The 288358-nt window shown below is 44.8% G+C and overlaps 1 protein-coding gene across 1 annotated transcript; it reads left to right on the top strand.

The window, feature by feature from the left end:
• The first annotated feature begins 46195 nt into the window (after positions 1–46195).
• Positions 46196–271020, top strand: PRKCI (protein kinase C iota). Its single transcript, XM_069213180.1, has 18 exons — positions 46196–46712; positions 79852–79973; positions 83860–83949; positions 113390–113440; positions 114004–114089; positions 116086–116223; positions 118744–118798; positions 127997–128055; positions 132113–132289; positions 135143–135240; positions 135469–135555; positions 135874–136009; positions 138008–138095; positions 187872–187997; positions 188081–188160; positions 215157–215246; positions 249511–249626; positions 269041–271020. The coding sequence occupies exons 1-18, from the start codon at positions 46633–46635 to the stop codon at positions 269126–269128; spliced, it is 1767 nt and encodes a 588-aa protein (XP_069069281.1). The 5' UTR covers positions 46196–46632; the 3' UTR covers positions 269129–271020.
• The last annotated feature ends 17338 nt before the right edge of the window (positions 271021–288358 follow it).

Raw genomic sequence — 288358 nt, 5'->3', positions numbered from 1 at the left:
AGGCTGCAGTCTTTATTCCACCTAATTTCTCTTTAGTTCACCACCAGCCACTCTAGGCCCCTTCATCTCACTCTTGTAGGTTATTTTTCATTCCTGCTTTCTCCCTTTGTCATTGCTTTTCAGTTTTTCTCTTCCTCCTTTTTTCCCATTTTTGTGTGTTTCTCTCTTTTTTTGTGGGTCAAAGTCTGATGAGGAAAAATAAGGGCCGGTCCCCCCAAAAGAGTGCCAGCGGGCCCACCTGCAACCACCGGCTCAAATTAAGCACTGGAGGGCTGACGGGGAGTAGACAGGGAGCAAAGGCTCAGTGGCCCATGACCACGGGAATCAACCATTGTACCTCAGAGGCATTTTGGAATGAATGAGGAGCACGAACTTCAGGCAACTAAACATGTCTGCCTAAGCAATCTCCGTGGCTGGTTAGGATTAAACATTGAACTTATATAGTTGTTAACTGAGGGAGTGTCCTTCAAGAGAGACTTGCCTAGTTTCCAAACTCAATTAAGCCACGTGTGACTTATTAATATGCTCCGTGTATCAGAGCCTACCTGAAATAATATGCCTGAACAAAGACTGTCTGAAGGTGTTAGAAACTGTGTTCCATTATCCAGAGAGCCATTATCCAGAGGGCCTCCAAAGCCGAAATGATTAACAATTAAGCATATCAACAGCTGCCTACGGCCATACCACCCGAAATATCACCTGAAATGCACCTGATTCTGAATGTTAAGGAGGGTTGTATCTTATTTGTACTTGGATGATACCATAATTACCCAAGCTATCCTTTATTTGGTGAAGCTTTTCTTAATTTAAGATGTAGATGAATATGCTGTAAAGATATCTCCCACATTTCTTGTTTCTCCACATTAAAGTCCATTCTTTATACTGATGGTGAAACATGAAATAGACATATGAATTACATCTCTATTCTTCTTAATGTATTTCATTGATTGGATGTCCCCTGCCACTGTCTTTTATAGGTTGCTCTTTCCGACTCATTTTGGAAGTTGTACATTTACCAGGTCCATGCAAATAACCAATTGGTAAATAAGAGTGTATGTGGCAGAAAGCCAAAAATAGTGTCTTAAACATTCATTGTTTTTTTTACTTACTAATCTGTACTATATTTATAAAGGGCCAGATGTAGGTATATTCCAATTTGCGACTTGCAAATTGCGAGTCAGAGCGACTCGCAATTTGCAAGTCGCAAATTGGAATGTAGGATGGTGTCCCTGAGACCATCTGCGACTCGCAAGGGGGTCGCAAAGGCCCACCTTACTAATATTAATGAGGTGGGTCGCAATATGCGAGACCCTTGAGACTCGCGGCACTCACAGGGATGGTGGCCTGCTGGAGACAGCAGACCACCATGTCTGTGACTGCTTTTAAATAAAGCAGTGTTTTTTGTTTTTTTTTGTAATGCAGCCCGTTTTCCTCAAAGGAAAACGAGATGCATTACAAAACTAAAAAATTAAACGTTTTCGTTTCATTTTTTCAGAGCAGGCAGTGGTCCATAGGACCACTGCCTGCTCTGAAAAAATGTTTGCAGTTCCATTCACAAAGGGGAAGGGGTCCCATTGGGACCCCTTCCCTTTTGCGAATGGGTTAGCACCCATTTGAAATGTGTGCTAACTGCGATTGCTTTGCAACCGCGTTCGCGGTCCAAAGCAATCTGGCATTACACTGCGAGTCGCAATTAGGAAGGGGACTCCCCTTCCTAATTGCAACTTGCAAACCTGTTTTACAATTCGGTAACCAGGTTACCGAATCACAAATCGGGGTTTGTGCATTGCATAGAGCAGTTTGCACGTCGCAAACTGCGAAAATCACTGTTAGGAAGTTGGCTCAGTATGTACTATTTCAAAGTAAGAAATAGCATGCACAGAGTCCAAGGGTTCCCCTTAGAGGTAAGATCGTGGCAAAAAGAGATAATTCTAATGCTCTATTTTGTGGTAGTGTGGTCGAGCAGTAGGCTTATAAGAGGGTAGTGTTAAGCATTTGTTGTACACACACAGGCAATAACTGGGGAACACACACTCAAAGACAATTCCAGGCCACTAGGTTTTTATATAGAAAAATATATTTTCTTAGTTTATTTTAAGAACCACAGGTTAAAGATTCACAAACAATACTTTAAATGAAAGGTACTTCACTTAGGAACTTTAGGGACTTTGAATTAGCAAAATAGCATATACAGTTTTCACACAAATGGCAATAAGCTATTTTAAAACTATACACACTGCAATTTTCAACAGTTCCTGGGGGAGGTAAGTGTTTGTTAGTTTTGCAGGTAAGTAAACCACCTACAGGGTTCAAAGTTGGGTCCAAGGTAGCCCACCGTTGGGGGTTCAGAGCAACCCCAAAGTTACCACACCAGCAGCTCAGGGCCGGTCAGGTGCAGAGGTCAAAGTGGTGCCCAAAACGCATACGCTTCAATGGAGAAGGGGGTGCCCCGGTTCCAGTCTCCCAGCAGGTAAGTACCCGCGTCTTCGGAGGGCAGACCAGGGGGGTTTTGTAGGGCACCGGGGGGGACACAAGTCAACACAAAAAGTACACCCTCAGCGGTACGGGGGCGGCCGGGTGCAGTGTGCAAACAGGCGTCTGGTTCGCAATAGGTTTCAATGGGAGACCAAGGGGTCTCTTCAGCGATGCAGGCAGGCAAGGGGGGGGCTCCTCAGGGTAGCCACCACCTGGGCAAGAGAGAGGGTCACCTGGGGGTCGCTCCTGCACTGGAGGTCGGATCCTTCAGGTCCTGGGGGCTCGGGTGCAGTGTCTTTACCAGGCGTCGGGTCTTTGAAGCAGGCAGTCGCGGTCAGGGGGAGCCTCGTGATTCCCTCTGCAGGCGTCGCTTTGGGTGCTCAGGGGGGTCAACTCTGGCTACTCACGGTCTCGCAGTCACCGGGGAGTCCTCCTTGTTGTGTTTGTTCTCCACAAGTCGCGCCGGGGTCGTCGGGTGCAGAGTGCAAAGTCTCACGCTTCCGGCGGGAAACGTGTGTTGTTTCAAAGTTGCTTCTTTGTTGCAAAGTTGCAGTCTTTGTGGAGCAGAGCCGCTGTCCTCGGGAGTTCTTGGTCCTTTTAGATGCAGGGTAGTCCTCTGAGGCTTCAGAGGTCGCTGGACCCTGCGGAACGTGTCGCTGGAGCAGTTCTTTAGAAGTGGGGAGACAGGCCGGTAGGGCTGGGGCCAAAGCAGTTGGTGTCTCCGTCTTCGCTGCAGGATTTTCAGCTCAGCAGTCCTTCTTCGTCTTAGGTTGCAGGAATCTATCTTGCTGTGTTCTGGGAGCCCCTAAATACTCGATTTAGGGGTGTGTTTAGGTCTGGAGGGTTAGTAGCCAATGGCTACTAGCCCTGAGGGTGGCTACACCCTCTTTGTGCCTCCTCCCTGAGGGGAGGGGGGCACACCCCTAATCCTATTGGGGGAATCCTCCATCTGCAAGATGGAGGATTTCTATAGGGGCTGTCCTGACTGGCCAGTGACTCCTCTTTGTTTTTCTCATTATCTCCTCCGGCCTTGCCGCCAAAAGTGGGGCCGTGGCCGGAGGGGGAGGGCAACTCCTCTAGCTGGAGTGCCCTGTGGTGCTGTAACAAAGGGGGTGATCCTTTGAGGCTCACCGCCAGGTGTTACAGTTCCTGCAGGGGGAGGTGAGAAGCACCTCCACCCAGTACAGGCTTTGTTACTAGCCACAGAGTGACAAAGGCACTCTCCCCATGTGGCCAGCAACATGTCTGGTGTGTGGCAGGCTGCTAAAACTAGTCAGCCCACACTGGTAGTCGGTATGGTTTCAGGGGGCATCTCTAAGATGCCCTCTGGGGTGTATTTCACAATAAAATGTACACTGGCATCAGTGTGCATTTATTGTGCTGAGAAGTTTGATACCAAACTTCACAGTTTTCAGTGTAGCCATTATGGTGCTGTGGAGTTCGTGCATGACAGACTCCCAGACCAAATACTCTTATGGCTACCCTGCACTTACAATGTCTAAGGTTTTGTTTAGACACTGTAGGGGCATAGTGCTCATGCACTTATGCCCTCACCTATGGTATAGTGCACCCTGCCTTAGGGCTGTAAGGCCTGCTAGAGGGGTGACTTATCTATACCTATAGGCAGTGTGAGGTTGGCATGGCACCCTGAGGGGAGTGCCATGTCGACTTAGTCATTTTATCCCCACCAGCACACACAATCTGGCAAGCATAAGACATGCTGCATCCCTTAGAGACCTTCCCTGGCATCAGGGCCCTTGGTACCAGGGGTACCGGTAACAAGGGACTTACCTGGATGCCAGGGTGTGCCAATTGTGGAAACAAAAGTACAGGTTAGGGAAAGAACACTGGTGCTGGGGCCTGATTAGCAGGCCTCAGCACACTTTCAAATCATAACTTGGCATCAGCAAAGGCAAAAAGTCAGGGGGTAACCATGCCAAGGAGGCATTTCCTTACAGCGATGTGCAAACTGTTACCTACATCTGGCCCAAAAAGCCTCCCTCATTAGCAGGTGAGATGCATTTCTCGCTTTCAAAATAATTCTAGTGGTTTTGGGGTGGGTTTGTTAAACCACACTTTGCCCCTCCCTTGCAGGGTTGTGTTTCATCCACATTGTTCGCTCTCCACAATGTGCCAGACCTGCTTATAGTTAAGAGTGCAGGCGTCTTTGGTACAGAATTGCCTAGGCTGTCAAACCAGTTTTGGACAGTCCTTTGTTCCGATGTGCATCTCTCATCCAGGAGGATAGAAATGTAGATTGTCCCAAACCTTCTAAAAGAGCAAAATGGGTTTTAAGGAGGAAAGCTAATAAAAGGTTGATGAGTACAAAACTACACCTTGAAGGGAAACCACCATCTTATGCCACAATCACTCTTCTTTTAGGAACAGCAACCACACAACATGGGACCCACCAAGTATATATTATGTACATCACATACTTCAAACCAGGCAAATAGTCATCTCCCCATAGCTAATAATTCAGACGCCGCCAGTGTTCACTCTCCCCATTGCCGGCTGAGGGGCACTTTGACAGTAGTTCTCATCAGCCGAGCTTTCTTAGGAGCTGGGGCGAGTCAACCAAACACATACAGTATTCTTGATAGTGTTTGAAATTTCATTGTCACTAAGGGTACTTTCAGATAGTAGGAAAATCAAAACCTGTCAGGACGCAAAACTTCCCTAGCTATACAGAGATCTTTCATCGCTCCAGTTACCCTGTAGGACCTCTGTGCATTCTGTGATAACAGGTAAAGAAGCTCTCTTTAGGAAACAGTAATCCACTAAGCACACCTGATTTTTTTAATACACCATTCCATTTATATGCTTTGCCTTCGTTGTGTTAATGATGATGACTCTGCTCCTGCTTGTGATGAAGATCTCACGAGGATTGGGAACATCAGATGATTTAAAATGTCTGTGCGCTTCTCATACTAACACTGCTCCAGCAGCAGGTGATTGCCTGTCATATTACAGGCAACAGATTTGTGTAAACCAAAGAGTAGCTTTTCCAACTGTGGCTCCCAGTATATAGTCCCCTAAGGGTTAGATCTGCTGTTTTATGAGACTTGTAAGGTGTGTTTAACATAGGCCGTAGCGCTGGTTTATCAAGCTTGTAAGGTCTGTTGAGTGATATCTCTGCTGTTTGAGAAGTACCACGTTTAGTGTACCTTTATGCAGTGGTGGCCAGCTGGTATTTACAATGGGGGGGTGGGGGCGGGAATAGAATAAAAATAAAATAAAGAAAAAGCACCTACCTTTAGACAATCTTCTCTCTTTGCGTTGCGTCGTCTATCCCAGCTCTGATGCTCATGGGATCCAGGAAACTGCACAAGCCATTCCTGATGCTGGTTACATACTGGTAACCAGCATGAAACCAGTGTCAGGATTGGTGGGAACGGTCTCTCTCAGGGCTCCCCAGAGCGTTGGAGGCCTGTGCCTTCTCTAACCCAGCTATCTTAAGACAACTGGGTTAGAGATGTTTAAAGTGCGCATGTGTGGCTGACTGTCACAAGACGGCCGGCCAAAAGAACATGCACACTTTAAACAAGTGCACAGCTCCCTGCTGCCACTTGGCAGTAATTGCCACGCCCCGTCCTGACAGTCAGTTCAGGACGGGACGCTGAAAAATAGAATGATATTAAACAAAGTTTATTACCATTTTATTTGACTATTATGGGGGATATTTTCTTGTTGGGGTGACGCTTCTCCGCCCATGTGGAGGGCCCCTCCTGCCTTTACGGACCATGTGGCTGAGGTGTACGGGAGCTGCAAGGATCAGTGTATCATCAGGGATAGTTTTGCTTTTCAGCCTGTAACACTGTGCCACCTATGGGATATCTCCTATGAAATCTAGGCTAAAACAATCTGTATAACCATTACTATTTGACACCTAGGGCTGTAAGGTCAAGTAACCTGATGCATAGCTCTGCTGTTGAAGGTCGTCTTCAGGCTGTTTGATCTGGATATACTGAGACACAAATCCGTGGACTCAGCCTGTAAGAATGATTTAACCTGTTAGAAAGCTCTCTTAAATGATGGCCTATAGCACATACGTAAACTCTCGTAAATTCTCCTGTTTCAAAGCTGGGCCAATACACTCTATGTCACTTGAAGGACAGTGCTGCTGTCACTAGAATTAACTGTTATTTATAACTTCAGTGTGCACAATCTTTGTAAACTGAGATATAATTCTGCCATCTGATGTGTCACCCTGTTATGTTTGTGTTTCCTGAAGTAGGGCTCAGCTGTTTGAGCTCGTAAAATAACCTGAGGTCATTCTATTGCCCAAGGTTTCAGCTCTTAGAAAAAACTTAATTTAATGGGTAGCATTATTGCCTAACCCTATAAGATAAGTGTAACCTGGTCAATATTTCTGCTGTCTGAAGACAGTTTATACAATGTCAGTACCACAGGGATTTTATGACTGTCAAAACTGTCTAAAAACACCCAATTTCCTCTCACTTTCCAAAAGACATAATTAAGTATTCATGCCTTGGGGGTGAACGGCACCCATGGAACCCTACAATTCACAGCCTTTTCTGAAAACTAGAGCCCCCGATAATCCAGAGTGGTGTGGCTTTTAAGGGACTCCGCATGCTGCTTTGCAGGTGTATATTAAAACTACTCCTAAAAATATCAAAGTTCCCCTCTTTGGTAAATCATGACTATAAATGCTTAGGGGCTTGCCACTTCTCTACACTAAAGCCCTTGCAACTAACATGGGAGGAAAATATTGCTGGATGCTATTCAAGTGTTCTTTATCACTAGTTATAAGGGAAAAGTACCAATATTTCTTTCTTAGTAAAAGAAAGACCCAGTTTCCTCTGACTTTCCACGGGGATGGCTTCAGCATTCAGGCCCTGCAGAGCGTGGCACCCAGGGAGCCATGCCAACCATTGGCATTTCTGAAGACCTAAGACCTAGAGAAATTCAGGGTGGTGTGTCTAATACTTGTATTGACAAGGATCATATATGGTACATGTATTAGGAAGGTGTCTCACATGGCAACAATGCAACATAAATGTCCAGCATGTTCCCGATCTGGGACCGTGTCTCCTCCAAGAGCACTGTTATGTTGGTACCAATGGTCTCTGTGTACATTACATGTGTTTTTAATGTGTTACATCTTTTCTCAAGAAAGAGTCCAAGCTCACCTGGATGGACCATGCAATTATCCCCTTCGCCTTCACAGTAGCCCCCAGCAATGCCAACAGATCAACAAGCACCCCACACCGGAGCTGAAACAAAGTATCTGAAAGACAATGGACCGACACCCTCAACACCTCCCTAACCAACACCACTACCAACCTTAAACAGGCTGTCAAGAACTTCTCCACCTGGATCTCCAACTGCACCGAAATAGTCGCCCCATCAAACCCACCAAACTCAAGAGATCCATCAAATATACAAGCTGGTACACCCCGAAACTGAGAACCGCAAAACGCAGATGCAAGCAACTGGAACGGAAATGGCACACCAGCAAGGAGCCCACCGACCGGACCACCTTGAAGACAGCGCTCGATCAGTACTACCGCCTCTTGGAAGAGACAAGAAGGAACACCTTAGCCGACTGCATCGAAACTAGTGCCATCCACAGCAAAGAACACTTCAGCATTGTCCAGGAGTTCTCTAATCCCTCAGCGGCTGAGAACACCATCACTCCCTCCCAGGAACTCTGTGACACCCTGGAGAACTTCTTTCACAACAAGATCTCCACCACCTACAAAAACTTCGAACCCCAGCCCACTCTCACCAAAATCCTCAGCCTCCTCACTCCCTCAGCCACACCCTCAGACCAGCGGATCACTGCCTGGGACCAGCTCACCACACAGAGCACCACTGACATCATGCTCTCCGTACACTCAGGACCACCCACCGACCCACATCCTGATCACATTCTCAATCTCGGCAACAAGACCATCAGCAACAAGCTCAGAGCCATCTTCAACACATCCAGCACATCTGCCATCTTCCCAAATGAGTGGAAGCATGCAGAAATGAAACCCTTCCTCAAGAAACTGTCCGCCAACCCTGGTAAGATCAAACACTACAAGCCCATCTCCCTGCTCCCCTTTCCCGCCAAAGCACTTGAAAAGGCCATCAACCAGCAACTCACAGAATACCTCGAAAACAACAATCTTCAGAACTTACCCCAATCTGGATTCCGCACAAACCACAGCACTAAAAGTGCCCTCATCGCAGCCACGGACAACATCAGAACCCTCTTGAACCAGAGAGAAGCAGCAGCCCTGATCCTCCTCGACCTCTCAGCAGCCTTTGACACTGGACCCCACTACAACATGATCAAAAGGCTTCACCAACTCAGGCTGGCTGATACGATAGACCCCACCAATCGAGTGGGGCCGATAAGCAAGTTCCACGGGGGTGCATTCATTAATCTCTCGCCCCTCGTAGAGTGCGCAAACCCAGAAGTAGAGGGTTGCGTGGGGACGCCGGGAGACAGAAATACGGCCGGAGCAACAGGAAGAGGGACATCATCAGAGGATGAGGAAGGAGACGCCGAACCAAGGACAGAGGGTACAACAAGCAGAGGACGGAGGAGACCACTACGACTGCAACTGAGAGAACTCAGGAACCAGAGTCCACCGCCAGAGCCGCTGCCAAGGACAAAAACACCAACACCACCCTCCACGTCCCAGGAGGGACGTGGCTTTTACAGGTACGGGCATATTTGCCAAACCTGTATTCCTATATTACAGGTATGAAGGGACGGTAGGGGAGAAAGCCTAGCAGAGAAGACAAGGGAAAAGGGAGTAAAAACAAGTGCATGCACAAGGGATTTTTTTTTTCTTTTCACAAGCACTTGAGCACTCAAACCCAAAACTCAATATCGGCACTCTTAAGCACAACCTCACACCCCTCAAAGATAAGAAAAGGTGCAAGGTAAATCCTAAATACTTACCTGTTTCCTACCTTCTTTTATTCCTTTATCATAACTCTGAGGATTACACTTACAATGGAGGAACCTGTAAGAAAGAAGAGATAAAGAAACAAAAATGAATAAAAGAAGAGGACAACCGTAAGAGACAGAGAGCGAGAAAGAGAGAAAGAAAGAAAAAAAAACTTAAGGGGGAATATAAAGACTGGTAGGAATAAAGAGGCAAAGAGAAGAAGAATGAGAGCCCATAAAGAAGGAAGAACAACAAAACTAGTGAAATAAGCAAAACTTCAAGATCAATAAAAAAACTAAGAAAATATTTGGTAAAAATGTGCTTGATTTCTGTTTTCCCATTCTAAGACTCTAATCCAGACATACAGCCACTACACCCCCTGGCATCCTTCCTCACCAGAAGAACACAGAGGATCCACCTTCCACCATTCACCTCAGAGCCCAAAAACATCATCTGCAGCGTCCCTTCAAGGTTCATCCCTAAGCCCTACTCTGTTCAACACCTACATGGCCCCCCAGGCTAACATCTCCAGAGACTATGGACTGAACATCATCTCCTATGTAGATGACACCCATCTCATCCTGCCTCTATCCAAAGACCCTTCAACCATGAGGTCTAACTTCCACCGCTGCATGACCAGCATTGCTGACTGGATGCAAAACAACTGCCTAAAGCTTAAGACTGAAGTACTGACCTTCGGGAACACCCCTACCCATGGAACAACTCTTGGTAGCCCACTGAACTGTGAACCTTTCCCACCCCTACAGACTATGCCTGGAACTTCGGTATCATCCTGGACATCAAACTCACCATGAACAGCTAGATCAACACAGTCTCCTCCACCTGCTTCCTCATGCTGCACATGCTCCGAAAGATCTTCAAATGGCTCCCAGTCTCCACCAGACGCACCATCACTCAAGCCCTCATCACCACCCTCCTGTACTATGGCAACACTTATACGCAGGAATTGCCACACAACTCCTGAAGAAACTGCAGACCATTCAGAACTCATTTGCCAGACTCATTCTCGACCCCCTATACGGACCCACATCACTCCTCACCTGAGGAAGCTCCACTTGCTCCTCGTCCACAAGAGATCTGAATTCAAGATTCTTACTCACACATACCAAGTCCTGAACAACAGAAGACAAGCATACATCAACCACCGCTTAATCTTCCACCAACTTCCCAGACTCCTGCGATCGGCCTCCATGTCCCACTCTCAACCCCACACCACATCCGCCGAAGCAACAGCGGAGGACATTCCTCCTACCTTGCAGCGAAGGCCTGGAATAGCATCCCTCTCCATCTCCAGACTTCACCCTCTCTTCAGGAATTCAGAAGGGGACTCAAGACCTGGCTATTCAACTGATGCTACCCGAACAGCTTGGACCTCAGTGCCTGGATACCCGCAAGGGTGATTAGCTGTGCTTTATAAATCCTGTTTGATTGATTGATAGATAGACTGGCTTAAATTAGCACTTAACAGCAAACACAGAATTCATAAAAATGTATTAGTAAAGAAATCCCATTCTCTAACTGCGCTGCCATAGCTTCCACCCTAGCTCCAACTACCCCGTCCCCTACCAACACTATTCTACCCCATCCCATCCCCAAACAACACATCAACACCACCTTCATTCTGTCCTTAAACTAGCCCTAGGTGCCCGGTACTAGCTTCCTGCCTAACACTAACTTTCACAGTCAACACTATCCTATTGCACCCCATCCTTAACTATGCCATCCATAAAACATATATATTAAAACTTCACAGTAGCCCCAATCACATACCATGTCACTCTAAAGAGCCTTCTTCGTTGCATGAATGTGCACAGACTTGATCATGAAGGCAGCATAGGCAGACCTGCTGCAAGGTCTGACAGGAAACACCTCCTGATAGAAATGGGATGGGGAGGGTGTGAATGGGAGGAGAGACTGGTGATGCTTTCATCCCTGGCTGTCCTTGGAACTGACTGGCAGGCATGCTCTGCCATTCGCAACATGCTAGAGCCTGAATCTGCCACCGGAGTAGGGATAGTTGTTCTTCAGTTACTTGAGAAGCTAAGTTATGGATTGCAAAGGTCCTCTTTTAAATGACTCTGCTTCCAGCTATATAATATAAAGTTGATGGGCTTTTCTAACATCCTGACATCATGACGTCAGTGAGATCAGGTTTGACACAGAGGAGTGTGTCTCCTGTGGACACTGAGCAGTGGAAGGTGAGGCAGGGGCAATATAGGCAATGTTGTCCATTGCAGGATTGATGGAGGCTGCAGGATCTGGTGAAGGAGTGGTGGTGGTTGCTCCCGCTGGTGCAGGAGTGGTGGTTGTCCCAGCTGGTACAGGGGTGGTGGAGATTCCAGTTAATGTATATGAAAGAGACTGTTGGAGTACTAATGGCTCTTCCCCTAGATCCGCACGTGAGGGGTAGTATGGCTTGCTGGTGGCAGTTATTCTTCTTTTCTCACCTGCAAGGGACTAGTGGATCAGTCAATTGCAATGGTACAATCATCGGCCACAACAAGAAGTGCATTGTACAAAGATGAGATGATCTCACTTGGACTAGTATGGTCACATATTGTTTCTACACCTGAGGTGCTCACCCTTGGCACAGATGATGACAAACACATAAAGGCTGTTTCCCATACCATATTGTTCTACTTTACTGTTGGAGAAGCGTAATATGGGCTCCACCCAATATACAGCATGTGAATACATTTATGCACTCATGCATAATGTACATTCAACGTGTGGTTTAACTTCAATAACATGCTTGGTACATTTAAATGAATTAATAGCGTGTAAACGTTACAACCACCAAGAGTTTACACATAACTGTATTAGATTGACTAGTAGACTGATGTAATCATTTTACTACTTATCAACATTTAATGCTGATTGTTTGCTTTTCATTGATTCATAGTACTGTAAAGTGCATCCATTGTGATTGTCGAGATAATTTAGCTTGGCATTAGACCTTACCTGAAACAGTGTGCTCAAACACTGTTAGTACATTGTTTTCTCTCCTCTGCAGGTGCAATGTCATGGTTCTGGTTAGTTAGAGAAAGGCTTATTGTTATGTATTAGACTACTGATAGTGAGGCCTGACAGAAGAAAGTTGGCAACAAATGCGAAGCGATAATGGTAAAGAAAAAGCCTCCTGCTCAAGGCGTGCCAAAAAGACAGGTAACGCTAACAGATGTACACTAATTTTGTGGAGATGGGAGTTTAGGGAGTATGTTGACTCCCCTCAAATGTGGTTACTTAATTGGCTCTCAGAGGTCAATCAATCAATCAGTCTATTTGTAAAGCGCGCTACTCACCCGGAGGGTCTCAAGGCGCTAGGGGAAGGGGTGACCGCTACTGCTCGAATAGCCAGGTCTTGAGATGCTTCCTGAAGGAGAGGTGATATTGGGTAAGACGGAGGTGGATGGGGAGGGAGTTCCATGTCTTGGCTGCCAGGTAGGAGAAGGATCTTCCTCCCATGGTGGCTCTTCAAATGCGTGGAACAGCGGCGAGGGCGTGGCTGGAAGAACGTAGCTGGCGGGTGGGAGTGTAGAAGGTCAGGCGGTTGTTGAGGTACCTGGGGCCAAGGTCGTGGAGGGCTTTGTGTGCGTGGGTGAGGAGTCCAAACGTGATTCTTTTGCTGACGGGGAGCCAGTGCAGGACTTTCAGGTGTCCGGAGATGTGGCTGTGACGGGGGATGTCCAGGATAAGTCATGCGGAGGCGTTCTGGATGCGTTGGAGTCTTTTCTGTAGTTTGACTGTGGTTCCGGTGTAGAGGGTGTTACCGTAGTCCAAACGGCTGGCGACCAGTGCCTGGGTGACCGTTTTCCTGGTTTCGGTGGGGATCCATCGGAAGATCTTTCGGAGCATGCGTAGGATGTTGAAGCATCATGATGAGACGGCGTTGACTTGTCTGGTCATCGAAAGGGAGGAGTCCAGGATGAAGCCCAGGTTGTGTGCGTGGTCTGTTGGTTTGGGCGCGCTGCCCAGGGCGGGGGGCCACCAGGAGTCGTCCCAAGCAGAGGGAGATGGTCCAAGGATGAGGACTTCCGTCTTGTCTGAGTTCAGTTTCAGGCGGCTGTTCATCATCCACTCGGCCACGTCTTTCATCCCTTCGTGGAGGTTGGTTCTGGCAGTGGCTGGGTCGTTGGTGAGGGAGAGGATCAGCTGGGTGTCATCGGCGTAGGAGATGATGTTGAGGTTGTGTTGGCGTGCGATGGCTGAGAGGGGGCTCATGTAGACGTTGAAGAGGGTGGGTCTGAGGGATGATCCTTGTGGTACGCCGCAGATGACTCCGGTAGCCTCGGATCTGAACGGGGGAGGCGGACTCTCTGGGTTCATCCGGCGAGGAATGAAATGATCCAATCTAGGGCCTTCTCTTGGATTCCGATGTTGCTGAGGCGCTGTACTAGGGTGTGGTGGCAGACCGTGTCGAACGCTGCGGAGAGGTCTAGGAGGATGAGGGCCGCTGTTTCCCCGTTGTCGAGCAGGGCTCGGATGTCGTCAGTGGCTGCGATGAGGGCGGTCTCGGTGCTGTGGTTTGCTCGGAAGCCGGATTGCGAGTGGTCGAGGGATCCGTTCGTCTCGAGGAAGGCAGCGAGCTGTCTGTTGACGGTCTTCTCGATGACTTTGGCAGGAAACAGGAGATGCGAGATGGGGCGGTAGTTCTTGAGGTCGGTGGGGTCTGCTGATGGTTTCTTCAGGAGGGCGCTGAGTTCGGCATGCTTCCAGCTCTCCGGGAAGGTGGCGGTGTTGAAGGAGCAGTTAATGATGTCCCGGAGTTGGGGTGCGATGACGGAGTCGGCCTTGTTGAAGACGTGGTGAGGGCATGGATCGGATGGTGATCTGGAGTGGATGGTGTTCATCGTGTGGGTGGTGTCTTCGGTGCTGACTGGGGTCCAGGCGCGGAGGGTGGTGGTGGGGGGCATCTGTTCGGTGGTTGGGTGCGTGGTCTGTGCGCCGAAGCTGTTGTGTATGTCGGCTATCTTGCGGTGATAGAACGAGGCGAGTGAGTCGCAGAGTTCTTGTGAGGGAGTGATGTTGTTGTTTCCGGCGCTGGGGTTGGAGAGCTCTTTGACGATGCTGAAGAGTTCCTTGCTGTTGTGTGCGTTGTTGTCTAGTCGTTCCTTGAATGCTATCCTCTTGGTGGTGTGGATCAGCTGGTGGTGTTTGCGGGAGGCGTGTTTGAGGGCGTTCATGTTGTCTGTTGTCGGGTTTTTTCGCCAGGCTTTCTCGAGGGTGCAGCAGTTCTTTTTGGAGTTCTTGAGGTCGTCGTTGAACCAGGGGGCTGTATTGCTTTTGGGCCTGTTGGGATGGTTTTTCAGGGGTGCGAGGTCGTTGGCGCAGTTGGTGATCCACTGTGTGAGGTTGTTGGCTGCTTGGTTGGGGTCCGTTGAGTTGGCGGGAGGATTCTGGCGCAGTGCTGTGGAAAGCTGGTCGATGGTTACCTTGTTCCAGCTCCTGCGGGGAACCTGTTGCTGGTGGTGGTGAGTTGTGGTTTTTCTGAAGCTGAAGTGGACGCAGCTGTGGTCTGTCCAGTGGAGTCCGGTGGAGTGGCTGAAGGAGATGTGCTTGCTGGAGGAGAAGACTGGGTCAAGCGTGTGTCCGGCGTAGTGGGTGGGGGTGTTCACCAGTTGCTTGAGTCCGAGGTTGGCGAGGTTGTCTAGCAGGGTGGTGGTGTTGATATCGCTGTTGCTCTCCAGGTGGAAGTTGAGGTCCCCTAGGAGGATGTAGTCAGCGGAGGGGAGGGCGTGTGGGCTGATGAAGTCTGCGATGTCTTCGCTGAATTGTGTGCGGGGTCCCGGGGGTCTGTAGATGAGGGTGCCTCTGAGTGTGGTCTTGGGGTCGAAGGTTGAGGTGTGAAGTGAAAGAAATATAGATGTCCTGGCAAATGTTAGTTGCACTTTTAATTGGTGTTTCATAGCTAGTTAAACAGACTTCTTCCTGACTTCGAGAGGGAACAGATCTCTATTGCGCTTTCCTGACTGTAAAGTTTTATGCTGAACAGTCTTCCCATCCCTTTGAACTTCTACTGAAGCTCAACCTTATGCTGGCACCTTCTAGGCTCACCTGTAGAAATCCCCTTTAGAAGTTTCTACCTTTGCACATGTCAGGTTAGAAAGGGAAAGTTTCTTTATGGAACACCTGATTGTTTCAATCTGTTTCCTTTACATTATGGCTGTTAGTATTTTGAATCATTTTATTACAACTATACTTACTAGCACAATTTGGTCTCCAGACTGTATTGTTATACCTTTTAAATTTGCTCCTGATTTGCATACATACTAGTTGGATTAAAGTTCTAAAATAAACGTGTATCGCTGAATAAATTGATTCTTGGTCTTCATTGTGGAGTCAAATTTGCTTCATAGAATAAGAAATGTATTTCTGATAGCTCATTTTCAACACTTCAAGTCGACTACCAGTGGTTCATACTAGCAATGATGAAATATATTTGATGATTATACTATGAGACAAGATGAGATACCTGTGCTTTATCACTGACAAGGGCCATCTTACTCTGTGAACTGGAGCCTGCAATGACCTGCCTATGCTGGCATTAGTATTGTGTTTATTACACAGACTCTGTCCATGAGACCTACCGAGGCCTCCTAGCTGCTTTATATATATTGCATACTATCCATTCATGGTACCATTTCATGCCTGTCCTGGAGATATTGTGCACTTAGAGTTTGAAGGAGCCCTTTAGCATGTAACACACAAAATGTGATGGGAGACATGCTTGTAAGAAGTCTAACCAGTGGCACTTGCTTGAGGTAGCATTTCAACCCATCCATCTTTTGCCCACCATGCCATGTCAGGTTGGGTCCAGTCATGTGCAAATCAGTCTTGACCCTGCTCCAATTTGAACAGATTAGCCTGAACTGCCAGGACAGGGCCTCCCTGAATCAGAACTCAAGTAACCTAAGATCGATTTCACCCTGCTTGAGGCCCATCTGACAGGTGCAGCTTAGTCCCAGTGGCATAGTGAGCAAGGAACCCACATCTGGACATACCTTTCCCACTTAGGACAGTACATTAAACACACAAAAGGTGATGGGAGGAATGCTTGTGATAGGTCCAACCACTGGCAATCGCTTGAGGAGGCCTTCCAACCCATTGTTCTTTTGGCCAGCATGCCTTGTCAGTTTCGACCTACCCTTAAGCAAATCAGTCTTGACCCAGCTCCAATAGGAGCAGTCCAACCAAAACAAACAGGCCAGGTCCTCCGTTAGTCAGAACACAAGCATTCCAAGACCAGTTTCACACTGTTTGGGCTATTCAGGTTGGCGCGTATGCATGTACTCAGAGTGCATATCCTAGCCAGCCTGCTATATATGGTGAAATGTGTAAACTGTTGACCCATCTTTGTTAGTCCATCACAGTTATGTGCCTTACATTTAGACAGCTCTTCCAAACAATAGAAGTGCTACCCATCCTGTCATCTACTAGATTTGTCATTGTTATTGTTTGGACTATTGTTACAAGATATGTCACACTGTGGATGGTGCAAAAACTTAACAGGTTCCTCTATCTGTCCCGCTTCCGCACCTTTGGTGATGCCCTCAGGCTTGAAAGACTTATACAGGTATACAAAGACTCCTTCTACAGCTCTAGGGGTTCAGGTGGAGAGTACCCCACAGTGGCGAGATTCTCTGAGGCTGAGGCTGTGAAGAAACGACATTCACCTTCACTATCATTCCCTGTCATGTCCTGGTTCATCCCTTTAGTCCAGGTAGGTCCCTTTAGTCCGATCAGGTGGCCCACTGATCTGGCCTCTTTTCGGACGACCTCCTATGCCAGCAGTAGTAGTTTTTGGAAATGTTTTTTTTTTTCTAAATTTGTCAAGACAAGGGCTATGGTGTCTGGTGCAGTTGGTTCAAGGTGCTGGGTGGCTGTTCGGCGCAAAGGATGGTGATGTATGTTGCAGGACATATTCGGCATGCATCAGGGTGGAGAGAATAGCTGCCTGGGGGCACCTTGGATACAGCTGGAATGGCTGTGGCACAGACACTCCTAGGAAGGCGGAGTCATGTTCTCTTTCCAGTTTTGGCAGTAAGGAAGGGTGTGTTTCCTGTTTTCCATGTGCCAGGGGTGTGCCATGCATGTGAGTTAATACCAGCTGTGGGGTTATTTCAGGCTACAAATCTGCATGCAGTAATAGTGGGTGTGAATCTGCACCAGGTAATTCCAATTCTTATGGGCCCAGTAAAACATGTATAATAAACTAGCAGGCACAAACGAGAGCAGACCATATCCAAATGCAATCCGAGAGGATATGAGTGAATGGGATGTTAAATTCGTTGCACTATGAAGAAAATACATTTTACAAAAATGTTTTGAATATTATTAATGAGCACGTGTTTGAATTTAAATTTCAATTGAATCTGAAGTGTTGCATGTATCATTTCATTTGCATCCTCCCTCATGTCCCCTGAATAAAGGCCTCGCAGCCTGAAATGCACTGGAAATAACTCCAAAAAGCATATTCATATACCACCACAGGTAAACGAACACCATGAATATTGCATTAAGGTCTTAAAGCCCAGTGTCTGGTCTGGGACAGATAGGAAGAGAAACATGAGGGGGCCAAATGGGCAAACATGTACACTCAGTGATATAGTTAAGAACCTATAACCCCTGCATCAAATGTCGGCCATCCCTGGTCCAGCCCTCTTTCCAACAGAACAGAAGGAAACACCATGCAGAATCAATGAAACGGAAACATTCCTTTACACCACAATGAGCCAGTGAGGGGCATTAACTCTGTGGGTCAACTCTGTCAATACACAGCAAGTCAAAGAAATCATGAACAGCTGAAATGAAATATTCTTCGTCTCATGTTCTATCTTCAGACTTGCAGGAAAAAAACAACAATGCCTTATACCCTCTCTACATCAAATCAGTCTTTTTTTGCAGCTCCCACTCTGGAACAGGGAGGAGCGGCTAGAAAAATGTGTATTTTGCCACCAAAATAAGAAGGCCAGAATTCCTTGCTGCATTTATGTCCCAGTCTCCGCCTCTCTGACATCCCATCCCACACTCCACGGAGAACTGCAATGCCATCACCCTTGTGTTCAGTTAAAGAATACAGGAGATCCGGAAGCACATGGACAACATCGAGCCAGCTGCTTCTCTAACACCCACATCTTCGTCACGCTTCCCACATTGGTCATTCTTCAAACTCATGCCTCTCACAGACTTCACTCACAGCCTTAACTCCCTCAAAACCATTGTTTAGAAAGATGGCGTCATACCCTCTTTCTTCATCATAGATCTCACCCGTACTCACCATCGTCATCACCCACCTCACGCAAGGCATCTCCCCGAAACCCACTCTTGAAGAAACCTACACTAAACCTCAACGGCGTTCCTAGCTACCAGCCCATCATGGTAGTGGCGGCTGGTGACCTTTGAAAGTGGTGGAGCATAATACCTGCCAGGAGTTCACCCCATTTGTTTCAGAATTTGCATTATTCATACTCACTCGCTCTCACATTACTCTCTTCCCCGTAACTCACATTGTCTCACTTACTTATTCTCACTCATAATCACTGTTACTTGCACTCAAACGTACTCCTACTCACTGGTTCTCATTCTCACTTACCAACACCCTTACACACACACCCACTAACCCTTTCACACTCACTGACGCTGGGCCCTGGTGCAAATGCACCTGCTGCACCACTGATTACTACACTCCTGACTCACTTCCTCTCCCTCTCATACCCTTCAGTGACTCATTCCTTCCAAGACATACTCCACTTACTCCTTCGTACTTACTTTCACTTATTCATACACAATAAAACTCAGATTCTCACTCACTTTCTCTCAGCTAAATTAAATAGTGAGCAATCAATCAATCAATCAATCAGAAATGTGTTAAGCGCGCTACTCACCCGGAAGAGTCTCAAGGCGCTGGGGGGGAGGGTGCTACTGCTGGAAGTGCCAGGTCTTGAGGCACTTCCTGAAGGTCTGGAGGTCCTGGGTCAGACATGGGTTTGCAGTGCTGGGAATGTGGGGATTTACAGGAGGGCTGCACCCTGGGGCCTCTCACAAGCAGCCACCACTGTATCACACACATACTCTTAATCAGCAAGATCATTGAAAAAGAAAACGCCAATCATTTCTTGCGTAACTTGCAATCCCGCTATGGATCATGCTGCAGCACTGAGACAGCTACCTCACGTATCATGGACAGTTTCCTCAACATCACAGATAAATGTTACCTGATACTGCTGAATAGCTCAGCTATTTTTCACCATTCCACTCTCATCCACACCATGAAGTCTAAAATGGGGTTCACTAGAAATGTCCTTCATTGGTTCTCTTACTACCTACACAACTGGTACCAGTTCTTTCACTTAGGACCTCCAGGTCTCAGAAAATGCCTATCAACTGAGAAGCCCCTCAGGGTTCCATCTTGACCCTGACATCTTGAACCTCTACATGGAGCCCCTTGGGACTCTACTCATTAACAAAAGCATCAGCAATATGCTAATGATACACAACTATATTTGAAAGTTAACTCTATTCCAGACATCCAATGCCTAAAGCACTGACTGACCCTCCAACATCTGGGCGTCCAGCACCTACGTGAAGCTTCACCCCACCAAAACAGAATTCCTGCTATTCTACAAGAACAACAAGCCTAAAATGCCAAAGGCTCAATGACATGAAACAAGTCAGATTCAAACTATTTGACCCAATGCCAAGTCACTCTGAAGTCCCCTGGAATTCCTCATCCTCAAGGAACTCATCTCCAGGAAACACAAAACAGCCAAAAGTGAAATATTTCCTTCCAGAAGATGACTTCAGATCTGCTATTAAAGCCTTGATAGTCTTGCACCTTAATAGTGGCAGTGGCCTGCCCCTGTTCCTACCTGAATCTACACTGGCCCCACTTCAAGGCATCCTTCACGCCTCAGTATGTCTTACTAAGGGATAAGGGTAGCACTATTGCCCACGTAATATAACCACAGCACTTCCACCCTGATGGAACTCCATTGGCTCCCATTGGAAGCCCACAACATCTTCAAAAATATCTGCATCATCTACAATGCCATTATGACCAACCCTACTACCTATTGGGCTGACAACCTCAGATGGTTCTCGACATATCCGCAGCCAGTATGCAATCAGACTAGAAAAGAAGAAGTACCAAAAAAATTACAAAAAAATCATTTTTGCAGTCAGGATATGGACCAATATCTTTGTATCCATCTGGACTGCCCCAAAGCTGCTCCAATTTAGGAAAGAGCAGAAGACACACCACTTTAATGAAAACTGCATCACAATGTGGCAACAGTGTTCCCTCAGTCTTAGAAATTAACTACACCCTCCAATAACAAGTTGACTGTACCTTTCCCTTTCGGCTAGGTATGTGCTACACACTCATGCCTGCCTAATTACTTCTACTATTACTCTTTAAACCTCTAGAAGAAATAAGACCATAAACAATATACAACAATATTAAATTAAATAATGCCTGCATAGACATCCACTAATAATCTACGACTTGCTATAACTTTCAATCCTAAACATTACTTATTCTATAAATGTGTATGTAAAACATTTAGTACTGCACTATTCAAGCCTAAATATGACATACGCTATAAACCTATAGGTAAACATTTATAGCCGGATTATGCATGCTTTGTCTGTTGTGATAGCTATTTCATGCGATAAAATTTGACACTAGGTTTGATCTGCAGATATTACCCAGGAGTATGAACTGTGTGTTACATCTGGTTATTACCGCACCACTGTACCCAGACCCTTAGTTTTGTTTCACACAATCCTTGTGGATACCAAACAATATCTTGAGTGCAGTTTGAATAAAACAAAAAAGTATTTTGACTACAATCAAATGCACCTGAATTTGTAGTTTGGCTGTGTTTTTTAAATGACATAAAAACACTACACTCTATTCCAGTTGTTCCCAATCTGTGGTCCAGAGACCTCTGGAGGTCCGCGAAGTCTCCTAAGGGGGTCCACAACTGCTTAGAAAATTAAATAAAATTAACAGATTACGTGTACAGCATTCAGTAATGACTCCGTAGGGGGTCCCCAGATTCCAATAACGATTCAGTGGGGTCCCTGGGTTCCAGGAATGACAAAGTGGGGGTCCACAGAAGTCAAAAAGTTGAGAACCACTGCTTTATTCCAAACTTTCTTTGTTTCTCAGTAGATGCAGTAACTGGAATGCGTTTCATTGGCACGTTATATTTCCAACTTTTACTCTGCTTGGAATTTGATCCGGATGTAATATATTTCTGAATTATTATGAGCAACTAAGCAATGCGTGACATTTGAAAGGATTTCCCCAATAACTGCATTTTTTTCTTATAAATTTACAGTCTCTATGTGTTCGTTAAAAGTGTAATATTGATAAATTGAAACAAATGGATTCGTTAAAAATAGTGCATACATTTATTGTTGGAGTGCAAGTGAGCTTGTCACCTGAGAGTGTTCAGGCGACTCTCAGCAGATCGTCGAATGTCTCTGCCGGGGGCACGTACAGTCACTGAAGTCATGCATCTAGGACTACAACTGTGATGCTGAGAGGTCCCCGGCCTGACTGCCATTACCCACTGCAGCACAAGATTGTGTCAGTGGAGGGGAACTTGTCCATTAGCTGCACCAGCTTCGGCACTGCCGGTTGCCGTGGGTCGGGCACTGGTGGTAGAGGATGGAAGAGGGAGCTAATTGCGCATCAACCACGTCTTACCTATAGTAATTCAGGACTCTCCAGGCCCTAGGATACAGGCAGAAGAGGAAGAAGGTGACGTCACATGGTTCTCATTGACATGTTAAGAAGGGGAGGGGCGGAGAAATGCGGAGTGGGCAAGAGGAAAAAGACCAATCACACTGGCAGAACAGAGGGACAGTGGGATTACCAAAACATGATATCAATACTTAGGGGGGGTCCCGGACGGTGGAGACCATGAGCAATCTAACTATGTAAACCGGGAGAGGACAGGAAGGGTTATTGCTCTGCTCTCATTTTCGTCACCAAAGAAGTGGGATTGGATGGGGCAGGATTGTTCCAAAGTACAGAGTGTGGTCCTGAAGTTAGGGAAGACAATGAAGAAGCCAAGGGGTCAATGATGGTGCCTCCTATACTTCTGCATGACCCTTCTGGACAAATACCACGTACAGAAGGATCTGAACCCCCATATACCTAAAGAAATTAATGTTTCTGAGAAAAACGTCATTACATCTAGATTCAGAGTAGGATAGACTGAACTGGAATAAAACCAAGAACTGTATACAACAAAGCACCTGAATAGCACAAACACACACTCTCTCTCTCCTTCTAGCTCTCTCTCCCATTCACTCCCTCTCTCTCTCTCTCTCTCTCTCTCTCTCGCTCTTTAGTGGGGTAAAGTCTTGTGGTAGATCAAAGCACCGTGTAATGACTTAGTGTGAGTGTTGTGTCCTCTGTGAGGGGCCAAAGTAGTGAGTTGATGTGAAAGTCTTGCTGATGAATGATGAAGGGAAACATGACAAGAGTTATGAATATTTAGCTGAGACTGGGGGCCTAACATGGAATAAGTGGCCCAGACTCATCTGTGCGATGTCCCTGCCTTTGAACTAACATTCTGCTCCACGATTCTTAAGAACCTGATTTCTACTCCTGGAGAAAATGAAGGAACTGCTCCAGGGAGTAGAGATGGCCTACACGATTCAGGAGAAAAGTCCTGAACTGTAGAAGGAATAGTTTGAGGCCAACCATTCTCTGATGCCCTGGCACTTGTTATACATGTACTGCTGCATAGAAAAACCGAGTGAGGAAGTTGGGTGAAGGGCTATTTTGAGCTAGACATTTTGTAGATTGCAAATTTTTGACTAGAGGGCACACAGTGAATAACAGAGAGCACTATTTTCAGTCACAGTTCCTGGCAACATTAACTTAAAAGGCAAAATCTGAAGGGAAGCACAAGGTGGGAATCATCCCTTATATACACAAAGGTGACTGTGATATTCTAATCTAGCTCATTGTAAAGTTCATCAACCCATTGTTGTGAGAAGCTGGCCTGGTTTGTTGTGGGTACCAGAGGTAGTTACACCTTATACCAGGTCCAGTGATCCACCTTAGTGAAATGTAGGCAGTGTCTAGCAGCTTAGGATGTCTAAAGGTAGCTGTAGCAGAGCAGCCAGGCTGAACTAGGGGACATGCAAAGCTCTTGCAATACCACTATAGTCACACAGTACTGATACACAAGAAAGACAATACTCAGTGTTACCAAAAATAAAGGTACTTTATTTTAGTGACACAAGGCCAAAAATATCTTAGAGGCAATACTCCTTCTGGAGGTAAGTATTATACACAATATATACACTAGTAACCAAAATCAGGTAAGTACACAGTCAGAAAATATTGCAAACAGTGAAAAACATGATAGGTTGCAATGGGCCTAGGGGCAACACAAACCATATACTAAAATAGTGGAATGCGAATGTCGGTTCCCCCCTAGGCAAGTGTAGTGTGTAGGGGGTGCTGGGAGTGTAAGAAACCACCTAATGCACGTAAAATACCCCACCCCAGAGCCCAGGAAAACAGGAGTAAAGTACAGCAAGATTCCTCAGAACACACTAGGAGTCGTGGCAATGGATTATGCAAAAACCAAACAAGACTGCAAGACACCAACAATGGATTCCGGGACCTGAAGACCTGTTGAGAGAGGAGACCATGTCCAGAAGTCGATGAAGAGTCCAGGAAGAACAGGAGCCCCTGCTAACTCGGATGAAGATGCAAAAGTGGATTTTTGGGCTAGAAAAAAAGGGCAGAAATGCACCAAAGAAGACAGCTGCGGGTTCCTGCTTGGTGCAAGAGATGTCCCAAGTCGAGTCGTTGGATGCAGGCTGGTTTTTGTTGTTGGATGCCGCCAACAAGCCTTGACTCACGCAAATGTTGCGTTTGGTGGGAAAAGGGGCAACCTGGGCCCAGGAGGGACATGGATGCTTCAACCCAGACTGAGGAGACAGAGGGGGGCTCCCAGCACTTTAGAGAGCCCTCAGAAGACAAGGCAGCACCCACAGGAGTCCCAGAACACTGGGACAGATGAGTTGCAGAATGAGGTAATCGCAGCACTACACAAAGGGATCCCACGCCGCTGGGGAACAACTCACGGAGCTGAGCGTCGCAGGAGGGAGTGCTGGGGACCTGGGGTGCACTGTGCATGAAGGATTTTTGGAAGAAGTGCACAGAAGCCCAAGGAACTGCAGAACACGCAGTGCACAGGGGTACTGTCTGGCACGGGGAGGCAAGGCACGGGGAGGCAAGCCCTTACCTCCACCAAATTTGGGCAGCTGGACCTTTGGATAATCAGGACCACTTCGGTCCACCACCTGTGTTCCAGGGATCACGCTCGTTGACAGGAGAGGTGTCCCAGAGTACCAGTTGTCGTTGCAGGGAGGTGCCTGTTGAAGCAGGGACGTGACTCTGTCACTCCACGGGACACTGCTTCGGTCCTTCTGGTGCAGAATGAAGACAGGCAGTCCTCAGAGCGTGCACAACCTGGAAACTGTTGCAGTTGCTAGCTGGAGCTGAAGTTGCAGGGTCACAGTAGCCTTCCTGGATACTTTGTTGAAGTTACAGCGGTCCTGGAGCAGTCTGCGGTTGATCTGACGGTCAGAAGCTGAAGCAGAAGCTGAAGTAGAGGATGCAGAGGAGTCCTGGTGGAGTCTTGGAAACCGAATCTGAGGAAACACCCAGAGGAGAGACCTTAAATAGCCCTGAGAGGGGGCTTGGCTACCTGACCAGGTATGCACCTATCAGGATTGGTCTCTGACGCCACCTGCTGGCACTGACCACTCAGATGCTTCCAGAGGGTCCCTAAACCTTGGAATCCCAGATGGCTAATGCCAGGGACACTCTGGAGGAGCTCTGGGCACCACCCCTGGCATGGGGATGGACAGGGGAGTGGTCACTACCCTTTCTTTTGTCCAGTTTCGCGCCAGGGCAGGGACTGGGGGTCCCTGAACCGGTGTAGACTGGATTATGCAAGGAGGGCACTGTATGTGCCCTTCAAAGCATTTCCAGAGGCTCTGGGAGGATACCCCTCCCATGCCTGTAACACCTATTTCCAATGGGAGAGGGCGTAACAGTCCTCTCCTAAAGGAATTGTTCTGCATTCCCCGGATTGAGATGCTCAATCCCCAGGAGGGCAGAAACCTCTCTGTGAGGTGGCAGCAGCTGGGGCTGCAGTGGAAACCTCAGCGAGCTGGTTTGGCAGTACTGGGGGTCCATGCTGGAGGCCCCAGGGTGCATGGAATTGCCACCCAATTCTAAAATTGTATTTGGGGTACAATTTCTCAATCTTAGACACCTCACAGGCCATATTCGGAGTTACCATTGTGAAGCTACATATAGGTATTGACATATATGTAATGCATGCTCATAATGGTGTCCCCGCACTCACGAAGTCCAGGAAATTGGTCCTGGACAACGTGGGGGCACTTTTGCTAGTGAAAGGGTGCCCTCACACACAGTACCTTTGCACCTAGCCTTCAGTAACTGAGGGTTAGACATATAGGTGACTTATAAGTTACCTGGTGCAGTGAAAATGGCTGTGTGCACTATTTCACTCAGGCTGCAGTGGCAGTCTTGGAGGAGTGTTTGTATGAGCTCCTTATGGGTGGCAAAAGAAATGCTGCAGCCTATAAGGATCTCCTGGAACCCCAATGCCCTGGGTACCTAGGTACCATTTACTAGTGACTTATAAGGGGGGTCCAGTGTGCCAATCTGGATTGGAATATGGAGTCACTAGACTATAGTGACAAATTTGGAAAACAGAGAGAGCATAAGCATTGGACTTCTGGTTAGCAGAACTCCAGTGACACAGTCAAGCATACTGACAACACAGTAAAACACACTGACATATAGGCCACAAACTATGAGCAGTGGGGTCCTGACTAGCAGGATCCCAGTGAGACAGTAAAAGCACAGTGACAAACAGGTCAAAAACGGGGGTAACCATGCTAGAAGAAAGCCACCTTCCTACAATTGTAAATTCCAACCCGAAGGAGGTTTGAATGCAGAGCTACGATCAAGCAACAATGACATCTAGTTGCTACACAGATTCCATGTGCCAGTGTGCTTGATTCACTTTCAGCTTTAAATGTCTTCCATTAGTATCTCTTGTGACTTTTGTGCACAAAGGGCCTGATTTCGAACTCAGCGGACAGGTTACTCACTCACAACGGTGACGGCTATCTCAAACACTGAAATATAAATCGCATTATCTTCTATAGGATTTAGATTTCAGCTGATGGGATATCCATCACCGTTGTGATGGAGTAACCCATCCGTCACGTTTCAAATCAGGCCCTAAGTTTGTGTTTGCCCTCATGGTCAATTTTCACACCAAGATGTGAGCCAAATGCATTTTGTGAGTAAGTAAGTTTATTGTATGATTACTGGAAAAAATCTTTACAATGCCATCAAAATGCCCACACACAATATTTATGTTAAGACGTTGCAGAAAATTCACTGTACACTTCACACGATTACTTAAAGTCCTTAAATTAACAACACACAATTTTTGTATAAAAAAACAGGGTTAAAAGTTGCAATAAGTTCTTTATAGACTTGAGACATAGGTGGTCATTACAACCCTGGCGGTCGGTGTTAAAGCGGCGGTAAAAAAAATGGAATCACGACCGTGGTGGATACCGCCAACATAGACAGCCACTTTAACACTCCGACCGCCACAGCAGTACAAACAAACACCGTGGCGGTAACCGCCAACAGACAGGTGGAACACAATGTACTGCCCACAGTATTACAACAGTCCAATCCGCCACCTTTTCCGGGGTGGATTCACTGCAAACAAAAACACAGCGGAAACAGGACTTGGAAGGGAAAACACTCACCTCTACACAACCCACGAGGAACCAGGACGCCATGGAACCGGAACTCCAAATACTCCCTGCCTTTGTCTTCCTGCTCCTCTACCAGGAGCATGAACGCTGTCGGCGAAGACCACGGTGAGTACTGCACCTACAACACAGGGTAGTGGGGAGAGAAAAGAGAGTGACACACGAACACAACACGCAACACCCCCACCCCACCCTCACCCACGACAACACACACAGTAATACATCATGATACATTACAGTTACACCCCCCAACCCAACCGGAAGAATGCAAAGACAAAAGAAAATTAGGTGAACGATTGTAATCTATTAAAATTCAGTACTCCAAAAATATATACACACTATTAACAAATATATACACCAAGAATACAAGTCCAAGGTATTCCACCATTAAAGTCCATGGACCACTGGGACCAAAATGCATGGACGAGGCCCACACGAGATACCCAATCAAAACGGAGAGAACACTGCTGGGGCATCAGTTCGAAATACAACAGGCACCTCAGGGGGAAGGGAAGGGGGGGCACCTCCGCTGGATGAGTGCACGACGCCAGATCCACGAGGGGGATCCATGCCCATTGATGTATCCTGGGGAGTGCAAAGCCACAGTCTCACAAGTCTCTCAAGTGGGTGGTTTGCCCACCGCTTTATCCTGGGGAGTGCAAAGCCACAGTGTCACAAGTCTCTCAAGTGGGTGGTTTGCCCACTGCTTTATCCTGGGGAGTGCAAAGCCACAGTCTCTCAAGTCTCTCAAGTGGGTGGTTTGCCCACTGCTTTATCCTGGGGAGTGCAAAGCCACAGTCTCTCAAGTCTCTCAAGTGTGTGGTTTGCCCACTGCTTTATCCTGGGGAGTGCAAAGCCACAGTCTCACAAGTCTCTCCAGTGGGTGGTTTGCCCACTGCTTTATCCTGGGGAGTGCAAAGCCACAGTCTCTCAAGTCTCTTGAGTGGGTGGTTTGCCCACTGCTTTATCCTGGGTAGTGCAAAGCCACAGTCTCTCAAGTGGATAACAGCCTCCACTGGTTCTGGAGGGGGCTTTGTACCCAGAGTGCTTCATCCTGCCAAGGACTGAGGTAGTGGATGCCTTTCTCCACTGATTCTGGAGGGGGCTTGGTGCCCAGAGTGCTTCATCCTGCCAAGAACTGAGGTAGTGGATGTCTTTCTCCACTGGTTCTGGAGGGGGATTTGTGCCCAGAGTGCTTCATCCTGCCAAGGACTGAGGTAGTGGATGGGATACTCCACTGGTCCTGGAGGGGGCTTTGTGCCCAGAGTGCTTCATCCTGCCAAGGACTGAGGAAGTGGATGCCTTTTTCCACTGGTTCTGGAGGGGGCTTGGTGCCCAGAGTGCTTCATCCTGCCAAGGACTGAAGTAGTGGATGTCTTCTCCACTGGTTCTGGAGGGGGCTTTGTGCCCAGAGTGCTTCATCCTGCCAAGGACTGAGGTAGTGGATGCCTTTCCCCATTGGTTCTGGAGGGGGCTTGGTGCCCAGAGTGCTTCATCCTGCCAAGGACTGAGGTAGTGGATGTCTTTCTTCACTGGTTCTGGAGGGGGCTTTGTGCCCAGAGTGCTTCATCCTGCCAAGGACTGAGGTAGTGGAAGCCTTTCTCCACTGGTTCTGGGGGGGGGCTTGGTGCCCATAGTGCTTCATCCTGCTCATGGCGACCCCAGTAGTGTCGGAGCTTTTGGCGCTCATTGGCCTGCGGTTCTGGTGGCGGCGGTGTCCTGGGAAGTGGTGCTGGTGGCGGCGGTGTCCTTGGCAGCGGTGCTTGTGCAGCGGTGTCCCGTGAAATGGTGCTGGTGGCGGCGGTGTCCTTGGCAGCGGTGCTTGTGGCGGCGGTGTCCTTGGCAGCGGTGCTGGTGGCGGTCTTGTCCGCCGTGCAGGTTTTCGGCGACTTGCCTGTTTTTCTGTGCCCCTTCCCCACCTTGTATGGTGGCGCAGCTGTCTTCCCACTCCCAACTGTACTCACTGGGAGAGGTTTTGGTGGTAGATGTTTTGCCTTTCTCCCACCGGGCACTGGCCAACTTTTTATGCGTTTGAGGTGGGGGACTGTCCGTGGTCTGGCTCCTTGGCACACTGGCTGCCCTGCTGCTTGGCGCACTCCAGAAGCCGGTTACTGCTGGCACCACTGTGCCCGGTGATGTGGTGGCTGAGGTGCTGGGTTGCGACCTGGAAAGGCGGGTCCTAGGGGACTCAAGGGGTGGGGGAGGTGAGGGGAAGAGGTCAAGGTTGGACAGGAAAGGTTTTTTGGACACACTGGGACGGGTAGATGGAGGGGGTTTGGGAGTGGAGGAGGAGGTAGTGGTTGTAGGAGGTGTACGTTTGCTGACTCTGGGTGAAGGTGCATGGGCTGGAGGGTGTCGTGAGGTGGATAGCTGTTGGGTGGGTGTGTGGCTGCGTTTGTGTACCTTTGGAGGTGGGCTCATAGACCCACTGGGAGAGGACACAGGGGATGTGTGAATGGTAGTGGGGGTGGTGAGTGCAAGTGAGCGGGGTGTGGTGATGGGTGTGCTGGTGATGGACGTAGTGGATGAAGATGTAGTGCATGCAGGTGTGAGTGGAGACGAGACAGGGAGGGAAGGGGACACATGGAGGAGGGGGACACAGTGGAGGCAGTGGATGTTGGTATGTGTGCATGGGTATCATGCTTGTGTGAGTGCCAGGGGGATGTGTGGTGCTTATGTTTGCCAGAGCTTCCCTTGTGTGTTGAGGTGTGTGCATGCTGGTCTGAAGGTGTGCTTGGGATAGGCTGAGGTACAGGGGTTTGGGTCTGGGTAGAGGAAGTTGGAGGGTGGAGGCTGGACACAGGGACAATGGCTGCCATCAGTGCTGAGGCCAGAGTCTGAAAAGATCACTGTTGGGCTGCCTGACCAGAATGAATGCCCTCCAGGTATGCATTGGTCTGTTGCAACTGCCTCTCTACATCCTGGATGGCATTCAAAATGGTAGACTGCCCAACAGTGAGGGACCTGAGGAGGTCAATGGCCTCCTCAATGAGGGCAGCAGGGCTGACTGGGGCAGGGGCTGAGGTGCCTGGGGCGAAGGAGATGCCCACCCTGCTGGGTGAGCGGCCACGGGGCACAGGCTGAGGGGCTGCTGGGAGGGCGGTGCTAGTAGGGGGGGTGGCGGCTGTACCTGTAGATGCGGTGGGCACAGAGGGGCCTGCCACTGCAAGGGAGCTCCCATCAGAGGAGGAGTCCGTGTCACTGGTCTCAGCTCCTGTCCCTGTCATGGAGCTCCCCTCGCCCTCCGTCCCACTGGTGGCTTCCAACTCCATTGTTTCGCTCTCCAGGGCCATGTGGGATGCAGCTCCTCCTGCTCTGGTGCCACTGCTCCTCCGCCTGATGATGCTATTGCACACAAGAACAGGGAGACCACAAAAAGGGGGGGGGGGAGACAGAAGAAAGACATGTTGAGTGCATGCAATACCGCTACCGTTGGTGAACACTACAGACACAGAAGCCCCTTGCACTACGCCGTGCACTTTGAGTTCCCTAATTAAACACAGGGACATGGGTTACAAGGCCTATGCCCGATTGCTGCACACATGGAAGTCACAGGAGCATGACTAGGTGTAGTTGGCTCTGAACACAGGTGGGGTGGGGTGCCACATGGCCTGCCTTACGACGGGACCTTGCCTACTAAACTCGCCCTGGCCTAGGAGAACTCACAGCCCACCTCCCCCACCCAGACACCTCCACTGCGCGCAGAATCAGCTGAATGAGAGTGTACTCACCCCCTTGTGGCTGCTGTGATGCCCTCAAGCGCCCATCCAACTCCGGATACGCCACCGCCAGGATCCGGAACATCAGGGGGGTCATGGTGCGACGGGCACCCCTCCCACGTTGGGAGGCCATCCCCAGCTGGGCCTCCGCCGTCTTCTTGCTCCAGCGGCGAATGTCCTCTCATCTTTTACGGCAGTCGGTGCTCTGTCTGTGGTGGACCCCCAGGGCCCAGACTTCCTTGGCAATGGCACGCCAAATATCCTTCTTCTGGTGGACGCTGACCTACAGGAATAGTACAGGGGAAAAGGAGAAGATATAACCGTCCGCACCGTCACAGTCATTGGCCCGCATCCCTACCCTTGCCATGACGCACATGCACTCACCGCCGTTTCATGCACGCCTCATTCTCCCTCCCCATATCTTCCATCCACACCACTCCACACAGGCATTGCCCGTTCGGCATGCTCACAGTGTACTTACCTGTTTGTCTGGAGGACCGTAGAGTAGCGTGTACTGAGGGAGGACCCCATCCACTAGTTTCTCCAACTCCTCCATGCTGAGGGCAGGGGCCCTTTCCCCAGACACATGAGCCATTGTCTTTCCAGACTGAGGTCACAGCAGCACTTGCAGTGTAGGTCCTCTCCTATCGAAGATCAGGTATCAAGTGATTGAACAGAGAGAAAATGGCGGTCACGTCCGCGGCGGTGCGTACTGTCACCGCCGGCATACATCGTCATTGGCTCCTCGAACCCATAGGGTCCAATGCTAACCAATGCAGGATTGCGCAGCGGTCTTCGACCGCCTACCGCGACGGTGTACAACACCAGCGCAGTTACCTCATATCCCCTTGTCCCACATTACAGGTCAGGCAGGCGCCATTTCAGGGGGCCACATGGCATTAATTTTAAATACGTCACACATATCTAGGTCTTGCATACACACTAATACAGGCACATAGCGGTTTTAAAAAATTGAGGAATAAAGTTGTGTTAACGTACCTCAGTGTTGGTTGACTCTCTGCTCGCTGTTCTCCTCCATAGAGCACGTCCGCTGGGACAGATGAGGAGGTGGCGGCATCCTCGGGAGTACAGACCGCTGGTGGACCTGTTGATAATGGAGGAGCGACATGTAATTGTCACCTACAGACTTGATTGTGCCACAATCCTAGAACTGTGTGCCCAGTTGGAGCCAGACCTGATGTCAGCAATCTGCCATCCCACAGGCATCCCCCCTCTAGTGCAGGTGCTGTCAGTACTCCATTTCCTGGCAAGTGGGTCTTTTCAAACAACAGTGGCCATAGCATCAGGGATGTCCCAGCCTATGTTTTCCAACATGTTGCCCAGAGTGTTGTCTGCCCTGCTGAAACACATGCGCAACTACATCGTTTTCCCTCAGGTGGAGGATTTGCCTACAGTGAAAGGTGACTTCTATGCCCTGGGACATATCCCCAACATCATAGGTGCCATTGATGGGACACATGTGGCCTTGGTCCCCCCCGCAGGAGTGAACAGGTGTACAGAAACCGGAAGAGTTACCATTCAATGAATGTGCAGATGGTGTGTTCGGCCGACCAGTACATCTCCCATGTGAATGCCAAGTTTCCTGGCTTAGTGCATGACGCTTACATTTTGAGGAATAGCAGCATCCCTTATGTGATGGGGCAACTCCAGAGGCACCGTGTGTGGCTATTAGGTGAGGAGATGGAGCCTATACAGTGTGACTAGGTGTCTGGGTCTGGGGATGTCCCTAAGAGTTAGTGTGTGTCTAACAGATTTCCCTCGACATTTGCAGGTGACTCTGGCTACCCCAACCTGTCATGGCTACTGACCCCAGTGAGGAATCCCAGGACAAGGGCAGAGGAACGCTACGGGGGGCGTGGCCAAGGACCCGGAGATGGCGCACGCCTGAACTCTTAGCTCCGGAGGGGCCGAGCGTGTGTGGGCCCCTGCGGCGACCCCGGGGGTGCCGAATCTGCCCGTCGGGGACTTCGGAGTCTGCGGGTCTGAGCACGTGACAGAGGCCGCGGCCTTGCGTGGTGCCGAGAGCCGAAGTGGTGAGTGCACGGACGGCACAGAACAGCGGGAGGCGCCGAGCAGGCTCTCCGGCAGCGGCGGAGGTGCTGGCGGGGGGCAGGGGGCCCAGGTGAGATCGCGCACAGCTGAAGCGCACAGAGACTGTGCCACTGGAAGCGCGCGGCCCCGGAATAACAGAGGGGGCAGGAACGGGATCGAGGTCGCGGCCTTGGGCGGGGCCGTAGGTTGAGGCGGCCCGGAGGCCTTGCGTGGACCAGAGGAGAGGGCCGAGCGTGTGTGGGCCCCTGCGGCGACCCTGGGGGCCGAAGTGGTGAGGGCCCAGCTAAGATCGCGCACTGTGGAGGCGCACGGAGACTGAGACACTGGATACGGGTGACCCCAGAAGAACACAGGGGGCAGGCCCGAGATCGGGGCCGCGGCCACGGGCAGGGCTGCAGGTTGAGGCGACCCGGAGGCTGAAGAAAGCAGAGGTTGCCGGCGGAGACTACGAGCTGGGGTGGAGATGCCATTTGGGTTCTGGTGGCCCAGCGGAAGTCGCACTCTGACGGGTGGTGAAGTGGTGCTACTCTGGGCCACGGACGAGGCCCCTAGGAAGGATTGGGGACGAAGCGAGGCCAAGAGCGAGAGAGAGGCAGTGTGGAACGATTTCGAGGTAGCGACGTGACCCGGGGTCAAACTGCGGGGCCGCTTGACTTGAGGTGGGCCTTTGGGCCCTGGTACACACCGAAGAAGCGGAGAGAACGAGGGATAACGGGACCTGGTGGACCCCTGCAGACACCGGTGAGCTAGATGCATGGTGGCTGGTTTGACCGAGCCGGGGGCCGGATCGGGGTGGCCCCGGACGGAGGTGGCCCGTGACCCATGGGGGTTGAATGAGTACCCGGGGCTGAGGAACCCAGAAGATAGGATCAAGCAAGCGAGGAAAAAGGGCCGACTGATGAAGCTGGCGGATGGCGGATCGCGCCCCCGGGGGCGAGGGGCGGATTGCCTAAAAGGTTGAACCGTGGACTCCCCCGGGCGCATTGGAGTACTGGAGATCCATAAAGGAGTAGGACTGAGCACAGAAGTGTCCCTGGTGCAACAAGGGAGACAAGCGGGAGGAAATTTAGTGCCACGATGAAGAGTGACAGTTGAGAGTCCATGACGGGCTAAAGGACCTGGAGCTGAGATGGATAGCGCTTAAACGTAGAGCGCCTGGGGAGAGGCATTCCGAAGCGGAACAACTGAAACAGCTGGGGCAGCTGTCGGGGCGAGGTCCGCTGTTGATCAGATGCCCCCCAGGAGCCGCCACAAGAACAGAACCATGGCCGCTGCAGCTCAGGCCGGGAGCGATGACTCGGACCCACAGGGCCACATGCAGATCAAAGTCCAGGACACTTTAGATAAAATACTCGGGGCGATCGAAGACACCAAAACAACGTTGCAACGGGAGATCAGTCAAGTAGCTGTGGAGGTGAGCCTACTGAGAGCGGACCACCATAAACTGGCAGACAGAGTCAAAGAGACAGAAACTGTACTGGCCGAGATAGCACCAAAGCAGAAAGACCTGAGGGCTGAAGTGACCTCCCTGGCCGACAGAGTGGCGCGACTCGAAAAAAGAGCTGAAGATGCGGAGGGGAGGAACAGAAGGAACAATGTGCGCGTGGTGGGCCTCCCGGAGGGGGCTGAGGGGGAGAACATTGTTGAATTTCTGGAGAAATGGTTCAGTACCTCAGTGGCGCCGGGGCGCTTGACCCCATTCTACACGCTGGAACGAGCACACCGGGTGCCGGCGAGGCCCCTTGCCCCGGGGAGACCCCCCCGGGCCGTGATAGCTAAACTCTTACACTACAGAGACAGGGACTCCCTCCTGCAAAGGGCCAGGGAGACGGGCCCATTTAAAGTCGCAAATGGGGAGGTGACACTGTTCCCGGACTTTACCCTGGAGGTGCAAAACAAGCGGTCTTCGTTTCTGGCAGTTAAGAGAGCCCTAAGAGAGGAGGGAATCCAGTATTCGCTACTCTACCCAGCCAGATTGAGAGTGATGCTGGAAGGGAAGACAACATTCCTCCAATCCCCTGAGGAGGCATGGGAATGGCTTGAGTCACGTGGCCCTCAGGCGGGGGGTCCCGTTGGAGAGGGCCCGACCGGTGGCAATGCTCGCCGAGCCCTGAAGGGAAGGAAGACCAGAGACCGCAGACGACTGGCGCCCACACAAACACAGAAAGAGAAAGGCAGGAAGGAAGCACTGGAAGCGGCAGCACGCATGGGTGGGGAGGCATCCCCTCAGGAAGGTTCTGGGAATGAAACGGACGACACATTGGTGTCCTCTGCGGAAGACCTGGAGCATTCAGCCCGAGCCCCGAAGGTGACCCCACAAACAGCTGACGAACTTGGCTAGCCAGGGCCTGCGGAAGGCGCCGGGGACTGGGCATGTCAAGCGTAATGGCGGCCCCTCCGGACTTGGCCACCCCCCGGAACAGAACCTCGCCCATTCAAAATGGCGAGTACCGCTGATCAAAAGTTGAACAAGTTGCACGGTTGCATAGTTTACTGGGCAGCCTACAGGTTAGGAGGTGCCCTGGGGATGGGGAGTTGGGATACACAGTTACAAGTTAATATGGCAATGTGGGTGGCGGAATTTGACTGCGGCAAAGACATGATGATGTGGGAAAATATCCTTGCGACTGGGGAGAAGCGGGGGTATTGTCACCAGAATGAAATCATGAAATGGCGGACTATAATTTATTGACCTGGAACGTTAGGGGGATGGGCACTCCAGCTAAAAGGCACAAAATACTCTCTTACTTAAAGAGAAGGGGAGTACAGTTGGCATTACTACAGGAAACACACCTGGCGTCTGGAGAGGGAGAGAAGCTAAGGCGCAGGTGGAGGGGGCAGGTGTTTGCAACAGAATACTCAGCTTATGCAAGGGGCGCTTTAGTATGGATCAGAGCGGGGGTCCCCTTCATATTGACCTCTTCCAATATAGACCGGGAGGGAAGATTCGTGATATTGGAAGGGAAGCTACAAGGTATCCCAATAGTCTTAAGCTGCATATACGCCCCCAACCAAGACCAGGTCCCCTTTATGACGAGCCTATCGAGACACCTCACACGCCAAAGCGCTGGGGAGCTATTAGTAGGGGGGGACTTCAATGCAGTACTAGACACAAATCTGGACAGGTCCACCCCGCCTCTGCATGGGGCAGCGACAATCAAAACAGCCAGAAGGCTGAGTGAGTGGCTGGACATGTGGGGGTTGTCGGACGTCTGGCGAATGCACCACCCAACGTCTAGTGAATATTCATACTACTCGGGTCTCCACCGAGTGCATACCAGAATTGACAGAGTAGTCTGCACAGCAGGCCTGATAAGTAATATGACACGCTCAGAATACTTAGCCCGCACTTTGTCTGATCATAATCCCTTGTTAATAACGATGAGGATGTCGGAGGATAGACCCCTTATACCATCATGGAGGCTTTCTCCCTCGGCACTTGAGGACCAGGCGTACAGAGAGGCCCTACGCGGCCACTTGGCAGAATATATTGAGACGAATAAGGGGTCTACTCCTTCTAGGGCCTTAGAATGGGAGGCGCTTAAGGTAGTGACAAGGGGCTTCTGCCTGGGGCAGTCGGTGGGGGTGAGGCGTACACTTGAAAAAGAATTGAATGACCTGGAGAAGGATATGCACGAGAGGGAGTTGGGACAAGGGAAGACAGCGCAGGAGAATGAAGAATATAACCGAGCTTGTAGGGAACACTCCTGCATTGAAGAGCAACTCCGGTGCCACGACAGGCAAAAATATCTAGCATCCCTACATGCGGAAGAGGGTAGATCGGGGAGACTACTGGCGTGGCTGGTCCGCCCGGGAGAGCAGGGTGAGCCCATCACATGTGTAATAGACGGGGAGGGGTCTCGCAGACTCAGACCGGGCTCCATAAACGATGCGTTCAGAGAGTATTACTCGCAGTTGTACGGGAAACCCAGCGAATTGCAGATGGAATCTTTCAATAGATACCTACAGCAAATCCCACTACCAACACTGAGCGCAGATGAGAGAGACAGCCTGGGGGGACCAGTAACGCTAGAGGAAGTAAATGAAGCTATAGAACAGTTAGCACCCGGAAAGACCCCAGGGACAGACGGTCTCCCCATGGATTTCTATAAAAAATACAAATTGCTGCTGGCCCCCCAATTGACAGGGTTGTACGCGGAGGCGCTGCAATATGGAGAACTACCACAGACAATGCGGGAGGCTTTGGTGGTACCGCTCCCCAAGACAAAAGACAGGGAAGCTCCGGTGACGGACTTTAGGCCTTTATCTATGTTAAACAGCGACTTCAAAATACTTAGTAAGATAATGGCTGCCCGGTTGCTCCCTCTCATGACAAAGTTAGTGCACGCTGACCAGAATGGTTTTGTCCCCGGCCGTAGTACCTCCCTGAACCTGAGAAGGGTGTTTACGATCTTGCACATGCCCAGGGATCAGAGACCACCAGAGGGAGCCTTACTCGCGGTGGATTTCGAGAAGGCCTTCGATTCCATCAGATGGGACTATTTAAGGACTGTGATGCTTAAAATGGGTCTGGGGGAGAACTGGGTAAAATGGGTGGACTTGCTGTACTCATCCCCGTTAGCAAGAGTTAAAACCGGAAGGATGATCTCTAGTGCATACCCAGTATACAGGGGAACTAGGCAGGGCTGCCCCTTGTCCCCGCTACTGTTTGCCCTGGCAATCGAACCCCTGGCATCGCAGCTGCGATGTGAAGGCGTGGGCAAGGGTATTATCTGGGGTCCGTCCGAACATATAGTCTCCCTGTATGCAGATGATATACTTATTTACATGAGGGACGCGTCAAGAGGACTCACGTGGGCATTGGGAATACTGGAAGACTTCGGGGGCCTATCGGGACTCCGACTTAATCGGAGGAAAACATATGTATTCCCCGTGATGTCAGACAGTGCACGCCCAGATGCGTGCCCAGCTGACGTAAATTGGGCCCCGCGGACATTTAAATACTTGGGCATACAGATATTTCACGAATTAAACGATCTTAGGGACGGTAACCTCGGCAGGACGCTTAGATCATTGCGCTCCTCGGTGGGGTTTTGGAGATCATTAAAACTAACAATCATGGCCAGGGTGGCGCTCTCAAAAATGGTCATGCTACCACGCCTCCTCTACTATTTTGCTAACTTACCACTACAGATCCCCGCGGCATGGTTCCGAGAGTTGAACGCCTTGCTCAGAGAACTAATATGGGATGAGGGCCGCAGAAGAACTGCGCTCTCGACCATCTGTAGGCCGACGAGGTTGGGAGGCCTGGGCGCCCCAGATTTCGTAGGCTATTACCTGGCATCTCAGTTACAATGGGTGGCCGGCTGGCTAGCGGGTAGGGGGCGGCTGGACCTGGCCACCGCGAACGGTGAAATTGACATAGCTCAGATTGCAGCAAATATGGCGGGCAGGAAGATGGCCCCCATTAGAGGCAACATAATGTACAATGTGGCGATGAGATGCTGGAAACAATGTGAGAGGAGGACTGGAGTGGGGCCACCGTACTCTCCCGCTCTGCCGCTGGCGGCCGTCGCTCTGGACGTGAGGGCGGAGGGGCCAGGGGGACTGGGTTTGGGGCCTTGGACGAGAGCAGGGATAGAGACAGTGGGGGAGCTATTCAGGGAGGGGGTGCTGAGGAGCTTTGCTGATGTAGTAGAGGGGGGGGTCCCAATAGGACAGTTTTTACTCTTTGGAAGGCTGGTGCATACCCTGAAGGAGCATTGGACCACGGTCAATGCAGAACCCGCTCCCCACGGAGTGTTGCACCTCCTGCTGACAGAGGGAGAGGAAACTCACCTAATAGCAAAAATATACAGGGCCCAGATAGAGGTAGCAGTGGATCTCCTGCGACCCCTAAGAGAAAAATGGGTGAAGACAATTGGGCGGGACCTGACCGAGTCAGAGTGGACTAGAGCACTTGCTTACCCTGGGGTGATCTCACGCAACACTAGGCTGAGATACATACAATACAACTATCTACACAGAACATACCTTACTCCTCAACGACTGCACCGCATATACGGGGGGGAGCCCAGGACTTGCCCCAGATGTGGAGACGGGGAACCCGACTTTGATCATATGATGTGGGGATGCACGATGCTCCAGAGGGGATGGACGGCGATGACGACTAATCTCATGGAGCTGTTCGGTACGGAACTCCGGCCAACCCCCGACATTTGTCTATTGGGCCTCAGAGCTAGTGCCAAATGGAGCAGGGTAGAGAGTCGCTTCCTTGACCTGTCCCTGGCCCTTTACAAAAGGCTGATTACGAAGGGTTGGAAATCAAATGCACCCCCTTCATTGACAGAATGGAGAGGCGATGTCACAAGATGGTCCAGAGCTGAACTACAGGTCCTTAAGGCCGAGGAGGCCAGGGGAGCCCGCCAGACACCCATCGCTCCGGAGTGGGAAAACCTAGTGATAAGGTGGGACGGCCTAACGAAGGGACCAATGGTACCTGAGGGGATGGGAGGAACCACTTGAGAGGGTCACCTGATGTGCTTGTAAGCGAAAGTTCCAGAAAACAGGATGGGAGGAACATCAGGAGCCCCGCTGGCCCGGGCGCAGAGGGAGCGAGTACAGAGGACAGGACGCAATAACTAAAAGAACGAAGGAGGGAGGGGAATAGTAGATAGACCGCTCCTACATAGTATGAAACTCTATGTCAACCCCCCCTCTCTGAAGTTAAGCAGCCACACCCACATGAGCCATTAAGCCTATATACAGTTTGAAGTGGAGTTAAGTCTGTTATCAGGTCACCAATATTAAAAGTAACGAGGGGCACTGTAAGTACTGTCTCCATAAAGTCGGATTGATTAAGTGATGGGAGCAATATTACACAAGTATTATTAAACTACTGAATTGAGCAAGTAATTGTGAAACACAATGCAAACAAAGCAAAACAGTGGTGCGGACAACTTAAGAGATGTGTATAATAATGACAAAACGTTACTGTAAAATGACCTACAAATGTAAAACAGCAAACAGTTAAATAAAAATATATTTGAAAAAAAAAGGGCAGAGGAATGCTACAATGTACCTTATGGGCAAACTAGGAGGGTTATAGAGAGGACCTTCGCCCTCCTGAAGGCCAGGTTCAGGTGCCTCCATCTGACAGGTGGTTCCCTATTCTACTCACCAAAGAAGGTGTGCCAGATCATCGTGGCCTTCTGTATGCTTCACAACTTGGCTTTGCGACGACAGGTGCCTTTTCTGCAGGAGGATGGTCCAGATGGAAGTGTTGTGGCAGCTGTGGAGCCTGTGTACAGTGAAGGAGAGGAAGCAGAAGAAGAGGACATCGACAACAGAAACACAGTGATTCATCAATATTTCCAGTGAGACACAGGTAAGAAGACATCACTGCCTGCTACATCTGATATAATTGTTCTACCTCTCATCTATCTATCACTTTCACCCAGTGTATGGACCCTGAGTTGTCACTTTCCCTTTCAATTTCACAGATGTGGGTCTTACTGTGTGACATTTGCTTTGTTCCTCATGGACTAGAGCTGTGTGACATAGGTATGTTGACAATACAATGGATATAGCATTTTTACACAGTTATTGCAAATACACATTTTCGAAAGCACAGACTGACTCCAGATTGTTTTGTGCTTTAAGGGTGTTTATTTAAGTGCTCAATATTGGAGGGGGTTGTAAAATGGTCAGGGGTGATGGTGGCGGAATGTCCATGGCAGAGTCCAGTCTATTAGTCTCACAGGTGCATTGTCGAAAGGGGCATAGGAAGTGGAGCTAGGGCAGTTAAAGGTTGGACAGGGTGACAAAGTGGGACAGAAGGATGACAATCAGGGTGGTCTCATTTCTTGGCGGGGGTCTTGGCATTGTTCTCTGTCTTTGTCCTATATCTCAGGGACCGCTTGCGGGGTGGTCCTCCATCTGCAGGGGGTGAGGTGCTGGTGTTGTGGTGCTGTGGTGGTGCCTCCTGTCCACTACCGCCGGCGGAGGTGGTGGGCAGTTCATCATCGAGGCTAGTGTCAGGGGCCCCTTGTTGTGCCACAGTGCCCCTCCTGGTGTTGACGAGTTCCTGCAGCACCCCTATAATGGTGCCAAGGGTGGTGTTGATGGATTTGAGTTCCTCCCTGAACCCCAAATACTGTTCATCCTGCAGCCGCTGGGTCTCCTGCAACTTGGCCAGTACCGTTGCCATCGTCTCCTGGGAATGATGGTAGGCTCCCATAATGTTGGAGAGGGCCTCGTGGAGAGTGGGTTCCCTGGGCCTGTCCTCCCCCTGTCGCACAGCAGCCCTCCCAGTTCCCCTGTGTTCCTGGGCCTCTGTCCCCTGAACTGTGTGCCCAATACCACTGCCCCCAGGTCCCTGGTGTTGTTGGGGTGGTGGGTTAGCCTGGGTTCCCTGTAGTGGTGGACACACTTCTGCTTGACTTGTCCTGGGGACAGAGGTATGGGCCCGCTGGTGGGTGCTGTGCTGGTGTTTCCAGAGGGTAGAGGCTCTGTTGTGGCTTGTGCCAGTGTGAGGGGAACCTACTGTCCCAAGGTCCCAGATGGGCCGGGCTGGTCATCTAGATTCAGTTGGACAGAGCTGCTGTCATCACTGTGGGCCTCTTCTGTGGGTAGAGTGGACCTCCTGTCTGGTGACGTTGGGTAGGGGTCCTGCATGGGTGTAAAGGCATGATTATTGCATCTGTGTGTGGCATGGTGTGCAATGGGTGGGTGACCCTGTACCCCAGTGCTTGCATTATTGTGTGGGACCTTGTGTGATAATTGTTTAGGGGTGTGTGTGGGTATGTGCAGTGGCCATGCATTGGTGATGGGTGTCCATGCTTCAGTGTTGCATGCAGGGCTTGGTGTTGGGATGTGTGGTTTGTGATAGTGGGACATATGTGAGGAGTTGGAGTGATGGGTGTGAGGGCGAGGGTGGGGGTATGTGATAGCATGCAGGTAGGGTGGGGGATGTAATAGTTAAGATTTGACTTACCAGAGTCCATTTCTCCAGCTACTCCTGTGAGGCCCTCAGGATGCAGTATAGCCAAGACCTGCTCCTCCCATGTTGTTAGTTGTGGGGGAGGAGGTGGGGGTCTGCCGCCAGTCCTCTGAACCCCAATGTGGTGTCTTGAGACCACGGAATGCACCTTCCCCCGTAGGTTGTTCAACCTCTTCCTGATGTCATCCCGTGTTCTTGGGTGCTGTCCCACTGGTTGACCCTGTCCACGATTCGGTGCCATAGCTCCATCTTCCTAGCTATGGTGGTGTGCTGCACCTGTGATCCGAATAGCTGTGGCTCTACCCGGATGATTTCCTCCACCATGACCCTGAGGTCCTCCTCAGAGAACCTGGGGTGACTTTGCGGTGCCATGGGGTGGTGTGGGTGATGTGTGGGGTGGTGTGTGGTGTGATGTGTGGGGTGATGTTTAGGGATGTGCGGTGTTTTGTGCGTGGATGTTGTGTGAGTGATGGTGTTGAGTGCCTGTGGATGCTAGTTTGTAGATTGTGGTGTCTCTCTCTGGCCTTTAGTCGCAATTGTGGTCGTAAGGGTTTGTGGGTGATGTGGGTGTGTGTTTTATATTGTATTGGATGTGTGGGAGTGGTGTGTGTATGTGTATCAGGTGTGTGTATTTGGAATTGTCCAATGTGGTAGTGTTTTGTAAATGTGTGTGTAGTTTGAGTGCGGCGGTGTGTACCGCCAATGGAATACCGCGGTTGAAAGACCGCCGGGTGGATTCGTGGGTCGTGATAGTGTGGGCGTATTCCTGTTGGCGTGACAGTTGAGGTTTTGTTATTGGCAGTTTATCACTGACCTTTGGTGTGACTTGTGTGGGTGTCTAAATTTTGGCAGATTCCGAGCTATGGGTCATAATAGCTGTTGCGGAATTCTGCAGGTGCGGCGGTGTGGTGGTGGTCTTCTGCACGACGATAAGCGGCATTTACCGCCAATGTTGTAATGACCCCAATAATGTTGACAAGAGCGGGTAACGTGTCCAATTTCCAAGTCTCATGCACCATAGGTCAAACGAAAAGCAGAAACGCTGCTTACATCACATAAAGACGATATATGCAGTGATAGCCCCGCTAGTAATATGGGATCGCCAGGCACAAAAATGAACACCATGTAAAAACAATGCATCAATGGAAGTTTAAAACACATCAGATGTAACCCTTCAGACAAAGTTAGAAGACCGGCATAATTTTTAAGGTGCATGTGCTAAGACCCATCAGGAACTAGCAGAAGAAAGAACAGTGACTAAGGGAATACATCTCTGGGAGTTAAAGACACATCAGAAGTATCCGTTCAGATGAAGCTGGAAAACAGGCATGATTTTCAAAGTGCAAGTACAAAAACCCGCTAATATGCAATTGCAAGCATATAGTATGAGCTCTCCAGGCAAAAAAAGTAGCATAAGAGACAATGTATCATGGGGGTTTGAAACTCATCTGGAGTTAACCATTCAAGTGAAACAGATATGATCTTCTAAGTACAAAGTGTCAAGTTGTCAAGCCACGTCCAGTGACTAAAACTATGGGGTCTCGAAGAGAAAACCAACAGCATCGAACACCAGTAATCCGTCACAGTTTGTAAATAGGCATGCTTCTGAATGTGCAGAAAGCCGAATTGACCAGCGTTGCCAATCCTATGGGCTAGTGACTCTGCTTAAATTCAAGTGTCTTCCCCCTGGCTGTTATCAGGAGGATGACTCCGGAGGTGAACAGGCATCTTGCAATAGCCTTCCAGCTATAGCAAAAAACTTGCCAATCCGTGCTAGATCCTTCGGGATATCATATGTAAAAGTATGTGCCACTGCCTCTTTTTATGTTCTTATGAAGGAGCATAACTGGGCAGCCACATACTATGTTTTCAACAGATTCTGTGGAATATGAGGACAGTCTGCATTGCCTGTATTCCGATGGGTACTTTTTCCAGTGGGCCCTGTATTCCCATACAGGCAGTGTAAGATGCCTAGTCAGCAGAATGTTCCTGAGAGCTTGTCTTCCCATGGCTACTCTCAAATTTGGCTGGCAACTAGTGGCTTCATGTGATTTGTCGAGACCATTACCCCTGAGACTTTTTTAATGTTGTCAATATCCTGTGCCTGTGCTATGTGCTTACCCTGTTCTTCTAAGGTCCTCTTTAGCTGCTGTGCTGTTACGACTGGGTCAGTTAAGCACTATTTGGTCAAGTTCAGTGTGTATTGCACTGCCAAGATACCTTGGCCAGTTGCTCTTATGATCCTGGAATATCACATGCAAAGCACCTTTTATTGAATCAGTGTCTGCTCTGGCCACTTGATGGTAATATTTAATTAGATCATTTTTACACTCAATATCCATTTTGACTAGTCCAAATTCTAATCGGATCAGTATATGTCTGGTAGTTTTGAGGAAAAGGAATATTTTTCTGTACGCAGCTTTGTGGTAGCACTCTAGTGTCTCTGTGAGCATGCCACGAAACGCAAGGTGTCCATTGCTTATGGTGGGTAGGAATTTGGCCTGTGTTACTATTTGGATTCCCTTGAACGTAGGACTCTGTAGAATATAATTGAGTTTTGGTTAAAGCAAACACCATTTCGGCTGCTTTATCTTTCAAGGCCTTTGCATGCAAAAAGGATTTGTCAGAGTCCAACACCCAGACACCGAGATAGTTGTATTTGCACATTGTGATTATACTTAGGGGGCCCAACTGCCATTTCAGCTGATGTTTCTTAGTCCTTTGATCAAAAACTAAAACTTTAGTTTTTGCAGCATTTGTGAGCAGGAAGTTATTTGTTATTGTATAAATGAAGTATACCAGGGCCCTCTCCATACCAATTTGCGTCTTGGATGACTTGGTGCTTTTCGACCAATGATGAATGATAGGTAATTTGATGTGGCCTAACTTCGGTGGGAAAATATTTACTTTCAGCAAATCCGCATCTAAATCAGCTGTATACAGATTGAAAAATGTGCGTGGAATGACATATCCCTGCTTCAGACCTTTAAATGTGTTTTGTGTAATAAGAGTAATTTTGATGAAAGTATAACATATATTTTGCAAGGGCAAGTTTTGGCAAGCTTTTTTTTTGCAGTTTCACCAACATTTAACCCACAATATTATGGCTGTCACAATGTTTTCTTGAGAATTATGTTTCACATGATTGTTATTCAAAGATTCATGAGATTGGTAAACATACCAGGGGCACATTTTACGAATAAAAAGTGCCAAACAAATGCTGTATGTCTCTTCTGTGTATAAACTACTCGTAAATATCACCCTGCCTACTTTCAAGCTGTTTTTTAAATGATTTTCTGCTCTCATACCCCCTCTAAGGATCACACCTGTCACAAATGAACCACCAAGAAACTAATGCATGTAATTGTTTATTTTAGCATGCAAGACTATCTCCAATACCCAATGGGCTGACTACTAACTTTAGGCTCCCTCTAGTGTGCTACTCACAGGAAAGCGGTTCAACACCTCATCGGGGGTGTTAAGCGCTATATAAATGCAATTTCAATTCAATACCTTCTTACCTACCTGTCAGTAAAATTACTGTTCTGACTGCCTAGATTATACATTATACTTCATGATTTCTGTGTTCTCTTTGTAGCCTCCTACTTAGGGTGACCAGATGTCCCAGATTTCCCCGGAGAGTCCCGGTTTTCAGAGGACTTTCCCGGTATCCCGGCGTTATTGTTCATTTTACATAAATGTACTGGTTTTTGGGGCAAAGGACAGGTCAACCTGTGCACGCTATTGTTAATTTGAAATAAATGTTGCGTTTTTTGGGACAAAGGTCAGGTCAACCTACACATCAGAAGTGAAAGGTAGGCTCTCCTTTCACATGTACCTCTAGAGTCTTAAATACTTCTGGGAGGGTGGGAGTGGGGGTGTGGGGGTGGGGGTGTGTGTATATAAATATATATATATATATATACACACACACACTCACACATATATATATATACACACTCTTTTACAAGACAGGCCATATATGAAAGTGATACTAAAGGCTTTAGTCCTACTTTTATGCCTAACCTGTCCTGGTTTTTCTTTTCAAAATATGGTCACCCTACTCCTACCTGAACCAGGAAAACATTTCTTATGGAGAGACTGCAACATTTGCAGCAGTAGATGCGCATGCGCTCCCCCCGCCTCCCCCACTGCATTGTGCCAGCGAGGAATGTTGTGGGACGTAGGTAGTGAGTTTCAGAGGATGGGCAGATACCACATTACCTCGGTGTGCTGGGTGTGATAAAGCGATATATTACCGCTTTATTTCCTCAGCGCCGTCACTGAAACACACCTGGTAACACGAACTATCTGTGCTGCTACCTCTGTGGGTTTCAGAGGCGCACAATAGGATTAGCTTGTATTTTAGCGTTCACTTCCTGATTCCCCTTCCTAAGCAGCAGTTGGTTGGCCCCGGTTCTTCCTGGGCACTTTGCGCCAGCGGAGAGGTTGGTTTGATCCAGGTTCTCCCCTCTCGGCTCGCGGCTGCTTGGTACGGCCCGCCGGCTCCGCGGAGTTGGCGGCGGAGGTGACTGCGGCCGGTGGACCTGGGAGTGTTCGCTCCCTGGGCGGCCGAGGAAGGTGAGCCCCAGCCCCGGAGATGCCCACGCAGCGAGACGGCACCATGGCGCACCCCCGGGAGAACGCGCACCAGATACGAGTGAAAGCTTACTACAAGGGGTGAGTGGCTTCAGCGGGCACCGAGAGGGCCGTTTAACGGGGGGAACGGAAAGGGAGAGGGGGGGGGGGGCTACAGGAAGGAGCATCGCAGCGCCTGTGGCACTGCAGTGTCTGGGAGACGGGGTGCGGGGTTGAAACTTCTCCATATGTCTGCTTTATTCTAAGGTCGGGGTGGATACAGCATGCCCTGAGAGAGGCGCCGCAGTGCCTTGAAAGGCTGCTTGTGTGCCGAGGCGCTGTGTTTGTGGTATGTGTGGTTTTAGGGGTGGTTTGCTGGTAGAAATGCTCGCTCGTGAGAGGTATCGTGCAGTTTCTGCTCGTAGGATTGTCTCCTGCTCGTAGTTTGTGATTAGTGTTGTTGTGGCTTCTGCTCGTGGGATCGCATGTGGCTGCTGTTTCCTACCTGGGGAAGGGCGGTCTGGGGCCAGTCAGTTCTTTATAGGATCTTCTTCTGTTTCTAAGACCCCTAGTCAGAGTTATCCTCGCCTCCTCCTCTGGACTGAGTCACAAGGTGTAAGTTTCCAGGCCTGAACTACGTACACAGCACAGTGCTTTGAAATGAAAGTAGAGGCCCTCTCGCTCCCATTGTGCTCAGGGTTCATTACTAACACACACGGACCTGCTTTTCCTGGTTGGAAGACGGATTATGGTATTTGGTTCAGATGGGATCGCATCCAGAATAATTCTCTTCGTAATTGCTTCCTTGTCCCTCTAAGACTTCCTTTCAGTAACCTGTCAAATAGATTTCGTTTTGCGTGGCGGGTGCTGGAGGGTTTAGGGAACGGAACAAAATATGAACCTTATCAGTTCTCTGCCCCAGGTTTCACTGACGTGTTTAGTGCAATGTTACTACAAATGAATGCTAGCAATCATGTTTTTTCCTTGCGAAACCTAACGTGCAATTGAACATGGAAATTCTAACACATCCATCGGATGTTTTGGGTTATAAACCTAAAGGCCATGCAGCGTTTTTCATTTTGTTGGTTTAGACTATTAAAAATGGTTCACATGTAATGTAAAGCAGGTCCGCACATAGTTCTTGCAAAACACGTTTTGATTCAGAAAGAAGTATTGATAGCGAACGATTAAGAAAATGCAATTCATTGTGTCAAGTTAAGTGCATAGAACTGTGCCTCTAGTGTTGCGCTTCCCATTTTTTTTTTAAGCCCAGGACCCAATTTTTAAGAATCCACACTTTAATGCTCATCCCCCCCCCCCACCCCCACCCACACCTTCGTTGAGCATGAGGCGGGGCGATTTTTTTAAAGTAACTAAAGCATCACGTGGTAGCACTCTTTCATTTACAGCCAGCACATTTTGCAATGAAATGGGCACTACATTTGTCTCGACATGCAGAGTTATTGACAAAACTATATAGCACACAAATGATAATGTGTGGATTTCGGGTTTCTGTGAATTTTTGCATCACCAAGTAAAGTGTCTTGATTTGATCCATTTAAATCTGTTTCCAACACCCTCCATAATTACAAAAAATGTGCTTAATTTGTGGTTTCCTAAACGCTGAATGCATGCATTTCATTTACAGGTATTTACATGTTGTGTGTTGCAAAAAAACAACGTCCTACGCCTTTATATTCACTAATCTCTGTACTGTAGCAACATTGTCATATAATTCACTTTAAAAACTCCTCGCTTAGCAGTCAGTGAAAGAAAACTAAACACCACTCCACATGTTAGTACTTAAAATGTGAAAAGATAGACACATAATTTAAAGGCATTTATTTATTGCCTTATTTGTTGCTATGACCTTACAGACCAACTAAAAATCGACTTGGGTCGTAACCCACAGTTTGGTAAACTGAGTTCTAGTGGTATCATTCATTGCTATCAATTATAGTTGGAATAATACCACAAACTGTTATTAACTTGACCCCCTTTATATATATATATATATATATATATATATATATATATATATATATATATATATATATATATATATATATATATATTTTTTTTTTTTTACCACTCGAACCACCTTGCATTGTACATTTATTATGCATTACTTACATATATACAGGGCCACTGGATCTATGCGGCAGAAGAGGGTCAAATTACACGGCACGGTTGAGTGAATTACCCAGCAAGTAAAGGCAAAGTATGAAGCCTAATGCAGCACATCTTGTAATAGTGTTACTTCATCATTTTGTCGTTTTTAAACTTGATAACACTGTCTGGGTATTGTTTGCGCTCATTAGGACCAGTTTAACCCCCAAATATAGCAAGCATTAAGCAACAGAAAGATTACCAGTCAACCTTCACAAAGGGCCTTCCACTTCACAGCAACACGTGTTGCTCCATTTTTAATAACTTTTGAACCGTTTGCGGTAACACAATTTTTTTTTAATTAGCAGATTATGCAGCAGATGATAGATTATGAAGCAAATCTGTAATTATGTGAAAATAGCCCCGGACGCAACAATCACATAATTCCAGTGGCCCTGCATATACATTTCTTGGCAAAGTATCCCCATTCAGTGATTACATAGAAATGCAGTCCAAGTGACGGAGTACCCACACATCCCCCACCCCTTTTACATGGCCTCAGGTATTATTTATTATTCCTCAAACTTAGAGAATATTACTTCACAAGAAGGAAGCCAAACACACGTAATCTCCAGAATACTTAAAAATTATTTTAGGCAGCACTGTAGATTATGTATTTTCATTTCAATAATCTCTGTGCTAAAGTATTATTATTTTGTAGGTATGTATGTTATATTTTCACTACAATCTGGAAAGCGTATCAGAGTCAGAATAACTTTGGCACGACAGTTAATTAACGGTACTAGACGAAGGATATGTAAAGTATATGAATTTCAAAATGTACCAACCCCACCTTTTGCTCAGTGAGTAATACTTTTATCACTGTTTAAATCTCGGAAATGCCAATCCTGTCTTCCATTTTTCCATAAACAGGACTGCTTTAGATTTCCCTTACGGCATTGTGTCCTTTTGCCATTTGTTTCGTCAGTGAGGTTTTCACAGTCCCTGACATGTCCAAAAATATTTCCTATCCACAACACTCAATCTTTACATTGTCTCAATGATTTGGTGAAGGTGCTAAGTTCTTCACTTAAGTCCTCTACCACCCCTCCCACTTGTTTTGTCAGTTGTTCCCTCTCTAATTCTGTCAAAACTTAATTAGAGGCTTATCAGATCTTTACTACAGAAATAATGTAGGTTGTTCCTTTTTATTGAGCTTCTACCTTAGTAGATCAAGGTTTTTGTTGTGTGGTTCATTTTGTGGACTTTATTCAGTGAACAAATGGATTTTTGTTTCTCAGTTTTCAATCAAGCCTTCCCTCTTACTATTTCTTGAACGTGTCTTATCCCTACTCTCCACAGTTTCCAAGTGTACATCCTTGTCGGACTCATTTGCTCATCATCTTAATTTTCCTTTCTAAGTTTGAGCCATGGAGTGACCTTTACTAAATCACCTTTCTGATGTGGAAGAAGGCATCTGGTTAGCCGTTTTCTTATAAACATGGCCAAGTTTACATCCTCTATCTAAATGTCCAACGAGCTGCCCTCCGATCCTAGTCTCTCTTGGAAGTTTCTAAGCTTTGCATTTTGTTTTCCCCTATGCTGATCTTCTTCACCAAAGCTTAGTATATATTCGCCTGAAACTTGATCCCTTGCAGGAGTTCCAGTGATGCAGTATGTATGTCTCTTTTCAAATGTCCGACCAAGGAATGCAGCTGGTGCAGAATGTCGTTGATTTTATCTAGCTTTGCTTCAAAATTTGAAGCATTTTTTTGCTTTTCTCTGAAGTGTCTGTATTGACTGGACAATATCTGTTTTTATTGTTTTTATCTACTATGATTGCTTTTCTTATAAAGTAGAAATATAAGTTTTGGAAATATTAAAATAATCATATCCAATGTTACCCTACCGTGGTTTGAATTAACTTGCGCATGAAAATCCATTTAGAGATGGAGATGAAAGTTGGAAACTTGTTGGGACACAAACATGTTGGGAAAACAAATGGGGCAGAAACAATAACCTAGAAATCCTTAAAGTTCTAGGCAGTTAGGTGTCATTTGGATATTTGAAGCAGTATTGGGACTCAAAAACGGATGCAGATTTTTGCTTCAGTAGATATCTAGGTAACAGTCCGTTTTAACCACTGATTTATGGTTAAACGATTTAGGGCCAGATGTATCAAAGGGTTTTACCCATTCTGTGCCTATGGGAAAATGTGTTCATACATATGGCCCTTAGTTGTTTGAGTTAAGCACTAAGTGGGACCACAGGCTTTCGCATGCCGTGTCTTGTGTTGGTTTTTATGCTGAGTTTTTACATCCTGTTTTGTGGTAAAACAAGGCATTCCTGCTGCAAATGTTTTTGTTCCCAGTTACGGTGATTTTTTTTTTTAATTTCTTTTTTTTTTCGTTCAGTACTGTCATCTTGTAGCTGGCGATGAAAAGCAGCCGTGTGAGCGTCATTAGTAGTCTTCGTAATTGCTGGTTGCTGTTAACATGAACACACATTGTTTGTACCTGTGTTAACACTACTGGCATCCTTTAAATGAGGTTGACGGGCTTAATGCCATAGAGGTAAGGAAAATGATGGAAACAGATTCATGTTATGCCACACGTAGGCAGCAACGGTGACGTGGTTTGGCATTGAGGGAGGTCGCTGGAAATGCTTTAGTAGTATCCATTAGGGTTGAGGATCCAGTCAGGTGAAAGGTCCCTAACAAAGCAAACACATTATGTCTTTGAAAAATAAGCCAAAAGTGCATGCAAAGAGGAGGAAAGCAGTTGAGTCCCTGTGTCGAAGGCAGGGCTTAACTAGTAGCAGGAAAATCTTTGTAGCTGGTCTATATTGGCCCCATCGACTTCGTTATTAGTTTGGAAGTCTCAGTCACCTATAACCTTCTTTGTTGTCCCAAATATGGCCTAATAAGAACTAGCATGATAGGAAGTGCCATAGCACCATAAGTGCCTAAATGTCTAGTGGATTTAGCATATTTTTTGGAAAATATTTCAACTTTATTAAGCCATTTATTTAGATGCAGACTATTACCGATTATTGGTCAACCTAATTGAATAAATTGTGGATTACAACAAATGGGTCTTCCTGAAAGCAACTCTGTCCTTCTGTTTAGGTCTCGCCTACCAACAGCACATGAACTGTCACTGCAAGGGACTATTGCTTACTGTAAGCAGTTTGGAGTCCGCCAGTTGCTTACCATTTGTTTTCACTCTTATTTGTTGCCTTCTGATTGGCCAGCGCTTCCGGATGCCACTTCCCGTTAAACAGTTTGTAACAGCGACCAAGTTCTGATTGATTGACTTTTTTTTTTATCAGTTTCCTTCTGCTGTCCACCCCCTGGGCTTCAGGTACCATTTTATTTACTCTTCCCCTACCATCCTCCCTACTTCACCTTTCATCTCCCACCCGTTATGTATCTGGACATTGAGCGCTATTCAAACAATTTCGGCCACAGTTTTCTGCATCATTTGAAGTCTATGAATTTGTTCTTTTGTTTGGAATATGAACAATTTACCTATTTTCGCCTGTGCTGTCACATTAGACATACAGGTCAGGTGTGATCCTGAGAACATTACCTGTAGGCATTAGGGAGTGAAATACAGGAACGCTAGTATATGAGATTATGAACTAATCTTTATGTTCATTATGCTTTCTAAATAGCAGCCCCATGGTTTGACATACAGTAGTTTCAGCTGAGCACTCACCATTGATATGTAGTTAAAGTGTAACTAAATGGTCTTCGTATTAAGTATTTCAGCGAAACAAGACTTTCTTTTTTTGTGGTGTTCGGACTTGCCATATGTTTTGTGTCTAGACATAGTATCAAAGTGTATATTGCTAAATTTTCATGTGCGTTTGGGACACAGCTCACCCCTATAAGATCTTTATAAATAAAGGTGTGTATTGCAATATATCCTACCCATGAAGAACTTTATGCACATTGTAACTTCAGTGTTCTACAGTAGTCTGAATCAGTAGTTTACTTTATGAAAGGTATGTAGAGTGTATTTTTTTAAATTTTTTTATTACTTCATGTGTTATTGTTTGAAATGTAAGGTCCTATTAAATGTATTATGGAGTGACTGATGCAGCCAGCCCCAGAGGGATTATGTGGATTTTACAATGTTGGAGCAGGCCATAATTATGATATTGAAGGTGTTACAGCCAACGTTGTATTGCTCTTTAGTGGGACAGTAGCTATTCTGGAAAGTGGCCTGAGTGTCAATCCCTCAGGACATTATATTGGATTTGTCTGCCTTTGTTTTTTGTATCGCCTTATGAACACGTTCAGCATCAAATGGGGTATTTGAAACTGAACTCTAACAGTCTGGCGAGAGTGCTCCCAGTTCAAATTCTTATCATTAGGTGCACTTACAACAACTTTTTTTTTATTTTTTATTTTTTAGGTTGGTCGTAAGCATCCGGCCTCTTTTATACTTCTTCTGTGGGCATCCAGCTATTTCATTTGTTAGTTTGTGTCATTTAAAAATCCTTGTTTGCAAGTGGTCAGTCATGCCTTTGTCCCTCCTTCCGTGTCGAGCAAGGACCAACTATTGTATAATTACGCTTTGTCCTGTTTATCTGGTCTCTAGGGGACTTTTTTTTTATTTTTATTTTTACTTAATTTCCTGCTCCTGTCCAAGGAAGCTTCCCTTTTCATTTCCAGTGCATTCTTGCTCTGAGTTTAGTTTAGCTGTAAATAAGGCTGTGAATCAGGCTATTATCTTGGTCACATTTGGTCTTTGTGGGCGCTCTGCAACATCTTTCAGTTGTCTGGCTCCTGCCCTTCCTTGGCTTTGATTTTTTTTCACCGAGTGTGCATACCTGGAGTCCTCGGTGCTGAGAGGAAGGGCGAAGGATCCCTTGTGTGCAGCTTCATCTGTGCACCTCAGTTCACACACTCCAGGCCCTCAGATGTGCCAGTACCAGTACCAAAACCCACACATGCTCTGCCAGAAATCTTCAGTTTTTAAAGTCAGTACACACACTGCTGTTCCAGTACTGGGACCTCACCGCAACTCCACCAGTGCGCCTCATTACACACACTCCAAGCCCTTAGCTTTGCCAGTGCAAGAACTCCACTCCTCAGTTCTTAGTCAGTACACACTACTGTTAAAGTACTGGGACCTCACGCGCAGCTCCATTAGGCACCTCAGTTCTACCCTGGCGAGGTCACTTCCTTTCCTGTATTGTGACCCCGCTCACATACAGTCCGGTACAGCAGCTCAATTCTAATATTCAGTCCCACTGCCAAGCCAATCTGGACCCAAAAGAACAAAACGCAGCTCAGCCAGTGCACCTCAAGTCTAACATCCAACAACACGTTGATGGGAACCATCACAAATCCACCAGAATCCATCAATTCTAACATTTAGTGCACATTTCTTCTCCAGTACTGAGGCTCACACACATGCCCTTCAGGACTTCTCGCGTCTGTTGTTCAGAGGCAATGTCACTCCCATGCTGGGCCCCACTCGCAGCTTCGCCAGATACCTCCATGCTAACACTAGGCAACACTGGCACATGAATACTAGGTTCCACACATAGCTCCATTAAGATACCTCACTTCTAACCTTGTGTGCCTGTTAATATTCCAGTACTGCAGCCCACATACAACTGTCAGTGCACCTCAGCCCTAACCTGCAGCGCTCCATTAGTCTAATACCAGGAATTAAACAGCACTCAATTTTTCATTCCTGGCCTGCTGCCGTTCTGTTATTCCAGCACTGGGCCGGGCTCGGTTTATACACCCAATCCTATTTTGAGCAACCCAATATTGCCATATTGGGGTTCACATACAACTCTGCTGATGCACCGCCTGCTGTTCTGCAGTTCCCCCTGCTGTTCCACACTCTGACTTTTGTTTGAGGATGTGGCTGAGCCAATTAAATCTATTCTTAGCTGCCATCTTTATTTGGGAGTGTCTGTTTCAACTGTCTCACTCCGTTCTTTCTTTTACTCTCATTGTTTTCTTTCTCACCCACTTTTCTTTTTTCAGCTCTTAAAATCCACACGTTGAGTCTCAATCTTTCTTTCAACTGTTCATTTCTACTCCTCTGGCTTTTTTTTATTTCCCTCTTCCTCTTGCTACCTCCTCTTTCAAACTCGCAAAAACGTGGTTATTTATTTCCTTGTTTCGTTCCTCTTTTTTCTTCAGGCGTTCATTCTTTCTCTTTTTTTTGCTCTCCCCTTCATTCTTTTTGGCTTTTTTATTTGCTCTTTCTTTTGACTAAGCATGCATCATTTCAATTTTTTTTCCTTCCTTCCTTTCTCTGGTGTTTTTCTTATCTTTGTCTGTCAATTCACATTTTACTAGAAGTCCCTCTTTTTCCCGTCTGTGCGTGGAAGACCCAAGTTACTTGTCGGGGTCTGAAGTGTCAAAGTGGTTTTCCCATTCTGTGTCTGTGGGAAATGTCACTACATACTTGCCCAGTGTTTTTTCGCTGCTTGTTTCTTTCACCATCTTTTTTCTCTAATGTCCATTTTCCTCTTTCTTGTCACACTTCTTTTATTATTTTTTCCTTTTTGACTTTCATTTGCTAGCTTCTTTCCCTTTTCTCTTTTGACTCGCACGTTTGCCCCATTGCTTCTCTTAGTTTTTTCATTTTCGTGTTAATTTTTTCCCTTCCTTCTTTTATTTCTTTGCAACCCCTTCTCTTTCTTCCTTTTGTCTGTTGTATTCCTTTTGCTTCTCTTTTTCTGCCCCATCCGCTTTCTCTCCTGAGGCATAGTTAACAATAGAATTGTAGGTGCAATGGCACCGGGGCCCGGAGACCTACGAACCTCACTTAACACTAATTAATGCTGTATTTTACTCCTGAAATTGCAGTCCGCCATTTCCCTTTGTTACTCCAGGGTCCCTGACACTGTTACTATGCCACTTGCCATCTTTACTCCTGACTCTTTCCTTTCACCATCCAATCCGTCCTAAATTATATGTGTGTTATGGTGTTTTGAGCAAAACAGTCTAATGCCAAAAGTTCATTTCTGATAAAGGTATATATGATGATTGTATATTTTTTAAGATCGAAGAAGGAGGTAAATGGTAGTGCTTTAGCTATATGCAGGGCCACTGCAATTATATGGCAGGAAAAGACGAAATTATGAGGCAGAGTTGACCAAATTATGTGGCACAAAAAGTCCAGTTGTGAACTTACAATTCCAATAGCTCTAACTCACGAAAATGTGCGACCTATCACATTGCAAATGCATGTTGTAATTGGCAGCTGTCTGTTTAAAAAATAAAAAATAAATATTGATTTAACTAGAAAAAGGTAGACCCATGACCCTTAGCTATCTCAGAAAGCAGGGCTTCTCCTTGCAAAAGTGAGATTTATTGCTTTAGTAATAGCAGCACTTACTTCTTGAGTTAAAATTAAAAGTAAATTCTAGTTTGTGTTGTAGCTGAGTTTAATAAGACCTGTGTTGCTAAAAGGTCTATTAGTTGAAACTGTTACACAAATTCTAGATGTTTTAAGGTCCTCAAATTAATCTTAGTTGATGTTTTGCCTAAAGAGCTAATTGAACAATTTGAAGCTCTTTGAAGTCTTTGTTGATATAAAATTCGGAGCCTGTTTTCTGTCAGATTTTTTCTGGTTTTAAAATAGACTCCAGCTGTCACGGAAAATATGTCAGTTTACATTGTAAACTATATTAGGCAAGTATAAATGCTCAAACAGTAGTAAATCATTCTAGGTTATTTTTTGTTAACACATGTATTACCTTTTTGTCCTGCATACATAAGTGTAATTTTACAATAAAGCAGTATAGCATTCTGTTCATGAGAGGGGAAAAACACCTCTTTAACCAATATTTCACCATAAAGACTGTATTGTGAAAGTGTGATGGAGTGACCAACAGTATTTAGTCTTAGTTAATTTGGGCGGGAGCATTCTTTTAGGTTTAAAATGTGTTATTACATCATGAACAAAAATGACTGCTGTCTCGGGGATGGGGTGGTTTTTCACAGACGTTTAAAACGGGTCTCATGTTAGTTCGCTCTTTCTAAGGTTACTCCAGATTGTTGTCTTTAACGTTTCCGTGCTATAGAAGTTCTATATCTTGGTCTGCCAAAAATTTAAAAAGTTGCATAGTATCACTTCAAAAGCTGAGCAGCAGACAGTGTTTCAGCTTGGAGCTTTTTTGTGAACAGTTTTCTTATAGTAGTTAATGCTGTCACCTACCTGCAAGGAATTAGGAACATTGAAGTCCTGTGGTTTCGTCTTTTTTTATGTTTGCCTCCATTTAACTACACACCTGAAATCAGTTATTTACAAGTGTAAATGTAATTACAGGATGCATAGCCTGTATCACCTAGAGTTTCGTGGTTACTCTAATGGCGTTGTGAGTGAGAAGAACCTTCCTCCCCAGTTCAGCCTGATAAAATAACCAAAGCTTCATCAGGTGACAAGCTTAATACTGTTATATCTTTAATGGTGTTTAACCCCTTCGCTGCCAGGCCTTTTTTTGGCTATTTCGGACAGTTCGCGCTTAGGCCCTCAGAACTTTTTCTCCACATATGCTACCCATGCCAAATTTGCGTCCTTTTTTTCCAACATCCTAGGGACTCTAGAGGTACCCAGAGTTTGTGGGTTCCCCTGAAGGAGACCAAGAAATTAGCCAAAATATGGCAATTTAAAAAAAAATTGGGGAAAAAAGGGCTGCAGAAGAAAGCTTGTAGTTTTTCCCCCTGAAAATGGCATCAACAAAGGGTTTGCAGTGCTAAAATCACCATCTTCCCAGCTTTCAGGAACAGGCAGACATGAATCAGAAAACCACATTTTTCAACACAATTTTGGCATTTTTCTGGGACATACCCAATTTTTACTATTTTATTTGTGTGCTTTTAGCCTCCGTACAGTTAATGACAGAAATGGGTGTGAAAGCATTGCTGGATCCCGGACAGCTAAACATTTCTAAAAATTAGACAAAAGTCTGAATTCAGCAAGGGGTCATTTGTGTAGATACTACAAGGCTTTCCTACAGACAATTACAGCTGAAATTTTTACAAAAATTGAAATTGAGGTGAAAAAAACAGCCATTTCTCTCCATGTTTTACTCTTTTTCCTTCTGTGTCAGATTTTCAAAAACAATATACCGTTACGTCTGCTGGACTCTTCTAGTTGCGGGTATATATAGGGCTTGTGGGTTCATCAAGACCCCTAGGTGCCCATAGCCAATAAAGGAGCTGTACCTTGCAATGGGGTTTCATTGTATACTGGGTATACAGCAATTCATTTGGTGAAATATAAAGAGTGAAAAATAGGTATCAAGGAAACCTTTTATTTCCAAGATGGGCACAAGATAAGGTGTAGAGAAGCAGTCATTATTTGCACATCTCTGAATTCCAGAGTCCCCATTCTAGCATGCGAATTACAGGGCATTTCTCAAACAGACGTTCTTTTTTTACAGAATGTCTTACATTTGGAAAGAAAAAATGTAGAGAAACACAAGGTGCAATAACACTTGTTCTTCTATTCTGTGTTCCCCCAAGTCTCCCGATAAAAATGGTTCTCCACTTGTCTGGGTAGGCCTAATGCCCGCGACAGGAAACGCAACATGGACACATCACATTTTTACATTGAAATCTGATTTGTTTTTTGGAAAGTGCCTCGGTGTGGATTTTGGCCTTTAGCTCAGCAGGCAGCTAGGCAAACCTTATACCACTGGACGGTGTACCTAGTGCCCAGAGCCCAGTGGGCTCCGGGCATTAGGTACACCGTCCGGTAATCCCTTTAGAGTGAGTGTGACTACAAGGGATACCCTCCCTCCGGCATCTCCCAGACCAGAGGCAAACCGCCTTTTTCCTTGGGACCTACCTAATTACAAACAATCAGTTCAGGTAGGCTTACTACTCTACCTTTTATCACCCACTGAGCATGCTACAAAGCATCTACCCCTAGGGGATCCATGACCCTGATGAATGCCCCTGACCTTCCAGCACATAGAGAGGGCAGAAATGTGTTGGTCCCTGATTTTTAGAGACTGAGTCATTAAAACTCAACTGAGTCCCAATCATAATTTTAACCTTACCTACAGGCACCTCTATTAAAATACCCAACTAATCGTAATAGGTGACGTGTATGGTAATTTTATTCCCAGCTCATCTGGATCCCTGCGAAATATCCAGTCAGATTTATTTCAGCACTCCCTCTGTCGTTCCTTTAACAACGAGGTTGAGTCTGCCCAGGTAGCACTATCCTACCTGGGTGGGGCTAGGTGGTCAAATGATGAAGCCTGACTCTATTATGTGTGTGAGACCACCTAGTCCGTAAAAGGAACTCCCTCTTGTAGACACAGCCACTACCATAGACACTCTACACACAGCCCCTTCTATGTATTACGCGCTGAGTCAGCACCACTAATCGAGGGTCCACTAATCCAGTTTTACCCTCATTTGATCACCCCACAAGTCCAGTGGTATATGGATGTGCTTATTCCCTTCGGGAGTATGTGTGGGGTTGTATTACTCCCGCCACTCTCTATTGTGTTTTACCTAGGGAAACCTACCAAACCTGTGAATTTTTTAAAACTGGACACCTAGGGTAATCCAAGATGGGGGTGACTTGTGGGGTTCGCCCCAGGTTCTTTTACCCAGAATCCTTTACAAACCTCAATACTTGGCAAAAAAACACTTTGGTGGAACGTTCTGGAATCTGAGGAGCCACAAATATCCCTCCACCCAGCGTTCCCCCCCCCCCCCCCAAGTCTCCCGATAAAAATGGTACCACACTTGTGTGGGTAGGCCTAGTGCCTGCGACAGGAAAAGCCCCAAAACACAACATGGACACATCAAAATAAACTATTACAAAAACTACCTGTTTCTGTAGGGGGGGCACCTGCGGTTTTGGTCCCAGGTGCGGCGGTCATCTAGGGAAACCTACCAAACCAAGGCATTTTTGAAAATTAGTCACCTGGAGGAGTCCAGGGAGGTGTGACTTGTGTGGATCCCCCAACATTTTCTTACCCAGAATCCTGCGAACCTCAAATATAGCAACAAAAAAAACACATTTGCCACACTTTTCTTTGTGGGATCTCTGTGCCGGTATAAATTTCCTACCACCCAATGTTCCCCTCAGTCTGCCGAAAAAAATTATACCTCACTTGTGTGGGTGGCACAGGTGCCTGCAACAGGAACAGGCCAAAAAAATGTGTAGAGATTGAGGGGATAGCACAGCAAGTTGATAAGCAAAAAATTTTCTTTTCTACATCTTTAGGCTGACTTGGCTTTGGGGACCCACACAAGTGAGGTATCTTTTTACTTGGTAGACTGAGGGGAACACTGGGTGGTTGGAAATTTGTGCCAGTGTGGTGATCCTACAAAGAAAAGCGCGGAAAATATGCTTTTTTAAGCACATTTTGAGGTTTGCAGAGGTGTCTGGGTAAGAAAATGTTGGGGAATCCACGCAAGCCACACCTCTCTGTGATGTTCCAAACACTAAAATTGTGAAAAGAAACACTCTTAGGTTATGTTAAAAAAAAAAAAAAAAAAGACCCCTCACCCACCAACCAAGTTGGTGGCATGCTTCATCATCGGGGTCTCACCCGAGACACCTAGCATGTCACGGGTGTGCTGCGATGCCTGATTACAGCAGAGCAGGTTTTGTCATTTTTACCACACATACAGGTTGGATTTGGCACAAGGGTGAGTGATGGTTCAGTAGATCAAATTTTATTAACCAGAGCTTTCACAAAAATGAAATGCACTGTTCATAACTGGAAGGCCAAAACAATGAACCAATGACTGGCAGCTCGTGAGCTGTAAGGCCGTGACCAGGCACCAACCGCTTTACAGTCCATTCACACACCTTTCATACATGACCATTCACGCCGCCAGCCGTGGCCCAGCACATTACAATACTCGCATCAACAGACAGTGCCATTCAAGGGCCCATCACTTTCATATGTCCACATGCCTGATACAGCAATAGCACCAGCTGATGGGAGGGTGTGGACTGGCGTTTGGCTGGCAGTGTGTTGCAGTGGCCAACAGCAAGTCACTATTTACACCACCAGCCAAGTGCTAATCCACACACACCGCCAGCCAAGCACCACTCCATGCACAACGCCATATTTTTTTATTTTTTATTTTAACAACAAAGAAACCACTAACTAATTGAAAAAAGTACACAACTACAAACACAAAAGCTCTAACTAAACACATGACAGAAATGCCAACCGTGAAACTGAACATATGAAGATAGAAAACAGGCAGTTTACACTCACAGTAGTTCCCAGTAATTCTTCTGGGTGTGGTATCTCCTGAAACAGGCAGCCACACACAGCCCAGGCTTTGAAGGACAGTCCGGGCACTACATTCGGCTCTCCCTCCGGATACCTCTTTGGGCACAGACTCTACATTTCTTAGTGGGCAGATCTTTTTTGAGAGTGGGAGGAATGTGATCGGGAAAGTGGTGATCTTTCAATCTAGCCACATCCTCCACCACTGCTACTCTAGGAACTCTTGACTGTTCCACCACAATAAGGCTCTCTGTCACTGACTCCTGAAATTTAACAAATTTCATCCTTGACTCTGGAACGATCCTTGAACACAATAAAAGCATTAAAAGTTGCTAAACAAATGGATGGCCAACATTTTATACCACACGAAAGACTTACGAAGAGCAGTGTAAGGTTCCAACCTCTGATCTACTCTATCAACACCACCCATGTGCTTCCTGTAGTCCAAAATGCATGCAGGTTTGTGCACTTCCGCAACCTGACCCCAAATAGCCACAGGGGAAGTACTCTCATTATGGATGATAGTTAGCACTTACACATCCCTCCTGTCTGAAAATTTCAGAGCTAGCGGCTCATTATTACGCAAGGCAGTGCACTGTCCCCTCTCAAGTTTTTTATAGACCAGCTCCCTTTGATAGCTTTTCCGGTTAGAACAGATTGTGCCACAAGCAACAGTGTCCACTCTGAACAATTTCTTAAACAACTGCACTCCAGTGTAGCAGTTATCTATGTACAAATGGTGACCTTTGTTAAACAGTCATCTGCCAAGTTCCCACACAATTTTCTCACTAACTCCAAAAGTGGGCGGACAACCAGGGGGGTCAATACTGGAATCCCTACCTGTGTAGGCCCGGAACTTATACACATATCCTGTACTAGTTTGAGACAGCATATAGTCATCTTAATTCCATACTGTGCCCTCTTACTAGGAATGCACTGCTTAAAAACCAAACGTCCCTTGAACAGGACCAAAGGCTTGTCCGCACTTATTTCTTTGCCTGGAACATACACCTATGAAAACTGATCTGCAAAATGATCAGGGACAGACGTAATCTTAAAAAGACGGTCACAATCAGGGTGATCTTGTGGCAAGGCTAAATCGTTGTCAACAAAATGCAGCATACGAAGAAGAAGCAAATACCGATTATGAGTCATGGTTGCAGGAAATATAGCTGTTGACATCAAAGGACTAGCAGACCAATAAGAAGCCAGTGACTGCTTCCTTATCAACCCAATCAAAAAAGTCAAACCCAGGAACTTTATCAACTCTTCCAGATTTGTGGGAATCCACTGGGTAGCTCTAGACTGAGGCCTAAGTTAGGCAGCGTTCTCCCTCAAATACTGCTCCGCGTACAAATTAGTCTGCTCAACAATCTCTTCCAAAAATACAGCTTCCATAAACAACTGAAAGAAATTGACAAGCAAAAAGTTTTCCGTATTCACTCCACACCCTGGTGGACCAGTAAAGGCAGGCAACTGTGGCTGCTCCATGTTTGGGGCAACCCAGGTGTCAGGTCTTCCAATGGGAAACCTTTTGGCCCCAGGCTGCTGCACTATTGGCACATCAGTGTCCTCCTCTAAAACAGGCCCTTCATCTGCACTGAGAGTGGTTTCCCCATCAGAAGATTTCTCTCGGTCAGAAAAACCACTGCCAGAATCTCACTTCCTCCTCTGCCTCAGATGCAGGGTCAGTCTCATAATCATGGTCAGAAAATGACTCCGAAAGCATGCTAACAACCTGCTGACCGGTCATTCTGTGGCTAGCCATGATCCTTTCTAAGAATTGTAACTTGACAAATGAGCCAACAACAACAACTAGCCCTGTCTAAAATAAGTATTAAACAAAGTGTGGCTTTAACACAGAGTCATGTATCCAAAAACTATATCACAAACTTGCCTGAAAAAGCTAGACTCACCAGCAACTACTCTGCACAGACACCTTGTTATCTAGCCAAATACTGTTTTGTTCGAGGCTTATTGCATGCATACAAGGTAGCCAAATATAAGGACTTGTTCCAAAAACCGCTTCTTAAAATTGAACAAGCATAAACATTTAAAAATCTTTAAAAAAAAAAAAAAAAGCATATAAACAGCAAGTCTAAAATCAAATATTAAAAGAATAAACTAATTTCTATTTGGACGAACGTAGGAAAATCTGTTTTGCACTGAACATTTTTTCTAAAATTCCAAAATCCAAAAATGTATTCTTTTTCCCTAATGGTTTAGTATGTGTTACCTCCTTCATATCCGTTTCCTGATAGCTGTATTAGTTTAGAACAGGTTAATAACTAACAAGCTTGTTTTGGAAAATAATTGCTTTTTCTTTGTATTATTGTTAAATGAACTACTGCATTGATTAACTTTTCTCAGGTCTCCAATATCTCATTGACATGCTTGTGATTTTAAAAAATAGTAAAATTGAGAAGTATTGTAGTAATGTGTTGTTTTATTTTATTTATCTCTTGGAAACTTGCTTTGATTTGAGCTTGATTACTGCGCTTCCAAGGAGGGAAATAAAGAGGCAAAAAGATAGTCAACCTACTCAAGAGCTTATTTTGATATATTTGTATTGTTTCTATTTGAAAACATACAATTCAAGAACTGTTTTTCTAAAGGGAGAGATGAAACTAACTAGCTGAGCATGAATAATTCCAAAAGTGCAAGATGGCTCCTTGCTCACATCATTGCTGGGTCGAACAAGCGTTGGTAAATGTCATAGGTTTCACCGATATGATTAATAATATTTTCTTTTGCTGTTATACGTTTTAGCTTGGTGAGCAGGTGTAAAACTAATATGGTAAACTAATATTTCAACGGGGATACATGAATGCCAGAAGCTACAGGTGTTACTTGCAAAAGGTGTGCATGCTCACCGATGGATGTAATGAAAATAATACCTTACCCTCTGTGGGACACTGTAGGGGAATAAGGGACGACATTACGAAGGCCTGAGCCATGGAGAACAAAATGGTGCAAAAATAAAATGTACGAGCAAGTGACTTACTAAGAGTAAAGTATGTGTTAACTCCCCGAGCTGGTGAGGCAGAAAGGAGTAAATCGTGGAGCCGGAGGAAGGCACACTTGTGCAGCACTTATTGTGCTGAAAAAGCATGGGCAAGTGACTTACTAAAAGTAAAATATGTATTGTTGCCCCCGCAGGTGGGTTTAGGTGCTTTTGAAGGCTCTTGGTGTCGAGATGAGAGGCAGAAAGGAGTAATATGTGGAACTGTGAGGAAGGCATGCTGGTGTGGCACTAATTGTGCTGAAATAGGGCCTCAGGTGGGCATGCAGCTGCGGACAGGGCATTACAGACTAGTGTGTTGGTCTGTGGCATTTTGCTGACTGTTTAAGCCACCAGTAGACCAGCCCTTGTCCTAACCAGGGATTGGTGCTAGGAGACTAGATACAGGGTGCAGGGCACTCTGGGGGCCTACCAAGGTCTTATCATGACCTTAGGTGACCAAGAAGGTGTAGGGCAAGTCGGCATTCTGAGGTTGCATGAGAGGAATGGGGCCCCTTAAGAGTGACAGGAAGGCGGGGCATCAGCAGATGCAGAAGTGGTAAGGGGTGCACATAAAAGCTGCAGGACGATGGAAGCTGCAGAGGGGTGATTGACCACACAAAGAGAGTGGAGGTGAACCGTGGCAGACGGTTAGGCAGGGCAAACACACACACATGGGCAGTAGGGAGCAGTGGTGACACAGTCTGCATGCAGGTCAGGCACAAGGTTTGCAGGACTGCAGAGGGGCACACAGAACCAAGTTCTAAGCAGAGGATGCATGGGCAGGGACACGCAGCAGCAAGTGTTGCAGAGGCACAAAAAGTATATGTAGAGAAGGCAGGGAAATCTGAGGAACAAATGAGGACACAAAAAAGGGCTAGCACAGGATGGCACAAGAGTGCTGCAAGGGAGATGGGAACATCTAGGGGTGCCAAGGGACAGTGGCGCAACAAGGGGTTGCAGGAGAAACGGCAGCACAAGAAGATTAAGGGGAGGCAGAAGAAAAGTTGCAGGAGGGGTTGAGGGCACAAAGGAGGCAGGGTAGGGTGCCAGTAAGGGCCTGCAAGCAGGCAGGGACAAATAACAGCTGCTGGGGGCTGGAAGCACAAAAAGCAGGAGCAGGATGCACAGGGTCAGGCCTGCAGTGACTGCAGGTTCATGGCAGTGTGGTCCACTGGACCAGTGCAGAATGGGTGGGGCTGCTGCCAATTCTTCACTCTCCTGACTTTTCCCAAAAGCACACATTACAGAAATTGGTCCGACATATTGACCTCACTTGTTTCACAGTTCTTTTTTTAATGGAGGTCAAACTTCAAGCAACTGATGTCTGAATAACCCGGGCACAGCTGCTACACAGATCTCTGGATGACCACATGCATCTCTTGTAAGGTGCCCTGCATGTGCTGTGGGTCTGCAAAATAGAACATAAATCACCCATTACGTATCTGCACGTTACATTCGATGTTGAAAGCACAACGCTGGCACGCTGCTGTTAAATGGGCAGTGATTGGAAACATGAAAGGAGATGCGCTAGTTTGCCTTGATTTGGGACACTATAATTCTGAAGTTATTGGATTTTGGGGGCATTGCACGCTGAGACAGAATGGACAATGTGGGATCCTGGAACAGATATTGGTCTACTGCTAGCGCCCTTATCCACAGATACATCGATGCCTCTACAAGTGCACCGAATAAAATAATCGACATTCAGTCAAATAAAGAGCAGTCGAGTAGGCAACCTGCCGGGCCAATAATTTATTTTTTCAATAATCAGACATTTTGAGAGTAGGAATGGGAGCTAACCATCACTCACGTTAAACATGCCCGTCTCAGGCACAACCTTTGCCGAACATAACAGCCCTCACTCAACAGCAGTGGTGGAAGGTGTGCCCGCAGTGAATCGCCGCCGCATCCCTCACTTTATCAAAGTCATCAGAGCAGATAATGCACAAGGAACAGATCGGCATCTTTGAACACTAGCGCGGTCATCGCACTGAACGCGGTTCAAGCAGTCCTTTACCGCTCTTTCACAGCGCTTTAGAATCTCCGGCATTCAGGTACCACGGTTTGTATTTATTTCTTCAACATCCTGTCCACGCTCACGCGTGCCTCGAGTTTCACTGTTTAGTTCAGGTATTTCAAAGCTCACGGGAAAGGACCCGGAAAGAGAAACTAGATCGGATCTGTTTGATAGTACACTAGTTCAAGGGACACGAAATTCAAAGTGCAATTGGTGGTTCAGCCGTTTGACACCTGTAACTTTAAAAGCGTTTTATCGAACTGCGCCTCAACTATTTCAGTGGCAATTTTAAGAGCTATGTATATTCATATGTTTGAGCTGCAAGGCTCTGGGACAGGACAGAGGCTGTAACGCAACGGCCAGACTGCTGACCTTGGAGGTGGGTTCTAGTCAGGCGTGGGCTCAACATCCTGTACAAGCACAGTTGAAATGCGTGCTGACAAAAAGATCAGTTTGTGACAAAATCGGAATATATGTGCAAGGGAAGCAATAATACTAAGCATGTTAACTGCAGGTAAATATGGCATGTTTTTGGAAAGATTGCTTGAAGCGTGTGTACTTTCTCCTCTGACACAACTGAATACTAAAATAACAACCCTGCTGGAGAAACGATTAACTGAATGAAGTTAAAGGCCGGGCTTTTTGTAGCAGCGTGGTATTCCAGCACTCAGTCATGTTTGGACGTATCAGAAGCTGCGTACATATCAATTAGATAAGACAGGCGTTTAAGTTACCTGCCAAGAGTGAGAAACCTGAATCCTGGCTTTTTCCTGATAGGAAGGCGGTCCGTAGTGTCTGTAATCACTGAGGCAGGAAATGCACAAATAAACAAGTGCAAGCCTCTGATGCAGCGCTCCTGCTGACTGCCGGTGCTTCACGAGTGGATCTGTTTGTAAGCAACATGTAGCACTAGAGTGGGTCCTTCCTTCTGCCCCTGGGGGACTGGTGAGTGTGAGGTGCAATCCGAGCATTGGCTTCCCACAAAGTATGCATAGGTGCTGACACGCTTAAAGGAAGTTCCATCAAAGTGGATGAAAACAGCAGACGCGGCTGGCAATTGTAAGAAGTGGCATGGCGACCCCAATTTTTTTTATATATATATATATATATATATCACCTTCTCCGCACCTCCACTCTCTGCCACGCTCCTTCAGGCAGAGGCTCCCAGCCTGCCCTGTGACCGATCCTGACGCCGCTCAGAGCCCTGGATGGGTGCTCCAACACAGACTGGGAACCTCAGCTTCATCTCTCCAACCTGGCAACACAGAGCCAGGTTAGAGAGAGCCATGTGTGTTTGGCCGGCCAAACATACATGCACACTGAGGGGAGTGCTCTGTGCACTCCCCTCAGTGCTCGTCACCCCCATGGCCCGCCCTTTAAAAAAAAAAAAAAAAACAATAATAAACATTGTTTATTATCATTTTATTTTTAAAGGTCTGCTGCTGACACAAAGGAGGAGCTGCCCCTGGAAAGCAGTGCTTGGGCCACAGGACACTTATAAGATAAACACACAAGGAACAACGGGAAATAGTATGCTACAAGAAATATGTGATACACTGTTCCAACCAAGAAAGAAAGAAAACAAATGGCGGGGGTCCTAAATTTTAGGAGCAAGAAACCTCACACATCCATAGGATATGCAGGGACCTCGGACCTGGGTAGGTTCACCGCCCACCAGCACCTTATCTACCAAACGTTAATTACGCTGGATTATAGGTCTTTGTGTTCCTAGGATGCTCGTTCTCTAATGTAGGACGGGCGACAGATAGGAATAAGTGGTTCCATGTTTATGTAAGTGACGGTTATTTTTCCAGATAATCTCTGGCCTCCGTTGACGGTACACTCGTATTAGGAAACATATGTGGCCCATATAAATTGGAGATTCATGTAATCATCTAGGTCCTGATGAAGCATCACTGGATCCGTATGGACCACCAGGATGCGAAACATGTTGACCCATGATAGGGTAGGTTTTGGAAAATCCCCAATTCCCCCTTTCACTATCTCATACAGAGTGATTGAGCATTACCTCTGGTTCACTCTTTTTGACTATATATATCTTTTAATCTTGGCCCTGACCGTCCATCTGGTCCAATAAAACTATCGACCCAGTGGCAGATTTGTGAGCCAATTTAAACCACGATTTTTTTCGATCTCCTTTTTCACACATTTACTTCTGGGGTCACGGCACCATCATTGCAAAAGATCTCCGGCAAAGAGCCCCCCCATTAGGGGTGGTGCCCGTCAGACATTGCAGCGCCGGTCTGACGAGGAGCAGTACCGATGATGAAGCATGACATCCTATGGATGTGTGAGGTTTCTTGCTCCTAAAATTTAGGACCCCTGCCATTTGTTTTCTTTCTTTCTTGGTTGGAACAGTGTATCACATATTTCTTGACATTTCCACTGGGAGGATATACACTGGTCCATAATCCCTCCTAAATCCCCTCTAATTTTGAAAATAGTATGCTACAGCCAATAGAAACGGAGGAAAAAGAAGTGGCAAACACAGGAACCAATAAAAAGCAAGGGTGGGATGTAAGCCCCTTTTAAGATTTATATTAATTACAATACATTTTGCAAGCGATGTACAGGTAAAACCTAAAAAAATCTATCTGGTCATGATTAATGGTGGTTGGGCCAGTTTAGTGAAGGAGATAAAGGAGTTTTTACCTGAGGGCTGAAAAAATCAGTATGTTGTGAAAGGTGAATCTGTGTGTTACTCATTTATGACCAATTCATCAATGTTGAACTCTGAAAGGTCACTTTCACCCATATAGCACCCAATTGTGAGGTTGGAGAGACCGAACAACAGAAGGCTCTTCATTGGTATTAGTTTCAAAACACATTTCTACTTAAATTTCTTTGATTAATTCAAATATACTATGTAATGTCAAAGTGCTGTGACCGAAAGGGAATCTAAATCAAGATAAACGTTAGTGTCTGCATATCTTTGCACAATTTACATTTCCAATATCTGAGATCAAATTGTACCATCAAGATTAATAAGTTACTAATGTTAGTCAATTCCAGTTTTTAGGTCGAGCGCGTAATCTATCTGTGGCCTTTTAGCCATGCTCACCGCACGCCCATCACTATTACTCATTCCTTTGCTTGCCTTTCAATAATCCTTCATCATTGGTAAAAGCTTTACGTTTGTCCCTCCTTGGGGTGGGTTGGTTACCGCCTTCACCATCGACCCTGTTACATGGATAATTGCATGATTGCCAATACGTTTGACTGTGAGTGAACTTCTTTTTCCTTTTGTGTGTCTCCTTCGTGCTCATGCTGGCCGTGGTGCTTTGAATCGGCTAGCTTATGTCAACTGTTTTACTTTTCTTTTTCAATTTATGTGGTGGAAAAAGTCCAGTTAGGAATTTACAACGCTAATAGCTCTAACTCAAGCAAACGTGCAACCCATTGCATTGCACATGCTTGTTGTTATTCTGTTGATAATGTTGGTTTTTGTATAATCTGTAGTTTTCTTCATAGGGTTTTACCAGTTGTTTAAAGATGCAACATGTAACTCTCTGTATAACTTTATTCTTGTGTTTCAGCATAATATGAACGTTTTGCTCATTAATCTTACTTTCTGCTGTGACCAAATTGTATCTCCAGGGCAAACCCAAAGCCAGTCCTTTTTACAGATAAAGAATTGCCATCATCTTCCTTTTTCTCCCTTTTTTCATTGCTAGCGGACACACAAAATAGTTGTCAATCCAGGGGTGTGGAATTTAATAAAATATCTACGTGTCCCTTTGGCACCATGTAGAGTGGCGACACATTCTGACTGCAGTCTCATTATATAGGAGCTCAGAAAGTAACCTCTGATAATGCCAGGGCTAATACTATAGTAGGGCTTGTATACTAGCAATTTCTTTATTTTGCCACCTTTCTGTAGATCTACATACTGGGGCAGGAGGCAGCAGTAAACAGAAGTTCCAGAGTTGGAATGTTCTTTTGAGTCTGTGCTAACCTATTAACTTGCATGTTTTGTAGGGTTTTACCAGCTCTTCTCTAATCTTTTCTCATACTGGGAAATGCTGGACATTTTCTCCTGACAAGGGCAGAAGTGAAACTTCTTCCAGGGTTGGGGGTAAAAAGTGGTTGGAGGGAAAGGGAACTTGTAAACACTCAACGTATTTTCTACACATGCCTATTTGCTAATGCTAAAATACAGGTCACAAATATTTTCTAAAAATACGATTTCCTGGTCTACTTCGGCAAATTCTTTTGAATTCATGAAATATGAAACTCTGCACTAATGCAAAAACATATGTCATGGGTGCACTTTTTGACTTTCCTTAACAATTGGGCTCCTAATTAGGTCTAGCGTTAACCAAGGCCTTTTGTTTTTATTAAAATTCTCTCTCTATCAGATGGCTTCACTGCAAGTGATAGCAATCTGCTCTTTCACAAGGAGCCTATTGGCATACAAAGTAGTTTTGTTCAGTGCCAGAAACTCCTGAGGCAATTGGTGCTGTTTTTAAAACTAAAAAATTGTTTTGCTTTTTTGCCAATGTTTGTTTCAGTGGTAAGTGCCTGGCAGCTCCCACAACAAAGTTTTACAAAAGCCATGCCAAAATAAGACATTTATTGACAAAACCAAGACTGACCACCAATGTCACACCTATTGGCTGTGCCAATGCTTGTTTATTTTCATCTTTCCCATAATCTTGTTGAAACTGGTTTCACTGATTTGCCATCATGAATATCTTTGGAAACACTAGCATGCATTAAACCATTTTACTGAATGATGCTTCAAAGGAATGTTACTTAAAATGTCACAGTATTTTAGCAAAACGGTTTTTTTTTCTAGTTATATTTTTGTGTGAACTTTTTATTTTGAAAGCAAAGAATCATCAGTCTTGCTTACGTGCATGTGCAAATATTTGCATCTAATCAGAGAGCGTTCTGAGAACATTACACGTACCCTGTTAAACTTTGCAATCGTGTGTACACACATTGTTTTTACTGGAACCACTGTCAGTACTGCAGTCTGAGCTTAAAACATGTATTTAGAGCACTTACCTTAATAATGAAGGCTTTGCGTTAATGATCCATTAATACAGGCTTGTACAGCATTAGCATGTGGACACAGATATTACCTCATCTGCAGACAATCCCTTCCCAGCTCCATAATGTGTTACTGTGAACTGGCAGCCAAATGGTTTGTGCTGCGGGGGTTTGGGCCTCCATGTCCCAAGGTCAAAATAAACATGAAAACTTGTGTCCTGGACCCCAAACAATGTGTCCCGGGCGTCTGGCTAAAGGAATTTTCACACCCCTGGTTAGGAGTTTCCACATCTAGTGAAATACTCAATCCTTCCACTAATTATTTTGCTGCTACATCCCAAGTTGGCACCCTCACATAAATTGATCAGTATTCCAGAATTTGTGGCAAACTTTACCTACTTGCCTTGACACCCTGTCCAGAGGAGAGCAAAATTCCTGTGAAGAATACCAGCGTTGATTACAGTGTGTTTTTTTTTTTTCTTCATTTTTTTAATGCAGCAAAGGTTTACTGGGTGCAAATTATTTTGTATGCTCAAATAGCCAGGTGTTTTTTTTAATTTAATTTTTGCAACCGGTCAGTTAAAGTACATACACCTGATCATTCCTAAAACTTTGTAACAGACAACTTTTATAGGTAAATTTACCACCATTTGTGTGACATTCTAGCATTACACATTGGACATTTCAAATCCACTGTGATGGTTTAGCAACCCCTCAGCGGTTCCTATTTGTTCTTTTCAGCCACACGGAATCCCTTTTCAGTGAACCGTAGCATAGTTTGTTCCCTGATGACTCCTTTCTTGCCCCTTCTGAAAGCATAGGTCTTCCCATTGTTAGTGTATGATAGCTGAATTATACGTTTGATAACAATAACTGCACACTACTTAAGTTCATCTTATACACTAATTGCATGCAGGCTACTGTCCTAAAAATAGCATGCAAGCTTCAGAAGACCCTGGCCCTTATTGAGTGGTGGAAGATACCTGATTTCGTCGAGGCAATTTTAAGAGAGCTTTAATTAACTTGAAACTTGGTCACACATTCCGACTTCTTAGAAGTATATTTCGGATTTAAAGATTAAATCATTGTCCCACAGTCCAAATTCAATAGCGCCCGCTTCAGTGGGGGCACACAGTAGCCTTCTAACCCCACCTCAGTTGCATGACTTCAGCTGAAAAGCATAATCTGAATGTTTTGACTGGTTAATTGGACAATGCATTTGGGAATCTGAATAGAACTATTCTTTTGAATGTTACCGTTCTGCCCAGCAGTGAGATTTCCCTAGTAAGTCACTTCTTCCTTCAGGGTTGCCAGTTTCCTTTTTTCCTGGTGAGTTTGGGTCTTACAGACGTATGTGTTCACATTTTGCACTTCCAGGTTCACCTGTCCACATTTGTTCCCATACTATAGCGTGTAATTTCCTCTGTTCTAAGAAGTCTTAACTTGATGCAGTTTATTTCCTGGTCTGCATATTATGCAAAAATCTTGATGTCTAACATTGTGTCTCCCCTATTCTCTGGGTCTCCCCATCGATATCGAAATTTCATCCATTTATGCTGTGTGGTCTTTCTCATTACTGTTGGTCCAAACTTCGTTATGGAATATCTTCAATTCAAGTCTTGTCACAAATCCGATGGCAAGATAAAGAGCACTGAAGATTAGGGACAAACAATCCAGTTTAATGTTACTTGGAAACCCACCAAGACCCATCATCTTAACCTCATATGGGCCAACTGGTCTGCATAGAGATCTATTCGTTCCAAAAACTGGAGTCCTGATCAGAAGCAGATAGAGAGAAATTAAAAGTACACTTGAAGATCAGTGAAGTAGCTACACACAGAAGGGGATGTCAGAGTGGGTAGTAACTGCGCATTGGATGGAAAGAGAGGGGGAAATGTGGTTACGATAAACTATGTAACTTTAAAGACTGTCTGAAAGGCTATTTCTGTTTTGGAAAAAGTGAACTATTGGTGTGAATATTAGCACATCAGTTGAATATTTTGCTGCTGCAAGCAGGCTGGATTCTCTCCAATATGTGGCATTAATGCACTTTCAGGCTGTCATTTAAGAAGGCACTTGAGATATGCATTGGATAGAAAGGGCACACATTTGGTTAACATGTTTTTAAATAGCAGCTTTTTTCATTAGTTTAAACTTTTAACATAAAATTTCAGACACTGTGGAAGGCTGAATTTGGAAAAGAGTAGAACAGAGCGTGAAATCTCCACAGCAGGAGAAAGTTGATTGTTGAGGAAGATGAGGAGGGGAATGGCCATGGATGGATAGAAGACAAAGATGTAAATCTACTCCCTGCAGTTTGCATAGTTGTTTAAATACTGAGTAAGCGAGCAGAGAAGGATTCATACGAGCAAAATCCCTCTTTTCTAAAACATGAGACAGAAGCAACAAAAAAACAAAGCTTGAGAGGGTGAGAGGCGCCATTCCAAGCAACAGGCCATTTCCTCTTTAGGTCTTGCTACTAGACAGCGCGTATCTTCTCTACTGCAAGACTTATTGCCAGCTGATAGTGTGCGTAGACACCACATATTGCATACCATTGGTTGGATTCAATATCACTCTCGTTTGCATCCGTCTTATTTGTTAACTTTTGTGGGTTTACTTCCTTGTCATGCATTCTCCCGCCCCTGGAGCGTGGTTGAATTACTTGTGTCCTTCCACTGCTCACTTTTCAGGTGCTACTTATTCCTTTTGTTTAAGCACTCCACAAGAGTGCATATGTTTTTACTGCTGTCACCGTTATGTATTACACTCCCTCCCCCCATGCCACACCTGTTGCTGTTTCTCTACCCTTGTACTTTTCTCCCCCTCTCTCTGATACGCTCATCCTCATGTACTTCATCCTCCTCCCTTCTTTCTTGCCAGTGACTTCTCCCATCAGCTCCACATTGCTCTGTCTTTCATGTTTGCTTTCACCGCCATGGCCCTCTCTCTGTTTGCTTCCCTCCCAGCGCCTTCATGTTCTCTCCCTACCCGCACACCTGTTACCTCCTCTGCTTCCCCCCATGTTGCATCTCCATTCTCACCCTCTGTAATTCCAGTCCCTTTGTGATGCTTCCTCTCACCCATTACTTCCCCTAATAGCTTGTACTACTTTTTTTTTTCACTGATCCATTTCTAATTGGTAAACCAAAGAAAACCACTTCCATCATTTTGTAGCCGCACGCAGGCTTTGCTGCATGCAACTACAAAATAGCTTTTTTACTTTTTTTTTTTTTTTTTTTTTTTTTTTTTTTAAGTCATGCTTCACAGTGTCTTTGATGCTGAAATATCTGATAAGACATTTGGCAAAGCAGTAGGTTCCAAAAGTGAGACCTAATGACTTTGTCGGTGCTTTAGCAGGTTTAGCTGTCCAAAGACTGCATGTTCTCAGTATCTATATATTTGTAACCTGAAAATGAAACTCATGTACTTGTATGTATACTGATCTTTGAATCATGATTTATGAATAAGGCAACTACCTGTTTGTACGATATAGTGCAGACTGATTACTGCATACAGTGAACTTTGCAATAGTTTATTATTTTTAATGTTCACAACCATTAAGATTCACTAACAATTATAAGTGTAAGAGCAGGTATGGGCCAACTGAACACATGTAATGGCATCAGGTCGTTTTAAGGTTTTGGCAAAGTGGGCAATTACCCGGGGCCCCTCTTTCCAGGGGAGCCCTGGTAAAATGAATTGGGCTAGTCCCAAGACTCTGTCAAATCTTTCTTATTTGCAGATACTTACAAATGCATTTACAAAGGAGTTTTTGACACGGAGAGCCGGAGTGAAAAATCAATGACCAAAGGTCTGTTTATTTTTGCTGCAGCAAAGAGGACAGGTTTACCACTGGCATCCCAGGCCCGAAGTAAAGTGTGCTAGCATGAAGCGTTTAACAGTGATATTTATACTCATACATCAAAGGATACATAAAATGTGTAAATAATGATATACGTCATACAGATATTTTAAGGAGTTAATCAGTTTCCACACACCGGTTCCATTCCCAGCTTTGTCCTTGCCTCCCCTCTGCAGCTGCCTGACTCCCCACATTCTTGAGACCCTTCAAAGGGTTACGTGGTTCAAAGGTATAGATATCCGCCTTTCCCTCCCCAAAATACCACAGCCGAGGTCAGTTAGTTATTTTGAACACATAATTATAATGAGTACAGTGCCCCAGTTAGGGAAAGAAACCAGCTGCAAGCCTATGGTGTGGAACCAGGCTTATTTTACTTAAACAAATATACATAAGATAACATATGTGATAGACAGTGCGTTCAGAGACAACAAAAGCTCAAACTTACACGTGTAAAAGAAACGAAGCAATTCAAAATGGATTCTAACAACTCACTCTTTTTCCTCATTTTCTCTCTGTTTTTTGTCTTTCTCTATCTTCACCCCTCTGTGGTTAAGGGAACTCCCCTCCCCCCCCCCTTGTCAACCAGCTATTACTATACCCTTTGTCTAGGCTGAAGGTCAGATTTGCCAATGCTTGCTCAGCATTGCTTTTACTTGTGTTGGAATTGTAACTCACCCAGAAAGGTACGTATGTGACGCAAACTGAATGTGTCCTCTTGAAAATCAGCCGCTCACACAACAAATCAACCTTCACCGGAAGGCACATACCTGGGACTTTAAACTCCGTAAACAGCGACCTGTTTCTAATTATTCCTACACTGCCCTCATTTCTTTGTTTCTTTTTAAGGTCTAGCGTTAACAAAGACTTTTCGATTGTTCTAAAATTATATATAATATACTTACTTTTGGGGATTACCTTCAGCCAGCTCCCTTCATTCATTGTGTGTTATTTCGTTATTTACGTTTTGTTCTCCTCCACACTACATCATGGGGCTGTGGATCAGCTGACTTCAGCCATTGGCTGATGTCACTAAGTGACAGTATTTTGTTTTACATGGAACACATCCTCCCACAGTCGGGGAATACTATGGCAAAGTATGCTTTTTGGGGCCAAAACAAAAAATGTGTTTGATTTGTGAGGCCCCCACAACTTCCACAAGTATAACGTTTAGCAAAAACAATTTCAAAATAAACATAGCCAAAAAAAGAGCTTCTGGCCAATGCCAGACCAATTGGCTGGCCAATGCTTGCGGACTTGTATTGCATTCTCCTGGCCTTTGACCTCCACTCATTCTGCTCATGCCTCCCTGTGTAATGAGATGTGGATGTTCTGGCCATAAGTTGCCTTCCCCATACACTGCACAAGAAGGAGTTGACCCTTTTCACAGCTTCATTAGAACCTGCCCATTAAGAACTAAAGGTTCCTCAAAGGTTAATCTAAACAGCTGCTTTAACCAGAGATGCTTCAGGTATGTTGCGAACTGAAGGCTTCCTTAACTGTTCCATCTAAGCTGCTTCTATATCACTGAGGATTCGCACAACCTGACAGCCTGCCGTGTGAAACAAGCTTGTCACTATAAAAAGGTTTATCTACTGGGCTTTTCTAGCTGTACCATTTTGTTGTTTCTACTCTTGGTTTGTTTCTCTTTTGTTTTTGAGGCCTGGTCCCTAAGCCACATTATACCATTTGGTACAGCCGTAAGCATGACTGCTTAATGACTTTTTACATAATTTACTGTTATGATATTTTTTCCATACGTTTTGGCGCTTGGTAGCACGTATTTGCGTTTGGTTGGCTTTCGAAGATAAGCAGTTTGAACACTGGCAAGGCCCTGTTGAGTTTTTCAACCTTCTGGGGAGCCTAAGGGGTAGCCTTGATAAATCCAGCTGCTATTTTTCGTATTGCAAGGCCTTCACTGCAGGAAATGGGGAAAAATCCAGTATTTGATTCAAAGTATGGCATTTCAAGATCACAACTTCATTAAGGAAACCACTGTTACCTTTGCTAAATTGCAGTTGTAAAAATACGTAGCAAAGTAGGCTGTAAGGAAACAAGTTAATGCCATTTTCTCCTTTGCGTTTTTTTAAATCTAATTTGATCCAATTTATTTGCTCATGTAAATATCAAAGACAAGTAATATCTTCTTTAAAAAGAACTCGTGTTTATTGGTCGACTTCTGTTAAAATGTATTTAAAGGCAAGCCTATGTCCACTTAAAGTGCAAGTTACTTGTACATCATTTTACAGTTTTTTTTTTTTTGTTTTTTTCATGGAAACCTTTCACCGATGACTCTTTGAAATCGTGATTCACCTATGTTAATTACCTGAAACTAATGTGAATCAGAGAAGCGTGTCCCGAACGTCTTACACAATCTTAACAGCTTCCGGTTAGAGATCGGTTTTTGTGGGATTCATTACAGCTCAATTGTAAAGTGATGAGTCATGCCTTTTGATAAGTGCATTGTTAGGGTTAGTTATTACGTCTGTCAAAGTCACGCAGTGTAAACCTGTCGCTCGCCTTTAAGTTTCAAGATTCATTCTCTGCCAGGAAATAGAAACCGTTTTTCAATTCGTGCGGTCTGTAATTTAATGCTCAACTAATCCTCGTTAACGTTTTATTAATACGGCTGATAAAGGCGCATATTTTTCCTTTATTGATATGGAGTGTTAATCTTGATGGAGTTTTAACAATTTTACAATGTTTGCTCCTTTTGTCAAAATTACTTAAATGTATGATTTCCTGTCCAGGTAACTTGATGAACGGATCAAAAATGCTTGGACAAGACCACATAGAGGCATTTGGAGCTAGGATTTCATAGCAACAAAAAATGTTTGAAATTCCACGCTAAGTGAGAAAATGTTGTTCAGCGGCACACGGCTTTTTACCAAATCGGGGTAAAAGTCCCTGATCTTGGCCTGCACTTTTCTTTAAAATTCCAGGCGTTGCCTTGTGGTTATTTTATTGTCAGTCATGCACTTGCAGGTAAACCTGGGCCTAAACCCTGCCTCACCACACCTGCCTTCTGATGTCCTCGGTATACCGGCTCTGTTCACGCTTTCCCAGGCCTCTGAATCTGACAGCTGGGATTAGCGATGGAGTTCCTTGTTTGAGAAGGTTCGGTAAAGCACTTGGAGCAGTTTCCAAGGTTATGTGCTGTTCGCTGTGGACAGGAATTTTCCCGTAAAGCTCGTTAAAATTACATGCACATATTTAACCGCTTGGAAAGTGGCCGGGGGTTGGTTTGAAAGCTCTGCTTAAAGGCTTTTTAGATGGAGTAGCAGGGAAAGATTGAGTGCGCTTCTCTTGAGGGGGCAGATTGATCCTCTGTTGACTCCTAATTTCAGGCAGATAACCATAACAAAAAGCATGTGCAGAAAGTCACAGTACGAGCCAGTTGTGGGATCCTGTTCACTGAGCAAGATCTCAAGAACCAGTTGACACCCTTCATGGGCAAGTTTACCTAACGAGAGAGATCGTAAAACAAGCTTTCAGACTTTCAAACAGCGTAATTTGTGGGATGCCTCCAAAAAAACATTTAAACAATGTTGATCTTTAGTGGTTATGGTTGATGGTTACTCCAGGCCTACATCTGATTTAGCAATTACGGGCAAAAAATTGGAAACTACATGTAGACAGACTCTACAGGAAGAGCAAGCTTGGATAATGTATCCCCAAAACCAGTTAGTACTAAGGACAATAGAAGTTTCGGTGGAAATAATTTAAAAATTAAGAGATGAAGGTTTCAAGGGCTTCCAGAACAAATGCAATACTGCAGTAGTATTGGAGATTGATGTCTGGCAAAAGGCTTGCTTTCGTTGTATAGGTTGGTATTGAACACATGAAAGATCCCTGATTCTTGGTGCTGCAGAATACCGGTACCAGTATTTAACAAGCAATGGCAAAGGTGATAGGTCTTAACTCTAAAAGGCTGAACTGTCTATTTATTTGTCATTTCTTTTTTCCACAATTGCCTAAAAGCACATCCATCAAAATGCATGGGTGGCTAGCAATTTTGGAATGGTTTCTCTACTATTTAAAAAAACCCATGACAAGATGTCTGCGATGCCAGTGAGAGTGATCTGACAGGTGTGCTTGCACACGTTGTAATGCATGGCTGCATCAGGACTCAAGCACCCGTTTTTAATTTACTTTTCTAAAATTGCAGATGGCCATGTGAGAACGATAAATTAAAATGTAAAATCTATATAAATATAGGTATGTTTGTGTGTGACTTGCAAACAATGATTCAAGCTGCAGGGAATCACTTTGCAGCCGCTATAAATTGTGAAACTAAATTCTAGTAATTGGGGAGAATGGGCGGAAGAAGCAAAAGCAGGGAAAGAAGCAAGGAAACATGCATTCCGGTGGGGTGCTGTCTACAAAATAAAACATGCATTCCGGTGGGGTGCTGTCTACAAAATAAAACATGCATTCCATTTGCCCTCTATCTTGGTTCTCTTCATTCTAGAAAATCATGGAAACTGAATAAATAAAAAGATAATGCTATGCCATGTTGGATGCAGGGTGTGTGGCGCCATCTAATTGTACGGCTGCCGTCGACTATTCGATCAAGGTTTATATGCGGTATTGGTGGGTTTGCAGTGGGGCCCACGAAAGAGCTGTGCGGTTGGCATATGCCTCTCCCCCTGTCTCCCCAACCCCCCTCCCGCTCTCCCTCACCCCATTAATGACCGCATCTGCTAAATTGCCGCTGTATCATTAAATGGGTGCACTAAAGTACTTATTTGAAATAAATTTACAGTTTAGAATTTTTAGGATAAATCCGTAACAATTGAGGCAATTATTGGCTGAAAACGTACTTTTTTCTCTTGAAAAACATACTATGGGCTTGCCATCATTGCTTTCTACGTTGTGGCAGTGTGTGAAAGGGCTTGAAAAATGGAGACTGCAAGAAATTAAATGTTTCACAAAAATATTGGTAGAGAGAATAAAATATTTTTTTTATTTACCACAGGGATATCATGATAACGCATTTTGAGCCGTCCATTTCGTTCGAGGGGCTCTGCAATGATGTTCGCGACATGTGCATTTTTGACAATGAACAGCTATTTACCATGAAATGGATTGACGAAGAAGGTACGTGAATGTTCAACAGTGCTACCCTTTCTGTGTAGAATGTCATTGTGTTATATAGGACTTTTTTTCTGGAGAAAAAAAACTGGTTTGGCCTGTTCTCGGCCCTAAAAGAAAAGGAACTAAATAAAGCCCTGCACTAGTACCTAAGCCTACATTTGCCAAACAAATAAAAACCAATGCTGGCTTAACAGTGAAAGACTGAGTAAAGACTGTGGTAAAGACCTGCGTTTTTCAAACCCAATTAGTAAAACAGATTACCTAGTTTAGTAGCTATTTGAAGTGCCTTTGTTTGTACCTTGCTTATCTTCAGAACTATTACCTATTAAGAATTCACAAGGTAATCGATCGATGAACTTAAAAAGGTGCAGAACGCTTTAGTCAGGATGATTTTGAACCTAAATCCCTGGGGTCACGTCTCTGAGGTCTCAACATTTGTTGCCCATCAGACACAGGATAACGGTTGAAGCCTTGTCCCTTGCACATGAAGCCTGTACTCGGATCACCCTTCTCCCCTTAAAACTCGATTTGTGCTTCACAAACCGGCTCGCCTATCCCTCTTACCCATGCCTAAAGGTCGCCTAGTAATGCTGGGTGACCAAAGCCATGCCAAAAGATGGAGTGCACTTTCTGCTCAGCTGCAATATAAGGCAGAACTAAAACACTGTTCAGAAAGCGCCTACAAACTGTGCTGTTTTTCAGAAGTGAATTATTTTCGAACTGTTGACTGCTTTGTATGCAGTTGTTTCTCAGTGCCATGGTACCCACCGGGTGAAAGCCGTGCACTCTAAAATAATTTAAGTACAAGTGAACACAGTGTTTTAAATGTGGATAGCAATTATTTAGTTGTTAAATGCACTAGTGTTCAGTTAGTTCTCAATAGCCCAGAAAATCCTCTGTCGAATGTAAATGTCGCCGGACAGTGGTTTAGGGTGGAGTGGGAGGCCGCTCCCAATCTTTGGTCTATTATTGCTCTTTTTATGTATGAATGGACACTTGTTAGAGGAAAAGTGAGCAGCCTTTTTATTGGGTGCTTACAATAGCAATATATTTCTTTTTAATAAATGTCAGCCTTGTTTTATGCAAGCAACACTTAAACCCTGTGATGCACTATCTTCTCCCTCTGTACATATTCACACCAGAAACGTTTCAGAATACTTCTTAGTATGTGCAGATTGGACTAGTTTTGCGGCCAGTGTCCTTCCATGAGCTGCATTCTTCTGCAGGTGCCTACTGTGCAACATCACTTTAAGTGAAGAAGAAGAAAACGCTATGACGCGGTCAATGCGGGCCACATCATAGCAATTATTTTTCTTTACTTTAAGACATATTGTTCAGCAGCCTATGCTGCTCGGCAACACGTCTAAAAAACATTGACACAGCCTATAAATCTTGCATCAGAAAAATCTATTGACTTTGTCAGTGCTCGTTTTTTTCCCCCAGTGTAACGTCTGCCACTTTAGCCAACTTGAATAGATAAAAGGTAACACCTGGCACATCTGTTTCTTTCTCTGCTTGCTATTCTCTAATCCTGCGCAGGTGGAAGAGTTACCTTTGAGTGACTCTGGTGACATCATAATCCACAAGGCAGAAAGGGTTGTAAATGTCACCAGAACCACGAGTTACTAGTATAGGACTATAATATAATTGGTACCCATTATGTATTATATTTATTTTGGAGTAATAAGCTTGGAAAACATGTTTTCTTTAAAGTGCAGCTACCAAGTGGCATTGATTGACATTAGAATGGTTAGATTACATTTACCTTTCTTGAATAAATTGTTGATTAAAACAATAGAATGGTGACATCACAGATGTTATGCAAATCTTTTGCTCTAGTGTTTGCCACAATATTATGGATTTAATGCATTTGACACATTTGTAAAAATTTGCAGATTTCACCAAATTTTCTAGTTTAAATGAAAGGGAATTAAACTACCAGAGAATGTGCTGTATAATTTGCTTTTTTTGCTGCATAATTTAGAGAACTTTCACACTTAATTTTGGCTACCCATGCCATGTTCCAAGTTATCTTGAAAGTATTCAATCTCTGCAGAGTGGTTTGGTAGTTCTCACTATGAAATCCGTATTTCACAGGCTGGGTGCAATTCTGTGTAGTCTAGATGGTTCTTCTAGTTTAAGACAGTGGCCTATAAGATGTATGTAACTGAGATAGCTCTGCTGTCTAGAGCTGAAGCCCGAACGTTCTCTTAGTGGAGGTGTAGCATGGGAGGGGTGCAAATGTGAAAAATAATATATTGACGAGGTCTACTGTCTTTAAGTCAATACATAAAAGATCTGTCAGTGGAGGGATAGGCTTCTCTCTAAAGCAAATGCCTATACCACCTGTGTAATTGAAGGGGTATATCCTCTATTGTAATTTGAATTTGTAAGCAATTTATCTCCAAGGATTGTTCTGCTCTATAAATTTAGAGACTGCTGGTCTCTGAAATCTGAGGAATGACACTACTATTCGATTATCAGGGTGTCAGAATTACATAACCTGAGATAGCTATGTTGTAGGGTCTTTGAGTTTGTAATTTGTGTATTTCTTTGAGGGATAGCTCTTCTTTCTAAGGCCTGTGCCTGAACATCACATGGTGTCTGAGTTATAGTTCTGCTGTTCTTACCACCCTGAAAGATATATGTTTCCAGATTTAAATTGTGCATTCCAGTTTTCTTACTTTAGCATCTCCCTTCCCTGTGTAGCCAAATGGTGGGCTCACACAAAAATGTGCACACAATATATGATCATAATGTGATGTACTGTGCAGTGGACTTCTGCTCCTGATGCGGTACCACCCCTAAACATTCAACTCTTGAATGAATCAGTGAGTGTGTGAGTTCTTAGATTCACTCAGCGTTGAATGGACAGGGGCGCTCCAGCAGTAGATTTTTTATTTGGTGGAAGTGGTGGATTGGCAAGGCTTTCCTTTGAATTCCTCCTCCTTTGTTAACAGCACTATTCTTTTAATGTCTAAAATGTCCATTTAAAAAGTGTACACTTTCCTCTCCCACACAGACTTGGTTAAGTCCCAATGAAGAGCAGCATATGTGTCAACATGCTATCTACTGTCTTAGTCCTGAAAAGAACCGTTACCTTTGGTCTATAGGAAGGGAGGCTAGACTTAATAGTGGATACAAGATAATAACCTTATGTCGCTTGTGCTGGAAGTCATGCATCCCTATTGCTGTTGACTACCCTCCTGCCAGTTCATGCATACGTGAGAGAAGAGGGACTAAAGAAGAAAGCCAGTGGACCAATGAATTGGCAGACCTTGGTGTGCTAAGGACTGTGGGAGGTCTGAAAAATTAACCTTCTTATGCTGGGCCAGTACATGCTCTTGTCTTGTGATCGACTGCATGGTATTTGGGACTACCTCTGCAGTGATCATGGCTGCAACTACCTTACACTTTCCTCCAATCCTTCTGCTCATCATCATTTAATTCTCTTGGTATCCATCTTTCGCAAACTGAAGACAGGGCATTGAACTCTGAGTAGCATTTTGTTGCTGATGGTTTAAATTTCACATATTTCCATGACTTAAGCTACAAGTGACAAAACCGCAAAGGCTAGTAAGAATTGAAGTTGTGTGCTACTCGGTTTCCCTACATATTGCCCTTGACATAGAGCGAATTCAAAGGATGTTAACCCACACTATAAAACATATATTTTTTTAAATTTAAAATAAGTAGAGTTTAGCGACGTGCAAATGTAATTCATGCATATTTTTTAAACAAGGGTTGTGATCGCTCAAATATTTAGTTTTCTATGAGATAGTACTATTGAATTTTGAGTTTCAATATTTCTCGATGTTTCCATTGCGTTGAGGTTTCCTCTCTAAAGTTGCAAATATAAATAATTTGTTGTTTTTCATACTCTCCTTAGGGGATCCATGCACAATTTCTTCTCAGCTGGAATTGGAGGAGGCATTTCGCTTGTATGAACTAAATAAAGATTCTGAACTCTTAATTCATGGTGAGTTTTCTATATTTAGTATTTGTTATCCACCTTTTGACTAAAACTGAAGTATTCCGGTGTGACCAGGTCTAGAGATCCTAATACCTGATATGATATATAAAACAAATCAATCATAACTTGAAGGTTTGCACAGAGAAACCAAGTTGAGTGGTGTATCCTTCTGATGGCGTTTTGCCATCTGTTGTCTGTCAAAAGATCTAGCATTTGGTTTTCTTTAATAATGCATTTTGACCTTTCCGTACTATCATAACCTAAAGATATGTTATTCCTGCAGCTTGTTGTATAGTAAGTCAAAATGGTGTACCAAGTCCCCCAGGCTGCAATCCCATTTCGCAGGTAGTAAGATGATGCATTTAAACACCATATTATGAAGGAAGGGATCCTTTAGAGAGTGTTTATTGAGGAGCTGGCTACTTTTCATATGTTGAGTGCCATTGTTTATCAAGATGCATTATGGAGGAGGAATTGAAGCAGTACTTCAGGGTGGTATTTGGAAGCCACCAGAGTATGTGTTTGTTTGCAAATACAGTTGTCGTCTTGTCTAAATTACTCCGTCCCTAAATCCTGCTGGACCTGTCCCAAAAGGGTAAGGAGTAGATAAAGATTGAGCCTGAGGGCTTTTGCCTACCATCTGAGCTGCACAGTTACCTTCTGTTGTAAATTTCCAAGACAGTGGAAGCTGTTCTTTAGACCTTGGTGAGCACTTAGGATTGTTGATTGGTGGTGGTTGCAGTGAGTAATCTAAAGCCTTTGAGGTTAAAACCATTGTGGTCATTTGTTGGTTTTGTGCTCTCCAGTATCAGGACAGCCACAGTGTTTTACTTGGAAGTGGCCAGAAAGTGAAAGAACGATGATGTGTTTTTACCTGTACTCCTTTTGTGGACTTCCCTGGATCAGCGATGATGGGAGGTTCACTAGTTCATTGGCTAGATTTGAGAGCAAGCCCTGAGGCAGTTGTCAGTGTGTGGTGATGGTGCAGTGAGTGTGGGGCCTGCCAGACAGCAACCGGAACAGTCCTTCTACTTTGGCTTCCAAAAGCTTGCCAGTGCCCCAACTTGAAGTGGTGGGCCCTGTTCCAAAACACTTGACCAGGAGTCTGTCAGACCTTGGAGACACAAACAAAGGTGGGCTCCCTGGACAGCAGCAGCCCCAGACATTCTGAAAAAGGCCCCCCTCTGCATAAAAACAATACTTGTGGCCCTGCGGAGAACCTCTTGCACCTTGATGCCTTTACTGGCTTTAGGTATTGAAATAATCTCACATGGGTGGTGCTCCTCTTTGGACTCTGTCTGACAGCAAAGGGTGTTTGGGGGAGGAGGGGTACTTTACATAGGGTGAATCACCCTCCACCCCAAAACACTGAAAAAGTGGGAGGCCATATATAGCAGCATTGGCACTTTGAGTATCACAGGGGCTATTACCTCACTGGGTTGCTTTGCTTTTCTGCTTGGGATCCTCCAACTGGAATTGGGCCAGAGTTAGGAGACCTAATTATGCCTGCTTTTGGAATTCATCATTTATGATCTACAGCTGGGGTAGTAGAAGGACATAATGTTTGCAGTAAGCCTCCTAACACATTGCATAAGCCCAAAGGGGTAGGAAAACCAACCTGTACTAACACAATAAAGTTTCAGAATACACTTCTGGCACCCTCACTCGCTAATGGTGGCATGCTTCATTGGTTGGCATTGCTCCTCACTTGGAACAGAGAAGGAGAATTTGTCAGCAGTGTTTGGGGGATCCAAAAATTAGGAATAAAATTACATGTACGTCAACCGAAAATACCTTAATTAAAGTGAAGAATACATGACTTAAAGGAAAATGTACTAATCAGTACATCAACTGGTCAGCGTGTTTCGATACAACAAGGAGCCCAGAACGACTTAGTGGTATTTTGGGGACCCCTGATAACTGACCCTTTGTTTTATGATTTATTCCCCTTATATAGATAGGGTAGGATAAGTGAAAGGTTTTAAGACGTTATAATAGAAAGATTACTTGTGGTTGATGGTCCGGATTCGGCCAGTCTCCCTTTGACCACCTTTCATTCTCTTTCAGTCACCCTTGATGGAGGGTGAAAGGCAGACATAAGAAGAATGGCAGATACCAGACCTTTACTAGTGTTTGACTGTGGGAGGGGGGAGTGTTGTGGGAGGAGTTACCACCTTCCTCTCACAAGATGTAAAACCTTTAGATAAGGGAAGGTATATTTTGCCATGGAATAAGTCCAGTCACAAGTATTCTTTCTGGAGGACACATCTGATGACTGATAACTGGAACAGGAGTTCTTGTGACAAATGTGGTTCCCCATGTGGTTTAATTCTTCAAGAAATATTTAAAGATCTAGAAAATCGCTTCCGCAAAATGCAGTGAGATTTCTGGGGGCATTTCAAGGGGTACAGAAGGCTACATCATTGTAGCATCTATTTTTCTGACTTGTGACACTTGATGACTCTGAGCAAGTCAAGCTTGACAGAGTGTATTAAACTGCCCCATCGCAATTCAGAAATAAGCCTTGTGGTATCATCCCAAGGGTCTGTCATTTCTAGCCAAAAGATAGGATCATGTTGATGGCAATAACGACATGAGCAGAGACTAGGATCATCCCGTTGAAAAGGAGGTGAAAACTCCTGGGGGTGCTTGTAAGCAATCCTCTAACACCTGAAAAACAAGCTTTGCTGTAGCCATAGGTCTCGATTATGAGAGCTCTTGGCTTTGACAATGAGGGGTGGGGGTAGAAGGGGCTGGTTCAGGCAACACATCCACTGAATGGTGGGCGGAAGGGGCTGGTGGGGCACACAATCAATGGAGAGTGGGTTGGAAGGTAATGGGGAGGAACACAGAGGGGACGCTGCATAAGGGAGGCACCTTGAAAAAAGTCTTGTAGATACCTTTGTCAAAAAGACAAAAGTACAGCCTGTAAAAGTTAACTGTGGAAGGACATAGTAATGGGACTATGATCTAAGGGAGGAACAAATGCAAAAAGCAAGAAAAGCCTACGGAAGTTGACAAATTACAAGCTAGCAAATGAGAGTGTAAATGAAGGCAAGGAATGGTAAGTAATGGGTAAGCTGTAAGCCAAGTGTAGAGTAACAAAATATCATTAGTACAGGAAACCAACTGGTCCCAATAAGATGAAGCTTTAACAAGGCATACATAATTAGAACTAAGTTCAGGCAGTGTCACATGGCAGATGGACAGTGATTTGTTGTACTGACGTTTGGATCCTTAACTCTATTGGTGGTTGATATAGGGGACAGGGCCTAAGCAATGCACACGGAGTCACAATTTTCAATTTACTAAACTTATTCTGATAACCACTCTGGAATATGTTCCATTCTGAATGGAGATGAACTTCATTTATTATATTATAAATGAAAAAGTCCTCTATAACCCCACCAAGAGATTGGGTGTCATGCTAGCTGCAAAATGGCTCCAGTGATCTATTTGCTATATGCAGGAGACACAACCAACTCAATATTGAGCATCTGGTTTATGTGAGTTAGCAGGTGTAGGAAGTACAATTTGCAGTATTCAGGTTTTTTTTTCACTTCAAAGCTCTCAAATGGATTAAGGTGGAAGTGTTTTATATGGGGTTCTGGTGGCTTACCCCTGTTTGGTCTCATGGCTACAGGTTCCAATCCTAGCAGCTCCACTCAACTTTCCATCCTTCCAAAGTCAATAAAATAAGTACCATTGAGTTGGGTGACAATAAACACCTGTTATTCAGTGTCAAGATACCCCAAGTGGTGTGATCACATTGAGTGGTGTTTTGTGGGTTAAATAACTTTTTATGGGTTCTGTGTATGTTGCCAAGTGAGCTGAGAATGCCTCCATTAAATCTATCTTGTAAATATTCTTTTGTTCAATAATGGCCTGCTGATTGTAGGGGAAAACTGGAATGTGGGTCTAGACTGCACTACTAATAAGTGTGGCAGTAAATATGGGGACACCACAACTGCTGAATGTGAGGAAGCTGTGACTGGCACATATGTTTCCAGTTGAACTTCGGCAGGGCTTTCAGATATACTTTCGTCTTTTTTCATTGCTTATAAATCTTATGCATGACGGGGTATGATGGTGATTCAGTTGGGAGTTGATTGGTCTTCCTTGATGGAGGTAAAGGTGGAACTTGGTGTCCAGTCAACATCTGACCGCTTGCTGATCACTTGAAGGCTGCAGTAGGTGAATATGTATACACAGATGAAGGGAGTCTGGCACTTTAACAAATGCTTGTTACAAGATCAGGTAGCTGCAGCAGACTCCTAGGATCAGGTTAAGGAATTTCTACAGTTAAGTGATACAGAAGATTGTAGACTGAATTCTAAGTTGTGACTTGTCATAAGGGGACGCTCTTTAGTTGAAGCAGCTCAGTTGCAGAAAATTTGGAGGATGTCCATCAGGGCCTTCTTCCAGATTTGAAGAAGGCAGGAGGCCAAACATAACAATGTCAGGCTTTGAAAATATGGCAAATTGTTCTGACCTTGCGAGGGCAGCTGTGGCTCCTAGAATTAAACGAGGCAGAATGGATCCTTGCAAGGGTTGGACAGAAATGTATATGTTGCAGTAAGTGGAGGCAATGAGGGCATACCGTATATCTCAAGGGACTGTCCAGTAGAAGAAGCCTAGTGTGTTCTCTGTACTCTGGTCTCGGTGCCAGAAGAGGCTGACTGCAGCAAAGAGGGGTTAGAGATGCCCTAAGTGGGCTGTGTTGTAAAGGGGTCTCCCCGAAGTGGGTGTACTTGTGAAATGCACTTAGACTTTTAAGTACCAAGCGTTATATTGCTTTGCACTTTTCCATGTGTCCGAGAGGCTGGTGCGCCGGTGTCAGATATCCTTTGTCACCGCTGATGCAGAAGCCCTAACCGGGCCTAAAGGTTCAACTGCTATAGACACCCACCTACTGTATGCAGGTTGCACATGTATTCAAATGCACTTGCCCTGATGTAAACAAATACCACTGTGTGAGCCTGCCATGCTGATTCTGCTCCGAGACCGTGCTCTGTGTGAGGTCACCACCGCAACCCCTGGATTTGCAGGGCGGCTGTGGAAAGCGCGCCCAGCCATGCTAACAATAGTGCATCTACAGTGAGCAGATGAAATAGAAGTCTAACTTATCTGCCATACTGACGGAGGGCTTTAACCAGGTGAACTTGAATTGATGAAAGCTGTTCAAACTGATTTGCACACTAATCCAATCTGCTACTGACTACTGTACACAGGTGGGGTGTTTGACATTAGAAAATACCAGTAGTGTGGACAGGGCACTGTAAGGCGTGTAGAACCTCACTTCACATCGTAAGTAAGATTACTGCCCTGTGGCTGACTCTCCTATTGAACTAAGTAGTATTTTGATTGGTTGTAATATTAAGGTACTTAATCATCATTTCGTTTAGTTATTTTTAATTTACCGGTCCAAGATAGCAGATGCTACTTGTAGCAGTAAATTGAAACATATTGCAACTTACCTGTGCATTGCGCCACATAGAAGCCAAGCGACCCAGTAGCAGATGACAGCAGCCAGTCACACTAAAACTTCATTATTTTAAGGCCGTACGGATTTGGTAGTACATTGCTTTAGTCGGTCTGTGTTTTTCGACCTGGTTAGGTTGCTTTGAGATGAATGCATGCCTCCTTGGTATGTCCTGATGGAGCAGAAATAGGAGTAAGCAGGGGATATGTTAACGGCTGGATTGTTTGCCGCTAATCTTAATCACCCTGATCCATTTATCAGTATTCACTTTACCACTCACCATGATGGTTTTACCTGTGAGCATGTATGAAACTTGGTACGTGCAGGTTGATGTTAGATAGGACCATTGAACAATCTGGAAAAAAGCTATTTGTAATGTAATCCAAGAAACATTGGAAGGTGACTCTCATGAGAATGCGAGCTTGCCTACCAATGGAGCAAGTGTGAGGAAGTTAGAAGGTTACAAGCCATAACAACTCTTAACTAGGTCACTGGCTCAGGTATTAAAAAAATAAAAGCTTCTCATTAAGCTTTATGCAGACAATATTGAATCTAGCAGCTGAAATGGATAATTCAGTGAATAGTGCCCAGAATATTGAAAGTCTGACTCAAATCCTTGCTATAAAATTGTGCCATTGTTGCACTGCCTCTACCCCATGCTCAGTCTGTAACAAACATGATAAATTGAAAATTGTCAACTTTTAATCTTTGTAGGCCAAATGCATTAAGCAACTAGGGTTTTTCTATAGTGTATGTTTGTGAATTCACCAAAGATGCAAACTGAAAAATGCAAGTTTTTTTAAAATGATTGTCTTGATTGTGAACATCCGCCATGGTAGAAAAGCGCTTCACAGTTTTAAAACCTGAATAAGCATTTCCACTCAGTTTCAGTTCACTACATAGAAACATATACCTCTTTGCTTAAGTACAATCACCTAACTCAAAGCCATGAAATCAGTATAGATGATTCAAAACTGTATGTTTGTCATTTTCTGTTGAAATTAGATAAAGAGGAAAAAGTTCTCACATAGGATGCTTAATGTGTTAGGTTTCTTTCAGAAAAAAACACTTTAAAAAAAATGTACTTTCTACACCCCAGACAGCAGAGTGATGAAGACATTGAGGAACCTTGCAGGTTTCTTTTTCTACCTTTGCTCTAAGATATGCTGTAGTTTTGTATTTAAGTGCCATGTGCATTAGACGGACAACTGTAAAAGTAGTACAACTTTTAATAGCGACCCAGTCTTCTCGGCAGGAAACAAAATCACCATCTTTCACACCTCCGAACTCCATTGTTGGACCGACCACTGATGTGTCGTTTTCGCTTTCATAAAGACCACCGCACACCACCACCTGTCCCCCCCCAGCAGAAGCTCCACCCTCAACCCCTCCACTGGATGCTATGAACAACTCGGCACGCAACCTGCACCGCTGGATCACAGAATGTGCTAACGGCAAAGGCCCCTTGTGAAAACCCACCAGAAACCAGCACTGTCAGAAACCAATCTGGTTCACAACAGAACTCCAAGAATCAAAACGCACTTGCAGCTGACTGGAACGAAAATGGAGAAACCACAAAACTGAAGATGACACAGCCTACAAAAACATAGTCACCATGCATCACCAGTTCATCAGATCCTCCAAGAAAGCTGCATCCTGGATCACATCAGCACCAAAGCACACATCAGCAAGGAGCTCTTCACCATAATCAAGGAATTCACGAACTCCAGAACAGATACCTCAGACATTTCCCCCCCCCCTCCAAGACCTCTGCCACAAACTTGCCACCTTTATTCACCAGAAAATCCAAGACATATACGAAGGATTCAAACAACCAAAGCCCTCCCCCACCTCTCACCAGCACCACCACAGACCCCACGCCGCACCAGACCCTGAACATTTGAGTATCTATCTCCGCATATGACACCTGCAAACTCATGTACTTCATCCACTCAGTGGCACCCTGAGACCGGTGCCATATCACACTTTCAACATGGCTATCGCACCAGAGCTCTGCCAGACTATCAACTATTTCATTGAGACCGCCCCCTTCCCATCCGACTGGAAGAATGCAGAGATCAACCCACTCCTAAAGAAATGCTCTACCTGCCCAAGAGTTGAAGAATTAAAGACCCCTCTCTCTGCTGCCCTTCCCGGTCAAGGTAACTGATAAGGCCATCAACATACAACTCATGGAATTCCTCGAAGCAAACCAGATCCTAGACTCCTCCCAGTCCGGATTCAGGAGCAGCCACAGCACCGAAACAGCTATCCTTGCCGCCACCGTCAGCATCTGCGCCATACTGGACCACAGAGACACTGCCGCCCTCATCCTCCTTAACCTCTCCGCCGCATTCAACACGGTCTCCCACTCCACCCTCTGCACCACACTCCATGATGCTGGCATCCGCGGTAAAGCACTGGAATGGATTTGATCTATCCTCACTGGAAGAACCCAGAATGTCAGACTCCTGCCATTCACCTCGGCACACAAAGAAACATGCTGCGAAGTACCACAGGGATCCACATTAAGCCCGAACCTCTTCAACATCTACATGGCCCGCTCGCTAAATCGTTAAAAAGCACGGCCTAAACATCATCTCATACGCCATGACACCCAACTGATCCTCTCCTTGACTACCAAGAGAAATTAACGTCAACTGCCTTAAACCCAACTCAGACAAGACAGAAATCCTTGTACTCTGCTCCACCCCCTCCGCGTGGGACGACTCTTGGTGGCTTACTACCCTAGGAAATGCCCCTACCGACCTGCATGCAACCTGAGCGTCGACCTGAATTCAACGCTTTCCATGACCCGTCAAGTCAGTGTCTTCTCATTGTCATGCTTCGACACCCTGCACCTCCTTCGGAAAATATTCAAGTGGATCCCCACTGAGACGAGAAGGACGGTCACCCACGTGCTTGTCAGCAGCAAACTGGACTAGGGCAAACACACTCTATTCCGGCATCATAAAGAAGCTCAAACAAGGCTACAGAGCATCAAGAACGCAGCAACCAGACTCATCCTGGACATCTCCCGCCACAGCCACATCTCCTCCCACCTCAGAGACCTGCACTGGCTCCTGATGGACAAATGCATCACTTACAAGCTACTGACACACACCTGCAACGCACTGCAAAGCATCAGACTGGCCTACCTCATCCACCCCCACCAGGCAGCTCTGATCCTCCCAACCCGTCCTCACTGCCATCCCCAGAATCAGGAAGAGCACTGATGGAGACAGATCCTTCTCTTACCTTGCAGCCTGGACATGGAACACACTCCTGCTCAACCTCAGACAGGCCACCTTTCTGGAGCAGTCCAGGAAGGACCTCAAGACCTGCCTTTTTGGGTGAGCAGCACGCCCTCAATAGCCCCTTGAGACCACACTGCTTGAAAGCCAAGCTTTACAAGTGCCTGATTGATTGATTGATTGATTGATTGATTGACACAGTATATGGTGCTTGTATGCATCACAGCCATAGGGGAGCGCAATACATTAACAAGCACTGTGTCCTGCTAAAGCCCTCGCAAACACCGTACTAAAGTTGCCTTGAGAATGGGAATTGATTGTTCTCACATTTAAAGATAGTGTTTGTACAGTAGGTTTAGGCATGGCACTAGGATGTTATTTTTGTATATTTTGTAGCACACATTACCTTAGGCAGTACTTTCAATAACATAGAAAGTGGGGGTGGGACCGAGTAGTCAACAATGACTGATTCTAGAACACAGATTATCTGCCTCTAGAACACAAACACAGCCAGTAGATGAAGGTACAGTCTTAATTAAGCATGTACTGAACGAGTGAAGGTGTGGTAGAACCAAAGGACTACAGAAATAAGTACTGTAGGTTTTCAATCCTTCCTTCAGTTATGGGGAATCTTCAAGTCTCAGGTAAGCAGAGGTGGGGGGAAAGCTAGTATTGAGGTGTGAGATCTTTTTGCTTATTGTCCTCGTAAGTGGCATGTAAATTCAAGAGTCTGAGCAGTTTGGCAATATTTCTGGCTGTTAGGTAACTGTGGATGGCATTACAGTAGGCAAGGCTGAATGTTCCTATTATGATACAGTTTAGAAAGGTCAGCCATGAAGGCCATGTTGGACACTTAACTGACTTCGAGATTTCACAGTTTTTTGATAGCATTGAGGCAGATATTTTGTTGGTAAATCCATACTTGGATCATCACCAGCCAGGGTCCAGTTCGCTGTTAGTCTCTCAAACCTTCCTGTAGTTTTAGATAGAATTAGTCATCTACAATGTACATATATCTAATATAGTTAATGTGAACCTGGGTCATGGGGACCATACATATACTCAGTAAGTTGTGGAAAAGTGCTTATTCTTGTGGCGCCCTAAGCAGGATGGTGTCCGTTTTGGAAAGGAAAGGTACAAGCTTGATTTTGTGTGTCTAGTGCCCCAGTAGTGAAGGAAACAAGTAAAATGAAATCTTGCAGGTGTTTACAAAGCACCATGTCATCACCAGTTATGGATGCCTCAGAGGTCAGTGAAAATAAGCATGCAGAGGTGGCCTTGATGCATGGATGCAAGTAGTTCAGAGAACGCGGAATATGGTCTGAAAATAATGTGACGCAGGGTGTGTACTGTGCTGCTTAGTAACTATTCTCTCAAGGGCCTTTGAGAAGCAAGCACAGAAAGTCTGGCATTGAGTGATTTATATCTGGCTAAGTTTCTTAGAGATTTTTGTTGTCCAGGGACATTCCAATATAGAAATCTAACCCCACTTTGGAGAAAGCGTCTGCATCCACTCTCAGATTAGAATTGTGGATATTTTACCAGGGAGTTGTAAGAAGTCCATCTTGGATGGTTAACTTTAAAGAATGTCTTCACACCCTATCTCCTGTGAAGACAGTCTGATGTAACGAAGTGTCAGATTTGCACTGGTGTCCTGGGACAATTGTCTGGTTGCTCATGATTTTCAACCTGTATATGCGAGGAATCAACTAGACATTACATTTTTATTTTTGAGTAGTGCAACTATTATGAGCGTGATTCTAAGGTGACACATTGTTGAAGCCACTGTAAAATGTGGATGTTTGTTGCTTTACTTAGTCTCTGTTAGGTAGTTCTTAGATTGTGTCTTTGAACGTCCTTGTTTAGCCTGAAGTTCAGATGTGAATTCATGTTTTCTCATCAACCAATATAAAATCATTAATGAATATGCTTACAATTGCATTTTTTTACTAAGCATACTTTCTCAAACATCATATGTATTTCTTTGGGACATCAACCTGGGTTTTTCGTGATATTGCTATTCTGCTTTTGTTAAATAGGTCTTGTATTTTCCTATTCCTTTTAATGGAGGCATCGCTACCTTTGACCTTCTGATGTTACTTGTGTAAACAATTTTGCTATTAATTTCTGAGATAAATGCTTTTACACAAGGGGCAGAGCAACTTTATGCTGGCAGCTCTGTTGCCCACTTATGTCCCTCACCCCTTGTTTTTTTTTTTTTTGTTGTTTTTTTTGTGGGCTTTACTGCAACCCTATCAGTATTTTAACACAGCAGACCTGTCCTCTGCATTTATTAAGTCATTTCAACATGATATTCTTCACCTTATGTTTGCCCCTTTGATTATCCTGCAGTATTGCTTCCACATTAGACTTCAGACTTGAAAGGCCTATCTTTGGTGGCAAGGAACAAATGCGCACAGTTGTTGTGTGTGTGTGTGTGTGTGTGTGTGTGTGTGTGTGTGTGTATATATATATATATATATATATATATATATATATATATATATATATATATATATATACACACATCATACTAACATGCCTTAACCCTGTTCCTGGATCACAAATCATAGTTTTCCCAGTTGTTGACCTTCAGTTTCCTTCTACTTTGCTTTGTGCTTTTGCATATGAATAATTGTTGGTACTTGTGTATATGTTTTTTTTTTGCAACACCAGGGTCATCAGCTGTCTCTATGTAATGAGAGAATAGGTCTCATGAAAGGATCATGAGAAAATGCAACTTTGTGTTATTGGCTTTAGTCAACCCATCCTGAAAAGCTGTCATTTCATTGCCTGACCAACCTCTTCCTATTTTTCTGAGAATGAGTAGTTCTCGAAAAAGAATCCACAGTTTGAAGAGCGGCATAACTAAATTGAGCTCAAACCTGTGCTTCAAAGGGACTATCAATCAAGACAGACAGCTGGAGTTTCAATTTTCTGTTGAATTTGTGGTTGAGTAAAGGAATTTCTTACATTGTTATCTTGAGCAGGTTTAGTGCTTGTTTATCATCCTTCATAAATGTACTAGTTTTCCAAGTTACTCTGTAACCTACTTTCAAATGAGGTGCACTTAGTACATTTTTGTAAATGGCAGCTTGGCTAGCTCAAAACAGGAGTGAAAACTGTAAGTTCTCCTCAGATAATGGAAGTGTCCATAAGTAAGATAGGCCACTGGCATTCTGTTATAGGGTCTGTAGTGATCTGAAGAAGTCTTAACCCTTAATTACCATCTGTAGATCAAGCCTCATGTGAGTGGAGGCTGGAGGGCTGCCCTCCACTGCCCTAAAATGACATTTCTGGGGTTGGAACAACAGAAAGATTGTTGCAGCAGAAGAATTGCTTGACGGCCAGCCGGCTTTTCTGTGTGATCTGTCTATTTGAGCCCCAGGCTTAACCGTGGAGAAACAGACCAGCCCTAAAGCTCCGTAGCACACAAGAGTAGTGTGCCTATTGTTTTGGGCAGTCTTAGAAAAGGCCTGAGAAGAGGCCAGCTTAAGGGTATACTGATTCAAATTATTGGTGAGTACTCTGCCAATAACTGGGCATGCACTGCAGTATCGCCTTGAGAGATTTTGCCCATTATCATCTGGATTCTACATTTCCTCTGGCAGGCGCACACTAGGGCAGTATATTGAGAGCAGCCTTAAAGTGCATCTCAAGTTGCCAAACTTGACCACTACAATCCCTCTGCCCCTCTTAATCACATCCTCAGTCCCTAGGCTTCTTTTGAGGTCTTGTCTGCAGGCAGCGCATGCCATGTCACCAGGTGACAATCTGTAGCTAAAATGTAAAAAAAAATTAAATAAATGGAGTGGGGGCTGCTCTGATTCTGCAGCACACACAAGACGTCACTTCCATGTCTTTATGTTGGGCATAGACCAAGTACATATTTTTTTGCATTTTTATATAGCATGAACTTTACTTGACTGGAAGTTATGGGGGCCCTTTCCATAAACACCAGTTACATGACGGAAGTTCACATTTATTTTCTTTAGGCAGGGGAGATTAAGGGGTTTGTCAAGAATCAAAGGACATTGAGGCAACGCTTTGACTCTAACCTGGTTTCCAAGTTCCACAGACAGTATTTTTGACCGTGGTACCACATCCTTCTGCCCCCTCCCACTCACGACCCCTTTCATGTTGGGCATAATGTTTTTTTAGTCATGTTGCACTGCAGCACAACTTTTGTACAACATGCCTGCAAGTAAAAAAAAAAAAAAAAAACCTGCTTTAATCTGGCCAGCATTGACTGTTGTAGCTCTTTTATTTTCGTTACTTTGAGTCCTGCTGCACAGTGGCTGCACCACTGTGCAGCGTATTTAAACAACATTGACAAGCCAATAGATCTAGCATAGATGAGACCTAATGGCTTTGCAAATGGTTTTAAGATGCATAATTCCTTGTTACTGAAAGTGGTTAGTGAGTTTTAAAAAGTAGTTGCTCTAATTGGTGGAGTGCAGTAACCAATTTATTATTTAAAATACATCTCTGAACATTGTGTGAATGGGGTAGGACAAATAATGTTGCCTGCTATACTTCCGATTACAGAATGGCAGTTCTCTCTTGCTTAATGAATAGAGAATCAAGATTTCATTAAAGACTCAGAGGCTAACATTATACTTTTTATCCTTTAATGCTTTCCTGCAGGACCTTTAAAGAACCTTACAACAATAAAAACCTCTAAAACCAGAACCATGTAGTCAATAAGTATCCTCTGCACTGAACATTCCTCCTGTTATAATGCAGCAAAATTTCCTCCTTCCTCTGCATCTTCTTCATCCTTCTACAAGCCATCTCCTCCTCTAAAACATCTTCTTTTCTTTTTATCCTGTGGAGAGATAAAATACCGAACCCTTCATTAATATTTACTTTTTATTCATACACCTTGTATCAGTAACAATCCTTTAACATATATGAGATATGATGAAATACATCATTTTTATTTCAAATTAAAAACCGAACAACCGCTTGTTATCATCCGTACCAGACCCTTGAAATCCTTTTATTTCATTTCTTTTTTCCCTTTTTTATATAGGGTTGTGGAGGGTGGGATAATGTTGGCCTTTGTTTCTTGAAGGAAATCTTCATTCTGTATTCATTACACTAGGTGAATCGCCACTTCATTTCAATACCGGAGGCTATCATTATGCATGTTGAAAGTCCTTCGACACTACATTAAACACATGCTTTATAGTTCTAAAATATTGCTTTGTAAAAGTTCCAGCATTTCTCCAGTCAGCTGCTTCAAGAATTTTCTCCAAACGACAACCAGTCAAATACATCTTACTCGACATAGCCCTCGCACTGAATGTGCCTTAACCATGCTGACGTCAATACCTCTTTCTTTCCTGATATCTTTCACCTATATTGCAATTGTTGCTGTGCTCACTGCACCATACGTTTTCACGTAAGGTTTTAATAATTGACTTTCTCCATCTTTCCTAAATTCCAATACTCAATTTTAATAAAATGGACAATAAATGGACTCTGGCACAGTTTTTGTTCCAGATCTCAAAATACACTCGATCTGGACCAATGACCTTGTTACCTTCCTCCGCTTTTATGCCTGAAACTCTTCTGCATGATATTAAACATACTAAAGTTACTAATTTTTTGGAAAGTTTAGAGTCAATATAAAAAAAATGACAAATCTGCATTGACATCCCATAACCCACTATAACGTGCTTTGAAGGTGTTATTAACCTCATACTTTTAAGAATTCTGCACACCATAATATTTACACCTACCGAGATTCCATTAACATGTGCATGCCCTGCAGAAATCGTGACCTGTAACAATTCATAGCCCTGAAGCCTAAATCCTTCTCAAATTTTTCAACTAGGAAATGTATCACTTCCACCATAGGAACCTCCACAGGATCCAGACTCCACTCCATGCACCAACATGTCCACACACTCCATATCCCTTTATATTTTTTCCTTGTTCCACGAGCCCAGGACTCTTCAAGCAACACTGTAGCCCTAGTTGAAAGTCCCTTGAAGTTGCTAGATCTCCTGACACTTTCCAAACAAGAAGGTTCAGCACCTTGCTCTGAATCAAAGGATGCCCCTCTCTTTCTTTATTAATTAGTAAACCTTTCCTTGTTGGGGTAAAAAAAAAAAGGTACCACACAAGCTAACTCCATCACTCAGGAAACCAAAACTGTGAAATCCAAAATGGTGTCACCAACACTACCTGATACCTCTCTAGCTTCAGCTTTGAGAGCACTCTCTGAATCATTGCGTAAGGGGGAAATGCATAGGCTCTCCTCCTCTTTCTTATCTGCTGAAATCGTCTACCGCTGACGCTTTTGGATCCGGAATCCAGCTGAAATAATTCTCTATCTGGTAAGTTAACTGACTTTCAAACAGATCCACCTCTAATGGACCTCCCATTTTGTCCATCTTGCAAAAACACCTCAGATCTAACCTCCAGTCGCTATAATCCCTCAAATGTCTCAAATTCCAATTTGCTGTCAAATTTAAAACCCCTTCTAGGTAATTTGCCTTTACTGTTATCTTGTGCTCTGGGCAAAAATCCCAAAACTCCTTTCCCCCATCTGTTGATATAAGCAACCTCAGTAACATTGTCCATCTTCATCAAAACAGACAGCCCTTCTAAATTTCATCTGAAACTTTTCAGCACATACAACCCAGCTGTCAACTCTAAACAGTTTGTGACTTAACTTATCTTCCATCATCCAAACTCCAACTGTCTAAACGTGCTCCCCAATTGCTCAGACTTGCATCTGTCTCCAGCACAAAATTCAAAGCACATCCAAAAATTGTGCGACCGTTCCAAGTCATAATATTGTTCATCCACCAATGAAATGCTTCCTTTGCACTTAACAAAATTCTGTCTCCATACGATAACCATTTTCTCAGTGTCTCCCCCTTCAACCACTGCATTTCACAATAATGAAGGGGTCTCGGAAATATGGCCTGTAGAGGGGTGTGGAACTGTATAAAATATCTACTTGTCCATGGGGAAGGGTGCTTCATAAATCCACTTGTTCTGTAAAAAAAAAATATATATATATCCTTGGCCCTTTTTGTGCCATACAGTACTGCAACCAATTCTTTCTGCAATCTAATTTTGTAAGAGCTATGATAATAGCCTGTATGATTATTCCGAGGCTAATACTATATCAGGGCTTGAATACTAGCAATTTCAAACTCTACTATAGTAATTTCCTTATTTTGTCATCTTTCCGCAGGTCTACATTCTGAGGCTGGAGGAAGCAGTAAGCAATAGTACCAGGGCTGGAACACCTTTGAGCCCGTGCAGACCTACTAAAATGCACGATTTAAGAATTTTCAACAGCCCTTCTCTAATATTTTCCCATACCGAGAAAGGTTGGAGATTTACTCATGACAAAGGCAGAAGTAGACCCAACCATTCTTTCAGGGTTGGGTAAAAAAGTGGTGGAAGGCAAAGTGAATTTGTAAATGCTCAACAGATTTTCGCACGAGCAGATGTGAACGTGCATACTGTGATGATAGCGTTTTGCTCTTCAACAAGGAGCATATTGGATCACAAAGTAGTTTTGTGCAGTGCCAGGAACTACTGTGGCAACGTATGCTTTTGGTGACCCAATTTTTTATTGCCTTTTTGCCAATGTATGTTACAGTGGTGAGAGCCTGGCAGTTCCCACAGCAAAGTGTTACAAAAGCCATGTCAAAATAAGACATTCATTGACAAAACCAAAAGACTGACCACCAATGTCGGATTGGTTGGCTTTGCCAGTGCTTTATTTTTATGTTTCCCATAATCTTGTTGAAAATGGTTACACTGGTTTTCCATTATGAATATTTTTTGGAAATACCAGCATGCGTCAACACAGTTTACTAAATGATACCTCAAAGAAATAGTACATAGCATGTCTCAGTAATTTTAGCAAAACATTTTTTTCTGCTTGCATTTTATCTGAACATTTTATTTTGAAAGCAAAGAATCCCCAATCTTGCTTACAGGCATGTGTGCACACTTATTTATGTATTTATTTTTTTAATACTGGAATCACTGTCAGTAGTTCAGTACGATCTTAAGTTTATTTAGTGCGCTCACTCTAATAATGGAGGCTTACTTGTAATGAACCATAAATGCAAGATCGAACAGCATTAACAAATGTGCACAAATATTACCTACGCTTCAGACAGTTCCCTTCCCTGTAAAGTGCCAGCCAAAGGGTTTGTGCTGCAGGGGGTTGGGCCTTCTTGTCCCAAGGAAAAAATAAACATGAAAATGTTTTGTCCTTAACCCCAAATGATATGATGTCCTGGGCATTGAGTTGTAGGAATTCCACACCCCAGCCTGCTTCGAAGAGTATAGCAACTGACTATACTTACCAGCTCTCTGTGTTAACAACTCTCTCTTTAGAACCTGAAGGAGTTCCTTCTTTATCATCTTTTTCTTCCTTTCCGAAAGCTGTAAGACACTTTCTAGTGTATTCACTTGAAAGCCCTAAACTCCATCTTCTGAGAGGGGTTCCAAAACTGATTTCTCCTTGTTCATCAAAAAAACCTAAACGCCTCAACATCCCTAACACCTGTGTCATATCCAAAAACCTTCCTCATACTACCTTGTGCTCTATCCAAGGCGGTAAAGGTATTAACATATTTTCCAATACTTTTTAACAGACCTTCTCCGAAGAGCAATCCCTTCGCATCCTCGCTAGTTTATTTTTGAGCCATGTCTACCAACTTGGGATTTATCTTTGTCAGGACTGCTCTTCTTCTCTCTCCCAGCATTAGCATTCCCTAGCATTACCACAGCTCTCTGGTTCCATCTTCTGTGCAACTCCAAGTCAACTGGCTCCTCATTGACATATGCCTCCTCAACCATGTCCAAAATCCTGGCCAAAGGGCCCATGACGTCTAAAACCTTATCTTAAAATTTTCAAGGAGTATTCCAGCCCCTTCTAGGATCCCTGCCTAAACGGAACAAAAAAACTTATCGGTTCAGTATCTACCTTTGGTGTACACACACCTTTTCCTCAATGACCACTCTTGAGCATTCTTCCCTCGTCACTCCCCTCACCCTCTATCCAGTGGTTTTCAAATCCTTTATTTTCTGAACTTTTCTGCGTGATCCATAGGCCACCAGCCACCATGTTGTGGGTGTTGCATATTTTTTTTGAGAAAACATCTCTCCTCCAAATGGATCTCTTATTGCCTCTGAAGAGCATTCCACCTCAAGATTGTTAAACTCTTCTTGAAATTCATCATCTTGATAAACGTGAGAAAACATACTCATTGTATTCTTTTTCATCCGCAGCGTAAGGCATTAGACCTACATCTTTTTCAATGTTCTCATCCTCCTGTGTGCAGCCAAGGGCACCCTTTCTCTACGTGCCGCTAGGAACATCTGTTCTTTGCGTTTCGCGAAGAAGGTCTCTTAGTAAGTGCATTCAAGCCCTCTTTCCCTTTTTTTGACATGACAATATCTTCCACATGTCTTGTTTTTTTGTCTTTTTTCCTTCCTGTTTCACCACGCCTACCTTCTTCCTCCGAAAAAGAATACAATTCCGTCCCTGACTCTAAATACTTTCTCTTGATATTATTTAAAATACTAGCTACTGTCTCTTCTACTCACTGTCTCATCTCATGCTGAATTAGTCTTTTAACCACCTCTTCATTAATTATAGAGCCAGTTACCACAATACTTGTACCCTGCTCAGAATCCATAACCTTCCCAAATTGATTTATTTAACCTTTTATCTACCAAAATAACCACCTAAAGTGGTCTTGTTGTTCACAACAAATGCCAACCAACCTTTCTTCGTCTCCTAGTGAGTTTGTTATCTCCAATGATACCTCAACTGTAATCCGTGTTAGCATTTAATGCTTTAATCCTCACCTATCACATCCCAGTCTAAAATGACAGCTAAATCTTGGAAGATTTCTTGCGTTATTTAATATTGTTGCTCTGCCGACGTACGCTTACAGGAAATGGACCACAGAGACTCTGAGACTGGAACCCCCAAACATTAGAGTGAGGGTCTGTATCTTTAACCACTAAGCCACAGGAGACTGTCTAGATCAAGTGCTGTCACCACGCTTAATGCCAGCACGTGTACTTGCACTAAGGCATCCTGTGAGTCGCGCCTCGCTCAATGCCGGCTCGTGTATCTGCACTCTGTCTTTGCATTGTACCAGCGTGTCCTGCGACTCGAGTCTCGTGAGGTTTTTCCAACTGCCGGTAACTAATGAATTTCTTTCTACCGTATTTCATTCCCTGCACATCTAACCTACTCTGAGTTATTCTAATAAGATCTAATCATACATATATCCTCCAAAAGTTTACCGTTTTGATAACAGAAAAGACTACACTAGCGCTTTCATTTATCTCTGATCTGTCTCCAAGTATATCATTTAAATTAGAGTTTTGAACCCACTTTCATAAATTGGAAGCTTAGGTTCTAAAGTTAATCCATTATACACAATTAAACTATGCTTACATATAATAAATACTATACTTACATTAGTAACTCCTATAACAGAGGTTACTAATCACTCGAGGAGCAGCAATTAAAAGTGGAAAAATGTTCAGTGAAGAGGAATGTTTAGTGAGGAGGACGTTAATGGACTACATGGTTCTGGTTGTAGAGTTATTTTTATTTTTATTTTTCTAAGATTCTTTAAAGGTGCTGCAGGAGGGGCATTAAATGATCAAATGCATAATGGTAGCCTCTGGTCTTGAAGTAAAATCTTAGCATAGTGCAATTACTGACTGATTCTAACATATCAGTTGTATAGCTACGAAACAGTAAGAGTAGAAGCACAAAAAGAAAGAGGTTATTGTAAGAGAAAAACCCCCTGCAAAAATTGCATAGGCCTCACCAAAGCAGTAAAGGAACCTGTGACCTCTGTATAGGTTTTGTATATTTACTAGATGTAGCTTAGTCATTTTATCACTGGACATCCTCCCTGTCCTTGCATTTACAAAGTTAGCCTTGTGGACAGTTGCTGTATTGCCAACGTACATACCTTCCCACTGCATCCTACCTGTCCCGTCCTTGCTTCTGCCCCCAGTATCATTAAGGGCTTAATCTTCTCCTCCCTACCTGGCATGGACGCTATAAGAATGCCCTAGTTTCTCCCTGCAGCAGAGGCTGGTCTGCCGCAAGCACCAGGAGAGGACCAAACTACATGCCCAAGCTGAGCCTGTTCACATTCCAACTTCTGTCTTGCAGCAGCTGCTTTCACATCCATTCAAATACGCATATTGAAAGCTTGTTCTCAGAAAAATCCTCATTAGGCGTGGCAACAGTCACTTAGTCTGCACCCTAAAGTGAAACCATTGTCTTCAACTTCGACAGAACTAGTCACGGCTCACAAAGCATTAGTTCTGTCCTGTCTTCTAGAATTGCTCACTTAGACATTGATGAAATATTAAATAATCATAAAGAAAGTGGAATGATCACTTCGATAATGAGTGCCACTTTGATTAACAAGCTTACTTTTCTTATTTTTAAAGACCTTCACATAGTAAGCCTAATATGTAGGAACATATACCATGCCATGCAATTGTTTAAACTTTATGTATTTCTATTTAGGGAAAATATCAGCACTTATGAAAGCTGTAAAATATTAGAAGCCTCTTAATCACCTTAGCACAGTATTTCAAATTCTTATCCATGCAAAAAGGATTTTTCTGGGGATACCTCGATGTTAGCTGAAGCCAGAGAGTCGTTTAAATTCTTAAATATTGGAGGTTAAAGGAATAAACTGAAAATGTGTAAAACAGATGCATTGTCTTTCGAGGGAATTTTTATTTCATGTCGAAGGCATTGTATGCTACAATATGGAATTTAGCATAGTTTTCAGTGAGGGTAGGGTAAAGGATGATCTACATCATACGACTCTTCTAATTTTCATTCCAAGTTGGTTGGGGAGATTGAATTATCAAAGTTCCCAGGTCAGCATACGTTTCTATGTCAGGCCACTGAAAATCTAACGGGGCACCAAACCGTACCAAACTTGTTTTCCTTGTTCATTAAGTTGCACAGTTGTGCTTTCTGGTCCACACAGGACATCCTGCCTGCCTGCCTGTCTTGCAAAAGAGAATAGTCTGCTAAATCTGAAGGGGCATCTACGTTAGATTCTAGAAAACCTATAAACAATAGACTGTTTTCCACACAGTGGAAACAATTCTCTGCATACACCTGTAGCTGGACTGTGACTATAATCCCCTTTTGAGGAACGTGTGCATTAAGGATCAGTTACAAGAAGTGCTGGCAGCATTGATTCTCCTTCAACCCTATGCAGCCTTCAACACTGTAGACTCTGGACTGCTTCATAGCTGGGCTTGTAATGAGATATATATATATATATATATATATATATATATATATATATCCTGAAAAAACAAAGGTTACAGGTATCTGGGGGTGAGAGTGGCTCTGAGAGTCTGTGTGTGAGAGTGCGTGCATCAGTGTCTTAGTGTGTCCGTGTCCACGCTGGTCTGTGAACTGGTGCATGAGGGTCTGTGAGGGTCTGAGTGTGTGAGTGGAAGAAATATTAAAAGAAAGAGTGTGTGAGAGGGAGTTTTTTAGGCTTTGATGTATAATGTACTTAGAATAAGGTATTTCTGCACGAATTGAATAGAAAAATGTATTTTTTAATTAAAAACAGTAAGATCACCTTTCACTATGAGCCTTAAACATTTCCAGCTGACAAAAAATAAAAAAGGAGGGAAATGACCAGGGTTACACCTGAACTCAAACCCTCAGCGTGAAGGCCCGTGGCCTCAAGGCCTTCCCCGTGGTTCCTGACCATTTTTTTAATGTATTTTATTGTAGACCCTTTGCAGCCTATCTGGGACTTTGGGGGGGGGGCCTTACGGCATTCCCCTGTCATCCCATTTTTCCGGCAAGCAGGCAGCTGCTTTTAACAGAAATTATGAATTCCCCAGGGACCTGGCACACCTTGGGGTTATTAAAAAAAAAAAAAAAAACGTGCGGCAGGCCGCACTTTTGTTTAGTTTTTTCTTTATTTTTTTTTGCAGTGAATTCGCAAATAAAAAATGCTTTTTTTGCTCTGGGACCCCAGCACGAGAGCTTAGGGGTCAGGGTGTCTCTACCCTTGCCCCCAAGATGGCTGCCAGCACTTCGTTATTTAAAGTGTTGGCAACCAATCAGAGCTGTGCATTTCCCTGCACGAGCTCGTGTCTTTTTGCAAATACTTCGCAACCAGAGATATAGAAACTTGGACTTTTTTAAGTGTCTCAAAAGCTACTGAACAGATTTACACCAACCAAGCAAAAGCACAATCTGCATACCGAAAGCTAGCTTTCTACCAAATTTGGTGTAATTTCATCCAGTGGTTCGGGCTGTAGAGGTGTCTAAAGGTCCTATTTGAATTAACATGGGAAATGTAACTTTTTTTTTTCTCCCCTTTTTCTCTGTCCCCTGCCCCTTGACGGACCACTTCAATGCTTTTTGTTCTCAGCAAGAATTACGCAACACTTTTTTTTTTGTGTGAAAATGTCGTTAAGATTCGTCAAACGGTGCCTACGATATAGGCAAGTCAAAAAATGCTTTTCTGCGGAAACATGGTCCTAACTATAACTATCTAATGGCGACTGCCACTATGTTTATTTATTATTATTTATTTTTTTATTTTTTTTAAATAGTCTGCGTGGACTGTAGTACTTGTTCTGTCGGTCAGCCTCCAGTAATTTATTTCAGACATGTAAACCTGTAGGTGTGTTGGTCCAGAGTTACGTTCCATTTCTCCCATTCTATTTAATGCTCATGAGGTCATTAGCCAGGATTTTTAAACTCTGTGGCTTCGTATGTATGTTTAAAAACCGTTCTTGATGGATCGAAAAGAGCGTTCTGAAGAATAGTTTCACTTTTGGCTTGTCTGCTGTCTGTGAAAGTCTGGATGTCAGTTAATCTATGTTTAAATGACAACAAGTATGGAGTGCTCGAATTTGGTCTCGCTCGCTGTTTGTCACTAGCATTAAAATAGCCATTTGCCATTGAGCCTTCCTCTGAAGCAGCTCACATTTGTCTTTAGTTTATCTACATTAAATGTTTTCCTTTTGATGTTGGCCAGCCGTGTAGTTCTCGTTCAAGATTGTGTTTTCTACCATCTATTATTATTCAGTGGTAAGTAGCCCCTGATACTCAGTGGCTTAGCCACAACATATCCAAAATGGACTGACTTGTATGGCATGTGGCCTGCAAAAACATGAACACGTGGTAGCTGATTTGGTAATCGTGCAGTGAAAATCCAGGTCTGATTAGGAATAGTTATGAATGTACCTATTGCATGGCAACCTTCTATTTACCTAATCTCTTGTAGTTTCGTATTTGTCTAATTGCTTCCAGTTAAAAAAATTAAAGAGAACCTGATGCTGAGAAGCCAATCCTAAACTGACCAACCCAGTGTTGCGTGGCTTCAAAATAGTTGGTACATGTTATGACAGATATGTTCTGGAACCAGCTTTCTGCCCTACAATGCTAAACAATCTTGCTTAAAGGATTTAAACATAAACATGGCATTCTAATAGCATTATGTCTTCAAGAAGTACTGCTAAGACTTAAAACTGTATAAGCGACCCTTTGGTGATTTTTTGTTGTGGGCATAATTAAGATTACCTTTTAGTTGTTCAGGTAATTGATTTTGTTTTCATTCTTATGGATCCAGTTATGTAATGATTGTAGGCACCTTAAAGCTTGATGTGGTTCTGGCGTTTAGCGTGCATATTAGTTAAAGAAATAAGTACAAACAGCTGCTACAGCTTACCTGTTTACACTACTGTTTTTATTGCAAAATCAGCATTGAGGAACAGACGTTTTGAAGATGGTATAAAACCCTTCTTTAATGTTGCTTTCCTAATGAGGTATTCTGGTAGTACCTATGGTTGAAGATCTAAATGTTTAGTTTTCAAATAAAAAAAATAAAAAAGTCCCTATCTGAATCCTACCACTCTATGGTGGGATTCCACCAAACATTAATGTATATGTGATAGCTTTAAAGTGTCACCCAATTATTACAGATGATCAACTTGTTTATTCTGAAAGATGTTGAAAATCTAACTTTCCTCCATTGCGTCAAACTTCACTTGAGGAAGATAGTGGGACAGGTACAGGCAGATTTTAACATCACAGCTGATGCCAAAAAACCACCTGGTCGGTGAGGCTGCATGGGAGCTGTGGAAGTGGATTTTGCCTCTTATGGCAACTCTGACAAGCATGTTGAGGTGGCACTTTAGTCATTAGAATGACTGGATGCTGATGATAAATAGCACCACCCCATCAGATGTATGAAGCAGAGCTAATTGCTTGTATTTATAATCATGTGGCACATTGTTGTTGACATAAGGGATTGAGTCCCTATGTGTCTATACTTTGCCCTACTTGTGGCATAGCCTACATTCACTGAATCTCAGTGGTTCTTATATCTCCCCACACTTAACACTATTGTGTGTGCAGATACCATTGTTACTGGACCTCAGGCCCCCGTAATAGTGTTTCTATGAAAATATTTTGAAACCCAGGTTGTTCTTGAAACATAACATCCTGTGTGTAGAGGTCAGGAATCATTGTAGTTCCTTTTAAATGTGTAGTGTTCATGTTCCCATAAGTAATGGTGGTGGGAGGATATGTGTGTGTGTGTGTGTGTGTGTGTTAAAAATAAAAAATAAAAAACACTACAGCAGAACTCCGCACCAGTTTAGAAGAATAGCCTGTATTTATCGGAAGAAAACAAGACCAAAACGACAAAATCCAACATAAAAGCCAATATATCACTTTTTTATGCAACTCTAGTCCATAGAAATCAATGGATGCATTTGTTTTAGGGCAACATAACTTTAATGAGTCAAAAATCAAAGATGAGAACTGGTGCAGAGGAGTTGAGGTGCTGTAAAAGTAAGTGATGCGTCTGTTCCTTACTGCCAGGGGAGGTGATGCACCTGTTCCTTACAGTCGCAAGGAGGTGGATGTGTTGGTTCCTTACTGTCAGGGGAGCTGATGTGTTGGTTGCCAGACACACAGCCTTGGTTCCTTACTGAGGTGTGATGTCGATGAAGAACATGGCATCCAGGGACTATGCATTGAAAATCCAGACGCGTTGTTTGTCTACAGCAGAGAGCAGCTGTAGCAGCAGTGCAGGTACTGCGTCGGATCTGTACAGCAATGTGTTGATTCTCAGCGGCAAAGCAGGCGCAGCATCAGATCCTTCGAGCGGTGTGTCAGTTTACATCGACACTGGGAGTAAATGCGTGGATTTTATCCTTATAATCACCAGAACTCAATTCCAAGGGCCCAGTGACTGGATTTTATACCATTTGGCAATTCAAGACTCTCAGCGAGAGAGCCCAAGTGCTGGCAGGTGAGGTTTTTGATGTCTGTGCAACTTCTGAACAGGGGGCAAGCCCTTGGAGAACCTTGGGAGCAGGATGTAGAAAGCAAAGCCCAGTCCTTTCACTCACAGGACAGAAGCAGCAAGTAGGCCAGCACAACAAAGCAACAGGCAAGAGTGGCAGTCCGTCCTACAGCATCCAGCTCTTCTTCCTGGCAGAATGTCCTCAGTCCCGAAGGATTCTAACCATGTGGTGTCAGAGGTCCAGTACTTATACATGTTTCTGTCCTTGAAGTAGACAATCTTCAAAGAGCAGTCTTTGTACTGGACAAGACCCTGCCTTGGCCCCAGAAACACTCCAGAGAGTTGGAGACTGCTTTGTGTGGGGACGGGCATAGTCATGCTCAGGTGCAAGTGTCAGCTCCTCCCATCACTCTAGCTCACAAAGACCCATCAGTGTGGTGATGGGCCATCAGGACATGCAGGGCACACCTCAGCACCCCTTGGTGTGACTGTCTGGAGTGAATGCACAAACAGCCCAACTGTCATCTTGACCCAAACATGTATTCAACAGACAGGCAGAGGCATAGCATGGTTAAGCAAGAAAAGGCACACTTTCCAAAAGTGCCATTTTCAAAATTATAATTCAAAAACCAACTTCACCAAAAGATGTATTTTTAAATTGTAAGTTCAGAGACTCCAAACCCCATATCTCTATTTGCTCCCAATGGGAAATTACAATTATAAGATATTTTAAGGCAATCCCCTTGTGACGTTTTGGGAGAGATGAGTCTTGCAATAGTGAAAAACGAAATCAGTAGTATTTCACCATCAGGGCATTGGGCGTGGCAAGTGGGTGCAGTTGTCAGGTTAACATGTCAGTTTAAAAACAGGATTAAAAGCTATGGGTGTGTTGTATCATTACATTTGGATTCAAATCAGTGTTTATTGAAAACCATGACCAGGCAGACTTGGATTGCGCCACAAATATACCACATTACAGTGAACAGTCCCCTCACAAACCGAAGTCCAGCTCCTCTAATCGGTTAAATTACTATCACTAAAGTAGACAGACAGGAAACCTTTCTGCGACACATTCCATTAAGGCTATAACAGCAGTGAAAAATCTCATGTAGGAGCCTGACAAGATAAAGGGACAGCAGTGTGAAACAACAGACAATAACAATTGCCAAACTCTAACAAGCCCATCTCCTCAATTCCAGGGCAGCATTACCTTTGCACATGCATACAAACAAAAAACTTGCCTTACTCCTGGGAGCACATCCCGGTCAGCCTGCATCCCCCATCACCAGTCTCTTGCCAGCTAGGCTGTCCAGCATGGCTGCAGAGTGCACCAGTTAACATACATATTTCCCCTGATATTAGACTTTTACCCACACTAGAAACACCAGAGGTGCTGTAACTCTTAGCTGCAAGTGCCAGATTTTTTACCTTTTAGTGGAGGAGTCTATTTGGAGAGGCTTTCAGCTTCAGAAAATACAACAACCTCGTTATTGCTACTGGTTTCTTCACTGCAGGATCTGCTCACTCCAGCCTGGGGGAACGGAGCACCACCACCAACATGCCACTGTTTTCTTAAATATCAAGGCTTTCTTGGGAAGCTAAAAGGCTTTGCATATGCCTTCTTTTGCAACCCCAGCAGTTCACCACCACAACTATCATCTTCTCTGCATGCACTTCAGACAGGCATTCCATCGGTATCACAGCATATTTGGTTCAGTGCCTCTATGAATGTTGTCCAAATGTCTCCATCTTTTCTTCCAGCGTCTCTCTGGTAGATATGACACTCACTTTGAACACTTATAGGTCTTTAGTTCTTCCCATGTCCAAATCGTTTTGTCCCTGCAGTTTTTGCAGTGCAGTCTAATGCTCCTTAGCTTTCCGCTTCACGTTCAGAAGCCTGCTAGGTAGACTTTTAATTTTTTACCTCATTAGCCCCTGCAGCAGCTTCTGTTGAGTCTCTCTCTCTCTCATGTAAATATGTAGTTTATTGCTAAGTTGAAGGAGAGACTTTTTTCGTGCAAAATCATAGGCAGAGTAGTCTCTTCACTTGTGCGTCTGCAGCACTCCGATGTTCTTCCACTTCCTCAGCTGTTCTTCTACTGGTAGGGAGTGGCTATTCAGGGCAGGAAATAGTCATTATTGTGGGCCTACACCAGAGTACACCCAGTGTAAGGCTGAAGAGGATTTATGAACTGACAGTGTACAGCGTGCCTCAGTTATGGTTCCACTGGTATCCACTAGATCTGAAAGCAATAGGTGTGAGCTGTTGAGGGAAAATGAGTCTTCAAAGCCAAATTGTGGTAATTCACCACAAAGAATTTTCACAAAGGTGGACAGAGTGAATGACCATTGCCATGAGAGGATCTAGAAAAGATGGACAAGAAATGAGACTGCATTAAGATGCTCGTGTGAGCTGAAACTCAAGTAGGAAATTAGGACATTTTTGCCTGTACTTCATAAAAGATTTCATTACCAATCTGTGACATTGAATAGACCTTCTCTGGACTGGTCCTTCCTTTGAGGTGCTACTGGAGTGTCTTGTTACAGTGTGTTGATAGTTTTCCTTGAAGACTGGCACACTTTGCTTTTCAGAACCATGCTGCTGTGACACAGACCAACAGTGTTTGTAAGGAGCTCAGGAGTACGAGAACGCCCGGAATTGCTACTGGAAGAAACCACATGAGTAAAACAGTTTGTCCACCAGAGGGAAGGGTGCCAGAAAAGGGGGCATCACAAATAACCATAATGCTGATCAAAGCCTACGTGAACCGGAAACCCAGCTGGGACAAGACTGCTACATTGATGCATGTTTTGTGGGATTGGAATCAGTGGGACATAGTGAGGGCATCTCTCTCTTTTCTGGCTTCACTCACAATACGGCAGCTCGACTGCTTTGCAGTCCATTTGAACCGCTCTCTTCCGGGCTGTGTAATGTCAAGCCTCCTTTTGCATGTCTTTTCTTTCTCTAAATATATGGTCTCATCCTTGTATTACCTGGAGGCCCACTGCATGTTCTTAATTTAGAAGGGGTGGGGTGTAGTTCTTCAAAAATAACGCATTGCTGCTTGCACTGACTCCAAAGTGCATTGATACAATACAAAAGGAAGTTTTGGGTTACGTGTGCCTAAAGACTCAGTAATAAAGCTTGTTAAATTCTGAAGTGATAATAAGTAAAAATTGAATGTCATGAGATGGCATTTATTCATGGCTATATTTGCAGTTAAATGTATAAAAAATCATTTGTGGAAAGTGATAGTGATTAGTGATGTCTTAAACTGTGCTCAATATGTTGATTGTGTTGGCTGTTTGAAAGGTCTGTAATAATTGCTTTTTAAGGCCAATCCTGTTAGCTGCATACAATGGGTCTACAAAGTCCCTGTCACAAATGGAAGTATGTAATTTTACAATGAAATTACTGGGTGTCCTATAAAACCCTGACTCCCTATATTCAGGATGGAGGTCACTATACACCTAGTAGGGAAATAAGATAGTTAGCTTACATTTTTCTTTTCAGGTGAGAAATTGGTTAAATCCCCGTGCCTGTTTGTGCTGAGCTGATATACTAGGCATGAACAGGCACCTTCTGCCTCTTTGCTGGCCTTTAAGAACCTTGGATTCGCTGTGCTTCTCAGTTTGAGAATCTGCAGTCCAGGTAACCAGTGAAAACTGTTTTAAGAGGCGAGAAATCTATTGTTTGTGCAGAAAATGAGACTCATGAGTCCAGGCAATCCTTCATCATGCAGCAATGGACACATTAGTAACCGAATACTCCTAGGTTACACACCCCACTTGTCAGCTGTGACGTTATGCTTCAGCAAACTCCCAGCAGGCAGGTATATTGGGCTTGTTACAGATAAAAAGCCCTGAAAGAAAATAAATACATGCGCAAGCAAGGCATCATTGAGACACTATGCACTCTACTTTTTTCTATCCTCTTATGAGTCTAATATTGTGGGTGTGGTTAAGTGAGTTTATTTAACAGGTTAAAAATAGGTGCTGGGTAAATGAAGGAGGTGTAGGGTGTTGTACCTTGACTGATAATACAGATTTCTAGGTAGGGCCTCAAAGCACTCTATGAAAGCCTACCTCTCTAAGACCCAAGGTTGAACTCAGTATGCACAGCAAAGCTAGTATTCTGTTTTGACTGATTTTATTTGGCAAGATACTTTATTTTGTTTTCTAAGACTGTTATGCAATGAAATATGTATTCTATAAATTTGTTGATCCACATTAAAGTGATTGAAAAGTCATACATAAACTATTGATGGTTACAAAAAGCCATTCTTGTTGAAGTTTCATACAGAGTGCTGTTAAGTCCATGACTGTTAGATGATTTCAGAGCTGATGTAGTCTTTGTTTTCTATTTGCAGTGTTCTCCTGTGTGCCTGAAAGGCCTGGCATGCCCTGTCCCGGAGAAGATAGTAAGCAATTACTATATTATTTTCAACAGTGCATACTTTAGCAAATGACAAATAATTAAATCACGTATTGTTTTTCATTGTTCAGTACACACATCAGTAAATGAGTTTATCCTGTGACCAAAACGTAATAACATCTGATGGTTCTCAAACTGTAAAGGAAACCCCATTTTTATGCACTTAATGTAGTTCTCTAAAGGATTTTGTTTTTAAAATGGCACATTACAGATTTATTTTAGGGATTTCGCCTCATCAGATAGTTTCACAGTTTTCTTGTTGGTTAAGATGCCTTTCCTCTGTACTGTTAGTGGTGTTCACAAGTAATTAGCCATTTAGAAGATGCAAGGCTGTGTTAATGACAACATTCTACAGTTTATATGTAGAAGATTATTGACCGCAAAATAGCTCACGCAGAGTAATGGATTACATGGGAGTGGGTGTCTAGCAGAACTGCTGCTAAGCTGTAAATCGCCACTTCATTTGTTTATTGAAAAGCATTATCTTTAGAAAATGTTCCCACTTTCCTGTGACATTTATATATGCTGTTTTTTTTTTCTTCTTTTTAGAGTCCATTTATAGGCGAGGTGCACGGAGGTGGAGAAAGCTTTACTGTGCAAATGGACACACTTTCCAGGCAAAACGATTCAATAGGGTATGTTAGGTTGATCAGGTTTCTTAAATGTGATTTGGAACCATCATAGAAACTGTTTAACTCTTCTGTTCCCTCCAAAAGTTGTATTTTAGTTTAGAAAGAGAACCCCCTCCTTAGTACGTAACATAGACTTTGTTCCTACCATGATTGCAAACAAAGATCCCTTTAAAAGAGTATTGACCTTTCTGTTAGTCTTACTTCTAGTATTGTTGCATTTATATAATGCTTACTTCCCCTGTGTGGGGCAGTGAAGTGTTTATACACACGTATAACGGGTTTCACAGTGTAGGAAGTGTGGTTAGAAGAGTAGTGTATTTGTTTTAAGCTTATGTTGAAACTGTTTTCATGTCACATGTGATGACCAGAAATATGCAGTTATTGAGTTGAGGAACACGGCGCCTGATGGCATGTGAGAGATAGACATGTAGATTGTAATTGTAATCTACACTGTACCAGTCAATTTATAGAACGAAGGATGTTGTGTGTATGTACACCAAAAAACGTTGTAGTCTGAGAATCACCAGTAATCCATATATCATCATGCTCCAAGCATAGATGGTGTTAAATGGGTAAAAGGATGCCAGAAAGGCAAGAATGGGAATTGGTGATATGAGCTGCAGGCGCTTTAAAAAAAAAAAAAATTGTTAAGGCTAGCACACTGTCTACTGCTGAACAAATGGGTAAAGATAAACAAGGACTACCCAAATCGAACAAGAGGAACCTGGGTAAATGCATATGCTTATTAATACAGCAGTTCTCTAGAAAACTAATTTCATGTAATAGTCTGTGTTGTTAAATGAAGTACTAGACACATAATATAATGATACGTCGTGAGCCCAATAGACGATATAAGCGTTTATTGTAGGTTGCATTTCACCCAAACTAATAAAGTGCACATCTGAAAAGGTGGCTTGTACTCCATGTAATGCATCAGCAAGGAAGAATGCCTGCGAGTTGAGGCTCTAAAGTGTCTTTAATAACTTAAATACTAACAAACCAAATCACCCTTTGTATTGTACCTGAATAGCTGATGCTGTTGGCATGAGGAGTCAATGATTTACTACTTTCAAATGGCTGATCACTTACATAGATTGTGGGATCATAATGTACAATGATTGCCAACACTATCACGTGTCTCTTCAGTTCTTTTCTTACTTCAAAAACCCTGATGGTTTATAATGTTGAATACTGGCAAGGATGTAGGATTGACCATTGTCTTTCCATATGTAGTATGTGGTAATGTGGCTCATATCTTTCCGACCTTGGCATATCTGATGACTGCCGAGAAGAGGTAACCTCATAGCGGCCAAGACCCAAAAACAGGCTCATCTGGCTCTGTTTCCCCAATCAATAGATATTCCAGTGAGGCACATTTTAGTGAATAGTCTACAAAATCCTTCTGTGTTTCACAGAATACTTTTCTCAGACAAACTAGCATTCTTTTCATCATTCAATCACTCCTTACTTAAAGCAGTTCATGTTGATCCGTCAGCAGTCAAGGCTCAGTTTCTCTTTAGTATGTGATGTGGCACATAATGAAAACCTGGGATCTGCTGGAAGTCATTTAACCGTGTTCATGGTCTGCCTCTTGAACCAGCTTCTCTATTGAACTGACTCATGCTGTGAGGAATTTCTCTCTGTGGTCACACCGCTCTGCCTCCCAGATTCATATGAAATATGCTCATGGGCACATACATATCACAAAGCTAGCTACTAAGCCATGGACTGCTGCACAAAGGTGGGGCTGTAACGTAGAAGTATTGTGATAAAGTAACAGACAAGGCATTGAAGCACCCAATGTATTGTGGAAAGCTTCTTTATTAAAACTGGAGCATAAACTCTGTGAGTGATGGGCCAAAAGGTGTATGTTAGCCATTGTAAACTTTTTAGCCACTCCACTGCTTTCAGTTGAACTTCCAACATTGCAATGGTCCAATAAATGCTAAAGTGAACTTTTGATTTGTTTACATAATACCTTTTTGTATTGCCCTTTCAGCGAGCACACTGTGCCATCTGCACTGACCGAATTTGGGGGCTGGGTCGTCAAGGATATAAATGTATCAACTGTAAGCTCCTTGTTCACAAGAAGTGTCACAAGCTTGTCAGTATAGAATGTGGACGTCATACATTGCACGTAAGTGACCCTTTGTGTACAAGTAATTTCACATTTTTGTGTTGTAATTCTATAAATTGCAATGTATTGCTGTAGTCCATTGGTGCATGGAATTTGAGACCTGCTGTGTAAGAGATCGTGATTTCATAAGTTTGCTTTTCCTTTTTACCTTTGCTTGCCTATCGTAACCTTTTCATTGGTAGCTGGGTACACGAGAAGTTCTTGAAAGTTTGGTCACAGTGACCACTTAAGGGGCACCAATATTTCTCTAGCCATGGTGTACCTGACATACTAGAAGATATTCATTTGCCACATTGACTGGCTGCCACCTGAACTTTGCTAATTCTTCAGTATTTTCAGGCTTTGCTTCTTGATGGATTTCTGCAGAGTAGATCAGTGTTGGGAAGTGATTTTTTTTCTCTGTTGGTATGATTACGTTTTGTATAGAAACTGTTTACTGTTTGTTTGCATCTGCAGTTTACTCTTCTATCTGACTGTGTATTCCTGTCAAACTGATAATTTCATTACCCCAGTTAAAGGTCTAGAAATCTATGTGCATCTGTAAAATATTGGTTAGAATAAGGCTTCAACTCCTTTTGTCCTTTAAAATTCTGAATGCAAACCCATAAACCAACATAATGATAACCTTGTTCATCTTGTACCATGCAATGCTTTTAGAGACAGCATCCCTTTGAACACCACTGAAAAGCAGTGGTGCTAGAGGACGAACAGTGGTACTGCCTGCATTTGAGGGACTCCCATAGAGCAGTCCTGAAGACAAAGACCTTCATGTCAGAGGTTTTGAATCAATTGGGCAAATGTCTCAAAGTCTACCAGGAGTCAAGACACAGCTTTGCTCCACAGCTGGTCATTACAAATACCTCACCTGGTTCCTTGTTAAGAAGATTGCAGTGATTTGAGACCCAGTTTGGGCAAACCCATATTTATCGCTCCATCTGGCAAATAGCTTTTTCATTGCAAGTAACTACTTAGCATCTTTCAGCTTGTGACCCTGTGGAAAATATGTAAATCATTGGCAGAAAGAAAGCTTCAAACCCTTTCGACTGCTACCTGCCAAACACTTTTTATTAAGTGCAATATTTCAACTCTGTATGCAAGATTTTGGATATCTGTACCTCCTTCAGTCTTGGATTATTCCCCAAGCTGGAAAAATGCAAGGGGTTGTGTAAGCTTCTTCTTCATATATTGGTAGATACCAAGCCTTCTTTAGTCCCCATACTACCTACCAGATGCGTCAGTATTTAGTTGCTATTGCAGGCAGTCACAAAGACATGCCTTCCTAGTATTTTTGCAATTTGTGGTACAGGTGGCCTCAAAATTCTCCTGCATTGACTGGAATACTTTAGGATAACAAGACCACCTCTGAACATATCCTATAATAATTTGGTGCCCAAAGTAAGCCAACCCACATCATCAGCAGCACCATCTTATCATTAATAGTGATATATTTTTCTTTAATTGCACAAATTCAAACACTGGTTTGCGTCTTCAACCAGCCATAATATCTAGTTCCAAATATAAGGGGATGATAAACCCATCCTTCTACACCTGGAAAAGGAATAAGTGGTGAAGTATTGCAAAGAACCTGATTCAGAATATAGTAACACATTCTGATTCCTGTGCAAACACAAGTTCATGTCTAGATTGAAATCCTGAGATTGGTAGGAAACAATTTCCCCTTGACTGATTTCAGGAGGTCAGACCTACAGAAATCTGTCATCGGAAACAATGCTAGAAAACTCTGGTACATGCAGATTTTTTTGCAGTTAAGACAGAGTCTGTATGAAATCATGATTAGGATCTATCTTTGAAACATATCTGATTTTGGAAAAATAATTACACCTCTTCAATCAATAGATGGAAATTGGAGATCCCAACTAGAAACTCATTATGCTTCAATATAGCTTTCCTAAGCCATTAAGTAGTAGCAGAGGCCCCTACTTTATACCAACATGGAAAGAAACAGTGGTGTTGTAGTAAAACAAATGACCTTTAAACTAATGATGTTCCAGAGATGTTCACTTCTGTGAACAACAGTTACTGTAGTACTGTCTCTCTGGAGGTCACATAAAAGCAAAGCAAGGGCACTAATGTGTCTGTAGCTTAATTAGTGTAGTAAAGTTCCAGAGTACCACTTCTTCCTGTTTTGCTTCTTAGCGATCTTTACCTTCTACTACAGGATTTTGATTTCAACTCATGGAAAACAAAAACAATAAAAGCTGTTTCCTAGCTATTAGTCAATAATGACTCTACTTTTACATATTTTCCGTATCTAGGTCTTGTAACCATTTAAAGAACCTGACTTTTGTCACTCTAATACTGTTGAATCTGCCGATGAGTCTGCTAAATTCTTGTGAGGGTAATAACTGTTTTTTTAAAGTTGTGCATATGCTTTTAATTAAAGGAATCCTCTTTTTCTCATATGATCAGTATTCTTATTTTAGTAGTTTTTTGTATTTAGCTCTTAGTTGATGCTTTATTTTTCTAATTTGTCCGTGTTTTCATTGTGACCAATTACAGGAACCCTTACCACCAATGGATCAGACATCATTGAATCCTGAAAATATGGAAACTGGTAAGATCAGATAATTGTCTATAGTTGTGTCAGCGTTCATCTTGCTAAGGGTCTTGAGTAATTGTTTTATTAGGTAGAACCTAGGGTAAAGGAAAATAATATACTTTCTCCATTTGAGTGGAACCTCACTAAATGTGCCAAAGTGGTTCCAAATCTGAGTCTCATGGTGTTGTGGTAAAATAGCAAAAACAAGGGACTTTGTTGAAAATGTTTTTTTACAAGAGCAACACAGCTAGAATGCATTAGTATCAAATGGTTGCCAGTGATACAACTGCCAGAAATGTAAATGATAGTCACTCCTCTAGGTATTCTGTTCACTGGTGGATAATTAGAGGGATTCATGACTAGTTACAGCTGGCCCTCCCTGAACCCCTTAAATCGAAGCATTAGCCCCAGCATTTGTGCATAAAATGTAGGGTTAGGTACTTAGTGTATGTACATCTTCAAATCAAATTCACATAGTTTTAGCAAGCAGTGAAGGGATCTGCCAACTATAAATAAATTCAGGTTTTGGCTTTAGTGCTTCTGAGTAAAAGATCAGCATCCTTGTATTAGCACTTTACATTCAAATCTGTCTTGTTGAAACCGGTATCTCAACCATCAGCCACATCCTCTTTTTTTTTTTTAATTCAAGAATCAGGATATTATTGATATGTTGTGAAAGGAACAAAGCTTGAGGTTTGACTAAAAGTCAGTGAATTTCAACGTTTGAGTTTGTAGACAAAATGGAATAAAATACCGTCTGTGATGCACAGCAGCAAAAGAATTCTTCCCCTTTATGATCTACACCCATCTACCCTAAACCGTTTTTCTGTGAAAATCTTAATTTAGCTTCAGGCAGTGTCCTTGTTTGAGATTCTTGCATCCTTCTATTCCCTGGTGGTTCTGAGGTATTCTTTATTGTTAGAATTTATCACAACCAAAACAAATCCCTAAAAAAAAAAAGATAGTTGGTACATTCCAACAGTTTCTGAAGTGTATTGGGCTCTAGCCAAGTCTCTCAAAAAAAACCCCTTCCTTTTCTTCATAAAACGTGGAGATGTAACTACTGACATGAGATCCCTGTGGACCACCTCTGCACCTCTTAGTTATAATGGCCCCTAGCCTTTGTTGTCAGTGGTCTAGTAAGGCAGGGTCGGGAGTGCTTGTGTGGCCAGCAGAGCTGGTATCCTTTGCAACAGTGAATGATTGGTGCTCCCTGCGTAAATCGGTGCACCTCTAGAAGGAGTTATGTTTCGTACCTCTTTGTTACTCACACATTTAAGATGCAATTTATATGATTGTATTGTAGAGTTTGTATAATAGTTTAGTTTCATTATTAAAGTTACTTGAACATTCAGCAATGGAAACCTGCCCCCTAAGAGTACCACCTAATACTCACTCTTCCCACGCATAATAGGTTGCCAATCACATGATCACGCTTAAGCCTGATCTTGTTGTCCAGAATCTGATTAGTATAGTTTACCCTCAAACCCACTGCTTTAATTGCAGCTGCCTCAAACTGTCTGCATGATCCTTTTTAAATTAAAATGTACATAAAACAGAGTTAACAGAGTAGTGGGCTCTTTTATTTTCTGGATTAATTGGCAGTGCTTTTACAATGATTGAGGTATACACTTCTTCAAATCTTAAATACCATCACCCTCCATCATCCATTGTTTCCTGTTTTTCGCCTTTAGCCTTCAATCCAGTTAAATATTTAAACTTATGAAAGTCTAGTATCTTTTTCCTGAACCTTGATTAAGTATACAATTCTGTTCATTTCATCACTTTGCTGCCTAGATTTTGCATCACTGCCAGTGTGCTGTACTGCTCGCCATTCCGCCATTGAGGGAGCTTCATCTTTCTTCCATTTCATTGCTATCTGTCTTTTGGCCAACATCATATCCAAATCTACTAGCTTACAGGCTTTGTTTGACAAAAGACTCACCATAGAAATGTATATGTTTGTTATGCGAAACACAGCACTAAAAGATCGTGCCTGGAGCATACACTTGCTGAATACGTCAAATGATCTGATTAATGATTGGTTGTATATGTGATACAGTGCTAATCTTTGCAAAGGTCTATACTACGTGAGACTAGTAAATTAAACTGCGATTCTCATGTTGTATTGTTTGGCAGAATAGTTATCTTAATGATGTAATGTCAATAAAGTATTTTTTTGTTGTTTTGTTTTAAATAGCCAAATTTAAACATCTTCCCATACTTGCCAACTTTTTGGAATTCTGGGCTGAAAATTAGAAAGTTGTTTCCAAATTGGCAAATCAGCATATTAATTATTTCACCAAAAATTCACACTATAGACTCAATTGCCCTTTTTAGACAAGGCAATAATCGACAAATTGTTTTACAAAAAAGTATAAAAGTAATGTTGAAACATCTTTATTTTATTTCTCACAGTGAATTTAATTATAAAACAGCTGTGCAGTGTGTCACTAATTTGTACTCCGCCTCACCACACTGTTGTACACATTTACAGTGTTGCATGCTTTATTATTTGTAGTACCAGCCAGTAAATACTCGGACCATCGGAGAACTGATGTGTTGCATCCCAAAGACATGGGCAGCACCTCTGTCCAAGGAAATGGGTTGACCCACAGCCCGGCATTCCCGGTCCAGGAGACTGGGCAAAATATCTAATTTAAAAGCGGTTCTTTGTATTCCCCTAATGCCTGGGGGCGGTTGTATAGAACGCAGCATAATATCGTCCAAATGACAGCAGGTGTAGGCCATCCCATTCCTGTTGTGTCCATCACCACAGGCACAATCCTTCCTACCAGCCAGTACAACAACTTGCTGTTTTTATCCCCCAGCCATAGATCCATGATTGCGATGCACGCCATATTTGTTTTAACGCTTCTAGGGACTGGGCTTGAATTTCCTCTTACTAGGTTTAGAGCGCATTCCACCTCTCTCCTGCCCTCCCGGGCCAAGAGCTCTTCCAACTGAAATGCGCGGGCCTCTAAATAAGCAATGTGGGCTTGTTTGGTTCTCACCTGTTTACGGAGAAGAGCTTTGGCGTGGCCACAAATCATTGCTTTTCCAGCCTCCCACAGAATTGCCTTTGATTGTACTGTTCCCTCATCAATCCCGAAATATTGTTCGACTTCCTTTCGAGTCTCTTCAACATATTACACATTTTGTAAAAGCCAGGCATTAAGGTGCCAGATGGGTCGTTGTGCCGGGATGGCAGGTCGAATGCTCAGGAGGAAAGGGGCGTGATCCAATATGCACTAGCAAGTATTTGAACCTTTGCCATGGAGGAGAGATCAGTGGACTGCATAAAGATCATATCAATGTGGGCATGCGTGTGAAGTGCTGCAGAAGTATGGGTATATTGCCTGGAACGGGAATTCCAAGTCCGCCACACCTCACAAAGGCCCAGGTAAGACATCCACTTGCGTAAGGAAGTGGACTGTCAACGTCAAGCATCTGAGGCTGTACCGTGATATGCGTAGCGGGATCTAAAACCGGGTTCATATCGCCTCCAATGAACGTGAGGCCAACGGGCATCTGAGCAACCACTACCACAAGTTCCTCAAGGAAGGGATCAAGCACTGTGAGAAAGGTATACACACATACCAAGTTCAAGGGGTGACCCTCCACCATACCCGTCAGTGCAACATACCTGCCTTGTGTGTCACTGCTGCTGCTTAAATATCCTTCAGGAAAGACCATTCCTAAAATCTCAAGCAGTCCAGGTAATTATTTTCAATTGTAAATTGAAATAAAAAGAAGATGCACTTGAATAGTAATCCACAAGGTCTTCTTATTTTTACCAAACATCTCAGACGGTGTAACCGTTTTAAACTGGAAAGGAAGAGCAAGAATGCTCCTTGTGCTTTTCTGTTATTTGTTTTAAAATTAACATATAATCCCCACTTGTTGATGGTTGAGTGTTGTGAGGAAAATGTTTTATTGGATTTTTCAACTGCCACCTACAGCCTATGAGCATTTTTTTTAAATGAACCATTTGAAGTTTGCCTCTAAGCTGGCTATGTTTCAAGGACATAATACATAATCTATTGTCCTTAGTGTCTCCTGAATATAAACTTATTGTATTTCCCTGTATTAGCATACATTTGCAGGTCTTGCATATCCCAGACATATTTTTTAACTTCTCGTTGCCTATTTCTTCCCTCTCCCACGATCACTGCCATGATGATGTTGTTTCTGTTGTTGCTGGCTGTCTAGATACAGCCCTTCACTGAACAGACTTTTTTGTGTTGAAAACTCTTATTCATGTTAGTAGCTATTTTGTGTAGTGATATTTACGACCTAAGTTGTGGATGAAGTTAATTCGCTACCCTTCTTGTTTTACTTTTAAGCACACCTCTTCAACACTGTTTTTTAAAGAAACAAGGCAATATCTTCTTCATAAACCACCGGGACACTATATGTTTCCCATTGAGGACTTTGACAAATCAAACAGGGTTTGTCTTTCATCCTGAAATCATAACAGTTCCTCTAGAAATTGTCTGGTTCAGTAACTCATCCAACATGGACTTTGTGGTTCAGTTTGATGCCCTGAGCTCACTTGACAAAAAGAATCCTGCAGTTCCCAAATTACAGTTCTACTGACATTAACTCTTGTTTAATTGCAGATGTCCATTCCTAAGATGAGTTGCTATTTTGGATTTCTTTGCTGATGTTTTCACTGGCCCAAAGTGGACGAACATTTGCGATCCTGCATTAGGGCCTAGCTACCACAGGCTTGCCTTAATTCGTTTTCACCTCTCTGCTTCCAAATGCTGCGGATCAAGAATCTGGCAGTTTCTCAGCCTTAAGCCTCCAACATCCTCTGCCTTAAACTAACAATTCCTGGGTAGATGCTTCCAGCACTGTTAACCATTGACAATCAGTTTTGACAGGTTTCCATTTTATCATTGCTTTAGCAGCATGAATATTTTCTGGATTCATGCGCTGTGTATTTTTCCACCATCTAGTAGTTGAGTAGTTGTGCTTGGAATTGTTCTTTCTCTAGTCCCTTCTTTTTATTTTGTCCTCTCTAGCAATTGTTGTACACCATTTGGTGTTGTGTCTGTCCTCCTCTGATGTTAGTTGTACGCCGCGGAAAACCCTGAGCATCGGCAGAACAATGAATAACCGGTTGACACAGACAGCATCGACAAGTCACATCAGAGAAAGAGTGAAAATAATGAACACCAGAACAAACGGTTGGCTTCATGGGCGGCCTCATTGTGTTGTCAGATAATGAACAACCGTGGGTGTTGGTTGGGGACTGTTCTCCCCCTATTGCCACCACAAACTCATACTAACCAGAACCTCATTGGAAATGACCTTGCACTGTACAAAGAAAATTCCCAGGGAGTCTTAGAGCTAGTATAATATACATAGAGCTGTCTTATTGTGCACCATAGAAACCTGATGTCAAATGAGAACTACAAACCCCAAAATGCTCAAGATACTGGTCATGTGGAAAGTCCTGGGAACGTTCGCGGAGCAGCACCAGGCAATCGTCGTCGCACTCCAAGTCATCTGGGAAGTTGTCACTGCCACAAACACACAAGCTCAAAGAGGTCTTCAACTTCACTGTGCCTGTCAGTCATCTGAGGTGTTGTAGCTACGACTATCCAGGCCACGTGTTTCACCGGAGCCTGAGTTGGGGTCTGCTCCACGCTTGCTGATTTTTCCAGCAGCTACCCTTACCCAGCTCAAAGAAATTAGAGCCCATGCACTTCATATTTGGGTGGCTCAGCCCCGTTGGAGCTCCTTCGAGTCCCACAGTTCAGGTGATAACCACCCCCGGTTCACTTCCTGGAAATTCGCCCTTGATACCAGTCTGACCCCATGGATCCCTTGCTGGAGCTCCAGTGCCGATGCCACTGATGCCTCACAGAGGTGCAATCTCCATTCTCATTCCAGACTCTGAGATGGCCAACATCGACTGGAACCATAGTCTCCGGAGTGAAGCCAGTGCCTTTTACTCTTGATAGAACTGCAGAAGAAGAGAAATGGGAGGCATCTGAGGAACGTTGTGCTTATTAGCATACCTTAGATGAGGAGCACTCCTGGTATGAGGAACTGAATGTGGCCAGTGGGCTATACACTTCGCCGGGCACTGGCTTGGTCTCTCCTTCCCCTGTGGGTATGGAGGAGTGTGCCTTTTTTTGCTATGGTGATGTCTAGGCTGGCTGAGAGCTTGGACCAACGGGGTGGTAGCAAAGCAGCAAAGTTCACTATACCATGTGGACTCAACACTACTGACTTTCTGTTTAGAGAAGTTTCATCGTCTGTGGCCCTGTGGTGCCACATTTAGCTGAGAACTACTGATCTTTCAGGGGGTGTCCAAGCCTTGCTTATGGACATGCTCATTGATGGCTTTGGAGAGAAGACAGACTCTGGGCCAGTGTGCTGTAAGGACAGCAGAGCTACTGCTAGGTTCTTGTGCTTGTCTTTGACCCTTCGTCATCCAAGTCTGCCTTCAGCCCCTTTTGGGACCATGTCCATACCCTCCCAGCCACCATGGCGAACAGGTGACCTTATCGTGGCCAGGGACATGGGTCCCGTAAGCCACTTGGGACAGGTAGACACCCCTACAGTGGAAGGCAGGATACGTCATCACCTGCACCACAGGCTGTCAATACCATCAGACACTAAGTTTTGCTAATAGTCCAAAGGGGCTACTCCCTCCCCTTTGTGATTACCCCTCCACCCATGTCACCCACTTACGAACGGCTGACGGAAGACCTCTCCATGCCTTGTCAGAAGTGCTGGCCCTGTTGACCAAGGGAGCCATTGAGAGATTGCTGACATCAGAAGTATGTCATGGTTGCTATTCCTTCTATTTTCTGTTGCCCAGGAGGGACGAAGTTCTTTATCCTATTCTAGACCTGTTTTTAGTGAAAAAGGAGAAATTCAGGATGCTTACTCTTGAACAAGTTCTGTCTGTTCTGGTCTGTCGGGTGACTGGATGGAATTGTTGGACTTGCAGGACACACCAGTGGTCATTTCTCATGGTGGCTCTGCACTCCTGGCGCGCAAAAGTAACTGACGGCGCACCAGGATGGTGCCTATATGGATCCTGCACAGGCTATTTCTAGCAGGGCTGATGGCCGAACAGTGCCATCTACCAGTGTGCCAGGGTACTTACTGCTCACAAGAAATCTCCAGGATCCAATCTGCCCCCTGGTGATATTCTGAGGTAAGAAATCTGCAGCTAGTTAGTCTCTTCCAGATAAGGCTTTGCTGAAGATAAGTAAATTGTTCTTTACTACCATTCTTTATTAACTGACCATATGTAGTTTATTCCACTACTGTTCCTCCTCTGTCTCTCAGTACCATCAATGTTGCCTGTTTCCATCCTCCTTATTACTGTCTGCAGCAGTGAAGATATCACTTGTTGCTTAGGTAGCCTGTTGCTTCAGCCTCTAGCTTCCTCTTAGCCGGCTTTCCACACTGTAGCCAGGGATGTCTAACGGCAAGATGTGATCTGTAGAAATCACAAGACATGTGCAATTTAGTCAACAGTGATAGTGAAAACACCTAGCACTGACAAGTCTTGCCTCAAGACTTATTGGCTAATCAGAATTGTGTTTTGTTTGTGATTATTATTAGCTGGATATAAGGCAGGTAGTGCAGACGTCACACAGTGCAGAAGATAACTGCAGGATCACTCGGAAACCTTTGTGTGGTTTGGCTGGATGGAACATGGTGGAATACCACCTGGGAATCAGCTGGCTTTCAAGTATGTCATTGTTTTGTTAGTCTGTGCCATTAAAGAAGATGACAACTCTATAAGAACAGTATTGCATATGATCCAGTGATTCAATATTCCCTTTTCTGGAAACGGCCAAGATTTGCAAAGGTTGCTGCATGTTTGTGGCACACAGATGAACTAAAAAGGTAGAATAGAGTAGGGTGAAGACAGAACATATTGTGATCAAGAGTATTGGAAACAAATTTCAGAGAAGATCACTACAAAAATATCTAATTATTCTTGTAGCAGAACTGGTGGGCTTTGTAATGCACATAAGTACAGCAACTGGTAGAGCTGCTACTTCTGTTGTTAGTGGAATAAGCATCTCTATTTTGACAAAATAAGACTTCAAAAATAGATCTAATGTTCCCCAGAGTAATTACTGGTAGTCTAGATTGAGTTGGGTGCTTTCATTCATCACAGTGTCTGCTAGTGCCATGCATATGCCCAAGGGTGAGTTCCATAATTGCTGTACTTTAAGTGGTCAAGTTTGCACTTCATCAGTGAGGCCCAGCAAGGATGCAATGCTTCTAAGGTTGCCGGTTTTTCTGGTTAGATGACACGCAACTGAGAGGGTCTTTCCAGACAATTCTTTGCGCCAATACTGATTTGCTTATAGTAGCTTCTCACTTGTAGCACCCCAGAAAGAAAAGATGAAATACTTCCCAAAAACTACTAGTGAATACCATATCCATCTTTGTTTTCACCCCTTTTTTCGCCCACTGGCTCTCTGCTAGAGGTGGACAGTAAGCTTGCCTCCTTACATGAGAAGATAGACCAATGCAGCATTATTCTTTGTTCATCTGTATGTAGGAAGAAAATTCAGTGCTTAGAATGTATTCCTACGGAGCAACTCTCCTGTTGATGCTGGAGACCACCTGTTTCTTTTTCTAAATCAGCTATATTCCAAGCACTTTGGCCTGCTCAAATCAGACTAGCTCTGTATTCTGCCACTCCCTCGCCTAACTTCTTGCCAGAAATCACATATCTGAGAGTAGGTTACAGGCTAAACGTTAGTTCAAAATGTGCCCATGGTTGAAAGAAATCCAAGCCGCCATGTAGTTCAGGAGTAATACTTCATTTCTAAACATTAATTAGCACGCACCTGTTCCCAGACTAGCAGTTTAATTTGAAAGCAAAAGTTGTCATAAGTAAATAACTCTTTAATTTCCCTGTCTTTTTAAAACAAAATCTTGGTGATGAAATGCATATTTGCAGACAACAGTGTGGAACATGACTTCCATTAGGCCCAGATGTTTTCTTTATGGCCCTCATGGGTCCTCACTAAAGGAGCTTTGTCTTCCTGCCCTCTCACAATCTGTTGGAAGTGCTAGAATACACAGTAACATAATTAAACAAAACTGATTTGATTTTATAATTTTTTATTTCACATAATTCAAAACCAAATTTGTGTCATAATGTTGTTGGGACTTGATTGAGGTGGTTAATGTAAGATTCTTTTTTTATTATTGTAGTTATTCCATATAACCCATCAAGTCAAGAAAGCCTGGACCATGTTGGTGAAGAAAAGGAGGTAATTTATCTGTAATGTTAGCCTATACTTCCTTTTAAAGACTACTTTGTAATGGGTTTGAGTCAGAAACCTTCTTCCTTACACATTCTGTCTAGGTAAGGTTGCTGAGTTCAATTTTCATTTAGAAACACCCACCTTGACATAGATGGTTGTGACCAAGTTTAATATGCTCCTAGAGTTCTGATTAATAATGCTGATTTCAAATTCCTCAACTTTTGGCTACGTCCCAGGTGCCAGACTGAATTTGGAATATTTTTACCGAGCAGTGCTCCCTGTGTTACGTGGCTCCACACTGCCCTGGAACTGACGGAGAAAACCGTGTATAAATGCCACCCCTGCATGCTGATGTTAGTTCCTTTTTTTCTGGCATGGATCTGGAACTCCACTCCCACCTTTGCGCGTTTTCACATGTCTTTTAAAACATTTTCATCAATGTATTGGGGAATAATGTGTCCACCCAAAAGAACAATTTTTAAGTTGTGCCTTGACTGGAGGAAACCAATGTAGGTCATTGATCTACATAAGGTGTGTCTTTGGTGTCTGGGCTCTAGGCTCAGTTTTAATTTTTGTGTGTGCAATAAGTGTTCCCTCATACACCCCAAGGCGATCTGAGACTGGAAGGTGAAGCTGCATATCGCCAAACACCAGCCATTGCAGCTCTCACATAGGTCCTGCTCATGCTCCAAGTCGAGGGTGTAGACTCGGTCCCAAGGTAGTTCCCACAACGTTTTATTTCTGGCTGGAAGTTCTCTGGTAGGTCAGTGTCCAGCGTAGTCGTAAGAAAGTAAAGCATCGGTCAACCCCATCTTGCCATGCAAATTCCAAGGAAAAGGCACAAGGGCTTCACAATGTCAGTCGTACACTTTTGAGGTCTCCAGCCATGGAAACAGTTCCTTGGGTGGTCCACACATGCCTTGAAGGAGGTCATGCTACAAACATTCAAGGTGCTTCCAGCTACGGCCTGCATGCCTTCACGTCCCTGGAACTGCAGGAGCCCCCAGTTGGGTTACTGCTGGCGAGCCATCCCCAGCACCAGCTTCCTCCTTGGGAACTATTACGGGGCCTCTACCAATGTCGGTACAGGCTTTTGTTCGAATCCAGAGATCCTCACTGGTCCTCACTACATTGACGCTGGGGCCGACATCACAGGCACCAGAGGATGACCTGGTGCCAAAGCCAATGTTGGAAACAGAACCGTCTTCAGCTATGTCTGATGCCATCCTTGTCTCAAAGGAGATGGCTTGAGATTTGCAGCGGTGGCTGCCCGAACACTGTTGATCAAGCGGTTGGCCTCTCTCCCTTCCCTATTTCAGGCTAGCTGTGGTGACACATGTTCCTGCTGGGGTCATCAGAACATGGTGATCAGTGGACTTTCGTCTCTGGCAAAGGGCTGTCTCCACATTAGTGTGCCAGACTTGCAAGCCATTCATCAGACTCTGGATGATCTCCTGCCGTCCTTCAAGGGGATGATGGTGCAGGTTCCAAAGGAAAATGCTATCACCATGTGGTACTGCAACAAGCAGGTTGGAGTGGGATGCTGGGTTGTGTGTCAGGAGGCTTTCGGCCCCGGGAGGTGGTTGTTGCACTAGGGCATTTTCTGGACTGTGAACCATGTTGCAGGTCCCTGAATGTCGGGGCAGACGAACAGAGCAGAAGACATTTGGCAGATCATGAGTGGCATCTATATCCTGAGGTGGTGCAGGGCATCTAGAAGCAGCGAAGAGATCCCTGGCTTGGATATTTTCGCCAGTGTCAAATATGCAGTTTGTTAAATTCTGCGCATTGAAACACTGGATTCATATATGCCTTCCAGTCCCATCCTCTCCTACTCTGAGTTAAGATAAAGGACCGGGCCCAAATCATCCTAGTGGTTGGATTGGTCCAGAAAAATGTGATGCCCAGACCCACTGTGCATGAGCATGCAATCCTCTGGCTAGGCTGACACTTCACGAGGATTTCCTGTCTCAGCAACAAGGAAGGGCCCTCCACCCTAATCTACACAATGTAAACCTGCGTGCGTGGAGATTGAGGGATGGCAGCTAACAGCTTTTGCTCTGCGCTTGAAGTGGTGATGTCATCCTTGCCAACCTTCAACTAAATCCATTTATGCCGGGTGCTGGGACAAATTTGTCGCCTGGTGTGTAGTTTGCAAGACTGACCTCTTGCAAGCAAAGCTGTTGGTCATTCTTTTGTTTAATCTTTGGCCCTGCAAGGCCTTCCAGTGGGCCCTAATATAGTTTATTTTTTGGCCTTTTTGACCTATCTGCGCTGGACCAACCATTCTTATTCAAATCTCCTGTTATGTTGAAATTTATAAAACGTTTGACACACATTTTCCCTCCCAAACCGTTTATGATGCCAAAGTAGAACCTTAACTTAGTCTTGACGTTGCTCATGTGTATGCCTTGAAGAATGTCTTCCTCATTCAGATTGTCAGAGTGCCGCATGAGTGAACTTCAGGCACTTTCAGCGCAAGCACCCCATATTACCAACTTGTCTGGGGAAAAAAGTGGGGAGGACTGGGTCCCTCTAACCAAAAGTGGTGACTCCCTTCCACATTGGGTAATCCATTACTCTACCAGAGTTGTTTATCTCCCCTCATCCCTCAAAATTGGAGGTCCTTTGGTTGGACCCCCAAAAGTGTTCTAAACTTTACATTGATTGTTCCAAGAGCCATTAAGTAGTCACCTTTTTCTTGGGTTTTCTTGAGCAATGGAAGGCCGGGCAGAAGACCTTTTGAGTTGGCTAGTCCCCTGCATTAAGATCAGCTACTCATTGGCCAAGAACCGTTGTCCGGAATGTCTAAGAACCCGTTCCACTAGGGCAAAGACTGCTACCACTACCTTGGCATAGGAAGTGTCTGTCTTTGGCATCTGCCTTGCTGCTGTGTGGATACGCTTATAGCCAGGTCCAACAAGGACATTTTTTCCACTCATTCCTGCAAGAGCCCACTCCTCAGATCCTTTACCTGGATACATACTGCTTTGTGATCTAAGGTGAGGAATCAGCAGTTACAAGTATCCCTAAGAAGAAATGTTAGATACTTTTGCTAACTATCTATCTGATTGATACTGTATCTAGTTTCAGATTGCTCCCCATGTGTGTGGTGACCTCGTTTTTACATGTGAAAAGAACCATCATTAGTACTTTTGCACACAGTTTTCAACAGTTGTACACCGTCCAAGGGCGTGTACAGGGCAAAGACAATAATCTAATATCAGTGTACAAGGGCAGTGATTCTGTACTCTGTCCCTTCTGGGGCAGTCAGTGTGGAGTCCGTACAGTAGTGTGCGATTGCACCTAGCGGTGAGCAGGATCACTGCAATGGAGAAGTTCTCGAAATCCAGTCTCGTGCCGGGGGAGTAATTTAAGGTGAGGACTCAATGCTTAGGTAGAGTATTGACCGGAAGGAGCATTACCAAGTAACTTGTTTATTCAACTTCAAATATGCATATAAGTAAAACTGTATTAAACTAGCCTGATTATACTCACTCCGACCTTCAGGTGGGAGGGTTACAGTGTTGCAAATTAATGGACATTTCAGCTAGTGATTTTATTGCTGTTTTGAAGTAGCATTGAATTTTAGTGGTCAGTCACTTTAGGCCTTCTCAATTGCTCAACATATCTTTGGAAGTTTTTGCACACTAGTAAAATTTAGAGGATTTTCGTTCAGTTAGATCACACATCATTTGTTCTTTTCTTGAATTCAAAGATGTTCCATAGCACTTTTGAGTAATGTCTCATGTAAAATTTCCCTACACCAAAATTTATTTCTCATCAACATAGTTTACCTTTCACAGTAACTTGTTATCAATAAATGTCTATTCGCTTTAATATTAGATACAGTTTTCCAGCAAACCTGGCAAAATTATGTTAGTGATTTCCATGTTATTTCACATGCCTTTTCTTTTCAATCTTTATTATGTAATTGTGGAATCTATTAATGGGGAACAGCTTGGCCTTAACTTCTAGCACTCTGGAATAATTGGCATTGTTAGGGTACTGGGTGTGGTAATTGTTGGCATATTTGTGACCTTCCAATTAATTTTATTTTTAGGCAATGAATATCCGAGAAAGTGGCAGAGCGCCTTCAAGTTTGGGTCTCCAAGATTTTGACTTGCTACGTGTAATCGGAAGAGGCAGTTATGCAAAAGTACTTCTGGTCCGATTAAAGAAAACTGAACGCATATATGCCATGAAAATTGTGAAAAAGGAACTAGTCAACGATGATGAGGTAATCATGATAACATCAAACTTTTATTTAAATACTCATTCCTTGCATGTAGAAAACCAAGTGAGCAATGCCCAGTATTGTTGCCTGTCCACGAATATCAAATTGGTTGGCATTCTCACCTTTTGTAATTCGTGAAGCTTCTTCATGGCCACACAGATAGCCACTAGTGGAGATGAATGGCCTTTGCTCTCCATTCCATAATTTGTATCTATTAACATGTGGAGCTTGTCACTACCTTTTGCTTTTCATGCAATTTAAATAGACTGTCTTGGGAAGAAGGAGCTTCTGCTGGAATATAAACCACCCTCAAGCTGCCATGCATCTATTGTGTTATGATAAAAAAAGTCTGTTTTTTATGAAGCATTGTACTTGACCTCAAGAAAGCTCGTCACATTTGAAATGGAAGAATAATGTTCTGTATTATATCTATTTCTCTGTCACCTGATGCAACTGATGCTCAGTTCATATTGAAGGGTTTTCCTTCTTTTCGGCTGGCATCCATTTTTTTTTTCTGTTAATAATGGTTTTTATTTTGAACCATTTGTAGCTTTTTTGCTTATTTTTGTCAGTTTGGCTATATTTATCTTCATGGGAAGGCAGATATTTTTCTTTCATTGGCTTATTTATGATGGTCTAATTGGCTATGAAGACCTCATTCTGGTTAAGTGGCTCAAGAAATGCAGTGGCAATGTCATAATTTATTGTGGGATGTTATTTTGTTGGCTAAAGCAGCATCCACTAGTCCCATATATTACTGTGAAAAAATGTCTATCACTAGTTCTTATATTTTCAAAATAAATCAGTTTTTGAATTTGTCATCACATTTTTGTAGTGTAAAACGGTCAGACCACTGGATGACATTGAAGGGGGCAGATATTCCAGTATAAATATATTTTCGCAGCAGGTTGTGATATGTCTATTTATATATTTTTATTTTAAATTTTCCCCAGACCAGAGTTTATCAAATCATTAAGATGGGACCATAACCTGGTCTGCAGAAGGCTTTGACGAACTCATATTGTGACTAGATTAATCAAGCCATAGCAACCTTAGTCATTTTCAAAACTATTCAAGAGCCAAAATGCATAGGGGAAACAAAGTGGAATCTCAAGATAATGTGCCATGTTGAACATCATGTCATAACTAAAAACAATCTCTAGATGCAGAGAGAGTTGATTAATCTGTGTAGTTCTGAGGAGGTCCCTGCCTTTTGACACTTTTCCCACATCCACACTCCAAAGCAAGGTAGACCATCTTATATCATAACTTACTTATGTTTTGTGTAACTGTTTGTAAACCTGATCCAGTGACATTTCTTCACATTCTGTTGTTGTGACACACCTCTTCCCCTCTTGATGTAACAATTCCATTTTTTTTGTGTAACGGTCAGTGACAGTGGCCAGTGTATATAGTTTTAAACCAAAAACTTATGGTAAGGACTATAATGATAAGTAGTGATTAGAGATCAACAAGAAGTGAGTATAGCATTCATGACTTTCTATGGAATTCAGAACTGAGATTCTGGGAGATGAACAGTGTGTGATGAGTAATGGTAATTGATTAGAGCAGACCAATCTTGATAGCAGTGATAATGCTAACAAGAAAGAAATGCAAAAAGAATAGATGATGGGCGGGATGTGGAACAAATCAAACATTAAACCACAGTCAGAGATCTGGGTTTAATCCATCTGTTTTTCTGCTCGCCATGCCATTCCAGTTTGGACCCAGCCATATGCAAATCGGTCTTGACCCTGTTCCTCATGGAAACAGTCCAGTCTGAACTGCCAGACCAGGTCCTCCCTGGACCAGAAACCAGCATCCTAGGACTGTTTTAGGGGTATCACCCCTTATCAGCCAGACTAAGTTGAATCTGGTGGCCTAGCAAGCATGTGACCCATGTCTGGGCATACCCTTCCCACTTAGGGCAAGACTGATTTACACTATGGCTAGGTCCAAACTGGGGTGATGGATTGAACCCAGATCTGTCACTGGGGGTGAGTAGTTGAAAAGTTTCAACACTCCATCCATCATTCTATTTTGTGGTATTGCTTTGTGCTCCCCAAGAGGCTATGGTATGCCCATATGTGGGTTCCTTCTCGCTAAGCCACTGTATTCAAGCTACCCTGGCTGATGAGGGGTGATACCGCTAAACTGATCCCAGGATGCTTGTTTCCGGTCCACGGAGGATTTGGCTTGGCAATTCGGGCTGGACTGTTCCCATTGGGAAGCAGGATCAAGACTGATTAAATCTCCAAAGGCCGTTAATTAAGCAGAGGCACTGAAAAGGGGCTCAGATTGTTGTCAGTTCATGGAAAAGAGCATTGAAAATGGGTTGAAGTTGCTGTCCGTGCATTCTGAAGGCACTGGGTCAAGAAGTGAAAAGAGGAGGTGGTAGTCATGATCCAGTCAAGCGTGCTGGGACTCTTACTCTTTTGTAATATTTACTGCAACTCTTAGTTTTGAACCCTTCTCAACTTTCTGTGTTCCAATTCTCTCCCAAAACTACTTTCCAGTCCTTAAGTTCAGTCAGGTGAATAATATGTTGAACATCTGGCACTTTTTGTTTTAATATTGAGGGATTGGGCAGGGACTCGCATAAAGTTTTGCTGCTTCTCCTAGAGGCCTGTTATAACAGACATTCCCCAGCACCTGATCTTTTTTTTTTTGTCAACCAATGATAAATCCCTCTCGTTTGCATAGTTACTGCTAGATAACAATAACACCTGCAGTCCTTCACAGTCTCTCAATATAGGCTCTTAAGTGGTGGGATATTAACCATATCCCTTTAATTCTGAAGATGTCACATAAGACAATCACTTTTTAACTTGCCTCTTTTGTTTGTTTTGGCTTTAGGACATTGACTGGGTACAAACAGAAAAACATGTTTTTGAGCAAGCATCAAACCACCCATTCCTTGTTGGACTACATTCCTGCTTCCAGACAGAAAGCAGGTATGGCTAAACCAGATGTGGCCCTTCTTGGTTGGCTTTTTTCCTGAGAACATCTGGTTTTTGCCTTGTGTGTTGATAACTCCGCTTAAGTCGTTAATAGCTGTTGATGTGACTGCTTGAGGGGACTGTATTGTGTTTTATGAAGAAGATATTGTATTTACCTTACAAGGTGATGTTGGATTTATTTAACTTTCTACTTTTCATAGAGTACCCTTTATTATCTTTCAGACTATTTTTTGTAATTGAATATGTAAATGGAGGTGATTTAATGTTCCACATGCAGCGGCAAAGAAAACTTCCAGAAGAGCATGCCAGGTATATATACCTCATCAAGGTCTTGATGCATTTTTTATCTACAACTAAGATACCACTTACCCCCAACAGATGAAACCACGTACACATACATCTGTCACTAACCATTTGCTGTTTTGTACTTTTCCTTCAGATTGATGTGTTTTTTGTTGTTGTTTTTTTTCACCACTGTTTTTAGTTCACATGCATTCTTAATGTGGGTGTGGGTGTGTGTGTGTGTGTGTGTGTGTGTGTTTGTGTTTTAAAAAACATTTTTTAAACATTTTGGAAAGTGTTTTCAATAAACCTGCAATTTAAATTCATAAATCTCCATTTTAATAGATTTTACTCTGCTGAGATCAGCCTTGCATTAAACTATCTACATGAACGTGGCATAATATACAGAGATTTGAAGCTGGACAATGTTTTGCTGGATTCTGAAGGACATATAAAGCTGACGGATTACGGGATGTGCAAGGCGAGTACGCAAAATTACTAAGCAGAATTTTGTCTTGAACTTAATTTGTCACTATTTTAACTAACATTAAAGTAGAAATGTTAGCTTATGTTTATACGTTACAATCCAAGCTTGTTATTAATCTGCTGCCTTTTTTCTTCTTCAGTTAAGATTTCAGTGTTTACATATGTGCAGTTTTTTTAAAATTAGTATGTTATTCTTTGATTACTCACACCATTTGTTTAAAAATATGTTAATTTGTTTATTATAACAGTGTCATTGGAAAATATCTCAGCAACCTTTACACCTATAATTAGCAATATTTTGTATAGATAGTTTAATGGATTTTTAACAGACAGAGCACCTAATGAACATTAAAATGCAGTCCCGAGCAAATTGTGAACGTGTCAGACTTCCTTTTGTTGCCCTGGATTGTCAGTTTTACTACATCATGTTCTATTATGTCCGTGATTCCCTGTAACATCTCCTCAACTACCCTTTCACAACCCGCAGTCCTGTGTTTGGCTGTGTGTATATAGGAATAAGTGTATGGCACGAACCGCGTTATAAAGCAGCAGAGTGCTTACAGTAGGGGGAGGACAAGAGAAACTGGAGTGAGCACAGCATATTGGAAGTGGTGGCGAGAAGATGATGATGGATGGCGCAGTGCTACCTGACATTTAAGAGTGCCTACCATATCTCTTGAAGCACTGTTCTATCCATCATCATCTTCTTGCCACCACCTCAGATATGCTGTGCTCACAATAGTTTCTCTTGCCCTTCACTTCGGTTGTAGTTAGGGGATATATCATGGAGACGATTTGGCTTTGGCACGAGAATTCTGGGTAGTTATAGGGATGCTTTTATTGAGTGATTGTTTGATCTAGTGTGCCACCTTGGTATTAGCAGTTGAGGGGTATGATCCCAAATCAGGATTGGCCCTACTTCCAGCAATCGCTATCTATTTAGCCCATCTACTGTGTCTCCGAATGTATAGAGTAGGGGCAGAGGGAGGGATTTGATATCTAAGGACCATCAGAAGCATGAAAGTATCCTACCAAATTACCGCCTGTTAGTGTTAAAGGTCTTGGGACTGCCAGTAGATTGGAGGGGGAAGAAGCATTTATTGCAGTGCAAATCCCCTCTGGCCACTTAAACTGAGTGAAGGCACTTTTCCTTAATGGATCCCCTAAAAGTCAATAATTATGTTGAAGAATAATTACCTTAATAGGATGGAAAGGAGCAGGATTCTTGGTCCCATTTGGGTGGGGACGGCCTTTCCTTTGGCGTGCCTTGTTCTGAAGTGGTAGTCTAAAAGAAGTAACTTAACTCTGAGGAGCATGGTCTGTTGATACCAGTCAGTCTTGGTATATATTTCCTCTTAAAGTTGGTGTTGATGTCAGTTTCAAAGGTCAGTGATTTGGTACTGTCAACATGTAATGTAAAGTTGCTGATTGCACCGTTCATGCAATTATAACAAGCTCAATCTTGGCTGGGTTTACATTGCGATACCCCCCAAACATCCAGGTTTAGATGACGGGGACAGAATTCTTCATCTGGGGGTATGATCACTGGATGTAACCATTAGGTATGTTTGACCCATGTACCAGTGAATACTAACGTTCCGGGGAGCTGCTTTGCCCTAGTCAAACGTTTATCTATGCAGCCAGCCTGCCAGTGCTTGTTCAGCTGTCAGCATTTCAGACTAATCTCAATTACACTTCAGTTGACTTCTTCAAATGTATACACCACTGGCATATTTCCACCCCACCTATGTCCAGATGCACATGTGCGCATATTCAGCCATGCACAAATGCAAGCATCCTTCTCCATGTATGCATCCATCAACGTGTGTGCATCCACTTTCATACTTTTACCTGCAAGCTCCTATTTCTATTCACAATTACATACTTCCACCCTGCTTGCATACATGCATGGCCTTTCAGCATGCTTTGCTGGTGATGTTTTGAACACTAAAATGCATGACAATTTGTTAAAAATAGGATTTTTTTCCACTAGGAAGGATTGAGGCCTGGAGATACAACAAGCACGTTTTGTGGTACTCCAAATTATATTGCCCCAGAGATCCTAAGAGGAGAGGATTATGGTAATTATTTACCCAGCTCTCGAATGTCTTTGTTTTATTTACTTCACATACTTGCTTTTGTATTTAAAATGCCTTATGTTTGAATTTGTGTAGAATGCAGATATGTAAGCTCTATTGGAGCAATAATTAAAAAAAAAATGTTTTAACATTTTCATAGGAGCAATATTTGCTTTATAATTTTCATTCTCTTGTGCAATTATTTGGGGTTATAACGCATGTGATGTACGTGTAAAGAAAATAAAAGAAAAATAACACTGCACTTTAAGGATCTTTTCTGCATTGAAAAGCAAGGTCTAAGCTTCTAGTCTGCCACCTTATGTCTTCAAATATTTTTGCATCATAAATAAGCTCTTCATTTTTTTGTGTCTACACAATATTGACTTGTTTTGGTCACATGCGTGAGTGACCCTTTGAATGTAGCAGTAAGTCACTTTACCCCCTCCAGAAGCTGACCTCCCTTGAGAAGAAAACCTTATGGAAAGTTTGTGCTTGTTCTTTTTCACAACTTTAATAGCATAATAGAATTACTCCTTGTGAGAAGTGGGTTTAGGTGCAAAAAGGCCATCTGAGGAGCAGTTGAGTGATAATACAAGGCCAAGTAGCCAGCTTGAGAGGACCAAATTCACTTTCCCACTCAAATGTTGTGATCCTGGGCTAGTAACGTTTTCATTTGCTTTAATGCCTCATCTGGAGAAATTCAGGACATTAAGAAAGCACTAGTTGTACCTGCTATGTAAAACAAGGCACTTGTAGTTCGACCTCCTTAAAGTGTTTAAACATGGGCTATTAATTTTGGCTTTTAACTAAGTTCAAGTGTCAGGAAAGCATGTTTACAGAATATATAAAGATCATCTCAATGCAGCTATTCATGAGAGGAAAATCTTACCCCTGGGACCGAATGATCAAGTTTACTCGCCAACACACAGTACTCCAGAGGTTGAGTTACAATGAAATTCAAAACACAGCCCAGAACAACTAGGGTTTATTTCATGCAGATGTAATACTGTAATGCAGTTTTCTTACTGGCAGGTGTTTCAAAAGGCAGTTTCTTTGGAGAGCTTTGGGAGTGCTACGAATAAATACTCTCAAACGTTAAAATTACCCTGCTGAATTCATTAAGTGGAGATGGTCACTCGTCATTTTGACACCAAATTACTGGGTCTTTTGCTCTAAATTAGTTTTGATCAACATTTGTTACCATGTTAGGTGCATTTTGTTGGCAGTCTGTTAAATAGTTTAGTGTTACCCTTCCACCTTTCAGTGGGCAGGTGTCAATTTAAAAATTACTGCTCTATGGAAAGATATCAGCAGGTCAACAGAAATGCCAAAGCACTTCATGCTGTATCCAGCCACCTCTGGTCCGCTTGCCATTCTAAGTTCTCTCATCGTCTAAGTCTCCTAGACTGCTGCTTTTGATACAGTGGACTGCTGTTTGTGTCTTCCACCCTGGCTTCCTCAGATACCTCTAGCACAGATATCTTAATTTTCTTCCTATCTTTCTGATCATAACTATTGTGTTTTTTGGGTTAATACATCGACTCCTCTCTCTGACCGACATGCAGTGCCCCAGAACTCGTTACTTGACTTATTCTAGTTCTTTATCTGTGCTGTTGCACCATGAAACTTTTCTAGATTCATATGCTGTGCGTTATTACGTCATCTAGTGGATGGATCTGGAGTTCTGTAAGTCCTCTTTAAGAGGCTTGTCCTGGAAGCCCGTTCATATTGTCACCATTTTAAGATTTTTTTTCCCCGTTGTTGGATCTAGAAGCAGAGTGAGGGTTCAGAAGATTTTTGACAATACGTTTTCAACAAAATGTTTTGGGGGGAAACAGAAAAAAACTGAGTAAGATCTACTGTTACAGCAACATGGAGAAATAGATGTTGATTTCCACCAACAAACCATCGAAGAGACATCGATCAAAGGATATGAGAATGAGGGTGGGGGATGCAGGATACCCCTCTCTAGATTTTGTCCAAAGTGCCACTGTAAATTTGCCCAAAAGGACAGCCACAAAGTCTACAACCTCTGCCTGCTGAAAGACCACAAAGCTGAGGCTTGTGACGTTTCCTCTAAATTTCAGCTGAAGACAAGGCAAACACAGAGGTGGGCAGATAATGCGATTAGCACAGTCAAGAGCATCTCCAAAGGACCTCTGCCTTTCCAGCTACGAGGAGAACCTCAAAGGCACTGAAGTAGCTCAGGGTGAAGTCTTTGATACTAAAAGAGCCTTGGAGGCAGAGAAAGAAAATTCAAAGAAGTTGTCAAAGGAGGAGTCAAGAATGCACCCAGAAATAATGGGGCAGTGGTGCAAAGCTGCAACATTCGGACCAGAAATTCAAGGCTACCGTGATACCAAAGGCACCGATGATGAGGGGAAGCAAAGCAACAAAGACCTTGCTGTGTCAAAGTCCAAAGACTGCATTGCCGGTAGACCTTTGAAGTGAAAGGTGATCAAGAGCTCTGGAGGTAAAAAGGGCCCTGAGAAAAGGAAAACTTGATGTGAAAAAGGAAGGCATCGGCTTTGAATAAAGAACTCTTGAACTTGAAAAGCAGCAGCACAGCCCTGAGGCCAAAATGGAGGCGCTCATCTACACTGAGGGAATTAAAAAAAAAATATATATATATAATCCCTTAAGCGATTTCAAATCCCATTGAAGCCCCAGACTCGGAAGGAGCTTGAAGTTGAAGTGGTGGAACTATGGTCTCCAGCAACACGCGAGCCACAGGAGGAGGAGGCAGAAGAAGAAAAGCAACGCTTCTACATGGAAAAACAAGGTCGATTCGAGCAGGGGTTTCTGCAGGAATGAGAGAAGATCGGACGGCAGGACATTGAAATGAACTCCACCACCCCCAGGATGGAGTGGAAATCTACTCCTCCAGAACCTCCCCACCAGATGACATTGCCTTGTACAATACTATGGTAAAAAGAAAAGGTAGCAGGGTCATAAGGGGTCCAAATATAAGAGGAGTAAACATAGTCCTATTTTTACTAGAAACTATTTTACCAACACAGAGTAAGAACCAGTTTCTACCCGTGCTACCATGCGTCCTTGACCAGCAATTAAAAGCCTTCAGCGAAACAGCAACAGCCACCCTACACCAAAGGCAATCTGAGGGCTGATTCCATTACCATCACCACGGCATACAAGAGGGCAAACGCTTTCACCACCACAGCCTCCTCAGCCCACCCACTACACAGAGCAAGGAGGTGGTAGGGCGAAGAATTGAAAGGCTGGCAGTGAAATCATGGTAAATTGCCAACTATAATGCATTCCCTAACTATTGTACACATGATCAGTGGGAAGAAATGGAGGAGCTGATGCCCCATCTCCCAGAGTGATACCAGACATGGAAAAAAGACCCACACGGGAAAGCAAAGGCATTGCAAACACATGCCTCAAGTCTGCACTAGACATTGCAGACGTGGCTAGCAGACAGCTGAGGCTCCTCCCTGAAACGACATGCGTGGCTGTGGGTCTCAGGTTGCAAACCTGAAATACAAGCACCAGCATTAAATATGCCCCTGTCGGTTAGCAACCTCTTCAGGCCAGCAGTGGATGAGTTGCTGCAAAAGATAAAAAAAGACAGTGACTTGCGGAGGCCATGGGAGCCCTTCAGTTCAGGGGTCCATACCGAGGAGAATTGCCACAATGTAGAACATTGTTAAAAGGGGAGGATCGCAATCAGCCATTCCTCACATCAGGTGTGTTCTACACACCAACTCACAAAGCACTCCACGTCAGTGGCAATACCCCTACAAACCTAGGCAGCTATTTCGAGCCAGGTTCAGAGGGACAAGGGCTGCTCTGTGAGGAGAAAGGCATAAAACCAAGTGACTTTGCAGCAGAACCCCACCTACAATCAACACTTATAGGGGGCAGGATAGGAGGATTCCTAAGGGAATGGCAAAAAATAACCTTGGACAAATGGATTTGAAACAGAATACAGCATGAATATTGTATAACAATGCTAAAACCTCTCCAAACAAGAGAAAAGGCAAGGTCTTGCACCCAGAATGAAAGAATACGTTACTACAGGCAATAGAGGACTTCGTAAACAAACACACAGTATAACAGGCACCAACAAATGAGGAAATCCAAGGTTTTTACACAGTCTTCTTTTTGGTACCAAAGCCAAACAACAACCTAAATAATTTTTTGACCTGCTCACCTTGAACAGATTCATAAAAACACGAATGTTAAAAATTGTCACATTAGAAGAGGTCATCCCATGCCTGCAGAAAGGAGACCACGTGGCTACCATACCCGATGCTGATCTACGTGTTTTGGTGAGCATTGAGCACAGATTTCTAAGGTGTGTTGTAGACAAGGTACATTACCAGTTTACATTGTCCCCTTATGTATACAATCTACATCAAAGGTGTTAACAAAATGCCTAGCAGTAGTGGTGGCACATTTGAGAAAGCAGGAAATCCATGTCTACCTTTACCTAGATGATTGGCTAATCAACGTGAGATACTTAACACAGTGGCAAAAGGGCAGAACTGTCATGCACACTCTACAAACTGGAGATCTCCATAAACATGGAGAAATCTTCACCAGCACCGCAAAGAGAAAAGGCATTCTGGTAGTGAGACTAAAATCAAAGGAACTAAAAGCCTTCCCAACCAGCAAGAGAACCCTGACCATGAGCAAACTCATCTGTAGCAGAAGGGACAGTCTATGATAGTGAGGACAGTCGGAAAGACAATAGAAATGAAGGTATCCTGTGTTCCCCTGGTACCCACACACATGGTAACAGACCACTACAGAAGTGCAAACACAATCCTCACAGGCAACAGGAAGTTGGGAGGATGTAGTGGTTGTCAAGGTACAGAAGAATAAAGTCTGGTGGAGCACAAAAAACATAATAGTGGGTGGGTGTTTAACACACCCATCTCCTTCAGTGACCATCATGAGACTAGTATCACACACTATTGCGGTTGGGCGCACATGGAGAAATTAAACAATAGTGGCTTGTCTAGTCCAGAACAGGCAGTAAAACATCTCATCATCCTGGAATTCAAGATATTTCTGTTGGCACTGAAAGCTTTACAACAACATGCTGGAAGACAAGTAGTCTAGATTGAAAAGGAAACTAAAACCATAGTGTTCTGACTTGGCAAGCATTTAATGGTTGGGGGGGGCAGGGGGAGGGGGGGGAACAATCACATAAACCATACCAGCTAGTGGTGGACATATGGAGATGGGCTCAACCAAAAGAGGATAACTCTAGTAGTCATCCACCTACCAGGGGTGCAGAGCACAGAAGTAGACCGATTACGCAGAAAAGAAAACTCCACACACAAGTGTTGCGTAGGCTCTCATTATTCTAAAGAGACTACTGGATGTGAGCGGCAGAATCGGCTGTGGTGTGGGAGACTGAGTCTAACCCACTACAGGCGACACTTGACGGCATAAACCAGTTTTTTTTGCTCCAGTTAACCAGCAGTGCCTCATCTCCACCAAGAGCAGGGATTGGGCAGCTGAGCGCATGACATAAGTGACTCTTCAAGGAAATCGTGGTCACTCAAATCTCATCCGTTTCTCTGTTACATCAGTCTCACATATGAAAGGACAAGCAGAGGCAGTATATGTTTCACTAAGGTTATAATGAAGCAACTGCATCTTAGTTAATAAAGCATGTACTGCAAATAACCAGGACGATGAAGCATGACAGGATTAAAATAGTGACGAGAAGAGTGAAGCATAGCAATAACGCTACCATGTTGTCACTAGAGTCAATAGACTAATTCCTACCTAGCCTATAATAGAGCACAGCATGTTAAGCACTAGTCCTGCCCTTCAGGTTCCCCTGGGAAGACATCATCCACCATACCTGAGCAAAGGCCTCAAGTCTGCATAGGCAGCTGTAGTGAAGCAATCGGCATACAGTCGTGGTCATCTGGCTGGAATCTCCCTCTAACGTGTATTGGACAGGGAGCTGTTTTAATAATAAAACAGCTGATGTTCTGATAAAATGTCCCTACGTAAGGATGTATATATTTCTATGAATACCAGAGACAAAGCGTTACCACATTTACCAGTAACCTATCTTACTGCAGCCTTGAGAGAAGCACAGAGTGAAAGAAATGTCTTGTTTAAGAACACAGTGCTGGCCTAGCTAAAGAGCAGCTGGATAGATAGAAATAAAACATGACCGCAAATGTGCCTATTGTTAAAATAATAAACGAAGCTGAATAAAATATATCTAGGTTAAAGTGCACAGCTGCAGGCCTGGTCTTGTTAAATAACATGCATGAAGCTATAACTAGAATGGCTACACAACACAAGTAGAAACTAAAAACATAAAGTGAAAAATATCTTCCACAGATAAGAAAACCACAGAAAGACCTTTTTGCAAAACAAGCAAAATGTCAAAACTTCACGTCCAGGTAGTTACACAGGATTAGAGGGAAATACCCTGTTGATACATTGGTCAGGTAGACTTGCTTACACCTTTCAAACAATTCCATTGATACCTCATGTGCTGAACAGATACAGAGAGGCCTCCGTGATGCTAATGCTCAGTACCCCATGGTGGGCCAGACATGGTTCTCAGAGTTAGAGTGGCACAGGACAAGGTAATAAAACTACTGCCTCACCAACACGTTAGCAGGGAAAGGTGGACAGATATACCACCCAGAGCTTGCAACCCACAGCTTGGTAGTGTGGTTCCTAAGGACTTAGTTTGTGACCTAGTGCTTCCATGCACAACCATGGAGATTTTTAAAGAGACCAGAAGAGGAAGCACAAGGAAGTGCTACACTCCAAAATGGAACAGGTTCAGACATTGTTAAAACAAACAAGGATCCATGGATACAACAAAAAGGCTGGTGTACTGTTAGAATGATCAATAGCTGATTCTACAAAATGAAAAAAAAGTCACAACTTTGGCATTCATATCCAGTGTATCTGTAGGAAGCTAGCTCTTTTTGTACAATGTGAATACCGAGTAAAGGGTCTAGGGCTGGTGTCTCCACCCAGTCGATCGCAAGTTACCTGTAGCTCCCAGACACCTTCAGAGCAGCTCATAGCCCTGAGTTCATTTTTAAAGAAGCACAGGGTCACATTTTCCCTTTTAGCCTCAAGGGAAGGCTGTGTTTATTTCACATTATCATCAGGCTGCAGATAACAGGGCCTGATAATGAGCTTGAGTCAGATTTACGACCCAGGCACAGAGGTGAAGAACTGAAGCACTGGGGTATTTAAATCGTAACTAAAAGTCCTTGTGCAACTCAATATTGAAGATGAAAACTAAATTATGTTCAATGCTTTAAAATCCGAGAAAATGAAAAGTTATCCTACTATTTTAAGTGAACTTTTCATTTTCATTTTCTCTTTTTTTACCAAAGTGTTGCTTTTACAAACTGCAGACCTCTGGAATCCAGTGACCACCAGAATACTGTGCCATAGTTATAACCGAAAAATAGTCATTTTTTTAATGAGGAGAAATTTTAAATGCAGCAGAAAAATGTTCCACGTTATGAACATTTTTGCACTTTACCCATATAAATATATCCCATTCATATGCATTCATATGCATACATGTTCATGCATCCTCGAGGACCACACTCTCAAAGTATTTTGTTCAAAACGTAGTATCTGGCTCTATTAACATGAAGCTTAAAGTCAATGAAGCTGGGCGCAGGGGCGTCTGGTAACAATGCACCAGTTGCTTAGCCGTCAGTAGTTCACATTGATTTTTAGTCATAAGGCTTGGCTCTTGTTACAGAAAAGGTTGGTGACCCCTGGTCTAGGGGTCCACCAGGGAGTGGACAGGGCTTGCTATGCAATCTCAAAGTGTTCTATTTAGGGGGTAGTGTGGTAGAGCAGCCTTAGGTTCACCACAGAGTGCAAGACATCAACAAGTACACACAATAGTCATTAAATTAGACACATGATTCAAGAAGGACATCCACACCGATTTATAAAACTAGCAGGTATCTTTATATGTTTAGGCATCAGAGAAAATCCTTTGGTCCTCTTCTCGACGTCTCAGGGGCGAAAGGAGCAGAGGTGTCCTTAGGTGTCAGATTTTTCTAACTGGAGCAGTTGGCGGGGGGGGGGTTCTGCGTGCAGAGGCTAAAGGCGTTGTCAGGAAGTCCAGGAGGGGTGAAACCACGAGGGCTGGTAACCTTGTTGGCACCGGTTGTCCACTTCAGCTCAGAGACAGCAGGTGGATGTATGACTTCAGGTGTCAGGTTTTGGTGGTTCCAGCGGCTTCAGAGTCCCTTCTTTTGGAGTTTGTTGGAGAACTGGTCTCCTGTTCGCAAGAGGTCTTAAGTCTTTTTCGAAGGCAAGCAGTCCTCCCAGGTTTCTGGCGTAACAGCTGCAGATGCAGATTTCGTCAAAGGATGCAGACAGGCTTGCGGGGGGCTGTCCTTGGCCTTCTTAGATTGTCAGGATCTGCTTCTATGGTGCCATTGGCTCCCATAAATACTGAATTTAGGACCATTAGGGGTGTGTAGGGTGGTAGCCAGTGGGCTACTGACCCTTGGGGTCACTTCACCCCTGTATGACCTCTTTCTATGGGAAGTGGACATAACCCTGTCCCAGAATTCCTAGGTATGCCATCACAAAGATGGCTGCTTCTGAAATTTCGTGTCCACCTTGCAGGAGCCCACTTTAAGGGTGGCACAAACCTGGAGGCGGCATACCTACCTGACTAGCTAATTTTCCCACCTGTCCAAGTGCCAAATGGGCTACAGAGGAGTGACTTCCTCTCCTGTGAGGGGAGCCAGATTTGCATTTCAAAGGTGGCAGCCCTTTGAGGCTTGCCGCCTTAGAAAGGCTAATCAGCTGGTCATCATTTGGGAGGGTGAGTTACACCCTCTTCCTGGACAGATTTTTGTTCTGTGCCTCCTGAGAGCAGAAGGTTCGCACCCAAAAGGCCAGAACCGTGTCTCGGGTGGCAGGCTGTACGAAACCAGTCAGTGAGCATACCAGAGGCTTGTAGGGTTTCGGGGGGCACCTCTAAGGTGCCCTCTGGGTGCATGTATTAGAAAATCCAACACTGGCAGCAGTGCGAGTTCACCAATATGTGATGTTTGATATCAAACATCTTTATCTTAAGTGAAGCCATCATGTGGCTGGTGAAGTTGTATTGACCAGTATCCAGCACATGCATTTAAAATGAGTTTCCTGGTCACTTAATATGTCTGAGAATTAACAAAGACATAACGGGCATATTTACTTGTGCAGGTATGCCCTCACATGTAATATAATGCATGCTGCTTTAGGGCTGTAAGGCCTCTGTAAGGGTGACTTATTTATATTGCATGCAGTGTTGGGGTTCATGGCACACAGGCTGTGTTCCATGTCATGTTTTCACTTTTGTCTGCTCCAAGACACGCAACCTGCAATGGCAACCTGCCATGTGCTTGGTGAGGGGTCCTCTTAGGGTGGCACAACTCATGCTGCAGCCGTTAGGGGATCCTCTTTAGCACCTCAGGCCCTAGATACCAGCGGTATCACTTACTAGGGACTTACAGAGGGTGCTAAAGGATTGGCCAGTTCCACAGTTTAGGGGGAAAGAACACTGGCACTGGGGACCTGGTTGGAAGTGACCCACTCCATTTCAGACAAAATTGCATCAAAGAACCAGTCAAAAAGGTGTGGTGAGGGGTACTACAACAAAGAACCCAGTTCCCTAAGGTATCCATTAAATACATCTCTATTGCAGCCACATGATCTTCTATACACGCATTCCCAAAACAATACAGCTTGGATATCCAAACAAACAAGGATGCACAAGTGGGACCGAAAGCTCCAAAAAATTGTTCAGATTCTCAAGCTTATTTCAACCTGGATTCACATGCTACCCTCCCATCTCCTCAGAAATGAGAACGACAGGAAAAAGAAAAGCTAAAAGGTATAGAACAGAAGTAATAGCAAATGCGAGGAAGTCAAAACCAGCAGGAAGTTGCCAGAGTGAAAAAATAAATCTTAAGATGGCTACCATGCAAATTGGTTTCCAAAGCACGTGTTTGACATCACAGATGAAAGGACAAGTGCACCAAATGGTGGACAGGACCCAGGAAAAAAAGAGGGGAAAGAATAATAATTCTGGACTGAACCACTAGATGGCAGAATAAAGCACGACATATGAATCTCAGATACTTTTTCAAGATGCTAAACTTCTCATACAAATAAGCAACCATTTTGGTCACCTCCCTCATTGCTTCTTTTAACCTTTCCTGTCACATCTAACTTTAACACTCTTTTTTTACCTCATCTGTTCACAAAATCTCTCCCTACCTTCTAGCTATCAGATCCTAGATGCCTTTGCTCACTCCTAAATCTATCAAAAATCATGATCTTTTTCTGAGGCATCCAGTCATTCCTCCTTAGGATCTTAAGCTATCTTTCCTCCCTCCTTTCATCGTGCACCTCCTCTTGCATCCATAATTTGGGTGTCATTTTATTTACTCCAGTCTTGCATTTTCTGTTTAGCTAAAGTACCAGCTCGACAACCTCTGTACGATCTGCTCTTTTTTTACCACTAAAATTGTCATATCCACTCCTTGTTTTCTCCTGTGTAGATTGCTCTTTTTTGTTACTGTTAGGCCATTGTTCATATCCCTTACTCCTCTAAACTTTCTTTAATTCTGTTTTTCAAGTTCCCTCCAAAGCCCCCCTCCCCCATGCTCATCTCTTTACTTGTCTCATATTGCTTTGCTAGATTCTGTTTCTCTTCAGCTTCAGTTCTACTTTAGTTGTTTTACCTCCCTGGTCTATATGTGTCCATAGCCTAGCCCCTCCCTGTCCTTCTTCCCTTATTCAACTTTATATTCCCACTTGCCTCCGCTGTTTTCTCCTCCCCTCCATGCGCCTGCTTAAGATTCCAATAACCTTTTCATTGTCACACCAAAGACCAGAATTAATTACCCTTTGTTGTACTTTTTGTGCTCTCTTACGGTTAATTTTTTTTTGGTGCTTCTTTAAATGCACATCTGTTCCAAGAAGTGTTCTTAGACAGTTTTATCTCTGCCAAGCAAGGCTGATTCATTTTAAGGTTGAAGCCTACCAGACAGTGCAGCTATCTGATTTGCTGAACACTTCTTGGGAACATTCTGAACGTTGACCTAAGAATGCATCCCATCGATTGCTTACCATTGGTTTGTAACTAACATTTGCTTGCTTTTTGTTTGCTGGCTTTATTTGTTTTAGGCTGTCCCAGCATATGTTTCCCTTTCGTGGAGCATAGCCTTTTTACGGTATTCTTCCACAATTGCCTACTTTCTGCAAACAGGCCTTTAAATTTTATTCTTGTCACATTTTCTATGCATTCAAAGAAAGATTTCAAATGTCAGGCTTTGTCTTGTGAGAGAGCTTTGTGTTTACCTTTCCTTCTCTGACTTTAAAGTGAGAAGATTTACCTGACAATCTGACGTGCGAAAGCAAAGGCTTTCTTTTAATCACATAGCAAAATGTAAATGTGTGTAAATGAACAGTGTAAATATTTCAGAAAATATCAGAATAAGAAAAGCACAAATGAAACAGATTTTTTTTTTTTTAAATTCTGAAGTGTGCTCGAAGCAAAAAATGTTGGCGTGTGTAGCTGTTTTATACACATGGCTGTGTACAATCCTGCTGTCTAGTCTTGTGCTCAGGCGTGTGCAAGTTGTTTTTCTTCGTCTTTTCGAGTCACGAGGAACTCTGACTCCACCTATTGCTGGTAATGCTTATGGGCTTCTGCGCCATTGTTGGATTGTTTTTTTTCTCTGCCATCGGGTTCAGACGTGTTCCGTCAGCTCCGGTTCTATGCCACGTGGTGTTCTCTATGGGACGTCCAGTTACATCCACCTTGTTGGTTGAAGAAACAGGGCATCTTTATGGGTTCTTAGAGCTAGAGTTGGCTCTCCTTTGCTTCAGTGGTCCACTATTTCTGCACCCCATACCTTCAGGGCTCCTTCCATACCTTGACATCAGAGAATGTGCATGTTATGGAAATAACTCCATTCTGATACTGGCCGAAGTGTCAAAAATAGTAGACCTACATCAGGTATGCAACCTTAGTTCCCTGGCCATTATTGAGGGCTCTTGCTCGTGTGCCTCCCCTTCCGAAATAAAGACTGTTCAATCTGTGGTGCACCGACATTTGAAAAACACACTGGACCAGTTAAGTGGACAGGAGACCAAGGCCAAGCAACAGCAGGAGGCTTCTGGGACAGAGATCCAAATTTTGGAGTTGGGAGAGGACTTGTGCTCTGATGTTGACAAACCTCCACCTGCCCAGTGTCCTTCTACCAAGACGGCCACATTGAGTACAGTTGCCCCACTTTCCATCTCCCAATACTACACAGAAGCTGAGCATCACCCTTGAGAGTGTCTAGTGTTGAGCTCAAAGGCCAGCAATGAGGACTCAAGCCTGATACTGCTACATTGCTGTGATCTGCACTGAGATTGAGTTAAAGCCGTCGGGAGTACACCACACCGCTCGACATCTAAGCACTGTGCCAAGACACACCCTTCTGCCTCAGCAGGCTCTTCAAGTTTTGACCTCATAACCTCCCTTGAGGTGGACCTTGGCACTGAACAATTTGGAGCCGAAATCCCGCTCTGCATGGGCAACTCATCAGACTTGCCGTTCTCCGAGGAAGTCAACATCCAGAACACCATTTTCTTTCACCTCAGAGGGTCAGGAGCAACCTATCCTCCAGCGGATACAAAAGGAACTTGACGCCAGGCAGCAGCAAATTCATATTCATCCTGGCACTGGGCGAATATTGGCTAAACCTGCGTATCAGACCAAAGACTACCTCTTCCCAAAGAGGAAATTGACTTTGGATGAGGCAGTCATTCCATCCTTTGGATACTGCACCTCGAAAATCTCAATGCCATGATAAGGTCACATCACTGCCGCCTCACACTTCACCTCCACCATCTCAGCCCTTTTCACCACACCATTGCCCAATCACCCCGCTGCTACCTGTGAAACTTGCACCAGAGTCCCCTCAGGGTTCCTCAGCTTCAGGGTTTTTTGGGGGCAGTGGAGAGGGGTGTAGCCTATGTCTCACTATGACCCCTGTGATGCACCTTATGACTCTTAACTACCTGATGATCCTTGGGATGATTATGCTGTGGATCCTCCAGGTGAGTTAGATCCGTACCAGTATCTTCTCCAGATGATACAACTTCATATCATGAGGTACTGCAAAGAGTAGCTGCTTACCATAAAGTCACCATACATAAAACGCCTGAGGGGGATGACTTTCTCATGGAGACTTCATGCAGTACCTTCCAGTGCTTGGGGGATCACTCAAACTGGCCTCTGACTTCTTCCAGGAGACAGTTAAGGTGCGAGTCATCACACCAAGGATAGACACGACATTTAGAGCTTCCCCTACAGACTCTCCTTACAACCGGGTACAACTGCCACCTGATTCTGGTGTACACTGCACGGAAACTTGCAAACTCACAGGGCACGGGGATATCACCCCACTGGACTGGGAGAAAAATAAGGTTGATGCAGCTGGGAAAAGGGTAACGGCTCACTCTGCTGCACAATGGTGTATCGCTTATACCATAGGGTTACTCTTATTACAGCCGTTCCCTCTGGGACAAGATGAGTTGTTCCAACACCTCCTGAACCAGTTCAAGAAGAGGGGATCAGGAGTTTGTATCAGAAGGGAAGATTCTCTCCAATACCAACATCAGATGTGCCTTGGATGCAGTATCCTCACACACATGCCTGGCTGCATGTTTTTGGTTTTAAACCAGAGGTTCAGCAGCATCTGGTCAACTTGCCTTTCGGTGGTGAACATCACTTGGGCCTGCAAGTTGAACAGATGCTGGATAAGATGAAGGAGGATACTGAAACAGCCAAAGCTCTGAATGCCTTGCAAATGCCCACAGGTCTCAGCTTGCAGTTCCATTGCAGATCCAAAACCACCGCTCCCAAGGCACCATTTCCTTCCACAAATACCTACAGCAGGAGGCGCCCTCATGTGGTTATTAAAGGAGAGAATACAAGGGCAAAGTCTACTGTGGTAGAGGGAAAGGCGCAGTCCCAAAGGACTGACATCGGCAAAAGAGTGGCTGTCATCCCCTTCCCCAACCATCTAAAACCTGTATGGGGTAAGGTTGCAGGTGTTTCTGACTTGGATGGTTGGCTATTCAACAACACCAAGCATCAACAATACCTAGCACACCCAAGCCACCTTACATGTGTTGCACAACATGGGTTTCACGATCAATATAAGCAAGTCCTATCTCCAGTCATCCAAGTCGAGCCTTTTCTTGTGGCATTTCTAGTTTCTGAGTAGGGAAAGAATACCCCAGGCCAGCTAGGGAATGAGCATTCAGAACACTAATACCTCCTTTTATGCCAGTTCTTCAGGTAATGGCCAGAAAGGTCATTGTCCTAGTCACACATGACAGGTTACACATGTGCTGTTAAAGGAGTGCCTATTGGCACCATGGTTGCTAGTGGAATGTCAGTGGCAGGATCTAGTGTTGATCTGGAGCCGTACGCCTCCCTCTCTGCAATGTTGGAATGTCAACAACCTTGCAGGGACGGCCCTTCATGGACCCAGTTCCTCAATTCCTCAAGCGACTGTCACCACAGAGGCGTCGCTGACAGGCTGGGCAGCACACATTCAAGACCTGACCTTACAAGGTGTGTGGACACCCCTTCAGAGGGATCACCAGTAATTTCTAGGAATCTAGCAAGCCCCCAAGGCATTCTTTCCTTTCATTTAACACAAGGTGGTTCTAATCTGGATGAACAGCACAACTGCCATGTGTTATTTACAGAAACAGAGCAACACACACTCCCTTAAGTTGTCTGCTCTAGCCCACAGCATCTTGCAGTGGGCAATAAATCATGCAGTCCATCTCCTCATGCAACACAAACCTGAAATGGACAATTATTTTGCAGACCTGCTCAGAAGGATACATCAAGTCCAGGAGTGGGAACTCCACCCACAAGTTCTACTCCTGTACTTCAACATTGGGGGTTCCCTCCACGTAGACCTGTTCACTACTGTCAAATGCCCAGTCTTCTCTCCCAGGCTTCCACATCCCATGGGCAATGCTCTATAGATGAATTTATCACACTTTTCTGCCTCTCCCACTCCTTCCATTTGTGGATCGGAAACAGACAAACTTCCCTTCCCTCTCATCCTTGTAGCCCCAATATGAGCACTTCAACCCTAGTTCACCGCCCTACTCTACCACTCTCTAGTGCCTCATTAGAAGCTCCCCAACCAACCGGATCTTCTCTCCCAAAATCAAGGCACTCTCAAACATCCCAACCCCAAACAGATGAATTTTGTGATTTGGCTGCTGAAGTCTTAGAGTTTGTACACCTTAGTTTGCATGTGGAATACATGACCATTCTTAAAGAGGCACACCAAAGCATGTTATGCTGCCAGGTGGAAACTGTTTGTACATTACTGTCTCCCTAAACATGCATATCCTCTCAGTACATTTTTCACCTGCATCATCTGCAAAAAATATGTCTAACTTATACTTGTATCAGACTTAACCGGCCTGTTGCCAGTGCTTATCTCCAAAACAGACAGAACACTTCACTTTTCAGGGTACCTGTTGTCAAAGCCTTTATGGGATAACTCAAATGGATTATTCCACCACAGGTGCAACCCGCTCCTGTGTGGCACCTCAACATAGTTCTCAGTAGACTAATGGATCTTCCGTTTGAACCACTTCCCTCATGTTCCTTACCATCTCTTTCATGGAAGAGGGCTTTTCAGGGAGCCATTACTTCCCTCAGATGTGTTAGTGAGTTACAGGCTCTTTCTCTAGAAGAACATTTCTTCCACGTGCATCATGATATAGTAGTCCCCGGGACAAACCTCAATTATTACCCAAGATCGTCTTCAGTTCCATTTCAATCAAACCATAGAACTTCCAGTGTACTCCCACAGCCAGATTCATTAGCAGAGCTAGCTCTTCACAACTTGGATCTCAAGGGAGAGTTCATGAATGACATTGACAGGACAAAGCCTTGCTGTAACACACAGTTAAAAGGTAATGAGCTAACAAGGCAATCACTTGTGTAAAGGTAGTATTGCATATATTCTGCTTAAGTTGTTCATTCCAAAAGGTGGCAATATAGAATCAAACATGACTTAAATAGGTTATTCATGACAAAGTAATATTCTCAAAAGTTGCGAGGAACAAAAACAGTCCCATTCTAGACGGAGTGTAGGAAAAACGTCTTTGTATTCAATAGATAAAGTTGTAAAGGGTACAAATCGTGAAGTTCGAACACTTCTTCCAAAACAAGACTGAATAATTGTACAAGTCCGAGATTAAAGGCTGCGGAGTCCACTCTGAATATTAGCTTTAGACAGTCTGTGTAGAGAATATTACTTTGTCACGCATAATGTATTTAAATAGGTTATGTTTGATTCTGTATAGTCACCTTTTGGGACTATTAGCTAAAGTAGAATATATGAAATACTCCCTTTACACAAGTGATTCCCTTGTTAGCTCTTTACCTTTCAACAGAATCTATAACCATGCTTGCAAGGGTCTATTGAATTGCCCTCTGTCCTCATTTTTGTAAGCCTCAACAACTTTTTGTGTCCTTTTCCAGACCACACAAAAGATGTTTTCTGTCAAAAGCAGGTATAGCATGGTGGATGATCAGATGCATACAGACCTGTTAGGCTAAAGCCAAACACCCATTGCCGATCACTCCCAGACCCCACTCAGTGGCATGAAAGGAGCGTACATGGCTTTCTAAGGTAATATTCCTATACTTGACAGCTGGAAAGCAGCTACGTGGTGTACACCGCACACATTTTCGAAACACTATTCTATGGACGTTTTTAGCTCGTCAACGAACTAAAGTTGGTCAGACTATCCTTGTACATTTTCGGCAGCATCCTCAGGCTAGCCACCGCTTTTGGGAGGGCTGCTTTACAGTGTATGCACAGCAGGTGTATCTACAGCTACATATGCCACAAACGGAACATGTTAGCCTGCAAGCATCTGTTTGTGGGATTTAGTGCTGTACATTTACATACCCACACGATCCTCCCTGGACGTCTTTGTGTTCAATTCTTGACTTTCACCTTTAATCATCCCTACACATGGTTGTCTTTTCTTTGTTGCTGTCTTCTATCTTCATGCTCCTCCTATCTAAGAATGGAGCCGATGCTCATGCGCAATACCACCATTAGGTGGAATCATAGTACCTCATAACTCTTAAAGACTTCTTCGGAGAAAAACAACTTGCAAACTTCCTAGCCTGACACTAGATAGCAGGAGAACGGACAGCATGGAATCTACAGTACTACATACCATGAACAGATGCTTAGAGGGTAAGTAACATTTTCCTTCAATACGATTAAAAGAAATCAGTACACTCGGTGATGGCATTTCCATACATTGTTTGTGTACTGTTTAATTTTATCAGTAAAACTGTGTCTGTGCAAATGTAATGGTCATTTTGGTTGAAAATGTGTTGTCTGTAACGCAGTGCAGATGCATACTTAATTCTGTGCCCCTCCACCTCAATCCCCTCCACGCCACTCTGCTCTGCTCCACTTTTCGACATTCCTCGACACACTTCTCTATTCCGCTCAATTCTAACACCATACGCCACTATCTGCTACTCCATGGCGCTATACTCCACTTTACAAACAATACTCCACTCTACAAACAATACTCCACTCTACAAACAATACTCCACTCTATCCCACTCTGGCACTGCACTCCACTCTGTGCAATTCCATGACTCTCTACATCGCACTACTCCACTCTAACCCTCTGTGGCGCTTCACTCTAAGCCACTCTACTCCACTCTCACACTCCAATGTAACACTGTGCTCTATGGCACTCCACGCCACTCAGCAATGCTCCATTCTGCACCACATTACAAACCTCCACTGTACGATTCCTGTCTTGTAAAGCCCCCTCCCTTAGCTGTGAGCTGCCCCGTCACTTTAACGATCTCCCACCCTTTGAGCCCACCCCCCTGTCATCTGAATCACCCCTCACCCTCTGATCCAACCCCGCGTTCCTTGAGCCGCCATCTATGCTGCCCCTGTCAATTGAGCCACCCCACCTGAGCCGTCCACCCGCTCCCTGATCGACACCACCTGCCATTTGAGCTTCCCCTCCTGAGCCACACCTGCCTTCTCAGCTGCCGCCTTGCGGCTCTTCCCCTGACCTCTAAGTTGCCCCTCTTGAGCCCCCCCCACCCTCCGAGCCGTCCCACCTGCCCTCTGAGCCACCTCGCCTGTGAACTGCCCAGTGAGCCACACTCGCCCTCATCCTATGAGTCGCCCCGGTAAACCATCCCCAAACAAACACCTGATTTCCTTTCCCCCACCCCTCCCCGTGAGCCAAACCCTGGCCTCATGAGCCTGTCACTGAGCTACCCCCCCCCTCGCATTCTAATCCCTGTGCCTCTAAGCACCCTGTGTGATCTACCCCCACCTTAGGACTCCTATGAGTCACCCCGGTAAACCATCCCCAAACAAACCCCCGATTTCCTCCTCTTCCCCCCCCCCCCCCCCCCACCCACACTCACCCCTCCCCGTGAGCCAAACCCTGGCCTCATGAGCCTGTCACTGAGCTACCCGCCCCCCCCCCCCCCTCGCATTCTAATCCCTGTGCCTCTAAGCACCCTGTGTGATCGACCCCCACCTTAGGACACCAACCCCTCCCCTTCCCCCAATCTTCTGAGGCATCTCCTCCTGTCATCTGAACAATCCCCCTTCCTCTGAGACGCCAACAATTATTCCTGAGCTACACTCTGGGCTGCCTCCCTGCACTGTTCCCCCTACTCTCTGACCCGCCCCGTTCTCTTCCCCTGCCTCATGAGCCACCTCCCTGCACCTTCAGCACATACACCCCCCCATCTCCCCCAACCTTGGGAGCCTCTCACCTATCTTGGGAGCTGCGCACCCCTGCCTTGTAAACAGCTTCCGCTTCCTCCCAGGAAATAATATTGTCCAATATTCACAGTCTGTCTGTGAATTAACCCTAATGTCCGTTGTCTTTGAAGGAGATTTCAGCAGACAGCATTTGTCTGTAATTTTAGCCTTTGTGCTAAAAGACAAATGTTATTTTAGCGAAAGTGGAAGTTCACCTATGCTGTGATCCTGAAGGAAAGGCAGACGTACAACCAAGAAACATGTGTTTGCACCAGGATGTTGGCTGCCTGAAAAGATATGTAGATTTGTGCAGTTGGTTAATCTTTTAATGTAAAGGCTGTTTGGGAGCCGGTAGAGGTGGCAGGCATTCATTGACAGAGATACTTTAGGCTTCCTGAAGACAAAGATTTATTCATTTTGAAAGGTATTGTGGGTGTGTTACAAGCTGAGCTGTGCAATGTTTGCTTTTAGTGGACAGTTGTAAAACTTTGAACTTGGTACAATCTCCATATAACTAACATCTACACTTTGAAAGCACTTTGTTATTTAACCAACATTTGTGTCCACATTTTGTGGCAGCCTGTGTGTAATGCAAATTTAAAATAATGACTTACACATTCACCGTGCTTTCTGTGATGGACAGGGACCTCTTACCACTAAATATGCACACGTCACTATTCCTGCTGAACCAAACAGATTTCAGTTCTATGGGCTTCTGTTTGACTGGCATACATCTGCAATGATCACATTAACCAACAGAGGTTTCATAACATAAAATAGTGTATTTCCCACAGTTTTTTTTTTTTTTTAAACTTGTGTAGGAAGTTGGCTCTGTATGTGCTATTTCAAAGTAAGGAATAGCATGCACAGAGTCCAAGGGTTCCCCTTAGAGGTAAAATAGTGGTAAAAAGAGATAATACTAATGCTCTATTTTGTGGTAGTGTGGTCGAGCAGTAGGCTTATCCAAGGAGTAGTGTTAAGCATTTGTTGTACATACACATAGACAATAAATGAGGTACACACACTCAGAGACAAATCCAGCCAATAGGTTTTGTTATAGAAAAATATATTTTCTTAGTTTATTTTAAGAACCACAGGTTCAAATTTAACATGTAATATCTTGTTTGAAAGGTATTGCAGGTAAGTACATTAGGAACTTTGAATCATTTCAATTGCATGTATACTTTTCAAGTTATTCACAAATAGCTACTTTAAAAGTGGACACTTAGTGCAATTTTCACAGTTCCTGGGGGAGGTAAGTTTTGGTTAGTTTTACCAGGTAAGTAAGACACTTACAGGGTTCAGTTCTTGGTCCAAGGTAGCCCACCGTTGGGGGTTCAGGGCAACCCCAAAGTCACCATACCAGCAGCTCAGGGCCGGTCAGGTGCAGAGTTCAAAGTGGTGCCCAAAACGCATAGGCTAGAATGGAGAGAAGGGGGTGCCCCGGTTCCGGTCTGCTTGCAGGTAAGTACCCGCGTCTTCGGAGGGCAGACCAGGGGGGTTTTGTAGGGCACCGGGGGGGACACAAGCCCACACAGAAATTTCACCCTCAGCAGCGCGGGGGCGGCCGGGTGCAGTGTAGAAACAAGCGTCGGGTTTGCAATGTTAGTCTATGAGAGATCAAGGGATCTCTTCAGCGCTGCAGGCAGGCAAGGGGGGGTTTCCTCGGGGAAACCTCCACTTGGACAAGGGAGAGGGACTCCTGGGGGTCACTTCTGCAGTGAAAGTCCGGTCCTTCAGGTCCTGGGGGCTGCGGGTGCAGGGTCTTTTCCAGGCGTCGGGACTTAGGTTTCAGAGAGTCGCGGTCAGGGGAAGCCTCGGGATTCCCTCTGCAGGCGGCGCTGTGGGGGCTCAGGGGGGACAGGTTTTGGTACTCACAGTCGTAGAGTAGTCCGGGGGTCCTCCCTGAGGTGTTGGTTCTCCACCAGCCGAGTCGGGGTCGCCGGGTGCAGTGTTGCAAGTCTCACGCTTCTTGCAGGGAGATTGCAGGGGTCTTTAAAGCTGCTCCTTGAAACAAAGTTGCAGTCTTTTTGGAGCAGGTCCGCTGTCCTCGGGAGTTTCTTGTCTTTTTCGAAGCAGGGCAGTCCTCAGAGGATTCAGAGGTCGCTGGTCCCTTGGAAGGCGTCGCTGGAGCAGAGTTCTTTGGAAGGCAGGAGACAGGCCGGTGAGTTTCTGGAGCCAAGGCAGTTGTCGTCTTCTGGTCTTCCTCTGCAGGGGTTTTCAGCTAGGCAGTCCTTCTTCTTGTAGTTTGCAGGAATCTAATTTTCTAGGGTTCAGGGTAGCCCTTAAATACTAAATTTAAGGGCGTGTTTAGGTCTGGGGGGTTAGTAGCCAATGGCTACTAGCCCTGAGGGTGGGTACACCCTCTTTGTGCCTCCTCCCAAGGGGAGGGGGTCACAATCCTAACCCTATTGGGGGAATCCTCCATCTGCAAGATGGAGGATTTCTAAAAGTTAGTCACCTCAGCTCAGGACACCTTAGGGGCTGTCCTGACTGGCCAGTGACTCCTCCTAGTTGCTTTCTTTGTTCCCTCCAGCCTTGCCGCCAAAAGTGGGGGCCGTGGCCGGAGGGGGCGGGCAACTCCACTAAGCTGGAGTGCCCTGCTGGGCTGTGACAAAGGGGTGAGCCTTTGAGGCTCACCGCCAGGTGTCACAGCTCCTGCCTGGGGGAGGTGTTAGCATCTCCACCCAGTGCAGGCTTTGTTACTGGCCTCAGAGTGACAAAGGCACTCTCCCCATGGGGCCAGCAACATGTCTCTAGTGTGGCAGGCTGCTGGAACTAGTCAGCCTACACAGACAGTCGGTTAAGTTTCAGGGGGCACCTCTAAGGTGCCCTCTGGGGTGTATTTTGCAATAAAAATGTACACTGGCATCAGTGTGCATTTATTGTGCTGAGAAGTTTGATACCAAACTTCCCAGTTTTCAGTGTAGCCATTATGGTGCTGTGGAGTTCGTGTTTGACAGACTCCCAGACCGTATACTCTTATGGCTACCCTGCACTTACAATGTCTAAGGTTTTGTTTAGACACTGTAGGGGTACCATGCTCATGCACTGGTACCCTCACCTATGGTATAGTGCACCCTGCCTTAGGGCTGTAAGGCCTGCTAGAGGGGTGACTGACCTATACTTGCATAGGCAGTGAGAGGCTGGCATGGCACCCTGAGGGGAGTGCCATGTCGACTTACTCGTTTTGTTCTCACTAGCACACACAAGCTGGCAAGCAGTGTGTCTGTGCTGAGTGAGAGGTCTCCAGGGTGGCATAAGACATGCTGCAGCCCTTAGAGACCTTCCTTGGCACCAGGGCCCTTGGTACTAGAAGTACCGGTTACAAGGGACTTATCTGGATGCCAGGGTCTGCCAATTGTGGATACAAAAGTACAGGTTAGGGAAAGAACACTGGTGCTGGGGCCTGGTTAGCAGGCCTCAGCACACTTTCAATTGTAAACATAGCATCAGCAAAGGCAAAAAGTCAGGGGGCAACCATGCCAAGGAGGCATTTCCTTACACAACCCCCCCCCCAAACGAAAGAGGATGAGACTAACCTTTCCCAAGAGAGTCTTCATTTTCTAAGTGGAAGAACCTGGAAAGGCCATCTGCATTGGCATGGGCAGTCCCAGGTCTGTGTTCCACTATAAAGTCCATTCCCTGTAGGGAGATGGACCACCTCAACAGTTTAGGATTTTCACCTTTCATTTGCATCAGCCATTTGAGAGGTCTGTGGTCAGTTTGAACTAGGAAGTGAGTCCCAAAGAGGTATGGTCTCAGCTTCTTCAGGGACCAAACCACAGCAAAGGCCTCCCTCTCAATGGCACTCCAACGCTGCTCCCTGGGGAGTAACCTCCTGCTAATGAAAGCAACAGGCTGGTCAAGGCCATCATCATTTGTTTGGGACAAAACTGCCCCTATCCCATGTTCAGAGGCATCTGTCTGCACAATGAACTGCTTAGAATAATCTGGAGCTTTTAGAACTGGTGCTGAGCACATTGCTTGTTTCAGGGTGTCAAAGGCCTGTTGGCATTCCACAGTCCAGTTCACTTTCTTGGGCATTTTCTTGGAGGTGAGTTCAGTGAGGGCTGTCACAATGGATCCATATCCCTTCACAAACCTCCTGTAATACCCAGTCAAGCCAAGGAATGCCCTGACTTGAGTCTGGGTTTTTGGAGCTACCCAGTCCAGAATAGTCTGGATCTTGGGTTGGAGTGGCTGAACTTGGCCTCCACCTACAAGGTGGCCCAAGTAAACCACAGTTCCCTGCCCTATCTGGCATTTGGATGCCTTGATAGAGAGGCCTGCAGATTGCAGAGCCTTCAAAACCTTCTTCAGGTGGACCAGGTGATCCTGCCAGGTGGAGCTAAAGACAGCAATATCATCAAGATAAGCTGTGCTAAAGGACTCCAAGCCAGCAAGGACTTGATTCACCAACCTTTGGAAGGTGGCAGGGGCATTCTTTAAACCAAAGGGCATAACAGTAAACTGATAATGCCCATCAGGTGTGGAGAATGCTGTTTTCTCTTTTGCTCCAGGTGCCATTTTTATTTGCCAGTACCCTGCTGTCAAGTCAAAGGTACTTAAGAATTTGGCAGCACCTAATTTATCTATGAGCTCATCAGCTCTAGGAATTGGATGAGCATCTGTCTTGGTGACAGAATTGAGCCCTCTGTAGTCCACACAAAACCTCATCTCTTTCTTTCCATCTTTGGTGTGAGGTTTGGGGACTAAGACCACTGGGCTAGCCCAGGGGCTGTCAGAGCGTTCAATTACTCCCAATTCCAGCATCTTGTGGACTTCCACCTTGATGCTTTCCTTAACATGGTCAGACTGTCTAAAGATTTTGTTCTTGACAGGCATGCTGTCTCCTGTGTCCACATCATGGGTACACAGGTGTGTCTGACCAGGGGTTAAGGAGAAGAGTTCAGGAAACTGTTGTAGGACTCTCCTACAATCAGCTTGCTGTTGGCCAGAGAGGGTGTCTGAGTAGATCACTCCATCTACTGAGCCATCTTTTGGGTCTGATGACAGAAGATCAGGGAGAGGTTCACTCTCTGCCTCCTGATCCTCATCTGTTACCATCAACAGATTCACATCAGCCCTGTCATGGAAGAGCTTAAGGCGGTTCACATGGATCACCCTCTTGGGGCTCCTGCTTGTGCCCAGGTCCACCAGGTAGGTGACCTGACTCTTCCTTTCTAGCACTGGGTAAGGGCCACTCCATTTGTCCTGGAGTGCCCTGGGAGCCACAGGCTCCAGAACCCAGACTTTCTGCCCTGGTTGGAACTCAACCAGTGCAGCCTTTTGGTCATACCAAAACTTCTGGAGCTGTTGGCTGGCCTCAAGGTTTTTGGTTGCCTTTTCCATGTACTCTGCCATTCTAGAGCGAAGGCCAAGTACATAGTCCACTATGTCTTGTTTAGGCTCATGAAGAGGTCTCTCCCAGCCTTCTTTAACAAGAGCAAGTGGTCCCCTTACAGGATGACCAAACAGAAGTTCAAAGGGTGAGAATCCTACTCCCTTCTGTGGCACCTCTCTGTAAGCAAAAAGCAGACATGGCAAGAGGACATCCCATCTCCTTTTGAGTTTTTCTGGGAGCCCCATGATCATGCCTTTTAATGTCTTGTTGAATCTCTCAACTAAGCCATTAGTTTGTGGATGGTATGGTGTAGTGAATTTGTAAGTCACCCCACACTCATTCCACATGTGTTTTAGGTATGCTGACATGAAGTTGGTACCTCTGTCAGACACCACCTCCTTAGGGAAACCCACTCTGGTAAAGATACCAATGAGGGCCTTGGCTACTGCAGGGGCGGTAGTCGACCTAAGGGGAATAGCTTCAGGATACCTAGTAGCATGATCCACTACTACTAGGATGTACATATTTCCTGAGGCTGTGGGAGGTTCCAGTGGACCAACTATGTCCACACCCACTCTTTCAAAGGGGACCCCCACCACTGGAAGTGGAATGAGGGGGGCCTTTGGGTGCCCACCTGTCTTACCACTGGATTGACAGGTGGGGCAGGAGAGGCAAAACTCCTTAACCTTCTGGGACATATTGGGCCAGTAGAAGTGGTTGACTAACCTCTCCCACGTCTTGGTTTGTCCCAAATGCCCAGCAAGGGGAATATCATGGGCTAAGGTCAGAATAAACTCTCTGAACGACTGAGGCACTACCACTCTCCTAGTGGCACCAGGTTTGGGGTCTCTGGCCTCAGTGTACAGGAGTCCATCTTCCCAATAGACCCTATGTGTTCCATTTTTCTTGCCCTTGGACTCTTCAGCAGCTTGCTGCCTAAGGCCTTCAAGAGAGGGACAGGTTTCTTGTCCCTTACACAGCTCCTCCCTTGAGGGTCCCCCTGGGCCTAAGAGCTCAACCTGATAAGGTTCAAGCTCCAAAGGCTCAGTTCCCTCAGAGGGCAGAACTTCTTCCTGAGAAGAGAGGTTCTCTTTTGCTGACTGTGTTGCAGTTGATTTCCCAACTGACTTTCCTTTTCTCTTGGTAGGCTGGGCCATTTTTCCAGACTCCAGCTCTACTTTTTCACCCTGTGCCTTGCATTGTGCTCTTGTTTTTACACACACCAGTTCAGGGATACCCAGCATGGCTGCATGGGTTTTTAGCTCTACCTCAGCCCATGCTGAGGACTCCAGGTCATTTCCAAGCAGACAGTCTACTGGGATGTTTGAGGAGACCACCACCTGTTTCAGGCCATTGACCCCTCCCCATTCTAAAGTTACCATTGCCATGGGATGTGCTTTAGTCTGATTGTCAGCGTTGGTGACTGTATAGGTTTTTCCAGTCCGGTATTGGCCAGGGGAAACCAGTTTCTCTGTCACCATGGTGACACTGGCACCTGTATCCCTCAGGCCCTCTACACTTGTCCCATTAATAAAGAGCTGCTGCCTGTATTTTTGCATGTTAGGGGGCCAGGCAGCTAGTGTGGCTAAATCCACCCCACCCTCAGAGACTAGAGTAGCTTCAGTGTGGACCCTGATTTGCTCTGGGCACACTGTTGATCCCACTTGGAGACTAGCCATTCCAGTGTTACCTGGATTGGAGTTTGGAGTGGAACTTTTCTTGGGACAGGCCTTGTCTCCAGTTTGGTGTCCAGACTGACTACAGTTTCGACACCAGGCCTTTTTGGGATCAAAGTTTTTACCCTTGTACCCAGGATTGTTTTGTGAAGAGGCTCTGGGCCCACCCTCCTGTGCAGGTTTTTGGGGGCCTTTAGAAGACTCTTGACTATTTTTATTTTTGGCTGTCTCACCACCTTTCCCCTGGGGAGGTTTTGTGACCCCTTTCTTTTGGTCACCCCCTGTGGAAGTTTTGGACACCCTTGTCTTGACCCAATGGTCCGCCTTCTTTCCCAATTCTTGGGGAGAAATTGGTCCTAGGTCTACCAGATGCTGATGCAGTTTATCATTGAAACAATTACTTAACAGGTGTTCTTTCACAAATAAATTGTACAGCCCATCATAATTACTTACACCACTGCCTTGAATCCAACCATCTAGTGTTTTTACTGAGTAGTCTACAAAGTCAACCCAGGTCTGGCTCGAGGATTTTTGAGCCCCCCTGAATCTAATCCTATACTCCTCAGTGGAGAATCCAAAGCCCTCAATCAGGGTACCCTTCATGAGGTCATAAGATTCTGCATCTTTTCCAGAGAGTGTGAGGAGTCTATCCCTACACTTTCCTGTGAACATTTCCCAAAGGAGAGCACCCCAGTGAGATCTGTTCACTTTTCTGGTTACACAAGCCCTCTCAAAAGCTGTGAACCATTTGGTGATGTCATCACCATCTTCATATTTAGTTACAATCCCTTTAGGGATTTTCAACATGTCAGGAGAATCTCTGACCCTATTTATGTTGCTGCCACCATTGATGGGTCCTAGGCCCATCTCTTGTCTTTCCCTCTCTATGGCTAGGATCTGTCTTTCCAAAGCCAATCTTTTGGCCATCCTGGCTAACTGGATGTCCTCTTCACTGGAGTTATCCTCAGTGATTTCAGAGGTGTTGGTCTCTCCTGTGAGGGAACCAGCATCTCTGACTATTATTTTTGGAGTCAGGGTTTGAGAGACCCTGTTCTCCCTAGATAGGACTGGTAGGGGGGAATTGTCCTCCAAGTCACTATCCTCTTCCTCTGAGTTGCCACCCTCAGAGGGGTTGGCCTTTTCAAACTCTGCCAAAAGCTCCTGGAGCTGTATTTTGGTAGGTTTGGGGCCCATTGTTATTTTCTTTATTTTACAGAGTGACCTTAGCTCCCTCATCTTAAGATGGAGGTAAGGTGTGGTGTCGAGTTCCACCACAGTCACATCTGTGCTAGACATTTTGCTTCTAAAAGTTGGAATACTTTTTAAGAATCTACAACTGGTTCTAGAATCTAATTCAAACTTTTACAAACTTTTAAACTCTAAAAGAAATGCTAAACAGTATCTAACACAAGGCCCTAGCAGGACTTTTAAGAATTTAGAAAACTTTTCAAATTGCAAAAATCAATTTCTAATGACAATTTTGGAATTTGTCGTGTGATCAGGTATTGGCTGAGTAGTCCAGCAAATGCAAAGTCTTGTACCCCACCGCTGATCCACCAATGTAGGAAGTTGGCTCTGTATGTGCTATTTCAAAGTAAGGAATAGCATGCACAGAGTCCAAGGGTTCCCCTTAGAGGTAAAATAGTGGTAAAAAGAGATAATACTAATGCTCTATTTTGTGGTAGTGTGGTCGAGCAGTAGGCTTATCCAAGGAGTAGTGTTAAGCATTTGTTGTACATACACATAGACAATAAATGAGGTACACACACTCAGAGACAAATCCAGCCAATAGGTTTTGTTATAGAAAAATATATTTTCTTAGTTTATTTTAAGAACCACAGGTTCAAATTTAACATGTAATATCTTGTTTGAAAGGTATTGCAGGTAAGTACATTAGGAACTTTGAATCATTTCAATTGCATGTCTACTTTTCAAGTTATTCACAAATAGCTACTTTAAAAGTGGACACTTAGTGCAATTTTCACAGTTCCTGGGGGAGGTAAGTTTTGGTTAGTTTTACCAGGTAAGTAAGACACTTACAGGGTTCAGTTCTTGGTCCAAGGTAGCCCACCGTTGTGGGTTCAGGGCAACCCCAAAGTCACCACACCAGCAGCTCAGGGCCGGTCAGGTGCAGAGTTCAAAGTGGTGCCCAAAACGCATAGGCTAGAATGGAGAGAAGGGGGTGCCCCGGTTCCGGTCTGCTTGCAGGTAAGTACCCGGGTCTTCGGAGGGCAGACCAGGGGGGTTTTGTAGGGCACCGGGGGGGGGACACAAGCCCACACAGAAATTTCACCCTCAGCAGCGCGGGGGCGGCCAGGTGCAGTGTAGAAACAAGCGTCGGGTTTGCAATGTTAGTCTATGAGAGATCAAGGGATCTCTTCAGCGCTGCAGGCAGGCAAGGGGGGGTTTCCTCGGGGAAACCTCCACTTGGACAAGGGAGAGGGACTCCTGGGGGTCACTTCTGCAGTGAAAGTCCGGTCCTTCAGGTCCTGGGGGCTGCGGGTGCAGGGTCTTTTCCAGGCGTCGGGACTTAGGTTTCAGAGAGTCGCGGTCAGGGGAAGCCTCGGGATTCCCTCTGCAGGCGGCGCTGTGGGGGCTCAGGGGGGACAGGTTTTGGTACTCACAGTCGTAGAGTAGTCCGGGGGTCCTCCCTGAGGTGTTGGTTCTCCACCAGCCGAGTCGGGGTCGCCGGGTGCAGTGTTGCAAGTCTCACGCTTCTTGCGGGGAGATTGCAGGGGTCTTTAAAGCTGCTCCTTGAAACAAAGTTGCAGTCTTTTTGGAGCAGGTCCGCTGTCCTCGGGAGTTTCTTGTCTTTTTCGAAGCAGGGCAGTCCTCAGAGGATTCAGAGGTCGCTGGTCCCTTGGAAGGCGTCGCTGGAGCAGAGTTCTTTGGAAGGCAGGAGACAGGCCGGTGAGTTTCTGGAGCCAAGGCAGTTGTCGTCTTCTGGTCTTCCTCTGCAGGGGTTTTCAGCTAGGCAGTCCTTCTTGTAGTTTGCAGGAATCTAATTTTCTAGGGTTCAGGGTAGCCCTTAAATACTAAATTTAAGGGCGTGTTTAGGTCTGGGGGGTTAGTAGCCAATGGCTACTAGCCCTGAGGGTGGGTACACCCTCTTTGTGCCTCCTCCCAAGGGGAGGGGGTCACAATCCTAACCCTATTGGGGGAATCCTCCATCTGCAAGATGGAGGATTTCTAAAAGTTAGTCACCTCAGCTCAGGACACCTTAGGGGCTGTCCTGACTGGCCAGTGACTCCTCCTAGTTGCTTTCTTTGTTCCCTCCAGCCTTGCCGCCAAAAGTGGGGGCCGTGGCCGGAGGGGGCGGGCAACTCCACTAAGCTGGAGTGCCCTGCTGGGCTGTGACAAAGGGGTGAGCCTTTGAGGCTCACCGCCAGGTGTCACAGCTCCTGCCTGGGGGAGGTGTTAGCATCTCCACCCAGTGCAGGCTTTGTTACTGGCCTCAGAGTGACAAAGGCACTCTCCCCATGGGGCCAGCAACATGTCTCTAGTGTGGCAGGCTGCTGGAACTAGTCAGCCTACACAGACAGTCGGTTAAGTTTCAGGGGGCACCTCTAAGGTGCCCTCTGGGGTGTATTTTGCAATAAAATGTACACTGGCATCAGTGTGCATTTATTGTGCTGAGAAGTTTGATACCAAACTTCCCAGTTTTCAGTGTAGCCATTATGGTGCTGTGGAGTTCGTGTTTGACAGACTCCCAGACCATATACTCTTATGGCTACCCTGCACTTACAATGTCTAAGGTTTTGTTTAGACACTGTAGGGGTACCATGCTCATGCACTGGTACCCTCACCTATGGTATAGTGCACCCTGCCTTAGGGCTGTAAGGCCTGCTAGAGGGGTGACTGACCTATACTTGCATAGGCAGTGAGAGGCTGGCATGGCACCCTGAGGGGAGTGCCATGTCGACTTACTCGTTTTGTTCTCACTAGCACACACAAGCTGGCAAGCAGTGTGTCTGTGCTGAGTGAGAGGTCTCCAGGGTGGCATAAGACATGCTGCAGCCCTTAGAGACCTTCCTTGGCATCAGGGCCCTTGGTACTAGAAGTACCGGTTACAAGGGACTTATCTGGATGCCAGGGTCTGCCAATTGTGGATACAAAAGTACAGGTTAGGGAAAGAACACTGGTGCTGGGGCCTGGTTAGCAGGCCTCAGCACACTTTCAATTGTAAACATAGCATCAGCAAAGGCAAAAAGTCAGGGGGCAACCATGCCAAGGAGGCATTTCCTTACAACTTGCATTTATTTTTCATTTAAGATGTGCATTACTACATTTACAATTACCGGATGATGAAAGATCAAACAATAGTCACAGAATATTTTATTCTTTTTAGCCACATCTTTGATTTGACCTCCACGCTTATTTCCCACTGTTTTTAAGCTAAGCGTGCAAGCGCTCTGGCCTGTTGTAATCTATCTCTGGGCTTTTACCACACCCACTGCACATCCATCACTGTCACTCATTCCTGGGCTTGCATTTCAAAAGTGATTTATCATCATTGGTAAATGCTTTACGTTGTCACTTCTTGGGGGGAGTTTTGTTGCTGCCTTAGCCATCGACCCTGTTACATGGATAATTGCACGTTTGCTGTTATGTTTGACTGTGAGCGAACTTCTTTTTCTTTTTGTGTGTCTCCTTCGTGCACATGGTGGTTGTGGCACATTGAATTGGCTTGCTTAAGTCAACTGTCTTACTTTTAATTTTCAATTTATGTGGCAAGAAGAGCCCATTTAGGCATTTTCAACGATATTAGCTCTAATTCGAGCAAACATGAGACCTATGGCATTGCAAATGCTTGTTTTAACTTGCGTTTATTTTTCTTTTAAGTTGTGCATTACTTTATTTACAATTACCTGATCAAAAAATAGTTGCAGAATATTGTGTTCTTTTTAGTCACACCTTTGATTCAGCCTCCATGCTTATTGACCCCGATGCCCATTTCAATCAGGATCAAAGTATCCAAAACATTTTATGTCCTTCGACCACTGAGAAAGCTAGTATGTTAGCATAAAGTGTCCCACAGTCTCTCACCTTCACTGTTCCTTTTTTTAGTTTTTTAGAAATTGTGTTAGATTAACCTGTGATCTGTATTACTTTAGACAGTCTACTATTTATCTGACAGAATTGTACAAAAACTTCGTCTTCTGGTGATAAAGGGGATTGAGAAAAAGAAAGTAATCTAGTCAGTTGTTTAATTGCCCTTTGTGTGCCCAGGAAACCTGAGTTTAAATCCCAGCTCACCCGCTTGACTAAATTGTGTGATTTAAGTCGAATCAAGTTACTACATGTGTCTAGTTTCCCTGATAGTGAAATTTTTGAGCACATTTAAACAATTCAGTTCAAGATGGATCCTGTGTAAAAACCGCAATTAAGGGCCTATAATGTTCCACCATCCATAAAAATAATATGTGGCATGACATAAGGAACACCTGCCAATTCGTACACTTTGTTCACTCGTGGGTTTGTTAGAAGGGAGGGTTAAAAATGTTTGAAAGTTCTTGTTCACAGACTTGCAGTTCAAAATAATATATATGCACTGATCTAATATGCTAAATTGAAACACTTTTGTGTGTTAAAGAAACACTGTCTACATTTTAAAGTCTTTATCATGTTCTTATATTTTGTTTGTTGTTTAATTTGCATTCCAAATATTTTGAAATTGAATATGTTCTTTCTCACTTAGAGATGAGCCAGATCTCTGGCTCAAGCTTGGCTTGATTACAGAGCAGTTATAATACTTGGACAAAGTGGGCAATTGCTCAGGGCAGAACATTCCGAGGTGCCAGGCTCCCACCCACCCTCCACAAGCACTACCAGTGGAGCATTGTACCAGCAGTTTCCCAGGGTGGGAGGGTGCTGCTTATTCAACCACTTGAAAGTGTCTCTTCTGTTTATGGCTTTTCTGCTGAGGCTACTCTACAGATGCACAATACTTTCCAATACTCATGGAGGACCTATATGATTTTAGGTATTGTTTTTCCTTGTTCTTCTCCTATTTGTCCGATTCTTAGCAATGACCCTTTAAATCAGTTGTTGCGAATGTCCCATCCGGTATTGACTTCATCCTGCTTTTTAATTCTCTGGTGGTTGGGCTTCCGGTTTTGATTATAGACTCCTGATGGAGCAGTCAAGCCTTTCTGGTGCTGTGAGACTGCAGGCAAGTTGTGGGTATCACACAGCCTGAAATTTGGTTTGTAAATGTCCTGTACACCATCTGCTCTGCCTCATTAATTTTATTCGGTTTGACGTCTAGTGGAGGCTCGGGTGAACCAGATGTGTTTGTTCTACTTGTCTAAATTAGCAGAAGGTGAAAGTCACTTAGCTTACAGTTTCCCAAACTGTTTGCCGTGGGTATTGAAATGTTTAGAAACATAATCAAATTGTTGGGGTTTCTGTCTCTCTAAGAAATATAGGGTATATTTGAGTAGGAGTGATGCCCTTGACACAGTGCTCAAGGGTATCAATTTACTATTGAACAAGGCAATAATATGCCATCTGAATGTAGCATACCTAGATGAAATCTCAAACACAGCACAGTGACTAACTGGTGCAATATTACAAAAAAGTAAATGAATGCATTGGTAAACTAGTGTGCTTGACTGCTCCTCCTTTTGTCCTGAACTTTGACCCTTTTGTTCTGAATTTTTCTTATAGTCCTGTCCTGCATTTGCCTCCATGCAGGTGGTGACCCTCGCCACAGTCTTGTGAGCCACACCCCTTGTTCTGTGAGCCACTCCCCTGCCGTGCCCTGTGAACCGCCCGCCCTCCGCCCTGTGAGCCACCCTCCATGTGAGCCCCCTGCCCTGTGAGCCGCCCGCGCCCCCCCCTGCCCTGTGAGCCGCCCGCGCCCCCCCCCCCCCTTGCCCTGGGAGGAGCCGCCTGGGCCCCCCCCCCCCTGCCCTGGGAGGAGCTGCCCACGCCCCCCCCCCCCCCTGCCCTGGGAGGAGCCGCCCGGGCCCCCCCCCCTGCCCTGGGAGGAGCCGCCCGGGCCCCCCCCCTGCCCTGGGAGGAGCCGCCAGCCAACGCCGCCCCCCCCCCCCTCCTGCTGCCCTGGGAGGAGCCGCCAGCCAACGCCACCCCCCCCCCCCCTCCTGCTGCCCTGGGAGGAGCCGGCAGCCAACGCCGCCCCCCCCCCCCTCCTGCTGCCCTGGGAGGAGCCGCCCGCGCCCCCCCCCCCGCCCTGTGAGCTGCCAGCGGCCAACCCCCCCCCCCCCCTGCCCTGGGAGGAGCCTCCCCCCCCCCCCCTCCTCATGCTGCCCTGGGAGGAGCTGCCAGCGCCCCCCCCTGCTGCCCTGGGAGGAGGAGCCACCCCACCCCCCCCCTGCTGCCCTGGGAGGAGCCGCCCGTGCCCTCCCCCCTCCCGCTGCCCTGGGAGGAGCCGCCGCCCCCCCCCCCCCCCCCCCTCCTGCTGCCCTGGGAGGAGCCGCCCGTGCCCCCCCCCCCCTCCTGCTGCCCTGGGAGGAGCGCCCCCCCCCCCCCCCCCCCTCCTGCTGCCCTGGGAGGAGCCGCCCGCGCCCTCCCCCCACTCCCTTGCCCTGGGAGGAGCTACTCCCATCATGTGTACCACTCCTCGTATTTTCTGAGCCGCCTTCTTGTCCACGTAACTGCCAGTCCCCCGCCGCCACATGCTGAGCTGCTCCTACGATCTGAGGTGCAGCCCCTTGCCCTGTGAGCAGCCCCACCTTTCCCCGTGAGCTGGTCCTTTCACCCATGAGTCGCCTCTGTGTACGTCCCGCCACCCTACCTGTTAGCCATCCCCTCGACCTGTGAGCAACCAACCCTTCCTCAGTGATGCCCTTCTGTTCACTGAACCCCCTACACACTCTGAACCACCCCTGACAACCTCACCCTTCCCTGACCCACCCTTCCTTGCCCACTGGGCTGCCTCACTCAACAGCACTCTACTACATTCTACTATACTCCACTCTGCAGCACACCACTCCACTCTAGGCCTCTCTGTGAACCTCCACTGTGTCACTTTACTCCACGCTAGGCTCCTCCACTCTAAGTTGCTTTACAATGCCCCACTCTGCCTCTCTATGCCACTCCACTCTACTACACTCCATGCTACTACACTCCATGCTACTCTACTCTGACACTTTAGTAAACTCTACTGCACTTTACTCCACTTTACGCCACTCCACTCTGCTTCACTGTCACTTTACCCCACACCACTCTACAACCCACCATTCTGTCACTTTACTCCACTCTGACCCACCTCTCTATGACCCTCCACTCTGACACTCTACACCACTCCTCTCTGACACTGTGCCTCTCCACGATACTCTTCAGCATTCCATTCCATGTCTCTCTACTCCATTTCATGTCAACCTACCACACTTTACGATACTCTACTCTACGCCGCGCCATTCAACGACACGTCAGTCCACTCTGTCTCTCCACTCCAAGCCCCTCCACTGTACAACACTTTATGCTCCTCCACTCTACAACCCTTCACTTTACAGTGCTTTCCTCCACTCTTGGAAACACCATGCCAGTCCCCACAACTAACGTTTAGCCATACTGGCGTACAACACGGCAAAAACACATTGGCAAAGCCAATGAATGGCTCTTGCAAAGGCGAGATCTATTGGCTTTGCCAATGCTTTTTTGTGTAATGTTGTAATTTTCATTGTTTGGTTTGCGCTGGTTCTTTTGTTTGTAATTTTCACCCTGTACAGTGCTTACTTTCTCAATCAAATGAAAATAGCTTCTGCTTCAGGTGGCAGCGCAGATTTTCTGCTCACTGGAGGGCAGTGAAAAGCTTTTGGTTCCAGTGTTTTTAATCCACCATCAGCATGGCCTTAAGCGTAGAAAACCCCAGATACCTATTTGACTTTCTCTGGCTTTGTGATAGAAGTCTGTCTTGTCTATAGGATGATTAGCTCTTGTTCGTCTAACTGCAGGTTCTATCTGTTTACTTCTGTTCTGTCATACTTCTGCATCTCATCTTAGAGCCCATTCCACCCCAAAAATGTTGTTGATGCAATCCTTCGTGAACCAATTACATTTTGAAGAATTCCCACTTGGTTGCTCCATCGGGCGAAATTACACATTACGTGGTTCACTTGTCACTGACAATTTATTTTGTGGTCCACCGCTCATTCGTGTGTTTTAGTTCTACACTACATTTAACAGTGCTGAAAAATAGAGCCGGGAATCTATTCGGTTCACCTGTGATTGGGAGGTAAGTACTTCAGTAGCTGTAATAGCAGTAAAGCTGCCTCCTCCAACAGACTTCTCCATTCCTATGAATTTTGTCATATACATAACAATCTTTTTTTTCTTGTGATTCAGAGGTGTTGTTGCCAATTATTCAGCAGATTTTCCATTTTTAAGTGAAGTAGTTTACATATGTTACTGTTGCTCAGTTTGTTGACATCTGAGTTATGAAAGAGTAGTTGGCCTTCTTGTGATTGAAACTTGTGATCAACATTTTACAACAGTTGACAGCAGTGAACGCTCAACAAAGTAAGCCATCATGCCAGCTTGATCTTGTGACCAGATGAGGTTGTTTATTTTTTTATTTTGTTAATGAAGGCCCTATTAAAAAATAGCTCTTTAGAAGTTTCACAAAACTAATGTGAGTAATACACTGAAGTTTAAATGAAACCTTAGTTCTGTAGTTCTGCAGGAAAAAAAACTCCTGGTTTTCAAACATTGCCTTCGAGAATATAGATTGTCAGCAGTTTCAACTTTTTGAATAACTTTATGTATTGTAGACCAGTGGCACTATGTTCCCCTTCATCAGGACACACATTTCTAGATACACAGATCTTTAATCGCCTTTTGCCATTGAGTAGAGCACTGCTGCAAGAAGCAGTAATTAGAGTTTCTATTGTGTCTGCAGGGCTGTGTTTTCTTCAGATGTGAGGTACAATTTTAGTGGTGCACTTGTGTTGGACACTGTAAGAAATTGGGGTACTTGTTGACTGGAGTGGGAGCCCTCGTCAAACAAAAACCCCAAACCTTGCGTAGGTGAGGCACACGCCAACCCTATATTAACCTGTGCTCAACCCTCTAGTAGCTTAGCTCAAAGGAGTCCGATTTAACTTAGAGAAGTGTGTAGTATGTTTAAGGCATGCATGGTTGTAGATACACATGGTTTGCATACTCCCATCTAGTGTTGAGTCTGGATGTGTGCAGCTTGTTTTTCTTTGAAGAAAGTCTTTCAAGTCACTAGGTAGAGTGACCCCTTCTCTGTGATACTGTGCAAGGGCATCAACTCCATTGTTAGATTGTTTTCTCTCCACCTCTGGATTTGGACGTGTGTGCTTACGCTCTTGAGTCGACTTTTATCTGATCTCTCTTTCAGTCCTAATACTATCCACCATTGGTATGGTTATTGATCACGTTATAACCTCTCTGTACATCGAACTAGAACTAACTGCTGAGTCGACGCAACTTTGTTGCGGTCACAGAGGGCCTCACCCTTGGGGACGATTGGGCTCCGTCTCTGGTACTGTTTCTCAGCAGTGTCCTCCTGGATGAAATGGAAGCCATTTTGTTTCTATCTGGGTTGTCACACAAAGTACCATGGAACTGACTCCCATCAGGTCTGTAACCTGTCTCTCTCTCCGGACCACACAGAGGCTGAATGTGAGGCCTGCAGAGCATTCCCCTAGAAGAAAATGATCCGTGACTGTTGAGAATGCCAGTTCGAAATGCAGCAAAGGGCAACCAACCACACTCCTGACCTCTTTGGATATGAGGACCTCAAGGAGGAGGAACGACATCCAGAGGCCTCTATAGCTGAAGAAGAGGCTTTCTTCGTCGAGGCCAGCTCGGACTCCCGATCCGGAGTTTCCCACATATCGCTGTAGTCTCACTCAGTGAGTACGCTGCCACCGGCCCCTCATCCTCCAGAAAGACTCAAGCCTCCAGATCAAGAGGCCTTTGGACCACCACCACTGCCTGTAGGCCATAATCGCCACAGAGAATTCAATTTGAACGCCTCGCCACCTGGCTTGACGTCGCAACACAAGCCAAAAACCTTAGCGCCAGCTAACTCTGCAGCCTCCACACCTTCTGTGCCAAGCTGACCATTGGCTTCTAAAGCTGCGGCAGTGAGTGGCTCCTCAGTGCCAAAAGATACATTTGTCCCAGAGCTGAAACCATCAAAGGCAACGCCGTTTAAGAAGTTTGTGGCTACAGTGGAGCCTATCATCAACAAGTTACAGGAAAAGCTGGACTGTTAACAGCAGATCAACCAAAAACTGAACGGATTGTAGCCAAGCCACCGCCTCTTCAGCCACTACCTTCCAAAAGACAATTGTCTTTCTAAGAGGTTTTAGATGTCCCCACTCCACCCAAACACAAAAGGACAACAAGGCCACCAGTCTTTTGCCTCCACCACCACCCTCGCCACCTCCTCCTCCACCACCACCACCTCCTCCACCCCTATCAGACATGCCATCATCACCGCAGTCTTTTCCTTAGACAACACTCTTGGCTGCATATTTCAGGCTTCATACATGATGTCCAACAGAGCATTCTCAATGTCCCATTCCATAAAGAACATCTGTTTGGTCCCCAAGTCGATGAGGCTTTAGAGAAAATAAAGAAGGACACAAACAGTGAAACCCATGGGAGCCCTGCAGATCCCTACATCTAGGGGCTCCTTTCATCTCTCTAGCTATTGAGGAGGCTCCAAAACTACTCTGGAGCCCTCCACCTCATACCAGCATGGGCAGAGCCTGGAATCCTCAACCCCCTCCCTCTCCCCCCCCCCCCCCAATCTACCCCAACACATACACAAAATCCTACTTTGAGGGCTCCTATAGATGAAGCAACACTAAAGGTAGGGGCAAAAGTGCTTCCCCACGTGGTCCCACCACCAACAAACACTGACTTCCTCCCTCCCTCCTCCCCCCATCCCCATATAACTCTCACAACAAACTGGATGGGGCGCACATCTGAAAGATCTCACGATACAGGATATATAGGGCGCCAACCACCAGGGTCACCATATCAACTTCCTCAAGCTTCAAGCAGTTCACCTATCTATGAAAGCTTTTCTTCTTCACTGAATTCACAAGGTTGTCATAGTCTGGACGGACAGTATGAGAGCCATGTATTATCTACAAACACTGACGGGGACACAGTCTTTGCAACTTTCATAACTATCACAGACCATCTAGGAATGGGCTCTGTACCACAATATTCACCTGACCGATTATCTCCCAGGCATGGACAATAACATTGCAGACCTGCTAAGCAGGATGCAGCAACAAGTCCATGAATGAGAACTCCACCAACAAGTCCTGCTCACTGACTTTCACAGAAGACATTTTTGCACCTGCAGAAAATGCAAAATGACCAAACTTTGCCTCCAGGTTCCCACATCCACGGGCAATGCATTATGGATAAGTTGGTCAGGGATATTTGCCTATGCTTTTCCCCTATCCCTCCCCTTCCATTCCTGGTTCAGAAGCTCTGGCAAACATCTCTCACGATGATCCTAGTATATCTCACCTGGGCTCATCAACCCTGGTTCACAACACTACTGGACCTCCCCGTTGTTCCTCACGAGAAGCTCCCCAACAGGCCAGACCTTCTCACTCAGGACCTTGGAGAAATCAGACACCCAGATGCCAAAATTCTCAGTCTATCAATACGGCTCCTGAGGTCATAGAGTTTGGATATCTTAGTTTGCCACTAGAAAGTATGAACATTATTAAAGAAGCCTGCAGACCTACCAATAGATGGTGCTGTGCAGCAAAGTGGAAATGCTGTGTCTGCTGTTGTCACTCAAAACAAAGCAAACATTTTCAAAGCCACTGCACAAGACATTATCTGCTACCTGCTTCACTTTCAAAAGGCTGGGTTAGTGTTCACATCTATAAGTTTACATCTCACTGCAGTGGCTGCCTATCTCAAAATTAGGCAACACGTTTCTTTGTCCAAGGTCCCAGTCATTAAAGCCTTCATGAAGGCCTCAAAAAGAATTATTCTGACACAGGTTCCACCCACTCCTTCATAGCCCCTCAGTGTTATTCTCACAAGATTCGGGGCCCCCTATTGAACCCCTACACTCATGCCCCCTTCAATTCCTTTCTGGAAGGTGCCATTTTTAGTCGCCCTTCACTTTCATGTTAGTGAGCTCCAGGCTTTAACCTTGAAAGACCCTTTCTTCCTACTGCATAGAGACAGTGTGGTCCTCCGCAGAACCCTAAACTTCTCCTTAAATGGGTTTCTCAATTTCACCTCAACCAATCAAGTTGCCTGTTTTTTCTCACAACCATATTGCGTTGCAGAAAGAGCTCTTCATACATCAGATGTTAAGAGCCCTTATGCTCTATATTGATGAAACCAAAGCAGTCAGAAAAACTAAAAATATTGTTGCCTTTTCCCCTCCACATAAAGGCAACCCTGTATCCAAATCAGGTATAGGTGACAGATGGATAGCAAAATGTATTCAGACTTGTAATGTTAAGGCCAAAAGAACACATACTACTTGAAAAAAAGGAGCATTCATGCTTTTCTAGGAAACATTCCTGTAGTTGACATATGTAAGGCAACTACATGGTCCACACCCCACACCTTCGCCAAACATTGTGTGGACTTCAAGCCATTGTAGGTCAAGCAGAGCTACGTGCTCTTTTTCAAACAACTGCAACACCCACAGGTTAGCCACAGCTTCTGAGGGGGACTGCTTTACAGTCTATGCAAAGCATGTGTATCTGCAACCACACATGGTTCAAATGGAATTTTAATTACCCTGTAAGCATCTGCTCGTGGTATGTAGTGCTGTAGATTCACATACGCCCACCCTCCTCCCCGGTCACCTGTGGCATTTTCAGTTTATTCTACTCTTTCACACGTGGACATCTCATAACTTACACTTAATCTGCACTCCATTCTCACCTACCAGTGGGAAAACATTAACAGTGTAGTCAATGCCCATGCGCGGTATCGCCCAGAAGTCACTCTATCCCATGATTATAAAGGCTTTCTTCGAAGGAAAACAACCTGCACACATCCGTACCCAACGCTAGATGGCAGGAGTATGCAGAGCATGCACTACATGCCACAAACAGATGCTTACAGGGTAAGTAACATACTCCTTCTGCAACACTTCAAACAGTAAAAAAGAGAAAACACCATACAAAAATGATCCCATTCTAAGTTAGAAAAATAGAGAATTTTTTTAACAAGTAAAACAAGACTAAAGCTAAAGTAATTCAATCAGTAGAAGGGGAGATAGGCAAGTTTATTTTAGCTAAAATAATGCCACAAAGCACAGTGGATATCTGGTCGCACTGAACCGGGACAAAGACGCAAGTTCTTGTCCACTGTGATGGAGTGCAGGTCAGCTACAGGCCTGAGTTTGGCCTGTTGAACCAAGTACCTTAAACCCTGTTTGCAGACTGTTTAAGGGTCCACTTCAAAGATGTGTTGCGCAGCTGAAGCGATGCGGATGTTCTGGGATGCGATGCCAGGTCCTGCATGCTGAGTCTGGTGTCAAGGATGGCTTGCACCCTAGGATCTTCGAAGCTGATATGCCAAGTCCGGCGTCGTCATCAAGGTTGCCGGAAACAAGGGATGCAAGGGCTGGAGCCGAGGATGCCTCGCGCAGCGACGAGTCCAATGAAGCTGCACGCAGCGATTCTAGTCTTTGCAACAGGGAGATCCATACACTGTTCTGCTTGGGTTTGTGCCGCACAGCAGAGGAGATGCAACTGTTCCGCTGGATCCATGGAAGCCAGCAGAGTTAGTTAGGCTCACTCTTGAGGGTCCAGGACTAGGGTGGCCCCCTTGGCAGGGTAGACTCACAGATGGCAGAGTCCAGGTGCTCGGGTTGAGGTTGAGGTTATGGGAGCCTTCTGTCCCTGGCTCCAGACTAACGACAGGGGGTATGCGATCCTTTGTGTGGAGACAGGACACAGACTACTCAAGTGTAAGTGTGGCTGTGTCCAGCTCCTCCCTCACATCCCGTCAGTGATGGCACATCAAGGCACACCTAAGCTCTCTAATGTGTGTGGCTGTCTAGGAGGAATATAAAGCCCAACTATGAACTTCATGCAGTCATGTGACTCTGGGACAGGTTGCAAGCACCAAATGTCTAAGGCAGGAAAATACCAACTTTCTAAAAGGGACATTTTCAAAATTGTAATTTAGTATCCTACTTCACCATAAATTAGGATTTTTCATTACTGTAGGAAGTTGGCTCTGTATGCACTATTTCAAAGTAAGGAATAGTATGCACAGAGTCCAAGGGTTCCCCTTAGAGGTAAGATAGTGGCAAAAAGAGATAATACTAATGCTCTATTTTGTGGTAGTGTGGTCGAGCAGTAGGCTTATCAAAGGAGTAGTGTTAAGCATTTGTTGTACATACACACAGGCAATAAATGAGGAACACACACTCAGAAACAATTCCAGGCCAATAGATTTTTGTTATAGAAAAATATCTTTTCTTAGTTTATTTTAAGAACCACAGGTTCAAATTCTACATGTAATATCTCATTTGAAAGGTATTGCAGGTAAGTACTTTAGGAACTTTGAATAATTACAGTAGCATATATACTTTTCACATAAAACACAAATAGCTGTTTTAAAAGTGGACACAGTGCAATTTTCACAGTTCCTGGGGGAGGTAAAGTACTGTTATTTTTAGCAGGTAAGTAAATCACTTACAGGTCACAGTTTTGGGTAGCCCACCGTTGGGGGTTCAGAGCAACCCCAAAGTTACCACACCAGCAGCTCAGGGCCGGTCAGGTGCAGAGGTCAAAGAGGTGCCCAAAACACATAGGCTTCAATGGAAAGAAGGGGGTGCCCCGGTTCCAGTCTGCCAGCAGGTAAGTACCCGCGTCTTCGGAGGGCAGACCAGGGGGGTTTTGTAGGGCACCGGGGGGGACACAAGTCAGCACAAAAAGTACACCCTCAGCAGCGCGGGGGCGGCCGGGTGCAGTGTGTAAACAAGCGTCGGGTTCTCTGTAGGTTTCAATGAGAGACCAAGGGATCTCTTCAGCGGTGCAGGCAGGCAAGGGGGGGGCTCCTCGGGGTAGCCACCACCTGGGCAAGGGAGAGGGCCTCCTGGGGGTCACTCCTGCACAGAAGTTCCGTTCCTTCAGGTGCTGGGGGCTGCGGGTGCAGGGTCTTTTCCAGCCGTCGGGACTTTAGATTCAGGCAGTCGCGGTCAGGGGGAGCCTCGGGATTCCCTCTGCAGGCGTCGCTGTGGGGGCTCAGGGGGGACAACTTTGGTTACTCACGGTCTCGGAGTCGCCGGAGGGTCCTCCCTGAGGTGTTGGTTCTCCACCAGTCGAGTCGGGGTCGCCGGGTGCAGTGTTGCAAGTCTCATGCTTCTTGCGGGGAGTTGCAGGGGTCTTTAAATCTGCTCCTCTGTAACAAAGTTGCAGTTCTTTTGGAGCAGTGCCGCTGTCCTCGGGAGTTTCTTGTCTTTCTTGAAGCAGGGCAGTCCTCTGAGGATTCAGAGGTCGCTGGTCCTTTGGAAAGCGTCGCTGGAGCAGGTTTCTTTAGAAGGCAGGAGACAGGCCGGTAGGTCTGGGGCCAAAGCAGTTGGTGTCTTCTTTTCTTCTTCTGCAGGGGTCTTTCAGCTCAGCAGTCCTCTTCTTCTTGTAGTTTCAGGAATCTAGTTTCATAGGTTCTGGGGAGCCCTTGAGTACTAAATTTAAGGGTGTGTTTAGGTCTGGGAGGGCAGTAGCCAATGGCTACTGTCCTTGAGGTTGGGTAACACCCTCTTTGTGCCTCCTCCCAAGGGGAGGGGGTCACATTCCTATCCCTATTGGGGGAATCCTCCTTCTACAAGATGGAGGATTTCTAAAAGTCAGTCACCTCAGCTCAGGACACCTTAGGGGCTGTCCTGACTGGCCAGTGACTCCTCCTTGTTTTTCTCATTATCTCTCCTGGACTTGCCGTCAAAAGTGGGGGCTGGGTCCAGGAGGCGGGCATCTCCACTAGCTGGAGTGCCCTGGGGCATTGTAACACGAAGCCTGAGCCTTTGAGGCTCAATGCTAGGTGCTACAGTTCCTGCAGGGGGGAGGTGTGCAGCATCTCCACCCAGAGCAGGCTTTGTTTCTGTCCTCAGAGAGCACAAAGGCTCTCACCGCATGAGGTCAGAAACTCGTCTCTCAGCAGCAGGCTGGCAGAGACCAGTCAGTCCTGCACTGAACAATTGGGTAAAATACAGGGGGTATCTCTAAGATGCCCTCCGTGTGCATTTTTTAATAAATCCAACACTGGCATCAGTGTGGGTTTATTATTCTGAGAAGTTTGATACTAAACTTCCCAGTATTCAGTGTAGCCATTATGGAGCTGTGGAGTTCGTTTTTGACAGACTCCCAGCCCATATACTCTTATGGCTACCCTGCACTTACAATGTCTAAGGTTGTGCTTAAACACTGTAGGGGCATAGTGCTCATGCACATATGCCCTCACCTGTGGTATAGTGCACCCTGCCTTAGGGCTGTAAGGCCTGCTAGAGGGGTGACTTGCCTATGCCACAGGCAGTTTGAGGTTGGCATGGCACCCTGAGGGGAGTGCCATGTCGACTTAGTCATTTTATCCCCACTCGCACACACAAGCTGGCAGGCATTGTGTCTGTGCTGAGTGAGGGGTCCCCAGGGAGGCATAAGATATGCTGCAGCCCTTGGAGACCTTCCCTGGCATCAGGGCCCTTGGTACCAGGGGTACCAGTTACAAGGGACTTACCTGGGTGCCAGGGTTGTGCCAATTGTGGAGACAATGGTACATTTTAGGTGAAAGAACACTGGTGCTGGGGCCTGGTTAGCAGGGTCCCAGCACACTTCTCAGTCAAGTCAGCATCAGTATCAGGCAAAAAGTGGGGGGTAACTGCAACAGGGAGCCATTTCTTTACAATTACGTTCCAAAGAAACCAAACATGAATTGGTTACCTGTTCCCATTTGTAAATTACAGCTTATTAAATGTAATAAGGTAACTCCAATGTCCTCCTGTGGAAGTAGACCTTGCAGTAGTGAAAAATTAGTTTGAGGGTTTTTTCTACTAAAGACATGTAAAACTTGAAAGTACATGTCCTAAATACATGTCATTCTGCCCTCTGATCCATCCAGGGCCTACCACTGGGGTCACTTGTAAGTATTAGGAAGGCGTCGACCCAGCAAAAAGTTGTTTTTTTTTTTTTTTTTTTGTTTTTTTTTTGTTTTTTTTTGTTGTTTTTTTTGTTTTTTTTAGCCAGGTTAAAATAGGAGTTTAAAACTCCACACACAGGCTGCAATGACAGGCCTGAGACAAATTTAAAGTGCTACTAAAGTGGATGGGACAATAGTGCTACAGGCCCACCAGTAGCATTTAATTTACTGTCCCTGGGCACAGGTTGTGCCACTTTACTAGGGACTTGAAAGTAATTTAAATATGCCAATTGGGTATAGGTCATTTCTGCAGTGCTTTAAGGCAGTGGTTTACAAATGCTTGACTTCTGTGGACCCCCAGTTTATCATTATTGGAACCCGGGGAACTCCTCTGAATAATTATTGGCATTTGGAACCCCCCCCACTGAGTCATTACTGAAAGCCAGGGGCCCGACCTGAATATTGCTGACGCTTTGAACCTCAAAACAATTCACAAAAAATACAGAAACAAGCATTTATCAAACACATACACAAATGATAATGCATCTTATTTCAGTTGTAAATCTAAATTAAAAAAATATCTATTAGGTTTTAATAGGGAAGTTGGAGCTTTTCTAAATTTAATTGAAGCCACACATCGTCCATACTATATTTTGTTTAATGCAAATCCTCTGCTCTCACAAATCAATCTAAGGATACTAAATTAATTTTAAACCTTCAGTTTCAAATTCTGTGACCTTTACATCTTGTCGTTAACATTTTCAGTTTTACATTTAGCCACTTTATTTATATACACTGTATTAATTTGTTTAAATTATTTAATTTTCTAAGCCACCGTGGACCCCCTGAGGAGGCTTTGCGGATCCCCAGGGTTCCAGGACCGCAGATTGGAAACAGCTGCTTTAAGGAGAGAGCACTTTAGTACTGGTCATCAGTGGTAAAGTGCACATAATCCTAAAATAAAACAAAGCCCACAAACAGGAGGTCTGAAGGCAAAAAGGTAGTGGAAAAAACACACCAAGGATGCCAGGCCTAACAGATACCAAATATTGGTACTGTTTGATAGAAGGTGTACGTGGGATGTTTGACTGATGCACAGTCACACTACCTGCACAAGGGATGTCCAGTAAAAAAATATTTAAAAAAAAAAAAAAGATTGTCTCAGATTTCTAACCCAAGGAACCCTTGCCACTTAAAAGGTAGAGTAGAAGCTTCCTGTTGAAGATGAAAGTGCAAGCTTTGTGTAGTTTAAACTCTATGTATTTGTATGTATTCACCTTTATGCAGTATCATTAATTGTGCCTGTTGGTAGTGGACATCCCTTCCTGTTTCTTTCTTTCTTTCTTTCTTATTACTGTGGCATAGTTCTTACTCCTCTTTAGCTGTTCTTTCTCTGTTCTCTTTTTTCCTCAGCTTGTGAAAGGCCTTGGTTTTAAACTATGTGCTTTGTAAACCAAGCAGTTAACCCCCTGGCCTGCTGTATGTTTTGCCTCAGTAACAATCATTAGGTACTCTGTCTGCTGTACATGCATAGCTAGGTCAGTCTCCTACCGTAGTAGACACATGAACATTTGTGAGGTAAGAAATGTAAAGCATGGACTTTGAAAGTGAATGCAGTGCTAAATATCTCTTTAGTTATTGAGGAATTTATACAAGCCTTTGGCATTGTGAGTCAGCTAAACGGAAGTCTTCATCTTTAGCTAGCCGGAACAAACAAACCCCGAAAGGTGAAAACACAGAGCTGCATGACCATGTTTTCCCTCAGTTGTCAAATTGAAGTGAAAGTCTGTTCACTGCCTAAAACATATTAGCCCTTTAGTGGGGATAGTCCTTCAGGGACCAAATCTCCATTTGTTCTACAAACGCCACTTCCCCATCTAGAATTTGTCTGATTATGGGATTCAAGTTCAACCAAGTGCACTGTGGTTTTAAGATAATCTCTCCTAAATTCAGTCGTGCCAAAAATTTATCCCTCTTGCAGTGGCTGCAGGATTGACCATGGTGACTGGAGCAATCCTGCTTCTTTGGGAATTCTTTAAGCCAGTTCCATCCTGATGGAATCTCACTGCTACCTGGTGCAGGGGGTGGTTGAAAGTGATGCAGGCATGTTGCACTTGTGAACCTCTTTGCAAGAAGCAAGTGATTGTGATTTTCATTCATTCTAGACTTCTTTGGATTATTCTGAGCATTCCAATCGGAATCCTTCAGAAACTGAACCTGATTTGGAGAATCTGATTTCTAGTTGAACCAACATATCCCTACTTTCCCTTGTTGATTCTTGCAAGGATTGAGTTTAGACCTGAAGATGAGATTGTTTTGGACCTTGTGGTTACATTTCGATTCATTACATCTTTTTTATCCCCACGTTAGTCTTTTTTTTTCAGTTTAGGGCATCAAACCTGAAACCCAACCCAGTCTACTGTCCTCGAAATTTGCATACTTGCATAAGGCAGATTCTAGTAAAACTGTGTTTTCATGATGCCTATGCACATAATCCAGCAGAAAGCACCTACAAAGATATTTTTTTTTCAGTTTTACAATATGCATTTCAGGGACTGCTTTGTCAGACACCGAATGGAGAAAAAAAAAGTGCAAGCATTTCATGATATTCAAGAGCTTCTAGGCCTTTCTTCAGCTCACCTTCTTACTATTCACATCAGAGGCTGGCACAGGACTTGTGAAAAATAATATTTGAACAGGGAAAGAGAAACAACCGAAAAGACAAGATAAAAGAAGTGGAGAAAGAAAAGGGTCCAGAGAATGTAAAGAAAGGTGAGGGGAAAAGCTTAAAGAAAGACAGGCAAATAAGAACTAGACGTTGAAAGAGAATATTACAAGGAATCAGTGAAAGATAGTTTCAGTAATGAAGGGTTTGGTGATGGGAGAGAAAAGAATCAAGAGAGGGAACCACTGACCTTTTGAGAAAGAAGCCATAAGTGATTGGTAGAGTTTCTGGTGAGCTTCCAAAATCGTATTGGATACCATCCCGAAGATTTTACTTCAAAGGGCCTAGTATAGTCTGGTGTTAGCCACCCTCGACCAGTAAGAGAGTTACTCATCAAGGAGATTGGTAGAACTGCACCCATGGAAGAGTTTCACAAACTCACTTGTCTCCAAAGCTTGCTGGAAATGCGGGCTTCATACTTTGAGACAGCTTCTTTGCGGCACTACATAGCAGATTGCTGCAGATTCGCCTAGTGGAGCAATGGAATCAGTTGCTGTGCAGTCAGTTGAACCTTGACCCACTTCATCCCGCTTTTATGCCATCTTGGAGATTGTGTGCCCATTCTGCAAACCTGGTGGTGAGCCATAGTCACAGGTCATAGCAAGTCACACATCTGACTAGATACAGGGTTCCCATCGATCTCTTAGCAAAAGATTTAGGGGGCAGATCTGTTCTATCCATACAGATAAACTTGTTGGCGTTGAAGATGTTCTGCCTGGCTGAGTGGCCAGGTCTTTGGTGGTTGTGCTGCACACAGACAACGCTAAAGCTCTTTATTTCATCAGTGCAGATGGAGGGCATTGTCTACACTGCCTGGAAGCAAATGAGTGATCAGCAGATCAGACAGATCTCAAGATTGATTCTGTGATCCAGTTTAGTAGCATAGAGTGAAGTATTTCCTCCCCTTTTTGTCCAATCATTATGGCTATGGCTATGAAAGCCGATTAGGCAGTACAAATAAGTATCTATAGCCATTATAGGCTCTGGATTTCAGCAGTTATTTAGTTTAGCATTAACATGACGCCCTCGTCAACTAACAGTATGTGAAATTCCGTCCTGATATTCAAGATCAGATCTCTGATATGTCTGTTGGAGGCTGAGACCACTTTAGGGAAGCTGACAGCGACAGTTGCAAGGTTATTGTAATTATTTCCTTCAGGGGGTCCAGACTAAGGGTATCATACAGTAACTGCAAACCATTCTTTTAACTATTGCAACAGATATGCCTATAAGAATGACCAGTGCAATACCTTGGGTTTTGGAGACACTAGAGCCCAGTTATCCTATGGGTGTGATGTCGAGGGCAATCTCCAACCTTTTGTAAGATTAGCTGTGTTCCTTTCGCTGTGGGTGAGCATTACAGCATATTGCTGTGTATTAATATCACCCACTAGGCCATACTCTCCAATTCCAAAGAAACTCTCTCTGCATGTCTCCCAGGAAAGCCCTCAGATATTTGGACAACTTGATGCAGGTAGTGCATCAATTATAACAACAAGGCATCTGATGATATATTCGAAAAAGTAGGAATATCAAAGCATGGTTTCATGATGGTCCTATCTCCTACATACTCTGAGGGGAAGTGAATGCCTTGAGGACATTCTAGAGTGCTGAGCTTGTGTCTGAATATTTCCAACTAACTCTTGTTCTTGATGAACACAACTTGTTATATATATACTAGAACAAATCTCTGTTATAAACGATGTTAAATAGAATAGAATGTAGTTTGTGCAAGTGAGCTGGCAATTCTTTGTTCAATCCCAGGTGTTGTATTTCCAGATAGTCATTGTGTAACTGAGGTACCTTTTTATAGCTTCTTCCAAATTATTCCCTTACTGCAGCCTTTGGGAGTTGCCTGACTAAACAATGTGGCATGTAGCTGCATTTGATAAACTGAAAGTAGTAATACATTTTGCCATCTTAGGCCTAAATATAAAGTGTCTACAATGCATCTCTGTTCCTGTTTACGTCATGTTACGCCTTTGTGAAAGATGAACACTACAGTCACTAGTTTCCCGCGTGCATCAGCTCCAGCCAAAAGTAAGCCCAATTTTTTATTTGATATTGGTGTTGTGCACCCAAAGTGTTCTAAAATGTAAGCCAATGTTTTTTGCGATTAATCAAAGTAATTTCCTGAAACAGTATTACTATGTTTATTCGTGCAACTCTAGGATTTACATTGTTTTAATTCTCTTTCATATAATTTAACCTCCAAAGATCTTAAAGATATCTTACAGACATCAGTATCTTAAAATGTGTTAGATGTCCAGTGATGCAAAGGATGGCCCACCACTTGAATTACTCTTATCATTATCTTGTTCGCAACCTTTATTTGCCAAAATTGTATGTATTGAAGGTATATGCTCACCTGGATTTTCACATTAGTGGACAGTTGCATCTTCTATTTTGTGTTTGAAGCGGTCAGAAGTCTTTGATGTCCAGTTTCATTAGTCTGTCTGCGATTTAACTTGTTATGGGTTAAGATGCATTAAGATTACAGAAAAATCCGATTTGATTGTGGGACTTGGGTCTTCTAGTATAATCACCTTATCAAGCCTGTATCAAGCTCATAGAAGTCAAGTAAACAAGTATTTATGTGTGATGACTTCTGAAAGTTGTCAACGTCTGTGACCAGCCTTGCCTTTTCTACATCATGACCTATGTATATTCTAACAGAACATGGGAAGCTTCTTCTCAGTCTAGATAGCGTCATTCCTTAAACTTTTATTTCTTTTTTCAGAACATTGTATTTTGCTTCCTGTAGGTTTGTTTACTGGTAGTACTTCTAAAATACTAAACACAGAAGCTGCCATATTGGCAGATTTCACCTACACCCCTTCCCCTTTCTTCTGCTTGATATGAATAACTCCCAGACAAGAACTTTATTGCCAGTAAAGTCTTGTCACCAGTTAATGTGCATACAGTCTCAATCTAAATAAGTTCAAGTGAGTCTAATGTCTGTGAATGTCTCAACTGTGTATATCTAATGTAGATGATTGAAAGGCCTCAAATGCATTGTAAACATCTATATACAAATCAGCATATTACATAACTGATTTTCTTTTTAATGTTGCTTTATTTAAGGTTTCAGCGTAGATTGGTGGGCTCTGGGAGTGCTCATGTTTGAGATGATGGCTGGCAGGTCACCTTTTGACATTGTTGGAAGTTCAGATAATCCTGATCAAAACACAGAAGACTATCTTTTCCAAGGTAAAATGCAGCATTTATTATTTTAGCATCGCTATGTTCTGAAAATAAACAGAATTCCCACAAACCTCTGTTGTTTATTTTAGTTATTCTGGAAAAGCAAATTCGTATACCAAGATCCCTTTCCGTTAAGGCAGCTAGTGTTCTGAAAAGTTTTCTAAATAAGGTAAGACTGCAGTTGTGCAAACACATATTATTTTGTGAAAGTTTTGTTTTTTTAACAAGTGAAGTGGTTTCATTGTTATAATGAAGTCCGTAGCATTTGTTTGACAAGCTACTCTTCAACCACTCCTGAGGGCCTGCCTTTAAGCCCCTTTCTTCCCATCGTCATTTTCCCTCGCCCTTTCCCTTAATTTTGACTGTCATATTGCAGAGCTCTGTCTGTTCTAGTCCTCTCTTTCCCCACCCCCCAACTATGTTCCTTATTTCTGTGTACTCCCACTCCATGACTTGAACAGCAATATTGTGGTTTTTAAAACTAGCCAATTAAACCAAATGCATACTTTGAAAATGTTCAATATTGTTTTTTTTTTTTTTTAACTAAAGTTTAAGCTAGATCTTAAGCTTTTACCAAATATATTTTCTATTCTTCCCACGTTAATTAATAAAATAATTCACCCTTCATTTTTATATAATGTTGCCAAGCAGATTGGGTGTCTGATGTAAGTGTACTCTTGCAAACTCACACCAAAAAGTGTACAACATGGATTATAAAAAGTATAAGTTGCATGTCTATGTAGGACTTCCTCTCTAGAAGTACAAATGGGCAGACTTTCCAAACGCATTGTGTGTGCTGAGTTGAGTATTTGTAGCATTCTGATACTCTTAACATAATTAAGAGTCAATATCCAGGATTCAGCTAGTTTCTGACTCAGTTGCAATTTCTTAAATATGGGTCATGAATCTACAGAGAAAAACACTTTTAAGAATCCTCAGGCAGACAGCCTGATAGCTTGTTTTTTAGGCTTGGTAACATGAAGTAACGACTTATCTGATAGACTTCTAGTTACGGATTACATACCTTTGAATTTCCCCCAGGCGTCAGACCGTTAGGTGGTGTTGATCAGCTCCATCGCTGGCGTTGTCAGCGCTGGTTATGCCTTGTGGTTCCTATATAGGCACCACCCCTGCAGGCTGTCAGTACTTTTGTTTCTGCACCAGCTAGCGCTGATCCTAAGAGACCTACCCCTTAGTCATTTTTTTACTGCCTTTTTTTAAATATTTATTTATTTATTTATTTTTTACTTTTTGTCAAAGATTTTTTATTTTTTTTGTTTGCAACTCCTGGTGCGTCAAGGATATCATCGAGGAAGACCGGGTTTAAGCCCTGCGGTTCCGTTAATCGGGCAATGTCCATGACTTATCCGCACAACATGTATCTTTAGTGCCTGGGGCACAACCCAAAGTTGTGCTTAGTGTCGAATTATGCATCTGAATACTCTGAGGGAGCGGCCCCGAAAACTGATGGTGGCCTGATGCTCAACTCTGCGTAAGTTATGATCCCAGCCGAGAGGAAGGTCCCAGGATCAGTTGCGGAGTCCTACATCATTGTCATCCCACTCCAAGTCCTCAGGGCGATTGGGTAAGTCGAGGCACAAGAAGAAAAGCAAGAAGTCGAAGTGTTCTTTGACTTCTCATGGGCCAACGAGGGAGCGTCAACGTTTTAGGCCTCGCTCTGTGGAGCCTGGGCCGACTTCACTCTTCCCTGAGTTTCTGGGACCTGGAGCGACCCCTGCCCAGGTGGCGGTCTTGGACATTCAACTGTCCCCGATGGCCGTCAAGACTAACCTCCTGACAGAGGTGCTCCAACTGGGAACTTCCACATCAGAACCCCCTGCTCTTGTTAAAAAATGTCCTTACCGATGTCCTACAAGGGTGCCTGGTCTACACCCAGCACAAGGGCTCCAGTGAACAGGATGATTGCCTGCCACCATCGCCCTCCACCTGGGGACCCCAGTTTCCTGATTCAGCACCCCACCCCTGAAAGATTGATGGTCCAAGCCTCTACCTCTCAAGGCGCGCTTCCTACTTCTCCCCCAGAAAAGGAATGCTAAAGGTTGGATTCATTTGGGAAGATGTTTTCTTCTGCCATCCTTGCATTGCATTCACTGAACATTGCATGCCTTTTGGGATGTTACTCCCACACTCAGTGGGATATGGTTGTGTAAGTGCTGCCACAGGTCCGGGAGGAGCCCCGGGCTGTACTCTTAGGCTGTTCCCAGTGGGACAGACGTGGCAAATCACAATTCGTTGCGGACTTGACACAACAGACTCACTAAGCAAAGCAGTTACCATGACAGTGGCTCGAGGCGCTACATATGGCTGAGGATATCTGGCTTTTCAGCTGATGCCCAGGCTTCTTTGATGTACATGCCCCTCGATGGCACCAGTCTCTTCGGAGACTAGACAGACTCGCCGCTCGAGCACTTAAAAGATTCTTGTGCGATGGCCAGGTCCTTGGGCCTCGCAGCAACCCTTACCCCCACTAGTCTGCCTTTCGCCCTTGCACCAGTTCCTGTCCAACCACTGTGCCACGCTTGCTGCCCACCCTCTTTGTGGCCGAGTGCACGGACCCACTGGCCTCGTGGGTTCTTTGGTCAGCAGTCTGGTCAGTAAGGCCAGCAGCTGACTTGTCCCCAGGCCTGCTGGGCTGTCTGCTGTCCTCGACAGTTGCGCCAAAGATGACAGGTCCTGCAACTGCCTATGTTTCCAAAAGCCTGGGAGAACTGCCAGCCTTCAACTAAGACCCAGGAACTCCTGAGTAGTAGTGAAGCTGCTCCCCTGCATCCCGCAGGCACCTCAGAAGAACTGCAAGGACTCCGGACAGCCAAAATCCAGCACCGGAAAGCACCACTGCACCTGTGCCCACTAGCCCAAGTTGAAGTGGGCCAACGGTGCCAGCGTGGTTCCCGGATCCTCCAGAGACAAACCCCACCTTGGGTTTGACAACTGTGGACTTCCCAACACCCCTGTAGCCTCTTTGTGCAGGCCCTCCTATACTGTGAGTGACCTGGTGACAAAAACCCGATGCCTCAGGACACCTCTGCGCCTGGCCACCCCAGCCCGAGTAGAAGAGGACCAAAGGTGTGCCTCTGTCCCCAAGCATTGTGAGATCTGAGCCCCCTTGTTGGTTTAGCTAGCCTGGTTCTCCAGTCCCAGCTTGTAGCCCCTTTCTAACTGGACCGTTCAGAGTAGGATAACATTAGAGCACCCAACACTGAAAAACACCTCTGCACCCAGACACCCCACTGCCTCCCGAAGTGACCTGTTGGTGCTGCCGTGGACCTTGCTCTATACTTACCTTAACTCCAGAAGAACAGTCCTGTAAGTCGATGCTAAGTGCCTGAATGCAGTATATGTTCCTTTTTCCATAGGATAACATTAGGGCACCCGATGCTGAAAAGCACTTCTTCACCCGGATGCCCCAGTGCCTCCAGAGGTGACCTGTTGGTGCTACCTTGGAGGCTGGCCCATACTCATCTTAAGTCCTGAAGATTGGTCCTATAATAGCTGTAAAGTGCCTGTATGCAGTATATGCCTTGCCTCCACAGGATAGCATTACCGCTTCAGAAATTGCATTGTTGATTTTTCAAACCTGTAAAAATTCATAACTCGAAGTGTATTTACCTGATAGTGCTGATCTTGGTGTCTAAAATTATGTAAAGATAAGTGTTATTTTTATAAATTGGTTTGGATCTCTTTATTGGGTCATGTGTATCATTTATTGACTGTGTGCATGCAGCAAATGTCTAACACTTCTCTGATTAGCCTAAGGCTTCTTGACCACTCTGCTCCATGAGAGAGCACCTTGAGATTGGTGGAGCAAGCCCCTTTCCACCTATTAGGCGTATCAGTACTCTTTGCACAGTACACCTCTTTTTGGTATACTATATAAAGAGCCAGCTTCCTACACAAGGAAAAAATGTTCTGTGAGAATGGTGTTCATAGTCACACAACACGAGTCAGAGAAAATTGCCTGATATTCCCTCAGAACACATTTGCTCATCTCAGATTGCAGATTTCAAGTAGCACCTGGGGAGGAATACGGAAAAAATTCCAGCTGAAGTCTACCAATCCCACCAGCACTGTATCTCCCATGTTCCTGGCCGGTCACCAGAATATTCTTCCAGGTGAAAAGTGTTCTAGTGCTCCTGTCAACACCATCCTGTTCCCGATCTGCTTGTCAATGTTGTGCCCTTCTAAGCAATTGCTTCTGCACCCGCCTTAGGATCTACATTACTAGACGGAATTTTTATTCCTTTCCCGACTGTGCCTCCGATATGTATGCCATCCCTTTTTTCTTCTACTTTGATATTGATGTCCTGTTGCTCTAAAGAAGTCCCCCAGACTTCTCAGCTGACATCAGTCTAGCGAGAAAGCCAAAGAGAAGAATTGCATCCAGAACTTTGACAGACTGAAAGAAACAAACTGCAGAAAATCACAAAAGAACCAAAATTGAAAGATAGGAACTGCTCTGCTAGAAAAATGAAGCCATGACACTCGGAGTAGGACTGCCAGTGCTTGAGGCAGAGGTCCCAGGAGTAGTGGGTTTTCACCCTTTTGACCTTTGTGCTGCCCAATCCATTTAAACAGGACTGGGAATACATAGCTAAAACTGTGCCCTAGATGCTTGCTGTCCATTACCAAGCCGGGCTGGATGGTAACTGTAAAAGTCAATAAATATCTGTGATCCATAACTGTATCCTGGGCCTTTCCGTACTGCTGGAAGAGGAAAGCACATACTTGGAAGGCATGGCAGTAACTTAGTAAGGCTTCCATCATATATGCCATGGGCAAGTCATCCGCATTCAGGTGTGGCTGACATGTACCTAATCAGGAGTCCAGGCTGGGATGCTTGACCGCTCCAGCAAAGAGAAGTTGTTTGATAAGGACGTTGATAAGGCCACCCAGTCCATTATGGCCCACACAGTAAAGACAATGGGAGACCTTTCAAATATGTTTATCTTCCTTTTTGGGCACCAAGGGTTAGGTCTGCATAAACAAAGGTTTTTACCACCTCACTTTGAGTAGCATTACTCTCTGCACTGCCCTGTAGCTACCACTGACTATACTCCGAGAGGCCAGTAGGGTTTCAGGTCACTATAACATTCTAGAAAAGGGGGAATCTCAAATCGTAGGATGCACCCTGAAATCAGTGTAATGAATCCCATGTTGACATGTTAGCCATGCTTTGCGGAGGAGGAACAATTCCTTTCAAGGCTTTGATGTGGGATGCCAAAATATCAAACAAGTGATTGGCTGCTGTATTAGCAGAAATGCTGAAATTCACCATTACACAAAATCAAAGGGAACTGCTTTAGGTATTTCCACATTCTCAAGCATTGGATCTTTCATATCTTCACTTACTTGAATCATTTCCCGTTGTCAGTTCGGAAATACAAGGTAACTTTAATTAGCAGAAAACCCAGTTAAAAAGGCCTCTAGCTTCAGCAACAGCATGTGTTTAATAGAAAATCCACTTAGTTTAAAACATCTCGAGTTTCACCCAACTAAAGCGAAGAAGTCAAGCATGCACAAAACTCAAGTTTGTTTCAAAAAAGAGATAAGGCTTTGATTGGTAGATAAAACTTGCCACAGTAAAAGTGGTCTCTGCTTGGTTGAACAATAACTTGTTTCATGTAGACATCAAATACATTTTCCACTTTCCCTTCTCCCATATAACATAATTGTTCTTTATGTTAAACATAGAAATATGTGATACATTTCTCAAACTGGAATAATAATAATAGAAGTGACACTATGTTTAAACATTTGTTTTACAGGTTCTTATAGTTTTGAAGCAGAGTGAGGCAGAAAAAGCAATTTGCCCAGAAAGGTCAAATGTCAGGATTGTGTTTCCATGGTCAGCATCGTTGTCACCATTTGGTTGGATACTGTTTGCTGGCACGTCAGCATCAAAATGTGGCTCTTTTTGAGTATTCAAAGTCCAGACACTCCTCATGTGTTTGCCCTGAAGGAGGATTACATATTTAATATCTTGTCACCCAAGAGAATGGCCAAAATTCTATTTCATTAGTGAGGGAGGCCAACAAGCATCATTACTATGTTGGTGTGACAAAAAAAAAACACCGACACCATATGGCTGCATTGGCTTGTAAATCAGGGTGAGTGAAGTACTGACACTCAATAGATTCATTAATATGTGAAGGAGTTTAGTCTGTATGCCATTGATATTATTGTATAAAGTTCAGGGCATTTTCTCTAAAGAAACCATATAGAAAATGGTCTCCACTTTTGATCTAATTGTTCTGTATAAATCTTTATAAGGATCCAGGGGTGTGGAATTCCTATAGCCTGATGCCTAGGACATATTGTTTGGGGTCAAGAACAGCAAGTTTTCAAGTTTATTTTGTCCTTGGGACAAGTAGGCCCAACCCCCTGCAGCACAAACCCTTTGGCTGCCAATTTACAGTACCACACTAAAAAGCAGGGAAAGGAATTGTCTGCAATTGAGATATGTCTCCATATGTTAATGCTGTTTGAAATTGTATTTAAGGATCATTAACCTGTTCGGTGCCGAGGACGAGGTGGTCTCGTCCTCGCAGTGCCATGGACATAACCGCCTCGTTCTCGTTTGGGCCCTCGGGGGAAGCTCCTCTCACCCCCTTCCCATGGGCAGTGCTGGAAGAGGAATCGCTTCTCCTTCCACCCACTCCCCGTGGTGTCTGACGTCAGCGCGTGATCGCGTGTTTACCTCATCAGAGGCTGCCCCCCCCATGCTGGAAGCTCAGCTTCCAGAGCAGTTCGGAGGAGAAATGCTTTATCATTACTCCTCCAATAGCGTGGAGGGGCGAGAGAGGCATCAAAGGGAAAGGCCTTTCCTTTCCTTTGATGTCTCTCTCAGCATTTCTGTTGCCCGATCGTGATGCGACACCAGCGATCTTTTTTTTTTTTTTTTTTTTTTTTTTTTTTTAATGTATTTATTTTAATTTTTTAGATGTGGGGAGCGACCCCTGAGGCAAGGGTCGCTCCCTTGGGGGAAAGGTTATCTTTAGGCCATTTCTGCCCCCCTTTGGGGCAGATCGTCCTATTTTTATTAGGCCAATCTGCCCCCAAGGGGGGCAGAAACCACTAGACACCAGTGATTGATTAAATTATTTATTTTAGGTCAATTTCAATCAAGTGGAGCGAGCCCTTAGGCAAGGGTCGCTCCCCTGGGGGGCAGATTTGTTTTAGGCCATTTCTGCTCCCCCTGGGGGCAGATCAGCCTATTGTAATTAGGCTGATCTGACGTGGGGGGTGACCTCTAGGCAGCAGGAATCATTTTTTTTGTTTTGTTTTATTTCTTTTTTTTTTTAGAAGTGGGGAGCGTCCCCTTAGGCAGGGGTCGCTTTCCTGGTGGACAATTTTATTTTAGGCCATTTCTACCCAGGGGCAGATCAGCCTATTTTTATTAGGCCAATCTGCCCCCAAAGGGGAAGAAACCACTAGACACCAGTGATTTATTTATTTTAGTTCATTTTCATTCAAGTGGAGTGTGCCCTTAAGGGGGTTGCAGAAAGCCTACTAGATGCCAGGGAATTTAAAAAAAAAAATGGGGTGGTGGCTACCAACCAGTATCTGTATGGTTATGCCCCCACCCCAACTGAAGGGGGTAACAGTCTTTGAGCCCTCCCCCCCCCCCCCCCCCCCCCCTGCACACTAAAACATTTTTATCCCACGGAAAGCAAGAGGACATTTGATTATTTGGGGTTTTGGTTTTACATTTGGGCCATGAGAGCTTGTGCAAGTCTCAAAATCGTCCCCCTTGGAATGGTGAGGGCTGCACTTTTCGGACTTTGGGACGCTGCCATATAGAAAAATCCACAAGACCTTGACACATCTGAAACCTAAACATCTGGGTGAGTTCAGGGCGGTGTGCTTCACATGCACCCGCACCATTTTTTCACCCACCATGCCCTGCAAACCTCTAACTTTACTGCTCATTTTTCCCACATTTTTCTGATGGATCCTTCTGAAATCTGCAGGAACCCACAAAATTCCTACCACCCAATGTTGTTGCATCTATACCGATACAAATTTTGCCCACTTGTCAGCCTAATTTTTTTTTTTTTTCTTTTTCTTTTCCCAAACTGCCCTTTTAGACCCGCTTTGGTTCCCCCTAAATTTCGACATGTTTTTGGCTCTTCCCTGTCACAGGCACTTGGCCCACCTACACAAGGAGGTATCATTTTTACCAGGAGACTGAGGGGAATGTTGGGTGGTAGGAACTTAGGGCCGGTGCGGTGATCCAACACACGAATGTAGCAAAAATTATTATTATTATTTTTTTTGTTTAGCTAAATTTGAGGTTTGCTGAGGATTCTGGGTAACAAAACACTGGGAGATCCACACAAGTCACATGTCCCTGGACTCCCTCAGGTGTCTAGTTTACAGAAATGTTTGGGTTTAGTATGTTTCCCTATATGGCTGATGAGCCCAGGACCAAAACCCAGGTGCTCCCCCCTGCGCAAAAACAGGTAGTTTTGTATTTCATAATTTTGATGTATCCATATAGTGTTTTGGGGCATTTCGTTTCGCAGGGAACTAGGCCTACCCACACAAGTGAGGTACCATTTGTATCTGGAGACTTGGGGGGATGCTGGGTAGAAAGAAATGTGTGGCTCCTCTTAGATTCCAGATCTTTCTATCACAAAAAGGCGAGGAAAACATATACATATACATATATATATATATATATATATATATATATATATATATATATATATATATATATATATATATATATATAGCCAAATGTTGAGGTTTGCAAAGGATTCTGGGTAACAGAACATGGTGAGAGCCCCACAAGTCACCCCATCTTGGATTCCCCTGGGTATCTAGTTTTCAAAAAATGCACAGGTTTGGTAGGTTTCCCTAGGTGCTGGCTGAGCTAGAGGCCAAAATCCACAGCTAGGACCTTTACAAAAAACACATCGCATTTCAATGTAAAAATGTGATGTGTCCATGTTGAGTTTCCTGTCGCAGGCACTAGATCTACCCACACAAGTGAGGTCCTGCTAAAGGTAGTAGAAAAGAGAGGGCCTCCATAATTAAACAAGGACAATTACGAATACATTAGGATACGTTTCTTACATTCAAATCCAGTGATCTAAGTGCAGTGAAAAAAGGTGGAGAGGGGTCTCTAAAAGCGGCATAGAGAAAGAAACAGAACTCAGAATTCTTACTAAGAGGCGTGGCATAAATGTAATTAAAGATTTGGAACATGGTACCTTAAATCTTGAGCTTTACACTTTGTGCCACCTGGCCAGGATTTGGATGCCTCTCAGTCAGTTTCTTTTATTACATATAGACATGTAACACAAATTCTGCTGATGCTTAATAGCAGTATCCTATACATGAGTAACAACAATGATTGTGTGAAAAATGTTTCAACATTGTTATGGTCTGTGGAAGGGGTAGTTGTCTACAGAGCAGTGGTAATTAGACCAGGAGAGGGGATGGGTGGCCACACACATAGATTCACCTATTTTCATGCACATTCTCTCATACACCCCCATACATTCTCAAGTGTGCATACATACACCTACCATTCGCAAACACACACACCCATTCACAACATGCACTCCCACATACATTCATGAATGCACATACATATGCACTAAACATTACAAAAAATACCAGCTGCAGTGCTGACCTGAGGTGGCAAGCCTCTGAAGTTCTTGGAGGACTTGGACCAGACAGTGAGCGGAGGCACCAGTCCCTTGCTCGTCACAGAGTGCGATGGGGTCAGTGAGACTCCTGACCCCACCCTACTCTGTGAAAAGGTGTCACTCACAATCGGCCCTGGGCACTCCAGGGCTTAGAACGTAAGCACCCAGGTCCCAGGCTCATCATGAGGGGTGGGGCATCAAGGCACATTGCCGGACTGAGGTCATGCCCACAGGACTGTGACATCTTCAGCACAGCAAAGTGGTTTGGCTAAACATGTTATATTAACAATTATATGATCATCTGACTGGTGAAGTGTAGTGTTTCTCATTGTCTTCTTCCTCAAATCCCAGAAGTCTCAATCGGGCCATTTCATGAACACCCAGAACTTGAACTCACATAGAACAACTAGCAGTGACTCGGTACAAAATAAGCAAGAATCATGTGCTGCTAGAAAAAAAGCCTACAAAAGTACATCTAGGAATAGCAAGTAAATAATAATAAATATATTGGTACATAAGTACATAGTGGGTATACATGTATAAGGAAGAGAATACATTGAGATTTAAAGTAGTATTTTATAAACTCAGGCTTTCAAGCGTTGCTCTTCTTTATTTGTGAATTTTTAGAACTAATAATGATTTACATTTTATATTTCCCTCAATATTTCAATAGTGAGGCATTTGCAGATAAAGGTTATACCATTTACGCTTTCTGTCCGGAGGACAACTTTGTTTTGCATATATATGTATATATATGTATGTATATATATGTATGTATATGTATATATGTGTATGTATATGTATGTATGTATATGTATGTGTATATGTATGTATGTGTATATGTGTATATATATGTGTATATATGTATGTATGTATATAACCATAAGTAATATATCTTTGTTAAGCAGTCCTAAAGAGTATCTGTATATTTTAAAAAACATAATTATTATACATATTCGTACAAAGAAATACACATATCTAGATACATACATATAATCCAATTATAAATGTCTGTACACACAGGGATATGCTGTTTGTGAGTATGGTGGCTAGGTAGGAAAGAGCCATCTCTTGGGTAGTCTTCTGAAGATGAGATAATTATCCATGGATCTTATGTTTTGGGGTAATGAGTTATATGGTTTGGCTGCTTGAACGGAGATGGATATGCCACCTATGTCTTTTTTTTTTCTTGTATGTAGGTGCTTTGAGGCGAGGTGCCTGTCTGGAGCGGAGCTTCCTTTGTTGAATGTATTTGGTGATTTTATTCCTGATGAAAAGTGGTCCTGTTCCATGTATTGATTTGTGGGTGAAACAAAGCACTGCAAAGGTAGATCTTCTGGCAGCTGGTAACCAATGTAGTGCCCTGAAGGCAGGGGAGATAAGGGCTTGTGGCTTTGCATACGGGAGAACTTGGAGCCCTGTGGTAATTCTAGGATTTCTTACTTCCTTAGCTACTTGAGGAGGTGGTTCCGAGCCATCAGGCCAGACGCAGAGTGGGTCATAATTGTAACTCATTGTAACATTCCATGTCAACATATGAGTAAATGGCACCTGTAGCCGTTATCCTTGACTTATCACCATAACTATCTCTTACTTACTATACTGAGCATCAGCTTTCCTAAAAGCAAAAAACGTAATGGAAGCGCTCTTTCTGCGGCTAAGCACACATCGTCTGCCCAGGCAAATGCTGTGGCATGGGGAATCAGTGGCCGCGCTGTCAAGCTTGACCCAAAAATGTTTTTTGTGGTGTCTTGGAGTCAAGCCTAATAATTAAGGTTGGAAAGGAAGTCATGGGCGGCGCCCTGTGAGGTGTTTTGTTACTTTCTCTAGCGCATTTGCCTCGAGGCTTGTTCCACTGGGTGCTGCCTTTCACTCTCAGCCATTATTTGGTCGGCATTCTGTGAATGTTCATTTCCATAGCTCGCTGGGCATCTTTCCAGTGCATGATGCTTTGGAACGCATTATATCGCATGGCCGATCGCTTGTCGATTTATCCGTTTCCAAAAGGAGTTTTTTTCTGTTTGCTGTGGATTACCGTCATCCTTTTGGTTAATTAGCCGTGAACTCGCTCGGTTGCTTCTAATGTGCAGTCCGCTGGGCTCCGTGAATGCGTGGGTCTCTCTGGTCACGGAGCCTGGCTCCCGGGAAAGGGATGCTCCTTCCTGGGACGCTTGAACTTGTGGGCTGCTTTAACTGCGGCCTCCGTGACGTTGGGTTCTCACTGCTGACTGTAGGCTGTAATCACACCTTCCGGAATTCGTCTTGTGAATCCCACATTCTGTCTTGTGACCCCACGTGTTTGCATCTCCGCTCCCTGCAGCTCTGAATCGGCTGTGCTACTTTTTCCACCGTTTTGACCTTGTGAGTTTAAACCGGTGCATTTTTCATCGAATTATGCAAACTCTTTTTTCCTTTTGGTAAACTGTTTAGTGTCCGCGCTTTTTGGGGATTCCTGTTCAGACTGTATGGCCTCTTTCGGATATTTCTCTTTGACAGGGTGAGTGTCATGCTGTTAAATTCCCTGCTCCCTCCCCCAAACATCTCAATGAAGTTTGCGAGTCCCAGTTTTTAGGTGTGGCTAGAGTCAGCTTCAGTTTTTTTCCAGAGATATTTCAGGCCGAATAAATAGTTTTTAAAGAAGTGCAAGAAAGGTGCTGTGGTGCCACACTTTTGTTGACAAGCTTCTTCGTGGCAGCCAAGCATAATACTGGCCAGCAGGGGTATTTATTCCTCTGAGGAGAGTGAAGTGTCCATGGCTAGAACGCGGAGGCCCTTTATATTTCCCGCCCAGCACGCAGTTCTAAGCCGCAGGCATTGCTCCTGTGAGATTCCTCCGCGCCTCGTGCTCCGTGCAGTCGCACCACAAGCAGTGTGCATCAGGGGCAGCCCGGCCATAACCTGCAATGGGGAATCCTTCACAGAAAGCAAGTAGTTTCAGGGTCTCGCGGCAAACAAAGCTTGGAAGAGGCCTAGACATCAGGTAAGAGTTGCTGCACTAGATATTCCTGGACTCACTGGGATGAAGGCGACGAAGCAGTAGCTGCTGCCATGGTGGACATTATCCGCAGTTTGAGACACAATCCACCAATGTGGAGAGAAACCACTCACTATATGTTCAGATATTTACTAGTTCTTCCCAACCCAAACTCAAAAGTTAATCCTTCCTGTTTATAAAATGACTCTCACCCAATAAAACTAGCTAGTGGAATGCTTATTCACTGATTCCTCTCCCTGAACACCTTTTGTGCCTGGGTGGTCTTGACTTTCAGGAGAAGGGAGCTCTTTTGAAGAGACTTACATTTGATGGCGGGATCGGCGTTAAAATTAAAATTGTCCAGGTCCCCTCTATATTATGTGGCTGGCGCAGAGGCCACGCACGTGGAATGACTGACTGCTTAAAGCCCTTGGCTACAGCCAGTGCCTAGACATGGACATTTTGCACACTCAAGGGCTTTTCTCGGAGCAGTCGTAAAGGGGCATCTTGTGAAGCACATGCCCTCAAAGGTAGGACAAAAGAATGCTTCACTCTGAAGCCTTGGGTTCAATCCAAAGGAAGTTCAATAGCATGTAGAAATGACGCCTGTCATGCACTGCGGATCACAGCCGGGCACCACGTCACCCTCCATCCCGTACACTCGCAGAACAGGCATTAGTAGTGCGGACACTGCTCACACACAGAACAGTGACAGTAAGTGCATTTGTTTCATTGCACGAAAGGGATAGCTTCGAAGGAAACGGTGCAACTTCTTCCTATTTGGAACAGAACTAATGGCAGCAATGTCCGCTTCCTTCTTACATGCAACGGTGCAAACCTCCCTTACACTCAGAGACGAGGTAATTGTGAAACCTCCCGTACACCTAAAGAAGAGGTGATTTTGATGCATACTTCAAACTGCAGGTTCCTCACCTTTTCAATACACCCCAGTTGTCAGACGGGTTCAGAGGAATTTTGTCAGCAATGTTTGTGCGATCCACTATTTGGCATTGAGCGACTCTCCACTTGCTCTGCATTGCATTGGAAATGATGGAGCGAGCGCAACCCGTGCATGCTGATGTCAGTGCCTTTCTTGACGCAGATATGGTACTCTGCTCCCAGCTTTGTCGGCCTTCTGATGTGTGCCAGAGAATTATGTTTTCACCAAAGGTAACTAATTTAATGCCGCGCCAAGACAGCTGTATGCAGATGGCCACGAATGCCCACGAGGTGTCTTTAGTACTGGGGCTCCGGTCATGTCTCCAAGTCTGTGTAACTAAAGCATTCTAATGCAACAGAAGGTAATTTGAGCATGGGAGGAAAAGCTGCACTTCACTCAGCAAAAGGAAGAAGCCATAGACATCACACCGGTCAAGTACACTGTCCAAGGCACAGGCTGGAACCCAAGTCCGTTCTTGAAACTGCTCCACTTGTTGATCAGAATCATAGGGTTAATTAGAGTCCAAACTCAAGGACCAGAAAGCGAAATGAGGCTTCTTTTGGACATATATACTTGTGCCTTATGGGATATTGTCAGCGAGTTCACGTTTGTGGTTCCAGACTACTTTAGGGCCTCATTGGCTCAGATGAGCCATTATGGGCAAGGTGCAGCGACATACGTTACTTGCTCAAGCCTTGACAACACATACTGCATTTCAGAGCAGTTGCCACCAGTGTCGTGCTTCGAAAGCGCCTGGAAGAGGACTACCAGCTGGATTGATAGGTCCTGCAATGGATCTAGAGTCTTTGGAGAGATGGTAGACTTCACACCAGAAAAGTTCAAAGACAGTAGAGCCACAGCACCCTTCTTCGGGCTACTATCTCCTTCAAAACAATTTCCCAATCACTTCTGTAATTTTAGGGAATATTCCAGGGGTTAGTTTCAAAGGAGCATCTGTCCATCGTACTGCAGAAGCATATCTTTCACTGTACAAGTGTACAAACTAACTAGTGGCATGCTTAGTCATTGATTCCTCACCCTGAAAAACGTTTGTGTCTGGGTGGGCTTGGCTTTCAGAAGAAGGGAATACTTCTTATAGTTACATTTGGTGGTGAGATCGGTGCTAACCTTAAAATTGTCTCGAGTCCCCTCTATATTATGTAATTTACCTCATAATAGTCAGACAAGATTAACAACAAGGATGATGCCTACAGGGAGATGAGTGATCTCATGCATCCAAAGATGAGTCTACATCTTTCAACCACCATTGTACAGCTCAAATGGGTCTCGTGACTTTCCTCAGGACCTTTAATAACAGATTACTATGTTATATTGAAGTGGCGTTTCCTTTTGCTACAACGTTTAATAAACTAATTTTAGTGACACTTGCTACTGTGTGTGGGACAAACACAGTTGTGCAAGTCACATTTACACATCAACAGAGTTCATTGGTCTTTCTGTTTCGTGTGTGATAGGTGAAAAAACACAGAATAGACATTTATATTTGAGTCATGTTCTCAGGTAGATTTAGGACCATCTCGCCATTAAGGAGTACTGCAAACTCTATCAAAAAAATGATGGTGAGGTATTTCACGAGGAGAAGAAACAACATTGAACATAGACAACAACTTTGTGTTTTGGGTGTCAGCCATGAGGGCTATCCTGTTCTTATACACAATAAATGCGGAGAGTGCGTGGTCATAAGACATGCAAGGAAAGGGCTATATGTCCCAACTAGTACATACAATAAGCAAAATCCCTATCATATCTTTGGACATCCAGCATGCTCTATTGAATTTGGAGGCAGGCAGACCCTGTCACACACTAGAAGGGGAGCACTCAAAGCTTTAAAGTTGGCACCCAGTAGGTTAATTTCACAAGGCATTCTCTTATTTAGAGCAATTCAGCTTAATTCGTCAAGGGTTACCGTCCAGGCGTGTGCACCTACTTCCTCCTCCAAATCTCTACATGTTGACATTGTCGACTGTGTCTGGGTCCTAAGTATGCCATCAGTGCTGCATGTTGTAGCCCTGCTTCCATTGCATACGGCCGTACATCATGATACTGCGCCTTGTGATGCGTCCAGATAATTGTTTTAAGACTGGTCCACCCCATGTGACATGTCCTCTATGTGTGAATGGACCTGTTTGTAACAGTAGGTTTTAGACAAGTCCTAGGAAGAGGTGGCGTATGAAAATTGTCAAGACATTAAAAAATACTGAATGTGCTGGGCCATTCACAGCATATGGCCCTGCCTTCCCACCTCCCCGAACTGTGGGTTTTCTAAAAAAAAAGGTCCTAAGTTAGAAGTTCTCCCACTGTCATCAGCAGATGTTTTACCCTCTGTCTGAGGGCATGGAAAAGAAAAGACCACCTATGTTGGTGTGCTTGGGTGATTCTCAAATGCTTCTCTTCTTCTATTTCTAGAATTCAAGAATGAGTCAATGGGTTAATGATTGGATGCAGGAGTGTGTTGATGATTATTAAACTGAGTCCAGGGCTGGGACCCCTGGCTACTTTCAGTTGTAAGCCATACCTGTTGGTATTGCCATTGCCTAATTAGCATATTGCGTGTGCCTCTGAGCAACAACAGCTCAGCTGTTATCCGTTCTCCCCTGTACCCCACCGCCCCTTTACTTACCTTTCTCTGGCTCACTTCCTTAATTGCAAGAGTGGGTCTTTTCACAGCGTTTATTGCCCTCATTGGTCAGATCTTATGCTCATGTTTTGAATGCCATTACATCAGACCCCGCTCCCCAAGCTTATTACAATTAACTATTCCTATGAAAAATGTGAGTCTTAGACAGAAATGTATAACTTACTTTTCCACTGGTCAAGTGTAATGTTCAGATTTTAACAGAGGTTTGATTTCTTTTAATTTATACATGTTTTTTTATATTTTTTTATAAAAGAGTCCGCTTCGCCATTAAATGTAAACACTAGTTTTTTAGAAGTTTGTTTGATAATGGTTCTATCTTACTTTACTATATTAAGACATCTACATCTGAAGTAATTAAACTCCCTTCGTTCCCCTACAATGAGCAGCACAACCTTTGTAAAATAATTTACAATATTATGATTGGTGCGTTGAATGACTGCAGACCAATGGAGCCTGATCCTTCCTCTCAAAAGTGAGGTGATCACTCCTTTAAGAAGCAGGAAATGTATGATTTAGAAAATAACATGTTCTGGGACATTCAATGCAAATTCAACTAAGAGCTATTTAGGAAACCATTGGATGAGGATTCTCGGTTACCACATGCTGTTTATGTAGTCTGAGATGTATGAAATGCAGTCTGCCCTAGGGAACTGGAAAAGCTCAGCTATATTAGGGTGCATATACATAGAATACTAAGGCCAGGCTGACACTGTCATTTGCATGACACTCCACCAGTAATGTTGTTTGTTAGAGACTCCTAGCTGCAGATTCCTTACCTTAGAATATTCCCCAGGCATCAGACTAGATCCGGATACTTTTTGAGCAGTACCTCTGTGTGCCAGTAGGTGCAGTCATTCAGCTCCGCTCTAGCATTGACGTGTGCAATGCCTATTTAGGCACCACCCCATAGTGCTGACATCATTTCTTTACTTTCCTTGCAAGTCACCACAGATCCGGTGAGAGCTACCTGCAGTCATTTTTTGACTGACTTTTTGGCGTTTCTCAAGTCTTTTTTCGAGAGTTTGTCTCCCAGTGCGAGTAGGATGTCCCCTAAAAAGCCTGTGAGATTTAAGCCTTGTGGTGCCTGTCACAGACATATGTCTGGGACAGACCCCCACCAGGATTGCCTTTGGCACTTGGAGTGGGACCACAAGACTTGAGGTCTGCTACGACATGAACCCCTAGGCAATGAGGGAGTGCTCCTTGGAGCTCCTTGTAGCCTGATGTTTGTCATCTCCACAACACTCCTAGGATGCTAGTAAGTTTCCGGACCTGTACGCGGACTTGATGCAAGTGCTCGTCATTGCCTCAAAGTCATCATTTAAGTTGCACGTGATTTTTTTTTTTAAATGGAAGAATTTGGAATGATCTACGACGACGTTACTCAAAGTACGGGCCGCCAGCGGCCCCACGGACCTACCTTGGCAGCCCGCGAGACGCACAACAAACGCCATATGATAATGGCCGCAGTATGTAAACATAGAAGAGGGCAGCGGGAGCATGCGCAACAGTGGCTTCTTTGCGCATGCTCCCGCGGCCCTCCTCTGTTTACTTACGGCGGCCATTGTTTATGGCGTTACCGTGACGATCCTGGAAGCCAAAGCCCCATAAAAGTCAGTGCTTGCAGCTAACTTTTACGGGGCTTTGTCGTCTGCTTCCTGTCACCGGCTCCACGTCTGCTGCCCGCCTGCCTGCCTGCCGTTCTACATTTGTGGCATCTTTACAGTGCTTTGAGTCAGGTAAGGCTCTTTGGTTATTTATTTATTTGTTTTTAATGTAGTGTGTGTTACTGGGGTAGGGGTGAGAGCAGATTGCGCTGTGTGTGTGTGTTACTGGGGTAGGGGTGAGAGCAGATGGCGCTGTGTGTGTTACTGGGGTAGGGGTGAGAGCAGATGGCGCTGTGTGTGTGTGCGCGCTGTGTGTGTGTTACTGGGGTAGGGGTGAGAGCAGATGGCGCTGTGTGTGCGCGCTGTGTGTGTTACTGGGGTAGGGGTGAGAGCAGATGGCGCTGTGTGCAGATGGCGCTGTGTGTGTTACTGGGGTAGGGGTGGGAGCAGATGGCGCTGTGTGCAGATGGCGCAGTGTGTGTTACTGGGGTAGGGGTGAGAGCAGATGGCGCTGTGTGCAGATGGCGCAGTGTGTGTTACTGGGGTAGGGGTGGGAGCAGATGGCGCTGTGTACAGATGGTGCTGTGTGTGTTACTGGGGTAGAGGTGAGAGCAGATGGCGCTGTGTGTGTTACTGGGGTAGGGGTGAGTGCTGATGGCGCTGTGTGCAGATGGCGCTGTGTGTGTTACTGGGGTAGGGGTGAGAGCAGATTGCGCTGTGTGTGTGTGTTACTGGGGTAGGGGTGAGAGCAGATGGCGCTGTGTGTGTTACTGGGGTAGGGGTGAGAGCAGATGGCGCTGTGTGTGTGTGCGCGCTGTGTGTGTGTTACTGGGGTAGGGGTGAGAGCAGATGGCGCTGTGTGTGCGCGCTGTGTGTGTGTTACTGGGGTAGGGGTGAGAGCAGATGGCGCTGTGTGTGTTACTGGTGTAGGGGTGAGAGCAGATGGCGCTGTGTGTGTTACTGGGGTAGGGGTGGGAGCAGATGGCGCTGTGTGCAGATGGCGGAGTGTGTGTTACTGGGGTAGGGGTGAGAGCAGATGGCGCTGTGTGCAGATGGCGCAGTGTGTGTTACTGGGGTAGGGGTGGGAGCAGATGGCGCTGTGTACAGATGGTGCTGTGTGTGTTACTGGGGTAGAGGTGAGAGCAGATGGCGCTGTGTGTGTTACTAGGGTAGGGGTGAGTGCTGATGGCGCTGTGTGCAGATGGCGCTGTGTGTGTTACTGGGGTAGGGGTGAGTGCTGATGACGCTGTGTGCAGATGGCGCTGTGTGTTACTAGGGTAGGGGTGAGTGCTGATGGCGCTGTGTGCAGATGGCGCTGTGTGTGTTACTGGGGTAGGGGTGAGTGCAGATGGCGCTGTGTGTGTTACTGGGGTAGGGGTGAGTGCTGATGGCGCTGTGTGCAGATGGCGCTGTGTGTGTTACTGGGGTAGGGGTGAGAGCAGATGGCGCTGTGTGCAGATGGCGCTGTGTGTGTTACTGGGGTAGGGGTGAGAGCAGATGCCGCTTTGTGCAGATGGCGCAGTGTGTGTTACTGGGGTAGGGGTGAGAGCAGATGGCGCTGTGTGCAGATGGCGCTGTGTGTGTTACTGGGGTAGGGGTGAGTGCTGATGGCGCTGTGTGCAGATGGTGCTGTGTGTGTTACTGGGGTAGGGGTGAGTGCTGATGGCGCTGTGTGCAGATGGCGCAGTGTGTGTTACTGGGGTAGGGGTGAGAGCAGATGGCGCTGTGTGCAGATGGCGCTGTGTGTGTTACTGGGGTAGGGGTAAGTGCTGATGGCGCTGTGTGCAGATGGCGCTGTGTGTGTTACTGGGGTAGGGGTGAGAGCTGATGGCGCTGTGTGCAGATGGCGCAGTGTGTGTTACTGGGGTAGGGGTGAGAGCAGATGGCGCTGTGTGTGTGTTACTGGGGTAGGGGTGAGTGCTGATGGCGCTGTGTGCAGATGGTGCTGTGTGCAGATGGCGATAGGGGTGAGAGCAGATGGTGCTGTATGTGATAGACTGGACCCTGCAAGGGTAAGAACTGTGCTGCTGTATCTTTGTCTTGTAATGCTTAGGCACCAAGTTAGACCTTTGTTTGTGCAACCTCCAAACAATAATGCTTACTTTTATAACCCATACCCACCAACCCAGTACAGCCAGAGAGAAACCACCCACCCATGAAAACTACCAAAAATCAGATGACAATCCCAATATAAATCAAACCATTTGTGAAGTCTCCAGTGGGGTACACTTTGTGTGATGGGCAAACACCTTCAGCTTACTCCTCCTCCCAGGGGTGCGGTTGATAAATGGCTGCTGCATCTAATTAAATGTCTCTTGTGATTAGGATAGGGATATACTCTGGAACATTCCCATTTGGCTCTTGTGATTAGTGTAGGAATATACTACTAGAGCCAGGGCTGTTGAAAATGTCTTACAATAATACACTTATTTTTATCTGGCCCCTGGCATTTCGTGCACAGTTGATTTCTATTGCTGTGTGACCCAGCATGCTGAAAAAAAACAGTCTCTAAAAAGGGGCCCGTATACCATTCATTGGCCTCATTATCACTCTAGTATGCCTAGCAGGTTGCAAGCATAATTGCAAAAAATACTTTTTATAACCTGGTCCTCTGGGAATCGGCAAAGGCCAGTATGTGTGTTGCCAATTGTTAGATCACGGTATGCTTTGTTTCCTTTTACACATCACTTTATATTACTTTGGTGTTGTGCACAGAGGTCTGTAGCGAGACGCTGTGTTGGTCCATTGGTCGTGAGGCGGTGTCGGTCCATCGGTCGCCCGTGAAGTGTTGTCGGTCGTGAAGTGGTGTCGGTCCTTTGGCTGTGAGGGGAAAATCTGATTCCTGACCCTTGAAAATCATTGCACAAACTTACTGAGACCAATGGCCTACAGTCCAGTTACCAAGCCTTGCAAACGACCCAGATCCATACAGAGTGAACACAGATCATTCCAGGCAACATGGGAAGAGAGTACTTGTTTGTTGAATGGCCAAAGGAGAAAGCTACCTGTTTGCTTTGCAAAGAGAAAGTAAATGTTCTGAAGAGATATAACCTGGAACGGCACTACAAAACTCGACACGCAAGTTATAGTGAGAACTTCCCATTGCACTCACAACTGCGTTCAGCAAAAGTGGCATCGTTAAAGCAAACACTTCTTTCCCAGCAGAAGCTCTTCCTTTGCCAAATGAAGGAATCTGGGGCTGTTACAGAAGCATCATTCAAAATAGGCTACCTACTTGCCAAACATAAGAAGCCATTCACGGAGGCAGAGCTGGTGAAGAAATGTTTCCTTTCAGCAGCTGAAATTTTGTTTGAAAACTATAGCAACAAATCCAGCATTTTAAAAGAAATTGGTGCATTACAGCTGTCGGATTCCACTTGTGCACGCAGAATAGAGGCAATGGGTGAAAATATCCAGGAGCAGGTGATCAAAGCTTTCAGAGAGTCACCGTTCTTCAGCATTGCCATGGATGAGTCCATCGATATAGGCGATGTGGCCCAGTTATTAGTTTGGGTGAGGTATTTGGACCAATCGCTTCATCCCAAAGAAGAGCTCCTGTGCCTTCTACCACTGCACGGGCACACAAGAGGAGAAGATATTCTGGACAGTATCTGCAACTACTTCGAAACACATCACATACCACTGGACAGTCTTGTTAGCATCACAACAGATGGCGCGCCTGCTATGGTTGGCCATGACAGAGGCTTTGTATCTTTGCTTAAAAAGAAGCTCACTGGACAGCCTGTAATAGACTACCACTGCATTATTCATCAGGAAGTTCTGTGTGCAAAATTAAAGCATGGAGAACTGAATAACGTCCTAAAACTTGCAGTGAAAATTGTTAATTTTATTCGTGCCAAAGCCCTTAACCATAGACTTTTTAAGGCTATGCTGCAGGATTCTGAAGCTGAATATACAGACCTCTTGATGCACACTGAAGTGCGATGGCTAAGCAAAGGGAAAGTTCTGGAGCGGTTCATTGCTTTGCTTCCTGAAATTGAACACTTTACAAACAGCAGAGGTCAAACATTCCCAGAACTAAAGGATGTGAAATGGCTTTTAATGCTCCATTTTCTTTCAGATCTATTTGCACACTTCAATGCTCTTAATTTGATGCTGCAAGGCAAACAACAGCTTGTGTGGTCCATGATGAATGGTATTTACTCATTTGAAAGTAAGCTTGTGCTATTCAAAGAACAACTGGATGTTGCTGACGTCACCCACTTTCCAAAACTGTTGGTTGTGACTCAGAGGTTTCCAAATGCACAAGAAATGCTGCCAACGCTAAATCTTGGTGCATGTCTTGAGGAAATTTCTGGGGAGATCAAAAGGCGATTTTTTCAATTCAGAACCCTCACCCCCCTGTTCAGGCTGGTTGAAAACCCCTGGATGGTGAGTGAACGAAATCTTGATGCTGTTGGATGCTGTTGAACTTATTGGCGTGAAAAGACCGCAAGCACAAATGGAGCTGATAGACATGCAGCACAACTCAGCTCTCGAAGCATTTTTTTGGGGGCAGGCACCAGAAGAATTCTGGAACACTGTGCCTTCTGACAAATTTCCTGTTCTTTTTACAGTGGCCCAGAAAATAATTTGTATGTTTGGGTCAACATATGTTTGCAAAAGTTCGTTTTCCACAATGGGACTTTTGAAGAGTAAATTCAGAAATAAGCTAACAGACTTACATCTGGATCAGCTCTTAAGGCTTGCCGTTTCAGACATAATACCAGATTACAGAACACTAATAAGAGACATGAAGTGCAAAATAAGTTCTTAGTATGTCTTCCTTTGACATACATATTTTCCAGACTCAGAGAAAACTGTGCTGCATTGGGCCTGTGCTGAATATCCTGTTCACAAGAATTACCATGCCATGCCTCTTAAGATTACTATTGTCTGATAATAAAAATGTTTTTCAAAATGTCCTCTTTGTAGGTTTGTAGTTATACCTGGATTCAAAATGCAGCATTGTTTAGCAATGTTTTGAAAAAGGGGGCGGGGTGGTTGTTCCCCCTCTAAGCCCCGCCCCCCGCTGTCACTTCAGTGCGGCCCTCGGCCGCAAACCATACTGCAATTTTGGCCCCCGATAAAAAGTTTGTGAGTACCCATGATCTACGACTTCCCATGCCATTCTAAATCTTCGGACGAGTCGCAGGAACAATGCAGTTCTAGGCCCTTCTCCCATGCTGAAGCAAACCTCTGTGTGCGCTCCGCTTCGCCATGAAATTCCTGGAGACACCCCCACCCAATTGCTAGAGTTCTATGAGACCATGTACCTCATTTTCGGGTGAGCTGTCTCCTCTGGAGTGCCTGTGGCCCCATAGGTTCAGCAGGTGCCTCCACTGGATTTTTGCCAGCAAGTTTGCCAAAGGCATCAGTGGGGCCTTCTGGATCTGTTTCTGGATCCCAAACGCTCCGATCGCGAGGCCTCGACCTTCTTCAGAGCCTGTTCCATTGATGTTGTTCCTTGTGCCACAGACACCCCACGAAGGCACTGACCCCAAAGTCATACCCAACTCTGAAATGGAGCCAGATCAGAGTCATCAGAAGCAGGACCAGGCCAGAACTCAACCTTCGAGTCAGAGCCAGTGCCTACTTTCTTCAAAAGGCTTGGGGCAGACTATGATTGGGGAGGATCTGAGGATCTTTATAGAAACACCAACCCCCTTGATGAGGCTGAAGATAACTGGTATGAGGAGCTGGCATTTCCCAAGTATTTGTAGCTATGGAGAAAGGGTCTTCCTTTCCCATGGTGGGGAGGTGGTTGACTGAGGTCCTGAACCTCACACTCTCTTCAATGGCAGAGAAGACCAACATTTTGGCAGAGGTGCATCATCCAGGTGTCACCACCACTGAACCTCTCATCCCTTTTAGTGACTCCCTCACAGGTGTCCTGCTGGGGTGCTAGGCCAAGCTCTGCACAGGGGTGCCTGTGCACAGGACAATTGCCTGCTGCCATTCCACCACTCCTTGGAACCCACCTTTTCTCACCCAGCACTGCACCTAAGAGAGCCTGGCTGTTCAGGCCTCCACTTCCAAAGTTAAACCATGCGTGTTGCGTACCGCACCACCGGATAGAGAATCCATGATACTCGATAACTTTGGCAAGAGAATATTTTCTTCCGCCAGCATTGCACTGTGGTCCGTGAACACCTCATGCATTTTAGGCCACTACACCCACACAGTTTGAGATGCAGTTGCATAAGTGCTGGCCATGGTCTCGGAGGTGGTCCGACCCATACTTTTCCAAGCAGTTGCTGATGGTAGAGATGCAATGTAAACAGGATGTGCAACACTAACCCCTCTGAAGCCATTACCTATAAGGTAAGGTGCTAACAAGGGGATCACTTATAAAACTATTTAGTCAGAAAAATGATTTGTCAAAAAATAATTAATCCTAAATTAAGGAAAGATATTCAAACAAACGAAAGAAATTCAAAGAATAGATATCAATCAGGACAAAAAAGAGAAACAGGTGTACCCAGAATTATATCTAATCAATCAGTTGTATTACTAAATGTATATTAAGGGGTACAACAGCAATAAACCCAGCTTACATTAATCATGTGCATAGTTAGTTCATATGAGAGTCCCGTAGATTAATGCTCATGAATATCCACTCTCATTCACTGGGATCCAGTTTATGTATATTGTCCTCAGACCAGAAGTATAGCAGTTCACATTTGAGAATTGGAGTAGTGACAACCTTTCGGTCTCCTAGGTCATCAGTACGTGAGACCGTCTTTAGGACCAACTGTATAGGCTAAGTTTCATGATGACCCGAATAGATACAGAAATGTGTCTGCAGTGAGTCACTTGTACCAATATATGAATACAGAATTGACCAAATCAACTCAATCCATGACGTACTTAGTAGAATTCCTGTCAAAATTTAGGCATGTATAAAGCTTCGCTGGGTATTCATGCAAAAGCTGATATCTTTTCATTGAATTTTCCATTTGATTGAATATCCTTCCCTGAATTTTGATTAATTCTTTGACAAATAATGTTTATGACCAAATAATTTTTTAAGTGATGCCCTTGTTAGCACTTCACCTTTTAGATATTAGAGATGCAGCAAAGTTCACCATTCGTTTGCGGTCAGGATATGACTGACTAGCTAGTCGGAGCGATTGCGTAGTCAGTGACACTTGGACACCACACACCTGGTTGAGTTAGGCTGACTTTGCAGGGGAGATGTCCTGGCATCCCTAGGGATATGTATCCCCAGTTAGCTATAAATAGCAGATCCTGTTGTGGTTCTTTAAACTTGAAAGTATCATTTGTCATCATCCAGGGATTGCAAAGCTGTTGTCATGGGGTTTTCGGAGGACTGAACTAGAGATTTTCTTCACCTCTACTTGTATAAATGCTGCCTTGGATTTGGTGAAAAAGTGGAGTCTGTGTGCTTGACATACATTTTTTTGGGTTATAACACTGCACTCTCAGTGCCTTGATGATGCAGCGTTTTTTGACCAGTAAATGGAGTTTGAGCTTTTTGCACCGCCACTTAGAAATCGGGGTATGTTAAGGTCGATGGTCCTTCATATTGTAGATCCTTTTTCTCCATGTCCAATCTCTGAGCCACAACACAATTTCGATAATGGAAGATTCTTGTCATGATAGTCTTGGGAGATGCACACGTTTGGGGTCTTAGCATCAAGGAACTAACTATGTGCGCTCTCCTCTAAAATCAGTGAAGAAATGTTGCCAGACTCCTACATTATTTTCATCATTGACTTTACAAACTGCATAATTTGACCAGTATTGACAGACTCGGACTTCCATTATGTACAAATTATTGCATCTGAATATTGGATATTGAATCTTAGTCCTCATTCATTGCGCGGATAATAGTGAGATCTTTCTCAAGCTTGTGTATCTTCTGTTGCTGTTCATTTGTGTCATCCTCCACTTGGAATATGCATCTTTCTGACGTATCCATAAGTTCAGAACATTTGTCTAGCCTTTCTTTCATTCTGTCCATACGGCTGGTAAGGGTTTTGTTTTTCCATGTATAGTGTTGAGAGTCGTATCAAAAGTAAAATTTTAACATCCCTATTCTCTTTGTTGCCGGCATCGGGGTCTACTGTTCCGTTCCCTACCTTCCCCACTGTGGTGCTTTTATGATCTTTTTGCCTCAAACAACTTTGCTTTTCTTTGTTCTGCTATACCCGTAGCGAATATCTCTGTCACACACAGAATATAATTCTTGGTTCTCCAAGGTTCAACCATAGCAAATTGTTCAGTTTGTTGGCTAATTATCAGGAAGAAAAAAGTCGGTCACCTCACCGATCTAGGGGCTTTACATTCAAAACCCACACCACAGTATGCTTTTTGACATTGCATTCATGAGCCTCAATCAGAGCATGCTTCCTTGGGTCATGCGGTGAAGGCAATATCCCAGTGTATCTCCACTTTTGTTCACGTAACCCTGTTTGCGATGGTCTCAGGTTCCTTTAGAGCCAACAGGTTGCAGCCCATCTAGAAGGAGGTTGCCCCTGAAGCCTCCTATGGACATTGTTTTTTGTGCAGGTGCATGCTTTCTCCCCTCCTACAGGCACTGGCATCTCAATTGTAGGAAGCGGGATCTGGAGCAGCCCCACTGAATCCAGGAGCAGCCCAAGAGTTAGCTGATTTCTTCCATGGATCTCCATCCTTGGTTCCCATCTTCACACAGGCCGCGTATGCTGACTGAAGTGACTCATGTCCGCCACCCATTTGTCCTAGTCTGGATCCTACTCCTACGATCCTGGAATCTCCTCACAAGTATGTGGAAGATACAGGATCATTGTTGGTGTGCACATTTATTGGTGACTCCTGTATCTGTGGATGAAGAGGTTTTCAGGTAAGTAGTAGTATGATTTCAGGCTAGGGAAATGATGCTACTTGTTTAAGCGGCCATCTTGGCTGATGGCAATCTGTGCCCCCCACACAGGTGCTTTTAGTAGGTAATATTGTCCACACTTCAGCAGAGATCAAGCTCAATGTGCTGCATCAAGGAGGAATTCACCTTCCCTTCCACACAGACACACAAGGCATTGTAGTATTGTTTATTCTTATGAATTGTGGATCTCCTATCTGGCCAGCGGTTATTGAAGAGCTCATGAAAGGGCAAACATCATCTGCTATTGATTGCCACTCCCCCATGCAAAACTATTGTTACAGATACACTGTAGTTTCCATACAGGTAAGCAATTTTCCTTGTTTAATGTGCTCCTTTTTCACTTGCGTATAATGTTTTGTTGGAGCGTCACTATTTTGTGTAGCTCTTACTAAAAGGTGACTTTATTCTTTATCTTATTAAGGACCCAAAGGACCGTTTAGGTTGTCATCCACAAACTGGATTTGCTGACATACAGGGCCATCCATTTTTCCGGAATGTTGATTGGGATCTGGTAAGTAATCTTCATATAATTAAATATCTGTATATATTTTAACCTGTTATAGTGTAATTAAACAAATTGTGAATCGTGGTTTGTCAACTAGATAAGTGTTCTTTTTGTTATTCACTGATGCATGTACAGGTTTTAGAATAGTTGTTCAAAGCCATACTGACGGCAGTATTGACTAAAATTCTATGGCACCAGTAGCTTATACATTCAAGAGAGGGGTTTGTTTGCAATGGGGCTCCATTGATTCTAAGAAGTTTTGTGAAAATGTGGTTGTTAAAATTTGTAAGGAGGTGTTGTGTTGCCTTTCGACATCAGAGGGCCCTGTAAATATTTTGGTTAATTTTAATTTTGTAGAGCAATATCTAGTGGACTAATCTCTAAAAGAAAAAAAAAAAACCTTTAAAAGATTAAGTGGGTAATTCATGGTTCTCTCATGAATGCACAGCAGCTTGGCAGTTACTTAAATTGACTACCAAGTGTACTCTGTAAATACTGAGGATATTAGATTATCCTGATCCAAATATGAACAAGTCCTTAAACAGACGAAGTTTAAAATCAGAGTAAAAGCATGGGAGGGTTTACGCAAGGTGGCTCGACTTATAGATTCTAAATTATTCTGGAGTGTAGTCCGCCACCCTCTTCTCAAAAACAATCTGTCTGGTGAGATCACATCCCGGAACAAGACTAGGTCGACCATTATTCCATAGTTTTTAATCCCAAGAATAATGAAGGATCAACCAGAATTAATGTGGGTTCGAGTTTGAGGATGGCTGGATGGCTGACTTGGTAGATTTAGCATCAGTTTCTGATGCTGTAAAGAGCTCTTCTAATGGTAAAGCTCCCGACACAGATGGGATCCCAGGTGACTTGTATAAATCCAATGTAGACCTTTGGGCCCTCTTGGTCGCAGATGTTTTGAGGGCAGCAGTAAAAGGTGGCTTGATTCCCTCCTGGAAGGAATCAGTATTTATCTCTATTCTATAAGAAAAGTGATCAGAACCTGCCCGCGTGTTTTTATCCAATTTTGCTAATTGATACAACGTTGAAGCTATCGGGCCGTGTAATTTTGGGGAAACTAGAGTCCAAGGTGGAGGAAACGCCTTTTTTGGCCCAGTACAGTATGGTTTCGGATCAGGTTTAGGAACTGTAGAGCAGGCACTAAACCTTACTCTGATTTTTGGTAAATATGTGATGGCCAGGAGAGGTGTGTTGCGCGTGGCTTTCATGGTCCTCTCCTGTGCCTTCGATTTGATAGACAGGGACAGATTGTGGGGTTTAATGGAGCAGGCAGGTATAGATACCTGATTACTAAATCTTCTAAGGCAGTTGCACCAGGATTCTTCCACCAGAGTGCATTACATGCAGAACGGGGATTCAACACCCTCTATTAGGGTGGTAAAGGGAGTCAGACAGGGTTGTAAACTTGCCCCACCTCTTTTTATATTTTATATAAATTCCCTGGATATATCTTTAAGTAGGTGCCCTGAGGACGTTCTTTGGATTGGAAATCAGACAGTTTCAGTACTATTATATGCAGATGACATGGTCCTTTTGGCACTTACTGCGAATGGTCTGCAAAAACTTTTGGAGGGTTGTAACTTTATTTTGGGGTTTAAGCTAAAAGTTAATCATCAAATGTCTTTTGTAATGTCATGCAGCCCAAAAAATTTGAAGTCACACTTTTTATATGGCAGGGGGACTTATTGTAGCCACATCAATCTTTTAATAATTTAGCTGTTTTATTTATCCTGGAAATGGGACAGGTTAACAGCTCAGAGTGCAAAAATGGCTGGAGAGGCTATATTGAGGTTTGCCAAAAGACTAGGTCAAAAAACGGTGGTGGATATGGTTCAGCTTTTTTTAAGAGCAAGAACATAGCAGTAGGAACTTATGGAGCCGGAGTTTGGGGGTATATAGCTGTGGGGAAACTCCAGGTCTCTGGAAATAGTTTTTTTGTTTAGACTGGTAGCGATTTCTAGGGTTACCACGAGCTTTATTGTGCATAAGGAATTAGGGATGAGTTTTAGTGAAGATTGTATAAAGCTGGTGCCCCTGCTTTTGTGGCTAAAAATATGCTGCACCACTTAACCCCTCTTTTCTAGAAGAGTGTTGGTTGACTGTCTGAGTTTAGATAAGATGGACTGAATTCCCTGGATGGCTTTCATACAAATGTACCTTTCATTATTTAGGTTGTAAATCTCTTTTTGGTAATCCTAAAAATATTCTTGCTATCCATAAAGCGAAGTTAATAGTGCTTTATGATTCAGCTAGAGAAGAATCTAGGTTGGCGGGTGTTTTTAGACATGCCTACAGTTATGAGATATATGCAGATTTGCACACCATCTAGTATGGAGCTATAGTTGTGGACAGTGAACCAGAACCCAGATTTTATTTAAACAGATTAAGGTTGAATATAGTCCATCATTTAGTGGTTTTTCTGGTCTGTGGTACTTGGCACTCATCTCTATCCCCAAGCCCCTGTGATGGGCTAACTGAACAATCCACTTTTCATTTTATGCTGCTTTGCACACTGTACAGCCCAAAGTAGTATCAATAAGCACTGATGATTGAATTTATCACCACAGTTCATTTTGCTTTGACACTAATTTTAATGAACTCTCTCATCTTTTCTAAGCTGCCCCCACTATGCCCAAAAGGGAGTCTGCCAAGGTCAAATAATAAAAGTTCAGGTCCACCTCGCCTCTTTTTTTAGCAAACCGTGAATAATCAGACATTAAGACTTCACCATCCAAAATATAACTCTCGATTGACTCAGTTAATGCCCCAAGTGATGATTTTTTCAATAGTGCGCAGACAGGTTCTACGGTAGATAATACAATGGCGTCACGGTAATCAAATAGTGTAGGTGAATAAATCTCGAGTGCATTTCAAGACGTACTCTAAGGTGGCATTAGATCAACTGAAAATGCTGTTTTCCAACAGACACTCTACTGTACTGTGAGCTCTGAAATGATTAAATAAATAGTCTTGCAACATGGAAATCCAGTTTGAGCTTCTGTAAGCAATGGCAAATTATGTGGTGGCCATTGATCAGAAATTCAATAAACTAAACATAGTTGTTTGTTGTTAATTGAGGTCGAGCTCAAGTTTAACAGACATCAGGTTCCTGCTCCAGCCCATCCTGCAGCTTGCAGCGCACACTTCCTATAGCCAGAGCTGCCATGGATCCATGGTGTGCAGGACAAGTCCGTCAGTGTTGTAGGTTGTCTCTCTGAGCATTTTCCTTACATGCTGCAGTTGGTAGTCGGGGAGCTGCCAGAGCAGTGCATACCAGTACCCTTAGTGTGGCCCGTGATGTCCTACATCATTGTGAGCTGATGAATGTGCAATTGTGCTTCTTTACACCCCACGTTTTGCCAGTTTTCCTCCTGCCTAAAAGGACAAAAATACTAAGGAGGAGGGAGAAAGCAGAACCAATAACAGGAAATCGAAAGAGTTGGGCAGACATGTCTCCAACTCTTACCCCCTGTTCCCCATCTAAATATTGTGGCAGAGTCAGCAAAGTAAATGAGGAGTAATGCAGCCCAGAGTAATTACCACAGGTTGCAATTAATCAAACACACTAGCCATCACTCTTTTGTTTTTGTTTTTTTCACAGAAATATTAACATCTTTGTTGAACAGTGCACATTTTAGATAAAGGACTGTTGAGTCCTTCAGTATTTGCTGTCATGAAAGGCTTGGTCTTAAAAGTAATGGTCATCCTTTAAGCCAAATGGTGTCCAAAGCTAAATTTGTATTTCTAAAACTGCAGTATTTGCCAGAAACTTCTAGAACTGTAAAGAACTGACAAACTTTACTGTCACGTCACTCAAACCTTTATGGGAACGACCTAATTGACCAATTTCGGTACCAAAGCAGTCACTGGACGGCCAACATAACTGCCTCGTCCATCTCTGCTGACCCTAAATTACACCAAACCCCAAGTTCCTTCAGATTCACTGAACTCTCCTGTACCCTAGAAGTGGCAACGTGAAATCATGAATACCTTCATTCCTGCCACATTGTCTCCTGGAAATCTGCAGTGCCAAGGTTATTAACCCCTGCCAACCATTTCTTATCCCTATTATTACTAAATTTGTCAGTGCCTCTCTTCAGCGATGTGAAGATCCACAGCCACTCAACCTTGATAGGATTAGAACACTTTTCCAAAAGACCAGTGTGGTCCCAGGATTGGCTACTAATTATAGCTGGTTTTTCATTTTCCCCACCTATCCAAAATATTGAAATCTATGGTCAATTCCTAGTTGTCATTTCACTTGGAACATCAAACGTCCTGTGTGAATTTTAATCTGGGTTCTGCCTTCTTGCGGAACAGGGACCACCATTTACGGTATTAGAGAGAAAATACTTATTAGATAAAGGGCACGCTTGTGCTTTGAGTCTTTTTGATCTCTCTGCAACATTCAGTACAGACTGTGATGTAAATGGAACTTCCCTCAAGTGGTTTTCTTTATTTCTAGTGAATGGGTCCCCCCGTGAATGTGTTCCCCCTCTTATCTCGCTCTTGCTCATATCCTGCCCCACCAGCATCACCTGAGGTGGACCCTCAGTGATAATCTCTCATAACCCTCTTCAAAATCTGCATAATCCCACTTGCAGATATCTTTGAAAGCCTTAAAGTGGCATATCATATGTATGCACATGACACTCAAGTGGTAATAAATGTCATCAGTAATCCAGGTAACCATATCTAACCCATGGAATTTTCAAAAGCATCTAACATTGGCAACTTTCGAATTAGATGTGTTTCACTTTCTCAAAACTCGATACTGCTTCTTGGTCCAGGTTATTAATGCTGCCTTCTATTGGACCAGCCTCCTTTACACTAGCTACTCTTGAAAGTGTCCTCAAACCGATCATTGTGCTTGACTCTTACCCATCAAAGATCTCTAAAGTGAATAACATTGTTACAGATGGCTCATACAACTTGTGTATCCTATAACCGATCATACTTTTGCTATTACATCTAACATTCATCCTTGTCTTGGTAGTGGTGGTGTCCAGAATAGAATACTCCAACATCATTTATGCCTAAACCATTGCTGAATTTCAGAGAATGCAGAACTATGCCCCACCTTCTCCTTGGCCTGAAACACATTAATCACTATGTAATTCTTGGTCACTTCAGTGGAACCCACCGAAAACACAGGGTGTAATTCAAGACTACTGTGCACAAGGCTTCCCATAGCCAAGCACCTCCATGCCTTACTAAACTGAAGCAACTTACCAAAGGACCATACACCTACAAACTGCTGCCTAAAACGGTATATGTGATCTTCACCAAAACATTGGTGGCAGGTCATTCCACTCATGTTTCTTCCCTTTGACTACTAGCTTCTTTTATCCCTCCAGTAGGAAGATCAGTTTTGAAATACAATCAATTACTAACAACTTGTTTTTTTTTTTTTCTTCAACTAGCTCTCAGCTTCCTCCTCTGGTGATAAGCAGGCTCTTTCTCTCCTTTGATAAATTTTGAGGCAGCTGGTTACCCTTGTGCCTGCCTTCCTTACCAGATACCTTTGACAAGATGCAGGGTTGCTCAAGTTTTATATAAAAAAATGAATATATAAAACAATGCCTGATGATCTTCTTTTCACACAAAAATACGTTATAGAGAAGCCAATGGTGCAGGCCACTGAATTGGTGTTTGACAATGTAAGTTGTTTTTATTTAGTGCTTTCTATCCTGGACTAGACATTGAAGAGCTTTGTGGGTAGTAGCATGCTACTACAAAACCTAAGGGTACCTGTACATTGGTGGTACATTAGTAATGTGTAAATATTTTTCCCTTGTAGGATTAGTTATAGTAAGTTTGTGCTCTTAAAATCTCATACGTTACTCAAGATGTGATTTTATTGAGGTTGGTGGGCATGTGCAATTGTTAGTTTGTTTAATTGGATAGGAAGAGGGATGAGTTTGGAAAAATGTTTGAGTTCATAGTCAGAAATGTTTGGGATGAGTCAGCGAGTATGTAATAAGTTATTTGGATACTAGCTGTAGGTTCTACACCTTTTTAGTATTCCTCAGCTGCTAGATTGGATCCAAAAACTTTTCGTAGTACCTCTGCATGCTGGAAGGTGGCGGCATGCACTCTGATTTCAGTTCTTTATTTCCACGCCTCTAGACTCAAATCTGAAGCTTCTCAGACTTGTTTTTACCAAATTGTCAGCACTGTGCAAAGGATGTAACCTCCTAAGTAAACAGGTTTTAAGTCTTCTCAGGACCGTTGCAAAGAGATGGCTGTGACAGATCCCCACAAGGTTTCCCTGCAGTGTCTGGGATCAAGCCCCAAATACAAGGCCTGCAGGGGACATCACATAGATGAACCAGAAAGCCTTCAAGGAATACACAGCGCAACTTTATGTTGCCAAGCCCCAGAAGACGTAGCAATCGGGCCGCTCCAAATCAAAAGTTGTTTCTGCCAGTGTCTGGAGCTCTCAAGGGTAGTATTAGTTGTGCTTCAGATCCTCAGGAAAGCACAAGAAACATAAGGAGGAGTTCTGCTCTTTTGTTCCCTTCCCACTCCCCTGGTGAAGCGTCTTGTTGATGACAATGGTTCCGTTTCCTGAGTCGGCCAACTTTGGGGCTTGATTCTGCAGCTGGTCACAGCACAATCCGAGAGGAGGCATGCTGAGGTAAATCAGATTCACTTAGCCATTTTCCGGCTTCAGTTTTTAGGGTCGAGCACGCAAGCGCTAATCCCTCTGTGGGCTTTAAACCACACCCCTCTGCATGCCCATCAGTTTCATTGGCTCGTGGGCTTGCCTTTTAAAAATAGCTTGGGTTTATTTGTGAAAGGCATGCATACTTTATGCCTTTTCCGACGTTTAGCCCTCCTCGAGCGCACCAGCCATCTACTGAAAACATACGAGGCTCCGTGTTTTCAGCATTGTTTCTGGACTACTTTATCTTTATTTCCTACACAGCATGATCTCGCTGCATATTTGCTGATATGTTTGACTGCGTGCAAACTTTTGTTTCATTTTGTGTGCTCCTTCACTCTCATGGCGTGGTGCTTTAAATTGGCTCGCTTATGTAAAACTGTTATTACTTTTCTTTTTAATTTTATGTGGCTATAAAAGTCTGGTCAGGATTTACAACACTAATAGCTCTAAGTCGAGCAAATGCCAGACCTATTGCATTGCAAATGCTTGTTTACCGAATTCCCACTGGCGTGCCTCAGGTCCCATGGACCTGGGAGGCCTACTGCCTGCATTACTGCCGACTGGTTCGATCTCAACACAAGTTGGGCCCTCTGTCCTGCTTCCACTCCACTACTGACTCCGCTCTCTGGGCCCATACCCAATCTATGCCCAGATGTGTCAATGTCGACTGTGCAGCCCGAAGAGGTGGCCCAGTTTGTCCTTTCCTCCACAGATGCGAGGCCGGTCCAAATTTGATAAATGTCCCAACCGAATGCGACTGAGGTTTCTGCTCTTGCCTTCCACAGGCAAGCAACACTCCATACATTTTTTTTTTTTTTTTGGCACAGACTCCAACAACAACCCTGATTATGGTCATAAGTTTGTTCAGCCCTGTGCTTACAACAATTGCTATGAGGACTTGCAAGATGCTAGTGGGCTGGACACTTCCCCTGAGTCAGCCCTTTTCTCCCCTCCTGGCCCAGCCATAGAAGGCTCTGTGTCCTACACCGTGATTATGAGTAGGGCGGCTGAGGACCTTGACCCACAGCTTCCACTACATAGGCCAAAACTAGCGTTTTGGCCAGACTGCTTCTGACCTTCTCCTGTCTTTTAATGAGGCCTTGACAGATCCTATAGTAGGGTATTGGCCTAAACCTTGCACTGGCTCTCAGGTTAACAGGCAAATCTCCAGACGCTATCACCCTACTCTAGGTAACCCAGCCTTTTGTCGCAGCACCCTTCTCCTAAGAGCCTTGTAGTGCAGGCGTCCACCAGCCAGACCAACCCTAATCATTTTCCGAACACTACCCTGACAGGGAGTGGAGACTTTAAATAAATGCCTCTTCTCCACCAGTTTTGCCCTACGGTCCATTAATGCTTTCTACGTGCTAGGCTGCTACACTCATGCCCTCTGGGACTTGTTTGCGCAAATCCTCCCAGGTGTTTCTGAAGAACTTCGCCATGTTCTGTCACAGGTCATTTAGGATAGTTATGATGCAGCCAAGTTCACAATTCACCGTAGCTTGGACACCATTGACTCCATCAGGCAAGGGTATAAGCACCAGTGTTTCCATTTGTCGCCATGGGTTGTTACGTTCAGCTGGGTTCATGGGTGAAGTCTAGTGTTCCCTGATGGACATAACATTTCTATAGGACTCAACTGTTGGGGACAAAACTGATTTGGCCCTTGAACTTTTAAAGAGTACAGCCACTGCTCACTCTCTGGGCCTCTCCACCGAGCCTCACCACCAACACTTCCAACATTCCTTTTGTGGCATTTGCAAAGGTATTTCTTCCCACCAGCCTCTTCCACTCCAACAGAGAACCCGGAAGTTCCTCCCCTGAGCCCCAGGTGCCCACCGCCCCAGTGACCAAGGTCAGCGTACCGCTCGGTACACCAAACCCTGCATCACCACCTGCAAAACCCGTTTAGGGTACCCTTACAGGGTCAAAGCCACCTGATGGGAGGCAGGCTCCAATGTTTTTTTTTTTTTTCCTGGGCTGGCAAGCAATTATATTGGACAAATTATTTTCAAAGGTTTCGCCTTACCCTCCCGCCACACATCCCACCATCTACCCAACGACTGACAAGAGAACCATCTCTGCATTTTGCATCAGAAGGTGCAAGCCTATTTGGCCATAGAGGCTTTCAAGAGGGCATTACCGCCAGATGGTTTTATTTTGGATTACTTTCTGGTGGGCAAGAAGGATGGAGGGCTTTGATCTAGTCTAGATCTGCACACACTCAATTTCTTCCTCCGTATGGAGAAGTTTAAAATGCTCACCATAGCCTAGGTCTTGTCTGCCCTCAAGACTAGATAGTGGTGTTGGACCTGCAGGACTCCTATTTCCCTATTCTGTCCTGCTGGCCCGTCAGCACTGCCTGTGATTTGTCATGGGGGGGGAGGAGCATTTTCAATTCGCTGGCCTCCCCTTTGGTCTCCAGTGCCCCTCGATTGTTCACAAAAGTGATGGTGGTGGCAGCAAACCTTTGGCGGTCAGGGGTGCTAGTCTTCCCCTGCCTCAGTGACTGTCTTTTGAAGGCTGGCTCACCATACGCTGTTGTCAACTGTCTCAGACTACGGTGAACCTCCTGCCATCATTGTGGTTCATTCTCAATGGTCTGAAGTCACACCTGACTCCTTCTCAGATGCTCCCTTTCATGGAAGCTGTTCTGAACACTGTTCAGTTAGTACCTTTCTCTCAGGAAGAGAGTTCAGGACATTAAGGCTATGATGCCTACCTTTCAGCCTCGGTCCTGACTTTGAGTGAATTTGGCTCCGAGTCTTCTGGGGCTCATGACCTTGTGCATCCTACTGGTAGAGCACACCAGGTGTCATACGCTGTCTCTGCAGTGGTACCTGAAGTCTCAGTGGGCCTAACATCAAGGGGACCTTTCTGACCACATCCGAAGTAGGATGACACAAAAAGATCTGCAGTGGTGGCTGCTGGACTGCGATTGGGTCAGCAGCTGACCCCTCTCCCTTCCTCACCCCAAAACAGACAGTGGTGACTGATGCTGCATTGGGGAGCTATTTTGGGAGAGGTGTACCTTCGATTTTCCCACAGGCGTCAGATTGGATCTGGAGATTTTTCTCCTAGCAATACCTTTGCGCGTCAGTAGGTGGCGTCGGTCGACTCTGCGGGAGTCTTTGGCGTTGTCACCGTGATGACATCGTGAGTAGTACATAGATGCCGCCTCAGTGCAGTGCCGTCAGTTCTTTTCTTTCCGAACCACGTGCTGATCCGGAGAGAGCTACCCTGGTCTTTTTTTGACCGATTTCGGCCATTTTGTTGAGTTTTCTAGTGAGCTTTTGGTGTGTTGAGGATGTCCCAAAAGACCAGGTTCAAGCTGTGCGAGGACTGTCACCATATGTCGGTGATGGAGCCGCATCGGGTTTGTCTGTGGTGTCACCAGCGCGACCACAACCCGAAGTCGTGCACCCGAAGGTCTTGAGGGAGCAGTCCCTCAAGCTCATGGCGGCCCGGCGCTCAGGTCCGAGTAGGTCCCGGTCTCGTTTGAGAGGAAGGTCTTAAGACTGTTCGCGGAGCCATCACCACTCGTCTTCCTCAAAATCTTCGGGTGCAGGTAAGAAGAAGTAGTAGTCGTTGAAGCGGTCTCATCGCACTTCAACTTCGCCCCATCGCTCGGCTGACGCAACGCGGGAGGAGCGCTGACGCTCATGGCCTCCATCCTCAGAACCTGCTTCTGGGTCTGCTCCTGCGCTTCCGAGTTTCCGGGAGCCGGAGCGACACTGACCAACTTAAGGAATTCCATGAGGCCATGCACCTCATCTTTTGGGTGGACTGACCCCGATACGGCGCCTTCGCCTTGCAGATCCGCACACGTTGCACCACTGAGACCCTCCCCTGCGCGGGGTCAATTGTCGACGCTCCCGACGTCTGTAGTGCCCACTATCGACGTCGACCCGATCCTTATCCCCGACTAGTCAGAGCGGCATCAGCCAACGCCACCTTTGTCTTCGATGGGGCCATTTCACCCCAGGTCGGATTTGGACCCTTTTTCCCTATGGGTACGAATTCAGGGGAGGATTGAAGGGTTCCCTGGACCTTTCTGAATACCAGGATGACCCATCTTTGGACTGGGCACAGGAATTGGGTGACGCTAGTGGACTCTCTAGACGCTGGCATGCTGTCGCCTCCTACCGTGGCTACGGTGGAGGGAGCGACTTATGGTATGGTGGTCAGTAGGGCAGCCGAGTTCTTTGGCATTGAGCTACCTACTGTAGAGGTCAGGTCTAACTACCTGACGGAGGTGGTTCAGCCAGGTTCTTCCACATCGGAGCCCCTTTTACCTTTCACTGAAGCCCTCACCAATGTCCTTTTGGGTACTTGGCCCAAGCCCAACACGGGCTCCGAGCAACCCTAAATTCCTGTCCCATCACCCCGCACCTGAGTCTTGTCATCCAGGCTTCCTTTTCTTCAGACACATTCCCTTCCGCACCCCCGGACAGGGAATCAAAAAGGCTGGAACAACTTTGGAAGAAGTTGTTGTGTTCCTCCAGTCTCTCGCTGTGGTCTGTGAACACCGCATGCCTTTTGGTCCGTTATACCCACTCTCTGTGGGGTACGGTGGCGCAGGTCCTTCCACAGATACCGGAGGAGTCCGGTGCTGTAGTCTTCCAAGCTGTCATCGATGGGAGAGATGCAGAAAAGTTAACAATACGATGTGGACTGGACATGACCAACTCTCTGGGCAGATTGGTTGCTACGACAACGCCTGGTTGCGTACTTCTGGTTTTTCTGGGGATGTCCAACAGTCTCTCCTTGACATGCCCTTTGATGGCTCCCGTCTCTTTGGAGACAAAGCGGACTAGGCCTTTGAGAGATTCAAGGATTCCCAGGCTACACTTGGTACCTTGGTCTTTCCTCTGCCCCTCGCAGTCTGCTTTTCACCCCTTTCGCGTCCCCCACCCATGCTGTGCAGCCGCTGCTTGATCGGGGACGCGGAATCCCAAGTGTACATGGGACAGGGAACCAGAGGTCTTCATAGTCCACCTCTGCCCCTGCTGCAGCCTCCAAACCCTCCTAGTATGTTTCCCTCACCCCCATCCAGTTGGCGGCAGGATTTGTCATCACCTGCCCCACTGGGAATCCATCACAACGGACAGGTGGGTTTTGCAGATCGTTCGAAAGGGCTACTCCCTCCCTTTCGAATCTGCCCCACTAGCCATGCCTCCATCACGCAGCCAACTCCCGGAGGATCGTTTGGCACTTCTGCAACAGGAAGTCGCGGCTCTCTTGGCCAAGGGACCTATAGAGAAGGTCCCTGTGCCAGAAGTAGGTCATGATTGTTATTCCCACTACTTTCTGGTGCCGAAAAAGGACAAGGGCTTATGTCCTATCCTAGACCTTCAGGACCTCAACTACTTCCTCAAGAAGGATAAATTCAAAATGCTCACCCAAGCCAGGTTCTATCTGCCTTGGACCCAGGAGACTAGATGGTAGCGTTGGACTTGCAGGACGCTTATTTCCATATCCCCATCCTGCCTGCCCACAGACGTTACCTATGATTCGTGGTAGGTCACGAGCACTGTCAGTTTACCGTGCTCCCCATCGGCCTTACCAGCAACCCTAGGGTGTTCACGACAGTGATGGCAGTGGTTGCAGCTCATCAGCGCAAGTTAGGAGTCTGTCTTCCCCCGCCTCGACGTCTGGCTGTTGAAGGTGGACTCGCCTCAGAAAGTCTTCTCCCATCTTCAGACTACAGCTAACCTCCTGCACACACTGGGTTTTCACTATAAACGTGCCAAAGTCACACCTGACTCCCTCTCAGAAGCTCCCTTTCATCGGAGCTGTTCTGGACACAGTGCAGTTTCGGGCTTATCATCCCGAAAAGCGAGTCCAAGATATTCAGGCTATGATTCCGATCTTTCAGCCTCTGTCTTGGGTTTCGGTGAGACTGACTGTAAGGCTGCTGGGCCTCATGGCCTCCTGATCCTCCACTCAAACTGCCTCTTAGAGCGAATCTTCTGTTGCAGCAGCAGGGGACAGTTCTCCATCTGAACCTGTACAACCTCCACCTTCAAGCGTGGAGATTGAGCGACGACAGTTGACGACTTGATCTTCCACCCAAAGTTTGTGGTGATATCTTGACAGCCAGGCGTCCCTCCACCAAAACGGTATACGCTTGTCGTTGCTATAAATTTCTGATGGATACAACTACCTGTGGATTCCTCACCTTATGAATTCGATCCTTGCACCAGCATCCGACGGAAAGTCGTCTTCCTAGCTGTCTACGTCGACGAGGACGTCATAATGGCACGGCTCCGCGTGACTCCATCTGACGTCAACGTGCCAATAAGAGGTCCTCGTCGGCGTACTGGCGTCAGTTTTTCCTTTTTCCGTGCTTCGACGCCAAAGTTTTTTCTTCCTGGCCCGTTGGTAACTGTAACGATTTCTCAAAGTTACAATGTCGCCTCCGAAGAAGTCCGGGTTTAAGCCGTGTAGGGAATGCGGGGGTCGGATGTCAGTGACCGACCCCCATTTGGACTGTATTTGGTGTTTAAGCTCCGAACATGATGTGGAAGGTTGTTCTTCGTGCCAGAGCATGAATCCGAAAGCTCTGAAAGAACGCGAGGCAAAGCTCTTCTTGGCCAAGGTAAAGAAGAAGGAACACAAGAAGGTTTCCTCCCATGCTTCTCCCAAAAAACATAAGAAGCGGCGTCATCATGACTCTCTGCGCCGTTCGGAGCGGAGCCGATCGAGGAGTCGTTCGAGGTCTCGTTCGTCACAGCGCCAGAAGACGTGGGAGATGAGCCCTACGGTCACGCCTCAGCCGGAGAGTCCGGGGTTGTCACCGGCGCCTTCAGTCTGAGGTCACTCAAGGTAGTCCTCGCTTTTCGCCGGCGCCGAGGGATCCTGATGTTCCCCAGACATCTACACAGCAGTACCCGGCTTTCCTGACTCCAGGGCCGGATCCGGCTGCATTTTTTAATGCAATGTATGCTGTTTTTCAATCCATGGCCCCTGCTGGTACACCGGCGGGTCCCACGGGCCATTGGCATTCAATTTGGGCTCGCCGGCGCCATACAGGGCTGCTCCATTAATGCCTTTCTGCCCCACAGAGCCTGGTGGTCCGGCGCCGGGGGTTTCCCCTGGCAGGAGTCCTTTGCCTGGGACCGTGGATCTGTCGGCTTCTCATCAGACTCCTTCTCCGCGCCATCCGGCGTCACTGATGGCCTCATCCAGACCAGCTCCATCTCCTTCCATTCATTCGGCTTCGAGGAGGTCATCTGCCGACTTCGGGCCGGCGCCAGCTCCGACGCCGGTTGAATCTAGGAGCCTTCCTGAACCGGTTCGGGGTCTGAGATCATCGGCGTCGATGGAGTCCTTGTCGACGCCGGCTCTGGAAACTCATCTAAGATCTCGAAGGAAGGCGTTGAGGCTTCTGGAGGAAGAGGAATACAGAAGGCTTGAGGAAGGTGAGATAGAGCCTTCTGATGACTTCCAGGGGCTTGCCACTGCAAGTGGTTTGGATACTTCCCCGGAGTGGGACATTGCTTCTCCGGGGGAGTTTACTGAGGAGTCCGCCTCCTTCCATGCTGTGGTGAGGAAGGCAGCTGACTACCTGGATTTGCCTTTGTCCACGGCAGAAGTAAAGACTAACCTGCTCACAGAGGTTCTTCATCCATCTTCCTCCAGTGCTGACCCTTTGCTGCCTTTTAATGAGGCTTTGACGGAGCCTATTATAGACCTATGGAAAAAGCCGGTGACATCTCCTACTGTGAACAGGGCAGTGGCGAGAAGGCATAGAAGTGCCCCAGGAGATCCAGTTTTTCTATCTCGTCACCCGACTCCGGAGAGTTTGGTGGTTCAGGCATCATGTTCTGCAAAGTCTGCCCCCGGTACATTCCCTGGTGTTCCGACAGACAGAGAATCCAAGACGATGGAGCAATCCTCGAAGAAAATGTTCTCCTCTTGCAGCATGGCCCTAAAAGCTACCAATTCCACCTGTGTGCTAGGCAGATACATCCATGCCCTAATGGACTCTGCTAAGGAGATGGCAAAAGATCTGCCACAGGAAATGCAAACATCTTTTGGGTCCCTTTTCTTGGATGCACAAGCTGCTGCACAGCAGATTATACAATCTGGCTTGGATACCACGGATTCTATTGCCAGGGCCATTGGAACATCGGTGGCTACGAGAAGGCATGCCTGGCTAAGATCTTCGGGTTTCTCATCAGATGTACAATCCACTTTAATGGACCTTCCGTTTGATGGAGAAAAGCTGTTTGGGGACAAGGCAGACTCTGCCCTTGAACGGTTTAAGGACTGTCGGGCTACAGCTAAGTCCCTGGGTTTGCAGACCCCTTCTGCTACATTGTACAGACCTTTTCGTAGGTTTCGAGGATTTGCTAGAGGCTCTGCCTTTCGTAGGTCTCAATCTTATGCCCAACAACCTGCCAACCCGCCTTATCGTGCCTTCAGAGGGCGGGGTAAGGGTAGGGCTAGAGGCCCAGCCCAGCAGCTCTCTTCTTCATCCTCTTCTGGTGGACAACAGCAGAAGCAGCCCTAGTTTTCCCCACTTTATCAGTCATACTTCTCCTGTAGGGGGAAGATTGAGTCGTTTTCTACAGCAATGGAGGTCAATTACAACAGACTCGTGGGTGCTAGGAATTGTGGAAAAGGGCTATGCTCTCCCCTTTCAGGAGTTTCCTCCTCCCTTCCCCCCCCCCCCCGTCCCTCCTTTTGTTCAGAAGACCATCTTCTGTTGTTGCAACAGGAGGTTGTAGCCATGTTGGCAAAGGGTGCTATAGAGTTGGTACCGTTGCAGGAAAGGGGTCAGGGGTGTTATTCAAGATATTTCCTGATTCCCAAGGTGGACGGTCGGTTGCGACCGATCCTAGACTTGAGGATTTTGAATTTGTTCCTCAAACAGGAAAAATTCAAAATGCTGACCCTAGCGCAGGTGCTATTGGCGTTGAACGAAGAAGACTGGATGGTGTCTGTCGACTTGCAGGACGCGTACTTTCATGTTCCCATAATCAAGTCGCACAGGAAGTATCTCCGTTTTGTGGTCGGATCGCAACATTACCAGTTTGCGGTCCTTCCGTTTGGTCTTACTTCAGCACCCCGGGTCTTCACAAAGGTGACAGCAGTTGTAGCAGCACATCTCAGAAAAAGGGAGGTAGCGGTTTTTCCCTACCTGGACGATTGGTTGATCAAAGCCAAGTCTCCAGAGATTGTGTTGTCTCATCTGCGAATGACAACGCAGTTGTTGTTCGATCTGGGCTTTACGGTGAACGTACCCAAATCTCACCTGGAGCCCTCTCAACGCCTCCTGTTCATAGGGGCAGTACTGGACACGACAAAGTTTCGGGCCTACCCTCCGCCTCAGCGGGTACAGGACATTCAGGCGCTGATTCCTTTGTTTCAAAGTGGAGCGGCAGTTCCAGTCCTCAAGGTCTTACGCCTGCTGGGTCTGTTTGCTTCTTGCATTCTGTTGGTCACTCATGCTCGCTGGCATATGAGGGCTCTTCAGTGGTGCCTCCGCAGACAGTGGTTCCAGCACAAGGGGGATCTCAGGGATTCAATAAAGATCTCCAGGGACCCTGTAGCGGATCTTCTTTGGTGGGCAGAGGACGGCAACCTTTCCCCAAGGAAAACCGTTTTCACTGCCTCCTCCAGTGGCCACAGTGATATTGGATGCTTCCACTCTAGGGTGGGGAGCTCATCTGGGGGACCTGGAGGTCAAGGGTCGTTGGTCTCCAGCGGAACAGATGTTGCATATCAATCTGTTGGAATTGCGGGATGTACTTTTGGCGCTCAAGGCCTTCCTCCCTTCCGGTCAGTCAGTTCAGATCCTGACGGACAACACTACCGCAATGTGGTATATAAACAAGCAGGGAGGAGTGGGGTTGTATCTTCTTTGCCGAGAAGCCCTACGACTCTGGTCCTGGGCTCAGGACCATCAGATTTGTTTGATGGCAAATCATTTGGCCGGGGTGTTGAATGTACGTGCGGACGTTCTCAGTCGTCACTTCTCATTAGATCACGAGTGGCGTCTCCATCCGGATCTAGTCCTCCACATTTTCGAGATGTGGGGTACTCCTCAGGTGGATTTATTTGCCACTCGGGAGAACGCGCATTGTCAGTTATTCAGCAGCCTCCAGTATCCGATGCAAGGGGCGTTGGGGGACGCGTTTCAGATGTCCTGGAGCGGCCAGTTGCTTTGCGCGTTTCCCCCCCATACCCTTGATTCCTTGGGTTTTGAGGAAGGTTCGTCAGGACCGGGCCCAAGTCATATTGGTGGCTCCGGACTGGCCGAGAAGGGTATGGTATACAGACCTACTTCAACTCTCTCAGTGCCCTCCGCTCCGTCTCCCGCTCAGGGTAGATCTCCTCTCTCAATCGCAGGGGCAGGTTTTACACCTCCACCTCCAGAGCCTGCACCTTCATGCCTGGAGATTGAACGGGGCAACCTGAGTTCTTTTTCTCTCCCACCGGATGTAGTGGATGTTATACTATCGTCCAGGCGACACTCCACTAAATCTATTTATGCCGGAAGGTGGGCAAAATTTGTGCTGTGGTGTGGAGAGAACCAAAAAGATCCTTTAAAGGCCCATCTTTCAGATGTACTTTTGTTTGTTCTCAGTTTGGCGAAGAAAGGCTGTGCTATAGCTACAGTTAAGGGTTATTTGGCAGCTCGGTCGGCGTTTCTTTGCCTTCCGGACCAGCAGTCTTTATTCAAGTCTCCCATTGTACATAGGTTCCTTAAGGGTTTGGTGAATAGCTGTTCGATGGCATCTGTCGCTGTAGATACACATGTTGTGCATAGCCCGCCATCTGGTGTTGGGTCGGAGTGTTACAAGTTGTTTTTCTTCGAAGAAGTCTTTCGAGTCACGGGACCGAGGGACTCCTCCTCTTTGTCTCCATTGCGCATGGGCGTCGACTCCATCTTCGATTGTTTTCTTTCCGCCATCGGGTTCGGACGTGTTCCTTTCGCTCCGGGTTTCGGAACGGAAAGTTAGCTAAATATCGGAAAAATTACGTCGGTATTGTTGCGTTCGGGATCGGCTTAGTTAGAATCGACACCGAATCGAAGAGTGAAGAGCTCCGGTACCCTTCGGGGTAGTTTTCGATCCCCCGTCGGGGCCTGGTCGGCCCGACCGCGTGTAAAACAACGCTGATGGAACGGACCCCGTTCAGTTTCTGTCCTAAATGCCACAACAAATACCTGTATACAGACCAACATTTGGTCTGTAACCTGTGCCTGTCGCCTGAGCACAGTGAAGAGACTTGCGAGGCCTGTCGTGCGTTCCGGTCCCGAAAAACACTCCGTGACCGTCGAGCCAGAAGACTGCAGATGGCGTCCACGCCGACAGCTCACCGAGAGTTCGAGGAACAAGAGGAAGAAGAAACCTTCTCGATCCATGAATCGGACTCCGAGGAATTCGACGACCAAAAAACTGAGTAAGACGTCGAAGCCAGCACACAAGAAAAGTGACAAGGCCCAGGGGACGCCACTGCCACCAGGCCATGGCTCGACCCATAAATTCGGTGACCGACCATCGGCACCGAAAAAGGCCGAAATGGTGCCGAGATCGTCCGACTCCGGTCGAGACACCGGCACGCAGCCTTCTCGGGACCGAGAAAGTGCTGCTGAAAAACATCGACGCCGAGATAGCGGAGCCGGAACTGCTCGACGCAGAGACAGCGGCACCGAGGAAGATCGACGCCGAGAGGGTTCGACTCCGAAAAAGAAGAAGGTCACCTCGGAGCCGAAAAAGAGTACAGACAGGGTTTCGGAGCCAAAACGACCCGCAACCGACCCAACTACCGGTTCCTATTCAGAGGAGCAATCACTGTCCTCTCGGATGCGAAAGCATAGATTTGAGGAAGAGTTGCAATCCACCGAAGTGGACCACACTCAGAAACGTATTTTTATACAGGAAGGAACAGGGAAAATAAGCACCCTTCCCCCTATTAGGAGAAAAAGGAGACTGGAGTTTCAGTCAGACCAAGCACCACAAACAAAAATGGTGAAAAAGGTAACTCCGCCACCCTCTCCTCCACCTGTAACTAACGTTTCACCGGCACAAACTCCATCACATTCCCCGGCTCACACCACCATGAGCCAAGGTGACCAGGACCAAGACGCTTGGGACTTATACGACACCCCAGTGTCGGACAACAGTCCAGAGGCGTATCCTACAAAGCCCTCACCACCGGAAGATAGCACAGCATACTCACAAGTGGTGGCTAGAGCAGCAGAGTTCCACAACGTGTCCCTACACTCGGAACCAGTCGAGGATGACTTCTTATTCAACACCCTCTCCTCCACCCATAGCTCCTACCAAAGCCTGCCTATGCTCCCAGGAATGCTTCGGCACGCAAAGGAAATCTTCAAGGAGCCGGTCAAGAGTAGAGCAATAACACCAAGAGTGGAAAAGAAATATAAAGCACCTCCCACAGACCCTGTTTTCCCCACCTCACAGCTGCCACCAGATTCCGTCGTAGTAGGAGCAGCTCGCAAGAGAGCCAACTCCCACACATCTGGGGATGCACCACCCCCAGATAGAGAGCCGCAAGTTCGATGCAGCCGGAAAGAGAGTCGCAGTACAAGCTGCAAACCAGTGGCGCATCGCTAACTCTCAAGCACTACTTGCGCGCTATGACCGAGCCCATTGGGACGAGATGCAACACCTCATTGAGCATCTACCCAAAGAGCTACAAAAAAGGGCGAAACAGGTGGTTGAAGGACAGAACATATCTAATAATCAGATACGCTCCTCTATGGATGCAGCGGACACAGCTGCAAGAACAATTAACACATCTGTGACTATTAGAAGGCACGCATGGCTACGAACGTCTGGTTTTAAACCAGAGATACAGCAGGCAGTGCTCAATATGCCATTCAATGAGAAACAACTGTTCGGACCAGAAGTGGACACGGAAATTGAGAAACTCAAAAAGGACACTGACACTGCTAAAGCCATGGGCGCACTCTACTCCCCGCAGAGCAGAGGCACTTACAGCACCTTCCGCAAAACAACCTTTAGAGGGGGGTTTCGGGGTCAGGCCACACAAGCCAGCACCTCACAGGCAACACCGTCCAGCTACCAGGGACAGTACCAAAGGGGAGGCTTTCAGGGCCAATACAGAGGACAATTCCCTAGGAATAGGGGAAAATTTCAAAGCCCCAAAACCCCTACAACCAAACAGTGACTCACATGTCACTCATCCCCTCCACACAACACCAGTGGGGGGAAGAATAGGTCAGTATTACCAAGCATGGGAGGAAATAACTACAGACACTTGGGTCTTAGCAATTATCCAACATGGTTATTGCATAGAATTTCTACAAATCCCTCCAAACATACCACCAAAAGCACAGAATTTATCAAAACAACATTCAGACCTTCTGGAAATAGAAGTTCAAGCATTATTGCAAAAGAACGCAATAGAACTAGTACCAAAGACACAAATAAACACAGGAGTTTATTCACTGTACTTCCTAATACCAAAAAAGGACAAAACACTGAGACCAATCCTAGACCTCAGAACACTAAACACCTACATCAAATCAGAACACTTTCACATGGTCCCGCTACAAGAAGTGTTACCATTGCTAAAGCAACAGGACTACATGACAACCTTAGATCTCAAAGACGCGTATTTCCACATACCAATACATCAGTCGCACAGGAAATACCTCAGGTTTGTATTAAAAGGAATACATTACCAATTCAAAGTATTGCCGTTTGGTTTAACAACCGCACCAAGAGTCTTTACAAAATGTCTAGCAGTAGTGGCTGCACACATCAGAAGGCAGCAAATACACGTATTCCCGTATCTAGACGACTGGCTAATCAAGACCAACTCACTGACAAGGTGCTCACACCACACAAATCAGGTCATACAAAACCTCTACAAACTCGGTTTCACCATCAACTATGCAAAATCACACATTCTGCCGTGCAAGGTACAACAATACCTAGGAGCCATAATAGACACAACAAAAGGGTTAGCCACTCCAAGTCCACAAAGAATTCAAAATTTCAACAAAATCATACAACGCATGTATCCAACACAAAGAATACAGGCAAAAATGATATTACAACTTCTAGGCATGATGTCCTCATGCATAGCCATTGTCCCGAACGCAAGACTGCACATGAGGCCCTTACAACAGTGCCTAGCATCACAATGGTCACAAGCACAGGGTCACCTTCTAGATCTGGTGTTGATAGACCGCCAAACATACCTCTCGCTTCTATGGTGGAACAGTATAAATTTTAACAAAGGGCGGCCTTTCCAAGACCCAGTGCCACAATACGTAATAACAACAGATGCTTCCATGACGGGGTGGGGAGCACACCTCGATCAACACAGCATACAAGGACAATGGGACGTACATCAAACAAAACTGCACATAAATCACCTAGAACTGCTAGCAGTTTTTCAAGCACTAAAAGTATTCCAACCAATCATAACTCACAAATACATTCTTGTCAAAACAGACAACATGACAACAATGTATTATCTAAACAAACAGGGGGGGACACACTCAACGCAGCTGAGCCTTCTAGCACAAAAGATATGGCGATGGGCAATTCACAACCACATTCGCCTAATAGCACAGTTTATTCCAGGGATCCAGAATCAACTTGCAGACAATCTCTCTCGAGATCACCAACAAGTCCACGAATGGGAAATTCACCCCCAAATTCTAAACACTTACTTCAAACTCTGGGAACACCTCAAATAGACTTATTTGCAACAAAAGAGAACGCAAAATGCCAAAACTTCGCATCCAGATACCCACACAGGCAGTCCCAAGGCAATGCCCTATGGATAAACTGGTCAGGGATATTTGCATACGCTTTTCCCCCTCTCCCTCTCCTTCCATATCTGGTAAACAAATTGAGTCAAAACAAACTCAAACTCAAACTCATACTGATAGCACCAACATGGGCAAGGCAACCATGGTACACAACACTGCTAGACCTATCAGTAGTACCCCACGTCAAGTTGCCCAACAGGCCAGATCTGTTAACACAACACAAACAACAGATCAGACATCCAAACCCAGCATCGCTGAATCTAGCAATCTGGCTCCTGAAATCCTAGAATTCGGACACTTAAACCTCACACAAGAATGTATGGACGTCATAAAGCAAGCTAGAAGACCATCCACTAGACACTGCTATGCAAGCAAATGGAAAAGGTTTGTTTGCTACTGCCATCATAATCAAATCCAACCATTACACGCATCTCCAAAAGATGTAGTGGGTTACTTACTACACTTACAAAAATCGAACCTGGCCTTCTCTTCCATTAAAATACACCTAGCAGCAATATCGGCATACCTGCAGATTACCCATTCAACTTCACTATTTAGGATACCTGTCATTAAAGCGTTTATGGAAGGCCTCAAAAGAATTATACCACCAAGGACACCACCCGTTCCTTCATGGAACCTCAACATCGTCTTAACAAGACTCATGGGTCCACCCTTTGAACCTATGCACTCTTGCGAAATACAATTCCTAACCTGGAAAGTTGCATTTCTCATCGCCATCACATCTCTAAGAAGAGTAAGTGAAATTCAGGCGTTTACAATACAAGAACCTTTTATCCAACTACACAAAAATAAAGTAGTCCTAAGGACCAATCCTAAATTTTTGCCAAAGGTTATTTCACCGTTCCACCTAAATCAAACGGTAGAGCTACCAGTGTTCTTCCCACAGCCAGATTCCATAGCTGAAAGGGCACTACATACATTAGACGTCAAAAGAGCACTTATGTACTACATCGACAGAACTAAACACATCAGAAAAACTAAACAACTGTTTATTGCATTTCAAAAACCTCACGCAGGAAACCCAATATCGAAACGGGGTATAGCCAGATGGATAGTTAAGTGCATCCAAATCTGCTACCTTAAAGCAAAAAGACAACTGCCCATTACACCAAGGGCACACTCAACCAGAAAGAAAGGCGCTACCATGGCCTTCCTAGGGAATATTCCAATGCACGAAATATGTAAGACAGCCACATGGTCTACGCCTGACACATTTACCAAGCACTACTGTGTAGACGTGCTATCAGCACAACAAGCCACAGTAGGCCAAGCCGTACTAAGAACCTTATTTCAGACTACTTCCGCTCCTACAGGCTGAGCCACCGCTTTTGGGGAGATAACTGCTTACTAGTCTATGCACAACATGTGTATCTACAGCGACAGATGCCATCGAACTGAAAATGTCACTTACCCAGTGTACATCTGTTCGTGGCATCAGTCGCTGAAGATTCACATGTGCCCACCCACCTCCCCGGGAGCCTGTAGCCGTTTGGAAGTTAGCCTCAACTTTGTACATTTGTAAATATATTAAATCTTAAATAGGTACATACTTATTCACTCCATTGCATGGGCACTATTACTAACAAACAACTCCTACCTCACCCTCTGCGGGGAAAACAATCGAAGATGGAGTCGACGCCCATGCGCAATGGAGACAAAGAGGAGGAGTCCCTCGGTCCCGTGACTCGAAAGACTTCTTCAAAGAAAAACAACTTGTAACACTCCGACCCAACACCAGATGGCGGGCTATGCACAACATGTGAATCTTCAGCGACTGATGACACGAACAGATGTACACTGGGTAAGTGACATTTTCATTCCTCCTACTCCTTTTCACATGCCTCAGTGGGACTTAAATCTTGTTTTAACATTCTTAATGGGTTCGCCTTTTGAGCCCATGCATTCATGTCCATTGAGATATTTAGCCTTCAAGGCTGTTTTCTTGATCGCAATTACTTCTGCCAGGAGGATTGGAGAGCTTCAGGCACTTTCCGTTAAGCCCCCTTTCACTATGTTTTTCCCTGATAAAGTGGTTCTAAAAACCAGGGCTGCTTTTCTACCGAAAGTTGTCACCCTTTTTCATATAGGGCAAAATATCACTCTTCCCGCTTTTTACCCTCCTCCCCACCCGTCTAAAGAAGAAGATAGACTCCATAGGTTGGACCCTAAGAGGGCCCTCAGTTTTTACCTCGAAAGAACTAAGGACTTCGTTTAGATGAGCAACTGTTTGTTGGATATGCTGGTCAGCAAAAGGGCAGAGCGGTACAGAAAAGGACACTCTCCAGGTGGGTCATTTTGTGTATCAAGATCTGTTACTCTTTGGCAAAAAAGGTCCCTCCTGAAGGTATCGGGGCCCACTCTACTAGGGCTAAATCTGCATCCTCGGCTTTGGCGAGGGGAGTTCCATTGATAGATATATGTAAAGCGGCAACTTGGGCGTCCCTCCATACTTTTGTAAAACATTACTGTTTAGACTCTGAGATGAGGAGGGATGGTCATTTTGCTCGCTCAGTATTGCAGGATTTCTTAGTGTAATCAGGCGGGCACCCACCACCGAGTTCGGTACTGCTTGGGACTATATTCATAAGGTGAGGAAACCACAGGTAGTTGTATCCATCAGAAGAACAAGTTACTTACCTTCGTAACTACCTGTGGATTCCTCACGGTCCCTCCCGCCTCCCCGTTGCCTGCCTGATTGCACAGTTATCTTGCAGTCTTTCGTTTAATATTTATTCTTATATTTATATATATATATTTGTATGTATATAAATGCGTATATATATTTATATGTATATAGTGATAATTCTCTATATATTTTTGTATATTCATGTATTTAAACTCTCAATAAGAGTGGATGATTTAAATGGTCAAGGTTTTTGTGTGCGTATATCTTTCTATATTAATTATCAATTTTCATGATCGGTTTACTCCTATTTGCTTTAAGAGCACGAAAAAATGAGGTGAAACTGACGTCAGTACGCCGACGAGGACCTCTTATTGGCACGTTGACGTCAGACGGAGTCACGCGGAGCCGTGCCATTATGACGTCCTCGTCGACGTAGACCGCTAGGAAGAAGACTTTCCGTCGGATGCTGGCGCAAGGATCGAATTCATAAGGTGAGGAATCCACAGGTAGTTAGTGTATCCACCAGAAAAAGCGTTACCGAAGGTAAGTAACTTGTTCTTTTGGCATGGTGCACCAACAGGTCTGTTGATTCCCTCTCTGCCCCTCTATCTGATGTTCTTTTGTTCATTCTTTGGCCCAGCAGGGCTCTGCTTTGGGCACCCTTAAAGGGTATTTATCTGCCATTTCAGCCTTTAAGTTACCTGATCAGCCCTCATTCTTAAAATCTCCTGTTGCGAGTAGATTCCTAAAAGGTCTCACTCATTTATTTCCTTCCACTCATCATGCCTCAGTGGGACCTCAATCTTGTCCTTACTTATTTAATGTGTACTCCCTCTAGCCGATGCACACTTGTCACTTACTGCTCCTCACCTTCAAAACTGTCTTTCTTGTTGCCATCACCGCTGCTCGCAGGGGGAGTGAGCTTCAGGCCCTTACGTCCAAACCTCCATACTTGTCTGTGCACCCTGACAAAGTGGTGCTGCGAACTTGGGCTTCCTTCCTTCCTTCCGAAGGTGGTTGCGCCTTTTCATGTACACCAGTCCATCACCCTGCCTACTTTCTACGCACCCCCACATCCTTCTCATGAGGAGGAGAGACTCCACTGTCTGGACCCAAAAAGAGCGTTGGCATTCTATTTTAATCGTACTAAAGATTTCCGGGTGGACGATCAACTCTTTGTTGGGGATGTGGGTGTGAAGAAAGGGAAGGTGGTGCGAAAACGTACCATCTGTCGATGGGTACTTCTTAGCATCAAGATGTGCTATGCTTTGGCCAAGAAGCAACCCCCTAAGGGCTTGCGTGCTTATTACACCAGAGCAACTGCTGCTTCCGCTGTATTAGCATGCGGTATTCCTGTCCTGGATATCTGCCAGGCAGCTACATGGGCATCCCTGCACACGTTTGCTAAGCACTACTGCCTAGAAAGTCAGGTCTGTCAGGACAGCTACTTTGGTCGTTCGGTCCTGCAGGACTTCCTAGAATGATCTTGGTTCGCAGCCCACCACTGAGGATGGCATTGCATGGGTACCTAATCTAATCTAAGGTAAGGAATCTGCACCTAGAAGTCTATCAGATGTACAAGTTACTTACCTTCGGTAACAAAATATCTGGTAGAGACATATTCTAGTTGCAGACTCCTCACCAACCCACCCATCATCCCTGCTTGCGAACTGATTTCTAGGGACAGGGATTCTCCTCTTCAGGTCGTTGGCTCTGGCGCAGCAGTCTGTGTTCTTAGCGGCTCTGCGCTTTGGCTTGGAAAGACGTTAAAAGAAACTGATGTCACTGCGCTGTCCATGTACTACTTCTGAGGTCATCACGGTGACTAAGACATTGACACCTGCTGAGTCGAGTGACGCCACCTACTGACGCGTAAGGGTATTGCTCAAATAAAAATCTCCGGATCCAGTTTGACGCCTGGAGGAAATTCAAAGGTAAGGAATCTGCAACTAGAATGTCATTACCAGATATTTAGTTCCCGGAGGTAAGTAACTTGTACTTCACGTACACTTGAAAGGGAAAACATTAGGAATTGTTTTTTTTTTTTTTTGCTTTTTTTATTACAGTTCTAGCTATGCTTTAAAAAAAATTCATTAACTGTGGCCTAGAATAATGCTATCGATTTTAAATAAGCTTTGCACAGATAAGATTACTTTTGTCTTTAAGACTAGTAGTAGTATAACTGTTCAGTGAGGTATGCAAGGGCAGTTGTTACTTGCCAGGTAAGGTATGTCACACATGCAAGATGAAAAACCATTGATACTCATTAACATGTGGATGCCTTTCACTGTTTTATGCTTGCTCTTCTAAAATGAAGACTCCCACTAACACCCCACCCCACCCCTACACGACAGTGGTCTTTTCAGGACTTGAAAATGAACCAATATTATGTAAAAAGGAAATACTCAAGTCAATAATGATGGTTCTAGTATTTTCAGAGCACAACCTTCGCCTTAAAATAGTTGACAGTTATTCAACAGATAATACAAGTAAATCAAAGAACACGAGCACAAATATCTCAAAGATAAAAATTGCAAGAAAGAATATGTTCAAATGCAGAACCAAAAAATAAGAATTAAAGAAAATCTAATGCTGGCTTAAGATACAGGAACAGTATGTTCGATGGCATCTGTCGCTGTAGATACACATGGTATGCATGAGCTCGCCATCTGGTGTTGGGTCGGAGTGTTACAAGTTGTTTTTCTTCGAAGAAGTGTTTTCGAGTCACGGGACCGAGTGACTCCACCTTCTGTGCTCATTGCGCATGGGCGTCGACTCCATCTTCGATTGTTTTCTTTCCGCCATCGGGTTCGGACGTGTTCATGTCGCTCCGAGTTTCGGAACGGAAAGATAGCTGAAGACGGAAGATTTTCGACGGTATCGTTGCGATCCGGTTAGAGATAGACACATACGACGACGCGTTGAACATCGAAGCGCTTCGGTGCCCTTCGGGGTAGATTTCGGCACCCCGTCGGGGCCTAGTCGGCCCGACCGCGTGGAGGACAACGCCGATGGATCGGACCCCGTTTCGATTCTGCCCCGAATGCCACAACAAATATCCTTATACGGACCTGCACTCGGTCTGTAATCTGTGCCTGTCACCCGAGCACAGTGAAGAATCCTGCGAGGCCTGTCGGGCGTTCCGGTCCCGAAAAACTCTGCGCGACCGTCGAGCGAGAAGACTGCAGATGGCGTCCACGCCGAAAGAGCGTCGACAGTTCGAGACAGAAGAAGAACAGGAGGAATCCTTTTCCATCCAGGATTCAGACTCCGACGAGCTACACTCTACAAGAACTGTGAGTAAGACGTCGAGATCAAACCTTAAAAAAGGAAAGAAGGCCCAGGGGACGCCACTGCCAACCGGCCATGGCTCCACCCAAATTCTCGGTGACCAACAATCGGCACCGAAAAAGGCCCATTCAGTGTCGAGATCGTCCGACTTCGGTCGAGACACCGGCACGCAGCCTCCTCGGGACCGAGAGAGTGCTAAACAGAAGCATCGACACCGAGAGTTCGGTGTCGACACCGATCGACGCCGAGACAGTGGCGCCGAAGACCATAGAGGCCAAGAATTTTCGGCACAGAAAAAGAGGAAGGTTACCTCGGAGCCGAAAAAACAATCGACAGGGCTTTCGGAGCCGAAAAAAGCGACATCAGACCCTGTTTCTGGCTCCTATACCGAAGAGCATTCTATGTCTTCTCAACTGAAGAAACATAGATTTGAACAAGAACTGCAATCCACTGACGTGGATCACACGCAAAAGCGTATCTTTATTCAGCAGGGGACTGGGAAGATCAGTACCCTTCCACCTGTCAAACGAAAGAGAACGCTTCAGTTTACTCCTCAGCAAGACACAACACAAAAGGTAACACCTCCTCCCTCGCCTCCACCTGTAACTCCGGCTTCGCCAACTTACACCCCGTCACATTCGCCAGCTCACACCGCCATGAGCCACGACGACCAAGATCAGGATGCGTGGGACTTGTACGACGCACCAGTGTCTGATAACAGCCCAGACACATACCCAACTAGGCCATCACCACCGGAAGACAGCACAGCCTACTCACAAGTGGTGGCTAGAGCAGCTCTATTCCATAATGTGGAACTACACTCGGAACAAGTAGAGGATGATTTTTTATTTAACACCCTCTCCTCAACCCACAGCTCCTACCAAAGCCTGCCGATGCTCCCAGGCATGCTACGCCATGCAAAAGACATTTTCAAGGAGCCAGTTAAAAGTAGGGCAGTGACGCCTAGGGTGGACAAAAAGTATAAGGCGCCTCCTACGGACCCTGTCTTCATCACCTCTCAGCTGCCACCAGACTCTGTGGTGGTAGGGGCTGCCAGAAAACGGGCAAACTCACACACTTCTGGGGATGCACCTCCCCCAGATAAACAAAGTAGGAAGTTCGATGCAGCCGGGAAGAGGGTTGCTGTCCAAGCAGCAAACCAGTGGCGCATCGCAAATTCACAAGCGCTGCTAGCGCGATACGACAGAGCCCACTGGGATGAGATGCAGCATCTCATTGAACATCTCCCAAAAGATCTGCAAAAAAGAGCAAAACAGGTTGTTGAGGAGGGTCAAAACATTTCCAACAATCAAATCCGCTCCTCCATGGATGCAGCAGACACGGCCGCAAGAACCATTAATACGTCGGTTACCATCCGTAGGCACGCATGGCTCAGAACGTCTGGATTCAAGCCAGAAATTCAGCAGGCAGTGCTTAACATGCCAGTAAACGAGAAACTTCTGTTCGGTCCGGAGGTCGACACAGCTATAGAAAAGCTCAAAAAGGACACTGACACTGCCAAGGCCATGGGCGCACTCTACTCCCCGCAGAGCAGAGGATCTTATAACACCTTCCGCAAAACACCTTTTAGAGGAGGGTTTCGGGGTCAGGCCACACAAGCTAGCACCTCACAGTCCGCACCGCCCACCTACCAGGGACAGTACAGGGGAGGTTTTCGGGGCCAGTATAGAGGGGGGCAATTTCCTAGGAATAGAGGAAGATTTCAAAGCCCCAAAAACACTACCAACAAGCAGTGACTCACACGTCACTCACCCCTCCCACACAACACCAGTGGGGGGGAGGATACATCAATATTACGAAGCATGGGACAAAATAACTACAGATACATGGGTCCTAGCAATTATCCAACATGGTTATTGCATAGAATTCATGCAATTCCCTCCAGACATACCACCAAAATCACAAAATTTATCAAAATACCATTCACAACTTCTAGAGATAGAAGTTCAAGCACTACTGCAAAAAAATGCAATAGAATTAGTACCAAGCACACAAATAAACACAGGAGTTTATTCACTGTACTTCTTGATACCAAAAAAGGACGAAACACTGAGACCAATTCTAGACCTCAGGGTAGTAAACACATTCATCAAATCAGACCACTTTCACATGGTCACACTACAAGAAGTGTTACCATTGCTCAGAAAACGCGACTACATGACAACCCTAGACCTCAAGGACGCATATTTCCATATACCAATCCATCAATCACACAGGAAATATCTAAGGTTTGTATTCAAAGGAATACATTACCAATTCAAAGTATTGCCTTTTGGTTTAACAACCGCTCCAAGAGTATTCACAAAGTGCCTAGCAGTAGTCGCTGCACACATCAGAAGGCAGCAAATACATGTGTTCCCGTATCTAGACGACTGGCTAATCAAAACCAGTTCGCTCACACAATGCTCAAACCACACAAATCAAGTCATACAAACCCTCTACAATTTAGGGTTCACCGTCAACTTTGCAAAATCAAACATTCTGCCAAGCAAAGTACAGCAATATCTAGGAGCCATAATAGACACAACAAAAGGAGTAGCAACGCCAACTCCACAAAGGATCCACAATTTCAACAGGGTCATTCAACACATGTCTCCAAACCAAACAATACAAGCAAGAACAATACTACAGATCCTAGGCATGATGTCCTCATGCATAGCCATTGTCCCAAACGCAAGACTGCACATGAGGCCCTTACAACAGTGCCTAGCCTCACAGTGGTCTCAAGCACAGGGTCACCTTCTAGATCTGGTGTTGCTAGACCGCCAAACTTACCTATCGCTTCTATGGTGGAACAGTATAAATTTAAACATAGGGCGGCCTTTCCAAGACCCAGTGCCACAGTACGTAATAACAACAGATGCTTCCATGACAGGGTGGGGAGCACATCTCAATCAACACAACATAAGAGGACAATGGAACATACATCAAACAAAACTGCATATAAATCATCTAGAATTATTAGCAGTTTTTCAAGCACTAAAAGCTTTCCAACCAATCATAACCCACAAATACATCCTTGTCAAAACAGACAACATGACAACGATGTATTATCTAAACAAACAAGGAGGAACACATTCAACGCAGTTAAGCTTGTTAGCTCAAAAAATATGGAAGTGGGCTATCCACCATCAAATTGGTCTAATAGCACAGTTTATTCCGGGGATCCAGAATCAGCTGGCAGACAATCTCTCTCGAGATCACCAGCAAGTTCACGAATGGGAAATCCACCCACAAATTCTGAACACCTACTTCACACTCTGGGGAACACCACAAATAGACTTATTTGCAACAAAAGAGAACGCAAAATGCCAAAACTTCGCGTCCAGATACCCACACAAGCAATCCCAAGGCAATGCCCTATGGATGAACTGGTCAGGAATATTTGCTTACGCTTTTCCTCCTCTCCCTCTCCTTCCTTACCTAGTAAACAAATTGAGTCAAAACAAACTCAAACTCATTTTAATAGCACCAACGTGGGCAAGACAACCCTGGTACACAACACTGCTAGATCTGTCTGTAGTACCACACATCAAACTGCCCAACAAACCAGATCTGTTAACGCAACACAACCAACAGATCAGACACCCGGACCCAGCATCGCTGAATCTAGCAATCTGGCTCCTGAAATCCTAGAATTCGGACACTTACAACTTAGCCAAGAGTGTATGGAAGTCATAAAGCAGGCCAGAAGGCCATCCACTAGACACTGCTACGCAAGTAAGTGGAAAAGATTTGTTTGGTACTGCCATCATAATCAGATACAACCACTAGAGGCAACTCCAAAACATATAGTAAATTACTTGCTCCATTTACAAAAAGCAAAGCTAGCCTTCTCTTCTATTAAAATACACCTTGCAGCAATATCTGCATACCTGCAAACTACATATTCGACTTCCTTGTATAGGATACCAGTTATCAAAGCATTCATAGAAGGGCTTAAAAGAATTATACCACCGAGAACACCACCTGTTCCTTCATGGAACCTAAACGTGGTTCTAACAAGACTCATGGGCCCACCCTTCGAACCCATGCACTCTTGCGGAATACAATTCCTCACCTGGAAAGTTGCCTTTCTCATCGCCATTACATCTCTAAGAAGAGTAAGTGAAATTCAAGCGTTCACAACACAAGAGCCTTTTATACAAATACATAAAAATAAGGTCGTCCTACGACCTAATCCAAAATTTTTACCAAAAGTTATTTCTCCATTCCATCTAAATCAAACGGTAGAATTACCAGTATTCTTCCCACAGCCAGATTCTGTGGCTGAAAGAGCACTACATACATTAGATGTCAAAAGAGCATTAATGTACTACATTGACAGAACGAAGAACATCAGAAAAACTAAACAGCTATTTATTGCATTCCAAAAACCTCATGCAGGTAACCCAATATCAAAACAAGGTATAGCCAGATGGATAGTTAAATGCATCCAAATCTGCTACCTTAAAGCAAAAAGACAACTGCCCATTACTCCCAGGGCACATTCAACAAGGAAAAAAGGTGCTTCAATGGCCTTTTTAGGAAACATCCCAATACAAGAAATATGTAAGGCAGCCACTTGGTCTACGCCTCACACATTCACCAAACACTACTGTATAGATGTGCTATCCGCACAACAAGCTACAGTAGGTCAAGCTGTATTAAGAACTCTATTTCAGACAACTTCTACTCCTACAGGCTAAACCACCGCTTATGGGGAACTAACTGCTTACTAGTCTATGCATACCATGTGTATCTACAGCGACAGATGCCATCGAACTGAAAATGTCACTTACCCAGTGTACATCTGTTCGTGGCATCAGTCGCTGAGATTCACATGGACCCACCCACCTCCCCGGAAGCCTGTAGCAGTTCAGAAGTTACCTTCAATTTTGTACATTTGTATATATATTACTTAATCCTTTAATAGGTACATACTTACATTTTTCATTGCGCGGGCACTATTACTATAGTACAACTCCTACCTCACCCTCTGCGGGGAAAACAATCGAAGATGGAGTCGACGCCCATGCGCAATGAGCACAGAAGGTGGAGTCACTCGGTCCCGTGACTCGAAAACACTTCTTCGAAGAAAAACAACTTGTAACACTCCGACCCAACACCAGATGGCGAGCTCATGCATACCATGTGAATCTCAGCGACTGATGCCACGAACAGATGTACACTGGGTAAGTGACATTTTCAATTTCTTACGTGTTATTTGATCTACCCTGTCTACTTTTGCAAGAGAGCAGTGATTGCTCCATGGCCTCTTGTACATATAAGGCATCAATATTCTGGTGCTATTTTGACAGCATTTGCCCAAGGCCTCTCGGGGAAACAGACCAGCAGTTTTTCCTGTTTCACTTACATCAAGCCAGCCAGTAAAAGAGTGTTTGGTAGAATGATGGCTGTCTAGTTAGAAGAATCCTCCTGATATAATGAAACTGTTTTTTTTTTAAATAGCTGCAGGCGTGGGGTTCGGGCAGGTGAAACTCTGCTCCCAGAACTGCAAGATGCTTATCTTTGTTTCAGTGTATTACATTCACAGAACCTGTTTGACGTGGGTGGTAGACAGAAACTGTCATGGGTTCTTGTTGCAAAGAACCGCTGGAGAGATAATCTTCACACTTAACCATAATTTAATGACTGGATGAACCGAATTACGGAACTGGCAGTTTCTCTTCAAGCTACATTGGATACATTCTTCGAATTGGGATTTCCCTTCATTGAAAATGCTAGCACAGAGGGGACAGTTTAAGTTCAACTGTTTTATGAAAGGTGACCTTCCCGATTATAATCTTACATTGCAGAGTTAACATGCTGTGAGTTTTAACAGCATTCAAACCTTTTCCAGGATTTTAAGAGATATGAGGATCAGACCTCACCACAACCATTACCAAATATGGTCCTAATTGGACATCAGTAGGTATTCTCGTTTATACACCTCTCATAATAAGCCTTTGTCAGACAGAAGGGCTCTTTGGATGTGTGAATGTGGGAAGTGTTCTCTGCAAGATCAGCTTAACTGCAACAATAAAGCATTTGACAGAGAATTAGAGTGTTTTATGTTGCATGCATCAAGCATTATGATATGAAAATAAACTGAGCAGTTCAGTCCTCGGGATGGCACATTCGACCAGAAGCGGAACAGTAACTACCGCATTTGTACTCCGTGCATTGCTTCAAGACCACTGTAAAACAGAAACATAGAGTTTGATGCCAAGCTTCACAAAGCAGTTACGCTTGGTTGTCTATCAAGACAGACAGCAGAATGGGGTATTGTTCTCAAGATTATTTTTGTTTTTGTAAGCTGCATCACTCTTACCTCCTTGGTAATCACTTACTACATCCTTTACTAAATAAGCATGTGGTATTTAAAAGATAGTGCTGGAGAAAAATGTTAACAACCTATGCTGAAGAACCACAAAGATGAACAAGGATCAATTTGTATTCACTGCACATTGATTGTCACAAACAGTAATTATGATCTAGGTATTGATCCATGAGTTCTAGAAACAATTACCGGGATCACTAAAAAAATTATGTAACCATCCAGTGCACCTGTGAAATTTATTATTGAGTTTTTTTTGTTTGTTTTTTGCTGGAGTTTAGTTGGTCAACTTCTGTCTGCAAGACTTAGACCTTTATTAATAATGTTAAAATATTCATGACTCAGCATAATGCCTCCAAGCAATAGATAGACTGATATGTTTGCTGTTCAGGGACCTTACACTTCATGGGATATTACTTATTGGTTCCCCAATTTATTCACTTTTTCTGTAATTTTTGTTTTTATTTATATTCTAAAGGTGACTTTTTTTTTCTTTGAAAACATTTCTTTTAGATGGAGCAAAAGCAAATTGTTCCACCTTTTAAACCTAATATCTGTGGAGAATTCGGATTGGATAACTTTGATGCCCAGTTCACAAACGAACCAGTACAGCTCACTCCGGATGACGAGTAAGTAGAACTTTAGAGGGGCTTTATGTAAAACCTGAGTACCATTATTCTTAAGATTTGCCTTTTCTTTCAGACATGATAATGGATTTATTTGCTAAAGTGTCTAACAGTTAACTTCACAAAATAGTTTCTGGTTAATTACGGATACTGCACACTCAGTTAATTATTGTTGCCCTTGTTTTTCAGCACAGTAACAGGTAGGTTGCTTAACACCAAAGACTTGAAGATTGTTGGCAAGGGCAACTCATTTCCTGTACTTTGTTATGCAACTGATCTTCCTTATACGTTGTAGGTCACATTTCTATAGTATGTCAGTTCTGCTTCAGTGATCAACACACTAGGATGCCTGTTCGACTAACTGTATTATGGCTTTCTGGTTCTTAGAATCGATATAGGAAATTAACCTTTAAAGAAAACTTCAGCTGTATATAAAGGCATCAGGTTATATTGTGCATCATCATTAACCATTTCCTTATGGTTCCATTGCTTCCAAGATCTGTCCTTTTGTTTCTTCTGAAATGGGGCTGTTCAGTTGGTTGTCCTACATCAAAACAGAAATAGTGAAAATTGCCTTTTTCCCCCAAGATGTTAGGCTTGCTCTTGCTGGTGACATTTGTATTCTATCCACTCACAACTTCAGTGAAGAAGAGAAGTCCCTGCCCGTGAAAGATTTTTTTTTCTTTTATTAAAGTCATCTAGACTGGATGCTATTGAAAGTTGTTTGTCTAGTCGCACGACCTTCAAGGGGTCTTGACTTGAGCAAGTGGTGGACACAAGTATTTGTAATCCATACACAACTCTGAAAGTAAATTAGTCTGCTTCGAGGAGGCAGGCTGTTGTCTGTTTTCAAAGTTAGCTTGCACCCGGAAAGAACCCTTTTTTCCTTTCTGGGCTCTGCTACTTTAAGTGTTTTGCATCTTCTGTATGCAATCTTCTTAAGAACTTCAAGAAAGTCATAAAATTTAATTTACAACGTCACCATATATATCTGTCAGTCTTCCTTAATTTTCGAACCCACTGAAACTTTTAATGACATATATTTCATAGAGCTGTACTAGAAATGTTGAAAGTGTTATGTACAGAAACATAATAAGTTGACTTTTCTTGCCAAAATACTTTTTTCACAGTACCTTTCAGTCCACACTGCTATGGTAAGAAGATATGTGTTGGCTGTTGCAGAAGAGATTTTATTTGCATCAGCCCCTCATGCCTCTGCACATCTAGCATATGCCCCTAAATCTTCCCGTTCTCTGAAGGAGCCTCGTTAGAGAGGTCAGTTGCAAATTGTGGTCTATGCCAGAATGCTAACGGAAGGAGGTGAACTCCAATGGTATGGAGCAGGTGTGAGTGCTGCCCATGTAGACCAAGGACAACCCTGATGGTCTTGATATAACATGCGCACAACGTTAAGTTCACAGATGGTTTCCTGCAGTAGAGCCTCACCACACTGGATAGAGTTCTGGAGTTGAGGTCACAACTAGGATATAGTGAGTACTATTTGATACCTTACATCTGTTGGATTTTAGTCTGGAAGTATATGTAGATGATCCTAGTGAGGAAGAGTATTGGTAAAACTGTTCCAGCTGGACATTTGTTTAAGGCTTGCTGTCCTTTCTTCTGTTTGTAGTGGGTCCCTGTCATTTATTTTGTATTGAAATTTACCCAGGCCACCTCTCCTATTGCTCCTCTTTATTGGCATGGGATCTTTTTGCAGCAAGCAAACACAAAAGGAGAGGATATGATATTCTGTAATTAACACACACAAGAAACTATAGTATATATGACCCTTGTTATGGTACATTGCAAAGACATATGTTCTTAGGACGTGCTGCTGTATATACACATACCCGGTATACTTCTGCCATTTAGTGTTGGGTTCGGGCGTGTGCAAGTTCTTTTTCTTCATAGAAGTCTTTTGACTCATGAGGTATAGTGAATGCTCCCTTAGTTGCCATGCTTATAGGCATTGACTCCATGATGTTTTGGGTTTCACCCCCTCTACACCCCCTCTCCCCCACACCCCAAATGGGATCAGACGTATACCGCCCTGGCTTCAAGTTCGATACTGTTATCACTTTCCTTCAAGCACATTTGCTCTTTCTTTAACTCCAGTAGCACCTGAAGACATTTCACATGACAACTGTTTCATTCTTTGGCAAAGCAATCTTGTGGTAGCCGACTTTCATTGTTGCTTCGCCGTAGGGGCCTCCGGCCTGCTTTGCTTTGAGATTTTCGTTAATGAGAATGCCTCACCAGTAACGGAAAGAACCGAACGTCCTTCCAATACTCCCACCAGTGCCACTCCAAATTTCCATTGACCGATCATTGTCAGGTTTGCAACCTCTGCAGCTCACCTGACCACAAGGATTCCACTTGTAAGACCGGTTTTGCTTTTCAGTTCTAAAAGACTGTTCGGTATCGACTGAAGTGAAGGTGTGTCCATCAAAGAACGGCAAGATATCCCCTGGTATCTTTGGGGAGCATGGCGTTGAGGCAGAGGAGGACGAACCTACACCTTTGGGAGCAAATCTCATCCAGTTATCTCCGAGCCTGGTAGTAGTCTTGACCTCCATGACGGAGTAGAAAGAGGAACAAGGTCACAGGTATGAAGATGCCAATAGTGAGTACCATGGTCTCCAAAACATAGCTCAAGCTGGCCCAACATCCATGAGCCCAAGGCCCAGAATCGCCACAGGGAGGGTCTGTAACCAAGCCAAAACGTAAAACCTCCAGCCAGGTCACTGCCTTTGGACCAAGGTCTGCACAGATCGAAGCATTGGGAGCAGAAAACATTCCTTCAGGCATCAGACCAACCTGTCCTTCAAGCCTGAAGATCCTGCACAGACTCTCGAAACCAAAAAGACCTTTAGTGGTGGCACTGAAACCTGCCTCAGTGCTAAAACTTGTTTCAACACCAAAAGTGTCCTCAACGTCCAAACCAACATCAACTCGGCCCCCTTTGTGCAGCAGAAACACCCTCAACAATGGGCTCCAATGACTCCGAGCAACACAAGCCCCAGCTCCTGCAGGAAGAGTTGGATGCTCAAAACAAACGTGTGCGCTCACACACTCCCAAACAGGTATGGTCCTTACAAAACCTAGGATGAAGCCAACAGAGACTTTGCCACAGAAGAGGAAGCTCAATTTTGAGGACGAGATTGCTCTGGAGCCTCTCCCTAAGCTCAAAAGGACAGAGGCACTAGCCCATCCATAGTCACCCTTCTCTTACCACCACCACCTCCTCTACACATCTCCTTTATATACTCCCACCTCCCCCGTGAGCTTTCCCACTCTACAGAGATCATCTTGAGGGGAAAGCAGCCCAAAGCATCCTGCAGACCCCTAGGACATACCCCACGACCCTGTGCCTACGGCGACCCATGGGACAATTAGTGTTGATCCCCTGGGCGATACAGACCTCAAACTGTATCTGCTTGGCCATCACCTAGATGACACTACCCTCTACCACAAGGCCATAGGGCCACCATCTACCATAAAGTGAAAATGCATGTCCTCTAGGTAGATGGTAACTTCCAGATAGTCGCTATCAAAATCCCAGGACACTATCAATTCCTCCTGATGCTTAAGGGAGTGCTTAAGGTTATCACAGACACCTTTAAGCAACCTGTGAAAGCTAGGATTGTCGCCCCAGAGGTCCATTAAAAAAATATGAGAGATCTCCCTGGGGAATATATGCAAAGGGTTGAAGAGTTAGTGGATGTAGGAAGAACTATTTGCAACACTACCATCTGCGATGCTTTGGATACTGCCAACACTGCCGAATCAATACCAGTAGCCAGGCTTTATAGTTCTGGTTTTAAATCAGAAGCCCAGCAACATTTGCCCAACCTGCTCTTTGATGGCAAATACTTATTCAGTCCGAAGGTTGACCAAATGCTGGAGAAACTGAAGAAAGAAACTGAAATAGCCAGGGCTATGAGTGCCCTTCAAACATTCACACAGCAATGCTGCCATTTCGGAGGCAGCTGCTTAGGGCAGACAGTAACACCACCTCCTCTGCTACCCCTTCATACCAGAGACGGCAGCAACCCTACCACCAACAGTTTCCAAGTGAATGCTCCAGAGGGCCATACAGAAATAACAACAGAGGTAGGGAAAAAATGAGGCTCTAGAAAAGGTCTTTCACTTCCAAACAATGATTTCCCATCCCTCCACCCTGAACTCACACTACACCTGTAGAGGGAAGGCCCCACGATTTCCTCCCTCTGGCAGGAAATCATATAAGACAAGTGGGTCTATTTCTTAGAACTTCTCACAACACCAGTAAACATTCCCCCCACAAATACCTTCTCAGCAACGAACATGTGTGTCTGTTGGAGGAAGATGTCCAAATTCTCCTTCAAATGAGTACCATCGAGCCAAAGTTACCTACGCTGGAGAACTACAAAGATGAACAAGGATCATTTTGTATTCACTGCACATTGATTGTCACAAACAGAATAGTAATTATGAGCCAGCAATGGGGCACAAGGTGTTTACTCACTTTATTTCCTAATCCTCAAAAAGGGGTCTCTATTAGATGAATTCTGAATCTTAAACCTCTCAATAGATATGTTCTCTCCGAACATTTCCAAATTGTGACACTGTAGTATGTTTTGCCTCAAGTCCAGTAGAGTGATGACATTGCGGCATTAGAACCCAAGATTGACTACTGTCACATTCCCATTTCACTCTACGCCACTTAACTCTACTCAGAAGCAATCTAGTCTATATGGATCTCTGTCTCCGCCTCTCCATGGCAATATACACTATTCTACGACACACAACTCCAGTCAATGCCACTCCGTTCTACTATTCCACTTTGACAATCTACTCTGCTGTATGCCACTCTACTCTATTTCACTCTACTCCTCTCCATGACACTGTTGCTCTACTCTACAACACTCTACTCTACAACACTACTCCACTCTATAACACTAGTGCACTCTACGACACTCCACTCCCTCCACAACACTCAACACCACTCTACAACACTCCATGACACTCAACTCAATACCATTTCACGACTCTCTAAGCCACTCGATAACACTTCAGTCTACTTCACTGCACGCCACTCTCCTTTATGCCACTAATTTTTTAGCACTGCTGAACAGCAGAAACAGTGGTGTACAACATTGCAAAGCCAGAAGCTCTTGCATAGGTGAAACCTATTGACTTTGCCAATGCTTATTATGCTTCTTAGCCATGAGATGAACTCATTAGTGAAGAACAAGAGGGAGTGTGACCGATGCGTGACAGGGAGTGGCTGTGTGGTGAGCCCAGAGCTAGAATTGCTCTACTCTCCCACTAATCCATCATTCAGATAGAGAGCATTTTGGAGAGCCAGCAGCAGCAATCCACTTGATGGCTTTCGCTTAGGTTGAGTAAACCAGGATCTTCCAGGGAGAACCAAGAATGCTTGGATGAATGGACGAGGTTGTCTCCTGTGAAGGTTTATGGCGCAAACATGCACTCTTTTAGAAGAGCTACTTCCTTCGGGAAGGGTTGCGTGAAGTGATGGTATCTTGAGGACTTTCTATTGTCCCAAGGGCCATATAGAAATTGAAAGTATTGTGGAGCCCCGTAGATGAGGTTTTGATGTTGGAAAGGGGGTTATATGCCCTTGCCTATATGAGAAATGAGTATAGGTACTGTTAGGATCGAAAAGTCCCCTGCATGACAATAGACATGCACCTCTTCCCTATATAGCTCAGCTGCAGCGAGCGATATTTGGATCCTTGGCACCTATTTTTTTTTTTTGGTCCTGAGTAAGCACGAATCGTGCTTGTGCACCAGGACTTATGCCTGTCTACCCTGGTAGTGCTAAATGGCAACTGCTCTTGTCCAGAGTTAAAGCTTTCGAGTGCAGTGTTGACAGCATACCTATTTTTTTAAAAGTTTTATTTCTTTCTTTATTTTTCTTGTGTGTGACCGTGATCATTACATTGAACATGCCTTTTTACCTGTCACTGGACTGAGGTCCACTTGTCCATTCATGTACAGTTCAGCAGCTGTACACCTAACATGTCTCTGGCCTACATCATGTTAGTATGTAGTGCTGTGCAGCATGCATATGAATGCTATAATGTGTGTGCCTGTGTATGGTCATTACACGGAGGCCTTTATGCTCCATATTGGATGCCCATGCTTTAGAGAGGCATGGGGAGGTAGAGGAGCATCCCAGACAGTTTTGTGTATTGCCAGCATTCTTAATAGCTGGGTGGGACGCACATACTGGAGGAAGGGCGAGCCAGGCTCTTTTTTGCACTTCAAACGTATTCTAGGATGCCAGTCTCCCTACTAGGTGAGGGAACATAATGCATGAGAATCAAGACCACTTAACCTGGAGGACCAGCATCGGCCTGCCTGCCAGGACTAGAGGAGATGGAGTGCTCATATTGGAAGTGAGGTCCAGTGGGGATCCTGTTGTGAGCATCCCTGAAGCAGAATGTGAGATTTTGGAGGCTGCTGTAAAGATTGAGAATTATTGCCCCGATCATGCAGTCTACCTGCGTGCTACTGTTCAAAGCCGCGGCATTGTCACTTGGGGCCATAGTGAAGATTGAGGACTGTTCCACTGATCGGGCCTTCCATCTGTGTGCTTCTGTTCATGAACCCAGTATGTTGTGTTAGCTGTAATGAAAATAAGGATCATCACGCTGGTGCAGCGCTGTTTTGCATTGTGAGTCTGTGCACTTCACGAATCTACCCTAATCCCCAGAACACCATAAACTCCCATTACTCTAATCAGTGCTCTTCAAGGTGATTTGAGTGAGAAAATCAGGGCTATCTTTTCCGAGATCTCAGTGGTGAAGGCTAAAATGGAGCGCTTAGTGTAGATGGTTGTTCGTTGAGCAACCCTTGAAGACTCAGGGGCTGCCTCGCTGCATTGAAGCAGCACAAATACCGTACTTTTTGTATAGGTTTGCCATTACATGGTCAGGTTTAACTATGTATGTACATGTTGAAGTGTGAAAAAACATATTCTGTTGTCACTGGTTTATAGCTTATTTTGCTCCCATTTACATGTTTTTTGTGGTAAGCTGGCCTGGTGAGTACATATGGTACTTACACCTTATTCCAGGTATCCCCTATTAGTGAAGTGTAGGCAGTGTCTAGAAGCCAGGCTCTCTAAAGGTAGGTGTGGATGAGCAGCCAAGGCTTATCTAGAAGATACGCAAAGCTCATGCAATACCACTTTAGTCACACAGCACTTACACACATGAAAGAAAAACTCAGTTGTACAAAATAAAGGTACTTTATTTTTGGCACAAATCACAACAAAATACTTGACCTGTGACCCACCCTTAGGAGGTACGTGATTGCACTAGAAGTATACACTAGCAATCTGAAATAGGCATAGAAAAGGTTGGAAAACGGTGCAAACAGTAATAACCAAGTGACCCTACGGGGAGCACAAACCATATACTAAAAAATGGAATGCGAGCAAGGAACCCCACCTAGGTAAGTAAACTGTGTTTGAAGGGAGCTGGGGGTATCAGAAAACTACAAAGGTAAGTAACACAGTACCCCTGCCCAGCGACCAGGAATGCAGGAGTAAACACTGGCTTTTCCCCCAACCACCCAAAAGAAGAAAAAGAAGACACCCAGAGAAGATTGCAAGAAAACCAGTTGTGGATTCTTGAATAAGTAGACCTGTGGAGAGAGGAGACCAAGTCCAAGAGTCACAGTGGAGCCCCGGAGGAGTAAGAGGTACTACACACCCAGCGAGGATGCAGGAGTTGGTCGACAGTGATGAAGAACCAGTCAGCACTGCAGCCTTGGAGCCGATGAAGAGTTCCTGATGGATGCAGATGGAGTCATATACTGGATAGAAGATTGCAGACAGGTGTCAGTGCAGGAATTCCACCAACAAGCCTTGGCAAAGGCAAACTCGTAGTTAGTGGAAAAGAGGTGCTGCCAGGAACCAGCAAGGCCCAGGACGACTCAACCCAGGAGAGGGAGTCACAGGGGACCCTCAGTGTCGCAGAGAGTCCACAAGAGCAACAGCACCACCTGCAGGAGTCCCACAGGACGGGGACACAGTCACAGAAGGAGCCCATGCAGCACTACAGAAGTGAACCCCTTGCCACAGGAAAACCACGCAGGAGGCTGTGCTTTGTGGGATGGAGTGCTGGAGATGCACATCACCTAAAGATCCCTTGGAGGAGATGCAAACAAGTCTTGACAGCTGCAAGAGATGTAGTGCACGGGGGTATTGTCCTGCATGGGGAGGCAAAGGCTTACCTCCACCAAAGTTGGACAGCTGGCAGAGAGGACCAAGAGGACTACTCCGGACCACCACCCATGATGCAGAATCCACACAGCTTAGCAGGAGAGAGGATCCATGCAGCTGGTAGTCGCTTGTCGTCAGTGCCTGAGGTTGCAGGGGAGTGACTCTTTCACTCCAAGGGAGATTCCTCCTTCTTGTGCAGGCTGAAGAGTTGCAGTCTTCTGAGGATGCACAACGAGGAAATTGTGGCAAAACTGGCAGGAGCCCTGGAAACAATGTTACTGAAGAGTCCTTTCTTCTTGGAAGAAGCCTGTCTGGTCCTGGAGGTTCCAGTCGCAGTTCTGAAGGCCAGAAGTTGAAGCAGAGGTTGCAGTGGAGTCCTGCTGGAATCTTGCAAGCCGAATCTGAGGACCCACCCAAGGGAGAGACCCTAAATAGCCCTGAAAGGGGGATTGGTCACCTAACCAGGTAAGCACCTGTCAGGAGGGGGCTCTGACATCACCTGCCTGGACACTCAGATGCTCTGAGTTCCCTACCAACCTTAGAAACAAGATGGCAGAACCCAGGGACCCTCTGGATGAGCTCTGTGCACCACCCCTGGGTGGGGGTGGTGATGGACAGGGGAGTGGTCACTCCCCTTTCTATTGTCCAGTTTCAGGCCAGAGCAGGGACTTGGGGTCCCTGAACCGATGTGGACGGGTTTTTGCAGGGATGGCACCAAATTTACCCTTCAAAGCAAACCAGTGGCTTGAGGCGGCTACCTCTCCCAAGAAAGTCACACCTATTTCCAATGGGAGAGGGTGTTACTTCCCTCTCCCAAAGGAAATCCTTTTTCCTGCCTTCCTGGGCTTGATCAGATCAAGCAGCAGGAGGGCAGAAACCTGTCTGGGTGTGGTAGCAGCTGGGCTACCCGGAAAACCCTGTATGACTGGTGGTAGCAATGCTTTTGGGGGGGGGGGGGGGGGGTTCTCTAAGGAGCACCCTTAGTGTGTGGAATCATACTCCCAATACATGCAACAATATTGGGGTATGATTCCAACATGTATGAGTCCAAACATGCCCAGGTTCGGGATTACCGTTACGTAGCTGGATAGGTAGTGACCTATGTCCAGTACACGTGTAAATTGGCGTCCCCGCACTCTCAAAGTCTAGGAAAATGGATCTGGAGTTTTTGGCGGCACCTCTGCTAGTTTAGGGGTGCCCTCACACACAGGTACCTGCACCCTGCCCTCTGGGCTGAGAGGGCCTACCATAGGGGTGACTTATAGTGACCTGTAATGAAAACCGGTGCATGCACCCATTTCACACAGGCTGCAATGGCAGGCCTGCAGAGTCCTTTGCATGGGCTCCCTTTAGGTGGCAGAGTAACTGCTGCAGCCCATGGGGATCCCCTGGAGCCCCAATCCCCTGGGTACCTAGGTACCATATACTAGGGACTTCCATGGGGGTACCAGTATGCCAATTGTGGGACGAAAAAGTAAGTAGCAACAAAATCTAGAGGAGAGAGCATAATCACTGGGGTCCTGTTTAGCAGGATCCCATTGAACACAGTCAAACACACTGACAACAGGCAGAAAATGGGGGTAACCATGCCAAGAAAGAGGACACTACAGTTTTACACTGATAAAGGGTTGGAGATATTGTTTAAATCTTTTTATGTAAAGATTATACTTTAAAGTTAGTTGAAAATCTAATCCTATATCCCTTAACTTATTCAAATTCAACATATTAGGTCCTCCATATAGTTGAGACCCCTTAGGACCACATTGTCTTATTTAATGACCCATAGTTTCTTTGCTAGTCAATAAAATGTCAGTCGATAATACACAGTAGATTTGGAATACAAATGGCAATCTGAAATCTCAGTTGCTCTAGTGTAAATTGTTTCAGTGGGAAATGTGCCATTGGTGAATAGTCATGTTTTAATTATACGTTGAATTTTAATCCATTCCCCTGTATTCAAGCTTTATGTCATTAAAGCTATATAGGCATCTGTTTGTGTACTTTGCAAACTGGTTTTTACTTGTGTACAATGCTGTTTGTTTTCTAAACCACCCTACATTTCTTTTGGTCATTTCGATGGTAAGGCAGCTGTTCTTACCTAATGTGATGTCAACATTTCATGTGTACTGAAAAGTGGATTTGCCCACCTCCATTTGACTAATCAAAGCTTGTTGAGACATTTCACGGATAATGCCGTGAGAAAGCCCCTCAGTAGATATGTAGCAACATCCGAGAGGCTGGATTAGCAGTTTTTCTTTGGCTTTTGAAGAGCTAAAGATAAAATAGTGAGGGAGCAGACCATCACCAGGTGGGTAACGTTTTCGCTACTGTCCGCCATGAATTGGCTCAAAAAGACCCAACACTGTTGAGAGAACACCCAGTTTCAACATATGTCAGGCTCTCTTATATACTTTTTATATATTTTTTTTTTTCCTGCACAAAATGCAAGTGTCTGGAGTTTGAGATGACTACAGGAGCGCAGTTTAAAAAGGGCTGTTTTGCAGCACTTTCTGGTATAACTAAGTCTTTCAAGACCTCCGCCCCTCTTCTTCCTTTAAACTCTTGGTCTTGGGGCTCTTCGGAAGATGAGATCTGTGGGAAGGCCCATCATTTAAAAGGAAATGTACTTTTCTTGGTAATGTTCTTTATAATGTAATCTTGATATTGTTGATTATTTTTCATTAGCTGCTGGCTTCTGATGATGATTTTTCTGTTCTTTGAATTTAATCCTCCCCAGTGAGGAAAGAGAGGGACAGAAGTAAGTGCCAGTTGGTAGTACTGCTGGGAAGAGAAAAAGAGTCCAGTCTGGACATTTGATGAAACTTCTCATTTGAGGCATCTATGGAAGGATCAAGTATCTGTAGGAGAGAACATGCCAAAGACCAGTAACTTTTCCTTATCACTAGATTTTCTTATCTTGTGTAGCTATAATACAACTTTACTGGTCCACCTTTACATACAGCCCAGTTACATTTCCAGAGGCTCTATGGCAATTGCAGCTTTGGCCCTACCTACTTACCAACTTTAGCTAGGGAAACAGACAAGCTGTGACCCACACATCTCCTATGACTTACCTGTAAATAATGTGTATCAGATAGAGGCTTCTACCTGCAGATTCCTTACTTAAGTTTATTCCCAGCCGTCAGCCTGGATCTGGAAATTCTTGACACCTAGCCCTGGGGACTGGAAGTAGTGTCATTCGGCTCTGGGATGGTATTGTCCACGCTGGAACTGACGTGCAGTGCCTATAAAGGTGCCACCACAATGCACTGACATTATTTATTTTATTTCCGTGCAGTCAGTGCATATCTGGAAAAAGAAACCCCTAGTCATTTTTTTTACTGCCTTTTTTTTTTTTTTAGATGCTTTGTCAAAGCTATTTTTCAAGATTATTCTCATGGTGTGCTAGGAATATCACCTAAAAAAAAAAAAAAAAACAGCAGTTTTCAAAGCTTGAGGTCCCTGTCCTAGGCATATTTCTGTGACAGACCCATACTTGTTTTGTCTGTGGTACTTTGAGCGGGACCACGACTCCAAGAACTGAGATGACTGCTGCACCATAAATCTCAAGGCACTCGTGGAATGCTCTTTGAAGTTCTAAGCTGCTCGATGTCTGATGACCCACACTATTCACGTTCCCGGTCGCACGGAAGGTCCCAAAACCACTCACGGAGCCGCTGCCAATACTCGCGTCCCATTCCAAGCAATCCGTTAAGTCCCACAAATGTAAGAAGTCGAAGTGCTCGTCAACTTCACCGCACCAGTCTAAGTTCTCAGACGAGGCATGGAAACGTTTGCTCCGTTTAAGGCCTTGCTTCCACCTCTGAGCCTGTGCCTGGGTCAGCTAAGTGCCTCCCAGAGTGTCCACATCTTTGGGCAGCCCAACCCCTCTGGAGTGTCTCCAGGCCCCATAATTTTGAGTGGAGTGAGACCCCCCTGGATTCCCACCAGCAGGTTGGCCCTCAGCCCCAGTCGGGGTCCATGGATTCAGTGCTCGATCCGGAGTGATTCCAGCCTCATTCTTCCATGTAGCCCACCCCTGTGCTGCCTTTCTCAGCACTGCCGACACACCACAACAGAGCTGACCCTCATCATCATCCCTGACAGGTAGCAAGATCAGCATTGTCTGACTCCGGCACCATCTGCAACCATGCTTCGCAAGTCTGAGTCAGTGCCCTTTTCTTTTGATAGGCTACGATTGGAAGTGTTCTGAGTACCCTTACCCCCACCTTGATGACCTCAAAGATAACTAGGACAAGGAACTGAAATGGTTTGGACACCTCCCCAGACACTGGCTTGGTGTCTCCTCCCACTGTGGCTACAGAGAAGGGAGTCTGTTTGCAACGGTGGCTGAGGTCTTGGACCTTCACCTTACCCTCTGTGGCGGTTAAAAGGAAAGTATTTACAGAAGTGCTTCAGCCAGGAGCTGCCCCCTCCATATCTTTGCTCCCATTTAATGAAGCCCTTATAAACACCCTGAATGGGCCTTATCTAAGCCCTGCACAGGGGCACCTATGCACAGGACAATTGCTCGCTACCATCTCCCACTCTTGGGTACCCCAGTTTTGTCACCCGGTATTAGACCCAGGAGAGCTTGGTGGAACAAGTCTCCACCTCCTGAGTTAACCATGTCACTTTCCTTTCGGTGCCACGGGATAACGAATCTAAAAGGGTGGGCACCTTTGACAGGAGGCTATTCTCTTCCCCCAGGCTAGCACTGCAGTCGCTTAACACTTCCTGCCATTTAGGCTGATACACCCACACTGCTTGTGATTCGGTTGCACAAGTCCTGCCCATAATGTCGGAGGTGGCCCGAGCCATACTCATCCAAGCTATTGCTGACGGGCAAGATACAGAGAAGTTCCAGATTAAATATGGTCTGCACACAAAGGCCTTGCCAGGCAGAGCAATTGAATCGTCGGTGGAGCTTAAATGCCACACCTGGTTGAGAACCACTGGCTTTTCAGCTCGGCACTGGAGCACTTTAAAGAAAGCCAGGATATGGCCAGGTCTTTGGGACCTATCCATGGCCCTCTGCCAACTTGCTTCGGCCTTTTTTCCCTACCATAGCCAACCAAATGCTTTCCCATCCAGCCACAAAAGACAACAGGATTCCCAGCCTTATCATGGGAGAGGACATGGTTCCCATAGATCACACAGGACCAAAAGTGAGACATTTGGCCAGTCTGACCCCCTGCACCCCTGCCCCGGCAGCTGCAGCCACGAAACCCTTTTGGTTTGCCGTCACACCAGCATGGGCACCTAGTGGGAGGTAGGATTTGCCATCACCTTGCTCACTGGCAGTCCATAACATCAGACAAGTGGGTACTCCAAATCGTCCACTGAGGTTAGTCTTTCACCTTTCTGGAAACTCCAGCCACATTCTCATGACCACCTGAGGGAGGACCATCTCTTCTTGCTTTGTTACAAAGTGTTGGCTCTTTTGCCCTAGGAGCCATAGAGAGGATGCTGGCATCAGAAGGAGGTCGTGGTTGCTATATCAGATGCCCAAAATGGACAGATGCCTTCACCCTATTTTAGACCTGTTCCCTCTCAACCTTTTCCTGAAGAAGAACTTCAAGATGCTTATATTGGCTCAGGTTCTGTCTGCCCTTCACCATGGAAACTGGATGGTATTGCTGGACTTGTAGGACACCTTCTTCCACATTGCCGTCATGCCTGCCCACGGGTGTTGAACGTGGTTCATGGTAGGCCAAGAGCATTATCTGTTCTCTGTGCTCCCCTTTGACCTTACCACCAACCCTCCGGTATTCACTAAGATGATGGCAGTGGTTGCAGCACACCTGTGGAGGTAAGGGGTTCCAGTATTCCCCTACCGTGATGACCGGATGTTGAAGGCAGGCTTGCCCTAGGCGATCTTATCCCACCTCTAGACAGTGGCAAACCTCTTCCACTTGCTGGGGTACACGATCCATATGCCAAAGCCACACCTCACTTTCATATGCTCTTGGTGAGAGTGGTTCTGGACACAGTGCTGTTTTTTGGCCTATCCTCCCAAACTGATATTTCAGCCTCTATCCTGGATATCTGTGTGTCTGACTCTAAGGCTGTTGGGACTCTTGGTGTTCTGCAGCCTGCTAGGGATTGTGCCCATTGGCATATGCAGGCTCTGCAGTGGGACGAGTTCCAATGTGTACAGCATCAGGGGAACCTTGACGACCTCACCAAGTTCTCGTAGAGAATTGCAAAATACCTGTATTGGTGGCTAACCACAAACTGTGATTGGGTCAGCAGCAGACCCCCCTCCCTTCTCCAACCAGAGCTGACTGTAGTGAAAGATGCGTCACTCCTGGACTGGGGCAGCCATCTGGGAGAGGTGCAGATCAGAGGGCTCTTGTCTCTAACCAAGTCTGGGCTCTACATCAACTTGCAGGGGGGTTGGGGGGTGTTCAACCTTTCATGTAGCAGGAGCTACTTCTGATCAGTGAAAATCATTGTGAGCTACTAAAGACAGAGGAACGCGTGCATTGTGCTCATAGTTCCCACCCATGGTCCGCTTCACTGACTAAAGGGCCTCTACTGAGAAAGAGCAATCCATTCAGTGTATGCAATACACAATATGAAAAGAGAAAACGTGACATTAGTCCCGGCTTTCCTCTTCCACAAATTGTGAGAGCCCAGCATCTGGAGTCACCAGCTTAGTAGACTACAATCTTAAGAAATTATAGATATCTGCAGAGTTGTGCAAAGCAACCAGCATAGTAAAAGCCATATATTGCACTGCTGTCTCTCATACCTTGTCATCCACCACACTGCTACATCCTATAACATGGAAAATGCATCTTGATGGTCATCACCCATGACATGGAAAAACTTCCCACATAGGATTACAAAACATTGACAACAACATTCCAACCACACTCTGTGTGGTGTAGCTTTCCAACCATGTATGAGCTTCAGTGCCCCCGCATGAGGGTAATAAGTGCTATACAAATTCTCCAATACAATTATTTTATTATTACACTATATCTTCTTTTTCCTTATTATCACACATGAAGGCATCTTGAAATGCTTGCGTTCGGGTGTACACTGCAATTTACAAATATGTCCCCTGACATAGTATAAAGCTGCTCCATATAATAAGTTCTGCCATATGTAAGGTACACATGACTTGCCTCTTAGTACATTAATATAGCATTGTCATCTGGGACTGTGGGAGTCCATGGCTGTTTCCTGTTAAACTATCACTTCAAAAAATGCCTCTCAGTGCAGTGATATAATTGATACTCTGATGAAATGCTTCTGTATGTTTGAGAAATAAAAGTTGTGATTTTTTTTAAATATGCCATTTTTCTATGACTTGTGTTTCACTATTTGCAGTATTTTTAAATCTGTGCTCTTGCAAGGAATTGACATACGCCTTACCTTGGTTTATGTCTCAGCGTTTCCTGTTTAATGGCCACATTTAAACAGAAAAATATAGCAGTTACAGGGGGAGGTACTTTTTTCAAATGGGATAAATTTAAAAGGGATGTGTTGAGCCTTGTGTTCATTGTGCCATAACATTAACACTTCAATATAAATGTCTTTAATTATTTCATTAAATTAAAGCAGCGTTTTACTTTTTTTTTTTTTTTTTTTAAATAAAGTGCCTCTTGCAAGCTGTCCCTAGGCACAAACCTATTTTACATTACTCTCATTGTTTCATTAAAATGTAATGAAAAGAAATGTAAAATGATGTACCTGGCTACAGTTTGTGACAAGGAACGACTTGCAGTGTCTTTTATGGTTTTAAAAATAAAATATCCCTGTAAAAGGCTGCTTTTAATTTACATTATTCAATTAAAACATGAATGTTTGAAAATCCATTTGAAACAAAGTATCTCTAGCATTTTAATGCCTCAAATAAAGCATTTCACAGGCATCTTTATTTATTTACTTATTTAGTTTAAGCATCTCTCTGCCACCAAACTTTAGCCAGTGGTTGTGCCTAAGGTGCCAAGCTTTTCACCTCTGGTCGGTTTGTAGGGGCAACAGGCCTCCAAAGCTGCCGCTCTGGGAGCAGCAGTTGTACAGGATCAAAGCGCGTGCCGGGCAGCAGAAGGCAGTTGTCCCGGTTCCCTGTGGGCAGTCTAACACTGCTCATGTTTCATGACATCACCCACTTCACCCCGCGCATCCCCAGCAAAGCTTAATAGCCAGTAGGAGCAGTCTGTTTGACAGCAGTCAAAAACGGAAAAGAGGCCTAAAAGGTCTAAAAATAAACAAAATGACTGGATTCAAAAGTGGGCAATGGGCCTTGAGTTGCTGAAAGGTTGTCCGCAAGCTACCAGTAGCTCAAGAGTGACTGGTTGGAGACGCCCTGTGCTGTAGCTGCTGGTGATCAAGCTGGCATTGAAAGCCTTTCTTCTTTGATCAAGGGAAGGCTGATGCAGGTGTTGAGACAACACCACTGCCATACAGTACTGCAACAAACAGGTTGGTGGAATTGTGGACCATATGTCGAGAGGCCTTGCATCTCTGGACTTGGCTGAAACATCGTGTCATTTCCGTCACTCTGGCAGGCTTTCTGAACTCCAGAGAGGAGGAACTGAGCAATGGATCCTAGCAGATCACAAATCAGGTATTCATCTGGAGGTGGTGCAAGGGGTTGTTTTTTGTTTTTTTTTGTTTTAGGGGGATTGGGAGAGAACCTTGGTTAGATCTGTTCACCACACCGAGAATGCGCAATCTATGCTGTTCCACATGCTGCAGCTTCCAGGACAGCTCTCGCTTGGAGACACTTTTCAACCCAAGTGGTGTTCAGGGCTTCTGTACGCCTTTCTGTTAATACCACTCCTGCTCAGAGTTCTCAAGAAGATCTCGGACAACCCTTGTGGCTCCAGATTGGGCATGGAGGGTTTGGTGCCCAAAGTCATAAGCATGAGCATCGGTCCTTCGATTTGGTTTTCCCTTCAGGAGGATCCTCGTGCTGGGCAGGGTGCTGCATCCGAAACTGCACATGCTCCGCCTTAATGCTTGGAGATTGAGTGACGATAGTTGACAGACTTTGGCATAAACCCAACCATACACACAAGAAGTCTGTTATCATATTCTGGCAGCAGAGCGTCACTCCACCAAGACAGTATGCACCTGCTATTGGGTCAGGTTTTTGACCTGGTATGCCTCCCAGAATGTTGACCTCTTTCTGTACCCTTAACTCGAGCTTTCTTGTTTATTCTTACTCTGGCCGAGCAGGGCTCTGCTGTGGGTACTGTAAAAGGTTATCTTTCAGTCATTTCAGCTTTCTTGCAGTTGCCAGACTAGACTTCTTTGTTCAAGTCACCTGTTGTGACTAGTTTCTCAAAGGGACTCCAACAACTATTTCCCTCCCAAACCATTCATTATCCCCCAATGGAACCTCCGTCTGCTTTTGACCTTTTCTGATGTGTGCCCCCTTCAAGCCTCTACACAGCTACCATGGGCATTTACTCACCATCAAAACGACTTTTCTGGTGGCCATAATATGAGCCAGGAGGGTCAACTAACTGCAAGCACTGCCTGTGCACCCTCCCTACACAACATTTTACTCGGACAAACTGGTTCTAAGAACTTGTTCCTTCTTTCCCCGAAACGTAGTGACCTCTTTTCATGTGGGTCAGTCTTCTTTGCTCCGTCTCACCTTTCTAAAGAAGAGGAGAGACTCCACACCCTGGACCCAAAAGAAGAGTGTTCTACATGGATCGCACTAAAGAGTTCCTGGTGGACAATCAACTTTTAGTTTGCTACGTCTGAGTAAAGAAAGGAAAGGCTGTGCAGGAAAGGATCATCTCACGATGGGTAAATGTCTATATAAAAAATTGCTACACACTGGCCGAGAGGCAACCCCCTGAGAGCTTGCATGCTCCTTCCACTAGATCCAAGACTGCAACCACTGTTTGGCAGCAGAGTCCCTGTCCTGGATATCTTTCAAGCAGCTACGTGAGCCTCTCTGCACACATTTACTAAGCATTCCTGCTTGGATAATCAGCTCTGTCATGATGGGCACTTTCCTCATTCGGTCCTACAAGACATTTTGGTCTAATCTGTTAACAGACCCACCTTCAGGGGAATATTGCTTGGGTATCTATTCTAAGGTAAAGAATCTGCAGTTAAAAATCTTTACAAGATGAACGTTACTTACATTTGGTAACGCCTTATCTGGTAGATACTGTATTTAACTACAGATTCCTTACCAACCTTCCTATCCCCCCCCCCCCTCTCTGTAGACAGGTTTCTGCATAGGGTTGCCTTTCTGCAGCCCTTAGTGCTGCACACCAGTATATCAGCAACATTCGTGGCTCTGTGCTTCTGCCATAAGAAGGTCAAAAAAACAAATGTCAGCATGCTGGGGTGGCCCCTGTATAGGCGCTGCACACTGCATTTGCGTCACTGCGACGTGTAGCTGAGCAACGCCAGAATAGATTACTTGTTTGTTAGCATCTCCATAGTTCATTTCAAACAGTATACACTTCAGTCACCAGTGTTCTCTAGGTCAGCTGATATAACTGACACCTGCTTTTCTGGTGTCAATCAGGTTTGTTTGGGATCTGTGATTATTGCACATGTGCCTTTTTCGTCACTCAGTTATCTGGACTATTCAGTCTTAAGTATATTCTGAAAGGAAGCTGCTTTGAAGTCTTAACGTACTATCTAGTTGACTTTGGCTTAGAAATTATGATAACTGTAATGGCGGTTAAGTGTATTAACATTTCTAATTTTGGAGGGCTGTGGTTATTTTTTTCCACCATTAGGAGAAGCTGCCTAAACATGCCTTTGGTGCAGCATGTTTTCTTTTTTGGGGGGAGGAGCTGGGGGGAAGGAGGGCGGTGATGGCCTTTTGACCTGTTTTCCTCTCGGTGTGTGAGAATAGCTTAAATTTGTCCATGGTACTATAAGAAATAGGAAGCTACTGAAAATACTGTATATTGCATGCAATATGTGCATTAACATCTGCTTTAGATCAATTCTGTGCTTATTTGCTGACTATGAAAGCCATTTTGTTCAACAGCGTTTGAAAGAGTTTGTGTCTCTGTCGTCTGGAAGTCAGGTACCTGCATGTTCACAACAGTGACAAAGTAGCTGTAGGGAGACATGGCCAGAATAATGAATACAAATTTACATTTTCATTTATTTGTAATATACCATCTAATAGCATTCAGTAATTTGCTTGGTTAACTTTTTTTTCTGTTTTCACAGGGACATTGTAAGAAAGATTGATCAGTCTGAATTTGAAGGCTTTGAATATATCAACCCCCTCCTCATGTCTGCTGAGGAATGTGTCTGATGTGCTACAGTTACTTATATGCATCATTTATTTGCGTCTTACCTGGACAGTTGGAGTACAGCTAAACTTCAGATTAATCACCCAGTTATTTTTTTAACCTTCAACTCCTTGAGTTATTACCAGTTTTGTGAGCAGCAATTTCATTGCAGTAGTATGCAGCATAAGAGCTTTCAAGTCACTGTTCCTCTTTCCCTGATAATACCTCTGAATATTACACATTACATCATGAGATTTTGCAGTTTATATCCCTGCTTTTAAAGTTTACTGAGCTCTCAAGAATCACTCGGTTATGTAAACAGGGTTTTCATAATTGTTCTAATTGTTAGTGCAGCTGGATCCGACTGTTTGTTTCTAATAGCGGAGCACAGGTAGTAACACATTTTTATCTTTTGGACTTGATTATTCCATAGTTCTGTTCTATTACATATTGGTCATATATTTGATTTTGGTTTTGTTAATTGAAATAACTTCAAAATATAAAACAATGTACTACTACTGGGATATGTTAGTGTATGGAATAATGTTAACTATGTAACTGAAAAGGAACTGTATATTTACCAAACTGTCAATGCATATATTTAAACAGCAGTGTATTTAAAAAAAAAAAAAAAAAAATCTCCATTTTTAAATATTTTATTAATACTCAAACATCAATCCAAGGATGCCTAGAAAGACTAAAAGGTGAAAATGTAGTACCCCGATTTGACATTGCTTAAAAATTTGCTTATGCCATTAGCTGTACATAGCTCTCTGTATTAAGTATTTAAATATGTATACTGCATACTGAAAACACTCTTACTCATCTGGGAATCCTCAAAACGGGTGCCAAATATTTTAAGATTTCTATATTTCAATGTTATCGATCACTTGGTGCTGGTTTAAAAAAAAAAAAAAGAAAATCGAAATGTCTTCCCTGTTTTCTTTGCAGAGTTATTTTTATAAATGTTAAGTGTGCGTGAATAATTGTGTGCTTTGGCAGCTATTATATAGTTCTAAATAGGCATGCAGATTTACATCTTTACATCTTTATTCTCATGGGTCCTCAGTGATTACTCTAGCCTGCCTTTGTTGGCTTATGTGGTAAATGTATGTCAAACCACTAAATACTTTTGTTCTTTTTGCATTTGTTTGGAAAAAAGATGTTTCTGTTAACTCTTTACTTCAAGCACAAACGTACACCTCATTCATTAAACATATTTTTAAACCAAATTAACATTATAGGGCCTGAAGAAATATAAATGATATGTATTTAGATTGCATTGTCTGTTCGCTACTATCTCAAAATGTACTGTACTTTCATGCATGATTCAGAATGAATTGCCATTAGATAGAGATTTCCATAGGCAAAAGACTGATGATGTTATTTGTATAAAACCTTACCTGTGCCTGTTGTGCTTAATAGCCAGGGATCTGTTAAAGAATCTGATGTAATGGTAGATTTTATTTTCGTAAGTTGGGTTTAAAGATGGACTTAGTGATAAAGTTATGGTCACAAGATTTTAATTGTTATTCTTTTATATTGTTGAGAAGACAATAAGGTAGTGATGCATACATTTTATACATTATTTTCTTTTTTGTCAATATTTTGTACTTTTTACTTAGTTTCATATGTTCTCTTATTTTAATTAAAATATTGTGCTTATCTTTTATATTGTTTGTTTTGCCAGCATATGAATAATAGCACAGAAAGTAAAACACATTAATAGTTTTAAAAACGATTGGAAAATGCATTTCACACACAGAAGGGTTCAAAACTACCATGAATGTACATGTAAGAGCATTGAACTCTGATTGGTTAACTATATTGGTTTCTATTTCTCATACACGTCTTTTGTAAACAAATAGTTTCTTCACAAATATGTGACTTTATAAAAAAAACAAAAGTTGTTTGATCACTGTGGTATTGTTTTTTATTTCCAGGGATGTGAAGTGAAAACCATGCTACAGGTGTACATGCATGTGTGGGTTTGGGGCTGGATGTATCAGTGAGTTTTACCCATTTCGCGTCTTTGGGTAAATTTGTTCAAACACATGTCTCTCAGTCTTGTAGGAGGATGCCCAGTATTTTTGCCAAGAACTTTTAAGAAAGTAGTACGTTATTCTAATTGGTTCCCTAAAATTAGTCCTTTTAGGTTGCAGCCTACCAGAAAGCATAGCTGTCTGGTTTGTTAAAGGCATCTTGGGGACTTTCAGAAAGTTGACCTAGAAATGCATTACGCTTATTTATTACCACTGGCTTTGTGGTTTATAACTTTCATTTCCTGGCTTTCTATTTGCTGGCCTCTTTTGCTTTAGGATCTCCAGTTTGTTTGTCCCTCCTGTTCCCCAAAGCATGTTTTCTGTATTCTTCCAATAACTCGAGTTCTGTTAACTGGCCTTTAAATCTTGTTCTTTACTTACCAGATTTGCTGTGCTTTCAAAGACCAATGTCAAATGTTAGATGCTCTCTTCCAAGGGCTCTTGTTTGCTGTTCTTGCTCTGACTTCAAAGTGAAAGGATTTATGTGGCAACGTGGGGGTAGGAAAGTGTTTGTTTCTAGCACACAGTAATGTTTAAATAAACTTCTTATCAGAATTAGTAACACAAATGAAGCACATTTGTTGTTATTTCTGAAGTGTTGGAAACAAATACTTTAATATGATCAAAACAAATCATTATACTAGGCGATCCAATGTCCACGCATTTTCACTTGTGCACTGTAAAGATTTATTAGTAAAGCTGTATGTTTGTGCAAATGTAATGGTCATTTCAATAGAAAATGTGTTCTCTGTAATGGCAGTGTGCTACCACACCATGAATACTCACCATTCTGTGCCACTCCACACCACACCACTGCACTCTACTCTGCACCACTCAACTTTACACAACTTCATGCCACTGCACTCAGCTCCACTCCATTCTGCACTACTCCACTCTATGCCACTTCACGCTATGCCGCTCTGTTCTGCCCTTTCCACTCTGCACACCACCTCACTTCCCATTGCACTCTACACCACTCCAGTCTAACTCACACCAATGTACTCTACACAACTTTACTCTACGCTACTGTACGCCATTCTGCAGCACTACACTCTATGCTAATACACTCTTCGCCAATGCAATTTACTTAGTATCACTTAACTCTATGCCTTTGCACTCCATGCCATTCCAGTGTAGGTCACGCTAATCTACTCAGCACCACTGCACTCCTCACCACTTTACTATGTCATGTCACTATATGCCACTGCACTCTATTGTGTACCTCTCCACTCTACCCCACTTCACTCTGAAACCATCTACTCTATGCAACTGCACCCAAACCAGTGCCCCACTTCACTACACAACTGCACTCACTGCACTGTACTCTGCATCACTGCAATCTACGCCACTGCTCTTTACACCACTCTACTCCACTTTACACCACTGGACTCTGCCACTCTACTCTGCAGCACTGCACTCTCTGCAACTAAACTCTGCCACTCTGCACTGCTCCACTCTGTGCCACTGGACTCTATGGCATTATTCTCGACTCTGCCCCACTGCCCTCTGCATCACTCTATGTCACTCTACACTGCGCCACTCATTTGTGCGCCACTTTGGTCTACTGTGCGCCACTGCAGTCTACTATGCACCATTCTACTCTGCGCCTCTGCGTTCTATGACGCTGAATTCAGTGCCACTTTGTTATACACCAGTACATTCTGCAACACTCTACGCCAGTGCACTATACACCAGCCCACTCTGCCACCCTACTCTATGCAACTCTACTCAGTGCCACTCCAATACACAATACTCTCTGCCACTCCACAATACTCAATCCACTCTTTTCGCCAGTCCACCCTGACACATCATGTCACTCGCCTCTATGCCACTAACTTTAAGCCATGCTGAGCAGCAGCCAGGCTGGTGAACAAGATGGCTAAAACACATTGGCAGAGCCAAAACCTCTTGCATAGGTGAAACCGATCAGCTTTGCCAATGCGTGTGTGTTAATAGTAGACAGCGCACTAGCCATACTAATTCAGTGTTTCATATATTGTGGATATAAGGATGAACTTAGTACCCAAGAAGAGTGATTATTCTGCCCGCTGCCTCACCTTGACACCAGTGTACCTAAATGCAAGATTGTTCTAGTACTGGTCCCTGTCACGCCCATTTACTGTCCCTGTAAATATTTTAAGAACATCTAATAATTAGTAAGGAATCAAATGGGAATGCCACAATCTTGAGAGGGCCTAACCAAATCTTATGAATGTTTTTCTTGTCTTAAAAAAAATTGTTTGTAGGAGCAAATGAGCATGATTAATTTATCAATACATTTCAATAAATGACGCAAAACATTTTAGAGGAATTTACAGTAGCTAGTCAAAGCAGTTTTCTGAGGTAGAGTTTCCAAATTATTTTAATATGAATTTCGAGCAGTCAGATTGAAGTAAGTTACTTTGATTAAACACAGTAACAGAGTATGGGAGATCTGGCTACTGCTAGAAGGTCTGATAAATTGTAAACTGCTATTATGCATGAAGCTTATGCCTGCCCTGCTATTGAACAATGAACAGTGGATTCCTCTGTTTCATATACACAGTCATTCTAGCTGCATAGCCTTTCCTAAGTAGTGCCAGTGAAACACAGCCCTTCCATTTTACATATTGGTGCTATAACGTGACTAACATGCAGTGGGGTCTCAATTTCACTGGAATATGGTTGAGGCAAGACACCCTGAACCTTTTGGATACTTCTTGATAGGTGTTTTAGATAAACATCTCAACCTGAGCTGGCAAAAACCTAATACTCGTAATGTTTCTCATCAGTCCTGTCCATTAATCTTGGATTGGAGTCTTCCGAACCATTTAGGTGTTTTCCTATATGGGTAGTTACAGAGGGTAGAAAGCAGTTGGGGAAGTAGGGCACTACAGCCCAAGAGATTGAGTGGGGAGTGAACCCCAGCGGGCCATGGGGGTGCCTAACCTTGTGTTCAAGGAGTGATATGTTAAGCTCTTACCACATCTTGGGATGATTCGACCCCCGCACCCCAGTTAAATAAATGTGCCTTCACACACTGGCTGTCAGGATTTGCGCATGGTATTCCAGTGCTGGGTGCCACCAGGGGAATTAGGTGCAATTTGTCTCAGTTCACCTGGATGCCTGCTGCATCTCCATATACCTGTAACATATTGATTAACTGGGGGACCGAGGCCTCCGGTTTCTGCACAAACAGTAGCCTGTTGTCCGCGTAGAGAGAGATACCACTTCTGAGCAGTTTGCCCATCACAGTCCCCATATTTGTGCTTTTCGTCTGACCTGTTCTGCCAATGGCTCTGCAACTAGCAAAGCGATAAGGAAACGGAGGGCAACTCTGTCTGGTACTCTTCTGGATTAGAAACTTCTGAGACCGCGTACCATTGACCCTCACTCTTGCCCATTGGTCACTGTAAAGTAATTGGACCTACTTTCAAAAGTACTCACAAGAGTTCAAGCGCTCTAAGACTTTGTGAAGGTAGGGCCATTTGACTGCGTCAAAAGCATTCTCGAAGTCCAGCTAGTCTTTTAATGTTTGTTCCCTGGGCCCTTTCTTTTTTATTTTGGAGCCTTCCGATGTGTCTCTTGTTCCCCCAGCTGACATAAAGACATTCTGGTCTTTTTTGATCAAGGAATGGGTCACCTTCCCCAGCCTTAATGCCAGTGCCTTTGCTATTATTTTGGCCTCAAAGTTAATGAAGGAGCTCATCCTGTAGAAGGCACAATCTCTCAGGTGTTTTTTTTCTCTTTTGGCTTATGAAACACCACCACCCTTGTGCCACATAAGCCTGGGAGGGTTGGGAGGGATTCCAATCTGGAGAGTCTTGTTAAACATCTGTGGGATCATTGTGGAGGCCAACTTCTGGTAAAATTCCACCGGTTAGCCGTTGGAGCCCTGTGCTTTCCCATGGGCATACTATGTACGGCTGAGAGGAGTTTCTCTGCCGTGAGTGGCAGGTCCGGGTCAGTCTTGCTCTCCTTGGAGAGCCTGGGGATCAACAGATCTTCGTAATGGGTGCTGGGAGTATTTCCAGAGACGGGAGTGATCGCTATAAATCTTCATAGTAATCTGCAAGGGCCTCAGCCACTCCATGTGCTTCATGGATTATTTCCCAATTCACCACCTTCAGGCCTGGTACTAGTCTGGAGTCAGTTTCCTTGGCGGCTAGTGAATAGATCAGCTTTCAGGTCTCCAAATTCATACATGCAATGTTGTGTAACTGCCAATGCAGTTCGCATAATATCCTTACATTTCTGTTTCAATGTGAATCTGACTGTTTATAGTTTCTACAGACCCTAGTCGGTGAGGAGAAGATCTGTCTGGAGTCTTGATCTTGGAGTAGTCTCTCTAGGTACTGACAGTCTCTCCATTTTTCCCGCCATCTACCCACAATGTAAAAGATTATCTATCCCTTTATCACCACTTTCATAGTTTCCCAACATTCCCCACCCCAATATACATTCAGATGTCTTTGACTATGATTCATGGTAGGTGGAATCGCCTCTAAAGAGCAAGCTCCCCCTGCTACTGCCCTTCACCTGAAAATCCACCCCCCAGCAAGCCTACTGTTGGGGGTGAATATGTAGTCCAACCTCAAGTGGGAGGCGTGGCGGTATGAGAAGTATGTTTTTTTCCCTGGCATCAGGAAACAGGTGCCACCACATATCCTGTAGCCCCATCTAATTGGCCCAGTCACCCAAAGAATCCTCCCTCCTCTTGGCGTCTGAATCTTTATTGTCTAGGGAAGCCTGCATTATATTGTTAGTCTTCTCCCAGTAATAGTGTGCCCCTCCGGGGCTGCAGCTACAACCTTAGACAGGTCGCCCAGGGTTTTATTCATTCACGGGTGATGGAACATACAAAGTAACAATCAACCAGGCTTGCCCCTCAACTCTGCCGATGAGTCACACAACATGCCCAAGGGGATTTTCTAGGGAGTTTGGCTACCACCATTGCAAACGTTTATGCAGTCGAATTGCTGATCTTCTGGATCCCCTGGTAAACCCCACATGGCAGGCCCAAAGTGTCCCTGAAATGCACAGTCACTGCCAAGGAGTAGTTTCCTGGAGGCGCCGCGGGATGCAGGGCCCTTATCTGGCGCAACACCTCTTCACCCTATCATTCAGCCCATTAACATTCACCTTAGGAACTTATAGGTCGGGTCCTGAGGGTGCGAGTCATGGCGGATGGCATGAGGGGGTACATTTGTAACTTGTGAATGTGCCATGCCTGTACTGTGGTAAGCTAAACTAATAACATCCCCTTGTCCCAACTACATCACCCCACACTTCCAAACATGAAGTGTTTGTAGCCGTTATGAACTTTTAAATGTCACAAATCAATAATTGCAAGAAAGAATCAAGGGAAAAGATCACAAGTGTCAAATGCAAGGAGTAGGAGGAGTGGTTCTATTGACCACCCACTCCTTAGTATATAATTTGAGACCATCCTGCTAGCGTTCAAGAGTCCCGGTGTCTCACCAGGTGCCCTGTCCCTGTGGTTTGAGTAGCCTGGGCCCACAAGTATCCCTGAATCCATCTCTCAGGGAGGGCTTTCCAGAGCCTCATTTCCAGAGCCTGTAGATGTGTAACCCCTGTCTCTGAAAGCTCCCCACTTCCGGGACGCAATGCGATCTCTTATTGCTCCTCTTTAAGGTATTTCCCAGCTTGTGAGAGAGCTTCTCTGATGACCCCACCCAATGGGTTGTCTTCGGCTTGCCAAAGGTTTCTGAAATGCTTCCTTTCTTGCAGCCAGTCCCATACAGATTTCGGGGGGGGGGGTTAGAGAAGGACATGTCTTTAAACAGAACCTTCAGGCGTGTGGGAATTAGGAGAGGGACTTGCCTTGAAAGAATACATTCAGGCATGCTGAATATAAAAGCATGTATTGCAGTTGGAGGTTACAGATTTTTTTATTTATTTTTAATTTTTTCATTAACCCTAGGAATGACTTACATTGGATTGGTACTTTAGTGCTATAATCTGGGAAAAGCATTGCTTTCACCATGGCACAACACAGGTCAACCTGTTGCCTTGTTTGCCTAAGAATTGCATCTCTGAAGTTCAGCACCCTCATGAAGAGGGGACTAACGGAGCACTGGGCAGAGGCCTAGGCATCAGCACCATGTGCGCTCTCTCAAGAATGAAACAGAGTGACAAGTCTGGCGCCAACCAGCACTTGAACCAGTCAGTAAGGAAGACCTCCATTTCAGGCCCTTCAAACCTCCTTGCAGGCCAACAAGCAGTAGACTATTTCAGCTTGATCTGCCCCAAGCCCTTCTCACCAGGATTTGCATAAGGTTCCCACAGTCTTTTAAGTTCCTCGAGCACTGAACTGAGTCATAATCTGCTGTTCAGCCTTTGTTGTGCAGGAGAGAAGATCCTGTATGAAGAGTGATAGTTCTGTAATCGCCCCTCCTATCTTTTTATTTAGGTCCTTTTGGGAGTCTTTAGTCACCTAAAGATTTGTAGCTTGGTTGATGGGGTCGACCTGGCACTCTATTTCTAGTGAACTACTAGACCGGCTGGGGCAGGCCTGGTGAATGTCTATTTTTCCCTGGCCAGAGGGGAAGGGGATGGGGCACCTAGTCCTTCACTGTGGTAGGTGGGAATATTTCTCGCTACACCACCTGCTCATGAGATGGGCCCTCAAGTCCTCAGTTGCTGCCCCCTGTGGCTGCAGCCACCATCCACTCTGGGGGTGCGGGGGAGAGGGTGGCACTCACTCCCCTGACCCATCCACCACAAGAGAAACTTTCTCTATTGGCCACTCTCTCCTTGAGGGACTCCTTACTAGTCTCTCCTTGAGGGACTCCTTACTAGTCTCTCCTGGGGGAGTATCCATCAACTGCTGCTGTCACCCCAATGACCCTCTAGTCTTATTCTTGGCCCCGCGAACGCTGTCCACCACAGCAAATTGCTTCACTTGAATCCCTACTGCTTCCAATCCCTCTGCAGGGTGTACACTCGCTGCTCCAAGTTTGAGCCCTTGCGAACCTGGCAAGCAGACACCACCTGGGGCCATCCTCTCGAAAATCCAGGCTGCCTCCAGTCCCTCTTGCCAGGGAGCATCCTTCCGCAGCCAGGGTTGCCCAGCTACAGCACAGAGCATTTCACCTCGTCCCCAGATGCCATGTGTAGGTACTTATCACAATTCTGGTATAATAAATTTCGGAAAATGATGAGACCATATGTCAGAACTGTGTCACTTGTGGACTATTTAACAGCAGTAAGGGAACGGCCACAACATCAGGACACTTTCCAGCTCCCGAGGTGTCTTGTGAACATTTACAGGTGGAGTCCTTTCAACACACAAATTTTGTTATGCACTGATGGTAGTATGTATGTTCTCTGGCTGGGTGAAAGTCAACGCTATGACGAACGATGCACAAACAGTGGCTAAGTGTTTGCTGAAAGAATTGATCCCAAGGTTTGGGGTCCTACACAGGATTTCATCAGATAATGGTCCACACTGCGTGAATGGGTATGTAAGGCCTTGCCAATAAAGCAAAAGTTCCATTGTGTGTACCTTCTGCAGGCAGAGGGCATGGTGGAGAAGAGGAATGATATTCTTAAAACAAAGATTGCAAAGATATGTGCTTAGACTGAACTGACTTGGATAGATGCATTGCCCATAGCACTTCTAAGTATGCACAGTACTCCGAATTACACCACTAAATTGAGTGCTCATGAGATTGTGCCTGGCAAATTGATTGCTATAAGGGTGAAGGGGGGGCTCTCAAGGAAATACTATCATACTCATAGGTGATGCAACACTGAGAGATGATTACATTGCCCTGACTAAAGACGTGATCTTTTGTACAATCAGGTGAAAGATGCCCTACCTGCATCATCCATGAATAAGGGCACAGTATCCAGCCTGGCCACTGGGTGTTTACTAAGAACTTCCAGTGCAACAGTTGTCTTCAGGGGGAGGTGGAAGGGTCCCACTGCTGGTTACTTACTCTGGGATGCCAGAGACATAAAAACTGGATATATGACAGTCATATGAAGAGAGCATCTGTACTGACATGTCAAGAACAGACAGAGTTAGATCTCCTGCAAGCAGTGCACACTGACAAGCCCAGATATACCTTGTGCCCCAACACCCAAAAGACAATCTTATGAGTCCAACCAACAGTCTTGAAAGACTGGACTGTGAGCCCTTACGTGTGCTGGTAACCTCTGGAGGCCTGGTGATTGTGATGAATGTGGTAACTAGAGGAAAAAATACAAAACCAAGTGTGTCATCAAAACTTAACAGTATTGAATGCAATTATAGAGGGCCATGCGAGGGAGCTTAAAACGAGATTCTAGTTCCCTTCTCATATGCTTATTATTGTTTTGCTCTGTTTGGCCTTTTTTTTTCTTGTCACTGTGATATATTAAATAATGGATCCTACTGGTAAACAGGAAGGTCATTTTGGTACAATGTTGCCCCGCAATAGATTTGCACCAGTATTATAATGTATAGTCTAGGGACAATGTTGCAGTACAAATGATGAATGCATACCATAAAGAAATTGTTTCAGACTGCTGGATATGTATGCAGATGCATGCAGAGGTGAAAGGGATTCCCATTTGTTACATATATACCTCTACTATTTATCGCATTATGCTATGCATTTTGGTTTTTATTTAAGACCCTTACTTTTAAAACAGAGCAGAAATGAATTGGACCATCCATGATAAAATTAACAAAATGTAATATACAGACTACTAGACCTTCTGGTTACGTACAGTGGGCTATGCCAGGAAATAAGAACCTTTCATAATAAAGAAAACACATAATAGCTAATGTCTGAATTTACTATGGAATAGTACAGCCCCTCCTATCCAGGTACCTCTGGGATTAAGGCAGAGATTAAAGGGGAGTATCTGTTTAGTGGGGAAAAAAGAGAATAATTGGGAGATAATGAAAATGAACAGTACTGTAGCATAATCAATTCCTCTTCATTAGTTTGTCCTGTGTACCTGTGAAAAAAAGAGCATTTACACCTGGTGGCCAAAAGAATAGGGAGGTTCCTGTTACATAGGATGGGTTTTCCTTACTATACAACACCAACCCCCCTCCAAAAAAAAAAAAAAAAATTGGTAAACCTTTATTCCGTACTTAGGGGGAAAAGAGAAGAATTGACCAGATTAATATAGGAGACTAAGAAGCCAGCGACCTAGAAAACAGATAATGCTGGTGCTGGGTAGCCCCTAACTCCAGACAAATAAGACAATTGGGTAGATTACTGGAGGCAACTATGAATTAACTTCAGAAGCATCGCGAAACCTAACTGTAGAAATGGTTGCTATGAGGACCATCGTTCTACAAAACGGGTTGGTTTTAGACATGATATTGGCTGAGAAGAGTGGAGTCTGTAGGGTGATTAGAAAGGATTGCTGCCTTTAGATACCAGATAATGCACCAAGTGTGTATAAACTATTGGAAAATCTTCATGATATTGGACATCAAGTGCAACCAAAAGAACTTTCTGGAATGACTTGGGGGTCCTCCTTTGGACCTTGGGGCATGTGGTTATTAAAAGGCCTTTTCATGTGCTTGGCAATATTGGTAACTGTATGTATTCTCATAAATATATTGTCTGCGTGCATCTCAGCATGTATCCCTAAGCCCCGTGTTACTGCACGTAAAGCTATATCGACCCAGATAAAGCCCAATCAGCATGAAATTATGCAGATAAAGTGAATGCCTGGGTAAAAGGCTCATTCGAAGGAAGATTGAGAGGGATCGTTCTATTTAATATTACTCCATCCTGCCCTCTTTTTTTTATCATTTACATGAACTTATTCCCAGGTTAAACATGTTTATCCGATTGCAGCTGGGTTCATGGTTAAATTACAAACTTAAGAAAAGGTTTTGACTCCTTCAGGTTAAACTAAAGGAACGTGTTTATCTCTCACATAGTCTTGTAAACTGTCACCAGGGCCTGAGAGCCAGTAACGAAGCTGATGCTGCACAGATGGTATCATAAGATTAGAAATGTGAGTACGTCTGCCCCTGCACCCTCATATAAGAAAAAACAGAAGGCCTTGAGTACTCCACTGCTGAAAGGCCATGGCTTGGCCTGAAAAAAGACTGTCGGTGACCGACCCTCCAGTTCGGCACCAAAAAAAGCCACTCCTCCGAAAACCTCAGAGTTGACAAAAAGCTCAGTTGCAGACTCCACTAAACAGCAATTTTTGGAGTCGAAAATAAGAAAACCTGTTTCGGAGCCAAGACCTTCCTCATCCTTTTCGATCCCGAAAAAACACATTTCGGAGGCGAAAAAAAACGGCATACACAGAGGAACATGTACTTTCTAAAAGACTTAAAGAAAGCCACAAAACCTGTGGGGAGGAGTCAGAGGTAGAACCAATACTTCAAGTTATGGGTGAGAGGCAGTCCAGGATCCACATCCATAAGCAAACAAGGAGAATTAGCACAGCACCTACTTTAAAAACAAAGAGGAAGCTAGCATTTCAGGAGGACTTGGACACTATGCAGCCCCCAGCTAAAGTGCCAAAACAGAAAAAGAAGCCAGCACCTCCTCAGTCTTCTCCACCTCATTCTCCGCACCTATCTACCGCTCCTCACACTAGCCCTAAACCATTGCATTCGCCAACTCATTCCTATGACTCACAACAGAACACTGTTGATCCATGGGATCTTTATGACCCTGATCCCATCCCAAGCAACAATCCAGACAGGTACCCCTCTAAACCATCGCCACCTGAGGATACCACTGTATATAACCAGGTCATAGCCAGGGCCGCAGCCTATCATGGGACTACAATACATACAGAACCACTAGAAGAGGATTTTTTATTCAATACATTATCCTCAGCTCATTCCAGATACCAATACCTCCTGATGCTCCCAGGCATGGTAAAACATGCTAATCAAATTTTTAGCGAGCCAGTAAAAGCACGCAATTTAACACAGAGAATAGAAAGGAAGTACAAAGCTGCACCTTCTGATTCTGATTATATCACCCATCAGGTACCATCTGAATATATTGTGGTTAGTGCTGCCAGGAAGAGGGCAAATAGTCAGTCCTCAGGACATGCACCCCCCTCCTGATAAGGAAAGCAGGAAATTCGATGCTGCGGGGAAAAGGGTTGCGTCCCAAGCGGCAAACAAATGGAAAATAGAAAACTCACAAGCACTACTAGCTCATTATGATAGAGCCCATTGGGAAGAGATGCAAGATATAATGCAGCATCTCCCCCAAAGAACACCAAAAGAGGGCACAGTAGGTAGTGGAAGAAGGGCAAGCTATCACAAATAAGATCTGCCCTACATGCAGCAGACACAGCTGTAAAGAGTGTCAACACAGCAGTCACTATTCGTAGGCATGCATGGCTCCGATCTTCTGGATTCAAGCCAGAAATACAATAGGCAGTGTTAAAAATGCCCTTCGATAGAAAACATCTTTTTGGGTCAGAGGTAGGACACAGCAATAGAAAAGCTACGCAAAGACACCGACACAGCTAAAGCAATGGGTGCACTCTATTCCACACCATATAGAGGATCATTTCGTAAACCTCAATTCAGACCACAGCTCTGAGGCATCAACCTCCCAAACAAAACCAACCTACCAAACACAGTACCAACGAGGTGGATTTAGAGGCACATATAGAGGACAATGCTCCAAAAATAGAGGAAAATTCTAGGCCTCTAAGCAGCCTGCAAAACACCCAAAAATGTGATTTCCCTCACTCCCTTCCACACCTCTCCTGTGGGGGAGAAGACTACAGCAGTTCCACACACATTAGCAAAATATCACTACAGACAACTGGGTGCTATCAATTATCCACAATGGCTATTGCCTAGAATTGATAAACACTCCTCCAACTATTCCACCAAGGTTTCACAAACTAACCACAGAACACACAATTCTGTTACAAGAAGAGGTCCACTCTCTACAACTCACACAAGCAATAGAGTTAGTTCCACAGTCTCAGAAAGGAACAGGAGTTTATTCACTATAGTTTCTCATTCCCAAAAAAGATGGCACCCTCAGGCCAATATTAGACCTCAGGCCCCTCAATCTTTACATCCTGTCATAGCATTTTCACATGGTAACTTTACAGGATGTTGTCCCACTGCTACAAAAACAAGATGTTATGACTGCTTTAGACCTCAAGGATACGTATTTCCACATACCCATCCATCCTGCCCACAGAAAATACCTCAGATTTTTCATTCAAGGTAAACACTACCAATTCAAAGTGTTACCCTTTGGAATTACAACAGCGCCAAGGGTACTCACAAAGTGCTTGGCAGTAGTGGCAGCTTACCTAAGAAGACCAAATATACATGTCTTTCCATATCTAGACGATTGGCTAATAAAATCAAGCAGTCATACACCATGCCAAAATCATACAAGTTATGTAATACAAACCTTACACACACTAGGTTTCTCAAACTACCAAAAATCACACCTCCAACCAGCACAACTACAACCGTATTTAGGTGCGATACTAAATACTCAACAAGCTCTAGCATATCCAAACACACAACGGACACAAGATTTCCAAAATCTAATTCCACAAATACAACCAAATCAACAATACACTAAGATTAGTCATGACAATTCTAGGAATGATGGCATCCTGCATTGCGATTGTCCCACACGCAAGATTAAACATGCAGCCCTTACAACAGTGCCTTGCACAACAGTGGTCACAGGCACATGGTCGACTCCAAGATCTAGTGTTGATATACCGCCAAACATATAAATCCCTTCAGTGGTGGAATTCTACTAATCTAATCAAGGAGTGGTAATTTCAAGACCCTGTGCCTCAGACCATTATTACAACAGATGCATCAATGATTGGTTGGGGAGCTCACCTAAACAATCACAACATTCAAGGACAATGGGATGTCAAACAGACACACATAAACCACTTGTAGTTATTAGCTGTCTTTCTAGCCCTCAAAGCTTTTCAACCTCTTCTCACACAGAAGAGTGTTCTTATCAAAACAGACAACATGACAACCATGTATTATCTCAACAAACAGGGAGGGACACATTCATCCCACCTTCTTGCCCAATAAATTTGGAAATTGCAGTCCAGAACCAAATTCATCTATTAGCACAGTATATGCCAGGGATAGACAATCAGTTGGCAGATATCCTCAGCAGATATCACCAACAAACTCACGAATGGGAGAGTCATCCTCATGTACTTCAAAAGTACTTTGAAAAGTGGGGAACACCAGACATAGACCTGTTCGCAACAAGCGAAAACACAAAATGCCAAAACTTTGCATCCACACACCCACCTCCCCTATCCAAGGGCAATTGGTCAGGGATATTTGCGTACACTTTTCCCCCCTCTCCCACGCCTTCCGTTTCTAGTCAACAAATTGCGTCAAACATCACTCAACATGATATTCATAGCACCAACATGGGTACGTCACCCGTGGTACACAACATTACTAGATCTTTCTGTAGTACCACACTCCAAACTCCCATGCAGACCAGATCTGATTACACAAAGCAAAGGAAAATCAGACATCCAAATCCCAAAGCTCTCAATCTAGCAGTTTGGCTGCTGAGGCCATAGAGTTTGGATATTTACAACTCCCATCAGAATGAATGGAATTTATTAAACAAACAAGAAAACCCACTACTAGACAATGCTATGCCAACAAATGGAAAAGATTTTAATATTACTGTCAATCTAAAAATAGACCCTCTTACAGCATCAATAAAAAGATATTGTATGCTATTTACTTCATTTACAAAAATCAAATTTAGCATTCTCTTCCATAAAAATACATCTTACTGCAATTTCTGCATATTTACAAAATATACAACATAGCTCTTTATTTAGAGTTACTGACGTCAAAGCTTTCACGGAAGGCTTAAAACGCATCATCCACCCAGAACACCACCAGTTCCATCTTGGAATCTAAATATAGTGCTCCTCCTCTTCGGTTCCATTGCGGATGAGCATCGACTCCATTGTTAGACTGTTTTCTTTCCGCAGTCGGGTTTGGGCGTGTTTCCTCTCGCTCTGAGATTTCGATTCGGAAAACCTTCTTATTCATCGGTATTGTTTTGATCACGTTTGCCATCTAACATCGAACCGGTAGTACTGTCGGAACCTTCATTTTGCCCTTCGGGGAGCGTGTGCCCAACTTGGGCCTGTTCGGGCCTACCGCGTGGAAAGCCTGATGGATCGGTCTCTATTCCGATTCTGCCCTCGATGCCACACGAAGTACCCCTATACAGACCAACACTTGGTTTGGAATTTGTGCCTTTCTCCAGACCATCGGGAGGAAGATTGTGAGGCCTGTCGATCATTTCGATCAAAGAAGACCCTGAGAGATCTCAGAGCCCGAAGACTTAAAATGGCGTCGAAAAGCAGCAAACATCTCAACATCATGGAGGAAGAGCAGGCGCAGACAGCAGTCTCCATCTGAGACACAAACTCCGAGCAGGAATCGAAAGACGTCAGAGCCATCACAGCTGGCCAGCATGTGAGTACGTCTGCCCCTACATCCCTGCAGAAAAACATTCAGAGGCCTTGGGTACACCACTGCCGGAAAGCCATGGTTTGGCCTGGAAAAAGACTGCTGGCGACTGTCCTTCAGGGTCGGCGCCGAAAAAGGCCACTCCTCCATCCACCTCGGAGTCTAGCACATCCATTAAAAGCACCTCTTCAGACTCCAGTAAAAGACCCAATTCTTCGGAGTTGAAAATTCGGCAATCGGCTTCAGAGGCGAGACATCTGACTACTTTTTTGGGACCGAAAAAGATACACACCTCTGAGCTGAAAAAAAATCATCATTTACAGAGGAACAAGGGCTTTCCAAAAAATTTAAACAGGTTGCAAAGCCAATCATGGAATCTCATAAGACTTCTGAATAAGAGCCTGAGATTGAACCAATATTACAGGTTATGGATGAGACAGTCCAGAATCCATATTCCTAAGGAGACAGGAAGAATCATCACTGCACCTCCTTTAAAAACCAAAAGAAAGCTGGCTTTCCAAGAGGAACTGGACTCTGTGCAACCATCAGCAAAGGTGTAAAAACAAAGAGAAGCCACTACCTCTCCGTACTTCTCCTCCTCAATCTCCACAGCACTCTTTCTCACCTTAGAATAGCCCACTACCACTGCCTTCTCCAACACATTTTTCTATACTCACATGGAGATACAGCAGACCCATGGGACCTCTATGATCCTGATCCCATCCCGGAAAATTCTCCAGACATTTATCCATCAAAACCTTCTCCAGAAGACACCACTGCATACACCCAAGTAATATCTAGGGGAGCACCTTATCATGAAATAACCATGCATTCTGAGCTATTAGAAGAAGGCTTTTTATTCAATACACTGTCTTCTACTCATTCCAGGTACCAGTGTCTCCCAATGTTACCAGGAATGGTTAAACATGCAGGCCAAGTTTTTAATGAACCTGTCAAAGCTAGGATCATCACCCCTAGAATTGATAAATTATAAGCCTGCCCCTACTGACCCACATTACACCACTCCTCAGGTCCCTCCAGACTCAGTAGTAGTCAGTGTGGCAAGAAAAAGGGCAAACAGCCAGTCATCAGGAAGCGCACCGCTTCCTGATAAGGAGAGTAGAAAATTTGATGCAGCTGGAAAAATGGTTGCAAATCATTTGTGAATTGCAAATTCTCAGGCACTTGTAGCCAGGTATAACAGGGCCCATTGGAACGAAATGCATGATATTATACATAACATAACAAGTGTATTTGTAAAGCGCACGTTCACCCGCAGGCATCTTGGCGCTGAATAACAGATGTTTTATTGTTACCCAACTCAATGGTACTCATTTTATTGACCTCAGAATTGTGGATGAAAGGCTGAGTGAACCTGCCGGGATTTGAACCTGTGACCATGAGGTCAAACACAGGCCCCTATAGTGGACGCATTAGTCCACTAAGCCACCAGTCCCGGCCACCAGATACAGCATCTCCGAAAGGAGCATCAAAAAAGAGCACAAGTGGTGGAAGAGGGGCAAGCTATCAGCAATAATCAAATAAGATCTGCCCTTGGTACTGCTGATACAGCTGCAAGGAGTGTAAATACTGCCATGACAATTAGAAGACATGCATGGCTGCGCTCCCCTGGTTTTAAACCAGCAATTCAACAGGCAGTACTTAATATGCCTTCTGACAAGAAGCACCTCTTTGGCCCAGAAGTAGACACCACTATTGAGAAACTGAGGAAGGACTCGGATACTGCGAAAGCAATGGGTGCATTATAGACCACCCCATATATAGGCTCCTTTTGCAGACCACAGTTTAGAGGAGGTTTTAAGCCACAATCCTCAGATGCTTCCACCTCCCAAACAAAGCAGGGACCACAAACCTAATATCAAAGAGGTGGTTTAGAGGATCCTATAGAGGCCAATATTTCAGGAACAGAGGTAAATTCCAAACCTCTGAACAGACAACAACACAACCTAAACAGTGACTGCCTTCCACTCCACATGTCTCCTGTGGGAGAAAGACTACAGCAATTCCTTTCTCATTGGCAACATATCACCACACACGTGTGTGCGATCAATTATCCCCAATGGCTATTGCCTAGAATTAATGTCCACCTCTCCGTACATGCCACCGCAACATCAAATTGTCCCCAGAACACACCAATCTGTTACAACAAGAGGTACAATCTCTGCTATTAAAACAAGCAACAGAATTGGTTCCACATTCTGAACCAGGAACAGGAGTATACTCACTATAATTCCTTATTCCCAAAAAAAGACGGCACCCTCAGGCCCATCTTGAACCTCAGGCCCCTCAATCTGTACATCCTGTCAGAGCATGTTCCCATGGTAACTCTGCAAGATGTTATTCCACTACTATAAAAACAAGATTACATGACTGCTTTAGACCTCAAAGATACGTATTTCCACATAACCATCCATCCAACTCACAAAAATACCTCAGGTTTGTCATAGCAGGAAAACACTACCAGTTCAAGATGTTGCCATTTGGCATAACAACAGCTCCAAGAGTGTTCACAAAGTATCTAGCAGTAGTAGCAGCCTACTTAAGAAGACAACAGATCCATGTCTTTCCATATCTAGAGGATTGGCTAATAACATCAAGCAATTTTACACAATGCCAACAACACACTCACTACGTGATAGAAATCTTGCACACCCTAGGGTTCACTCTAAATTACCAAAAGTCACACCTTCAACCAGCACAGGCACAACCTTACCTAGGTGTTATCCTAAATATCA

Source organism: Pleurodeles waltl, chromosome 11 (genome assembly GCF_031143425.1).
Source record: "Pleurodeles waltl isolate 20211129_DDA chromosome 11, aPleWal1.hap1.20221129, whole genome shotgun sequence".
In the NCBI taxonomy this organism is placed as follows: domain Eukaryota; kingdom Metazoa; phylum Chordata; class Amphibia; order Caudata; family Salamandridae; genus Pleurodeles; species Pleurodeles waltl.
This window is presented reverse-complemented; position numbering and strand designations above follow the sequence as displayed.

Bases quoted from the DNA above. Each gene is read 5' to 3' on its own strand.
- PRKCI (XM_069213180.1), top strand. From the start codon at position 46,633: ATGCCCACGCAGCGAGACGGCACCATGGCGCACCCCCGGGAGAACGCG. The intron at 118,799-127,996 runs GTAAGATCAGAT...TTATTATTGTAG, and splicing joins TCCTGAAAATATGGAAACTG to TTATTCCATATAACCCATCA. The intron at 135,241-135,468 runs GTATGGCTAAAC...ATTATCTTTCAG, and splicing joins TGCTTCCAGACAGAAAGCAG to ACTATTTTTTGTAATTGAAT.